General features: G+C 42.2%; 3 protein-coding genes and 1 pseudogene across 8 annotated transcripts; all 4 read right to left on the reverse strand.

The window, feature by feature from the left end:
* Positions 1 to 17,431: 17,431 nt before the first annotated feature.
* LOC120730133 lies at positions 17,432 to 26,520 on the reverse strand (annotated as a pseudogene).
* A 21,183-nt stretch (positions 26,521 to 47,703) lies between these two features.
* Positions 47,704 to 190,012, reverse strand: cnih3 (cornichon family AMPA receptor auxiliary protein 3). 5 transcript variants are annotated; one of them, XM_040028410.1, is made up of 7 exons: positions 188,548 to 190,012; positions 150,499 to 150,567; positions 136,712 to 136,759; positions 71,977 to 72,089; positions 65,239 to 65,382; positions 64,565 to 64,620; positions 47,704 to 49,279 (listed from the first exon to the last, which is right to left on the reverse strand). In XM_040028410.1, the coding sequence occupies exons 1-6, from the start codon at positions 188,623 to 188,625 to the stop codon at positions 64,593 to 64,595; spliced, it is 480 nt and encodes a 159-aa protein (XP_039884344.1). In that variant the 5' UTR covers positions 188,626 to 190,012; the 3' UTR covers positions 47,704 to 49,279; positions 64,565 to 64,592. The 5 variants fall into 5 exon arrangements, with proteins under 5 accessions (XP_039884344.1, XP_039884334.1, XP_039884327.1 ...); XM_040028400.1 differs by having other exon boundaries at positions 47,704 to 51,536; positions 65,239 to 65,385; positions 188,548 to 189,999; XM_040028393.1 differs by having other exon boundaries at positions 65,239 to 65,385; positions 188,548 to 189,996.
* LOC120731364 lies at positions 129,393 to 135,487 on the reverse strand. 2 transcript variants are annotated; one of them, XM_040028383.1, is made up of 2 exons: positions 135,412 to 135,487; positions 129,393 to 132,537 (listed from the first exon to the last, which is right to left on the reverse strand). In XM_040028383.1, the coding sequence occupies exons 1-2, from the start codon at positions 135,440 to 135,442 to the stop codon at positions 130,997 to 130,999; spliced, it is 1,572 nt and encodes a 523-aa protein (XP_039884317.1). In that variant the 5' UTR covers positions 135,443 to 135,487; the 3' UTR covers positions 129,393 to 130,996. The 2 variants fall into 2 exon arrangements, with proteins under 2 accessions (XP_039884317.1, XP_039884313.1); XM_040028379.1 differs by having other exon boundaries at positions 129,393 to 132,014; positions 132,511 to 135,465.
* Positions 190,013 to 196,377: 6,365 nt separating the features above from the next.
* Positions 196,378 to 200,869, reverse strand: LOC120730142. Its single transcript, XM_040026312.1, has 2 exons — positions 200,540 to 200,869; positions 196,378 to 197,554 (listed from the first exon to the last, which is right to left on the reverse strand). The coding sequence occupies exon 2, from the start codon at positions 197,461 to 197,463 to the stop codon at positions 196,378 to 196,380; it is 1,086 nt and encodes a 361-aa protein (XP_039882246.1). The 5' UTR covers positions 197,464 to 197,554; positions 200,540 to 200,869.
* Positions 200,870 to 236,115: the final 35,246 nt, after the last annotated feature.

Genomic DNA, 236,115 nt, shown 5'->3' on the forward strand with positions numbered 1-236,115 from the left:
TTTATGTTTACGAAAGATCACACCCAGTGGCAGGAGATACAATGAAAACAGTAATGGCCCAAGAATAGATCCCTGCGGTACACCCCATGGCAGAGGGGCCACAGAGGACGATGACGAGCCCAACTTAACACAGAAGCTCCTGTTTGAGAGATATGATTTTATCCACAGGAGTGCAAAGCCAGAAATGCCCACACAATGCTGTAATCGAGAGATCAGCAGGTCGTGATCCACCGTGTCAAATGCAGCAGTAATAGTAGTATAAGCACTACGTGTTTACCACAGTCCGTCGCTACCAGAATATCGTTCATAACCTTTATGAGAGCTGTCTCTGTGCTATGAAACGGCCTAAAGCCGGACTGAAAAACTTCAAACATATGAGAGTTGTTTAGATAATCCATCAGCTGAGTGTGAACAACCTTTTCCAAGATCTTACTCAGAAAAGGAAGTTTAGAGATGGGTCTAAAATTTGACATTACTGAAATATCTGAGCCTGGCTTCTTAAGTAAGGGATGAATAACTGCATGCTTAAACTCACTTGGTACTTGACCTGACAAGAGGCTGGTATTGATTATGTTTAAAATATGTGGTCCAACAGTAGGAAACACCTCTTTCAGAAAATGGGGTGGAACGACATCATTCGGAGAACCACACGGTTTAGCACTTAACACAAGCTTCTCTAGTTCAGGTAGAACAATTGGTTGGAAAGCAATAAGCAAATTTAAACAGGGAACATGCACAGCCGGGCCAACAGAAGATAAAGTGGAGGGTCTCAAACTGGCAACCTTATCCACAAAGAAATTAAGAAACCTATTACACATAACCTCAGAAGATTGCAAAAGAACATGATCCTCTGCATTCAGTAGAGAATTAATGGTATTATACAGAACACAAGGATTATGTGAATTAACAGCAATAAGTTGTGAAAAATAGGAGTTTTTGGCGGTCTTTACTGCCCTCTGATAAGCTTTCCAACTTGTCTTAAGAGCTTCCAGAGAAACGCACAGCCTGTCCTTTTTCCATCGTCTTTCACATCTCCTACATTCTCTTCTAATGGCTCGAGTAAAATCGGTTAGCCAAGGGCTGGCCTTGGGTTTACACTGCCTGAGTCTTAGAGGTGCAACAACATCAAGGGCAGATTTACAAACAGAGTCCAGATGAGAGAGTAATCCATCTACGGAGGACGACTCAGAGGGACTGGACACAAGTGGTTCAAATAGTGTTGAAAAATACTCAGCAGTATCTAAGCCGAAGGCACGATAGCATTGCATAGGTGCAGCCCGTTTAACAACAGGACTAAGAGGAACAACGTCAAATAAAATGGGCATATGGTCAGAGAATACAACATCCTCCACATGTAAGTTACAGACAGATAACCCATATGATAACACCAAATCCAATGTGTGACCACGTTCTTGAGTGGTACCTTTAACAGATTGAACAAGATTAAAAGAGTTCACCAGGTCCATGAATTCCTTAGCCAGGGGCTTCCCTGGGCAACAGACGTGTATATTAAAATCACCGAGTAGCAGGACCTGGTCATACCGGGATGCACAGTCAGCGAGAAACTCCGAAAACTCAGATAAAAACTCCTTGTTATATTTAGGAGGCCGATAAACTATTGCACACAGCAATGAAGGCGAGTGGCCCAGTTCACACAGGCAAAGTTCAAAGCTGGTGTGGCGTGTCCATGAGGATAGTTGCTTAAACTCAAAGTGTGATTTAAAAACAACAGCTAAACCCCCGCCACGACCAGAAGCTCTCGGAGCGCTAAAATAAGCACAGCTGGCGGGCAGCAGTTCAGAAAAAACGCTTAACTCACCGGGTGAACTCCAGGTTTCAGTCAAACAGAGGAAATCCAATGCATGGGAAGAAAAGAAATCCTTCAGGATGAAGGTCTTATTCGCCACCGATCTGGCATTTATTAAACCCAACCTGAGGGGAGCTGGTTCGGAGACCTCCACGGCCGTGACAACCAGATCCACCGATCGAAGGTTTGATCGGTCCATTCCCCTCCAACGCAGATGCCGAAGAGGGAATGATTTAACAGGGCTGCTCCCGATAGAGCCGACAACGGGCACCAACCAGGAATCCACAGGATCCAGTGCACGCGATGGTACCAAGAGTCGTGGAAAAGATTGACGAACGGAGTGTAGATCGTGAGGAAGGTAAGAAATCCGGATTCTCAGCTTAACGAGGCGACCTCCATGGGTACCCCGTCTCCTGCGTCGCTTCCGCATATCTGGTGGCAGTGGTAGGGGATGCCAGCGCAATGGTACTGCTTCCAGGTAGGGAGGGAGAAAACCCTGGCTATCTTTACCAAACCAAACTGAAACTTTGATGGATAAGCCGATTTCCAATAAAGTCTGGCGATCATACGACAGTGTTGAACTGACATGTTGCACAACATTAGCTAAAAACAATAAAATCAAATAAATAAAAAAGAGCGGTTGACAGCATGCCAAACACACAGGCGCCATCTTCAATTAGCTGTGGAGCTTCTGAGACTTAAAAGTGATACTGGTGGTCAAGTGCCCTAAATCTTTCTAATGTCCTGCAGGGAGTGACTCCTCTGGTTGCAAAAGGAAGTCTGGTTCTAAGTTTTTTTTGTTTTGTTTTTTTGTTTTGTTTGTTTTTACAGGCCTCAAGACCTATTTTCAGGTCTTTTGTAAATTGTCTCATTTACAAGCAGCATTAGAGTGGGCCTACTTTGTGAGTGACAAGTTGGTATCCTCTGAGCGTGGAGTGTACCTCATATTCTCAGTCAGATCCCTTACTTGACACACCAAGAGAGAAATGCTCAGCTTGAAGCTTCAAAACTATGATAACTATCATAAACTAACAGGTTACATCACTGTAGCTGCATTTATCTTGTATAGACAGTCTTGTTGAATTAACCCTAGCAACAACAAGGCCATGTAAACCATAGCTTATGTTTATTCATTTCAGAGTTATAAGACAAAAATTTAAGAAAAGAAAAGACAAGAAAAAAGTTTGCCTTATTGGATTTATTTAGCCTTTGAAAAAATGTCTAGGTAGACTTGTACAGATGTTTCTGCACACTATCACAGGCTGGTTGAGCCTGTCAGTGCACACTATCCCACCCTACACCTTTCATCCCGTTGGATAGTTTCTGGGGCATCTTTGCACCATCTGTAAAATGGGTCCTGTATACATCTGGTGCTTAGGGCGTGTGCTGCCGTGATCAGACCTCCAACCAGTCATGGCAGATGGCTGGCCCTGCCTGAGCCTGGTTCCACTGAAGGGTTCTTCCTTCCATTGTCACCAAGTGCTTGCTCATTTAGTTATTGGGGTTTTATAATTGCAGAGTCTTTACCTTACAATATAAAGCACTTTGAAGGGATTTTTGTGATTTGGTGCTACATATATACAATTGAATTGAATTGTGCTGTCTTTTAGACCAGCCTTTTCTAGTCACTGGTAGTCCAAGGAGCTTGGAAAGAAAAGCCGTTTTCACACTTTGGGTCATGTGATTAGGTAGAGGATCATTAAGGGGTCCATCATCCATCTCAGGGGGATACTCCCACAGGGCTTAAATTTGGGACTCTCCACCATTTGACCCTGGAACTGAAGAAGCTTCTCGGATGAGAGGTGAAACATCTTCAAGCCACTTAAAGAAGTCCAGACGTTTTTCTTTCCAAGCTCCTTAGACTACAGTGACCTGGATGACTGAGAACCTTCATAGACATATCTAGTCACTGGTAGGATTTCTTTTCTTTAGATGCTGACAGCTTGTCTTGGAGGCCTATCTTCCTGATCCATTGATGGATGCATAGATATTTATATACTGTGTGTGCACATGTACGCTCACCACAATAAATCTACATACGTTACTGGTGTTAAAAACTAATAAAGGAGTCTGTTTGATAACTAATGCAAAGCACAACCTCATGTTTGAAGGTGTTTTTTTTTCCCCCTGTGAAATTCAAGAGAAACAGAATCTGTAACAGTAGCATAGAAATGTAGAATAAGCATGAACAGTTTTAGCACTACTCTATGGAACTATAATATATCTTAGGCACAGCAGGGAGCTGACATGAACAACCTCAAACTTATGCTTATGGCCGCTGAGCAGCTTAACAGCAGGTTAAGAGTCTCAGCTGCAGCTGAGGGAGGACCGCTTCACGCTGCCCGCCCAGATTATTAATAGGCTTCTGAGATATCTTATGGTATTACAGCTTGAGAAAATATCTAATTATTGAAGTGTAATTCCTTCACAGCAACAATGCTTGCTTAATTGAATGTGTCAGTGGTGCCAGAGGATGAAGTAGGTTGTGAAAGACTGCTGAGGGTAAGGTGCCGCAATAGCTTCCAGCAAACCATTGGGTCGAGTGGCAGAAGAGAGGTCGCTGACTGTGACGCATTACCCAAACACAAAGACACAATTCAATACTCGAGGGCTGGGAAATTGATCGGCAACTCTCTCAGAGGAGGCTTTGTTCCCGGCTCCATTGTATTAAATGACAGAGAAAATATGAGAAAATGATAGGAAAGAGAGAAAAAACGGCTAGGCAGGATTGGATAGCAGGGAAGAGAGAGAGATAGGCAGAGGAAAAGGACAAAATTTAGAGAGTGAGAAATGTCTGAGGTGAGATGAATAAAAGAAACTTGGAAACAAAGAGGTTAAGGTACTGCTCAATAGTAGTTTGTGTATGGTAAGTTTGTCTATTAAGATACGATCTGTTCATAAGTAGAACAAATGGCTATCTCATGATATCCTCAACAAGATAACTGAAATTATGGCCCTGAAGTCCTGAGAACGATACCTTAAGTCTTTAATTGTGACTATGGCTCAGACAGCTGACATTAAAGTCACATAGCAAGTGTTTATTGTGACTGAAAACTTGGAGCGGGAAGAATTATTTCTGAGGTTTTATAAGACAAAAAAATGACTGACCTGATCCATAAATTTCAGGGCAAAGACACACCCTCTCTCAGACCTCTACGCTTGATGCAGTAGAGCTAATGTTTTCAAATGAAAAAGGTGATGCCTAATAAAAAAGTCCGAAATGTTGACTTTTTTTCTCCCTGAAGCTCATGATGAAATTCTGCTTCCATTTGGAAACAAGATTTTGACACTGGAAAGAGTAACTGCAAAAATATCATGCAATTCCATGGGGATGATATGGATTCAACTAGACATCATGATGCATCATGATGTCTCAGTTACAGTAGACTAGCCATTCCTAAAGTCAAGAGTAAAGTGGCCAATTTAAAAACAAAACAAAACAAAACAAAAACCCCAAAAAACAGAAAATCCCATGGGGCCCAACCAATATTAAATCTTCACTGTAATCAAAATACACGGGAAAGTGATGTACTTCCTTGAAAATCTTATTTAAAAACCCATAAAAACAAACACAGGCTGTTGTCTATAAATTACTAATTTACCCAGCCATATACAAAGTGTTGCTGTAACAAGAGACACTTTACCTTAAGACAGTGGTTCCCAAACTTTTTTTTTGCTAGGCTTGTTTTTGCTTGTTTTACAAGAAAAATCTTTGCCCCCACGCACAAACACATCCTCCAGCCACACACACCCATATTTTGTTTTCAAACTCCATTGCAGTTTATTTCACGCCTCAAACATTTAGTAAACAATTAAACAAATAAAAGTAAATTGCAATAAATTACAGGTAGCAATAAAATACACTACTAACTCTTTTACGCTATGTCCACATCTACATGGGCATTTTTGAAAATGCAGCTGTTTCTATGCGAAAACTGAGATTTTTTAAAACTCCACTTTTGCGTTTACGTGTGGATGAGGAATACAGAGTTCGTCACGCAACGTCAAAGGTATGTGCCTTTTTTCACATCACACTGTGCGCCACGTTATTGTTTACATGAGATAAATTTCTGCAATGGCAGATAGAGACAAAGTACTGTTAGTGTTAATCTTACTATCTGCAGTTTTTACACGCTTACATATACACACGCAGTTACTGTCCCTCCATTTAGAAAGGCAGAGGCATCATGGTGTAATTATTTTAGGTGTAGTTGTTTTTTCCTGTGTAATAATATTCAACATTGTTATCAATACATTTTTCAAAAAATGCCTCTCTGTGCAAAATGGGTTTAAAAACATAAACAGCTGTGGGATACTGTTTGTCCGTGATTTGAACCGGGGAACAAATGACGGCAGGATAAGCCTGATATTATTTGTATCCCACTGTAACTTTACTGTTTAAAGACCTAACATCTCCAAAATGTCAGGAGCTACTCCTGACATTTTGGAGAAGTGTTTTTGAACTAAAAATCAAGAATGTAGGATCCTGTTTGTCCGTGATTTGGAGAGCCCAGCAGCAGGGAAACCCAATTCTGCAGGGGAGACCTACCTTGGCACTTGTGCAGGTGAAGCCAAAGGGAAGATATACTTCAACATGTTTTCTAGTCTTTGGCTTGGAAGGAAGTTGGTTTGGAAACATATTTGGCGATGCTATGCTTCATCTCCTGCTTTGCGTTTGTGTGGGAGCCCCGTCAAAAACCTGTCCATTATGCTAGCAGTGTCCAAGCTTTCTTTTTTTTTTTCCATACCGCGCCCCCCCCTGCAATGGCTCCGCGCCCCTCCCCTAGGGGGCGGGCCCTACACTTTGGGAACCTCTGCCTTAAGAAGTAGATTAATTGTAATTGTGTGGTGGCCCACCAGAGGGCTCCACTCACACCCAGGTCGGGAGGAGTGGTTCTGCTGGTTGTTGGCGCAATGTGTCCAGTTGGAGTTTGGAGATGAATAAAGTCGCAATGGAAAGTTACAGCTCCTGTGTCGTCTGTACAATACCTCCACAATTGTGTAATTCTGATATGTTTTTCTGTTAATCAGACCTGTAGTAGTGTCAGACATGGTGGTAATGGACTTTTGTTGTAGTTTGTACTTGATATTATTTGTGTTGGCATTTTCACTAAATAATCTGTTGACATTTCTTATCACGTTCAAGTTATGTGGTGCCTCATAAGTTAAAATGTTCGTGTCCAATCAGATCTGTTGGCTTGTGAACATCTTTGGAGCTGTGGAGTAGGTGGGTTTGGGAGCATGAATTCAGAACCCACTGGCAGAAACATGTTGTGCTATTTGCTGAACAAGTCGTTGCCACCTGTCAGTAGTATGATGTTGCTGCAATATTATGATGAACTGAGCTGACGGTAATACCGCACTCTTATTTATCTTATGTGTCAGCTGAGCTTGCATAATGCCATCAAGGTTTAGGTGGCCCATTTAAACTAAAGCTTCAAACTCGGTTGCATAATATATTTTTAAGGCTGTAAAAATAGCCACACCACCACTGATTGATGTCACCTTTAAATGATGGTGGCATGGATCCAAGCTTAAAGCCTATAAAAACAGAAAAATAATAACCCTGGATCTGAATACTTCAGCATGGGGTGTACTAGTCAGATGTCAAACCACCTCAACTGGTTCATTTTGGGTAGTGGCTCTGACTTGAGTCTCTCTCAAATGAATGAATGTATTATACCTATTGCTAAGGGAGGAAATTCATTTCTACAGTTTTCATCGATAATCTCATTCTTCCCAGTAACTATCCAGAGCCCGTGACCATGGGTCACCTAATGAAGCCAACAAAACCACATCATCCACAAAAAGCACAAAGACACTGAATTGTAAACATTGTACCACTTTCCTGTGCCTAGGAATTCTGTCCATCAAAAAACATGAATAAATAAGTTGCCCTTTGCTATACAGGGAGTGCAGAATTATTAGGCAAGTTGTATTTTTGAGGAATAATTTTATTATTGAACAACAACCATGTTCTCAATGAACCCAAAAAACTCATTAATATCAAAGCTGAATGTTTTTGGAAGTAGTTTTTAGTTTGTTTTTAGTTTTAGCTATTTTAGGGGGATATCTGTGTGTGCAGGTGACTATTACTGTGCATAATTATTAGGCAACCTAACAAAAAACAAATATATACCCATTTCAATTATTTATTTTTACCAGTGAAACCAATATAACATCTCCACATTCACAAATATACATTTCTGACATTCAAAAACAAAACAAAAACAAATCAGCGACCAATAGAGCCACCTTTCTTTGCAAGGACACTCAAAAGCCTGCCACCCATGGATTCTGTCAGTGTTTTGATCTGTTCGCCATCAACATTGCGTGCAGCAGCAACCACAGCCTCCCAGACACTGTTCAGAGAGGTGTACTGTTTTCCCTCCTTGTAAATCTCACATTTGATGATGGACCACAGGTTCTCAATGGGGTTCAGATCAGGTGAACAAGGAGGCCATGTCATTAGTTTTTCTTCTTTTATACCCTTTCTTGCCAGCCACGCTGTGGAGTACTTTGATGCGTGTGATGGAGCATTGTCCTGCATGAAAATCATATTTTTCTTGAAGGATGTGTAACCGGTGTGATTCTGCGTTGTGTCTGATAAAAAAAGGTAAAAGAAAGAAAGACCTCTAAGTAAATAATTTGCCCACTCCAGCTCCTCTCCCACAGGGGAATTGTAGAAAAGGCGCTGGCATTTATTTTTACATTAAACATAAAATATGCATTTACACGTAACATATTTGACATAAGATAAAACAAAAACAACAACATGAAATCCGACATACCTGATAAAAAAGGCAAAAGAAAGAAAGACCTCCAAGTAAATAATTTGCCCACTCCAGCTCCTAGACCAAATACAAACAGTGGGGAAGAGGGTTAGCTCAACCCACCACAGCTCCCAAGCCAGCAAGGAGTATAAATTCATGCTAGCATTTATGGCGCCTAAAACACATTTATGATACACACATACTACACACTTATAACATCTTACAAAAACAGGCTTAATAATGACAATAACTGAACTAACATCACAATCATAAACATCAGGGTGGCTAAATATGAATTATGTGTGTTTTAAGATGTTGGAAAGAAATGACACCCACCTCTCCCACAGGGGAATTGTAGAAAAAGGGGAGAGGCAAAAGGGGTACACCGTATTTATAGTATTGCACCAAAGAAGAAGAAGAAAAGAATGAGGAGGGGCTCTAACTGATAATGAACACAACTACAGGCTTGGAGGTCCTAAAAGTCAGGTATAAAAGGAGCAGTTTGGGGGTTTAGAACACATTTTGTGTAATTATAACAATGTGATTTATGACCCTGTTACAGATGCAGACTTCTTCCTGTACCACTGCTTGAAGAAGGTGTCTTCCAGAAACTGGCAGTAGGACTGGGAGTTGAGCTTGACTCCATCCTCAACCCGAAAAGGCCCCACAAGCTCATCTTTGATGATACCAGCCCAAACCAGTACTCCACCTCCACCTTGCTGGCGTCTGAGTCGGACTGGAGCTCTCTGACCTTTACCAATCCAGCCACGGGCCCATCCATCTGGCACATCAAGACTCACTCTCATTTCATCAGTCCATAAAACCTTAGAAAAATCAGTCTTGAGATATTTCTTGGCCCAGTCTTGACGTTTCAGCTTGTGTGTCTTGTTCAGTGGTGGTCGTCTTTCAGCCTTTCTTACCTTGGCCATGTCTCTGAGTATTGCACACCTTGTGCTTTTGGGCACTCCAGTGATGTTGCAGCTCTGAAATATGGCCAAACTGGTGGCAAGTGGCATCTTGGCAGCTGCACGCTTGACTTTTCTCAGTTCATGGGCAGTTATTTTGCGCCTTGGTTTTTCCACACGCTTCTTGCGACCCTGTTGACTATTTTGAATGAAACGCTTGATTGTTCGATGATCACGCTTCAGAAGCTTTGCAATTTTGAGACTGCTGCATCCCTCTGCAAGATATCTCACTATTTTTGACTTTTCTGAGCCTGTCAAGTCCTTCTTTTGACCCATTTTGCCAAAGGAAAGGAAGTTGCCTAATAATTATGCACACCTGATATAGGGTGTTGATGTCATTAGACCACACCCCTTCTCATTACAGAGATGCACATCACCTAATATGCTTAATTGGTAGTAGGCTTTCGAGCCTATAAAGTTTGGGGTAAGACAACATGCATGAAGAGGATGATGTGGACAAAATACTCATTTGCCTAATAATTCTGCACTCCCTGTAAGTTTAGCAGCGTATAGAAACAGGTTATAGGCTGCTGAAACTATAGCAACAGACCTTGTTGCTATATAAGGGGACTTCCCATGATGCAGCGCCTTTTACCCACCATGTGTTCACCATTTGCCACTACTGCACATCCTTAACTCTATAAACTAGTATACACTCTTCCAGTTTGTTGACTTGGTGAAACACACAGAGATGAACTAAATGATATTATGTGGTTTTGCCATGGTCTGGGTGAGCTCCAGTGTTTTCCTATGCCCTCCCTGTGTTCCCTGGTATTCGCCCTGGGTGGAGCTCTCATCATGTCACCTGCTCAGCTCACCTATTCCTGATCCACAAGGTGACAGTTTTCAAGATCATCGTCCCCATCTCTCTTTCGCCAGTTTGACAGCTAACCTTATGCTGGTATCAGGCCGCCTCGTTTCATATTCCTTGTGAAAGACTCCTACTTACCTTATCTTCTCTGTGCTTCTAGTCGCTACATTTCTCCATCACTCTACTACAAGCAGCTCAGGATTTTCTGGACGCTGATCTCCACGACAATGCATCGCTTTGTTGCCGCACCCCTTAGGTTTGCATTGTTCATCATCTCTCCCTCTGCCCACAGTTTAGATCCGCTCTCCTCGTGCCAAGAATCCCTCCTCCTTTTGTTGCCATTATTTCCTGTGTTTCAGTAAAATAAACTCGTTGAAACCTTACCATTACATCCTGTGCTTGAATCTGCTTCGGGTCCAAGTTCTCGCACTAACCTCTGGGTTCCCGTGACAGGTTTAAGAGGTGTTTACGATAAGAAGGGTCCAAGCTTTGTTGTCATCTAGTGTTATCTGAAAAGTGTGTGTATTTGTCTGTGCATGTATATGCAGAAGGCATAAGTCTGAATGTTCTTGTTATTTTAGACTACCCAGAGGCGAGGTACTTCACACTCAGGCTGCCCAACAATGTGACATGTACACTAGTATGCCTGGAGATGTATATACCTGTTTGTACTATACATATCAGTCTAGAACTACACAATTCAATTCAATTTTATTTATATAGCGCCAAATCACAACAAAAGTCGCCTCAAGGCGCTTCATAGATACAGAGAAAAACCCAACAATCATATGACCCCCTATGAGCAAGCACTTTGGCGACAGTGGGAAGGAAAAACTCCCTTTTAACAGGAAGAGACCTCCGGCAGAACCAGGCTCAGGGAGGGGCGGCCATCTGCTGCGACCGGTTGGAAGGAAGGAAGACAGGATAAAGACATGCTGTGGAAGAGAGACAGAGGTTAATAACAGATATGATTCAATGCAGAGAGGTCTATTAATACATAGTGAGTGAGAAAGGTGACTGGAAAGGAAAAACTCAATGCATCATGGGAATCCCCCGGCAGCCTACGTCTATTGCAGCATAACTAAGGGAGGATTCAGGGTCACATGGTCCAGCCCTAACTATATGGAAAGGAAAGTTTTAAGCCTAATCTTAAAAGTAGAGATAGTGTCTGTCTCCTGAATCCAAACTGGAAGCTGGTTCCACAGAAGAGGGGCCTGAAAACTGAAGGCTCTCCCTCCCATTCTACTTTTAAATACTCTAGGAACAACAAGTAGTTCTGCAGAGCAAGAGCGAAGTGCTCTAATAGGGTGATATGGTAATACAAGGTCATTAAGATAAGATGGGGCCTGATTATTTAAGACCTTGTATGTGAGGAGCAGGATTTTGAATTCAATTCTGGATTTAACAGGAAGCCAATGAAGGGAACAGGAGAAATATGCTCTCTCTTTCTAGTCCCTGTCAGTACTCTTGCTGCAGCATTTTGGATTAGCTGAAGGCTTTTCAGGGAGTTTTTAGGACATCCTGATAATAATGAATTGCAGTAGTCCAGCCTGGAAGTAATAAATGCATGAACTAGTTTTTCAGCGTCACTCTGAGACAGGATATTTCTAATTTTAGAGATGTTGCGCAAATGGAAGAACGCAGTCTTACATATTTGTTTAATATGTGCGTTGAAGGACATATCCCGGTCAAAAATGACTCCAAGGTTCCTCACAGCGTTACTGGAGGCCAAGGTAATGCCATCCAGAGTAAGAATATAGTTAGATACCATATTTCTAAGATTTTCAGGGCCGAGTAAAATAACCTCAGTTTTATCTGAATTAAGAAGCAGAAAGTTAGCGGCCATCCAGGTCTTTATGTCTTTAAGACATTCCTGCAGTTTAACTAATTGGTGTGTGTTATCTGGCTTCATGGACATATAGAGCTGGGTGTCATCTGCATAGCAGTGAAAATGTATGCTATGTCTTCTAATGATGCTGCCTAAGGGAAGCATGTATAATGTAAACAGAATTGGTCCTAGCACTGAACCCTGTGGAACTCCATAATTAACCTCAGTGTGTGAAGAGAACTCTCCATTTACATGCACAAATTGGAGTCTATTAGATAGATATGATACAAACCACTGCAGTGCAGTACCTGTAATACCTACAGCATGTTCTAATCGCTCTAAAAGGATATTATGGTCAACAGTATCGAATGCTGCACTAAGGTCTAGCAGGACAAGCACAGAGATGAGTCCACTGTCAGAGGCCATAAGAAGATCATTTGTAACCTTCACTAAAGCTGTTTCTGTGCTGTGATGAGCTCTGAAACCTGACTGAAACTCTTCAAATAAGCCATTCCTCTGCAGATGATCTGTTAGCTGTTTGACAACTACTCTTTTAAGGATTTTTGATATGAAAGGAAGGTTGGAGATTGGCCTATAATTAGCTAAGACTGCTGGGTCTAGAGATGGCTTTTTGAGTAAAGGTTTAACTACAGCCAGCTTGAAGGCCTGTGGTACATAGCCGATTATTAGAGATAGGTTGATCATATTTAAGATCGAAGAATTAATTAATGGCAGGACTTCTTTGAGCAGTTTTGTAGGAATGGGGTCTAAAAGACACGTTGATGGTTTGGAGGAAGTAATTATTGAAGTTAACTCAGAAAGATCAATTGGAGAAAAAGAGTCTAACTTAACATCAATGGTACTAAGAGTAGCTGCAGATAATATTACATCTGTGGGATGATTATTGGTAATTTTTTCTCTAATGATAAAAATTTTATTTGTGAAGAAGTTCATGAAGTCATTACCAGTTAACGTTAAAGGGATGGTTGGCTCAAAAGAGCTCTGACTTTTTGTCAGCCTGGCTACAGTGCTGAAGAGAAACCTGGGGTTGTTCTTATTTTCTTCAATCAGTGATGAATAGTAAGATGTTCTGGCTTTGCGGAGGGCTTTCTTATAAAGCAGCAAACTATTTCTCCAGGCTAAATGATGATCCTCTAAATTTGTGACACGCCATTTCCTCTCCAGATTACGAGTCATCTGCTTTAGGGTACGTGTTTGAGAATTATACCACGGAGTCAGGTACTTCTGATTTGAGGCCTTAGTTTTCACTGGAGCTACAGTATCTAGAGTCGTACGTAGTGAGGAGGTGAAATTATTAACAAGATAATTGACCTCTGTTGGGGTAGCGCTCAGATAGCTGCTCTGCTCTGTGTTGGTACAGGGCATTGAAGATGATAACAGTGGGTGGATTATATTCTTAATGATAGGTTTGTAGCTTGTACCTATCCGCTGGAACGTTAAAGACAATATAGTTACACTGCAAAGCAAGACACAAGCAGGCTGGTTTACTCATGCATGAGGGAAACCTGGCTGGGGTCAAGTGTCGTCCCACCACCTAGCCCCCGTCAGACTCTCAGCCAGGCTCCCCATAGCACTCCTTTTATTGTGGTTACATGAATATGCATAGGGTCATTAACATATGACATCTTACATAGGTATACATGTGAACAAAGAATACTGTGTGTGTGTGTGTGTGTGTGTGTGTGTGTGTGTGTGTGTGTGTGTGTGTGTGTGTGTGTGTGTGTGTGTGAGATCAAAGTGTGACCCTGTGAAGACTCCCCAAACGCTGGTGCCAGGAGCGGGTCCATCTGAACAAAAGACTCTTATACTTAAACAGATATACGTGTGTTTGCTATACCATATATCAGCAAGAGAAGATACGACCTCTCCTAGGAGGTGTGTGATCTATGCCAGAACACTCTGTAGAGGGAGTGAACGCCCTCCCCCTTCATGCTACTCAGAGCTGTTACAGACCTCCTAGGATGAGACATTCTTTCAATCTACAAATGATTATACACTTCTAAGCATATGTGGGTAAATGTTTCTAAGCATAAATGACAATCAACAATACAAATCTAACATTTCCCCCCTTATTGACCTTTATGCTAGAAGAATTCCCAGTTATGAATACCTCATGACTGACAGTTTTAATGCAAACATTTTTATACTCAGCATATGTCAAATTACCCTAAATTACTGTAAAAGTACACAGTTTAACAAATGTATCAGCAGTTATCCCATTCCTCATTAATCTCATCCAATGGCAACCTGCATCCTACAAGCAAACAAAGAAATTGTTAATTTAATAGTGAAAATAAAAAGTAACATTTTCAAAAACATCTCAGCTTGGTGATGCTTCCTCCGGGTGTGCAAATCACATGTCTCTCTGCAGAGTGGTTTGAGTTCTGCAGGGCGTCATTAATGTCTCTTCCAGTTGTTTCCATCATTGTCCATAGGACCAGAGTCCAAATGTATGTAGAATAAACATTCAAACATACCAGTTAGTTTTGTTGTTTGTCAACATGGGTCTCAGCTATTTCCAAAGCTGCAGACCTCATAGGAAACTGCTGTTATCACCACCATAGCTTCTGGTTCCTGTGCTTTTCACAGAATCATGATGTCATCCTTAGATTCCCTCTGCGCTGTCGATGGAGCTTGGCACGCTCCCCTCATCCTTCAGGTTTTCATGTCTCAACGCTGCTGAAGATTTAAGGCAGAGCACGTCGTACACCTTAGTAGTCTTCCTCAGCGTCAATATTGAATCTTTCATTTTATTTAAATCTTGCTGTGGGAAGTCTCCTCTTGATCTCCTGGAAGCTCAGTAGCACAGCTCTCTGTGTCATATCTGCTGTGCTGAAGATGATCTCTGATCCTCCTGAAGCCTCTCTCCTGGCCTCAGCTCCCATCTTGTGGACGATCCTCTCAGGCACTCCTTCTCGTCATGCATAGTCCTGATTTTGGGCCTGCTGGATCTGTCTCAAAAGGCTCAGCTTCTCTGCCTTCCTCCTGGTTCAGCCGATTCAGCCGTCACGCCTCGCACTTGGTTGCCCTAGAGTTGGTCAGAGGCTGGAGGTTGAAGTGCGAGCTTACCCTACGGGGGCTCAATCAGCACTTCCCCCTCACCCCTGAAACAACCAAGTGTGAGATTTCTCTATTGCAGGCAGTTTCATGGTCCTTGCTGTGGCTCCAAGGTCTGATCTCATGATGGGCCCCAACCAGCTTGATCTTTGACCTCAACCACTGCCTGGGCTCAGCTATGCCTGGAATGTTTCTGCTTCTCACTGCTGCACCTATATTTCAGAAAAGCAAACTTCACACGTACAAACAATTATATCAAAAGAGTAATAAGCATTCAGCACGGGCAAGACAAGTGTCATGTGCAGGTTTTCTCAAATCAGGAAACTACAATTATTTCCCTAATTTGCCTCAGACATGGATCATCCCATGTGCTCAGTTAACATTAATGTAATCGGTGACTTCTCTTAAGCAAAGTCACTCCACTCAATTATTATTATTATTATTATTATTATTATTATTATGGGTCCAAAAGTGGCCAGCAAATGAACCCATAATAAACTTGTCCATAAACACCGTAATCTCTCATTTGTTTTACTCATGTCACTTGTCTGCTTCTGCTGAATCTTCCACAGCATTCCCAAAGTAACAAACATTAGCAATACACATTGACTGTGGTCAGACGGAGGTCAGACACAGGTCAACAGGTTCCAGAGGTGCCATAAAACACCATAACATCAACCATCCCCTCTCGTGGAAGGAATGTCATTCACATATAAACCCAGAAATCCTGTAGTAGGAAAAACATCAACCAGTTGTCCTGGTGTAAATCATGTGATCAAACCACATGAAGAACTGTAATGCTGTAGAAAAGAAAATGCAAATGTTAGCGCTGCGCAGGTGTGTACACCTTCTCACAGTAATTTCTGTGAGCAACACAAGCCCATGAATAACACACCTCTGATAGATTCACAAACATAAAAATGGCATTTAAAAGGTTAAACCATCACGCAACCCCAGATGTTGCTGTCATCTGTCTGCTCCTGTAACAGAGACACACACAGAGATACATCCACCCCTTTGTCAGGTGGGGGTTGGCTTCACACAATGGTGTTAAGTCAGTCAGTCTTGTCAGCTTTTACCAGTCAGTCAGCTTTTTTTTTCTTTCTCTTTCATTCATTCATTCATGCATTCATTCTTTCTTTGCTGATAGTGGAGCCAATTGTCGCATTTAGTTTCCACTTTCAGCAAAATGACGTCATTTCAAAAAGAAAAAGAACTTTAGATCGGATTACATCGCTGAATCCTTTTTAGGCCAGGAACTTGTCCCAATAAGTGGCTTTCTCCAGAGCCCATTTTAATGTGGAGAAACCCACCCGCAACGGCCCTCTTGACAGGTCGTAAAGCACTTTCAATTCCCGACGTGCAGATCTGCTTAAAGAAAAGAAATAGACAAACAAAATCAGTGCCTGTTCAAAAGATAAAAATAAAAAATAACAGAGATTATCAAACCAAACTTTCAGTGCACTGTGAAAGTATCAAAATAAAAAGGCCTTGTTAAGTCATGACACAAACTCCTCATCAACTTCACAACAGAAGAATCATCAGCTAGATTCACTCCAAACCAACCATCAGCTGCACAACACACAACATAAGCCTAATGTCTTATTAGCTATGAGTTTAGTCACCAGGTCTGTGCTCTTCACTCATTTAGGCCACAGATCTATTCAGTTTTCCTTTTCCCTTCATCATAAAACATGTGACATGCTGTCATGCACTTCACAAAAGAAGTTTGTTCTGACGTATTCAGAGTTGTGTATCTAAATACAGGATTCACTCACACATCAAAACAGGAAACTCAGTGTTTTAGAGTCTCCACTCAACACACAACAACTCCAACACATCCCATTCACTCGTGCTAGAATTCAATCACCTTTCATTAATCTAAGAACGATCAACTAATTTGAATCAGCTATTAACCCACTAGGATGACAGGACAACAGAAATGCATGTTCAAAATGTTATCACTAAAGACAATTTCCCTCATACAGTAAATCACTTGCTGCATCAATCAAGCAGGAAGCTTCTCCCAATTTACCATTTTAACAACTAAATTTATTGTCTGATCACTGATTTATCAAACCAGGATTTTTTTTTTTTTCAAAAGTTAAATTGCTGTCCTGCAACCTAGAGAGTCAATTTTTTGCATTGTATAAATTCAGTATTTGATAACAAGTGTCTGCTAAATTGACACTATTTTAACACTGATGAAAGATAACCAGCTAATTTTCATTGCATGTGTGTGGAGCTGCATATCCAGCAGAGCATGTAATGTGCTATAAGTTCCACTGATCTTTGCATCACACGAGGTGACTTGGACAAGATGATAAACAGACTCATACACTTAAAATTTTGTCTAATCTTCATTAGCTCTCTTGTGTTTGGAGTGTTAGTATGGTTAATGCATGTTCTGCTTTTGTGTGTGATTTTGTATATGTTTCTATTTTCGTAGTGTTTAAAACTCCGTCTCAATTTTCCACTTAAGCAGTCAGTTTTCTTTTCCCCAGGTTTGCTAACCCAAATTTTGATTTCCCACATTAAAAATAAAATTTGTGTTCTCACCACTCTCATTCTATTGTCCTCTGATGCGGTTGACTTCGTGCTAGTGGCTGTAGTGCTGCTGCTGCTGCCTTCTTGGGCGACTTCTTAGCAGCTCCTCTTGGCTTTGGCCGCGGCGGGCGTCTTGGCTTTGGTCTCAGTAGCCTTGTTCATCTTGAAAGGTCCGGAGGCCCCGGTGCCCTTGGTCTGCACCAGAGTGCACTTCGCCACCAGGCTCTTGAAGGCGGTCTTGACACGGGCCTTGTTCTTGTCCACATCGTAGCCTCCGGCAGCCAGAGCCTGCTTGAGAGCGGATGTGGAGATGCCGCTGCGCTCCTTGGAAACGGCCACGGCTTTCACAATCAGCTCGCCCACGCTGATGCCGACCTTCTTGGGTTTGGACCTCTGCACAGGGCATGTTTATGATGGAGCCTTTCCAACCACAGCGCCGGCAGTTCTCCTTCAGCTTTGTCCTGTGTTCCACTGTCTCTTCTTGCCATTTTACTCCACAGGTGGCAAATGTCAAACTCCAACAGTCTCCTCAGTTCTCCTTAAAAGTTTTCTTCACATGCACAGTGAAGTTGCAGCTTGTTGTAAACACAGTGCCATTCATCCGATCAGTCAGGATGATGGGTTTGCTCTTCTTCTCTGGTGCTGTTTGTCCACATTGCCGCTGCTCACTGAGACTTTTGCTCAGGACTTGCTGCTGTCTCTTTATCTGCCATGTTATTGCTTCGGAGCTGCATTCCTTGTCTTCAGGGAGGAGTGAGGGCTGCTTGTGAGTTTGAGAGACACACGGTGCTGTAAATAAGTCAGCCAGAAACTTGGCCTACATGTTTCCAATGATGTTAAACTATAACTTTCTTCCGACTGCTGCATGTGGAAAATTGATTCAGGTCTGCTTTTCACCTGAAAGTGACAAACTAAGACATGTTCATTATCATCATCACTGCTTAATCAACACACATCTCTCTCTCTCTCTGTGTTTTTGTGAACAATCCTTTCTTAAAGCAGAAAACGACATTGTAGTTGTTTTTCGGCTGATCAACACAAAACCTTTCTGCTATGATTATTTTTCTTCGTCTACAATGTAACTTGTCTCTTTTTCACTCTTTTATTTTATTTCTTTACAACAACTTGTGATCCGCAAAATCACCGCTCTCACTCACAATCAAAGGCAATTACTTTTGCACAGTGCACAAAAACACTGTGATGTCAGACACATTCACACTCACTTTTTCATCTGCATAAATAAATCATATGGCTGGAGATATGTGCCATGGTGATCCATAAGCATGATCACACGTTTATTTAATTATTTTCAACCCAACAAAACAAATAAACGAAAACATGCTGCTGATGCTATGAACTCTCCACACACATGAGTCAAGATGCAGGAAAACTGCAACGCAACATCACTTTCACTTTCATCACACTTTCATATTCAATACAGCTTCTCCATCATGTACTTCAGCATATTAGCTGTTTTCACAGATGTGCTGCGTATCTCAACAATGGCTCATAATAAGACGACAGTCTTTCACACAGGTCAAGTGCCTCTATGCACTTCATTAGTTTAAATATTTACCTATATCACTTCACCTCACATGTCATTGTACTGAATTTAAGCAACCACAAGCTTAATGTAGGTTACTTTTAACAACTATCCACCTCAATTACGTCTATGGTCTGGCACACAGGCTGTTAACATTTTGTGTCAGGAAGGGGTGGGGGGAAAGCCACCCACCAGAGCACAGCTGCTGATGTGGGCTGGCCTTTTCCACACACTCCTGGCTGCTTAGGAAACCCATGATAACAACAACAGCTGCTGACGTCACACACCACGCGGTCTGCTCCGCACACACAACAACAACGAGACGACGACGAAAATGACAATAACACAAAATAGGCCTACTCCGGACTCACACCGGACCGCTCGGGACCCTGACCCAGCTGTGGGACGCTCACCCACTCGCACGACAAAACCCAATGAAGGGACGCTCGGGACACACACCCAGGGCGATTTCAAAACCCAATGAAGGGACGCTCGGGACACACACCCAGGGTGATTTCAAAACCGGACACTCACCGGACGCACGTGCTTTATCGCACACAGTGATAAAGACTTTCAACGCAACCTCACACAGTGGATGCGTGCTTTGCTGCACATAGCGGCAAAGACTTAAACTTACTTGGTGTTGCTTAGCATGTAGTATAGCCTCGAATCCCGCCGATCGCCATCCATCGAGGAGAAAAGACAGACAGCGAATCCACAGGAACTTCCTGGCTGACGTCAGTCTTTCCGCGTGCCCCTTCTCCCCTCGGTGAATGTCGACTCCAGGGATCCGGCTCTCGAAGGACCAATTAATGATAGGTTTGTAGCTTGAACCTATCCGCTGGAACGTTAAAGACAATATAGTTACACTGCAAAGCAAGACACAAGCAGGCTGGTTTACTCATGCATGAGGGAAACCTGGCTGGGGTCAAGTGTCGTCCCACCACCTAGCCCCCGTCAGACTCTCAGCCAGGCTCCCCATAGCACTCCTTTTATTGTGGTTACATGAATATGCATAGGGTCATTAACATATGACATCTTACATAGGTATACATGTGAACAAAGAATACTGTGTGTGTGTGTGTGTGTGTGTGTGTGTGTGTGTGTGTGTGTGTGTGTGTGTGTGTGTGTGTGTGAGATCAAGGTGTGACCCTGTGAAGACTCCCCAAACGCTGGTGCCAGGAGCGGGTCCATCTGAACAAAAGACTCTTATACTTAAACAGATATACGTGTGTTTGCTATACCATATATCAGCAAGAGAAGATACGACCTCTCCTAGGAGGTGTGTGATCTATGCCAGAACACTCTGTAGAGGGAGTGAACGCCCTCCCCCTTCATGCTACTCAGAGCTGTTACAGACCTCCTAGGATGAGACATTCTTTCAATCTACAAATGATTATACACTTCTAAGCATATGTGGGTAAATGTTTCTAAGCATAAATGACAATCAACAATACAAATCTAACACTTAAACTTAGTTACAGCGCTTTCAGAAAGACATCTTTGATAAAGTCTACTCTCCACCACTGTGTAATCAATTATTGTAAATGTAAATGTTATCAGGAAATGATCAGACAGGAGAGGGTTTTCAGGAAACACTGTTAAATGTTCAGTTTCTGTGCCATATGTTAAAACAAGATCTAGAGTGTGATTAAAGTGGTGGGTGGGTTCTTTTACATTTTGAGAGAAACCAATTGAGTCTAATAACAGATTAAATGCCATGTTGAGGCTGTCATTTTTAGCATCTACATGGATGTTAAAATCACCCACAATAATTATTTTATCTGAGCTCAGAACTAAATTAGATATAAAGTCTCAGAAATCAGACAGAAACTCTGTGTAATGCCCAGGTGGACGATAGATGATAATAAGTAAGACTGGTTTCTGAGTTTCACAGCTGGGGTGGACAATGTTAAGCATCAGGATTTCAAATGAATTAAAAGTCTGTCTTGGTCTTTCATTAATTAATACGCTGGTGTGAAAAATTGCTGCCACACCGCCCCCTCGGCCTGTGCTTCGAGATTTCTGGTAGTTATCTCGAAGCATGAACACACATACTGTATATATCAGCGGTCCCCAACCTTTTTTGCACCACGGACCGGTTTGTGCCCGACAATATTTTCACGGACCGGCCTTTAAGGTGTCGCAGATAAATACAACAAAATAAAACTAGTACCGGTACCGAAAAAAAGAAGATTTATTCATAACACACGTGAAAAGACCCAGGAAAACAGAGTTAACGAAAAAAAAAAAGATAACAAAATAACGATAAAAACCGATAAAAACCCTGAAAACCATACATTTCACACCCGAGTCTCACTCTCGCGGCCAGGTACCAAATGACTCACGGACCGGTACCGGTCTGTGGCCTGGGGGTTGGGGACCACTGGTATATATGATCTTTCATTGTCTTCACTGGAACTGAGCCAAACACTCAATAAACACTTTGATCAGATGATGGATGAAGCAGGGTTCTGTTCACAGTTGTAACTATATAGGAAATTCTCTCCTAATAATGGTGAATCAATAACAACACTGTAGCCATACAAAGTGTGGCTTATAAAGCTTGGCACACACCCAGCAAAGCACACTTCTAATAATACATGCGCTTCTCATGGAAAATCATAATAGTGTCCTGTGTGGGTGTGTGTGAATGTGTATGAATTTGTGTTTGAGGAATTTTTAAATAAAGAATCTAATCCAACTGGCAACTTTAATTTAAATAGGATGAAAACCAACTGTTATGACATTAACTGGAGTCAGCATCATCAACCACGTAAATCAAATTAGTGTACCTTTTATTGAACTCTCTTTATTGAACACCCTTTATAGGAACAAACATGTACGTCCTGTAATATTTTTAGTTAGCTCTGATCAGTCAATGTCATCAGACTAAGAATTTTTGGTTTTTCAGGAAACATACGCTAATAGTTCATCCATCCATCCATTCACTTCCGCTTATCCTTTTCAGGGTCGCAGGGGGCGCTGGAGCCTATCCCAGCTGTCATAGGGCGCGAGGCGGGGTACACCCTGGACAGGTCGCCAGTCTGTCGCAGGGCCAACACACAGGTACAGACAACCATTCGCACTCACATTCACACCTAGTGGCAATTTGGATTATCCAATTAACCTATCCCCACAAGATGCATGTCTTTGGACGGTGGGAGGAAGGCGGAACCCGGAGAGAACCCACGCAAACGCGGGGAGAACATGCAAACTCCACACAGAAAGACCCCGGCCTGATATTGGAATTGAACTCAGGACCTTCTTGCTGTACGGCAACAGTGCTAACCACCGTGCCACCGTGCTGCCCACGCTAATAGTTAACCTCTTAAAATCCAGGCGTGGATTGGGTTTGCATTTTTGCCATATGCTTAAAAAAAAGAAAAAAAGAAAAGTTAATGATATTAGAAGATGTAAGTTCTCAAATCACGTCTCTTACATGCACTAGTGTGACACGAAGGACCAACACATACACACTGTTTTATTTTCAGCTTTTCCAAATTTGCTCTCTGCAGCTTTTCAGCTTTGTTCCTGGCGCCACTCTCTGCCCCAATCCCAGATGGCCACTGAAACAGCATGAATGATCACCAAATCAGTCCCAGCTCCTCTGCCAGCCTCCTGGCACTGCCCCCCGGACCCTACTGCACTACCAGTCCTCTGCAGCAAAGCCATAGACCACACCCATGCCACATACCTCCACCGCCCAACTATGTCCGGGAAGTAATCCAGCCTAGCCTACTCCCCTTGCCCCGACCTGGGAGGGGAAATCAGCCACGAGCATTTGCGCTACTGGCCTATGGACCACCTTGAACTTAATGTATTATCATCAATGGCGCTCCAGTGGAGAGGGTGCAGTCCTTCAAGTATCTTGGTGTCCACATCTCCTCAGACCTGACATGGGCTGCCCACATTCAGGTCCAGACCAAAAAGGCTAGGCAGCGCCTGTATCACCTACGACAACTGAGGAAGTTCAGGGTCTCTCCAAAGATCCTCAGGATTTTCTATACAGGTGCTGTGGAGAGCATCCTCACACAGAACATGACATCGTGGTTTGGGAACAGCTGTGTGAAGGACCAAAAAGCTCTCCAGAGAGTGATCCGTACAGCAGAACGCTGCTGCAGGATTGCTCTCCGCCCGCTTCAGGACACCTACACCAGGAGATGCCGGACTAGAGCAGCGCAGATACTGAAGGACCCGTCCCATCCTGGCAACAAACTGTTCCAACTTCTGCAATCTGGCAGAAGGTTCCGCATCATCCGGGCAAGGACAGAGAGACTCAAGAGGAGCTTCTATCCCCAAGCCATCCGGGCCCTAAACACACACACACCCGCCTTCTCACATCATCTATAATTGACTGAGACTGGACTCTCTTCCAGACACTCTAAACCCAGGCACAATGTACATTTCAAATTCCTTTAATTTTAAATATGTTTATATTGTCTATTCTGTAAAATAGTCAGATGTCTATTCTTATTAATGTACAGAATTCACCTGCTTGCTGCTACTACTGCACATTCACCCAATGTGTGTGTGTGTGTGTGTGTGTGTGTGTGTGTGTGTGTGTGTGTGTGTGTGTGTGTGTGTGTGTGTGTGTATATATATATATATATATATATATATATATATATATATATGTTCCCCCCCCCCCCCCATTTTTGCACATGTCGAGGAACGTGTCAGGTTACATTTCACTGTGTGTTATACTTGTATAACTATGCATGTGACAAATAAAGAACCTTGAATCTTGAACCTTGAATGTGACAAAATGGTACAAACTGTACAGAGTGGTGTAGTCCGGAGATTGAGGTGATATACCTGTGTGGCCCCTCCCCTATCCTGACCACTTCATAATTGACATCCCCCACTGACCAAGTGACCACTTCATAATTGACATCCCCCACTCACCAAGTGACCACAAAGTGTCCTTGCTACTTGGTGAGTAACTTTGACCCAGAAGAAAAGAGTTATACAATCACTTTGTCTCCCGGTGTCACGGCGGGTGAGAAGAGCCGTGTGAAAATACTAAATGAGGATCCAATCGCAGGCAGTAGTGGAGAAGTGAAGGTGGTTTATTGAACACGAAATAAATATGGACAAACAGCAAATGGAGCACGAACTAAACTAGACTGGAGACAACTAAACTACTGAATACGAACCGGAACTCAAACATGAAGCAAGGTGGACGACGGTACAAGATGGTGACGGCAGGGAACACATGGAAGAAACATGGTGGATGGACAGACAGACCAGCAACTACAATGACAGAGGACACGACTTAAATACACACAGAGAAACACAGGGGAATTACACACAGCTGGTGGACACAGCTGGGAATAATCAACAAGACGAGACAGAGGTAAAACTGAACACACTCACATGAGACGCAGACCTTCACAATAAAACAGGAACAAGAAACCATCACACCAAGACGCAGACTCGACATAGAGAGACAGACAGAAAATGACACATGGAACTAAACTAAACCTGCAAAAACATGACAACTCAAAATACTGGGTCAAACTGACCCAGAACCGTGACACCCGGCTAAAACTGAATGAGCCTAGCCCATCTATTGTACTGGTGACATTCCGGGACCTGGAGCTAATTCTCTCTTGATAACCTCCCCAATTTGTGTAATGTTTCTCTCAGGTCCAGAACGTACTGAATTTCATTTTTAGCTGGGCTTGGACCTTCTCACAGTTGTCTTCAATTAGGATGGGGCACATCCCACACTGCAAATACAGAGGATCTAACCAGTGATCCCAATTGCTACATCCTGGTGAATGAGCTTATGAATCATGGACTTTAAAGTCTTTAAAGTCCATGATTCTTTAAAGACTTTAAAGTTATTCAGCTGCTCAACCAGCCTGTCAGTCTGAGGGTGGTAGACATTGGTCTGAACAGATTTAGTGCCCAGTAATTTGTACAGTTCTTTTAATGTGCGAGACATGAACGATGTGCTGTGGTCAGTCAGTATTTCCTTTGGGATGCTGACTCAGTAGACGATCTGCAACAGCGCTTGTGCAACACTCTTTGCAGAAATGATGTGCAGCAGTGCTTCGGGAAATCGCATAAAATACCTTGGTGGAAGACAATGTCATATTTTTGTTATTGGGTTCTTGGATAATAGGCAGATAATTTCAGCAATAGAAACACTAGTGCAGCTAATTTGGCTGTCCTGTGTAACTCTGTTACTTGATATTGACCCAATTACTCTCCCTCCCCCTGCACACTGTGCACAAAGTGAAGTGAGTGAGGGAGTTGACTGAAAAATTCAGGGCTCCCAGTCTGGAAGCAGTAACACAGACTGGGTTAGTATATTATATATTTTTTTCAATTTGACATTTCAAAGAGTTTAAAGCATTTTACCATAGTACAGTGTCAAGGGTGACGACCACCCACCACAACAGAGAAACCCATATACTTGGATTAGTGAGCAGTTGAACCATATATATAATCATCTAATCAGATGTTGGCAACTCAGTTATTTAGTCATGTAGCCATGGTCAAAACAACCTGCTGAAGTTTAAACTGTGCATCTGAGTAGGAAAGAAAGGTAATTTAAATGACTTTGATAAACTGCTGATTTTTCCAAAGAACTATCTGTAGGGTTTACGGAGAATTGCCCAAAAAAGAAAAAATAACTAAAAAGCCACAGTTCTGTGAACAAAGATTCCTTGTTGACACAGAGCTCAGAGGAGTCCAGACTGCTTCAAGCTAATAGGAAGACAACACTAACTACAGTAAACTCTTGTTACAGCCAAGGTACGCCGAAGAGCATCTCAGAATGCACACCATAACCCACCTTGAAGTAGATGGGCTACAGCAGCAGAAGATCACACTGAGTGTCACTTCTGTCAGCAAGAAACAGAGCTGTAATTTGCATGAGAACAGAAGAAAAAATTTGCCTGGTCTGATGAAGTCTCAGTTTCTGGTGTGACATTCAGATGGTAAGGTCATTGCTGACCAAGTCCATGCTGCTATGAGCTCCCCACGAGGAGTAAATAAATAAACTCTGAATAAATAAATAAATAAATAAATAAAATAAATAAAAAACACCCCTCAGCCTGTAAGGAAGGAGCCTGTTTATAGGGGTCAGCAGTTCAGTGACTTTTATATTAAGTGTATGCGAGAGCATAAAAATACTAACCTGGAATACCCCCATTCTCCTGAGACATTACTCAGCTACAGTCTGGTCAAAAGAAAAAGGAAGAGCGTGAAAACGAGATTCATGCCCATTCATTTTTGAGTATGAGACACTTTCAAAATCAAATAAACAAATCAGGCACCTGCAATTCCACAGGTTTTCAAGTATAATTTAGTATAGTTCTGAGACATTTATAATGCTTTAAAATAATTATTCTCCACTTTTCTCATTTAAAATAATCCCTGCTGAGTCAGCACATGAACATTTCCGTGTGGAGTTTGCATGTTCTCCCCGTGTTCGCGTGGGTTCTCTCTGGGTACTCTGGCTTCCTCACACAGTCCAAAGACAGCAGTTAGTGGGTTAGGTTAATTGGTAGCACTAAATCTGACAGTACCTTATACCAAAGGCATCAAAGTCCCTAACACCACTGGCTGAAATGCAGCTCCAAATCTCGAAAAATCCTCCACCATGTTTTAGAGATGGCTGTGGACACTCACTAGGGATGGGTATCGTTTAGGTTTTATCTGATACCAGTACCAAACCGGTACTTTTGAAATGGTGCCGGTGCTTAAACGGTGCTTGAACCGTGCTTAAAGAATGGAGAACACAAAATTGGTCCAAAAACCTCTCATGTTTAGCTGTTTTTTTGTAAAAAGATAACAATGTTAGCCTTTTCTGCAGCTATAGGGGATTTATGGTATCACTCTTGGCTGGAAGCATTGCTTAATCAATGGAAAAAACACAAACTTTGTCCAAAAACCTCTCACGTTTAGCTGTTTTCCACTTTTTCTTTGGTCATTTTAGCCTTTTTGGCCAGGGTGAAGGGAGTATCTGCCATCAAACAAGAAGACAGCCGCATGTAACTACGAAGGTGTTTGCTAGTTCACCTTACATGTATTAATTTAATAATGTGGTTAGCTTACACACGAACAACATTAAGCTACTCACGAAGAGAAGAACGGCTGCTGCTGCCATCATCATCTGTCATCATTTCTGCTACACTGGCAGGGCTAGGGGCCAGGACTCTACTCTTCGGGTTTTTGGGGGATGTTGCTAACTCCGGGTCCGATAACAGGCACCACACCGGCAGTAGATGTGCTCTGTGTGAGGTCTTGCAACAAGCTATCAAATACGGTGCATTTCAAATCAAATCAAATCAAATCACTTTTATTGTCACATCACATGTGCAGGTACATTGGTACAGCTGTCACAGTCTGGCGAGGGCAGACTGTATGAATTGAGAAAAGGACCCAAAACGCAGACTCCAAGGAACAGGGAACAGAACTTGAAATGTTAACAAAAGGCGAGCCGTTTAATATGGCTGGTAGAAAAGGTACAAACAAAGGGCAAGGCAAACTGAAGCAAAATTAACACAAACCTAAACTGGGGAATCTAAACAAACAATAAGAAAAACCTAGACAAGAAACTTGGAAGCATGGCATGGCATGGCATCGGAAACATGGCGTGGACAACAGACGACCTGACCATCACACACTGAAAACAGAGGACTTAAATACACAGGAGGTGATTAGGGGAAGTGGAGACACATGAGGAAACAGCTGGCACACATGAACATAATGACGTCACAGTGGGAGAGTAAAACTGAACATGATGAACACAGAACACCAGACCTCTTCACAATAAAACAGGAAACATAATGAGACAGACATGACAACCCGAACTTGACAACGCAAGACACAGACATGAAACGCATGAAGAGCAGGGGAGATTTAACATGGTTGGAAACACGAGGGGAAAATAATAACTAGAAACACTTAGGCATAATAGACTTAACATAGTGGGAACACGAGGGGTAAAATTAACTGGAAACAACTAGGCATGATAACGATAAACTTAGGAAACCTGAAGGCTACATAACTAAACACAAAACGCTGGGTCAACGGACCCAGGATCATGACAGAGCCCCCCCCTCAAGGGCGGATACCAGACGCCCAAAAACCCCGAAAAGGCAAAACAAAAGACAACCCACCAAGGGCGGGCGGCGGGGGCCCAGGACGGAGGGCCCAAAACCAGGCCACAAAAACAAAACGTCCATCAAAATCACAGGAGCGCAGGGAAACAGTTCATGACCCCTCAGGTGGCCGACCCGGAGGGTGACGGTCCAAAAATCCAGAGTTCATGCGATCAGGGGGCCGGCCAGGAGGCCGACGGCACAGAAGTCCAAGGTCGAACAGTTCCGGGGGCCGTCCGTGCGGACGGCAAAGGTGGCGACATGGAAACCGTTCAGGGGGCCGACCGTGCGGACGGCAACGGCGTAGAAACAGTTCAGGCGGCCGACCGTGTGGACGGCAACGGCGTAGAAACAGTTCAGGTGGCCGACCGTGTGGACGGCAACGGCGTAGAAACAGTTCAGGTGGCTGACCTCGACGGCGGTGACGTCCAGCTGGTGGCCGAAGATTCCCAGGTGCAGAGCGAGGCTTGGGCGGCGGCATGACAGCCGTAGGACCAGGCGACGCTGAAGCAGAGGCTGGACCAGGCGTAGCAGAGGCCGGACCAGGCGAAGATGAAGACTCTGACGAGGCCGGACCAGGCGAAGATGAAGACAGCATGAACGAGGCCGGACCAGGCGAAGATGAAGACGCCGAGGCCGGACCAGGCGAAGATGAAGACACCGAGGCCGGACCAGGCGAAGATGAAGACACCGAGGCCGGACCAGGCGAGGCTGCAGACTCTGCAGCAGACGAAGGCTCAGAGGCTGCAGCAGACGAAGGCTCAGAGGCTGCAGCAGACGAAGGCTCAGAGGCTGCAGCAGACGAAGGCTGAGAGGCTGCAGCAGACGAAGGCTCTGAGGCTGCAGCAGACGAAGGCTCTGAGGCTGCAGCAGACGGTGGCTGAACGGGCCCCTCGGACCCTCCAGCGGAGACAGGCGGCTGAACGGGCCCCTTGGACCCCCCAGCTGACGAGGCATGAGGCTGGTGTGGTTCTCCGGAACCACCAGCTGACGAGGAAGGCTGCTGGACGGGCCCCTCGGGCCCTCCAGCTGACGTGGCATGAGGCTGGTGTGGTTCTCCCGAACCACCAGCTGACGAGGAAGGCTGCTGGACGGGCTCCTCGGGCCCTCCAGCTGACGTGGCATGAGGCTGGACGGGCTCCTCGGGCCCTCCAGCTGACGTGGCATGAGGCTGGTGTGGTTCTCCGGAACCACCAGCTGACGAGGAAGGCTGCTGGACGGGCTCCTCGGGCCCTCCAGCTGACGTGGCATGAGGCTGGTGTGGTTCTCCGGAACCACCAGCTGACGTGGCATGAGGCTGGTGCGGTTCACCTGAACCCCCAGCTGACGTGGCATGAGGCTGGACGGGCTCCTCGGGCCCTCCAGCTGACGTGGCATGAGGCTGGTGTGGTTCTCCGGAACCACCAGCTGACGTGGCATGAGGCTGGTGCGGTTCACCTGAACCCCCAGCTGACGTGGCATGAGGCTGGTGCGGTTCTCCTGAACCCCCAGCTGACGTGGCATGAGGCTGGACGGGCTCCTCGGGCCCTCCAGCTGACGAGGCAGGTTGCAGCAACACACAGTCTATAGTGGGTGAAATGAGTTTGTATGAGTTCTCAGACTGAGGTGTAGCAGAACTAGGTGAGGCGTCGTCCTCAGGCTGAGGCGTAGAAGCAGCAAGCAGTAGCGCAGCAGGTGGTGGTCCTGCAGGCGTCAGCACGGGAGCCGCAGGAGGTGGCGCTGCAACCACAGGTGGTGAAGCAGAAGGTGGCCAGACGGGCTCCTCGGGCCCTCCAGCTGACACTGAAATTGGCTGCACCAGCTGTACCTCCGTCTCCGGCTCCAAACCGGCCTGGATAGCAGTCCCACAACAGCTTAGCTGAGCCTGTTGGCTAGCATTTCCTGTACAAACAGTCTCTTCACAGCCGGGCTCATGACCCGGAAAGGCAGTGTCCGTTCCAATAATCTCCGGAGAAGAAACATGAGGAGCCAAGATATAGTCACTCACTTGTGTTCGTGGTGTGGAGCGTCGATGGCGCGCACGCCGCTTTTTCTTGAAAGTGGAAGACGGCGGTGCAATAGGCGGAAGTCCCTGGTAACTCCGAGGTCCCCCGAGAGCCAGTCGAGAACCCCGGAAAGAGGGCTCGTGCTCCGGAATGAGCCATGGCTTCCACCGGAGCTCCTCCTCCAATAGAGCGCAGTATATCGACTGACGCTCGTCGTAGTCCAAATCTATGGCATCCAGTGCTTCCTCGCACTGGACCGTGGCAAGAGTATGGCGAGACTGTGATGAGGGCGTGGAAACTGGTGAGCTGAGAGGTGGTGACGCTGCGGCGAATCTCAGCGAACCGACAAGAACACACTCAGGTTCCGGAGGCAGCAATGAAGACGACTGATCGTGGGGTTGTTGTGACTGGTGGGTGCTGGAAGCCATTTCCTGACTCGACAGTTCCTGGGCCTGCAGCATCTCTTTTACCCTTGTAAAAGCATCCACTATAGCAGGTGAGCCCGGGAGCTGAAGGAGGCGGGGATCCCTCTCCATAATAGCTTCCGCAACGTTGACCATCACAAGCTTACTCTTCAACTCGGGCGCTGTAAGGACGCAGTCGAGGATCGCTTGGATGCGAGCCATCTCCTCCAGACACTCGGTGGGAGCTGAATCTGCTGGGTCCATGACGAGTCAGGTCGTTCTGTCACAGTCTGGCGAGGGCAGACTGTATGAATTGAGAAAAGGACCCAAAACGCAGACTCCAAGGAACAGGGAACAGAACTTGAAATGTTAACAAAAGGCGAGCCGTTTAATATGGCTGGTAGAAAAGGTACAAACAAAGGGCAAGGCAAACTGAAGCAAAATTAACACAAACCTAAACTGGGGAATCTAAACAAACAATAAGAAAAACCTAGACAAGAAACTTGGAAGCATGGCATGGCATGGCATCGGAAACATGGCGTGGACAACAGACGACCTGACCATCACACACTGAAAACAGAGGACTTAAATACACAGGAGGTGATTAGGGGAAGTGGAGACACATGAGGAAACAGCTGGCACACATGAACATAATGACGTCACAGTGGGAGAGTAAAACTGAACATGATGAACACAGAACACCAGACCTCTTCACAATAAAACAGGAAACATAATGAGACAGACATGACAACCCGAACTTGACAACGCAAGACACAGACATGAAACGCATGAAGAGCAGGGGAGATTTAACATGGTTGGAAACACGAGGGGAAAATAATAACTAGAAACACTTAGGCATAATAGACTTAACATAGTGGGAACACGAGGGGTAAAATTAACTGGAAACAACTAGGCATGATAACGATAAACTTAGGAAACCTGAAGGCTACATAACTAAACACAAAACGCTGGGTCAACGGACCCAGGATCATGACAACAGCACATGTGAGTGAAATTCTTGTGTGCGAGCTTCACAAGCAACAGAGTTGTGCAAAATACAATAATGTAAACAAGCAAAATACAAGAATGGCTACATCTGAAACTAATAAATATATGTACAATATATAATAGTATATGCATTTCTGGATATGTATACTAAATATTTTTCTACGTGTGTGTGTGTGTGTGTGTGTGTGTGTGTGTGTGTGTGTGTACACATATTTTACAAATTATACAGAGTTGAGACATGTGCAAAACAGTGGCATTACTGTACAGTATGGAGTGCATAATGTTAAAGTTCCAGTAGTGAAGCTGAGGTGTCTATGACGTGTTCAGCAGTCTGATGGCCTGGTGGAAGAAGCTGTCTCTCAGTCTGCTGGTACGGGACCGGATGCTGCAGAACCTCCTTCCTGATGGAAGCAGTCTGAACAGTTTATGGCTGGGGTGACTGGAGTCCTTGATGATCCTCCCCGCTTTCCTCAGGCACCGCTTCCTGTAGATGTCTTGGAGGGAGGGAAGCTCACCTCCAATTATCCGTTCAGAGCACCGCACTACTCGCTGGAGAGCTTTGCAGTTGTAGGCGGTGCTGTTGCCATACCAGGTGGTGATGCATCCAGTGAGGATGCTCTCAATGGCACAGTGATAGAAGGTCCTGAGGATGCGGGGGCTCATGCCAAATCTTTTCAGTCTCCTGAGAAAGAAGAGGCGCTGCTGCGCCTTCTTCACTGTTTTGTTTGTGTGTACTGACCACGTAAGATCCTCAGCCAGATGTACACCAAGGAACCGGAAGCTGCTCACTCTCTCCACAGCAGCGCCGTTGATGGTGATGGGGGTGTGTACTTCTCTGCACCTCCGGAAGTCCACTATCAACTCCTTTGTCTTTGCGACGTTGAGGGTGAGATGGTTGTCTTGACACCAGTGTGTCAGGGCACTGACCTCCTCCCTGTAAGCCGTCTCATCACCATTGGTGATAAGATCCACCACTGTAGTGTCGTCCGCAAACTTCACAAAGATGTTGGAGTTGTTAGTGGCTGTGCAGTCGTAGGTGTAGAGTGAGTATAGGAGAGGGCTCAGTACACACCCCTGTGGAGCACCAGTGTTCAGTGTGATGGGGGATGAGGTGATGCTGCCCAGTCTGACCACTTGGCGTCTGTCAGACAGGAAGCTAAGGATCCAGCTGCAGAGGGAGCTACTCAGTCCTAGATCCTGCAGTTTCCTGTCCAGCTTCGAGGGAACGATGGTATTGAATGCTGAGCTGTAATCTACAAACAGCATTCTCACATACGTGTCTCTCTTCTCCAGGTGTGACAGGGCAGTGTGTAGTGTCAGGGCTATGGCATCATCAGTGGACCTGTTGTGGCTGTATGCGAACTGTAGAGGGTCCAGTGAATCGGGTAGTGCAGAGCAGATGAAGTCCCTGACCAGCTTCTCGAAGCATTTGCTTATGATGGGGGTCAGGGCTACAGGTCGCCAGTCGTTCAATGAGGAGATGGTGGAGGATTTGGGTACAGGGACGATGGTGGCCATTTTGAAGCAGGCTGGGACTACAGACAGAGAGAGGGAAAGGTTGAAGATGTGCGTGAACACTCCAGCCAACTGAGCCGCGCATGACTTGAGGACGCGGCCGGGAATCCCGTCCGGACCAGTAGCTTTGCGTGCGTTCACCTTCCTGAAGCACTTCCGCACATCCTCCTCAGACACAGTGTGCGCACTGACGTCATCCGCGGTGCGCACACTGTCCGGTCTCATGGTGTTCGCTGTGTCGAATCTAGCGTAGAATACGTTTAGATCCTCACACAGAGAGGCCGTGGTCTGCGGTGTGCTGGTTTTCCCTCTAAAGTCTGTGATCGTGTTTAGTCCCTGCCACATACTCCGAGGGTTGTCAAACTGTTGCTCCACCCTGTCCCTGTACTCACGTTTGGCTGCTTTGATCGTCTTCCGGAGTTGGTAATGTGCGTGTTTGTAGTCCGATGTGTTCGCGGAGGCAAAGGCGGTGCTCCGTGCCGCCAGTGCCGCGCGAACATCTCCGTTAATCCAGGGTTTTTGATTTGGGAAGGATTTAACTGTTCTGGATGGGACGACATCTTCCACGCATTTCCTGATAAATCCGCAGACTGAGTCTGTGTACTCGTCAATGTCCCTAGCAGCCACGTGAAACATTTCCCAGTCCGCGTGATCAAAACAGTCCCGCAGCGCAGACTCCGATTGGTCCGTCCAACAGTGCACCGCCCTCCGGGTTGGAGCTTCCTGTTTCAGCTTCTGCCTGTAGGCGGGCAGGAGCAGGATGGAGCGGTGATCTGATTGGCCGAATGGGGCGCGGGGGAGGGCTTTGTACGCATCCCGGAAAGAGGTGTAGCAGTGGTCGAGTAGCCGATTTCCACGAGTGTTAAAGTGGATGTGTTGGTGGAGTTTGGGTGAGACTTTCTTCAGGTTTCCCTTATTAAAGTCCCCGGTCGTGATAAACGCCGCCTCTGGGTGTGCGGTTTCCTCGCTGCTGATCGCGCTGTACAGTTCCCTGAGTGCTCGGTCAGTGTCGGCTTGTGGGGGAATGTAAACAGCCGTAATAATCACTGCTGTAAATTCCCTCGGTAGCCAGAATGGCAGGCACTTAATCATCAGGTACTCCAGGTCCGGTGAGCAGAAGGATTTGACCGGGTGCACGTTCGCATAATCACACCAGCTGTTGTTGATCATGAAACACACACCACCGCCTCTGCTTTTCCCAGTAAGATCCTGTGACCTGTCCGCGCGATGCACGGAGAACCCCGGTAGTTGTATTGCGGAGTCCGGTACCTTGTCCGATAGCCAGGTTTCTGTGAGGCAGATCACGCAGCAGTCCCGCATCTCTCGCTGGAATGAGATCCGTGCCCGAAGCTCGCACAGCTTGTTCTCCAGAGACTGCACATTAGCCAGTAATAAACTGGGTAACGGTGGTCTGTTAGTGCGCCGTCTCAGTCGAACCAGAACGCCAGATCTTCTCCCTCTGCGTCGGCGTTTGCGGCCTCCAGGGCCAGAGAACAAAGGCGTCTCAGGTGAGATGAATGGGGGGTCTGCAAACGGAGCGTCCGTGTTGCAAAACTTGAACTCCGGAAAGTTATAAGAAAGACCGTCTTTTATGTCCAGTAAGGTTTGTCGGTCGTACACAAGGAGACATGTGCTACTCGCGAAAAAATGAAGGAAAAGTAAAATTAAACACAGAAAAAAGCTGTTGCTTGGGGGAGCTCGCGACGAGGCTGCCATACTCGGCGCCATCTTGAATCTTGATTTCTCGGCTTTTAACAAAATGCTATACGTCGCTAGGTGTTTCATCAGATTCGAGGAGTTACCTCCTTTGCACAGTATCACCTTAAAGCACTTATTGCAGGCTGCTGAGTTTGCATCTTTTGCTTTGAAGTACAGCCAGAATTTGACCGCTTCGCCTTGGGCATTTTTAATCTGTAGCTCTGCTCTAAAAGAATGTACGTACCTGGGCCCGCCTACTATCCTCGGAAAGGTAAAATGATTGGCTAGAATCCAAAGTGTATGACATCTCAGGAAAAAAAGCACCAAAATAAAGCACCGAAATGTGCGCTGCTTTTCGGTGTGGTTACTACCGTTTATGTCAGAATCTGTGCCATCATGGCACCGGATACCGGTACCCATCCCTAACACTCACTGGCACACCTCTCAAATTAAAGTTTGGATTCACCACTCCATAAGACCTGGGGCCCGTTCTTCGTACGTCGCTTACTACATCCAAGATCAAATGACACATCCAAGACCAAATCATCGCGCTAACCGTGAGCTCGCTAATCCGGTTCTCCGAACACACCTGCTGTTGACGATTAGTACAGCTGGATGAAGTAATGTGAGATCACTGGGTGTCGTAAAAGGGGCTACGCATCGATAGTAGAAACATTGATCGGCAACCCTCTGATTGGTCGGCGAAAATGTCGAAGGAGCGCGCTCGGTATTTTTCGGCAGCAGAGCAAGAACTCTTGATTGAGGGATTTCAGGAGTTTCAGAGTTTAATTAAAACGCAAGGGAACACTGCAAAGGCTGCAAAAGCAAGGAGAGAGGGCTGGCAGAAGGTTGCTGACAAATTAAACTCGTAAGTAATTTAATAATAATAATAATAATAGATTGGATTTATATAGCGCTTTTCAAGGCACCCAAAGCACTTTACAATGCCACTATTCATTCACTCTCACATTCACACACTGGTGGAGGCAGCTACGGTTGTAGCCACAGCTGCCCTGGGGCAGACTGACAGAAGCCAGGCTGCCATATTGCGCCATCGGCCCCTCTGGCCAACACCAGTAGGCGGTAGGGTAGATTTATCATATCACACTATATTATCCAATATTATATTACATTATATTATATTATATTATAATATGTTATATTATATCCCCTTTCACATTAGAGCCACAACAGGACCCACTAGACCATGGGAACAAGTAAAAGTGAAATATAAGAATATTCTACAGAATGGTAATATTTATCACTTATATTGCTTTTCGTCTCTAGGAAAGAGACCCTGGAATACTCTGCTTGTTTGTTCATAACAGCAACCAAGAAAAGGGTAGAGCAAAAAAAGACAGGTGGTGGTCCTGCACCCCCTCGTCAACAAGTTGGTTAAGTAAATAATACCCTCACGGGAAAATCGATATCTCTCAATGAGCACACTGTCGCGCTGAGCTAAAGGATCCTGTCTATCCCGCAATATACGCTGAATTCTGAAAACTCTCCTTATCAATCTTGCACCTTCCGCAATGGGTGGCTCGCGTAAACGGACAGGACATGGCTGCGACAGACTTCCCAAATCCACCTTCGCTTTTATAGCCGTGGTCTCTCATCTTGATTACACGAAGTGATTTACAATTACTACGCTGAAATATGTATTACATCTGTAATAATCACATACATGTAATAGAATGTTAATAGTACATTTCCCTTTTTTAGGAAATGACCTGTATGTATCTGTGTGAAATCAATAAAAGGATCAAGTACTGCATTATCTTTAGTTACATTGATGTTATTTATTTATGGTGAAACAGTGGTGGAATATCGCTGTTGCTTTCGTATAAATGAAGCGGACATACCTGCGTGGCCGCAATCTAATCCTGTTTACATAAAGTAAACCTGCTCCCGAGCAGGTTTACGCTTACGGCTCTGTTGCTATGACAGCAAGTCCCGGATGAGCTTCGGGGAACCGAACGATCCAAGATCACGCGAAATCGTCAACAATCTAATCCAGCTAGCTTACTTAGCGAGGTACGAAGAACGGGCCCCTGTTGCCAATGATTTTACTCAGGTTCTTGTGTAATTTGACATAGTTTAGCCTTTTCTCCTTGCTTCAGTTGACAGACACCTTTCAAATGAGACCATTCTGGTGAGGCTTCATTACATGGATAAACTGAAAGGACAGATGCAGCTCTCAGGTCCCGTGTCTTGATTTGCTGGATTTCCCCTCTTTTTATTAAGGACAAAACTCCTCAGATTTTCTTAAAGACAAACTCCAAACCATGCTGAGATATGAGACGTTTTCAGCTAATAGCACTTTGAGAATTACCTTATTGGTGCAAAAATGCTATTTCATGCCTAACAAACTGTGGTATCATCTTTGTGCTGTATTATTGTGACTAGGAATAAAGTGTGAAATAAACAATTTAAAATTGTCTGTTATGCCCAGACATCTTTGAGGTGTCCTTTTATGCCTGAATGATTTGATGAAAAAAAAGAGTAAAAAAAAGGAGTAAAAAAATAGCTAATATCCAAATAAAACTTTGAAAGACCTCCTGAAAGCCGGATGAAAAATGACAAGATTTGTATTGTAAATCATTTTTTGACTGATTGGTGGAAATACTTTTAAAAAAAAATTAAGATGTTTAATTTCTGAAAAAATAAAATAAACAAACACTTGAAATATTTCACTTTATATGTAATGAATATAGAATATATGAAAACATATGAAAATATATTAACTATTCATATTTTTTGAGATATACCATATGTGAAGTATTTGTATCTTGGCAGCATAGGCACTCCTATGTTTATTTTTCCAAAGTGAATCGCTTTGTCACTTTGTGTTTTCAAAAGTACATGTAAATACAAGTAAGCACAAGTAAATGTATTACTACAGGCAGATGGAGAACAATGACCTGGACATCCAAAGTGCTTCCTGTGTTAGAGGCCGCAGACAACCAGCTTCCTAACCAAAGTGGAGAGTAACTATTTCTCAGCAGTGATTGTGTGAGCTCTGCCAGGCTTGTGGTTAAGGCAACAATGTTGAAGGTCATCTCAGCTTCAAGGAGAGGAACATATCTGGTAATTAGCACTCCCACAGGGAGCCCAGCATCTGTGTCTAACTAAACTACATTCACTACCAGCACAGGCATTACACAAACTTGTGATGCTATAAAAAAAAAAGCAAAAACATTTTTTTGTTTTTGTTTTTAGAAATGTAAGAAATATACACTCAACAGTTCATTAGGAACACCTTGCTAGTACTGGATTAGACCCTCTTTCTTTCTTTAAAGGTGTTCTATTGGGTTGAGATCCAATGTTTGTGGAGGTCCCTGTCACCTTATCAATCTTATACTTGGTATACTTGGTTTTGCCACAGTAGATCAATTTCCTCCATCTCACTTTATCCCTAGCATCCTCCTTTGTCGCACCTACCCTGCATGCTCCCAAAACGAGAGTTAATTAAATATCTTGTATAAATACAAGCTTAGACAAGACAACAGGAAGTGAAAACAGGAAGAAACCTCTGGCAAAACCAGGCTCAGGGAGGGGAGGCTATCTGCTGTGATCTGTTGTCGTTTTTATTTATATTGATATTTTTATTAATATGTACTGCCCCCCCATATTTTTTTTTTTTTTTTTTTTTTTTTTTTTACAAATGAAGCAATGAAGAAATTACATATGACACAAAGCTGTTTTCGTTTATATAGAACTATTAAGAGTTACACAGCCGGACACTAGGGGTGGGTGGATTGATTCAAATATCCATAGTATTGATACTAATGGTGCTATTGATATCAGTTTAGTATTAGCATGACAGGATCAATACTTTACTTTTCTGTCCTCTAAGTTTAGTATGTCACTCTTGTTCATCAGGAAGTAAACATGTCTGTGGAAACACCTTCTCTCATGCCAGCACACTTTTCTCTGCCCCTCTCTGCTGTGTTTAGTTGTTCTGTGGTCACTTCACTTGGCAGCACTGAGGAGAGACATGCTGCTGTGAGTGAGGAAGCCTAGTATCGGATAGAAGTACGTTATAGCTGTAAATGAAACACTGCATACAATGATGCATGTTGCAAGGAACACATGAAAGACCAAGAAAAAGAGAGCTTTGTCCCCGAATGAGCAGTGAAAGAAATGAAGAGAAGAAGAAGGAAAACCCTCGGACAGATCCAGACCTCCAGCACAGAGACAGATCCAGCTTTCACATTCCTTTCATAGTGGCAAAGAATAATGAGGTAGCTGAGTGTCGGAGTGGGTTCTACTGATAAAGAATGGTAAATAGAACAGATTCCCAGTCCCTAAAAATGGTGATGTTCTGTAGAAAACTGGTTACAGGGCTGTGCTCAAGTGACTTTGCATGTCCTCATACTGAACTGACCCCTGATTGTTCTAGAGCGAGCTGTGTGATGTTTTTCTTTTGTGTGTGTGTGTGTGTTTGCATGTGTGTGTATAAACTGCGGCAGACAGGCCCTGACAGATTGGTGACAGTCTGTCTACCCAGGATGCACCTGGGTGCTGTCCACATCACTGCCATATATTTCATGTTAATTAAACTGGGCACACACTGCTGACCTTTTGGCCCCTCATTGTGTGTACTTCTGTGTGCATCTTTGCAGACTGGGACTGATGTATTTGGATTACCCCCCTCTCCTGCATGTCCTCCTCTCACCTCCCTCTGTTTTTGCTCTCTTCCCCAAATCCTTGCCAGCATTCAGCTCTCCTCTTAAAGCTGTGAAATGACACTGAGCTCTTGTCCTGCGGCTCTGGCACACTGTGCTCAGCCATCTGGAACCTGAGGTTTGTCTGTAAAACTCTGTTTCTTCAACTTTTCACAGCAAGGGAGACAATTTTAATCTTCCTCTGCATGGGACAGAAGCTCACTGATGCATATTGCTGTTTTCTCTATGAGAGGGCTTGGCAGAAATAACCTGTGTGAGTTCATGGTTTCTAAACTGTGAAGATTGGATGGTGAGTCAGCTTTGGTAGAATGGACTGACAGAGGACGCAAAGGAGCTGTACTTTTTCTAGGTCACTGGTTTTTGAGTGTGACTCCTGAGCCTTGACAGTGCAGGTTTTCTTTGTCATAGATTTCCAACACATCTTCGTCCCAAGGCATGAAGCACTGCCAAAGCAACAGCCACATAAATAATGGGCCCAGAGAACTGGCCTTTATGCAAATCTAAAGTCTGTTAATGAGATGGCCGTGGTTTATAACCCATTTAGACAGTATAACCAACAATTTACCTAAGGGTAGGTGCATTCAAATGTCATGCAAAGCAGTCCTGATCATGTGTCTGATAAGAGTTATCATGTTATATGAAAAACCCATTACCTTAAGATGTCTTTAGCTGATGAACATAAATATTAGTTGTTTTTAATTTAAATATCTTAATTAGGGTCCCTGGGCCACCAATGCTACTCAATCTTATCTTGAAATATGAATATATGCAATGGTTTTTATACAGCACTTTCTTACTTAAATCACTGTATATAACTCGTAATCACCCATTCATAGCAGCACTTTTTTCTGTATAACATTTACACTCTGATGAACACATGAGGAGCAACTCTGGGTTCAGTATCTTGTCCAAGGATACTTTGGCTGGAGTAGACAGGGATCGAATCGCAAACCTTCCCACAAGCAGATGAAATGCTGTACCTCCTGAGTTACAGCCACCCAAATTGAGGGACTTACAAATAAAACTCTACCAATAAGGACGCCGGCTTGCTTAATGAGCTATGCTTCAGATGCTGGGGATCCAGCATATACCATTGAGAGCTGAGCTACTGGAACAAAACACACATGGAAAAGGACAAAACAGAAGCACTGGAACTATGTCCATGAGTGGAGTGACTCCACTGGAGTCTATGTATTTAAGTTTTGTGCAGATGGGACTTCAAGTGACCTGCAGAATTAACCCCCGAAACCATTATTGAGCTGGCTGTCAAGTGTCGAGCCCACCCTCCAGAAGAATTTTGAATGAATAGATGCCATTTGTACTAAGAAAGGATTCTGACTGGTCCTCGGCTAGATCAATATCTGTTGACCATATTATGCTTACTCTCACTCTAGTGCCACTTGTTCAGATAACAGATGAAAAAGAAGAGAAGGACTGTTCATACTTGTAAAATGCAGTTCAGCCTTTTCTGTTTCCTAAGAAATGTCTCCAACCCAACGGTGCTAACCAGCATTGTGACTTTTTGTATAAAAGCATTTGAGTCAGCTTTTGTTGTTCTTTGAATGCTGTTCTCTGACTCAGCCACTTTGCCCCTGAATTACCTTTTAACAGTTATATCATCTGAACACACCCCTGGGAGGTGGACTCTTGTTTTCCATCTAGTCACACAATTTTCCTCTGTTGTTGTTTTTCTTTTCTTTTCTTTCTCTGCACATCCTTCACCTTTGTTGCTCACTACCTCCTCCTGTGATAGCTTTATCCTCAGACTCAGAGGAAAGGTAAGTGGAGGTGGCTGTTGTACTGTCCTGCAGAGCTGGATGGGCAGTTTGTCATTGCCATGTGTGCTTCACAATGTGCAATCCTGTCAAAATGCATTACCCACAAAACCCCTGCTGATACATAGGTTATTCCACGTGCAGTTGACTGTGTGTACACTGAAGAAAAATTATATATTTTTATTTCTAACAGGTCAAATCTCCAGACTCTTTCTACATGTTTAAATATGATGCAGATTTATTTTAAACACAGATTAAAATAAATCTGCATGTCTTTTGGATTCTCTGAATGCTGACATTTCTGATTACATGTGGCAGACTTTCTCCTGCTTACTGTCTGTATTTCACATATAAAATTAGCCACCACTCACTTCCTTCCTAATCAGCTTTTCTGTATTTTCTGTAGGTATCGTTTAAAAAGTAAAGAGTTGCTTTTGTTTTTGAGGCTTTTGACCTGTTTTATGCAGGCTCACAGTCACATGGGCACACACCTAGGCCTCAGTCACAGAGACCCACAGACTGGTTGGTAAACTGGTGGCATTCTCTGGCTGCCAGTGAAAAAAGGGTTATTCCCTGACCTGTTGGTGACCGAATGCAGTCACTATGTGAAATTGGTTGAAAAGAAGGTGGTGCACCAACTCCCTCCTGTTGCTAACAGATTGCCACAGTAGTGTGCCCATGGCTTGCATGGAAGATGATGAGTTGTCAGCAAACACTTGCCAATTATTTGCTGAGCAGAAATGACAGTTGAAAAAGTGTGACACAAACCAGAAATCTGTGGCGGGTGCTGGATCTCCTTCAGCATGTCCAAATGTTGATCTTTCAACTTGAGTTTCATTTTCAAAAGTGTGCAAAGTCACAGGGAGATACATTTTGTAAATAGAATAGGTGGTGAGTTTTGGGTTGGACAAAGAATTATTTTAAATATGCTCTGAGCCGACATGAGATGGTACACTGGAATACACAGCAGTTCTGATCGTTTCCTGTAGTAGAACTCCACAATGACATTCTCACCTGGAGAACAAATTCTAAAATCTTTAATGAATTCAGTTCAATTCAGTTTTATTCATATAATGTCAAATCACAGCAACAGTTGCCGCAAGGTGCTTTATATTGTAAGGTAAAAAACCCTACAATAATACAGAATAGATCCCAACAATGATATGACCCCCTATGAGCAGGCACTTTGGCAACAGTGGGAAGGAAAAACTCCCTTTTAACAGGAAGAAACCTTGAGGAGAAAAAAAAGAAAGAAAAGAAAATATGACCTCTATATCAGCAGATACACATGTAATTCTAGGCAAGTCAACAGTTTGCCTTCAATGACAACAACCTTTTCTTAGACTTAATGTAAATTATTACTATTATCAAATTATCAAATGTTATTATTTGGTGATTTGTATATATTGTACTATTCCTAATATCTTAACATATTGTATTGCTAACAGTCTAGTCTGTTTTTGTTTTTTGTTTCTGTTTTTCTTAATATTACTGTACTGGAGCAACTGTAACCCACATATTTTTCCTAAGGATTAATAAAGTATTCTGATTCTGATTCTGAAAAAATATTCACCTTAGCAGCTAAACTAAACTAAATCAGTTTTGGTTCAAAGAAAGCCACTACTGCTGGAGCCTTTAGACACAAGCACACTGCTGGTGTGCACATTGCACACTGCTTAGAAATGTTTTAGAGGTGAGTCAAGTCTGAAATGTCTAAAGCAACACAATGTGCTAAAGGTATGCTACAATCCCAGGACACCGTAATCCTCAAAATGGTTACAGCAATCCTTGAAGAGTCATTAGGTAACACCATCAAAAAATCATTCATGAAGAAGGATTAGGTTGCCAACCCACAGAACATTATTTGGCTGTGATTATAAAAGACAACAGTGAATATTATTTAGTCTTGGGTAGTTTCCAGAATTGAAAGGCTATAATAGAACACCTGCTGGTAGACGTCACAAGGCTCATTTTTCTTCTTCTTACTTTTGGCAGAAACACGTATAGTGCTGTAACAGGGTTCACAATGGACTAACGTCCCCATGCAATACCCTAATTAATCCAGTCCTTTTTCTGTCTGAGCATCTAGAATAACAATTCTTTATTAATATTCTCAATGAATGAGTTGGATTTACTCTTTAAGAGAGAGAACAGATTAACACTGTTTATAATTCATGGTTTGTTATTTTTGGTTTCCTCTGAAGGGTGTCTGGCTACACACATATAGTTACCCTTCCACAATGAAAGGGACAACGTGAGGCGGTACACCTGCAGCAGAACCAAGACACAATAGATCTATCTAAACTATATCTATTTAGTTATAAACGCCTAGAGAGTGGTTGGTGACATGCTGGCAGGCAGCAGCTGCTAAGGAAAAATGTGAATTGTCTGACCAATTAGTGAAACAGCAGAACTTCTACTGAGGGATCACAGCTGTACTGAAATGATCCTGAGAAGATGACCTTGAATCTGAGATTTAGTATAAGTCAACTAAGGCTTTGGATTTTTACAACTTGGTCTCAGATTTTGATAGTACCCTGTTTATTGAGGTTGTTGCTATTCCCAGGGCATCAAATAATACATTCCTGGCCAAGCCATTTATGGGATATGCATTGGTTTCACAAATCATGTCACAAATGATACCAATATTGGACCTTTTTTTCCCTTGGCAACAACAACAGAGTACCTTTGTCTTGAGTATTGTTGCACTGCACCTTTTTCTTATTTAAATGCAGGAAATTAAATATTAAATAAGTTATCACTCCGTACAACAAGGTTCTTGTCTTTTCCTCTTTAAAATGTGGTCAGGGAAAAACGAGTGAATTAATGAAAAAATAGAAAACACTGAACTGTTCTCAAGTGACCAATGTGTGAGCATGAGTAGTGGATATAAATGTGTAAAGTGTTGAAGTGCTTGGGACACCAGAATTTTACTGTTAAATGACTTATACATTAAGGTGATACATTTATTCACCAGAGAGAATTAAGGAGTGTTTATGCATCTTAATTAAATATTTTCTTTCCTTGTTTGTTTAACAATAAAGTGCTGTTATATGTTAAGGTGCTCACAGTGTCTCTTTGATGAAGGGGGTGGTTTACCGCAGCAAGATGCCAGAAACAGTTTGTTTTATAGTTACATGCCAGAGATTTTACTGGGAAGGAGGATATTGCTGACTTCAACATTTTTTTTTAAATATTATTATAATTTTCAGTAGAAAAAGAAAATATATCAAGTATCTCCTGTGAACCCAGCCTGGGACACACTCACATAAGCCAGTGTACCCCTTCTGCTATTCCCTGAATAAATGGGTAGGATTGCGTAAAGAAGGGCATGAAACATCAAATCTTTACCAAATCTTTAACAAATCAACATTTTCATACAAAATCAGTTGGGGCTTGTTAACAAAGATTGCCTCAGATGCTGTTAGACAACTGGGTGCCAGTGTAAACTTTGGTACTGTGGGCCAAAAACAAATGAAGGGGTGCAAGTAGATGAGAGTAGGGACTTTAAATATAGGAACTATGACTGCTAAAGGGAGAAAGCTGTCTAATATTATAGAGAGAGGGAAGGTAGATATATTGTGTACAAGACACCAGGTGAAAGGGAAGCAAGGTCAGGAGCACTGGAGGTCGATTTAAGCTGTTCTACCGTGGTGTATATAGAAAGGAAAAAATGAAGTAGTGATAATCTGGAAAGAGAAGTATGTGAATAGTGTTGTGAAGGTGAAGAGACTGTAAGACGGGATCAGTTGTTTGAAGCTGGAAATCAAAGGGGTTATACTGAAAGTTGTTGGTGTGCATGCCCCACAGGTTGGATGCCAAAGCAAGAATAATTCTAGAGTAAGCTTAATGAAGTGATGCGTCCCCAGGCACGAGAGAATGGTGATTGAAGCATACTTTTAATGGATACGTAGGTGATAAGGAGGTGTTGGGTGAGTTTGGTGTTAAGGAGAGAAATGCAGAACGACAGAGTAGTGGATTTTGCAAAAAGGATGTGGCAAGGAAAAAACTTGGAGAACATGGTGAAACTTGGAGAAGGAAAAATGCTGCACAGAGTTCAGGAGAAACCCCAGACAGTCTCTGGGTGTTAAGGAAGAGTTATCAGATGAGTGCGAAACTACATCACAAATGGCGAGGGAAACTACTGGGAAGGCGTTTGTTGTATTCTCTGGGAAGAGGTTCGAGGAGAAAGAGACTTAGTGGTGAAATGAGGAAGTGCAGGACAGTATTCAAATGAAGACGTTAGCAAAGAAAACATGGGATAGTCGGGGAGATAAAGAAAAGAGACAAGCCTGGTGGGAGGTGTACAGGAAAGTGATGTGTAGCAAAGAATAAGGCTTATATATGTATGTGTGGGCTGATTAGCTAGGCATAGATGTTAAGCTGGAAAGGATGTGCAGCAGGTTAGGGTGACTAAAGATAAAAAGGGAAATTTGTGTTGAGAAGATGGGAGGAATAGTATTCATCAAGAGCTGAATAAAGCAAATGAGACAGAGGAGACAAATCAGGAAGTGCAGAGGATTAGGAAGAATGATAAGGAGAGAGGACGGTGGAGGTTTTGACAAAATTGTTCCTCAACCCTGGAGAATGAACAGGATGAATAACAAGCATCAAGTGCCAATTTTTAACAACATCCACTAGCTGGGACACATCCTCATTTAAATTTGACAGCATTTCTAGTAGATGATGACAGATGGTATCTATGGAGGTGTGGTTCCACTCCTGAAATTCAGGTAAAGGGTGAAGTGCAGAGCTGTAGCAAGAGGGAAAAGTCATGATACCATGACCATGGCAAGGTTGCTGAATCTAGGTTGAGCAGAGAGGTGATGATTGTTGAGCATTTGTGTGGCTTCATGTTGATAATCTGAACAGATGTGATGTTTTCTTCAAGAGTATTGATGGAGAAGTATAGAAAATATCAGAAGGACTGTGTGTTTGTGCATCCAACTAAGCATAAGCCAAGAGAGGAACAGTTGTACCGCATGAGCAGTTCAGGCGTGGCAGATATGTATGTGAGGGTGGTGCATGACATGTATGAGGGCAAAGAGATTGCGGTGAGGTGTGTAGCAGGAGTAACAGTCAAAATGGAGACGGGATTACATCAAGGATCAGGTCTAAGCCTTTCTTATTTGCAGTGATGATGCAAATAAGGCAGATAAGTTCAGACAGGTGTCTCTGTGTAACATGATGCAAATGATACTGATCTGTAGAGAGAGTGGACAAGCAGGTGGACGAGAGCCTGGAGAGGTGGAGGTATGCCCTGGAAAGAAGAGGAATGAAAGTCAGTGGGAGCAAGACAGAATACATGCGTGTGAATGAGAGGGAGACAGGTGTAACAGCAAAGATGCAACGAGTAGAGTCAGTAAAGGTGGATGAGTTGAAGTACCTAGGGTTGACCACCGGACAGGTTAGAAGAGAGGTTAAGACGCTGCCTACAGTCTCTGTAGGCAGTGTGAGTGGATGGAGACAAGTGTCAGGGGTGATTGGTGATAGAAGCATAGCAGCAAGAGTGAAAAATAAGGTTTATAAGATGCTAGTGAGACCTGCTATAATGTATGGGTTGGAGATGGCACTGATGAAATTATGAAATGTTACGATTTTCATTTGAAGTGAAAAGAATGGACAAGATTAGAACTAAGTGGATGGAGAGGCAGGGCTCAGACGGATTGGACATGTGCAAAGGTGAGATAGTAGATAAAGGATGTTAAATGTGGAGGAAGATTCATAGATTTGTGAAAGATGACATGTGGAGGATTGGTTTGACAGAGGAGGTTGCTAGCGACAGGGAGCAAATCATCTGCTGCTTACACACTCGCAGTGGAAGCAGCCAAAATAGGCATCAGATGGTTAAATCCCTCAATGGTTACCAGTGACCTATCTAGGGTTATAACCGAGTTTTGGTATAGTCAGAAGGTAAAATGGCATATTTTCATAAACCAGAACAAATCAAGTGAATTTCTCTACATTATTGTTTTTCTGATAGAAGGTTTTCATTTGGGTGATCAAACTGGGGTGGGATTCCTGTCCCGATGCAACGAGGCTAAATCAATATGCCAAATGTAACATGATGCAGAGAGGATGCCACAGAAATTATGTTTGAAATAATATTTGAAAACACTGAAACATTGAAAACACTTTAAGTACAATGACTGAGTCTTTAGATTTTAAAATACTTTATTTCATAAACAATATCTAAATTCAACTTGGTTGGTCACATACATACAGGTTACGTTAGAAAACGCTTGACTTAGAAGAAGAGAAAACAACAAGAACGGGGCATTGCTATCTGCTCTTTGTTGCTGCCACTTTACAAAGTGAAGCTCATCAAGCAAAGATGGTGGGGAAGGTTTAACGAGTTTCTTAATAGTTAGAAAACTGTGCTACACATGGATGATGCAGGTTCAACCACCTGCCCTGCTGAATTAATTCTGGTGATTCATGACAGCCTCTTCACAACCTCTTGCCAACATCATTTGCTACAGTTGATTTCATTCGAACCAGGGAGAAAAACCCAATTAATACCAGGCACCTTTCCCATCTTCTGCTTTGTTTGCTCCTGGCATTAGTTACATTGGAAATTGATGTTTAAAATAAAGCATGGAAATGAGCAGTCACAAAATAAATAAATCCAAATGGAAAAAATACAATATTTTGGTCCAAGGTGTAAAGAGAGCTAGAAAAGATTCACATTGTTTCCCTATCTTGAAATAGGGCTGAAAGGTTCTTTACATGTTGGAAGACCGTCACCTGTGTGGATAGACCATAATAAATGTTCTCTAATATAGCCAAATATTGAGCACATTGTGCAAGATTGAAGACACTAATTGTGCAAAGAATGTGTGCTCCTATCAAAGCTTCGCCAGGTTTCACTTGTTAGCTTGAGTTTTCGAAAAGTTTACACAATAGAACAACACTAGGACGACACTAAGAAGGCATTGCTGTAAAGAGAATACGTTTGCTGAAGATCAATTTGAAATGCCTTTGTTTAAAGAATACACCAAAATGCACACATCACAAAAGCCATTCACGTATGTTTGAAAGAAAATCCCACAGGCTACGTACAGACCGCGTGTGTTCCTGCTCAACTCCCCCAAAACCCCACCCGCAAGAACTCATTTCTCTTTTCTGTACAGTGTGATCCGTTCATCTATCCCTCGTCCTGAGCTCACCGGTGAAGCTACAGTTGGTGAGGCATCGAAGAGGAGTGACTGAGGGTTCGGTGAGTTGTGCTGGGCCTGACAGTGCTTCACCGTGCTGTGCCTGAGACAAACTGTGCAATACTGTGCTCTTCGTCCTCTGGGCTACCATCGCCGTTACCGTACAGCAAGTACAGTAGCACTCCAGAGGAGGCTGTGGCTGTTTGTGTGTCTGTGTATGTTTGTATTTGTGTGTGTGGTACAAACGTTGGCCAGGCAGTGATTAACTTGGGTCTCGCTATGAGGAGTCAAACTGTAAACAGTAGATTTAGTTTTCAATTTTTATATACAGTTGAGGATAAAGCATGTCCTTTCTTCTTTTGGGTATGAAGCAGAAAACAAGCTTCAACCCCGTGTATGTTCGATGTTTGGCTTCACAGCAACAAGGAAAAAAAAGGTTTTTGTTATTCTACTTTGAAATGTATTGTCTTTTAGTGTTCTTTAGTCCTGTCGTATCAAATGCCTCGAAAGGTGTTCCTGTTTCTCCCCAGTTGTTGATAATCAGTTGTTATGAGGTAACCAAGGAGTAGATCATACTGAAACACAAGAGGAAGAAGAAGAGGAAGAAAAAGGACAGGAAGAAATAGGAAGTGAGTCATCATGTTTGTGATTAAACAGGCAGGCAAACAGGAAACTTTCATAAATATTGAAATGATCTCATTTCTTGTTTTGGAATTATTCAGTATTCTAGCATTCCAGTGTGTGAGGGTTTATTAAGCGAGACCACTAATTCTTAATTCTTTTTTCTTACAGCTTACTCTGCTGCTTTCGGATACAATTTGAATTATTTTGGTTGTTTGTCTGAGTTAAGGAGAAAGAGTGTGTTTACTTGTGACCAAAGGTACCTTTTCTAGTCTTCTTTTCAGTTACCTGAACTTTTTTCACCAAAATCTCAAACATCTAAAGAAGACCAACTCAACTGACCATAAATGTTTTATCAATCTCTTAATTTCGTCTTCTGACTTTTGAACCTTTAAGGGCAAAATAACAGTTCTTTTTCAATTTAATGTATACTAAAAAGGACATAAAAAAAATGCAAGTCAATGACAGACTCTTTACTACTGTCTGACTAGCTAATGCCATTAGATGATTTTTGTTGTTTCAGTGTTTCTTCCTGAGTTTATGGGCTTAGTCAATCATAGTTGGATAAGGAACGAAACCACTGTCTATTGCTACTGTCTAAACGAGTAGATAGTAGCCTGTGTTTAGTCATGCCTACCCCTCTTGGCACATTTGTTTTTTGTAAACCAAGATACTGATGGTGAAAATGTTAATCATGAAGCCTCAAAATATGACTTCAGAAACTGGATGATGTCACAGTAGCTACGTCCACCTTCTATACTTTCTATGGTTATCAGTCTTTTTATCCACTTTAAGTATGACGTCCTTATTATTTCAACTAAAAAAACTATATAAGGATGACTGTTCTCTCCAGAAAGACTTATGTCCAGGTATTCATACGATGGGGATTTAACAGGTTTAATGGAGTTAGAAAATACCAGCATGGAAAACAGGGTAGACATCTAAAGATCAAGAACAACATTCTGGCTGAAATCTTGAACTTTGGATTAAAACAAAGATGGAAAACTAAATACCAACAATGTTTAGGGGGTTTGTGATTTTGGGCTAGCTGGTATTACATGGGTAGCTATAAAGCTCTGAGTAGGCTAATATAAACAAATACAATTGTGCTTTAGATAACTGGTTATGAAAAAGTCTTGATCTTAAAGGTCCCAGTGAAATTTGACTTTGCCTGAGAGTGGTTGTCTTTTTGAAGTGTTAAATATTTGCTGTCCAGAGACAACGAACCTGAATGCTCTTGTGTACAATGAGTCTCTAAAACTTAGCTCAAAGCTGTGCTATACTTGAATAGTGCTAATAAAAAGCTACACATGGCTAGAATGACAACTGAATACTTTTTGGAGGACCCATTTTCAAAGAGAAATTGACAAATTTAGGAGTTTCTTAAAAAGGCGAAAGCTTTTTGCAGTGTAGGTCCAGGAAATAGGGTTGATATGTCATGACGCAATTAGTAGTGCTAACTGGCCAAAATATATTAGCATTCATCCAAATCCCAGTGAGACCTCCAGTTTGTGTTTCATTAAAATTTGTACATCAGTTTGAGACCAACACAACACATTTAGTGATAATTAGTGATGTTTAACCTTAATAATGAAATAATAGCAAAAATACATATGTATATTCATGCTATGTAAGAATATCATATTCTGTGGTTTGGGCGGTGTTTTTGTCTTTCAACTACCATCACATAACCTTTAAGAAAAATGGAATTAAAGTATATCTCACAGACAGAAATACAAGAACACATATTTATTTATTTCAAACTGAAAAAAGTAGCTTGTCTTTAAAAGGAGGGGATACATGTTTGACAAAACGCTTCTTGAATGCAGTAATAACATAATGCTTTGCAGTAAATATCACAAATTCACATTTTTAGGTATTTACCATGACCTAAAAATGTAAAAACAACTATCCTTCCTGGCATGTTTTTTATTATTTCCCAAAAGCCAGCAAAAGAGTTGCCACTGGATGCAAAATAAAAAAAAAACAAAAAACAAAAACAAAACAGAAGCCAATGAGCATCATGTAATGCAATGAGGATGGGACAAAGAAGCTGTCAAACACACATTTGCAAGAAAGTGGCAAAGTGATTGCACCAAAGTTTTTCTGTAAGTCAGCTAACAACACTGATGAGCTTGTGACCAAATGTAGAGCAGATACAGCACTATGGCCTCATTTGACCACAAAGAAGAAACGGTCTGTTGTGTTTACCTAGAGAAAAGAGAGAGAATAAAGAAGAGCTGAATGACATAACAGCAGCACAAATCACAGATCGGGGGTTTGACACTTGTCTCATTGAGCTGTGACTTGACAAGAACAGATCAGCACTTTGTTGACAGTAACAAACAACTTGAAACATTTGTGTTCATCTCAGAAGTCTTTGCCAGCTCTCGACACCTCTGTTAATCTCTGGTGGTGAAAAGCAGGCAAGTGTGCTAAGTTGACTCATGAATACCCGTGGACAGAGAGAGAAAAAAGTGATTCAGAGAAAATGAGAGACAGGAACAGATATCAAACGTGAAAGGCCTCATTTCTCCTCTTTAATAGTTACCAACTTCCTCCTGTTAAAACCTCTGAGAACTGGCTTCATTATTAATATTTAGACTTTTAGTTCTTTCAATTACAGGTCTTTCCCTTTCACACCCAAAGTAGATGTAAACTGAACATAATATAAATGATAAAATATGACCTTTTATATTTGTAGCTGCTCACATATGTGTTTTTGGATGATAGATTTACAGTTACATCCTAAATATTTTTTATACATTTAAATCAATCTGGAAACTCCAGAGCTGAGAAATGAAGCCAATGCTGGAGTATCAGAAACTGTGTTCCTCTAACAGGTGGGAATCCCCATTTGACTACCATGTTAAAATGCCCAGTTTTACAGCATTATATGTTTACAGCCTTGAATACAAAAACTGTTTTGCCCTTTGGAACTATTGTAGACTGGGCAAAAATTTACCCTATATCATTCACTTGGATTTATTTAGGATCAGAATTAAGGGTAGCTGTAGTTTGTGGTGCATTATCACATTATCTTGTGCATTATCACTCGTATTTTCTTTCTCCCATTTTTATTTCTTGCCTCAAAGTTAAAATAAGTTTAATTCCTGGGGGGCAAATCTTCCGTGCTAAAAGTGATTTCACATGAATTTTCACGCATATTCCATGGACGGTCATTACATACCCCCAGTTCCCTGTCCGTGGGCATCCTTCCAGTTTTTGTTCCAGTCATTGTGCTATACACCATCTGGATATAAGTAGCTTACCAAGCTTGCTAACTGATCACTAAGCATTCTAATCTAATCTAAACATGGTAACTTTGGATCAAAAAACAACATCAATGTTCAGAAACCAATTGGCTGCTACATCTAACTTTTACATATAGCCTATGGTTTGTGCCTAGAGCAGTGTTTCCCAACCACTGTGCCGAGAAATGATCAGGTGTGCCGTGGAAGATTATCTGGTTCCGCTTGATTAGAACTCTAAGCGATCAACGTGAGTAACGGGCAGAACAATTACATTCTCTTCTACTAGGGGGCAGTACTACTACCTGCTCTAATTAAATTATTTGCTAACTGCCAGTAAAACAGAAGAAGATGGAAAGAAAATACATAATAGTCATGCTTGTGAGTGACACAACGCAGCACTTAATAGCAATAGATGAATATTTGAATAAAAAAAAAGTAGTCAATCGGACCTGGGTCCTGGAGAAAATTCCGACCCAGATGAAGGCCCTAGTAGGAGTAGTGGTCAGAAGAAAGCAAAAAAGGTATACTGGGGACAAACCGAGCCACTTCTGCTACACCTGGTGGTTTTGTTTGGTGGTGTGCCGTGTGATTTTTCTAAAGTGAAATATGGGCCATGATTCCAAAAGTTTGGAAAACACTGAGCTAGAGAATAGGAAGAATAATAAGAGTCTAACACTTGCTGTTGGCATATGCTACCATGCATATGCCAGGAGAGGTGGACTTGTATTATAAATGCCCAATTAATTGGACATTTATAATATAAACTGAATTAGCGGTGAACATGTGCCCTTTGAAAGACGCCTTATTAGACAGGAACAATGTGTGTTAACAAGTTAATGTCCAATTAGTCTGAGTCTAATTAGAGTGTAGAGCAGGTTTGCATATCCTAAGGACAGTTTTATAATAATATTGAAACAGAGATCTCACGCCAAGCTCATTACAAATAGCTGCAATACTTTATTCATATGCACAACATGACTGAACTACTTAACAGGTGACCCCAGAGGTCATTTTTGTAGCAACCTATTATGACCCACAGTTACATTTTACCATTAACTGTTTTAACAACAAAACACATCTTTTTTCTTGCTGTGAAAATTTAGTGTGACAGGGAAGTCAGTAGATTTAGTTATGTGCCAAGTCAATAAAATGAGGAGGTTAGGATCGATGGATGGCGTCAAGAAAACATCAACAATATGAAAGACCACTTTTTGTTTCACAATTCAAACCAATAATCATTGTTTCTTTGACCTATGACCTTTAACCCTATTGTTCCAACTAGGGTTGTCAGAAAAAAATCCATACTGAGATATTAATCAATACTAAAATGAATATTGAATTATAATATTCATTTGCACCAATATCAAAATAAATAAGTCCAGCTGATTCACACAGCACCACTGCAGGAAAATCAGGGGCACTGGTGTCCTCCTCATTAACAGCTGATGTAGTTGAATTTCATAACACTGAGCAATATTTTATGAGAGATTTCAGAGGTAATTAAAAGTTATCAAAAATGTTACACTGACCAGTGCACACATTAACGTTACCTGATTAAGTGTTAGCAATTACCTGACTGGCACGTTTGCCATCTGTTATCATGGAGCGGAGGCAGTGACTGGTTCAATCTTTCACATGGAAGGTGCCATTTTTAAAATATCTTCTTTATTTTAGCATAACTAATACCACAAAAGTTCATTTTTAACTTTTTCATAATGCTTTTCTACTACAAAAATTGCTATGATTTAAATGTGTTATGTTTTGTGTTGTTTCATTTCTTTATTAGTTATGACTTATTAGATATTCTGAAGGTAAGATACATTACAGATAAAAATGTCACAGATAATTGATCTAATTTATAATTTTGAAAATTCGTGGAAAATTAACAACTTATCTTTTTCAAAAAATGGCTTCTTTGCCATTACTTCTCTTGTTGCAGGATGAGGTCAAAAGTTTAGCTGCGATATGAAAAAAAGTACCAATATTAAGTTTGAAATTCTGGTATTGTGACAACTCTACTACTCTAAGTTTCCTTCTCAACCCTCTCAACATTTCTGCGCACAAAGCCCAAACAAGCCATTATTATAGCATTGTTACATCATAAAGGTTACTTATTTATTTATTTTCCAACAGTAATATATAACTGTTGGTGTATGTGCTGTCCTGAGTACACTCTTGTGGGTTCAGTTATAAGGTAAGATCGAGCTAAAAAACACGTTTAGGTTACATAGCATGTCATGCCTCTCTCTAGCATAACTGCAGGTCAAAAAGTCGACTGAGAATGGTATCAGTTAGTTTTCAGCAGTCGGTTCTAATGATATTTGCTACCGAATAGCAAAGGCATCACAGCAGCAAACATCAAATCAGTTCTGGTCCACTGGCAGGTACAATTCATTGAACATTGTGACATAAATGTGAATTAACATGTTTTGCTTCTGCTTCATTGATATGTAGTTTGTTTCCCCGACCTCAAATATCACCCCAGTAGCTAACACAGTAAAAAAAAAAAATACAATATGTAGTTTCTGCTCATCTGCAGTCCTGCAGATAATGGAGTGTTACATCATCTGTGGTAAATTTTCAGTATATTCTCTGTATTAAGGGTTAATATAGTAATATAGTAACAGATGTGGGTCCTACAAAACTCCTACAAACCTGCCATTAATTAATCCTTCAATCTTAAATATGATCAACCTATCTCTAATAATCGGCTATGTACCACAGGCTTTCAAGCTGGCTGTAGTTAAACCTTTACTCAAAAAGCCATCTCTAGACCCAGCAGTCTTAGCTAATTATAGGCCAATCTCCAACCTTCCTTTCATATCAAAAATCCTTGAAAGAGTAGTTGTCAAACAGCTAACAGATCATCTGCAGAGGAATGGCTTATTTGAAGAGTTTCAGTCAGGTTTCAGAGTTCATCACAGCACAGAAACTGTCACAGTCCGGCGAGGGCAGACTGTATGTGTTGACAAAAGGACCCAAAACGCAGACTCCAAAAACTGAGCTCGTGCACACCGCACACCTCTGCCTAGCATCCTGCTCGCCAACGTCCAGTCACTGGAGAACAAGCTTGACGACCTCAGGGCCAGGGTAAAGTTCCAGAGAGACATTCGGGACTGCAATCTCCTCTGCTTCACCGAGACATGGCTGAACCCAGCGGTGCCGGACCACGCCATCCAGCCGGCCGAGTTCTTCTTGGTTCACCGCATGGACAGGACACGGGACTCGGGGAAGTCAAGGGGAGGCGGCGTGTGTTTAATGGTGAACAACAACTGGTGCAACAGTGCGAACGTTGTTCCTCTCACACGCTCCTGCACACCAAATCTGGAACTACTGTCCATCATGTGTCGTCCTTTTTATCTACCTCGGGAATTTACATCGGTCATTGTAAGTGCCGTTTATATTCCACCACAAGCGGACACGGTCACCGCCTTATGCGAGCTGCATGAGGCACTCACACAGCACCAGACACAACACCGGGACGCTGCGCTTATTGTGACGGGGGACTTTAATAGCGCCAACCTCAAACGCGCAGCGCCGAACTTTTATCAACACATCACCTGCCCCACCAGAGGTGAAAGGACACTGGACCACTGCTACACTACGGTCAAGGACGGCTACAAGGCACAATCCCGCCCTCCTTTTGGCAAATCTGATCACGCCGCCATCTTCCTCATCCCAAAATACAAACAAAGGCTGAAACAGGAAGTTCCGGTTCAGAGGAAGGTCGCGCGCTGGACGGATCAATCGGTGGCCGCGTTACAGGACGCACTCGATGACGCAGACTGGGGCATGTTCAGAAACAGCTCCGATGATGATGTCAACGTGTTTACGGAAGCGGTTGTGGGATTCATCGGGAAACTAGCGGATGATACCGTGGAGACAAAGACTATCACAACGTTTCCCAACCAGAAGCCGTGGGTGGATAAAACCATCCGCGACGCTCTGAGATCCCGCACCGCTGCCTACAACACGGGACTCAAGACGGGGGACATGGACCCGTACAAAGCCGCGTCATATAACGTGCGGAGGGCGGTGAAAGAGGCGAAGCAGCGCTACGGGAGGAAACTAGAGTCACAACTCCAACAGAGTGACTCTAGGAGCCTGTGGCGGGGACTAAGGACAATAACGGACTATAAAGCACCAACAACCGGTATGACGAACGCGGCCGTGACTCTGGCAGACGAGCTGAACACTTTCTATGCTCGCTTCGAGGCTGCAGCTAAGGACTCCAACGATGCTAGTGTTAGCGGCGCTAACGGCTGCAGACAGGAAGATACTGCCAGCACCGGAAACGTGCTTGTCATCTCCGAGCATGAAGTAAGGAGAGCCTTCAAGAGGGTGAACACCAGGAAAGCAGCAGGACCAGACGGCATCCCAGGTCGTATCCTAAGAGACTGCGCATACCAGCTAGCTCCTGTGTTCACTGAGATATTCAACATCTCTTTATCTCAGTCGGTGATCCCCACATGCTTCAAAGAGTCCATCATTGTTCCTGTCCCGAAGAAACCCCACCCTGCTTCTCTCAATGACTATCGCCCTGTAGCCCTCACCTCAGTAGTGATGAAGTGCTTTGAACGCCTGGTCAGAGACTTCATCATTTCTTCACTACCAGACACACTGGACCCACTACAGTTCGCTTACCGTCCAAATCGTTCCACAGACGATGCCATCTCTCATCTCCTCCACACATCACTCACTCACTTGGACACTAGAAGGGGGAATTGTGTTAAAATGCTCTTCATAGACTACAGCTCTGCATTTAACACCATAATTCCCTCCACACTCCACCAAGCTGGAGCATCTGGGACTCAGCTCATCTATGTGTCTGTGGATCTCCAACTTCCTAACTGGCAGACCACAGGCAGTAAGGATGGGCGGACATGTCTCAGCCTCCACCACTCTCAGCACTGGAGCCCCCCAGGGGTGTGTTCTGAGCCCCCTGCTGTACTCTTTGTACACATATGACTGTGTGGCCACTACCAGCTCCACCACCATCATCAAGTTTGCTGACGACACCGTCGTGGTGGGCCTGATCTCTGATAACAACGAGACGGCCTACCTGAAGGAGATTAGGAATCTGGAGAACTGGTGCCAGAGGAACAACCTCCTTCTAAACGTCAGTAAGACAAAGGAGCTGATAGTGGACTTCAGCACTAAGCAGGAGAGGAACTACCAGACCCCTGTCATCAACGAGTGCCCAGTGGAGAAAGTGGACAGCTTCAAATACCTCGGAGTTCACATCACGCAGGACCTGTCATGGTCCTGTCACATCAACACCGTGGTGAAAAAGGCCCGTCAGCGTCTCTACCACCTCAGACGCTTGAGAGACTTCCAACTGCCCTCCAAGGTGCTCAGGAACTTTTACTCCTGCACCATAGAGAGCATCCTGACGGGAAACATCTTAACCTGGTTCGGGAACAGCACCATGCAGGACAGACGAACTCTACAGAGGGTTGTGCGATCAGCTGAGCGCACCATCCGCTCCGAGCTCCCTGACCTGCACTCAATCTACAGCAGGCGGTGCTGGACCAAGGCCAGGAAGATCGTGAAGGACCTCAGCCATCCCAACAACAGACTGTTCTCTCTGTTGAGGTCAGGAAAGCGATTCCGCTCCCTGAAGACCAACACAGAGAGACTGAGGAGGAGCTTCTTCCCGCAGGCGATACGGTCTCTCAATCACACCACCACACAGTACTGACCCACACATACAGTTCTTACACACACTGGACATTCTGGACATTGTTTTCACTTCATTACTTAAATCACGCTGCTGTTATTGTGTATATGCTGCTGTTATTGTGTATATATTTATTTATATTTCTTCATACATTCTTATATAGTTCTATATTGTGTATTTTGTTGTACAGTTATTTTATTTTCAACTTTAATTTATATATTTTATCTTATTCTCCCAGTTAAATTTACCCTTCATTCTAATTTGTGTTGTACAGTTATTTCATTTTTAACCTTAATTTATATTTTATTCCTTCCTAGTTAAATTTACCCTTTTTAATTTTTCATATTTATTTCCTATCTTATTCATAGCCTTTTCCTTTTTTGTTTTCTTTAGGTCACGAGCAGTTGTCCAAGCATTTCACTACATATCGTACTGTGTATGACTGTGTACGTGACAAATAAAATTTGAATTTGATTTGAATGTGGCGTGGATTTAACAAAAAACAAGCCGTTTATTGAGGCTAGCAAAAAGGGTACAAACAAAAGGGCATTGGTGAAACTAAACAATAACCTAAACTGGGTGAACTAAAACTAAACATGAAAAAACCTTAAACATGGTGAACTGACATAGATTCCTGAAGTAGTGACACGGATGAGCAGACGACCTGACAAAGAATGACTGAAAGCACATGGACTAAATACACACAGGAGGATAATGAGGGAAGTGGGAACACATGGAGAAACAGCTGACACACATGAACATAACGACGTCACAAGGAGAGAGTAACACTAAAAACATTGCACATAGGAACACAGGACCCCCTCAAAATAAAACAGGAAATATAATGAGATGCAGACCTGACAACATAAGACACACAGACATAAAACACTCGAAGGGCAAGGGAGACTTCACAGGGGTTGAAAACACAAGGGGGAACTAATAAGCAAATGCACATAGGAAACTTAATAAGCTTAAACCTACACTATAAACATCAAAAGAACTAAAACTCAAAACACTGGGTCATAAGACCCAGGATCGTGACAGAAACAGCTTTAGTGAAGGTTACAAATGATCTTCTTATGGCCTCTGACAGTGGACTCATCTCTGTGCTTGTCCTGCTAGACCTCAGTGCAGCGTTCGATACTGTTGACCATAATATTCTTTTAGCGCGATTAGAGCACGCTGTAGATATTTCAGGTACTGCGCTGCAGTGGTTTGTGTCATATCTATCTAATAGACTCCAATTTGTGCATGTAAATGGAGAGTTCTCTTCACACACTAAGGTCAATTATGGTGTTCCACAGGGTTCAGTGCTAGGACCAATTCTGTTTACATTATACATGCTTCCCTTAGGCAGTATCATTAGAAGACATAGCATACATTTACACTGCTATGCAGATGACACCCAGCTCTATATGTCCATGAAGCCAGATAACACACACCAATGAGTTAAACTGCAGGAATGTCTTAAAGACATAAAGACCTGGATGGCCGCTAACTTTCTGCTTCTTAATTCAGATAAAACTGAGGTTATTTTACTCGGCCCTGAAAATCTTAGAAATATGGTATCTAACCAGATTCTTACTCTGGATGGCATTACCTTGGCCTCCAGTTATACTGTGAGGAACCTTGGAGTCATTTTTGACCAAGACATGTCCTTCAATGCACATATTAAACAAATATGTAAGACTGCTTTCTTCCATTTGTGCAACATCTCTAAAATTAGAAATATTCTGTCTCAGAGTGATGCTGAAAAACTAGTTCATGCATTTGTTACTTCCAGGCTGGACTACTGTAATTCATTATTATCAGAATGTCCTAAAAACTCCCTGAAAAGCCTTCAGCTAATCCAAAATGCTGCAGCAAGAGTACTGACAGGGACTAGAAAGAGAGAGCATATTTCTCCTGTTTCGGCTTCCCTTCATTGGCTCCCTGTTACATCCAGAATTGAATTAAAAATCCTGCTCCTCACATAAAAGGTCTTAAATAATCAGGCCCCATCTTATCTTAAGAAGCTTGTATTACCATATCACCCTATTAGAGCACTTCGCTCTCGCACTGCAGACCTATTTGTTGTTCCTAGAGTATTTAAAAGTAGAATGGAAGGGAGAGCCTTCAGTTTTCAGGCCCCTCTTCTGTGGAACCAGCTTCCAGTTTGGATTCAGGAGACAGACACTCTCTCTACTTTTAAGATTAGGCTTAAAACTTTCATTTTTGCTAAAGCATATAGTTAGGGCTGGACCAGGTGACCCTGAATCCTCCCTTAGTTATGCTGCAATAGACGTAGGCTGCCGGGGGATTCCCATGATGCATTGAGTTTTTCCTTTCCAGTCAAGTTTCTCACTCTCTATGTGTTAATAGACCTCTCTGCATTGAATCATATCTGTTATTAATCTCTGTCTCTCTTCCACAGCATGTCTTTCATCCTGTTTTCCTTCTCTCACCCCAACCGGTTGCAGCAGATGGCCGCCCCTCCCTGAGCCTTGTTCTGCAGGAGGTTTCTTCCTGTTAAAAGGGAGTTTTTCCTTCCCACTGTCGCCAAAGTGCTTGCTCATAGGGGGTCATATGATTGTTGGGTTTTTCTCTGTATCTACTGTACAATATAAAGCGCCTTGAGGCGACTGCTGTTGTGATTTGGCGCTATATAAATAAATTGAAGTGAATTGAATTGGGTTATTTCATGTTCTATTAACTTAATATCTCTGAGCCAATGTTAAACTTGTATATGTTCTGAGTGTACGGCTGACACAAAAGCAAAACTTTCATGCCACAGGAAGATCAGAAGAACAGCATTCGTGATTTTTCTTTTTAAACAAAAGGTCAGATTTGTAGAATATGCAGGCAACAGCATGCCAAGGCCCAGTGTTTCAGTGCACAGGGGTAAACCCAAGCTGAGGAAAGATACAAAACCTGTATTGATCTTGCAGGAAGGGAAAGTGTTTGTTAGTGTAGTGCACCACATTCCACACAGCATCCCTGTGACAGAAATTACACGAGGAGAGAGGGAAGAAAGAAGGTCAGAAGTTTGAGGGTTGAGGTCAAAGGTCACAGTCCAAAGGAAGGGGACTCCATTTGTCAGGCATGACTTCATTACCATCCGGTGTCAGGAGATTGAGGAAGGTGAGAAAGCACGTAACTCACCTGGGTCTAAGACAGAAAACAAGCTAGGCAGGAGTGAGGAAACTAGCAGGTGCGTTATCTTTCAATTTGTGAAGTAAGCCAGCTTCGTTATAACACATTTTACTGTTTGGTAATCTTGTGTTGTCTGATAATGTATCTCTGTAAAGTAAATATGAAGGCACAGATGTAGACATCTGAGAAGTATCTGTTCACTCAGTGCCCTTCAATGCATCTAGCCTCCCACTGTGTCCAGATGGACAAAATCATGTGTTACAGAGTAACTACAGCGGATCATCTGCACAGGCTAAGCTCCACCAAGCAACCAGAAAGGATTTTTGAATTATCCATTTCCCAGGTGTGAAGGTGAGTGCTCAGGTGGAGCTGTGTGTTCATTTGTGCCTGCACAGCATGCACAATTTCATTATATGCATACAATACACTGGGATTTCCGTGTGTGTGTGTGTGTGTGTGTTAGCATGATTGATTGCAAAGGTGTGAAGGTCACAGATGCAGATGAGTGCGGTTTGGTTTGGGGAGCAGTGGAGAAAGGAGGGTCGCGGAAACAGGTACAAGCTGCACAGATCTGGTTTCAGGCTGCTTCACTTTCAATTCAACCTCATGAATTCTTTTTGCAGACCATCACAATAGTTATATAAAATTAGAGTTTACTCTTTGAATTTGTTATTTTTAATCATTAAAACAAAGCTGAAGTGTGATTTCTGTTGAAAGGGCCATCCTTTCAAGTATGTAGCAAGAGCTCTAAATGGAAAAAAAATTTATTTGATAAAATTCAAACCTTACATAACAAGAAAAAAATTGCAAGATCAATATAATATTATTGATGTTCTCATTATTGATGTCAGTTCAAGTTAATCCCCCGCTTAGTTTAAGACATGTTTCAACATGAATTTTGCACTTTTTAGTTCATATTTGTGAAAATTTCTCAAGATTATGTATAGGCCTTGCAAATCCCAGCAAGACAATGGTAAACACAATACTGGGTCTATTACAACAGAAGAGTCGGTTGCTGAACTAGCCTGCCTACAATCTAGGTTGTCAACCAGTTGAAAACATTTGGTGTATCATGATGTGAAAAATACAACAAAGAAGACACAGGGCTGTTGAGCAGCTAGAATATGATATTGGACCAGAATGAGACAAGATTCTTCACCCAAAAGTCCAGCAGTCTTCTCAGTTGCCAGATATTTATGGCATTTGTTTAAAAGAAGAGTATGTCCTTTTTTTCTGGTAATTTTGAGATTCATAAGTCATAATTAGGAGATAAAACCTTGCTTTAGTGGATGCTTATGTGTGTTGAAATCCTATTTTAAGTGGAAAAAATAAATTTTGTAACATTGTATAAGTCCTGCTTATAGAGTGTTACATGCCAGTGTTAAGGCTGTTGACCAGTTAACACCAGCCCTTCTTTTTTGTAACTACAAAAGGGCTGAAAAAAGTCTCCGTTTTAGAATTGCTACTCATCTAATTGGCAATGAATTTATGTTACACGCACTCACCTTGTAGGCATGAAGATGTGGAAACTTTATTAGCCTCAAGAATCCGTTGTTGCAGTTGTACTGGGGACTTAAACAAATTAATGTAATAGTTTCGTGAGGTTTTATTCTTTTGGCTGATGCATAATTTGTGCAATTTGATTTCTAATAAGCCAGTGCCATTCAAAATATAGTAACAGATTTCTCCCTCATACATTCCCTCTTAGGCTAGCCATTGGGAAAGGGGTAGCATTTTACCCAAATGCAACCGGATTGAAACTACTCAAATCTGGCTTGCTTTGCTTTCAGCAGAACTTCCTGATGCTGTAACAAACAAACTGTTTAATCCTTGGACCCTTGATCAAGAGTGTAGAAACAGGGAGGATCATAAAGGTCAGCAAGTCGCTACAGAAATCACACAAAAAATCTTGGGCGGAAAAGAGGCAAGGACAAATTCTCTTCAATATGTCTTTGGCTTTAGATTTGAAAGTGAATGCACCATCACCTTGTATTGTAGAATACCTGCTGCTGCTGCAGATCAGTCCAATATGAGCTAGAACAGGACAGGATGAAGTGAGATGAAAAAGCAAGATGATTAAACTTTAAGATGAACGCTGTCTTTATAACAATAGGCACCTAATTCAGTTATTTTAAAAATGATGATACATTTTTGATAGCCAACCAATTTTGCTATAAATGTTTGTCCCTATACTGTAATATTATTTAATAAAGACACCCTCTGTTGGTTGAACCTTCCACACAAGTTACTCCATCTACTGACTGATGTAGGCTCTGGTATGAAAATGAATGGGATACATGTGAGCGTAACACATTAGCTCTTTTTCTTTTTCATGCCAGGAGGGAATGCATTACAATCCAACTGCCTTTGTGATCTTGGATATATTTTAAAACTGAAAAAATTTTGAGATTAGTTTTTTCTTATTGGATATAACTAGGTTCATGCCATGTGTCCTGCATTAGGGCAGGAAGGGCAAGAAGTGATATTTAATATTTCCTCCCAAATTAGGCCTGCATTGGCAAAATGCTGCACACGTCCTTAAAAATCCAATTAATCACATGCCTGTGGTATACATTTACCCAGGGGTCATGTATTGAAACTTTAAATAGACTGTGTTTAAATAGCTCAATGTGTTTGGAAATTTAAGGACAATAAGTACCGCCTCATATCTCTAAAATATGTTGAGTAATTGCAGCCATTCTCAAAAACAAACATCAGGATTTTGTGCGAGAGTCTAAGTTCAACACTCTCATGATGTTGCTTTTCTACCTGTGTGGTATTGCTGCGATAAACATTGCTGTTAGCAAAGTAGTTATACCCCAAGCAGATACGTAAATGGCATTTTTCTACAAGATGAGGACCTTGCTGCAATGTTAAGTTGCGGCATTATCACACACATACAAGAGCAGCTCCATGTTAAAGTTGCAATCCTTCTTTAGTTGTCATCGAAAACCGTCTTCTGAGTTCTATAACTAGAACTGGAAAAAATGATGTAGTCTGGTCAAAATCATCAAATCCATATAACCACAACAGCCATTCACAGTCCAACATATCAAGATTGAGAAAAGGGCAAATACTGGGGTGGTCATATGGTCAAGATTTCTTCTCAACAATGCTGTTCTGCCTCAATATACTATCATAGAATGAAATATCAAAAAATATAAGGATTGTACCTTTAAGTGTTTCCACTGATAAGACCTATTAGAGGGATATTTCCAGGTTCCACACACTGCAGCACCCACATGACACATGGAACAAGAATCCGTGGTTAATAATAACAGCATCGTTAGACATGAACAAGAAAATTGATTTTAGCAGTAACATCAGGACATGGCAGACAAATTATACAACAATAGACATGTGAATATATCATCAATATTATCAATTATCTTGTTGCACACAAACAACATTTGAACCAGTATGTAGTAGTTTTACCCATCAGCTACACACAGCATTATTGTGGTGCTTGTCAGTGAAGTAAAGAATCAAATTCTCTTAACATCACATGCATTAGCAGTATTACTAGCCTGACATAGCAAACTGGACTTCACAAAGTCATATGAGTACAGGGAGTTGCATGTGATTGCTGGAGAAATGGTTACTTTATTCAGTGATTTGCACTCACATTGCTTCATCAGTTGGGAAATCAAACCAATGTTACATGACCTGCTGATGTTTAGTCCGGGCGGAAGTCAAACACCTCATCAACTGATCCTTTTCTCCCCAAGCTTTTTTAAAAAGTAGCTTCAGTTCAGTTTTACTGCTTATTTATGTGTTGTAATTAGATTAATGCAAACTATTTACATGTAATCCAATTATCTCCCCATACCACCTGCCCTGTGCTCACCAGTAGAGATAGTAGAAGAAGGAAAGGACGAAGAAGGACAGCTTGCACCAGGCCTCCTTCAGGCAGAACTTGAGTGTGTCGCCATTCATCACCGACGCTGGGTCGTACAGCAGCTCCTTAGTGTCCGTTGGGGAATGGAAGTACCTACCACAGAGGGCAAAGACCACACCACGGGTAGTTGACCCATTCCAGACCACGTGAGAAGGGGTGGGACATGTGGGAGAGATGATGGGTGGAAGTGGAGGAGAAGACAGCATGGAAAAAGATGGCATGATGAGTTTTGAGGTACACCATCATGCAGAAGACGTGGGTGAAATCGCAGTTGAATATGTTAATGGAAACAAATCTTTTGATAAACCTTTCCCCTTCATAGTGATTGCTCATGGTTTAACAACTAATTCTAGCTATGAAAAACCTGTCAAGCGTTTGGACTTTATCTGCCCTATTAGCAGCAAATGATACATTCTAGCTTGCTCACAACCTTTAAAAATCAAGGCATTTATCAAAAGGTACCTAAAAGATTAGAAACTAGTCGAGCATGATGGGTCAGAGTTATTTACTGGTTGCATTTTTTCTCTTTTTAATGCTGGAGTTAAATAATAAGATCCTTAAAGTAAAACACATTTATAAATGAGTTTATACAGCTAGCATCCAAAGTTTTTTGAAGAAAACATTAAGAGAATTTTAACAAATGTGCAAATTATCTACTGAGGAAGTCAAAACCACTACTGCTTCAAAATTCATGTATTCTGCCATTTGGTAATTTTTACACGGCCTCAGAGTGAGCATTTCCAGTGTGATTCATATAAAAATAAAAGATGATTTTTTTTTTATAGATATGGCAGAGCTGATACATGATAGTCCAGCACCTAATAATTCAATAAAGAATGCTAACTAGTGTTAATGCTAATAAGCTAGCTAGAAAACAATGATCTGCTATGACGTGATAGTTAACAACATTGACGAAAGCTTAAATGGATGTTCCTAATCACTCTACGCTGGGAAGAAATCTGACCTTGATTTACTGTTATTAATAGTGTTACATTTTTACATATTATTGTAGGAAAGCAGTGCTAGCTGTGAAAGGGAGGCAAGGTTTAGCAGCTACTTGACTCTGGAAATATCCCAGGAAATTTGACTTATCTTGCAGGAATTCCCATTTTCAACAAAGTGAGCAAAATATGACATCATATTTGAATAGATATTCAAATATATTTTCACCCAGGTCTGTTATGCACTTCTAAAAGTATCAGGGCTGGTGTTTTTCAACTCAGTTAGCTCATTAAGCTAACAATAAATTCAGATTAAATATATAAACTTTATTATGAATTTTCCACTAATTTTTCCTTTCTTCAACTGAGACCTACTGACTGATTCACAAAATAAAGAGAAAATTCAACCCAACATCTACACATCCCAATGCTGTGCTTTTAACATAACCAATACTTGTGAACACTAACAGTTCTCTTCCTTAAAGCTGTGTACAAAGAAGATGTGCAGTGTAATCAGAACACAAAACTTAGTGTGATAGGGGAATTGTAAGATGTTTCCTGGAGCTTTCCAGTGAGACCTACTTCAGGATGGCTGTTCAAATTATGACATGGAAAAAATATTCTATACAGGAAGCGAGACATGAGGAAGGAATTGCTGCCTGTTGCTTTAAGGGAGAGCTATTACTGATGCACATTGTCGATGGGGTAATTTGCCCTTAAACGACACCAGAACTGATATAAATGCACAGCAATCTGTAACATGGAATGCTGTGTAACAATGCACCAGACCAGTTGCAATAAGAGAGTTGGCTTCAGGTTATTTTTCTGTCTCCTGCTGTGTTTTGCAGGATTTAATGGGAAATGAAGTCCAACCAGGAAGCTGCCATCATTATGTGGCTCAAGAGTTGGGAGTTCACCTTGTAATCGGAAGGTTGCCAGTTCGAGCCCTGGCTTGGACAGTCTCGGTCGTTGTGTCCTTGGGCAAGACACTTCAGCCATTGCCTACTGGTGGTGGTCAGAGGGCCCGGTGGCGCCAGTGTCCGGCAGCCTCGTCTCTGTCAGTGCGCCCCAGGGTGGCTGTGGCTACAATGTAGCTTGCCATCACCTGTGTGTGAATGGGTGGATGACTGGATGTGTAAAGTGCTTTGGGGTCCTTAGAGACTAGAAAAGCGCTATACAAATACAGGCCATTTACCATTTAACTGGTATTTCTGCTTCGAACCAAAGCTAACAGATGGCTTATGTTCATACTTTATGGTAATCCATGTATATTTGCCATTTACAACTGGGAGATGGTTGTACATTTAGGTGTCAAAAATGAATTACATTGTAAATTCACATATTTACATATGTTTGCTGATATGTCATGCATATATGAAATATTCAACAATGCATTTGAAAATGAGCACCACACAAGGGTTCAGTAATGAGTCACTGTACATGTCCCAACTATACATTACTGAGGATGAGGTGAACATGTCTGGGTAATCATTAAGAGTCTACTAAATATCTAATTTACATACTAAAAATATCATTAATAATTGAATAATAAATGGAAGTCCCTAGAGTAAAGGTGACAGATGAGACATGAAAACATTTGAGACACACTTCTTCCTTTATGCTAGACATAGAGATGTTTGGTGTTAATAATTTTGTTCACACATAACAAACAGCACTCTCTCGCTTGCTCTCTAACTCACACACACAGACACACTCTTTGGGAAGGATTCAGCTGGCAAGCAAAGAATTTTAACAACACTACAGTGGCCAGGCTGTCTTGGAATTCCCTCTACAACTCCCTACATTGATATTATTGCATGCTAAACTAGTTTTTAAATAATCAAGAAAATATCCCTCACGAATGGACAAGTTGTCAGTTACATCACTGCAGGCTGTATGTAATTACGGTTGCTCTACCGAGGCCTTAATGTTCCTTGTAGCATATGTAGATCTACTTTTGTACTGTGACTTTAACATCCAAAGGATAATTTGAAAAGTAGACAGGCAGTCCTAGAGATTATTTCAACTAAGTTACAAGAATTCTGACATTTGAAGATTATTTGTTACAAAATTAAACCTTCTCCAGTTATTTCTTTTCTCTCTACAGACTCAGTCTAAGATCCTAGCTAAATACTTTACGCTTTCTGGGGGTTAAATTGCAAATGTTGAAAATTTGTAATTCTCCCACCACGTGACTAGAATAAGATCCAAGATTTTAGAATTTAGATAGACTAATTAGGTTTTTTGAGAATCTCAAAAGAAACTTGAAACTACCTGACATGAAAGTTAACCATGACATGGTTAACTGTTCCAAGCCATCTTTAAGTATTGGTAAAAAGCTTACTATCAGCTGTTTTTATGAGAAATCTCATTACAGTAGTTAGTAATACATTCACTCCCCCATCCACAGCCTACTGTCCTCTCGCCATCCCTCACTCTCCTCTGAATCACCCTGTCAATAATAGATCTTTCACCCATCACTCACTCACTTTCTCTGTTCTACTTCCTGCCAATCCCTACTTTCTCCCCATCTTCCTTTCCCTGTCTACTCATCTTTCAGCTCACACATCAGTAGCTGGTGGGCATCTGCAAACTCTGCAGTTAATGAGATAGCAAAATGTTTTCTCTTCTTTCCTCTCCTCTTCTTCTGTAACTTCAACCAGCTGAGCACACGAGCTTGAACCAATGATGCTGCCAGCAGTCCATTTCTATCCCACTAACCAGCGGGAGGACCAGCAACAAAAATGACAACAGATAAGAGGGAGCAGCAAAGGAAACATGAAAATCACTGAGTGGTGACTCATCTTTTAGACTCTGCATTTAAGAGTCTTGAAAAGCAAAGAAAAATGTACTTGCAACAAATATGGATTTGCTTATACAAAACCGATGTTCTCAAAAATCTGGTCAATTATGCTTAGGCAATATCATGGTATCACGGTATAACATGATTTTTCATTTCTGACTATTAAACTCTGTTCAGGTGATGAAGTGAGGGTTCTGAAGTGTGCTGCAAAAAGCAGTATTTAATCATGGACTAAAATAGAAAGAAAATAGAAAATCTGAACGTAGCAAGCATTATGTTATCCACTAATTTGTGAAGTCCCATACTAGCCATCTCTAAAAATTTGTGACGGTCACTAGCCAATCAGCATACTTTGGTTTACCCTCCTTTCTGACACTCACAATTACCCTTAAAAATCTTGCTGTTTTATCAATGACTTAAACTAGCAACTGAGTCGATAAAATCATCAGGAGAGTGTTTAATGTGGTCCAAGAAAAAGGGAGCACAAGGCCGTTTTTTGGCCACAAATCTCAGGCCAGAAATTGCCCCAGTGCAAGTTGGAGGTCATTGCTCAACGAAACCAACATAACCATCTCATCGATAAAGCACAGATATGACCACTGTGATTACTGAACCAGACTTCTTTCACTCATTTTCTGTGTTTAGAAGTTCCATACACAGAAATTATGAATAGAATTAGTGACAGAGAGCAGTCCAATTTCCAGCAGTCCAACTTATTGCTGGCAATTGAGCTATAGCTCTGGCCATGGTTGAACAGGGATCGGCTAGCCTGTAGCCATACTGCTGTGACTCCCTCAGGACACCATGGGGGACACAGTTTTATGCATTCTCCACAAAACACATATAAACTGGTTAGGCAAACTCCCAAGCACCCTGAAATATCCTACACAGGATGAAGAACTGGTGCAGTGTTTAATGACCAGCATGCATTGTTCTTCCAGAATTGCTGGTTCAACTAACAGATGGACTCTCCTCACCTGTACCCTAGCATAGACTTTCCCAGTCAAGCTGAGAAGTATGATACACTTAAAGTTGAAACATGCTCTCCAATCCCCCTTCTTGAAGAGGGGAACCACCACCTCAGTCTGCCAATCCAGAGGCACCATCCACACAGTGTTGCAGAGGGGTGTCCGCCCTGACAGTTCACAACATCCAGAACCTTGAGAAACTCAGGGTTAATCTCATTCACCTCAGGAGTTCATCCACCAAGGAGTTGATTAACTGCATCAGTGACTTCACCTCCAGTGAAGGGTGAATCAGCTTCTTCGTCTCCACACTCTGCTTCCACTACGAAGTAGTGCCAGTGGGATTGAAGAGATGCTCAAAGTATTTCTTCAATCATTTGACTATGTTCTTGAGGTTGAGGTTAGCAGAGTCCCATTCCTACTGTATACAATGTGGATAGGGAGCTCCTTCCCCTTCCCTGAGCTAGTGCCTAACTGGAGTTTTTGCCTTGAGCTGCACTCTGGAATCACATAAGTTGCCATGCTCAACAGGACCACTTCTCCAGCTTGACAGCTCTCTTCACCTCCAGTGTCCACCATCTGGAGATTACAGCCAAAACATGGAGCATAACATACAGCCTCAAGTCACCTCTGCAATAGAGGTGCTGAAGATGGTCCATTCAGACTCAACGTACCAAGCCTCTGTCAGAATGTTTTCAAAGTTCTATCAGAGGTGGGAGTTGAAGATCCTGCAGACCGGGGCCAGCACATCCTCACTATTCACATCTGGATGTGTCAGTCCTGTCCAGTATTCTCCCCTGCAGCTGACACCTCTGCTCCTCTCTTCACTCACGTGTCTAGAACATATGCGTGAAGATCTGATAATACAATTACAAACTCGATCATTAACCTTAAGCTTAGGTTCTCCTGGTGCCACGTGCACTTATGAATACTCTTATTTTTGAATGTGGCGTTCATTATAGACAAACTGTGATTACCACAAAAGTCAAACAACAGAACACGATTTGGTTTCAGATCATTGTTAACTGTTTGACTGTTGTTTAAGATTTTTGGGGTATGGAGTTGTGGTTCAAGGTAGTTTTAACTGTGTGGTCAAGGCCACATCTACTTGCTATCATTCCTTACCATAATAATAAGAGGTAAGTTTACTTTTAATTTTTCTTGGATAAATGTATTCGTAATGTGAATTTGCATGGCATTTATTCGGCTCTGGTAGGATGAACTGGCACTCTGTACTGAGCTGTTAATAAGCAGTCAGGTTTTGAAAACCCTGTATATGTATTTTTTTAATATCCCTGGTGACCATTAAAGCAAAGTTATAGATCTTATGACATTCGTTAGATAGGAGATTTAAAACTGCCCAAACGCTTCACAAAGACATCTACAGAGAAGTACTTTGAGTACATCCAGACAGAAAAAAGGGTTCTAGAATTAAAGTAGTAAACTATAAGACTTCTTCTTAAGCAATGGTTCAAAATTGTGCATTAACATAAAAGAGGTTTATAGCATTAAGTAGCATTTTTATTCATGTTGTATTGCCACTATTGCGCAATACAGTTATCATTTATTTAGATCTCTTTAACGGCTCGGTATAAGTAGTTTACAGAGAAATTTTGCTCAAATGATAGAAAAAGTACATCTGTTGGTTATTGTTTCCATCTCAGGATTTATACATATATTGTGCAGTAGTAAGTATTTATAACAGCGGGATAAGGGATTCACTTCAAATAGTGCTGAAATAAAACATTAATGTCTGGCTACATATATTGTATATGTTAGGTGAAAAATTCATTGCTTGAGTCTCTTGCTAACAGATTTTCTTATAAATAAAATAAAATATCTGAATCATAAGCCTCATCTTTTAATGCAAATGTCTTTGGGTCAAAACAACCTTAGCCAATAAGATGCCATCTGAAAAATCAGGGCAAAGTGTACACATTCACACAGATACACACGGGACGATGGATTGGATAGTTACCTCCACGTGTTGTAGAAGAGCAGGGGAATGTTGAGGCCCACAGTCAGCCACTCCTGAGCACACAGGAACATGATGCAGAACAACACATGGATGGAGTACTCTGGCAGCACCAGCTACAGGACAGAGAGAAATAGGAGAAAAATCGATTGCTAAAGTTAAAGACCTTTTCAGCAGGCTTATGTCTCCTTGTTGCATTATTTGGGACCATTGTTATCAGATATTGGGTGAGTGGCATTTGCTTTAAGACAAGGACTGAGTGATAGTCCAGAACTATATTTAATTAAACACAATGGCAGTTGGTGAGCAGATGCCACATTATCATTTTAATTCCCAACAGTGCAGGAAAACACTTCATTGTTAGCATTTAAACCCTAACCCAACATATATTTACCCATTAAAAATCTGCTTATATGCAATTCCACCAATTCATAATACGGAGAGCTTTACATCATAATGGTTATTTCATATTGCTGGCAGAGTTTCGTTGTTATTGTTATTGTCATAATTGTTAAATATTAAAATACATATAAATGTCCTTTTAAATATTAACATGTCAAAGTATCTTTATTTATCCTTTGCTTTTTGTGGTTCAGTTACTTAAGTTACTTTAGGTCAAACTAAACAGATATATATTTGCCTGCCAAAGGAGTTGGCGTGCAATCAGCATGGCTAAAATTGCTTGTCATGCAAATCCCTGTGAACACCTGAATACCCAGTATTTTTGTCCACTGAAATCAGTGGCAGCTTTTTACCACTTTACGAAATATAATTCACAAAGAAAGCCACTTCACTTTTCATGTATATTTAACAGCATACAGGGCGATGAATTCAAAACCGCCTGGCCTTGAACATTGCTCAGTATGCTGCCATAAAGAGGCAGTGTTCAGGATGCATTATTCAGACGGCTACACGTTTCCTAATAAAGGAGAAACACATTTCCATTGAATAGCTCTTTAAGTGCAGGAGACCAGAAATATGCTGCTAAGACAAAACCTAAATATATCGATTCGAGTTCACACATTGGGAAGGGATGCTCCACACAATGCACAACGCACATGCCAATGCAGCATTCATGTTGTACATTGACAACAACACAGACACACACACACACTCCGCTCCCACCTGGGATAACAACATATTAAAATACAAAGAGTGACACTGAGCTGAACAGCAGCCTTCTTGTTCAAATCCTTAATTCATGTTGGTTGACAGCACAGATGACAGTATAAACACAATCCATCAGCGCAGAAGACACGCAGGAAAACTAAGCACTTAAAACTTTTTTCCTGTTCTCTCAATGTTTAAAAGGATTTTAATGTACCTAAAGGCCTTGTTTAATGGCGTGACACTGGTCGCAAAATTGTAAAACAAGAGTAAACTCAGACGAACAAATGTATAAAATATATTATGTGTAATTCTGAATACTCTCAAAGGTATTTAAATGGTTTTTTTGTGCGTACAAATGTGTAAATATCTGGGCAAACAAGAATTTGACCACAAGAGGAAAACTACTACTAATATCAGGAGGGCGTTCTACATGCTGGAAGATTTGTTTGGGATCAAACTTAAGAAAGAGCTCTCTTTCTGGAGAAGGTTGGCTACTAAGTATAAAACTCAGATTTTTCTACTGGGGGAATCCCACTAGAAACCAGTAGCCATGATAGTGTGAACAAGTCTTTTCTTTGGTCTGTTTGTTTTTAATTTCTTTTTCTTACTAGAACACCCTGTTGGCTGCTAAAGTGGCGACATCATACCTTCTTAAAAAACTGCACAAAAATTGTTTCAGGTGACAACACACATTTAGTTGACCTTCTAACGTCTACAGCTGAAAAAAAAAAAAAAACAGCAACCAGGCACTGCAGCATCTGTTTACATTCTTACAAATGGGCATTCAGACAAACAAAAGAGTTAAATCAAATGGTCTGATCACAAACTACTTAGTCAAGGTCAGCTGAGGAGTCAGCTATATTTGTATGAACAGCTGTTTAGGAATTTGTCATCCTAATAAACTACTATTTTTTTATTGTGTGCTGTCACATCCAACTTGGTGACCACATAGTATAGTGGTTTACCCATTTGCATTACAAATAAAAGGTAGTTGGTTCAATTCCAACCAGAGACAGAAATCCCCTCTGGGCCAATGTCAGAAAGGGAAGCAATGACAACTCTGTGGAGCTTCCTGCTGTGATGGTAGCTTCTGCTTTTTCACAATCATAAGTGCATAGAGCTTACTACTGAGATTGCCATTACTGCAACCACATACATGAATCTGTTACAGCTTTATAATTTATTTCATGGCTCAGAATGGAAATGCAGAAAAATAACGAGAAATGCAAATAGCGATAATTATTAAACCCATTATAAAGTGTTGGCAACTCTGCTGTGATTAATTTGTATTCAGTGAATGTGTTCACAATACAGAAAGAGTTTGTTTGTATGCCTCAGTGAGGATTATGAACTACACACTGACCCATATCACAGAGGGAGTTTTTCCTTCCCTCTGTCGCCGAAGTGCTTGCTCACTCTCTGTATATATATTATTGTAGGGTCTACCATACAATATAAAGTGCCTGGAGGCGACTGATGTTGTGATTCAGTGCTGTTTAAATAAAACTGAATTGAATTGAAAAAAAAAAATCAAGACTATTGCCACCATTTTTGTGTTCGCTATGCACTCAAGGGTTGAGTTTTGTTTAGAATTAGGGTTCAGATATAGAGTTGTGATGGTTAACATTAGGGTACGCTTGAGAACACATTATTCATCAGCCATCGGATGTCTTCACATACACATATAAAAAAAATGTGTGTGTTGGAGCATATGCAATCAAATTACATGCTAATGGGTATCAAACTATATCTTTCTGAAGCTCTGTGTGTCTGTGTATGTGTTGACTGAAAACCCATCTGGGACTGCCTGGCAGGGACTAGAGATCTGTTTCTCTAGCTGTGGAGCCCAGGGGCCACCCTTACAACCATCTGATCCATCGTTTGTCAGTCTTCACATGGGGCTCTAGATTTTACCCCCATGTGAACACTTTGTAGAGCTTCCTCCACACCGAGCAGAGAGCACTCATGACATTTGTGCTATGACACTGAATGGATACATAAATGCACGAACATGTTTATTGCTGTGACTAAAATATAACAGGCACAAGTTAAAGATGCAATATGTGACATTACCATTGGTAGGAAACAACACCCCTGTAACACATGTCCAACCAAGCATCCGTCTCCAGGGCTGAAACATGAAGCCATTGTGGAGCTGCCAAGGATTGCACTTCTTCTGATTGCCACTTGAAGTTGTCACCAATAGTGAGTCAGTCACCATGGATTCCCATTTCGAAATGTTTACAGCAGGGGTCCCCAATCCCAGTCCGCAAGGGCCGGTGTCCCTGCAGGTTTTAGATGTGTGCTTGATCCATCACAGCTGATGTAAATGGCTAAATGACCTCTTGAAGTTCTCCAGAGGCCTGGTAATGAACTAATCATGTGATTCAGGTGTGTTGACCCAGGGTGAGATCTAAAACCTGCAGGGACACTGGCCCTTGTGGACTGGGATTGGGGACCCCTGGTTTACAGCATAAAAAAAGCACGTTTGTAGTCTTGTTTAGCCTGGATATTGGAAGTGTTGCCTTTCATGTCAACTATATGTTGTATGTTGATTGATTTTTTTCTTGTATTACTGGAGTTCAGGGTGTAGACACTTTGTTTCACAGGTGTCCTTAAACAGGAAACTGTAGCTGCTAGCTGTTTGCTAGGCCTCACCTTCCACTAACTGGAGCTGCGAACCTGTCCAATACATTTGTGCTGCAGTGTGCGAGAATGCTATCGTAGTATTTTAGCAGTTCCTATTAAGCAACAATTTAGCAAATGTTTGTTGACAGCGCACTGCAACTGTACAGTTTATGAATGATTGCACTAGCAAGCTTGCTAGTCAAGCTCCCTAGAGTTCACTGATAAATCCACCCACTGTTACTAATAAGGCTGCTTCTAGCGCCAAAAAAACCCAACAGAAAATGTCAAGGTTCAAAATGCTTAGCCATCATGATGCCACCCACTGGTTTCGAAGTTTGTTTTCTATATATACATATACATACATAGAATATCTATGTATATGCAAAGCTACTGCATTGGATTGAATTAGTATGTCAAGAATTCATCATAATTTGCTGCAGCATTTACATCATATTTAGAAAGTTTAAAAACAGCTTTATAGAGTTGCATCAGAAATTACACTCCTTGGAGTTACCACTCAGCTAAACCTCCCCCAGAATGTATAATTATAAACTGTGTGATTTTCATTTCTCAAAGTTATCCTTAGCTCCAGTATCCCTCACATACTTGTAAAAACATAGGATGAGGATGATCTAAATTAACTCAGATTGATCACATTTTTTCTAGTATCAAAGCGACAGTTATCTATTTATCTATGTAGCTATACATAAAGAGGATTTAGCATGCTTTCTCTGTAGGTGTCAATCTTATTTTCTAACAGTCAGTACTGAATGACTGTTAAATTAGGGTTGCTGAACCACAAGAAAACTGGTTAAATTGCCACGAAAAAAGAATGTGTTATATCAGGGGTAGGCAACCTTTCTGATGATGAGTGCCATCTAAAATTTCCTCAGAAGTCAATGTGCCATATGATTGCATTAGCAATACATTTAATAACGCTCTATATTAACAGTTACACACTATATAGAACAACTTTATAGAATTATATTTGTTCGCAGATGTTGGCAGCTATCAGTGAATAGTTATCAGTTATTCTGAAACAAAAAAATACACTTTTTTATCCATAGCAAGAACTTCATAACAGCAAATTAACTGTACAACAGAAAATGCAAATGCTATTTATGGTCTCCTCACAACAATGATAAGAAAAATAAACTGGGCTAATATGGCATGTTTGATAATACAGGTATACACGTGTTAATGTGATCTCTGGTCTCCCACTCAGAGACACAGGTCTCCGAGTGTCCAGCATTCAGACGGCTACCTGAGTACACTCATGTGAGAGAAAATCTGCTCACACAGATATGTACAGCCAAGTACTGTCAATAAGGCCTCTGCAATGTTCTGAAGACAGTTAAACTTGTCAGGTAGTGATGTCCAGCAGGTGAAAATGCAAGCTCCATGAACACGCACAGCTATGGATTCCAGCTGCGTTCGTAGTTCTGCAAACTTTGACCTCCACAGAGTCGAGCTTTTCAGTTCAATCAGCTGCATTTTGATGTCCTCTTTGTCCAGCCAGTTAATGTGAGACAAACCCAGCTGCTCATTAAAGCTTTCTGGTTTGATCAGTCTCGAGTCTACGGATGTATCAGTGTATTTCCGTGGTGCTGATGCTGCGCTGAGCGGACAGCTCCTGAAGCATTTGAAGGCCGGAATGTAGAAATTTCAACGTCGCTTGAAAAAACTGCCAGCTAGCAACATCCCTCTCATCGGTAGGCTATGTTATTTTTAGCCAATTACAAGTTGAATCTGGTAGTTGGGGTTGTTAGCTAAGATATCGTCATCAAGAAGCGGCACGACTAATGTGTCTATGCGAGCTAATTTGCGATGTGCAATGCTGGCCCGGTCATTTATTTTTTAATGCACCTTCTCAGATTATTTCACTGCGTGTCGTGCGTGCTATCAGTTAACCCAGTCGGCAACCCTGGGCACGCGTGCCAGCTGTGGCACACGTGCCCAGGGTTGCCGACCCTTGTGTTATATTGATTGTGTAAAAGAATCAAGGGATTAAAAAAGAATGATAGAAAAATGTCATAGGAATAATCACAGTTAGCGGGGCTTTTTTGTAAAGCTTTAGGCTACGTCCACACGTACACGGGTATTTTTGAAAATGGAGATTTTCCGTTTTCGTTTTAAAAAATAATCCCGTCCACACGTAAATGCTGAAATGAAGGAAAACGCTGCTAGGAACATGCCAAAGCAACAGGTGGCGATATATTTCTAACCTGTAGAAATGTTGGCCAATCAGAAGTCTAGAAGCCTCGGTGGGAAATAGTAAACAATGATGGGATATAGAAGCAGAACCTAGTCATATGTGTGGAGGGACAGTAACTGTGTGTGTATATGTAAGCATTTAAACACTGCAGAGAGTACAATTAACAGTAACAGTATTGTAGAAATTCATTTCACCGAAACAATAACGTGGCGCACAGTGTGACGTCAAAAAAGGCGCACACCTTTGACGCTGCGGTTTCTGCGTTTTCTCCGTTTTTCTCGTCCACACGTAAATGCAAAAACTGAGTTTTTAAAAATCTCCGTTTTCAGTGACCAAAAACGCAGTTTACGTGTGGACGAAAGGTGCAAATGCATAGAAAAATCGGCATTTTCAAAAATACCCGGGTACGTGTGGACGTAGCCTTAAAGTGGACGTGAAACACTACATGTATAAAGGCAAAGTTACATCATGGAGCCCTGCTCTCAAAAACTAACAGTGATGTAACTCTGTCTCTGGAGCTGGATTTAGGATATAAGGGCTTAAAGTTTTTAAAACAAGTGCCATCTTATATCAGTGGGTTAGTTGGTTGATTGTGGCCAATAGACTTACATTAGTTTATGTTAGCTAATTAGTAACAGACCTAAAAATGAGGACCTAAAACTCAGGGAAAAGTTAACACGCTGGCTAATGTTAAATTGAAAAAAGGGAAACAATTGGATTTTATTTATTAACTTTCCAGCACATGAACAACTTTTCGTAAAGACACCACTTGAGTGAACACCACTACTTAGTCGTGGTGATAAACTATGTTGTAGGTTGTGATACGAGTATTATAGCAAAGGTGGTAGTGGTAGTTCTTGCCATCGCTCCAGCTGTTTATTTCTGCATTATTTTCTGTATTGTACTTGTCCTCTTAGAAGTAAGTATTACTGCAAATCAATACTAATCAATGATCTTTATCCTGTGATGAATCATTACTATTCTGATTGGGAGTGGTCTCTTAAAATGCCACCCATTCCCAGGGTACAACTGTCAGTAAATGCTTTGATGAGAATGAATCCAAACACCTATGGAGGATTTTGGGAAGATGAGTTCACTGTTCACATCAAATTACCAAATATCTTTGGGAAGAATGGCGAGCCGCTCTTGTCTGGTTTAAGAAACTTGGAGAAACCATGACAAGGTGGAGAGAAGCTGAAACTCTGCTCTGATACAATGTGGTGGCCCAGGGCCTTAATAAGACCTCATGATGTCATTATATTAGAGTGGACATTTGTAAGAAACACATTCATCTTGTGTCTCCATCCATTGTATTTCCGTCCACTGTCACTTTGTCCGGAAAACAGCCTATTTTCTTACAGGCGCCTTTTCCCTCTCATTACCCCTACGCTGAGGCAAATAGCTCCCAGACGCCTTACTGCATTTTGCCATCCAATGTGGTAAATGCAAACTCCTGCCCACGCTTCTTTCAGAACCCAAGTGGAGCCTGTCAGGGCTGTCTCAAACTCGCCCTCAACCTCTCCTTGTCCAATTAGTGAGGCCACCTGCCATGGAGTGTGCTCGCTCACAACAGCTTTTAGAAACTGTGTCTTTTCAGGCAGTCCCACTGAGGGATGCAGGGTAAGAATGCCAGGTCACAGAGCAACACTCACAGCTAATAAGGGAAATAAATCAGAGGATAAAAGACATGAGAACGAGAGGGAAACGATGAAGCTGAGCAAGTATCACCACTCTTCATATCACCTCAGTCATGCTGACGCCTAGTTTGTCACCCGCCTGACTATACTGAGCAGACTGTCTGAAAGCACACAGAACAGTGCACTTCAATGCGGGGATTTACTCACTGACTGGACTTTGATGCGGTGACTGAGTTCAACCATCTGATCTAGGTAGGTGGGTTGAAAACAGCTTCTGACTCTGATGTTACTTTCACCATATCACATTCTTATATTGTTTGTGCTCTGTTTCACTCTTTGATATTTGACTTTATATAAAAGATGGATGTAGCCACCGTAGCAACACCCATCTGTTAGCAAAAAGACTGAAGCAGAAAGATTTAGCTGTTGCCATGTTAGGTTTTTAAAGTCAGTCATCATGAGCATGGAATAGCATGCAATAATGGCACAATAAAGTACACTCTACTTTATCATCCAGAAGGGCATGCTTTAAAGCCAATCCAATACAGGTTTATTTTTTACACAATCAAATTACAATAACAGTTGCCTCAAGATGCTTTCCACTGTGAGGTAAAGAGCTCATTGAATCTAGAGATTAGAAGCAGAAACTCATTAGTAAAATGTTTAATGGGGACAGAGATTAGGGGAGCCAAAAGGGTTATCAGATTTAGTGGAACAGTGAACAGACTCTCAGGCAGTCTACACGATCTTGCAACTGTATATACGCAAGTCCTGACAGAGCCAGATGATTGGGCATAATAAAACCAAGGGATCACTGAAGACAGCATGCAGCTATGGAAACTGAACCAGGGGAAACTGGTGTATGGCTAAAACCATTTCTTAATTAACCAAAACTCTTTTAATTAGTGATATTTATTATTAAATATTTTTGATATTTCATTTTAATGCAGAACACAAAGGTAACCATTTGCTTCCCCCAGCTACCTTTCATGCTGCTTTTTGTCATTCATGACATATTTGGGATTTTTAGTAGGACACATTAAATTTTTGAATAAACACAGCTCAATTTGTACTACAACAGCTCATATACTTTCCAAAACAAGGGCACAGTAATCAGTTTCTCTACAAACCTACATAACTATGTATACATTTTTGAATGGTGAAATAGTACAAATTCTACTTAACAGTAGCTTATTCATTTGTGCCCACTTGGGGCACTTGTACAGTGGGGTGGCTGTAGCTCTGGAGGTAGTGCATAATATATAACTAATGATAAAGGTTGATGGCTCAATCCCTGACTGCCCCAGTTTGCATGCAGGCAGGATAATAACCCCAAGTTACTCTCTCACGCTTCCATCAGTGTGTGATTGTTAGATGTAAAGCACTCACACAGAAAAAGCATTAAAAAAGCGCTTGTGTGAATGAGACATGTTGAATAAAGTGTTTTGAGTGCTCAGGTAGAGTAGAAAAGTGCTATGTAAGAACAGGGCCATTTCTGACTCCTCATTGAAGAAATTTACACTTTTATTTTTTTCCTCACAAAAAAAATCCATAGAGATGTTCTCCAGTCCAGATGCATTCATTCCTGGATTCATATGATGAAACCAGTACGAAAAAGCTTGCATGAACAGTGCCGAATCATCTCTGCAAGCTCTCGTTCTCCCTCTCTACTGTTGCACAATATGTAATAAAACCACAATTGTGGCACAAAACTGCTTCCATAACACTGAACTATGATAAAGAGACCCATGTTCAGCTGGGTTGGATTATCCAGATGCCATTTTCGGAATATGACCATATAGTATAGTATAGTTGGCGGCCCATCCAAGAAGCAAATAGAAAAAAATAAGCATATATTATTCTGAAAACACACAGACACACGCTCCTTCATTTTCCAGTCAATGTAAGGTTGGCCTACGTGAGAGCAAAGTTTTAATGTGAAGGGTCCTTTTCATATTTTCATTAAGGCACACACACACACACACACACACACACATATATATATATATATATATATATATATATATATATAGCGTCTGGCAGCACAAATGAACCAGCTGCTAGTTAACGAGAGACACCCGGAATGGCTAACCGAAGGTCGAACGGTCGAACGGTCCTGATCCCCAAGGACCCCAAGAAGGGACCGGTCCCATCCAACTACCGACCAATAACCTGCCTCAGTACTACATGGAAGCTCCTGTCAGGCATCATATCGGCTAAGATGAACAGGCACATGGGTCAATACATGAGTGGGGCACAGAAAGGGATTGGCAAGAATACCAGAGGCGCAAAACACCAGCTACTGTTAGGGAAACTACACGGATGGATTTAGTGGCAGAAACAAACACGGGCACAAGATAGTTGTGATGCAAGTTTATCTACAATGATGGGGAATATTTACAAGGGAGGGGGCTATATACAGTGACAGATAAAAATGTGCAAGGAGAGCAAAGCCGAAGAGATGAGACAGAGCCAAGGTATGCAGGTGGGCAGATGACGCACTGGAGCTACCTGAAAACGAGGGACAAACAGAGTTTACGGAGTAACGTCGACAGCCGAGAGTTAAACTAAAGTGGACGGAGAGAGTTGGAGAGCTTACTTGAAACACAAAACTACAGCTGTAGCAGTGATCACAGACTGGTGTAACGTAGCTCTCCGGTCAGGGATCCACAGTAGCCAACACAAAGAAACTAGACAGGCGAGCAGGCAGCGGAACGGGCTAAAACAAAGGAGAAGCAGGCAGAAGATGGATCCTAAAAACATGCAGCTCAATAGCGTGGAATCAGCAGATTCAGCTTGCACAAACACGTTACCACTTGTGACAGCGACAATACTCCGACACCAGACGTCCGTGACTCAGCTCCATAAAAGCGCTCACTGATGACGTCCGATGCGCCGCAGGTGTGCCGGAATGCCATCAAGCCCCGCCTCGCCTACCTATGCCAAAAAGGAAAACAAAAACCAAACAACAACAATACACCTACCCACCACCTCCTAACAGTATCCCCCCCTCAAGGGACGCCTCCCAGCGGTCCTCCAGGCTTGTCAGGATGCCTCCTGTAAAAATCCGCAATAAGACTCGGGTCCACAATAAAGGCCCCAGAGACCCAGGAGCGCTCCTCTGGGCCATACCCCTCCCAGTTCACCAGAAACTGGAAACCACCGCCAAAACGGCGCATATCCAGCAGCTGCCAGACCGAATAGACAGGGCCGCCATCCACAACCCGGGCGGGCGGAGGAGGTTCCAAGGGTGGGCACAGTGGGCTGCGAGAGACAGGCTTGAGTTGAGAAACATGAAACGTGGGATGAACCTTAATGGAGGCCGGCAGTTGCAGCCTCACAGAAACAGGATTGATGATGCGTTGGATGGTGAAAGGACCCAGGAAGCGAGGAGCAAGCTTCCTGGACACGAACTTCAGAGGAACATTTGCAGAGGACAGCCAAACCTGTTGGCCCACGGTGTATTGAGGCGCGGGCGTTCTCCTCCGATCAGCAGCACGGCGAGTCTGAGTTGCGGTCCGGAGCAGCGCTGCCTTAGTTTGGCGCCAGATCCTCCGACTGCGACGTAAATGGTCCTGCACCGCCGGAACCGCAATCTCCGCCTCCTGAGAAGGAAACAGTGGCGGCTGATATCCAAGACATATCTCAAACGGAGAAAAACCAGTAGCTGCCGAGGTGAGGGAGTTATAAGAATATTCAACCCAGGCAAGATGACCACTCCAGGAAGCCGGGTCAGAGGAGGCCACACAGTGCAAGGCGGACTCCAGCTGCTGATTAGCCCTTTCATCCTGTCCATTAGACTGCGGGTGATAACCTGAGGAAAGGCTCACCCCCAACCCCAAAGCAGTATAAAAAACCTTCCACACCCGAGAAACAAACTGAGGCCCCCTGTCAGACACAATGTCCAAAGGAATCCCATGTAACCGAAAAACGTGATCAACGAGCAAGCGAGCAGTTTCGAGAGCAGAAGGGAGCTTAGATAGAGGGACAAAATGCGCCGCCTTGGAGAACCTGTCAACAATGGTGAGAATAACAGAGTGATTAGCGGAACGCGGTAACCCGGTAACAAAGTCAACTGCAATATGCGACCAAGGCCGACCTGGGACAGGCAGGGGGTGTAGCAGCCCGGGAGGGGCCAGGTGACGGCTCTTATTGTGCGCACAGGTGTCGCAGGCTAACACATATTCGCGCGCGTCACTCTCTAAAGCGGGCCACCAAAAAGAGCGCCTCAACAGGGAAACCGTACGACGCACGCCAGGGTGACAGGCGAAGCGAGAAGCGTGTACCCAGTGCAAAACGCGCGCACACACGGCCGACAGAACAAACAGCTTGCCAGGCGGGCCCGAACCGGGGTCCGGGTCCTGCCGCTGTGCACGGCGCACCAGGCTCTCGATCTCCCACGTCACGGCCCCCACCACGCAGGATGAGGGGATGATAGTAGCCACCCCCGCAGACTCAGACGCGGGAGAAAATTGACGGGACAAGGCGGCAGGCTTAGTATTGCGAGAACCAGGTCGAAAAGAGATAGTAAAATGGAACCGGCTAAAAAATAGCTGCCACCTGGCCTGCCTGGAGTTGAGCCGCTTCGCACTCCGAATGTAAGAGAGATTTTTATGGTCCGTCCAAATCACAAACGGCTGTTCCGCCCCCTCTAACCAGTGACGCCACTCTTCCAAAGCCAGCTTAACCGCCAGCAGCTCACGATTACCCACTTCATAGTTCCGCTCAGCTGGAGAAAACCGCCGCGAAAAAAACGCACACGGATGGAGACGGCCATCGTCGGGCGAGCGCTGCGACAACACGGCTCCCGCACCCGCATCAGAAGCATCCACCTCCACAACAAACTGTCTGGTACCATCTGGGTGGGCGAGAACGGGCGCGGAGCAAAACAACTCCTTCAACCGAGCAAACGCCTGCTCGGCCTCAGGCGACCAACTGAAAACTCGAGCCGAGGACGTCAGCCGGGTAAGCGGAAGAGTGATCTGACTGAAGTTCTTAATAAATCTGCGATAAAAAATTAGCAAACCCCAGAAACCTCTGCAGGTGTTTGCGCGAGGAAGGAGTCGGCCAATCAGCGATCGCTCTGATTTTACCAGGATCGGGCCCAACCCGCCCCTTAGCAAGAACATAGCCCAAGAACGACACAGAACTAGCATGAAACTCACACTTTTCCGCTTTCACAAAAAGTTTGTTTTCCAGAAGCCGCTGCAAAACGCTGCGCACCTGCTGAACATGGTCCTCAAAAGACCGCGAAAAAACAAGAATGTCATCCAAGTAAACGAACACGCACCGATTCAAAAAGTCCCGAAGCACATCATTAATCAATGCTTGAAACACCGCCGGCGCATTCGTCAAACCGAAAGGCATTACCAGATATTCATAATGTCCACGGTGAGTGTTAAAGGCAGTCTTCCACTCATCTCCCTGGCGTATGCGCACCAGATGGTACGCATTGCGAAGGTTCAGCGTCGTAAAAATGAAAGCGTCCTGTAAAGGTTCAAAAGCAGAAGAGATCAGGGGAAGAGGGTATTTGTTCTTCACAGTTATGTCATTAAGACCCCGAAAATCAATGCAGGGTCGGAGAGATCAATCTTTCTTATCCACAAAGAAAAAACCCGCCGCCAACGGCGAAGACGACGGACGAATCAAGCCCGCCTCCAGTGACTCTGTGATATACCTCTCCATGGCCGCCTTCTCCGGACCAGAGAGGTTATACAGCCGGCTGGTGGGCAAAGGAGCTCCAGGCAACAGTTCAATGACACAATCATAAGGACGATGGGGGGGAAGCGAGAGCGCACAGCGTTTACTGAAAACCGCCCCCAGATCATGATACTGTTCAGGTACAGACGAAAGATCCAACTCCTCAGGCGCCAGCTTAGACGAGCAGACAGGCGAGGGCGGAAGAGCAGACTGTAAACAGTGAGACAAGCAGTGGCTACTCCAACTCTCAATGCGACGGGTGGACCAATTAATATGAGGATTATGACGCTCGAACCACGGGTAACCTAAAACAATGGGAGACTCCGGGGAGGAAAAAACAAAAAAACGAAGAAGCTCGCGATGATTACCAGAAAGAACCAATGAAACTGGTTCAGTCTTGTGAGTGACTGAGGGTAGTAACTGTCCGGTGAGAGCCACAACGGAGACTGGTACCTGCAGAGGCCGCGTCTTAATACCGAGACGCCGCGTGAGACCGCTGTCAATAAGGTTCTGCTCAGCGCCAGAATCCAAAAGTGCATTAGTGGAGAAAGTACCAGATGCGGTGTTCACGATAGCAGGAAGCTGCATGCGGGGAACTCGGGAAAGAGAGGAAGCGCTACCCACCAGTACCCCCACAGTTACTGGTGGGCACCGCCTTTTGACCGCAACGGGCAGGTGGACACAAAATGGCCCGACTGGCCACAATACAAACACAACCGCCCCTCAAACCTCCTCCGACGCTCCTCCGGAGTAAGCCGCGTACGACCCAACTGCATAGGCTCCTCAGCAGCGGCCGCCGGAGGAGACCATGCGTGGGCCAGACCGGGAGGAGGGGGACGGGAGACTGCGCGCACAGCGGTGTGCACTCCACACCCAGCACGGGACCGGCCTCCCCTCTCTCTCTCACGCTCGCGAAGGCGATTATCGATACGAATGGCCAGATTAACTAGAGCCTCGAAACTCTCCGGTTCGTCACGAGTGGCGAGCTCATCTTTCATGCGATCGTTTAAACCCGATGACAAAAGCCCCGCGTAACGCATCATCACCCCACCCCGTCTCCGCGGCCTTAACCCAGAAATCAATAGAAAACTCCGCCACCAACTTGCTCCCTTGCCGGAGCCCGTGCAGCTGCCACGTGGCCTCATCAGAGCGCAGGGGGTGATGAAAAACAGCCTTAAAATCCCGAACGAACTGCACATACGTGAAAGTCTCCAGGGGATGTAAAGCGAGATAAGACTCGGCCCAGTCCAAAGCACGATCACGAAGGGCACCGATAACATGGGAAATCTTTGAAGCATCATCGGAAAACGCTTGGGGAAACCGCTGAAAAAGCAGGGAAACCTGAATCAAAAAACCTCCGCAGCGGCCCAACTCTCCCGTGAAAGGCACCAGAGCCGGGGGAGCGGGGTCACGAACAGAGCCCGAACTCTGCGAAGCGGACAGTACGGGTGGGGGGGAAGAAACAGTGGGAACGGTTGGAGGAACTAACCGAGCTAAAGTCTCTTGAATGGCTGTCAGGGTCTCATTAACACGGCCCTCCCATTGCTCGGATGCCTGAAACTGCCGAGACAAGCTTGACAAAGACTCCTCGTGTTTCTGGAGTAATTCGCCGGAAGCGGGACCTGCGCGTTCTGCCGAATCCATCAGAGTGGTCGGAGTATTCTGTTAGGAAAACTACTCCGATGGATTTAGTGGCAGAAACACACACGGGCACAAGATAGTTGTGATGCAAGTTTATCTACAATGATGGGGAATATTTACAAGGGAGGGGGCTATATACAGTGACAGATAAAAATGTGCAAGGAGAGCAAAGCCGAAGAGATGAGACAGAGCCAAGGTATGCAGGTGGGCAGATGACGCACCGGAGCTACCTGAAAACGAGGGACAAACAGAGTTTACGGAGTAACGTCGACAGCCGAGAGTAAAACTAAAGTGGACGGAGAGAGTTGGAGAGCTTACTTGAAACACAAAACTACAGCTGTAGCAGTGATCACAGACTGGTGTAACGTAGCTCTCCGGTAGGGATCCACAGTAGCCAACACTAGGAAACTAGACAGGCGAGCAGGCAGCGGAACAGGCTAAAACAAAGGAGAAACAGGCAGAAGATGGATCCTAAAAACATGCAGCTCAATAGCGTGGAATCAGCAGATTCAGCTTGCACAAACACGTTACCACTTGTGACAGCGACAATACTCCGACACCAGACGTCCGTGACTCAGCTCCATAAAAGCGCTCACTGATGACGTCTGATGCGCCGCAGGTGTGCCGGAATGCCATCAAGCCCTCCCACGCCTACCTATGCCAAAAAGGAAAACAAAAACCAAACAACAACAATACACCTACCCACCACCTCCTAACAGCTACTGGTAGACAGAACAGTCAGCCGAGACTGCAAGACCAGACTGACCAACCTGTGCACTGCCTGGATTGATTACAAGAAGGCCTATGAGTCAGTGCCCCACAGCTGGATACTGGAATGCTTAGAATTGTACAAGATCAACAGGACCCTAAGAGCCTTCATCAGGAACTCAATGGGGATGTGGCGTACAACACTAGAGGCCAACTCCAAGCCCATAGCACAAGTCCCCATCAAGTGCGGGATCTACCAAGGAGATGCTCTGTCCCCACTGCTGTTCTGCATAGGCCTGAACCCCCTCAGTGAGATCATTAACAAGACTGGCTACGGATACCGACTACAGAATGGAGCAGTTGTCAGCCACCTCCTGTACATGGATGACATCAAGCTGTATGCCAAGAGTGAACGAGACATCGATTCACTGATCCACACTACCAGGCTATACAGCAATGACATTGGAATGTCGTTCGGACTGGAGAAGTGTAGTCGAATGGTAACAAAGAGAGGGAAGGTAGTCAGAACTGAGGGGATTGAACTACCAGAAGGCAACATTGCAGACATAGAGGACAGTTACAAGTACCTGGGGATCCCGCAGGCAAATGGGAACCATGAAGAGGCCGCTAGAAAGGCTGCAACCACCAAGTACCTGCAGAGGGTCAGGCAAGTCCTGAGGAGTCAGCTGAATGGTAAGAACAAGATCCGGGCCATCAACACCTACGCCCTGCCCGTGATCAGGTACCCTGCTGGGGTAATAGGCTGGCCAAAGGAGGAGATAGAAGCCACTGACATAAAGACAAGAAAGCTCCTTACCATGCATGGAGGGTTTCACCCCAAGTCCAGCACCCTGAGGCTGTACGCTAAGCGGAAGGAAGGGGGCCGGGGACTGGTGAGTGTCAGCACCACAGTCCAGGATGAAACAACGAACATCCAAGAATACATTGGGAAGATGGCCCCAACTGACCAAGTGCTCAGTGAATACCTCAGGCAGCAGAAACCCAAGAAAGAGGAGGGAGACGAGGAACCATCATGGAAGGACAGGCCCCTGCACGGTATGTACCACCGGCAGATAGAGGAGGTGGCTGATATCCAGAAATCCTACCAGTGGCTGGACAAAGCTGGACTGAAAGACAGCACAGAGGCACTAATCATGGCAGCACAAGAACAAGCTCTGAGTACAAGATCCATAGATGCTGGGGTCTATCACACCAGGCAAGACCCCAGGTGCAGGCTGTGTAAAGATGCCCCAGAGACAATCCAGCACATAACAGCAGGGTGCAAGATGCTAGCAGGCAAGGCATACATGGAACGCCATAATCAAGTGGCCGGCATAGTGTACAGGAACATCTGTGCCGAGTATAACCTGGAAGTCCCAAGGTCAAAATGGGAGATGCCCCCAAGGGTGGTGGAGAATGACCGAGCTAAGATCCTGTGGGACTTCCAGATACAGACGGACAAAATGGTGGTGGCTAACCAACCGGACATAGTGGTGGTAGACAAACAGAAGAAGACGGCCGTAGTGATCGATGTAGCGGTTCCGAATGACAGCAATATCAGGAAGAAGGAACACGAGAAGCTGGAGAAATACCAAGGGCTCAGAGAAGAGCTCGAGAGGATGTGGAGGGTAAAGGTAACGGTGGTCCCCGTGGTAATCGGAGCACTAGGTGCGGTGACTCCCAAGCTAGGCGAGTGGCTCCAGCAGATCCCGGGAATAACATCGGAGATCTCTGTCCAGAAGAGCGCAGTCCTGGGAACAGCTAAGATACTGCGCAGGACCCTCAAGCTCCCAGGCCTCTGGTAGAGGACCCGAGCTTGAAGGATAAACCGCCCGCAGGGGCGTGCTGGGTGTTTTTTATATATATATATATATTAGGGGTGCAACGATACACAAAATTCACGGTTCGGTTCGGTTCGATACTTTGGTGTCACGGTTCGATATTTTTTCGATACAAAAAAATGTTCATGTCTTTTTAATTTGTCATTTATTAAAATTATAAATATATATTTTAACTCAAAAGTACAGTTTTTAAATTTAACCCTAACCCTTGTGCGTGTTTTTTATTTTGACAGCGAATACGCACCTGTGGACCACTTATGTGCAGCCCTGGTTATTTAGCTCATCATATTGCAGCCACAGAAATTCTTTTGTCCATGAAACCATAAAGCTGCACTTTCTTTTTGCCTTATAGTCTGATTTGTCATAACTTCTCCGTTTTGTGGTAAGCTTTTCTTTGGCTGTCACTTCTTCACCCTGACCTGTCTTATTTGGCTCAGCAGAACTAAAATATATCCTGCTGCTTTTACACACGGACTCACATAAGCTCAGCGATTCTCTGCGCGATCAACCTCTTACATGTTTAAGCTGCGGGAGATTTCACTTGTCATGTTTGCATAGTAAGCTAACAATTAATAAGACGATGTCAGAGGAATTGGTGCACAAATTATCATCACTCACAGATCAGTACTGTCGCTCTCTATACACAGTTCGCGCGATTGCAAAGTGAAAGCAAAAAAACAAGCGCAAATTCAAACACGATTTCAATATGTCACATATTGACAGTGGCTCACCCAATGACATAATTACCCAGCTACATTTCTGAAAGAATGCAAAAGCATTGACATATATTTTTCCTTCCTACAATAGCCCGACAGGCAGGGCAGAGATAGCCCCGGGACGTTGGGCTAGCGATATTGCGAGCCCTGTATCTGATTGAGGAATCACTCATCTTTGGAAAAGAGAGTTTATTACAGAGAAATGTCTCTTTCCAAAATAAAAGCTATACTATCCGCTTCTTCTGGGCTATATTCTCAGCAGCATATTAAACATATCAGGTCCCCATAAGGAGAATCATGTGCTAACAGCTGTCTAAATGACTCGGCTAAAGTTTGTAGCATGCGTGCTTGTTGTTTTTGTCTTTGCACTAGGATGATGTCGGCGTAAATGTGCAGTCATATTCGTTGTGTTCCCACTAGTGCTTTCAGGTTAATCTCGTTGAAATAACCTTAACGCCACAACACGGCAAATCTCCGTTAACGAGCTACCACCGATCGCCCCGTGCATGGGGCTAGACGGCCAACACGTTAACGAGCTAACTGCGCTAACACACTAGCTCCCACCCATGTAATTGAGCATTGCATGGCACATCCAACATACTGTTTTACTTTAGTCCATGACTCGCTTACCTTCAGGGTCATACCTCACATGAAAACCAAAATAATTCCAAACGCCAGATCTGAATGAGGGTGGGGGAGGTCCACTTCTGTCTCGCTAGCTTGCCCTGCGCTCTTCCTTCTGACCATGCTGTCTGTGTTGAGTGCTCAGTGAATCTGCGTTCGACTACTCCGCCTAGGCTGCACTCTCGAGCCTAGGCGGAGTAGTCAAATGCAGATTCACTGAGCGCTCAACACAGACAGCATCGTCAGAAGGAAAGTTGATAAAATAAATTACAAATTTTGTATTGTTCTTTTTTTTTATCCCCTTTGGTTTTCTTTCTTTCTCTCCCTCTCTTTCTTTCATTCTTTCCCCCTGTCCTATCCCACAGTCATGTCTGTCCCGTTTGCAACTGAAAATAAAATAAATTCATAATTATAATAAAGGTCAATCAAATGGACCAATATGATGATCCACTTGGTAAAATAAATCCTCTTGGCATCTTTCTTGGCCTCAAGACAACAATTCTGATGGCTATAGATCCAAACGGGACACATAAAAAAAAAAAAAAAAAAAAAAAAAAATTAAATTTTTTTTTTTTTTAATTGTATTGTTCGATACATATGCGTACCGAACCGAAAGCACTGTATCGAACGGTTCAATATCGATACGAATATCGTTGCACCCCTAATATATATATATATATATATATATACACATAGGGCTGGGCCATATCATACCGTTCACGGTAATACCGGTATAATGTTGGGCAAAGATAAGAAAATGAAATATTGTGATAGAATATGGGTAAAACGCACATGCGCACATGGCGGCAATGGAGAATGAGAAGGGTGAAAGCGGATCGTTGAATGAAACGGATGAACCAGAATTGGTTTGTAAAAATGCGGCAACTTCAGTGGTGTGGAGCTGGTTTAGCTTTCGTCCATCAGATACACAACAAAGCACTATTTTTGGTAGAGCATGCTAGCGGGCCGTCGTTATTACCATGTTTTTTGGAAAATACGGCACACTTAAAATCAATCCTTTGATTTTTCTGAAAATCGACAGTGTCCCATATAATCCCGTGTGCCTTATCTAGGAATTCTGGTTGTGTTTCCCGTGTGCCTTATGTAGGAATTCTGGTTGTGTTTACTGACCTCGAAACGATTTTATGTGGTACACGGTGCTTGAAAATCTGTCAAATGTTTTAGTACGACTTTGCTAAGCTATGAACCCCCACCGCTTGATAGATTGTCGGAGCATTACGGCTATGGTAGGCAGGAGCCTCGCGGAGTGATACATACTGTGCTTCAACATAATATTACCGTATTAATAATAATAATAATAATAATAATAATAATAATGGATTGGATTTATATAGCACTTTTCAAGGCACCCAAAGCGCTTTACAATGCCACTATTCATTCACTCTCGCATTCACACACTGGTGGAGGCAAGCTACAGTTGTAGCCACAGCTGCCCTGGGGCAGACTGACAGAAGCGAGGCGACCTTCCGGTTAGAGATGCGCTTCCCAACCCTCTGTTCCACGGTCGCCCCCTATTGTATTGTATGTGTATAACCTCTTTTTAAGTTTTGTGGATATTATACATGGTTATGCTGAGGACAGTGTTGTGAAGGTTACTTTTAAAATGTATTCCATTACAGAATACAGAATACATGCCCCAAAATGTATTCTGTAACGTATTCCGTTACGTTACTCAATGACAGTAACGTATTCTGAATACTTTGGATTACTTAATATATTATCATGCTTTTTACAACAACGTGAATGTACTATTGCTGGGTGATTTATTACTATTACTGAAGGTCCGCGACTCCGAACTGTAGTAAAGGGACCTCTGACTAATACGGCGGGGTCCCTGTCGGCTCGTAGCCGAAAAATAGCTTTACTTGTTGTGTGGGTCAACTTTTCTTGCAAGAGACAGAGAGAGGCGTTGAAAGACTGCTCCAACGGAACTTATTGTTTTCGGAGGAAAACACGAACACGGTGTACAGTCGAGTCTTAATAGCTTACTTACAACTGGGCTCGTCAGGCACTCTTCTTGGCTGAAGTGGTTATTATTATATTTACATGCTTCCAGCTCCCGTTTTTCCTCGATGGCAACTCGTACCTTTCCACTCCCCTTTTTCTCCCTCCTCGCGCTCACAGACCCATAACGTGTATGGCAGTCCATTCTCCCTGCAACACGGACTACACTGCCCATGATGCTACATTCTTTAGAGCTATGCTTGTAGCATTCTGCCTGTTAGCTTAGCACAACAACAACAACAACGAAAAGGGGCTCTCTCACCCAGGAAACACACAGTCGCAGAGAGAGAGAGAGAGAGCGTCGCCCTGTAACTATGGCAACCGTAACGCTGCCGCCTGGAACAACAGAACGTAGCTGTCAAACAAAACCCAAACAGTCCTGACCCGCGACAAAATGAAACAGGAAAGTACCGCAGTGTAATCCATTTATTTCAACAAAGTAACTGTATTCTGAATACCACCTTTTTAAACGGTAACTGTAACGGAATACAGTTACTCATATTTTGTATTTTAAATACGTAACGGCGGTACATGTATTCCGTTACTCCCCAACACTGGCTGAGGATATGTTGGCCAATTTCCACTGGAAATGCCTTTTGGTTAAACTATCAGCAAGGAATTTGCATTTGCACTGTTACATTTTTATATAACTTTAATGCATAAAAAAACAGCTGCTTGTTTAAGTGAAAATACATTGACGGGGTTTTTTTTGCACTAATAAAGTTGTGGAGTTGTAAAGTATTTTGTCTAGTGTCAATATATCGTCAGTTATATCGTTATCACAAATTTTCAAATGTATATCATGATAAATATTTTTGGTCATATCGGCCTGCTCTCTCTCTATATATATATGTAATATATGTTTGCACTGATTGCCGATCACGCTTCAACTGAGTCGCCCTCGGACAGAAGGAATGGTACTCCACAGTGATGTAGTTCAAATAACTTTAATAAGGAGGTGGCAGATGGCATCAACAGGATGAACAGCGTTGGTAGGGATGCGATTGAATTACAATATTCAAATGTAGGTAAAAGGGGTGTGAGTGTGTGTATGTGTGTGTGGTCATCTGTAAACAGAAAGAACAAATAGGTGTATTAACCACTATCGATAACCGTATACTACTTATACCATACTGTGGGTTTCCAGCTTAATGTTATACAATCTGCCATAACCATATGGCCACTAGATGGCACCCTAAGACCATAACTGAATTTCCGGCCCATATATACATAGGCAAACAGGACGTCTACAACTTACAACTATTCAGATAATAACCATAGTAAAAAGTTACATCCACCTACAACTACAATGCTTGACAGTAAGTCATATATGAAATGAAATCTGGGCTGAAACCAAGGCTGCCTGTAATAGGCCAAAAAACCGCATCTTAGCAATAGCAGCGGGACTAGCTTCTTACTTAACAAATAACACAGATAAAGTTAAACAAGCATCACTCTCATCTTACAATACTCACATGGTAAGCACGCACACAGTATTAACTCACACAGGAATGCAAGTAAATACGTTACTCTGCCAACACACCTCTCAACTGTGCAGAACCGCACTGAACACCAACTGGAAGTACAATACAGAGGTGCAGAAGTTAAGCTCTCCTTGCAACATGGCAAATTGAACCTCCCCTACCCTAATTCAGATCTGGCATTTGGAACTATTTTGGTTTTCATGTGACGTATGACCCTGAAGGTAAGCGCTTCATGGACTAAAGTAAAACAGTATGTTGGATGTGCCATGCAATGCTCAATTACATTGGTGGGAACTAGTGCGTTAGCGCAGTTAGCTCGTTAACGTGTTGGCCGTACAGCCCCATGCACGGGGCGATCCGCGGTAGCTCGTTAACGGAGATTTGCTGTGTTGTGGCGTTAACGTCATTTCAACGAGATTAACCTGAAAGCACTAGTGGGAACAGAACGAATATGACTGCACATTTACGCCGACATCATCCTAGTGCAAAGACAAGTGGAAGCAGACAAAAACAACAAGCATGCATGCTACAAACTTTACCCGAGTCATTTAGACAGCCGTTAGCACATGATTCTCCTTATGGGGACCTGATATGTTTAATATGCTGCTGAGAATATAGCCCAGAAGAAGCGTATAGTATAGCTTTTATTTTGGAAAGAGACATTTCTCTGTAATAAACTCTCTTTTCCAAAGATGAGTGATTCCTCAATCAGATACAGGGCTCGCAATATCGCTAGCCCGACGTCCTGGGGCTAGCGATTTTTCCAGTCAGGCTACCAAAATCTATCTCTACCCTGTCCGTAGGGCTATTGTAGGAAGGAAAAATATATGTCAATGCTTTTGCATTCTTTCGGAAATGTAGCTGGGTAATTATGTCATTGGCATTGGTGAGCCACTGTCAATATGTGACATATTGAAATCGCGTTTGAATTTGCGCTTGTTTTTTTGCTTTCACTTTGCAATCGCGCGAACTGTGTATAGAGAGCGACAGTACTGATTGGTGAGTGATGATAATTTGTGCACCAATTCCTCTGACATCGTCTTATTAATCGTTAGCTTACTACGCAAACATGACAAGTGAAATCTCCCGCAGCAAGCTTAAACATGTGAGAGGTTGATCGCGCAGAGAATCGCTGAGCGTTATGTGAGTGCGTGTGTAAAAGCAGCAGGATATATATTTCAGTTCTGCTGAGCCAAATAAGACAGGTCAGGGTGAAGAAGTGACAGCCAAAGAAAAGCTTACCACAAAACGGAAAAGTTATGACAAATCAGACTATAAGGCAAAAAGAAAGTGCAGCTTTATGGTTTCATGGACAAAATAATTTCTGTGGCTGCAATATGATGAGCTAAATAACCAGGGCTGCACATAAGTGGTCCGCAGGTGCGCATTCGCTGTCAAAATAAAAAACACGGGGTTAGGGTTAAATTTAAAAACTGTACTTTTGAGTTAAAATATATATTTATAATTTTAATAAATGACAAATTAAAAAGGCATGAACATTTTTTTTTGTATCGAAAAAATATCGAACCGTGACACCAAAGTATCGAACCGAACCGAACCGTGAATTTTGTGTATCGTTGCACCCCTAATATATATGGGTTGCTGTATGATATGTCTGATTCTTAAAGACAGAAAGCCTGGTTTTCCAACAAAGTTGTCTAAATAACTTGTAACTTGATGATCCAGGCATGATTCCTTGCTGCCCTGTCTGCATGGAGCAAGCTGACAGTAGATGAAAACCACAGATGTACAGGAGCTGTCTTGCCAACTGAGAAACATATGGCCCTATCCTTCTTCAATCTGCTACATTCAGCAGCATTATGTGCACCACACTCTTCTTTACCTTACTTAGGTCCACTCACTCTGGATGATGATGCTTTGGGTGTTTATTTTAGCTGCAGATGCTTTCCCTCCCCAGCTTAACATAAAAAAGACTTAGTTGTCAATTACTGTTTCAAACCCCATCAGAGAAAGGAACTGTAATTAAGTTTGGCAAATAAATGTGTATATTTTTACTAACTTTAAATGATTCATATCCCTGTGAGATGCCATGTAGCAGAGACCTGCATGGATCATTTTAGCTTCTCAAACAGATTTCAGATTATTAAAGCCATATTCAGAACGCTCCTGTTAGGTGGGGATGTACTATCACTAACCTTTATCTGGTCTAGTTAGCAGTTGTATTTGGTAAATTAAACTTAAGATGTGAAATGCCTGCTAAAAGCCAGCAGGTTATTTAAATGAAAGCTTTTACATGTCATATTTCGAGCTTCTTACTTTAGCATCCCCTAGTGTATGTGGAAAAATAAGTGGCTATTGTGTCAGTTAGGCCAAAAAAGCAATGCCAGGCTATTTAATGATGAAATTAGATAAAACTGTAGCAGCAGAATGAAAGAAGGAAATTAACTTAGAGACCCGAGTCAATGGTTTCAGACAGAAAACAGTACAACAGTAATAACAGATATAAACACAAGAGGACAATTTGGCTGATATTAAACAGCTGGTAGGGATTTAATTAAATGCATATAAAGGTGAACCAGAAAAGTGTAAATACAGAAAACAAAAAAACAAAAACAAAACAAATAATACACAAAGAGAAATCAAACTTCTGAAATTAACAAAATGAGTAGGAATTGAAAACATGATAAAGACAGATGTAACTGCAACACTATCTGGTCTTTAATTCTGATATCATTAACCATTTCTGGGTCCAAACTCCACTTCAGGTCCCAAAGTCAAACGAACACTGCGGCATCACTGAGAGTTACAAACTGTCTAAGTTTAACGTCCAGGCATCCATGAAAACAGGATTTATGAAGTTTAACGGAGTTAGAAGTTAACAGGGAGTTAGCTTGCTAGTTTCCATCTAAACATAATATACCATGTTCTGACTGAGGGATTTCTGAAAAATTTTAAACATACAGCTCTGGTATCACTTCAGACATAAATGAAGACAGAAAACTAAACAGCAGTGACGTTTGTAGGGTTACTGAAGTTGGACTAGCTGGTATATAATGATGTGCTACGTGGTGGCTAGCTACACAGCTATGGTTAGCATAAAATAAATACAGTGAAGCTGGAGGATGCACGCTAACTTTTTTCCACTTGATAAAAGTTAACGTGAGGTTAAGGACAAATGCAATTGCATGGCAGGATGCTGTAAACAGACCAAACTTCAGTCAGGAGAACAACTGAGATAATACATCCACAATATGAGGTTAGTCATTAATATACTGCTGCTGGGCTGTAGTTACATCGTAAGGTTTTAAAAACTGAGCTTTAAAATGAATAGCGGTAATAAAAACCGAGGGAGGCCGACAGTGATCACTGACTGTTTTTAGGGCTTGTTCAGATTAAATACAAGATATAAAGCATTAAAACATGTTAATAACACAACAGCCTTAATAAACGCAGAGTTGTTTGGAGTTCATATGTCATCACTTAAAGACGGGATATACACACTGAGTGGGCACAGAATCAAATTTTATTTAGAAATGATCCCATCATCCATGAATATAAGCATAATCACAATGCAAGGAAAACATTACAATACAGCATACATTTCTTTTAATCTAAAACACATGCTCTTGGATGAATTACTAAATCTAAATTATTGATACTATTTATACTGATATCATTAATATAAGGACAAGACTATGACAGACCAACCCAAGAACTGCTTTCATGGAGTGCTGGACTGCTGAGAGTCCACTTCCCCTTGAGCTGAAACATCAAAGTGTGCTCTTATTCAGCTTAAATAAACTGAGCCCACTACAGTATTCTGCTGATGCCCTTTAACCCCAAGGGCAGGAATGATAGGCATGAAATTGGAAGTCATTCTGCAACTGAGTTGATGAAATTCTCCTTCTGCATGAGTTGGCAAGGAACAGCTGCCCCAGGCCTCTGTATATTCTAAAAACCCTCATATACTCGGGTGGAGTTTTGAGACTCGCGACATATGCGATATTGCCTTCGGCTGGAACAAAAATTAAAATGGTCATTGAGACAAAACTGCACATAGAGAAAAAAAAACATCTGTTTATTCCAATTACTGCTTGTCATTTTGAGATTTCCCTATGAAAAAAAGGATTGGATTTTCTTGGAAATAGCATAGCATAGCATAGCATCTTTATTTATAACGCACTTTACATCCAACAATGTTGACCAAAGTGCTACAAATATAAAACAGAGAGGAAACAGTTTAAATTACATATAAAATATCTTAAAATTAAAAATAATATAATTAATAAGAAACATATTAAGAGACATCAACAAGTCCTGCTGTGCTAAAAGCCAAGGTAAATAAATATGTTTTAAGACGTGATTTAAAAACAGATAAGGAAGGTGCCTGTCTAACATGTAACGGCAACTCATTCCACAATTTTGGTGCTGCCACAGCAAACGCCCGATCCCCTCTGAGCTTACGATTAGTCCTGGGCACGCTCAGGAGGAGCTGTTCTGCCGACCTGAGGGACCGTGAAGGTATGTATGGATGAAGAAGCTCAGAGAGGTACACAGGGGCAGCATTGGACAAACATTTAAAAACAAATAAAAGCAGCTTAAAATGGATCCTAAAATGCACGGGCAGCCAATGAAGTGAATATAAAACTGGGGTGATATGCTTGTATCTACGAGTGCCAGTTAAAAGGCATGCAGCAGCATTCTGGACTAACTGCAGTCGAAAAACAGAAGATCGACTCACCCCAAAATAAAGAGAATTACAGTAACCCAGCCGAACGGTTACAAAAGCGTGGATTACTGTTTCAAATTGCTGTCTCGTAAGAAAGTGCTTAATTTTGGCCAGTTGCCTCAGATGAAAGAAACTAGACCTTACAACCAACCCGATCTGGCTTTCAAGCTTAAGCTCAGGATCCATTTTAAAACCCAGATTAACAATCTCTGGTTTACAGAATGATTTCAGGGATTGCAAATCAACACACGGAACAGCAGTGGAGGCAGGTCTGAACACCATTACTTCAGTTTTAGAATCATTAAAACAAAGAAAGTTTAGCGCCAACCACGACTTGACGTCCTCCAGACATGTTTGTAAACGATTTACAGACGACCCATCTTTCTTTTTAAGAGGAACATAAATCTGGCAGTCATCTGCATAACAGTGAAACGAGAGTCTGTGTTTTCTAAAAATTGAGCCCAATGGAAGTAAATAAAGTGAAAACAGGATAGGGCCCAGAATGGAACCCTGTGGTACTCTGTGAGACAGCGGAGCTCGGGAGGACTCACAGTTTCCTAAGCGAACTGAAAAGGTTCGGTTTGTTAAGTAAGACCTGAACCATTTCAGAGCCACACCTGTTATACCGACACACTGCTCCAAACGTGAGATTAAAATTTCATGGTCTACAGTGTCAAATGCAGCAGTTAAATAGAGTAAAATAAGAATGACACTTTCACCAGAATCACATGATAAAAATATATCATTAAAAATTCTTAAAAGTGCTGATTCAGTGGTATGCATTGCTTTAAAACCAGATTGAAAAATCTCCTGAATATTTTGTGCATTCAAGTATGAGATCAATTGGTCATATACAATTTTTTTCTAAGACTTTAGATAAAAAGGGCAGCTTAGATATTGGTCTAAAGTTCTCAACAGCATTTGTATCTAGCCCAGGTTTCTTAAGAAGTGGTTGCACAACTGTATCTTTGAAATTCTTTGGAACCATACCTGAAGTAAGGCTGCTATTTAAAATGGTTAAAATGGTTGGACCTATGGTAGAAAAAACTTCTTTCAGAAAAAGGGGAGGGATAGGATCATAAGGTGAGCCTAGAGGCTTTAAATGATCCACCACCTCCTGTAGCTGAGCAAGATTAACCGACTCAAACTGTTGAAAGACAGCTGAGCAAATTGGAAGATCAGAGGGGTCAGATGTAGGCAAAATAATCTGCGCCCTAGCCGAGGCTACCTTGTTTATAAAGAAGTGCAGAAACCTTTCACACATTTCAAGTGAAGGCTCAAAACTAAGAGCAGAGGGAGGGCTTAAAATAGTCTCAATTGACTTAAACAATATATGTGGTTTCTGATAATTCACCATAATAATGTTTGCAAAGTGTTTCCGCTTTGCTTCTTTTATTGTAAGCTGATATAAGGCCCAGCACTCTCTTAAACTTTGTAAAGAGACCTGTAAGTTATCTTTTTTCCATCTCCGCTCAGCCCTACGACATTCACGCCTCGCAGCACGGGTTTCATCGTTCAACCAGGGTTCAAGCTTTGTCTTAGGATGCTTAATTTTTAGAGGGGCAACAATATCCAAGACAGTCTGACAAGTGGTATGAAACCAAAAACTGAGTTCCTCTACGTATTGGAGTGTCTCAGGAATGGAGAACTGATTATAGTAGGTGGAGAACCGTGCTGCCGTGGAAGAATTTAACAAACGAGATGTCTTTGCAGGGACAAGCCCCCTGAATTCATTTCTAGATAAAGAGATGTCAAACAGAACCGGCATATGATCAGAGAAAACAGGATCGGAGACTTTCAGATTAAAAACAGGCAATGAGTGGGCTAAAACCAGATCGAGAGTGTGGCCACACTGTTGCGTGGGTGCAGACACACATCGAACTAAATTAAAAGAATCAGTAAGATTCAAAAAGTCTTTAACCATGGGCTTATCTGGACAGCACACATGAATATTAAAATCCCCAACAATAAGAAAGGAGTCATATTTTATCGTGACTTCAGTTAGAAATGCAGCAAATTCCTTTATGAAGTCTTTACTGTATTTTGGGGCCCTGTATATTATTGTGCACAGTACGGGGGGAGAACAGGCTATTTCAAACAGTAACAGTTCAAAACTGGAAAAATAAAATTCCAATGAAACCTGCTTGCACTTGTAGCGATCTCTGAAGATAGTAGCTACTCCTCCACCTCGACCAGATCTGCGTGGGACATTAAAATAGCAGCAGTCTGAAGGCGCTGGAATCACCAGCAGTTATCCACGTCTCAGTTAAGCAGAGAAAGTCCAAGTAGTGTGACAAAAAATATTCCTTAAGGATAAAAGTCTTATTCGATACCGATCTGGCGTTTACCAGGGCAAATTTGGCTACCAAATATCTTGGAAACTACAATAAATCCAAGCCTCTCTGTTTTCTTTTCAGACAACAGTAGTGATTTTCTTAGTATGTAACTTAAAGCATATTCAATATCTGGCATGTTGTAATAAAAAATGGCTGAGTGTTCAAGTTGTAAAGATTTTTTTTTGTCTTTCATAAGTCACACACAGACATATATGGTGTTGATACAACGATCGAAAGGTTTTTTTAAAAGAATTTCCTCATATTTTATGTTTTTACTCATCACTGCAAAATGTATTTAGTGAATTTCAATTATACTGATACTGCAGAAAATGATTGCGTGAACATTTATTCAGCAGTAGATGAGACTGGATATTCACACTTTTATTTTTTGCTACCAAACATATGTCATTTTGACAAATGTCAAAATGTGGGCTCGGAATAAAACTAACTACACAGTTCCACTTTATCAATGTTAGTTATGCTGTAGTGACAGGAAGTAAAAGCAAGGACATGTGGACAACAATGATGAATGAGCTGGAAAAGGGTGTGAAATGTTTTATGTGAATGTCCTACTATGTTTCACTAACAAGCATATAAATTGCTTTTGTATTTGCTCAAACAATTAATTATGTAAACATTTGTAAACATGTGACAGGCCACATGTTTACAAAAACAACAAGCCTACATGGAACTCAGTCAAATCCAGCCAGCATCAGTTCTCAGTCTAGAGCTTAGCCAGCCACATCCAATATTAGATTCTAGCTCAGGGCCCAGCTGTTTAGTATCAGCCCCTAGCTTGGAGTTTAGCCACCAACAGCTAGCAACACATTCTTGTATAGATGTAAGCCAGCCACAATCAACACCATGTTCCAGCCCAGAGCCCATCCAGAAACAGCCGACAGAATATTCCAACACTGAGTCTAGCCAACCACTACCAGCAAGGGAAAGGAAGATGGAAGGTAGGAAAGATCAGATTCTGTGGCCCAGATCCAGTGAGAAAAGAGAGTAGGAAACCATTGACTCGGAACTGGCTCTTATACTACAGACTGGGGCCATTTATATGGCTACACAGTAATAATATGGGAATGGTTGGTGATATTAAAGTCCTGTTTGTGGCACATGTGAGGGGGCAGACTCCTCAAGACGGGTGGTGACCATGGTGGCCATTTAGAAGTCGGCCATCTTGGATACAACCTTTGTTTTTTCAATAGGAAGAGGGCCATGTGACACATCAAACTTATTGGTAATGTCACAAGAAAAACAATGGTGCGCTTGGTTTCAACGTAACTATTCTTTCATGAGTTATTTACAAGTTTCTGACCACTTATAAAATGTGTTCAATGTGCTGCCCATTGTGTTGGATTGTCAATGCAACCGTCTTCTCCCACTCTTCACACACTGATAGCAACACCGCAGGAGAAATGCCAGCACAGGCATCCAGTATCTGTAGTTTCAGGTGCTGCACATCTCGTATCTTCACACCATAGACAATTGCCTTCAGATGACCCCAAAGATAAAAGTCTAAGGGGGTCAGATTGGGAGACCTTGGGGGCCATTCAACTGGCCCACGACGACAAATCCACTTTCCAGGAAACTGTTCATCTAGGAATGCTCGGACCTGGCACCCATAATATGGTGGTGCACCATCTTGCTGGAAAAACTCAGGGAACGTGCCAGCTTCAGTGCATAAAGAGGGAAACACATCATCATGTAGCAATTTCAAATATCCAGTGGCCTTGAGGTTTCCATTGATGAAGAATAGACCCACTATCGTTGTACCCCATATACCACACCAAACATCACTTTTGTTGTTCCAACAGTCTTGGAGGGATCCATCCAATGTGGGTTAGTGTCAGACCAATAGCGGTGGTTTTGTTTGTTAACTTCGCCATTCACATAAAAGTTTGTCTCATCACTGAACAAAATCTTCTGCATGAACTGAGGGTCCTGTTCCAATTTTTGTTTTGCCCATTCTGCAAATTCTGTGCGCCAATCTGGGTCATCCTCGTTGAGATGCTGCAGTAGCTTGAGTTTGTAAGGGTGCCATTTGTGAGTAGCTAATATCCGCCGAAGGGATGTTCAAATAATGCCACTCTCCAGTGACATGCGGCGAGTGCTACGCTGTGGGCTCTTGCTGAATAAACTAGGACAGCCACTGATGTTTCTTCATTAGTGAGTTTTCTTGCGTCCACATTTTGGCAAATCCAACACTGAACCAGTTTCCCGAAACTTAGCAAGCAGTTTGCTAACTGTAGCATGGGAGATGGGTGGTCTTGTACGGTGTTTTGCATTGAAATCGGCTGCAATGACCCGGTTACTGCGTTCACCAGATATCAACACAATTTCGATCGGCTCCTCACATGTTAACCTCTTCGACATGTCAATGGCTGTGAACAAAGAGAAACTTGTAAATAACTCATGAAAGAATAAAGTTACGTTGAAACCAAGCACACCATTTTTTTTCTTGTGACATTACCAATAAGTGTGATGTGTCACATGGCCCTCTTCCTTTTGAAAAAACGAAGGTTGTATCCAAGATTGCCGACTTCTAAATGGCCACCATGGTCACCAACCATCTTGAGGAGTTTGCCCCCTCACATATACTAATGTGCCACAAACAGGACTTTAATATCACCAACCATTCCCATTTTATTACGGTGTATCCATATAAATGGCCCACCCTGTAGATCAACAAAAGGGTCCAGTTCAAAGGAAGTTAGAGAACCTGGGAACCATCATCTACAGCTATGGGGCCGAGTGGTTTGGGGTAAAGAGCAAGACTCAGAGACAGCAGAAGGCCCTTTAAGCTACTTAAAGTCCAGGAGACAGCAGAAAATTGACAGATTAGTGAAAGAGAGAAGACAACTGAGGAAACAGTGGAGGAGGGCCTATGAGACAGAAAGGGAGGGACTTACTGCCCTGCCCTATAGAATAAAGCAACAACTTACTAAGCTACGAAAAGAAGAACACCTCAAATGACAACTTAAGAAAAAAGAACGGACAAGGACCCTGTTCTTCAGCAACCCATAGAACTTTATTATGGGCCCTTTTGTCGAAGAAAAGAGCGGGTGCCTCAAAATGCCCATAAAAGACCTGGAAGGTCATCTGAGGAAAACTTACTCTGAGGATCAGAGGCATGAGCCAGTTACTATTCCGAGTGATATGCCGCCTATCCAGGCACCTGAACACCAAATGGGCACAAGACCACCTACATGGAGTGAAGTGGAGAAGGTAGTGAAGCAGGCAAGAGGAGCATCGGCCCCAGGACTTAATGGCTCTATAAAAACACCCCACGAATCTTCAAATATCTGTGGATGCTGATGAAAGTACTGTGGCAGAAAGGAGTGATTCCAAAGGCTTGGCGAAGAGCAGGAGGTATTCTGGTATATTCCCTAAGGAGAAGAACTCCTTATCCATCAGCCAGTTTCGCCAGATCAGCCTGCTGAATGTAGAGGAAGATCTTCAGTGTCTTGGCCCAAAGACTATCTACTTCTTCTCAGGAAGTCTTGAGCATGCCAGCGTCATCTGGCACCAGATTCAAACTGCCAAGAAAGAACAAAGACCTTCATGTTGCCTTTTTAGACCTTGGCAATGCCTTTGGGTCAGTTACGCACGAGATCTTGTGATGGCCTTCAACTATTTCAGCGTACCAAACCACATCACAGGTCTGGTCAAGACCTACTTTGGGATTTACAGGTTTGTTTTACAGCTGAGAACACCACCACAGCCTGGCAGCAACTGGGAATTGGAGTTATGGTAGGCTACACGATTTCCCCTCTGGCATTTATCATGGCAATGGAGTTGGTCATGCAGGCATCTCGGTGGGTAGTGGGAGGTGAGAGACTCAAGAGTGGCTTTCGTCTTCCTCCCATTAGAGCCTACATGGATGACGTGACCATCATTACAACAACAAAACCATGTACTGGGGATTGCTACAGAAGCTCCAGGAAAACATCGAATGGGCAAGAATGGAGTTTAAGCCAAGTAAATCTCGCAGCATCTCCATCATTAAAGGAAAATCGATAGCTGAGCAATTCTATATCAGTGGAGAACCAATTCCAACAGTCTTAGAGAAGCCCATAAAGAGCTTCAGACGGTGTTATAATGCAGACCTCAATGATACATGGCAAGTAGAACAACTATGAACAACTTGGCTAATGACCTCAAGTGGATTAACAACACAGCACTCCCAGGGAAACTGAAGCTCTGGTGCTTCCAGTTTGGGTTATTGCCCAGACCATTGACAATGTACGAGGTTTCACTCAATCATGCCAATCGACTAGAGAAGCTAGTGAGCTCCTACGGTAAGAAGCGCCTCAGACTTCCCAAATGTCCATGCCCGCTGTGTACAGTCCCAGCCACACTCAAGCACATCTTGGTTGGTTGTAGGACTAGCCTCAGGGCAGATACACATGGAGACACAACCAGGTCCTCAGGTGTCTAGCCGAGAAAGTTGAGTGCAAAAGAACCAAGAGGAGCGTCAGTTTTCATCAGCATTTGTCCGGGAGGGAGACAAGCCGAGGGCAAGCCCCCTCAACCCTGGACCTGGGCCCGCTGAAGGTTGCCAGAGATTGGCAGATGCAAGTGGACTTGGATCAGAGGCTAATTTTTCCCACAGAGATCGTAACAACTACTCTGCGACCTTGTCCTTTGGTCTAACGTCCAAAAACTTGTGTACGTCATTGAGTACCATAGGAGGAAGCAATTGCGGAAGAATTTGAGCGTAAGAAGCTGCGGTATGCCAACTTGTCTGCTGAGGCAGAGGACAGAGGCTGGAAGATCAAGGTGCGCCCGGTGGAAGTGGGCTTTGTTGCCAGTACAATAGCAAAACTGCTTAGAGAGATTGGGATCAGAGGAAAGGCACAACGGCAGGTTATAAGAGAATTAGCTAACACTGCTGAGAGGACCAGTTACTGACTATAGCTAAAAAGGGCTGACATCACTTGGGCAGATAAGGCAGTCAGCTAACCACGAAACACACACTCAAGATTGATCAACCCGTGGTGGACCTGCCTCAACAGGGGGCGTCAAAAGGGTAAAACATAACATTAGAAATTTCGCTGCTTGAGTGACACAGCTGTCTCAGGGCCTCCTGGGGACTGTGCAGTTAACCTCATGGTAGTGAAACCAAAAGGAGCAATGAAAGAAAAGAAAAGAAAAATGTTCTGCTCTTCTCCCCTCTGCTCTTTTTTCCTTTTCTGGCAGGCAGTGGGGAGGTAGAGTGTACAGCCCGATCCGGCGGAGAGGTGTGGGAAGCCAGATCGGGCGCCCCCCTTCCGGCTTTCCTCTCTGTTCTCTATCTTGTCCCTTTTGTCTTACTTCTCTTTATCACCTTTTCTATCCCTTTGAACAAGTGAGGCACCATACATTTTAAAGAGGTAAGTATAATTTCTTAGTTGCAGTGAAGAGATAGAAGAAAATAAACTGTAGAAAACGAAACAGAAGAAAGAAGAGGAGAAATAACAATTTAACATAAACCAGTGAGACACTCCAGGGCCTGTTCAACCCTGGCAGGGCCTTCTTGGATAAGGGTGTCTAGTGAAAATGGCCGAAACACGTGATGAATTCAAGGTCCACTACTGATGATATATCCCAAACTGGTAAAGTTTCTGGGCTGCCTTTCCTCATAACAGCCATCCCTCAAGACTTTCTTCATTTAAAACAATGCATTATCAGGTATTGTAACAGCTAGTCCTTTTACTGAATCATGTACTCAAAGAAATATTTATGCCTAAAAATGCATGGTGAAAATATGAGGGTGTTTCAGAATTTACTTGTAGGAAAAATGTAGGGATATGCTTAAAAAAAATAAAGGTTATTATTCTTTGTGTGGCCCTCAAACTATAAATAAGTTTAATGTCGTTTCTTTACATTAAAACCCTGGTTTAGTTCTTAAAGCTAGTACTAGCTAGCATTTCACTGCACAGTATTAGTGGAATGACACTAAAGATTTACCTTAAAATTAAAATGGCATCGCTTCTTAAACTCGCACTAAACATTTATATTGGAGGTAAACTGTGGTGGCATCATCCATATGAACAGAATTCCTGGTAACATTTCAGTGAGAATTTTCTGTTGATTGAAATATTCTGGAATTTGTGTGGAAGCAATGGGCTTCCTCACAGTGTCAGTGCTTCTAGTCATTACTCTCTCCCCTTTTCCCCCCACCTAGTCTCTTTGCTCCATGATTCAAAGACTCTCTGACAAGTTAATGAGTCCTCCTCTCCCACTCTTTTCTCTGCACACCCTCGACTTTGGCAGACCTGATTATACCCTGTCATATTTTGGAAAAAGTTATGCTGGTTGTTGTTGAGGATACTACTTAATGCAGGAAAGGGGATGTTAGGGCATTTAAAAGTGAAACGCCTGTTTTTAAGGCATATTTCTAACCGTGCAGTCACAGCAAAAGTTCTACTATTATCCCAACTGTGCAGTGATATTGTTACTTCTATCCATCCATATTTTGTCTCTTAACTGGGTCCAGTTGACCGGGGGAGAGATCCCCAAACCTCCCTTTCCCAGCCATCCTCCTTCCAGTTGGACATGACTAAAACATTTATATCTGACAATCCCAGTGCCCAAACCATCCCAACTGTCTCAGTTCAATATGAAGGACTCTGTACTGGCTTGACTCTGAACCCTTTTTGAATGATGAGCTCCTCAACTTATCTCTGTGGGAAAGCCCTTTAGAGGAAGCTCATTTCCGCTCCATCTACCTATAACCTCATTCTTTAGATCACCACCACAGCTTGTGACCATAGTTAAGGGTGGGAATGTAGATTGACCAGTAGACCGGCAGCTTTGCTATCATTCGTAGCGCCCCTCACCATAACTGAATGTTAGCACTTATAATACTGCAGACGCTGCACTAATCTGTTTGTCTGTCACTGTATTTTCAGAGTGTCAGAGTCTCTGACCATCCAACCAATGTGAAGGTTTAAGCATGGCACTATCACAGTGGAATTGGTGAACATAGTCACCACTCTTTGAGCCCACTGCTGTTGCTATTTGTGTAAAACATGATAATGATTATAGGAGCCAGCTGAAGAAGACGACCAATAAAGATTCGACTGGGATCTTCAAATTACAGTAATTAACCAGAGCCCAGAGAAACATTGTTTCAAATGGCCCACATATTCTAGCAGCACCCTTACTTGTGACTTTAAATGACTATGAATATGTTGCTGTTTAAATCAGCCTTGGGATTGTAGCATGGTGAAACAGTAATGTAGCTAAACCTCTGTCACTGAATGCCTTGGCCCTGATCTGAAGCACTGTGTCATTAAGGGAGCAAATTAACTACAAATCGCACATAATGATAATGTTGCTCTCTTGGACCCTAGTTAGGATTTTTTTTTCCTCTATCAAAAGTCAGTGGCGGCAACAGAGCTGGACATGAAAGGCATTCAGTGTCTTGCTTGAGGACATATAAGCGTAGAGAAACTCACTCCCCGCATGATCACACAGAATAACACATCTGCTATAGCAGATGTTGGCAAAGGAGTCTGAATGTATGAATGTAACAGTTACAAGGCAAAAGCTCATATGTGCAGACAAAACGAGTTGGTATGTGACTGTTGCTGTAATATTACTGTATGACTGACTAAACATATACAGGGCAGCTTTTCTGTAAACATGCTGTTAGACAGTGAGTGGCTACCTGTACCATCTTCACTGAATACAGTATAAACAATACAACTGTTTTCTAGGCAGCAGCAGCAGCGTCCAGGATGCTGTCAGTGTTAGGTTATTTCCCACCATGGTTCGCTGTTCAAAAGCAGAAGGTCATTTTCACACATATTCAAACAGTGACAGCTCTTCCTACTAAACTACATGTTGGGTTATGTGCACACAGCTGAGTAACCCAGAGAATTACACTCGGCATCATGGATGAAACTTTTGACAACCAGCTTTTGCTGTTAGAATAAAAAGCTGTCACACTGGCACCGCAGCACAGGGTCTAGTAAAGGTTTAACATAAAGTGGTGTAATTAGCTAAATGTAATTAAGAGTCACTGAAGGTGTTCTGCTTTTTTGGGGGGATTTTTCCCTTTCATTTACAGTTTTGGATCTAATATTTTTATTCTTTTTTCAACTTCTTTTTCAGAAGTGCACAAAATGCCATAAAATGACATTATATAATTTAGCTATTTTTCCAAACTCTGAAACACAACGTATCATCAAATGACCGCCGTGTATTCTATTTATTACAACAAAGTAACTGTATTCTGATTACCACCTATTTAAACTGTAACTGTAACAGAATACAGTTACTCATATTTTGTATTTTAAATACGCCGGTACATGTATTCCCCAACACTGTTCATCACAGCGTGTTGGCACAAGCAAAACTATTACACATATACATGAAATGGTCTTTTTTGTTTTGTTTTCTAGAGAAAGTTTAAGTGAAATCAGCCACCCTAAAATTAAACCAGTCGTAATAGGGATGCCCAGTTGGAGTGTCAATGAAATTAGCAGTTACATGAGCAGTTGCTTTTTTTGATATACAAAATGTGCATATTTTGTAATCATACTGAATGATTATTGGTAAATTCAGAATTCTGCCTATCTGTCTAGAATCCAAGAAACAGATAGGTGCAGTGCACCTATCGCTGCTTTGTGTTCAGTCTCTTGACAAACTTGAGAGTTTTATCTGAGTATGCAGGACAGGCCCTTAGTGGCCACACAACAGACATCACACAGATTACAGCACCTGTGTACATAGATGCTGACTTTCATGCCATGTATATATTTATATATACTCACAAAATTGTGTAGGAGTACAAAAGCAAAGGAGGGCAAGTGTGAGATGTGGAGATGGATGTCACCTGCATGAGGGACAGTGACTGAGTCAAAGACAGATAGTAAGTGAAGAAGAGAGGCATTGTAAACTTCAAAAGCAACATTAGAAGCACACATTGGTTCTAGCTTCATTACTCCTTATCCAGTTTCTCTGCATCACCATTTCCTAACTCGAACGCAGAGCAAGTTTTACCTAGACATCAGTAACATGTAGAAGAGAAGGAAGGCAAGTAGAGATGAGATTATTGATCTCTGAGAATCCCATTTTATATTACTTTGACATATTAGGACCAGTCTTCAAGGTGTGGGAAAGTCAACGTGAAAGAGGACCCAATGTAAATTGTACTCTATAGGAAGTGCAAAAAATATCATTTCATTAGGAATAGTTATGGTGTAAAAAAGAAGATTTGGATGGGAGGTTAGTTAGTTTTTAGATCATTCATTTATCACGACAGTCAAAGTAACTGTTACAAACTTTAATCAGTGGCCAGATTTGCTAATGTGATGAGCAAACTAGGTTTTGGCATAAAAAGAGTACTGTCTGTATCTACAAAGACAGCGTGATGACAGGATGGCATGCAAGAGGTGGGAACGCCTAGATTTTTGCAATTTACCTTGTTGCATATGTACTTTGAGTTCCTTTCCTGTGTAAAATATAGGGATGAGAATATTTCAATCAAGCATGCAAATAGATTTGCTAACATAGTTGTACGAACTGACATAAAATTTACTGATAATTGTGCTGAATGCCAAAACAAGTTTGTAGTATTTCAGTTGGTTTCTGAAATATTAGTCTAGAAATATTATTTCTCAACTAAGATAAAGAAAACAACAGCAAGCCAAAGGGCATCCACATGTCTGTATGAAATGACAAGCTCTACAACATTACAACCGAGCTTTCTGCTAGCCTTTTGTACAGTAGGTAGAGAGTCCTTTCACAATGAAAGTGTTTTTGCAGCCAACAATAAAGTCTTGCTTTTTGTTTAACCCACCTCATCTTCGTGTATCTGCAATTGGGTCCTGTCACTCCTATTTCCACACAATTTGCATCGCTAACCGTGACAAAGGATCTCATTGGGTTATAATTTTAAAAATGTTCCCACAATTTTTTTTTTCTTTTTTTTTGTGTCCCGTTTGGATCTTTAGCCATCAGAATTGTTGTCTTAAGGCCAAGAAAGATGCCAAGCGGATTTATTTTACCAAGTGGATCATCATGGCCTTGCCATATTGGTCCATTTGATTGACCTTTATTATAATTTAGAGATGGACCGATCCGAAATTACGTATCGGTATCGGTCCGATACTGACCTAAATTACTGGATCGGATATCGGAGAAAAATAAAAAATGTAATCCGATCCATTAAATATCACGAAAGCACCTCACAAAACTTGCAACACGCCGTAACTCACCTCAGAATGTTAGCAAGTCGGAGCAGTATGCATCACGTGATAGAGCGGCTGTGGCATGCGGGACCTGTCGGTGGTCTGGATAGCATTTGGAGCTTCGCTAGCAACCCGGCATTTCATCTCCGACAAAGTTATCCCCGAGAGAAGTAAAGCAAGTGTGTAAGTCCATCTCTGAATGTTTGTAAAGCATTCCTGCGTTAAGCTTAACAAGCGACTGCCTCTTCTTGCTGCTACTTCAATCATGAAACTGCTTAATGATCAGCTGATCGGCTTTTCTGTCGCGAGTCCGTCTCTCTGGTTTGTTTTTGGCCCACTTTGCACCAGAAAGAGGAAACCAGCGGCTGAACAACAGCAGCACGTTTAAGCTTGATAAGCTGTTGTTAGAATTTATTTAATATTACTTTCTACTCGAGGATCTTTTTCTACGTAGCTGACACTGGTAACTGTGCAGGGGCGGATCTAGCAAAGTTTAGCCAGGGGGGCCGATAGGGCATTAACAGGGAAAAGGGGGCACAAAGACATACTTTTCTTTCTTATTCTCATTTAAAATGTCTAGCTTTTAATAAATAATTATCCAAATCTTACACCCAAAGTTTTAATTTGATGTAAAATGAATAGAAGTCAATTACTGTATATAGTAACTATTAAGTCTAATATATATACCCTAGTAAGCTATAGTACTTTTTCCTTTGGGAAGGTACCATCTGTGCAGTCTGCAATTTTGTTGAAGAAAGATGTTGAATCTATTTAATATTTCTTGAAAAATAATTGATTTCTGTGCATTTTTTTTTCACACTGCATCAAATTAAGGTTGATTACGTTGATTAAGCATCATGAGGTGGAGCGTGAGGGGTGGTTCCCTATTTTTTATTTATTTATTTTTGTTGTTGCTGGGAGTTGGAACCCTATTAGTTAGGTTGCTTAATATTTACGCTAAGTACTCTTTAAAATACCAGAATAGGGAGGATGGTGTAGGTTTAAGTTTATTAGATTGATCAGTATTGCTGAACTATGAAATTTTTTTTTTTTTTGCATACAGGTATAACAGAATAGCTTTAGTGTAGTTGTTGTTTTAAACTTGAGCATGAACTTATACAAAATGCAGCAAGATATTTAAAAAAAACAGTTTTGTTGATTAAAAAACACTATATCGGATTCATATCGGTATCGGCAGATATCCAAATTTATGATATCGGAATCGGTATCGGACATAAAAAAGTGGTATCGTGCCATCTCTATTATAATTATGAATTTATTTTATTTTCAGTTGCTACAAACGGGACAGACATGACTGGGGGATAGGACAGGGAGAAAGAATGAAAGAAAGAGAGGGAGAGAAAGAAAACCAAAGGGGAGAAGAGACTGTGAGAAGGGGGGGAAGAAAGAAAAAAAAAACAAAACACCTGGGTCACCTGTATGGAGAAAAAAAACAGAAGAGAAAGCAAACAACAAAAAGCAACATAATAAAAAAAAACGGCACCATCACAATAAACTAGCTAGCAGTAGATATCAGTAGATACTAAATAATAAACGATATTGTGCAGCACGCAAGATAGACAGCGCACAATGTGCTTTGAGGCAGCAGCCAAGAAAGCTGTAGTCCGCGTCTGTGAATACCCGTGTGTACACCTGTGTGCATACCTGTGTGGATCAGCATGCTTGCATTCCAAAGGTTTCTCCATGTAACGATCTGCTAGGGAGTGTGGGGAGCCACAGCCCCGTCCTCCAGGGCATGAAGCAGGTATGGAGGAGATCAAAACTCCAGACATCCAGAGGCCCCCAGAACACAAGAGACCAAGGAAGACCAACAGAGGGGCAGCCGCGCCACTGTCCCAGTAAGAGCTGAGGAGTCCCAGATGAGGGCTCACTCAGCAGCCGCGGAGCAGAAGCCAGGGGGAGTTGCAGTGACGCGCCCGTGAGCTCCGCCGGCAGCCAGCTGTGCCTGAGTGACCGAGCCCCAGGCCGAGAGGCCGGGGGCACCCCACCTCCGAAGTGGCCCGAGCGAGCCCCAGGCTCCAGGCCCCGATAAGCGGCCGCCAAGGAGTGAGCCGGTGTGTACCCGGACGCCCACCCCCAGACACAAAGAACCACCAACGCACCGACACCTGAGGGAGTCCGCCACTGGCAGGGGAAGTGGTGGTGGGTGGAGATAGGCCTCCAAACCTTGGAGGGCCTGAGATGTCCCCAGAGAGGTGGCGTCTGATACCCAACCTGACATATAGACACAGACATACAGGCACACACAGACACAAACATCCATTCCCACCCTCATGCTCTCATATGCACTTACTCCACACTCAACCAACATGGAGACAGACATAAAGAGACGCTGTACACACGGTCACACTCCCCAAGCGTACTCTACGAACCGGGTCTAGGTACCCTTGCCCCTGGAGGGGGGAACTGCACCCAGACCCAGGTGGTGTTACCCTTTTCCCTGCGGTGGGGAGAGGCAGACCGCCCCGACTCCGCAGCAGCAGGGAGGCCCCACACTCCAGACCGCAGTCGGACGGCCAACTCCTCCTCCTAGCCCCCCCGCTCCAGCAGGCCGCAGAGAACGGGGGTGAGAGAAGACTCCAAACCTCCCTCCACCCGCGACAGACTGGCGACCTGTCCAGGGTGTACCCCGCCTTTCGCCCTATGACAGCTGGGATAGGCTCCAGCGCCCCCCGCGACCCTGAAAAGGATAAGCGGAAGCGAATGGATGGATGGATGGATTGTGCAGCACGCAAGATAGACAGCGCACAATGTGCTTTGAGGCAGCAGCCAAGAAAGCTGTAGTCCGCGTCTGTGAGTACCCGTGTGTACACCTGTGTGCATACCTGTGTGGATCAGCATGCTTGCATTCCAAAGGTTTCTCCATGTAACGATCTGCTAGGGAGTGTGGAGAGCCACAGCCCCGTCCTCCAGGGTATGAAGCAGGTATGGAGGAGATCAAAACTCCGGGTCAGATAACAGGCAACCCACGCACAGTAGATGCGCTCGGTGTGAGGTCTCGCAGCAAGCTATCATACGGCGCATTTCTGGGCTTTTAAAAAAAACGCTATGCGTCGCCAGGTGTTTCATCGGATTTGAGGTGTTACCTCCTTTGACAGTATCACAGTATCAGCTTAAAGCACTTGTTGCAGGCTGCTGAGTTTGCATATTTTGCTGTGAAGTACAGCCAGACTTTTGACCGCTTCGCCTTGGGCATTTTTAATCTGTAGCTCTGCTCTAAAAGAACGCACGTACCTGGACCCGCCTACTATCCTCGGAAACGTAAAATTATTGGCTAGAAGTGTATCACAGCTCAGGAAAAAAATGCACCGAAATAAAGCACCGAAATGTGCGCTGCTTTTCGGTCTGGTTACTACCGTTTATGTCAGAACGACACCGGTACCCATCCCTAGTGGAGACAGACATAAAGAGACGCTGTACACACGATCACACTCCCCAAGCGTACTCTACGAACCGGGTCTAGGTACCCTTGCCCCTGGAGGGGGGAACTGCACCCAGACCCAGGTGGTGTTACCCTTTTCCCTGCGGTGGGGAGAGGCAGACCGCCCCGACTCCGCAGCAGCAGGGAGGCCCCACACTCCAGACCGCAGTCGGACGGCCAACTCCTCCTAGCAATTTTTAAGTTGCTAGTTCAGTTTGAATATGGCTAGAACCATATTCAAACTTAAATGACACTAGTACCCTTTATTAGCACACAATCTGGGATTGGTCACACATTAACACAATGCCGTTTACAACCAAACACCATCCATTATTTTGAACTTTTTTGACAAATTAAATAACCAGTGTTCTGATTTTCTATACCTGCCATATATTGCACGATATATGTATCAGTAATGTGTAACTGGCTTCATGGACACATGCCGTCTTATCAGCTTGACTGGGAAAACAGTAATTTAACTTTAAAGGAAGAAAAGGCAATCCTGCATTCCATATAACTTGCAAATGTGCAGAACTACTAATGTATCTTGTTTCATTCGGCAGATGGAAACTTACTGCCCCACCATATGCCTGCAAAACAGTTAACCAAGCAACCCCCATGATTATTTAATAAATATTCCCAATGCATTGAGTGCTGTTCTGCCTTGGGCTTGAATCCACAGTGAGTTAACTTTCAGCAGGGTGACAGGCAGAGTTGATATTCTTGTTGAGAGTAAGTCTGCAGTGTTCCAGTTTGGAAATCCTGCTTTCCATGCCATTTACAGAAACCTTGTGCTGTGGTTTGGGAAAGGTTCTTTGTAAGAGAACTGCATTCTTATGTACGTATGGAAGGATGAATGGAAAAGGTCTACAAGCTGCATTCGGATGGACAGATGATTGAATGGAGGTTGTACCTCATGAAAGAATTTTGCTACCATGTTTGACTCAGTGGAGGAATCAAACTAAGATGGAATTAAAGATTTCTGAAGAAATGTTCTGGGTTTTTTTTCCCCAAATGTCAATATTTATCACTTTGGGGGAAAAAATAAACAAATAAATCAGATCCATTTTTTAATTGCAATACATTTTTGGTGCCTGTGATATTCTGGATTAGGCTCTTGAAAAGATCAGGACAGAAGGACGCGGATAGGTGCTTTATTGAACAGCAGGACATCACACACTAACTTGTTGTTTTCTTAGCGGTGCACAAACTACCCTTTTTGTTGTTATGTATTGGTCAACCAAGAACTAGCCCTGTAACAGGCACTTCTGTATTTTACCACTGGGGGGCAACAATTCACTCTATTACATTCCTCCCCTTTTAGATTTGTAATTGAAATAAGCAACCCTTTAAAGAATGTATTTCACTGCCCCCACCAAAAGAAATATTCTGTGGCCCTTATGAACAATGAACAAATGTAGCCATTACTTTCATTATTAAACTGTTCACTTCTAAATAACTGGCAGTAAAATAACTTAAACATAACTCTACATTTTCAAAGATTCAGTCTCTTTGGGGGAACTCTGCGAGTCTGGGTATCTGCGTTCCACAGATGGGCTTTGGGTGGTTTCTGGGGTGGATACTGGTGGTTCATCGGTTGTCTGTTTAGGTGGTTCAGGAGGTAAGGAGTGTGATGTTAAAATCCCAGGTGGACTTGGTGGTATCTCTGGAACAACACTGCCCATAATCACTTCTGGCCGTCCCTCTGAAACCGGTGAAAATATAACTGGGGGTTTCTCCACAGTCTGTCTCCATGGTAACAGGTGATCCACATGTATTGTGCGTATTCTCTGTCCCTCTTGTATCAGGTAAGTAACACTTCCCATTTTCTTCAGAACGGTTCCCTGAGTCCATTTTGTTTCCCTCCCCCTGAAGTTTCGGATACGCACAGCGTCTCCCTCCGAAAAAACACGAACAGGTTGGGTTTTGTAATCATGGTGTCGCTTCTGCTCAGACTGTTTCTGTTCAATGTGTCTGCTTAGTTCAGGTTTCAGCAGGCTGAAGCGAGTCCGGATCTGACATTTCAGGAACAACTCTGCTGGTGTACGACCCGTCACAGTGTGCGGTGTACTGCGATACATGATAAGGAAGTTTGCCAAACGATGACTGAGTGGCAATGTGGTCTTACCATCTGCTTCCAGCACATTTTTCATCAGGGATCGTTTCAGGATTTGTACTGACCTCTCTGCTGCCCCGTTTGATGCAGGATGATAGGCAGGAACAGCTGTGTGTCTGATCCCATTTAACTCCAGAAACTGATTGAATTCCTTTGACACAAGTTGAGGTCCATTGTCTGAAACAAGCTCTTCTGGAAGTCCATATGAAGCAAATAACCCTCTCAAAACCTCAATGGTGTTGTGTGAGGTAATGGATGGCATAGGGAACACTTCCAACCATTTTGAATGACTGTCAATGACAACTAAAAAGTACTGCTTGCCTTTTTCAGCGAAATCAATGTGAATCCATTGCCAAACTCTCTCAGGCCACTTCCACGGATGGAGTGGTGCAACGGGTGGTGACTTCTGTACAGCCTGACAGACTGAGCAGCTTTGAACCAGTTCTTGTATATCACCATCACAGCCTGGCCACCACAGGTAACTGCGAGCGAGTGCTTTCATTCGACAGATACCTGGATGTTCATGATGCAGGTCTTCCAGCACTTTCTGTTGGTAAACCGGTGGAATGATGACCCGTTGTCCCCAAAGAACACATCCTTGTTCTGCTGACAGCTTGTGTCTGCGTGTAAAGTAAGGCTTAAGTGATTCGTCTTGCATATAACTCGGCCACCCATTCATGGTGTAGCTCCAGACCTTGCTGAGGATTGGATTGAGAGAGCAACCATGAAGGGGTTGCTCTCTCAATGTCTTTAGCTACTATTGGTAGCTCTTCCACATGGGAGAAATAGAAGATACTTCCCTCCTCTGCAATGTTGTCTGGCGTATTCCGAGGTAGACGTGACAATGCATCTGCATTAGCATGTTCAGCTGATCTTCCATATTCAATGTCATAGTTGTATGCCATTAGAATAAGAGTCCAGCGTTGCATTCTTAGTGCAGCGAGTGTTGGGACAGCTGACTTTGGCCCTAGTATAGCCAGCAGTGGCTTATGATCTGTTATGAGGGTGAATTTCCTTCCATACAGATATTTATGGAATTTCTTTACTCCAAAAATTATGGCAAGGGCCTCTTTTTCTATCTGGGCATACTTTCGCTCAGCTTCAGTTAATGTTCTTGATGCGAAAGCCACAGGCCTTTCCTCTCCATTTTCCATGACATGAGAAATGACTGCGCCCAATCCATAAGGTGACGCATCGCAGGCTAACTTCAATGGCAGATTTGTGCTGTAGTGTACCAACACTTTGTTCTGCAACAGTAGACTTTTTGCATCCCTGAATGCTTTTGCACATTCCATGGTCCAAATCCATTTAGCATCTTTTCTCAACAGGTTATGCAAAGGCTGAAGAATGGTGGATTTCCAAAAATCGACTGTAGTAATTTAGAAGACCAAGAAAAGACTTCAGTTCAGTGACGTTTGTTGGTTCTGGTGCATTTGCTATGGCTGCTACCTTTTCCTCTAAAGGATGCAGACCATCCCTGTCAATACGATGTCCCAGGTACTCCACACTGCTCTGAAGAAAGTGGCACTTGGAAAGCTTCACTCTGACACCGCTTCTCCAGACGTGTGAGTACTTCCTCCAACCTCTTCAAATGATCCCTTTCAGATGAAGCAGTGATGAGGATGTCATCCAAAAAGCAGGTCACATGCTCCATCCCCTGAAGGATTTGATCCATCACAGACTGGAAAAGAGCCGGAGCACTGGAAACACCATAGCTGAGGCGATTGTACTTATAGAGACCTTTGTGTGTGTTGATGACCAGATACTTCTCTGATTCTTCATCTAACTGTAGCTGCTGATAGGCATGAGAAAGGTCAAGTTTACTCAAGGATGTTCCTCCAGCTAAAGTAGCAAACAAATCTTCAGTATTTGGAAGTGGATATCTTTCCTTTTCAACACACTGGTTGACACTGACTTTGTAGTCACCACATATCCTAATTGTTTTGTCTGCTTTTGGCACAGTAACAATAGGGGATGCCCACTCACTTTTCTCAACCTTTGAAATAACCTTCACCTTTCCAATCTGTCCAGCTCCTTTTCCACAGCTTCTTTTAGTGCATAAGGAACTGGGCAAGCTTTACAGAAAATTGGTGCAGTGTTTGGTTTAGTGTGGATTCTAGCTTTAAATCCCTTTATGCAGCCTTGGTCATCCGAAAACACTCCTTGATGGCGCTGAATCACTTCTAGTACTCCTGGCTTTGCTTCTTTCTGCACCAGTACCTTGTGTACTGTGAAAATCTGTTTCCAGTTCAGCTGTAGTTTCTTTAACCAGTTTCGTCCAATCAGAGCTGGTCTGTCTCCCTGAACAACGATCAGTGGTAGGGTGATGTTTTGAGTCCCATACTGTACTGGTAACATAATATATCCACGCACAGCAATGTGTTGGCCTGAGTAGGACTTGAGCTTTAGCCCACTGGCTGGTTTTATAGGGAAATGAGTGAGATGCATCTGATAATACTTGTCTGATACTACCGACACTGCTGATCCTGTATCCAGCAGCATGGTGGTGTTCTTGCTCCCAAGCGGAGCATCCACTGTGTATCCCTTCTCACTGGAGGTGATGGAGTACATTGAATAAACTCCAAAAAATTCAGCTTCATCATTCCTACTTGAGCATTCATCCTCAGTTTCCAAATACTGAGTTTGCTGACTGAATTTTTTATTCCTGCAAGCACGTGCAATGTGTCCTATTTTTGCACAAACATGACACTTTTCACTCTTAAATTTGCACTCACGTGCTGAATGCTTTCCACCACAACGATAACATGGTTGCTTCATTCCTGTGTCTTTTTTAGGTCCCTTCCAGTTCTTTGGCTTGTTATTGCCCTCTTGCCTGTTCTGTCCTTTCCATCCTTTGTTGAAAAAGTTTGGAGCATTTGTCAAGGCATTTACGTGGTGAGGGTCCTGGCGTCCTGAGAACTCCATCGTATTTTTCGAAGCGAGTTCCATGGATACGGCAATCTCACATGCATGTGGAAATGTAAGATCTTTTTCCGATAGTAGCTTGCGCTTCACAGCATCAGAACGCAGTCCACTAACAAAACGATCCCTCAGGGCCTCATCCAAATATTGTCCAAAATCACATGTGGCTGACAACTGCCTCAGGGCGACAACATAGTCAGAAACTGCCTCCCCTTCTTTCTGGTTACGTTTCTGAAAACGAAAACGCTCAGCTATCACCACTCGAGTCGGCTTATAATGTGCACTTAACGCTCCAGTCAGCGCTGCATATCCCATGGTACTCGGTACCCTCGAAGACACAAGATTCTTTAGCAGCCTGTATGTATCTGCTCCGATCACAGAGAGAAACGTGCACACTTTCTTCTCATCGGAGACATCATTTTCCAACATCCATTGCTCCAACCGCTCCAAATATGACTCAAAATCTTCCTTCGATTCATTATACTCTTCAACACGACCCACATGCATCGCCATGTTAGCTCACCAAAAGCTGTTCCGCTGCAGCCGTGAAGAAAGCGTCTTGGTTTGTCTTTTTCTTTACATGTGAACACAACCTTTCTACAGCCTCTGTCACGCTGTGGAAATCTTTAGAATCCTCATCGCCAGTTGTGATATTCTGGATTAGGCTCTTGAAAAGATCAGGACAGAAGGACGTGGATAGGTGCTTTATTGAACAGCAGGACATCACACACTAACTTGTTGTTTTCTTAGCGGTGCACAAACTACCCTTTTTGTTGTTATATATTGGTCAACCAAGAACTAGCCCTGTAACAGGCACTTCTGTATTTTACCACTGGGGGGCAACAATTCACTCTATTACAGTGCTGGCAGGTTCTGTAAATATCTAACAACCCTCATAAATTTGCTTGTGAGGTTAATCTATTCTGATCAGTAATAAACAGAAAGAAAACCACAGTTCACAGGCAACTTGTTGTGGTTCTTGGAATACATTCATATGAACTTTTAGCTACTGTCGTACAATCCAGTATCCTACTAATGCATATGATCCAAATAACAACAGGACTTGATACAGTGAAATAGTTCTAAAATAAAGGCTGAAAAGCAAAATGGAAGAAATGCAAAGGAAACAAAAGCAAAACAAAACAAACATTATCCTAAATGACAATTCTGAAAATGCACTGGCATAAGAATTGTTATACCAGTGCATTCTCAGAAATGCCCAAGTTTGCCAAATTTTACAGAACAAGATCATGGATACAACCAGCAGAAATTAGCTTCCTCCGAAGGGTGGCTGGCTGGATTCTCCCTTAGAGATAAGGTGAGAAGTTCAGCTATTTGGGAGGGGCTCAGAGTAGAGCTGCTGCTCCTACACATTGAAAGGAGCCAGTTGAGGTGGTTCAGGCATCTGACAAGGATGCTTCCTGGACGCCTCCTGGGTGAGGTGTTCGGGGCATGTTCCACCGGGAGGAGGCCCCGGGGCAGACCCTGGACCTGCTGGAGAAATTATATCTCTTGGCTGGCCTGGGAACGCTTTGGAGGTGGCTGGGGAGAGGGTGGTCTGGGCTTCTCTGCTTAGACTGCTGCCCCTGCGACTGCTGCCCCAAATAAGACCGGAGGCCTCTTTCCAGCATAAAGGCAAGTGCTATTATGCTAAATTGTTTTCTTCCTCTTATCTCTTACTTCCTTCCCATTCAGGTCTCCACCCTTCTCTCCACCTTCCCAATCTTCCTTCCCGATAAAAGTGTATGGGATGCAGGAAGCTCTGCGTTTTGCATATAAGCTCATTATTGTGACTGACAAGGAACTTACACTGTTCCTGCAGTGCTGCCCTGTACTTACAGTGTTTTTCTTCTGCAGAAGACTGGATGGCATTGTTGTTGCTTGGACTTGTTTAGCGTATGGCAGTTGCATAATTTTTCTTTCTTTATTAATTTACCCATGTGTCTCTGTTGGTCATCACATGCTGAGGCAGTTTAAAACTAAGCTAAACTTTAAATATACAGGGAGTGCAGAATTATTAGGCAAATGAGTATTTTGTCCACATCATCCTCTTCATGCATGTTGTCTTACTCCAAGCTGTATAGGCTCGAAAGCCTACTACCAATTAAGCATATTAGGTGATGTGCATCTCTGTAATGAGAAGGGGTGTGGTCTAATGACATCAACACCCTATATCAGGTGTGCATAATTATTAGGCAACGTCCTTTCCTTTGGCAAAATGGGTCAAAAGAAGGACTTGACGGGCTCAGAAAAGTCAAAAATAGTGAGATATCTTGCAGAGGGATGCAGCAGTCTCAAAATTGCAAAGCTTCTGAAGCGTGATCATCGAACAATCAAGCGTTTCATTCAAAATAGTCAACAGGGTTGCAAGAAGCGTGTGGAAAAACCAAGGCGCAAAATAACTGCCCATGAACTGAGAAAAGTCAAGCGTGCAGCTGCCAAGATGCCACTTGCCACCAGTTTGGCCATATTTCACAGCTGCAACATCACTGGAGTGCCCAAAAGCACAAGGTGTGCAATACTCAGAGACATGGCCAAGGTAAGAAAGGCTGAAAGACGACCACCACTGAACAAGACACACAAGCTGAAATGTCAAGACTGGGCCAAGAAATATCTCAAGACTGGTTTTTCTAAGGTTTTATGGACTGATGAAATGAGAGTGAGTCTTGATGGGCCAGATGGATGGGCCCGTGGCTGGATTGGTAAAGGGCAGAGAGCTCCAGTCCGACTCAGACGCCAGCAAGGTGGAGGTGGAGTACTGGTTTGGGCTGGTATCATCAAAGATGAGCTTGTGGGGCCTTTTCGGGTTGAGGATGGAGTCAAGCTCAACTCCCAGTCCTACTGCCAGTTTCTGGAAGACACCTTCTTCAAGCAGTGGTACAGGAAGAAGTCTGCATCCTTCAAGAAAAACATGATTTTCATGCAGGACAATGCTCCATCACACGCGTCCAAGTACTCCACAGCGTGGCTGGCAAGAAAGGGTATAAAAGAAGAAAAAGTAATGACATGGCCTCCTTGTTCACCTGATCTGAACCCCATTGAGAACCTGTGGTCCATCATCAAATGTGAGATTTACAAGGAGGGAAAACAGTACACCTCTCTGAACAGTGTCTGGGAGGCTGTGGTTGCTGCTGCACGCAATGTTGATGGTGAACAGATCAAAACACTGACAGAATCCATGGATGGCAGGCTTTTGAGTGTCCTTGCAAAGAAAGGTGGCTATATTGGTCGCTGATTTGTTTTTGTTTTGTTTTTGAATGTCAGAAATGTATATTTGTGAATGTGGAGATGTTATATTGGTTTCACTGGTAAAAATAAATAATTGAAATGGGTATATATTTGTTTTTTGTTAAGTTGCCTAATAATTATGCACAGTAATAGTCACCTGCACACACAGATATCCCCCTAAAATAGCTAAAACTAAAAACAAACTAAAAACTACTTCCAAAAACATTCAGCTTTGATATTAATGAGTTTTTTGGGTTCATTGAGAACATGGTTGTTGTTCAATAATAAAATTATTCCTCAAAAATACAACTTGCCTAATAATTCTGCACTCCCTGTATGTGAAGCTGTACACATTTTTCAGACTGGTCTTTTTTGGACCCCAGTTAGTTGTGTGGGAAAATCCTAGTAGATCAGCAGTTTCTGAAAAACCCAGACCCGCCTGTCCCAGACCTTGAGTATTGGTAGTTGGAGGCCAAAGCAGATTTTAGCACAGACAGGACTGGGGACTATTTGGGAGATTTGTCCACATTTTGTGCTGCTGATATCACAGTAATGATGACATTAATCTATTTAGAATGAAGACATTGTGAAGTGGAGTTTTGAATGCCCTTTAAAATAGTTTTTGTATTTTCCAGTAAAGGAAATCATTGGAGACCAATGATACAATTTGAAGGGACAGAAAGACTGACTGTATCTGCTTTTAACCTTATCAGCCAAGAAATGAACTACTTAATGCTCTTATTGCAGTTTAGATTAAAGTAACAAGTATGTTATGTGTTATGTGTTACTATGTGTGTACAGATGCGGCTATACTGACTTCATGTATCCGTGTCTGTTTTCTAGACTGTGGGTTAACTTTCATCAAGTCCAAACCATTTAAATCATCACAGTCTCAGTTTTGAATTATTCTATGTGAAGCAGCTTGGTGAGTCATGTTAATACAGACAGGATGTCAGTAGACTGCAATAGGCAAATAAGTGCCATCATTCCTTTGTTAGACCACTGACTGATTGACTCTTATGGAAAGTTGCCTCTGGTATTTAACCTACACTATGCTAATAAGCACAAATGGCTTGTGGCAACTTAGCCAAAGGAACTACTCTACAAATACCTTCAACCCAATGTTCTTGCAGACAGCTCACCATTTTAGTGATAGAGATAAATATTGGTGGTTTTAGAGAGTGTTTTTGCATAGACTGGATGTCATTATGAGTGAGCTCTGGCACAGTCACTTCTTCAAGAATAATATGCAGTGGTTTTTGTGTGCTATGCATTCACATGTAAAAGAAAACATATATACTTGTACTTAAAAAAAACAAACAAACAACACATGCTGTTGTCTACACCAGCCATTACCCTATCATGACGCCTATTTATTCAATTCTCTGAATTTGAAGTCTGAAGCTTTTTAGTAAGTTTGCTCCTGACTGGGTAGTTATTTTCTTCCAGTTGTCCGATAACAGCTTTTTAGGCATTCCGTAGAACATGTAGATGAACTCAGCTTAAGTACAGGAAAAGTCTTTGTTATTAATGACACCTTTATAATCCGACACCAGATGCCCCAACACTAGGCTTTTAGACAACGACAATATGTAATATATATGTGCTATTCCTGTTTAATGATGTATTGCTAACCTAAATCAGCATCATTTGACTTTAAACAACCCCAAATCCATAAAAGTTGGGTCCTGTGTAAAAATATACACTATATTGCCAAAAGCATTCGCTTGTCTGCCATTATTCTGAAATTGTTCCACAATTTGTAAATGTTTCTTCCTAGTATCAATTACTGTAATATTTGGTAATATTTTCCTCAGTTTAAACATAAGATTCTTTTTCTATTTTCTATTTGGAATAAAATATGCATTTGTAAGATCTGCAAATCATTGCATTGTTTTCATTATGTGTGTGTAAAATAAATGATAAAAATACGCATAAAATATTTGTCAAAAAAGTGTTGCCACAATAATAAGAAAAACAGTTTTGCCTCTTTTGGTGATCTGTCCAATTAAGTTCACTAATTAAATACGGTGGAGTTAATCCATTTCTCTGTGTGCACACAGTTCGCAGTGACTCAGAGCGCTGGTATAACCTTTCTCTTCACTCTGTGAGTGCAAAATAAAGCCCCCTTTTCTCTCTTTCAATCATTCACTGTATTTATACATAAACCAGCTACCTCTACCTGTTTGTCTAGCTCTACCATACAGCTAGCATCATAGTCATAATATCATAACATTAAAGTAGTTCACTAGCTGGGCCCACGTCCTCATTTTAGGTTTGACAGTGTTTTAGTAGGTAAAGGTGAATGCTTGGACATGAATTGAGCTGTGGTTTGGGGAAGGCCTCGAAGGGGATTGGCCATGGCTCCCGGGCCTGGCAGATCTCCATGTACTAAATTGGAGTGAAGAAGTTAAAGAATTGAGAACAAGGAGGAAGGGAGGGTGGGGCACATAAACAAGAATGAACAGCTTGCAGAACTGGGGGAACTTATATAGATGACAACCAGAAGGAGTGTGTTTGGAGGCGCGGTCGCGCTCCCGAAATTCCGATACATAATCTCCAAGTAAAGGCCAATCCAACTCATCCCTTTCACAGCTATTTAGTTTAACGGCTCCTCTGGTAGGAATTTTTCACTGTCAGTATATATCAGCACATGGCAAACATTAGCATTAACTGTCTTTACAGTCTAGAACAGCTTATTTTCATCATTTATTCCTTTGCTTTAAGAGCTGTCTCCGGGGTGAACGCTATTATAGAGTTTAGTCATTTGGTCCTGCTTTCGTTGCTTCCGAGCAAACGTTCTATCAGAGAGGTTTTGCTGATGGCAGTAAGTCATTTTCCAACACTTTCCTTTCTTAACTTCCCCATTGACTAGGATATCTCTGTCATTCCCCATCTGCTTTTCCATCGTCATCGTGTCTTGTGCTCCAACAAAATTGGTATTACATAGAATCTGTTCCATCATGTGACAACTAATTATAACATTTTGAGCCAATCTCAAAAACTGAATGCAGGGCTTTTTTTGGGATACATCACATTCATTATTTCTTCTGATTGTGTTGATAGCATTAGCTATTCCTGGATATTTGTAAACTATCTTAATTTATGATGAGTACCTACTAGAGGGATTGAAAAAATTGCCTTTGCCGATTCAGCAATACCTCACTCATTCTCTCATTATTACACTTGTGAATCTGTGGACTAGGAGAGATGGAGAGGCTAGAGTGAGAGGGATAAAAAAGAGAAAGGTAGAATAATGTTAAAATAGAGGAGAGAGAGAAGAAAGGCCCAAGACAGACCCAAAAATAAAGGAAGAGCACTAATGAGTACGCTCAGGTTTGCTCAGTTGCTGTGACAACGCAGTGGCTTCAAGCCGCAAGAAAGCACATCTAATGAACACCACACACACACACACACACACACACACACACACACACACACACACACACACACACACACAGTACATCCCCTCAAGCTATTGTCATCTGCATGGGTTTCCAGTCATCCAAAACCCATCAAACACAACACACTCCATTGAGAACAAAAATGGCACGTGTCCATGTGCCTGCTTGTGAATGTGTGCAGTGAAAACTGCCAAGTGCATATGCCAACATAAAGAAATACAGCCAAAGCTTTTAGCCAAATCAGTCAGGACCAACATGCTGTGAGCGTGCCAGTCGGTGTGAACTGAACAGTTTTCGAAGGGGAAAGAAGAGCTCTCAAAAAGGATTTAAAAAGCACCACAATGCAGCAGATCCTCATGCATCAGGACCTTAGGCAATCATGCTGACAGGCACAGTATGCAAGACAGTGAAATATAGTTTCTAAAAGCGTGTAACTCATAATGTGTGATTCTGTCTGAATGTATGAAATAAGAAGCTGTCGCCTGAGGCACTTGGCAGGAATTTCCTCTCCTGCTGCTTCTCTTTGCTTTATTTCGCTAGCCAGTGCATAATCGTCAGTCACCTCATATGCTGAATAATGGTTAGACAAAATGGTGATTAATGTATTGACAGATTAAATACATTTGTTACTCTATGGATTTTACCACTTTTTTGAGGTGGATATCTCTGTTTGTATTAGGCCTCTGTGGCCTTTAAAAGGCTTTATACTATGATTCATGACTTTTTTATCATGCACCAAGGTCACTAATGGCAGTGTAGGCATTGGATTTAGTTAAAAACAACCCCTTTTATAGAGTTTCCACCTTAAGACTGAAGATTCAACAGTCTTTATTGTTACTATGCTATCATAACAAAATCCTAGCAATATTCTCTCACATGGTGCGTAAGATTTATATACAAAAAGGGACAATGTGTGATCTTACAGTAGCGGTTTTTAAACCATAGAATAAGCCTGCCCTATACAGCATACCACTGGTTTATTGTCCTTCTGGAAATTAATTGACAATACGGAATTTGACAATCGTAATTTATAAAATATGCAGTTATTTAACAGGATGAATAAATAACAGTGACTAAGGAAAAGTGTACTAAGGTCATTCTATACAACTACACTTGTTTTTGCAACTGCAACATATAAACCCCCTGCTATCCCTTTTAGATCCACAAGCTACATCCATTTTTTTTAAACAGCCTATGGTGTCCAGCAACCTTCACTGTTACCTGCACAGTATGTCTCAGCTCCAAGCACAGCATGTCTGGATGTCTGTGTAAGTATGTCAGTGTGTTTATCCATCTCAGCATATGATCTGTAGGGGAAAATGTCCTCCCCGGGGACTAGTGCAGGAGCTGGGTGCTGGGGTTAACAACAATGATGATCAAGATCAGCTGTTCAGCCAGTGAACCTCCAGCATGACACAAACATATGCACAAACACACGCTTGCATGCACAAGTTCAAACAGTATGTGGTTTGCGTTTCAGAGAGGTGGAGGGAGAAACAGATGCCAAACTGAAGCTGGGAGGAGTTCTCTCAACCTCATACTGAGCCCTCAAGGCACACAAAACCTGAAACAGACAGCACAGCTCTGCAAAACACAATGCAGAACCTTTCAATGTGTGTCTACCATTTGATTTCAGTACATTGCGAGGAAAGATAATAAACAAAGCATCCTTGTTCAAATTGAAAAATTCATTTAAAACCTGTAAAACAGTGATGCACAACCCTGGAAACCAAAAAATATATTATATACATGCTCTGACAGGCACTGGCGACTATGGGACAACAGATAGGCAGGTGTGTGGCTTCCCAAATCTATTCCAATCTGCTGAATTTATCACATGTGGACATCCATGAAGTTGTAGAAAAATCTGACAGATGATTGGTGGAAACAGGATGTACCCGAGCGTAGTTTAGAGCACAGGTGTTAAACTCCAGGCCTCAAGGGCCGGTGTCCTGCAGGTTTTAGATGTGTCCTTGATCCAACACAGCTGATACAAATTGCTAAATGACCTCTTCAGCATGTCTTGAAGTTCTCCAGAGGCCTCATAATGAACTAATTATTTGATTCAGGTGTTGCGATCCAGGGTGTTGCGACTTTCATCCGTAAATAAAGCCGCGGCCGGCTGAGTTGGTTGTGTCCCTGTGACGCGCCTCCAATAATCCATAATGAGTCGAACTTGTACTTTGCGCATTTATTTTAAGAACAAAACAAAAACGAACATTTGCGCTTTCAATCACTTTACAACTAGCGCATGGATTAACTGGTGTGCCAAAAAATGACGGTCAACAGAAAAGTTTGCCCACAAACCACTCACCCAACACACCTGCTGCGAACACCGACATCAGGTAAATAGACTGTGACCACACCCACATACCATCACCTGAGACGCAGGTAAAACTATACACCTGTGCCACCAAAACAAAAAGGAAAAACATAAACATTGACTTTGGCTCTTACAATACCGGCCCCTAATTATTATCTTTTAAATAATAATTACAAAATAATCAAGTCTTACATCATTTTCTTGTTCATAAAACATTTCAATCGCCCTTTAGTGCAACATGCATCAGTACTACTACTTGTGGTTCACCATGTGTGAGGTTAGTAACCCATAACTAAAAGGAGTAGGTCACTTAAAGTTATCCAGTTAGTCCAATATGTTAAATATTCTCTGTTTCCTGCAAAAGACAGACTTTATTTATAGGTCTGTTTAGGAATCCAGTCTTTGTCTTGATCCGAAGATGACGAACAAATCCCCTTTTGTCCTGGATTGTCTCTTCTATTTTTCCAGTTATCCAGGAATTCCGTGGTGCGGAATCATCAACAATGATCACAATGTCTCCTGGCATGAAGTTTCGTTTTGGGTTGCACCATTTCTGTCTTTGTTGCAGTTGTGGAAGATATTCTTTAATCCACCTTTTCCAGAATAAATCTGACATATATTGTACTTGTTTCCATCTGCGACGAGCATATATGTCATCTTTTTGAAAACATCCTGGTGGTAGAGATGGTGCAGTCTTAAGAAGCAACAGGTGGTTTGGAGTAAGTGCTTCAAGGTCATTTGGATCTGTAGAAGCCTTTGTAATAGGACGGCCATTCAAAATAGCTTCAGCTTCACATAAAACAGTCCTGAAGCTCTCTTCATCAAGACTTTGTACATTTAAGGTGGAATTAAGAATCTTTCTCACAGATCTTATAAGTCTTTCCCATACACCTCCATGATGTGAGCCAGCTGGGGGATGGAAAGTCCATTGAATGCCCTTTTGAAGAAGGGTATTGTGTATACGACATTGATTCCAATCTGCTATCATTTCCTTCAGCTCACGATGGGATCCCACAAAGTTGGTGCCGTTGTCAGATCGCAGTTCTTTTACTTGACCACGTCTGGCAATAAAGCGACGAAGGGCATTGATAAAAGAGTCTGTGTCCAGTGATGATGCCATTTCAATATGAATGGCTCTTGACGCTAAACATGTGAATATCACACCATAGCATTTTACAGTAGTCCTTCCACGTTTCACTAGAAACGGTCCGAAATAGTCCACTCCGACATACGTGAATGGTGGTTCATCAGGAGTTACTCTGTGTAGGGGCAGGTCTGCTATTTGCTGTTGTCCTGGTGGGGCATTTACGCGCCGACACACAATGCATTTAGCCACAATTTTTCTTATAGGTACTGTGACACCTAAAATCCAGTATTTTTGACGCAGTTTAGATAACATGTGGTTACAACCTCCATGACCCACCGCTTCATGGACATGTTGAAGGATTAGGTTAGAAATGTGGAAGTCTTTGGCCAGAATAACAGGATGTTTTCTCTCTTCTAGCATTGCAGTTCTACTGAGTCGTCCACCAACTCTCAACACACCTTCTTCCAGGATGGGAGTAAGTTTATAAATGTGACTGGTTCTCTTAACATTCGATCCTTTTGTTAAACAGGAGATTTCATCAGCAAACCGCTTCCTTTGACAAAAGGAGATTATAGCCATTTCAGCGCTAATCAGCTCCTCAACTTTGAGACTGCTGGTGTCCAGACGGTGTTTCTTCATTTGAAGTTCAAGATTTTGTTCAGGATCATGTTTAATCTGTAGTTTTCTTTTACTGTAATGTAGAAGCAGTTTTTTAACTCTCAGAATCCATGCTACTGCACGCTTCAGCCGAGTCCAGGATGAAAAATACTGAATGAAGTGAGAAACCGGATCCATTTCTTGTGACGTCTGAACAGCATTCACTGTTGTTTTAATTTCTGCATCGCTTGATGAGATTTGTTTCACTTCATCAGGATTCTGAGGCCACTCCTCTTGTGGTAGTAGAAGAAATGGAGGTCCAGAAAGCCAAGTTTGTTTATTTTTCAAAAAGGATTGTACTGTTAAACCTCGAGAAGCCAAATCTGCTGGATTGTTATCCGTGTCCACATATCTCCATTGTTGAGGATTTGAAACTTTGACAATCTCAGAAACTCTGTTGGCGACAAAAGTGCAAGGAACCTTGTTGTTTTATTGTTGATATATTTTAGTACAGAGGTGCTGTCAGTCCAAAATACTGAGTCCTTCAGTTCCATCTGCAGCTCCTTTTTCCACATTACATCCATTCTGCTTGCTAAGGTGGCAGCAGTTAACTCCATTCGAGGGATTGTAACTGGTTTTAAAGGAGCAACACGTGCCTTTCCCATAATGAATGCACAGTGTGCCTGGCCTCGTTGGTTCTTTAGTAACAAATAAGTCAATGTTCCATAGCTGTCCTCAGATGCATCTGCGAAATGATGCAACTGAGCTGTTTTTACAGTTCCAAAACTGTTGGTTTTAAAACAACGATCAACCTTGAACTCCTCCAGCTTGTAGAGCTCTTGCATCCAAATAGTCCATTCCTGTATAACTGCATCAGGTAATGCATCATCCCATCCAATCTTTTTTCGAGACAGATTTTGCAGAATCTTTTTAGCAGTTAAGATTACTGGTGCCAACATTCCTAAGGGGTCATAAACAGAGCTGACTACAGAAAGGATGCCACGTCTTGTCAAAGGTCGATCTCTCAGAGTGATTCTGAACTTGAAAACGTCAGACTCCACACACCATTGAACGCCCAAAACTCTTTCCACCGGAAGTTCATCACTGATCAAGTCTAGATCCTTTATTTTGTTTGCTCTGTTACTTTCAGGTATTACAGCCAACACATTACGACTGTTACTTATCCATTTGTTCAGTGGAAAGCCTCCCTTCAAGCATATGGCACAGAGTTCATGATAGAGAGCGGTCGCATCCTCTTCTGTGGCTGCTGAGACGAGACAATCGTCGACGTAAAAGTTGTTCAACATTGCATCCACGGCTTGAAGGCTAAACTGTTGTTTATGATCTTCAGCACATTTCCTTAGTGCAAAATTTGCACAACTGGGAGATGAAGTTGCTCCAAACACATGTACTGTCATCCTATATTCAACCATGGCTTGAGTGTAATCTCCGTTGGGCCACCAAAGGAATCTTAACATATCTCGATCCTCCTCTGGTATTTTAACCTGGTGAAACATGGCCTTAATGTCTGCAGCAATGACAACAGGTTCTTTACGAAATCTTGTCAGAACTCCAATTAACGTGCTGGTCAAGTCTGGACCTTGTAAGAGCTTGCTATTTAGCGACACTCCTTGATACTTGGCTCCACAGTCAAACACCACTCTAAGGGTTTTCTTTTGCGGATGCAGAACACCATGGTGCGGCAAATACCATTTCCTGCCATCCGTCCGTTCTAAGTTGTCTTCTGGTACCTTTTCTGCATAACCTTCAGAGATCATATCTGACATAAAGCTGTTATAGTCCTGCAGAAAAGTAGAGTTCTTCATAAGTCTTTTCTTCAGATTCTGAAGGCGTTGTTCAGCAACACTTTTATTATCTGGCATGCAGACCTTTAAGTCTTTCAATGGGAGTCCAATATAATAATGACCATTATGTAGCTTAGCAGTATTGGAAACTTTATCCAAAAACTGTTGGTCTTCCTTAGAAGGTTCTTTCTCATCTCTGGCACACTCTGGAAAATCAGTTTTAAACTGCTGATTCCACAGCTCATCAAGTTTCACCACTGAAACTCTATTGACACTTATCTGTGGCTGATTGTGAACTTCAGTTTGAGTCTCACCCAAAGGTCCGTTCACTGTCCAGCCAAGGACAGTTTTAACAGCATACGGTCCATCTCCAACACTTCTAATGACATCCAGTGGTTCCAGAGCCTTTGGCACATTCGAGCCAATTAGCAAATCAATTTCAGAGTCAATTTCTGGCAGATTTACAGACTTCAAATATGGCCACCGGAGTATATCGTTCTGGTGGGGAATGTTTCCTTTATGGACAGGCATAGTGAACTGAGTATAAAGAATGGGAAGATCACAAAACTCGTTTCCGTCTAGTCCAGCGACTTCTAAATCTGCAATAATATCCGTTTCAACAACTTTATTTTGTCCCATAGTTCTCAGCAGAATGTTGGATCTTCTTCCATGAATTTTCAGCTTATTCATCAGCTTTACTGTACAAAATGATGCAGTGCTGCCTGGGTCAAGAAATGCATAGGTGTACAATGTTACATTTCCTTTCTTGGCCTTAACTTTCACAGGCACGATGGAAAGTTTAAATTCATCTTTACCGGCCCCAGTAAGAGCACTGGTCTGAATAGAGACTATGGCACGATTTTGTGTTTGTTCCTTTGATTCTTGTTCTTTGCTCATTGTCTTTTGATAGATGTGTAACATTTGAGGATGCTTTAAACCACACGTCTTGCACCTGAGGCGCTTTTTGCAGTCTCTACTAATGTGACCTTTACAAAGACATCCGAAACAGACTCCATTCTCTTTTAGAAAAGTGATTTTGTCTTTTTGCGTTTTTCTTTCCAGCTCTTGACAATTTTCTAACGTATGTTCACCTTTGCAAAACAAGCAACTCCTCATTTGTGCTGTTCTTTCCTTTTCCTTAACTTTGTTATTTTCTTTTTCAGATGCCATCACAGAGGTAGCAAAAGAACTTTCTTTGAATCTTGTGTGAGTTTGAGACTTAAGTTTTCTTGTGTCTCTGTTTGTCGTGCAGATATCCTTGATGTCCCCAAACACTGGGTCAGATGCGATCTTCACTTGTTTTTCTAAAAACTCCACAAGATCCTTAAATGTAGCTTGTCGATTACACTTCTCATGGAAATCACAGACTGCAGTTCTCCACTTATCTCTCTGCCTGTAGGGAAGTTTCTTTGTTATAGCTAACATGTTGGCAGGCATGTCAAGCTCCTGCATATAACTGAGATCTTCCATAGCATTGCAACAGCCTCTTAGGAATATTGTGTAAGCTTGAAGAGCTTTTGTGTCCTCTGCTTTTATTGAAGACCAAGCAAGTGCTTTGCTCATGTAAGCCGTGGCAAGTTTATGTTCATTCCCAAAATGCTGCCGTAACAAAGACTTTGCCTTTCTGAATCCTGCTTCTGAAGTCATGTGTAGGCAACTCCTTACAAGTTCTCTTGGTTGACCCTTTGTGTGTTGTTCCAAATAATAAAGACAATCTCCAGGGTTTTTATTTCTACTTTCAATGTTGTGTTCAAACGATTTAATAAAAGTCTGGTACTGAAGTGGATCTCCATCAAAAACTGGGATCTCCTTTTTAGGTAATGAAGAAAGACTATGTTGTTGGATTAATAAAGCAGTGAGTTCATTTTGCTTATTCATGACAGATAAGATGTTACAGTCTTCTTCATGACTAGAAATTTGAGAAGGTACATGTTTATTTTCACGTGAATTTCTAATGTCTGACTGATTTGTCAAGGGATCTTCAGAAAGAGTGTGAGGTTGTATTGGAACTCTGCCTGTGGTTAAGAGAGATTGTGAGTCTGCAACATTATGCTCCCTAAAGATATGCACATGTTGCCTTTCATGTACAGGAGTATCCGGACTAGTATTCAACACTTGAGTTACCTTCTGTCCCTTTTCAAAATATGACTCCCTACCATCTGATATGTTTGATAGTTTACTTTTAATACTGGATCCTTTTGAGCCTTTCAGTACTTTCATTTTTGCAACCGTGGCAGCTATATTTGTTTCCAGCTCCAGTTGCTCCCGCTGTCTCCTTAACTGTGCTTCATGTTCCTCCAAGGCATGTTTATCCTTAAGCAGTTTTTGCCTTACCATCAGAGCAGCTGCTTCAGCTTCAGCCATTATTCGTGCTGATGTTGTACTTGATGCTCTGGAGTTTGAGCTTGAAGAACTGATTTTACTCTTTTTGCTTCCTACGTTTGAAACACTGTCACCTGGCTGTATTTCATCTTGTATGTCAGAAATTGTTTTAACCTGCTTTGGAGATGTTAAGATGTTATTTTTATCATTTGTGGAAGAAACCGTCTCCTTTGATAAAACAGTCTCAGCAGAAACGGGCATATCCAAAGTAACAGCAGTAGGCACTTTCTCAACTTTGTCTTTTTCCATATATGGTCTTCCAGCTTCAAGAAGCCACCGTTTCACATCTTCAACAAAATCATCATTACATTTTGTTATGCGTCCAAACCAGTCAATATGAGCGTCTTGTTCATCTTTAGGAATCAATAAAATGAATGCATCATGAACTGCTTTGGCATTTTTATACAAATCATTCAGTTTTTCCAAGTTAAGCAGCACAGCTTTTGCATTGTCATCCTTGTTCATCAAGTCTTTAATATCACGAGTTAACCCTTTAATCTTGTTAACATGACCTTTTCGCTCTTTCTGCAAAGTTTCCATTTTAAAAGCAAGCGCTTTAGCCGTCAGTTTTGCAGATCTTTTTTCTTCCAGTTCATGTTCGGCTTCTTTTATTTCACTCATCGTCACTTTTTCACATGCATCAAAACAACATTATATTCCACAGCTTCAAAGATAGATCACAGCCAATACTTTTCTTCCGTGTAAACCATTGCGCAGCAGCGTCACAGGCTGTCAAAACCAGAGCAGAGTCCTCCAGCTTGCCAAATCAAGCACACGCACGCACACAACGCAGATCAAACCAATGTCCCCAATGGACAAGCGATGACACTTACAAACTGTGTTCAAAACATCCAATAATACACAGAGTGAAGCCGCGTGTCCTACCAGCTTCTGAAGTGTCTGTTGCGCTGCGTTCCACCATGCCAGTGTGACGGTGCCGTTTCCAATGACTCATTTGAGAACTGCATCCACTCATCTGAAAGCTCCGTGTCTCCAAAACTTATATCCAAAAATCCTCTTCATTGTTTCGATGCGTGCAATAAAAGACAAGGATTTTCTGTTGACTAAATGTTGCGACTTTCATCCGTAAATAAAGCCGCGGCCGGCTGAGTTGGTTGTGTCCCTGTGACGCGCCTCCAATAATCCATAATGAGTCGAACTTGTACTTTGCGCATTTATTTTAAGAACAAAACAAAAACGAACATTTGCGCTTTCAATCACTTTACAACTAGCGCATGGATTAACTGGTGTGCCAAAAAATGACGGTCAACAGAAAAGTTTGCCCACAAACCACTCACCCAACACACCTGCTGCGAACACCGACATCAGGTAAATAGACTGTGACCACACCCACATACCATCACCTGAGACGCAGGTAAAACTATACACCTGTGCCACCAAAACAAAAAGGAAAAACATAAACATTGACTTTGGCTCTTACACAGGGTGATATCTAAAACCTGCATGACACTGGCCCTCGAGGCCTGGAGTTCGACACCCCTGGTTTAGAGTGTCATGGCAAAGGCTTTGAATACTTATGTACACAATTTATATTTGCTTTCTATTTTCAATAAATATGTAAGAATTTCAAGTAAAGGTTTTTCAATGTGTCATCAGGGGGTATTGTGTATAGAATTTTTTGGGAAAATGAACTGATTCCATTTTGGAATAAAGCTGTTACATGAAAAAAATGTGGAACAAGTCAAGCGCTGTGAACGCTTTCTGGATACATTGTATCAGATGTCACCTGAAAACGGAATTTTCACTACAAGATGCATTTCTTCTTTCCCTCTTATTCTGTGCACTTCCCTACCAGTCTCCAATCTGCTTTGTTTCTGACCATGTATAGGACTTGCACAAGATGAATGAAAATTGTTGTTCACTGCTTACCTTCCTCAGCAGGTTGCAGATCCTCTCGATGTTTCGCAGTCTCTCCCTCTGTAAGAGGAGCAAACGGAAAAGTTATGATGAAAGACGAAACTACAGAAATACTGCACATTTGTCCTTGCACTGTTAAGTTGCACTTCTTTTGAGAGCCAGTGCTGAAGGTGAAAAATCAATGGTTATCCCAATTTTGCTACTGCACAGAATTTGAGATAATGTGGGGAAGCACGGTGGCGTGGTGATTAGCACTGTTCCCTCAGAGCAAGAAGGTCCATTAGGGACTTTCTGTGTTGAGTTTGCATGTTCTTGTTTGTCTGTCTGGGTTTTCTCCAGGTACTGCAGCTTCCCCCTAAAGTCTTTGGACTGCAGTTAGGGGTTAGGCTAACTGGTTATTCTAAATGGCCCATCTGTGTTAGCCCTGTGACAGACTGACAGTCTTTCCAGGGTGTACCCTGCCTCTTGCCTTATCACAGCTGTGATAGGCTCCAGCCCAGCCCACGACCCTGAATTGGATAAGCGGAAGAGGATGGACGGATGACTGAATTAAGATGTGCTCATTTTCCTTCTACAGAAAAATCTGTTGGAGAAAATTATTGGTCAATGAATTTAGCACTTATGTTGAAGAGAGAGCTGAAGACAAAGTTTTCAATTCACTTATTTCTAATTGCTTCCTCCATCTAGCCTTACCCTAAGAGTACATAACTCACTCATTCAGGATCAGAGGAGAGTCACTGATCCCCCAAATCGAAAGCAGAATGTCTTCTGGAAGCTCTCATGTGTTTCAGTCATGTAAAACTGGGAGAAGATCCCAGGGCAGTCCTGGATATAGTGGACAAATTATGTCTTTTATTTGACCTGGGTATCCACCCTGGAAGAACTGGGCGAAGTCTGTGCATTTTGGCTTCAGTTGATGCTCCTGTGATACGTGGTAGTGGTGGGTAACATATACATTCTGAAAACATTTGAATTTGTACCCAGCTGAACAACAGGAAACATCTAGTCTGGAGATCAGGTTCTCCTGCACTATGGTCATTTTTTCTCCACACTGGTAGAGAAAGTTATTCATTCATACATAGCTGATTTGTGGAGCTTTCTCCCAGCAGTAATGGTGGCTGCTACTTGTTTATATAAGTTTTAATATTTGAGTGTTCTCAGCTTGTATATTAAGCTGTAAGATGCTTAAATCAGCACTCACCACAATGCTGACTCTAAAAGCAGCTATTTCACCACTGCTTTTAACATCATGATCAAATATTAATCAATTCCTATGGATGACGCAACCTGCATTTGACTGGCGGTGCTGCAAGTCCACAGGGGAGCAATGCAAAATACCGACTGCTTATAAATCATGTATTGACCCGAGTGTCAGCCCGCTTGTGCTTGTGGACAGTCATTTTGAGTTTATCTCTGCGCCTCATAAACCGTCTGCAAATGTCAACAACAGAGGCTCTGTGGGAATGATGAAGTATATGAAAAAATATTTATCCACGTGGAGAACATCAAAGGTAGCATGTCAAAAGCTGAACCGATATTTAGTTACCACATAAGAAAAACGGTAATAAAATGCATGAAAATGAGCTGAAATAACTGGAGTGAAAACACACTCGGGTGCCTATGAATACAGAGTTTATGAACATTGCTCTGCAGCACTGCTTATTGTCATCCTTCCTCACATACTGAAAGCCACGGGCAGTCTCTGCATCTGTTTACAGCATAGTTTGACCTAAATTTAAGCCCTTTGCGGTTTTTAACCTACCTGCACATTTTTTATACCACATTTTTTAATGCTTACTGCAGGCGGAGAGCACATGAATTAGATTTTTCTGCAAAAATGTGTCAGCGAGAATCCTTCCCTGTGTGTGTGTGTGTGTGTGTGTCTGTGTCAGAGACAGAAGAAGGCTCTCATTGGAAAGACATAGGCTTAGAGAGACAAGATGCTCTGTGTGTGTGTGTGTGTGTGTGTGTGTGTGTGTGTGTGTGTGTGTGTGTGTGTGTGTGTGTGTGTGTGTGTGTGTGTGCGCGTGCGCAGAGGCAGTGAGAAGTGGCTTCTGTCCGTTCTGGCGGTGAGTTATTTCAAACACACAGCAACACCATGAAATATGATTTGTATTCAGCCCGAGGCTTAACTTTGATTCTTATATTCACTGTAATTTGTTTGAAGTGTTGAAGTTTAATTTTGTGAATGTAATTTTAGTTCAGAACTTGAGCTTCTCATTAGTAACAACAACATTATTAATAGAATTCTTATTGTTATTATGAATTGCTTATTATTAGAATATAGTCAATGAACAGAAAGTGAAATCACTGTAGCTAGATTTGTTGGTAATTTACCAGGTTCAGTGCTATTTTATGTATTAATCCAGTTTCCCATTTCATTAAGCAAGTCACTCTGACATGAGCTCCATATACTTAAAATATGCCAGTGATATCTCATATGCATCAACATCATATCAACATGTAAAAAAATTCTGTGTTATGAGATATTTGACGTAACTATTGCTGTCCAGTGCCAGGACTTAGCTACCTTCTTGATACTAAAACTTTGGCAATGCCCTAGTCTGTAACTGGTTTCATACTAGGGTTGTTCGATATAAGGATATATATCGGATGACAATATAAAAACGTCTATCGTTTCATTTTACGCTATCGTTTGTTTCGTGGTGTCGCAAAATAAACTGTTTACGGCAATATTTTTTCATCGTTTTGATGGTCACTGTAGTGGCTATATTAATTTCTTAAAGTTCTCTCTTTCTCTTATATTTTATATAACCACACTACGGATGGACAAGCGCCTTTTTTATGCGTTGTCGTTAGCAACAATGATGGTAAAACCATCGCGTGTCCGGTTGTTTATTTTCCACATAAACCTTTCACAATAAAGCTCAAGATCCTGTTGAAAAATAAACCTTAGACTCAAACGTTAGAACGCAGCACGTTTGTAATAAATACTCACATACTCATTTCCTACAACTGATGAGGATGTAAAATGAATATTTGATTATTATTTTTAAGAAGTACAGACTGCAACAGAGGTTCCTTCTGGAAAATGACTAATTTATGTCTGCGCTGTAAATAATGAAACCAGATGTTCCTGGGTTGGAGGCTGCAAACAGCTCTGAGGTAACACCACTGCAAGAACAGCGAGAGATGAGAGTGTAGGACATAAATAAAACATGGTGGGAAAATGAAGGTGGCCATTGTATCTCTTTATAGCATTTAGGTGTTAAGAACCTCATTCCCAAGATTAATGGGACTTTACCTCTATAGATAGATGCTGTTTATACTCATAATTATTTGACTACTCTTTGAAAAACTCTCCACAATCTGCTCATCAACTTAATTCAATTCAATTTCAATCAATTTTATTTACAGCGCCAAATCACAAGAACAGTTGCCTCAAGGCACTCTATAAGGTAGACCCTACAATAATACATACAGAGAAAAACCCATCAATCATACGACACTCTATGAGCAAGCACTTTGGCAACAGTGGGAAGGAGAAACTCCCTTTTAAAAGGAAGAAACCTCTGGCAGAACCAGGCTCAGGGAGGGGTGGTCATCTGCTGCGACTGGTTGGGGTGAGAATTTAACATCCATCTGATTCTGGAAATTAAAAGATCAACAATTCTGGAGTGGCTGCAGCTGAGGAGATCCACTGATTGGAAGGTTGGTGGTTTGATCCCCACATATCCTTGGACAAGATACTAACCCCAAGTTGCTCTCCGATACATCCATCAGATTATGAATATGTGTGAATGTTAGATAGAAAGTACTTAGAAAAAGCATGGATGAATGAAACAAGTTGTATAAAGCACTTCAAGTGCTGAAGTGCTTTATAAGAATCAGTCCATTTAACGTGTCTAGGTCTTTGTCATTATCTTGCTGAAATACGCAAGCCTTTCCCCAAAAAGATCTGCATGGGAGCATATTGCTCTAAAAACTGTATATGCCTTTCAGCATTGATGTGCCCTCCAGATGTGCAAGCTGGCAGTTCTATTGGCACTAATGCATCCCCATAACATCAGTGATGGAGGCTTTTGAACTGAACACTGCTAACAAACTGATTGCTCTCCCTCATAGTCTGGAGGAAAATCCTTGTATTTGAAAAATAATTTTACATTTTGATTCTTGTGAACCACAGAAATGTTTGCACTTTGCCTCAAACCCGTTTAAATGAGCTTTGGCACAGAGAAGATGGTGATGTTTCTGGATCATGTTCACCAATAGGTTTTTCTTTGCTTGATGGAACTTTAACCCATACTTGTCGATGGCATGGTAAATGACTTTGGAAGTGATCCTGAGTCCATGCAGTGATATCCATGACAGAATCATTCCTATTAATAATGCAGTGCTGGGTGAGGACATGAAGTAGGGATGCACCGATACCACTTTTTTGGAAACGAGTACGAGTACTTGCATTTCAGTACTCGCCGATACCGATACCGATTACTTAATAAAAACATGATTTAAATTTGCAGGTAACAGCTTTAGTCCTATAATTTAACAAAAAACAAACAAACAAACAAGGGACTAGTTTGGAATTAAGAACATTTATTTAAAATGAAAAGCATGTTCTATGCAACATATTACAGAATAAATAATTATAAAAAAACAAAATTTAATTTTAAATTTGTTCGTCTGTTTCTCTGTTTAGAAGTCTCACTAGCACAGTCACAGCTGGGATGACATCAGAGGCTAGTGCGTCGTAGCTGCTCACTTTTTTAGTTAGTTCCTCAAAGGGGGCGAGGATGGCAACAGTCGTCTCCATAAGAGCCCATTGGTGAGCGGTGAGATAGTCAGGGGCTGTATCCCAATTCAGGGTCTGCAGCCTTAAAGGCCGCATTTCAAGGCCGATTACGTCACCGCGACACGACGAAGGCTGTCCCAATTCGAAGGCTGCTCGAAATGCGACCCTCAAATGCGTCCTTCATTTCCCTGAATTTTAAGGACGTGGCGGTGTAGACTTCGTGACCCAACATATCCCAGAATGCATAGCGCGGCGGTGGGTGTGGATAATTTTGCCGAAAAAAACGGCGGACAGGGTCGCCCAAAGAGTAAACTTTAAGTAAGTACTGAATATTATGTCACTTATTTATGTGCAAATGTTTAATAACGAAGAACATTAAAACATTACTGTTGGCCACATGTCGGCAAAGTTATGTGACATTAATGACGTTTGTACAAACTTGGTTTTAAAGCCTTTACTTTAAAATATACGCCGTTCAATAGCTGACCTTAATCTTACAGAGAATGATCAAAGCTCATGTAGAAACAAACAAACAAATGAACAAAAGATTTTCTCCTTCATTTCTGTCAAACAATGCTGTATGTAACGTTTCCAGCTGTTAGTATCATGGTTGCTAGGCAACCTGGGCAGCGCAACGGAGGCTAGACCGTCCCATTTCACAAGCCTCGCACTTCCGGCCTTAGCGGTCTTTAAGTACGCGGCCCTTGAGGATCGTTGAGGCTGCGTACTTTAAGGCTGCAGACCCTGAATTGGGATACAGCCAGGGAGTTCGTGCACTCGCTTTTGCTCAATGAGGGACTGGAGCATGTAATACGTGCTGTTCCAGCGCGTCTGTACGTCCTGCTGCAGTCTCTTTATTGGCTGGTTGAGCTGTCCCTGAATGTCCTCGAGGCAGGAGTAGGCTAAGGCGGAATGTTTAAAATGCCCAACTATTTTCCGTCCCACTGCTATAGCATCAGCTATGCTCCTCTGTGCTAAAAAGCGTGGGTAAATAAGCGTGGGTAAACTCTTTGTACTCGTTGTTGTGTTGGGATTTTAGGTGCTTGATTAAATTGCTTGTGTTAAATGCGCTACCTTTAGAGCCTCCTCTGGACAATTTCGCTGAGCACAATTTGCAGTCCGCCTTTGTTTTCGCGTCTTCGTTCACTTTGAAATAGTTCCACACAGCTGATATGTCTCGCCTCGCTTTCTCCCCGCTCTGAGCTGCAGCCGGGGCGGGCACTCGGGGCCTGGGGGCGGGCACTCGGCGCCTGTGATTAACCCCTTACATGCCACTCAAACATAGACAAGTCTCAGACCGTGGTATCGGTCCTCGGTATCGGGGGACTTTTAACGAGTACGAGTACTTTAGAAAATGTGGTATCGAGGCCGATACCCGATACCGGTATCGGTATCAGTGCATCCCTAACATGAAGATTAAGGTCATCCAATAGTGATTTTCAGCCATGTCCCTTTCAGGCTCTTAACATCCATGAGATCAACAGTAACAAGGTGAGGGTTAGGGCTGAGTTTGTTTTAACCTTACATGACTCCAATTCACAGGGCCATGTCAATGCCAAGATATTCAGAGTGTTCATATTTTTACATTCAGGAATATTATTCTGAAATTCATCCACAATTTGTAGTGTTAGTTTACTGCAGATTGATGAAACTTGTAATGAAACTTCCCATCTATACTTCTGAGAAATGCTGAGATGCTAAGAAATGAATAAAGTTGTGTCTAAGAATCTAGATTACTCACTGATGCTTATCAAATAAACACCAGGACTTTAGACCCTCCTGGACAACGAGGGTCTGAGGGATCTTCCAGGAATGATGACACTATATTCCGGAGGACTGGTTGGTGATAATTTGATACCTGCTGATCTCTAATCTTGAACGTAACCTGCTCTCAAATACATCTGCACTACAACTTACCTTTCCATAATACTGAAAATGCCGTAAGTTGCCTGGATGAGACAAAATCCCAGTTGATTGCAAAGTCCACTGGTGGACGTTAACAGGTTAATGGTGGTTAGGAAATGGCTTCTAGATACAGTATCACCACAGTCTATGGTAGTAGTGTGTTATCTTCCAGATACAGGCAAAAGCATGGAGGAATCTACTTTTTAAAGGATTTAAAGGAAACTTTAAATATAAATTACATTTTATATAGAGATATAGAGATTATAGAAAATTAATTTAGAAATTTAAAATATAAGATAAAGATGTTTTAGCTGAGGGAACTTTAACTCTGAGGATATGCTGAAAAGTTCTTGGTAAGAATTTATATTAACAGACAATTTGAACTCTCCCTCTGTCCTCTGATGTGACCTCAATCACTAGACTTAGAGACAGTTGCACATAGTCCTATCTTTCTGACATAAACAAGCCACAGCAGCCATGACGGACTCTGTCTGATAGCCAATTATCTCCACTGCTAATGTCCGGAACTGAGCATCTCATCAGGGACCAGTCCAATTCACTTCTGCACCGTCTCCCCTTGCCTTCATCTCCTGCCGGGTGTGAAAGACAAATATATTCTGCTATTATATGTTCAGTAATGTGTGTTTGTGGGTGTATGTGTGCACCCCCCACCCCCCCACAACTGTCTACTCATTTGCAAGCAATTAGGCTGATGCCTCTTTGAAATGTTACTTTGGTTGACAAACAAGCGAGCAGCATGGAAGTATAAACAGGAAATGAAAAAGAAGGGGAGAGTGGGTTGGAGAGGGATAGATGGAGTGGGGAAATTAAAGTTACCTTCATTTTAAGAGGCAGAGCAGTTTAAGGTCACCAGTGACCTGTTTAGCGTAAGGGTCCTAGTTACATCACAGCTACCCGTTTATATGTATTATTCACCTATTTTTCATACTTAAAGGGAACATCTTCTAGTTTCTAACCATGACTTAACCACACCCTAAAATGGTTTTCTTGTAGCCTGAAGGATGTTAAAAGGACCTGCCTAGCGTACACTTAATAAACTGATGAAGTTTGTTCATAATGTTTAAATTCTGCAAAATGATGTCACTAGGTGTCTAAAGGTGACAGGCAATGGAGAGAAAGTGTTGGATGGGTTGCGGTAGCATTTAAAGAAGTTTGAAGAGGCTATAGAAGCTGCCATCAGTTTTGCCTGCATGCTTGGTGTGATGCTGACGCTGAGCAAAAAATGAATATTGGAAACACTCAAAAGCCACAAAATCCCAGTTTCTCTTTTTGTCATCTTTCTTCTCACTTATCACTCTGATGTCAACTCAGACAATTTTATCAGTGCCGCTGGCTACAGGTTCATCCCTTTATAATAGTGGATGGGAATATGGTGGCACAAGGAGCCTCACTATAGTCAGTCATATAGGCATCAGAGGCCACAGGGAGGAAATTCCACTTAAGGCAACAATGTAATGAATAGTAAAATGTGTTTTCCTCACAGGACATCTGTGTTTGTGTGCATCAGTGTGCGCACCACTGAAATGTGTGAACTCCTAACAGTAATTGCAAAGCAAGCTGTTTTTTAGGATTGTGTAGAACAGAATATGTTCTTGTGTGATAATGTGTACTCCAGTGAACATTAAATCTTTACAATGTAGTGTTCTGCTCTGACATTCATGTGGATGTTGCTTTGACTCTGAATACCCATCGAAGCATTGCCTGCAAGAGGTTTTTTATCATGCCAAAAAACTTGCAACTTGCGCATTCATGTTTGTTGTTGGGACTGTACAATAAAGCAACATCTGAAAATACCCATATTAATTGACACCGCTGTAGGCCCACATTAACTTGATCCTTACTTGAAAATGCTTTCTCACATGGAGTTCTTGCACAATGCAGTAAAAGATTTAAAAGATCTCTATTTGACCTATTTGATGTCTATTTAAAATAGTTTGTTACTCTCTCTAAAAAAAAAAAAAAAGCCCTCCACAAAGCTAGGACATCTTACTATTTGTCACTGGTCAAGGAAAACAGGAACAACCCTGGAGTCAAAGATCTGTTGAGCCAATTATTTCTTTGATCTGAACTAGTATTCCAAAAATGTTAATTCTGTTCATCTGGACATAACGTTTTCAGTGGAGAAACTTTTCATCGCTCATACAAGTGACTTCTTCAGTCTCAGCTGTCTGCAGGTCAGCTAATTCAATAAAATCCTAATTCTGGTCTTCCATTTTCACAAGCTATCCTGATTGAAAAACAGCCATAAAATGATAAAAACACACATACAAATTCTGGAAAAACAACTTTAGAAACCCACCAGAACATCTGCCTCCAGTAAAAAACAGTCCATATGTTTTATGGGTAAAAACCATTCCTCCATGTGATGTGACATTTTTCATAAATTTATTCCTCCAAGTTTCCCAGATTGCTACTCCATATTTGAGTGTGTGTGTGTGTGTGTGTGTGTGTGTGGCAGTTAGAGGGGAAACAACAAGAGAGCAACTTTTACATAAAGTTTACTGTGCAGCAGGGATGGATAGACAGTGATGCCGAGAGATAGCACCTGACCATGTGTCTGCATGAAGAATGTGCCCAGTGTGAGGTTCCTCCCTCAGGGAGCAGGCTGACAGCAACTGCTAATTAGACTTGCTGGTTTCAAGCAAGAAAGATGGAGACAGACAGAGCGGAAGGAGGAAAAGAAAACTGAGAGATATTATGCAAAAGTTAGGGAGAGACAGATCACATGGACAGTTTCAGTAAGAGGCCGTGTGTGTGTTAGAGAGATGGAGGGAAAAGTGTGGCTGTTCAGAATGAAACAATCAAACTGCCAGAAAGGTAAATGAGAGAATGTTTTCTTATTGTATACCAAAAACCAAGATGTGTGCAAAATATGTGGGAAATTTGGTATTCTTAGTCCTTTTAATGAAAAAACAAAAAACAAAAAAACACTGTGTAAGTTATTCAGTAAAATTTGTATTGTGTCTTATTGTAATTTCAACCTTTCAGTTAAGGCTTACATGGCCTAGTTAAATTTATTAGTGTCCACACTCACACTATATCCTTGTGGGGACATCTCATTGATATAATGCTTTCCCTAACTCTAACCTAACCATAACCTAACTGATACTTTGACACTCAAACAACATTTTGAGTCTCAAAAATGCCTTCAAACTTGTGGGGACTGGGATTTTAGTCACCCATAACGGCTGTTGGTCCCCACAAGTATCGTAAACCTCCAATTTTTGGTCCCCAGAAAGAAATTAATACACACACTACACACACAGAAAGAAAGAAAAAGAAAGCACCAGATGTCATACAGTGGCTCTTTAACACACTTTATCCTGAAAAGAGTTGAATACCCACTTTGCAACCCACTTCCACTCATCCCCTCCTTTTATGCAGTTCCTGACTTAATCAATTAAATGTAATTTTGAGAGAGTTGCTTTATTTTCTTACAATCTGTTCTGAGGTTTTCCCATTCCCCCAAAATTTCTAAGATTTTCAAGGCCCCTGGGAACCCAGCAGAAAACTAAAACATCAAGTTGAACTCACCGTAAAAACTTTTACGAGTAGCCAGAACTTTAACAATGCCTTTAATGAATGTGTATTTTGGAAAGAAATCATGCAATTCAAGGCCACATTTTCATGTTAATATTGACTGCAGTGATGCGTTTCATGTAAGAAGGAGGAGGAGAATGGGGGAGGGATGGGTTAAGGAAATGTGGGAGAGTGAGAGAAGAAAGAAAAATGGAAGTAAAAATTAGATGGAACCTTTTGTACCCATTCCCTCGCTGGTTTCTTTGATACGTTCAGCATTGCATAATGATATGCAAATATGACAAAATATGAAAGTGGTACTGAGCGGGGAAATCTGGTCTAATGCACTGTTTTCAGAGTTTTGAAAATGCCTTTCAATCTGAAGAGTCCTTTTCATTTGCCTCTTACGAAATCCTCATTCAGCCATTTCTCCCCTTTTCTGTCTACCAGCTTCCATCTCAAACTCTTTCACCCAGTTTGCAATTTTTTTCGGAAGTCTTCCTCTTTCTGCAACTTTTTCCCCCTGCTTCTGACACCCATCCCCAAGCATGTACGTATAGAAGTCAATAGTCCTAAGAAGCTATACAGTCCAGAGCTTTTAAGTCAATGTCACCTTCAGGCTCACTGCTGGTGCTGTAGCAGTGTGCATAATTAAGAGCCAACTGTAAAAGCTCAGAATACTCTGGGGAGAGGGGTTTAGAGCCCTGGAACTGATCCTGAAACAATTTCACCGAGAGTAGGTTTCCCACGCTAACCAACCCCGAAGAACATCTTTCTCTGCAACATCTCCTGATCGCTTTTGGGAGTGGTAACACGGAATAATTTTATGTTTGGGAGGAAGAAGAAAGAGAAGGGAATGAATTAGATTAAAAAAAGAAATTTATACAAACCAACCAATCGTAAAGCTGCTGCTGGGCGCTGAGTTCCTAAAACTCTTACCCATATAACTAAATCCAAAAGGGCTATCTTTTGAATATATGTTGCCCTACATGAGATTTTATTCCTGCCTATAATTTTCTGCATATATGTGGATGTAAAAAATGATCCCCTTTAATCACAGCATCGCAGTAACAAAATTCAAACGCGGCACATTTGTAGGAGAATGAAAGCCATAAAGGTTAACATAGATGTTTTGTCTGCACACGTCAGTCTGAAGTCAGGAAGTGTATGACCTTTGTGGTCTTTAATCTTGGGATTGGACCAACTTCAAGCTCTTTTTGTGTGTGTTAGTCCAAAAGTCCAAAACAGTTAATGTTTACAGTCAAATCAATTAGTTTCAAACATTGTCAGGGATTGGCTTGCAGCTTCGTATCTTTGTGTCTCCTCGGTTCTCATGAGGGAAGAACCAGTCTGAAATGTGGAGAGCAAATCACACTCAAAAAGCAAGATTTCTATCAGTAACAGTAAAAGTCTCATCTATTCAGTTCAGTTTTAAATTAAAGCTATCAGTAGTTTGGAGATATTTTGCGATTGCTGTAACAGTAAGTTCTGGCATGTAGTTTTCCATATTTAATTTGCTAAAATGCCACATGGTGCCCAAGTGAGCTGATGCAATTAAAAGACTAAGCTGACCTTCTCTAGCATCTTCTTTTACACTACAATATCTTTGGTAACACTTCTTGGGATCATGTGTTTAAACACCACTCTGCATTTAGTCACTAGTAATTCTTGTCTTTTCCTGTCTTCCTCCCCTAACCGCCAGCCCATTGTGATGGCTGTCCCTCCCTGAGTCTGGTCATGCCGGAGGTTTCTTCCTGTCAAAAGGGAGTTTTTTTCTTCCCACTGTCACCAAGTGGGTTTTACCTCTCTTATTGGTGGGTCTTTACCTTAAAATACAAACTACCTTGAGGCAAATACTGGGACTATTGATACTGGTGCTATATAAATAAAATTGATTTGAATATTTTCTGCTCTTGTTTAACATATTAAGTTGTTGTCATCTCGTCTGTTCTTTACCCGTTTAACTTCTGCTCAAAAACTAAGGTGGATCTGCAGTAATAATAAAACTGAGGGCAGGAAAAAAGAGATTCGCACAAATAAGAGCCATGCACATTAAAGACTTTCACAGTCAGCTGAAATGAAGAAAGTGCAAATTTTTCACGTATTATTTTATTGTGGTTCTGTTCTCTATTGTTTTTATTTTAAATGTAAATTGTGTACATTTATATATTTTGTGTATTAACTTTTTTTTATTATTATGAGCCTCTATTCATAATTTTACACAAGACTCTACTGTAGTCTTTTGTAAAAGCATTAATGTGACAACAATAATTTATTATTGTAAGACTTTTTCTGAGTTAAAAGATTGCCTTTGTTATTTTTATGGAAACGTTAGCAGAGTGTACTAATGCGCCATAATGCCAGCACGTTAAACTGCTATCAGATCACCGAAAAAGCCTCTTTGAAATAAATAGTATCAAAAAAATCATTTTTAGAATCTCAACCAACAGATCTGAACTTTACTTGTAAAGAGTAGAAAATGGTTGTCAATGTTTTGCATCTTTGGAAGGTTGAAGTTAAGCTGCTTGTGGAAAACTCTGATAAATGATGCTGCCCTGCTGAAAGGGCTTCCAGATCAGAACTGCCGATGACACAATTTAATGATGTCTCTGCATGCTTTAAAAAAAAAAAAAAAATCACATACTTAGCTGAAATGTACATCATATTGCTAAATGATTCAGCAGGAACTTTAATCTATTAAGCTGTGATAGTATCTCCCACAACTTACAAAAGTCCTGCAGTAAAGAAAAAAAATATTTTTGCACAAAAACCAAAAACTTACACTTAAATAAATTTCTGCCTCAAATGCTGACTTGACTGATTTTGTTACATAAAAAACTCCACAATTTTGTTACATAAGTACAAAGTCATTACATTTAGTGGAATATGGTCAAGTGAAATTTACTTGCATTTATTTTCCTTCATGATTAAAAATAAACCCTTGATTATATATATTTCAGTTGCTTTTTACTCTGAATTATTGCTTCATGTTAGTGGAAGGTGAAGAATCATTTGAAATCAGTTGAAAGCTTAGGTAATGATGTCACAAGCTATATAGTTTGATTAGCATCCCTCTTATAATTGTGAGTCAGCAAATATTGCCGTAGACATGTGTCTAGCAATGAACTTGTATTAAACATCTAGGGTTGAGGATTTAGAGTTGACAGTTTAGAAATGGCTTGCAATGTTAAAATCATCATTGGCAGGCCACATTTACCTATGTTTGTGGCTTGTCACTTCGATTTTATTTATAACCATATTCAAGGTTGTTTTTAGTAAAAGATGAGTCATTCATACTTAACACTTTGGCCTGAAGTCTTATAATAGGAGTCTGCTTTTCAGCCAGGAAGTGAGAAGAGGACGGCATACAAAACTAGAATGTTGCCAACTGCTTGATTTGAAATTAATGGAAAGAGAAACAGAGAAGAAACAGTCAAAATATACTGGGAAAGACTGAGAACCACTTCTTGCAATGTTTTTGCATTATGCGGGACTTTCCATTTTTTCTCATAACGCAACACACAGACAGTAAGATAATCATGAAAAGAAATCCGTAAAAGAAGGGTGTATGAATAAAAATGAACAGGGAAAGCAGACCTACCGCATGGAGTGGGTTGCCCTGATCGATTGGCACCTTGAAATCTGCCTGAAGCTCATCAAAAGCTGTTATCTGACACAAAGAGAGGGAAAGAAATGATCACTGTATAACCAGTAAGATAGAGGGACTGTAAAGAGCAACATTTCTCACTTTGAAAGAACATCATTATTTCACAGAAACAGCCTGCAGTGTAGATTTATGTACCGAGCTGAGCTGCAGAGTGCCAATGTTATTAGATTGTCTTTGCTTTATGCTAAATAAGTAAAATTAATCATAACCATAATCATAATCCATAATCATAACCATATAAATCGTAAGTACTTTCCAAATACAATGGAAAAAAAAATGTAAAGAAAAGTGTATGAGTTCAAAGATTTACATCTCTTTAGTCTGCTTCACCATAAAGCACTATTGCTTTCCAGATAGATAGAGCGAAGTAGAGAGATTCATATCTTCAGCAACCAAGGATTATAAAAGTACATTTCCACCAAAAATACTTTGAACTTTCAGTCCTGAACCTTGTTTCTCACACACACAGACAGAGGACCTGAAAATGTCTTCAGCTCACTGGATGACTGCATTTCCACGTGGTCTAAAACCTCACAGATTAGGCAAATTAGTCCACTTATGTTTAAAATCCATCTGAAATATGTAAGGACAACACGTCTGCAGTTTGATGTTTCATTTGCTGAACAAACTAGTCAACCTGCTGCAATGCCAGAAAAGCCTTTGACATGGAGATTATATTCTGTACTGTAAAACCTCATCTCTCTCCAAGTTGCTTTTACTAAGAGCCATTATTGATCCATCCATCCATCCATCCATGAGTAGTAGCTCAGTGTCTTTCCCTCTGACAAACAGTTTGATTACATTCTCACACTGTGGAAGAGATTATTCGCTAAGTGTCCAAGATCAACAATTTTGATCCACTTCAAAGAAAGTTGTACTAATGTCAGCTAACAGCACCTAACAGAGGCTAACATCAACTAACAGATACTAACTGGACCTAACAAATGGTAACTGCCGCTACCAGGAAAAACATAGAAGTGAGCTACACTAACTTATCAACCCGTATCAGACCCTTTCACCAAAATTTACAGCCTCCTCCAGAGTTAATAGACATGGACACATATTGACAGTTGAGGTAAACAGCAGACTGAAAGTCTAAACTCACAACAGAGTTATTTGTCCTACAGCAGCCACCGTAGCAATGATTATGCAATTGAACTGGGAGGGTAAGAAAACAGAGCTCAGGTGACTGCAATCTGCAATCTACTGACATCAAGTGGTGAGATTTTACACAATGTAATGAAATATAAAACATTTTGTATGGGTTTGGAGTATTACATCATCTGCCATTTGAAAACGACACTTCAACTTCATCATCATTCACACAATCTGCCATAATTAATCAGATTTACCCACAAGTGACATCAAGCCATTCACCCACCACTGCACTGTAGGTCTTAGTTTAGTTCTTAGTGATAACAATGCTATTGATGAATAGCAGTAAAAAACGATGCAACAGTTCAATTGGTGTTTTGTGTTGCAGTGGAAGCAATTGCACTACAAAGACAGATGCCACTGCTTGACTAGCTGGGCCTCATGAGGCAATGAGAGAGCTAAAGTGACAGTGCTGGAAAAGATTAGTGTATTTCTCAGTGTATCCATGAGATACTCTGTGTCTCCAGTGCGTGTATATCATGGGAGAGCTGTGAGTTGTGAGAACACCAACAGCACACATATCAGTTTGTGCGTGCCATGTTTAGATATTTTTGTGAGGACCAAAAATTGGAATGCTACTACTGGGGACCAACAGTCCCTTATGGGGACAAAATGCTCGTCCTCAAGAGTTTGAAAGAATTTTGGAGACTCAAAATGTGGTTTTAGTGTAAGTTAGTTTATGGTTAGGTTTAGGCTAGGGTTAGATATTCAAGTTTGATGAGTTAGTGGTTAAGGAAAGCATTATGTTAAGTACAGGGTGGGCCATTTATATGGATACACCGTAATAAAATGGGAATGGTTGGTGATATTAAAGTCCTGTTTGTGGCACATTAGTACATGTGACGGGGCACACTCCTCAAGATGGTTGGTGACCATGGTGGCCATTTAGAAGTCGGCCATCTTGGATACAACTTTTGTTTTTTCACTAAGAAGAGGGCCATGTGACACATCAAACTTATTGGTAATGTCACAAGAAAAAAAATGGTGTGCTTGGTTTCAACGTAACTTTATTCTTTCATGAGTTATTTACAAGTTTCTCTTTGTTCACAGCCATTGACACGTCGAAGAGTTTAACATGTGAGGAGCCGATCGAAATTGTGTTGATATCTGGTGAACGCAGTAACCGGGTCATTGCAGCAGATTTCAATGCAAGACACCCTACGAGACCACCCATCTCCCCTGCTACAGTTAGCAAACTGCTTGCTAAATTTCGGGAAACTGGTTCAGTGTTGGATTTGCCAAAATGTGGACGCAAGAAAACTGTCACTAATGAAGAAACATCAGTGGCTGTCCTAGCTTGATTCAGCAAGAGCCCACAGCGTAGCACTCGCCGCATGTCACTGGAGAAAACAAAAATTGGAACAGGACCCTCAGTTCACGCAGAAGATTTTGTTCAGTGATGAGGCAAACTTTTATGTGAATGGCAAAGTTAACAAACAAAACCACCGCTATTGGTCTGACACTAACCCACATTGGATGGATCCCTCCAAGACTATTGGAACAACAAAAGTGATGTTTGGTGTGGTATATGGGGTACAACGATAGTGGGTCCATTCTTCATCAATGGAAACCTCAAGGCCACTGGATATTTGAAATTGCTACATGATGATGTGTTTCCCTCTTTATGCACTGAAGCTGGCACGTTCCCTGAGTTTTTCCAGCAAGATGGTGCACCACCATATTATGGGTGCCAGGTCCGAGCATTCCTAGATGAACAGTTTCCTGGAAAGTGGATTTGTCGTCGTGGGCCAGTTGAATGGCCCCCAAGGTCTCCCAATCTGACCCCCTTAGACTTTTATCTTTGGGGTCATCTGAAGGCAATTGTCTATGGTGTGAAGATACGAGATGTGCAGCACCTGAAACTACAGATACTGGATGCCTGTGCTGGCATTTCTCCTGTGGTGTTGCTATCAGTGTGTGAAGAGTGGGAGAAGACGGTTGCATTGACAATCCAACACAATGGGCAGCACATTGAACACATTTTACAAGTGGTCAGAAACTTGTAAATAACTCATGAAAGAATAAAGTTACGTTGAAACCAAGCACACCATTGTTTTTCTTGTGACATTACCAATAAGTTTGATGTGTCACATGGCCCTCTTCCTATTGAAAAAACAAAAGTTGTATCCAAGATGGCCGACTTCTAAATGGCCACCATGGTCACCACCCATCCAGTGGAATGTGCCCCGTCACATATACTAATGTGCCACAAACAGGACTTTAATATCACCAACCATTCCCATTTTATTACGGTGTATCCATATAAATGGCCCACCCTGTAGATATGGTCACTAAGATATGAAAACAAGTGTGTGTGTGTGTGTGTGTGTGCAGAGTCAGTAAAATTGGATTTCTGTGTGTGTAGTATAAAAATACTATCAATGCATTATATGTTATATGAGCAAGAGACCAATGAAGCAGTTTCATATGTGTTTGCACATGTGAATGTGTGTACGGGGAATTAACAGTGATGACAGAGGTTCACACCAATCTCAGTTATTTCCCTGGGCTCTTCCACACACTGAAAGGCAGTGCTTTACATGTTATTTCCCAGTGGATCCTAACAGTGTTTGTGGCTCATTGCCTTGGTCTGTTACAGCACGTTAGCTTCCCCCAGGCTGTTCCTCATGGATGACACACACACACACACATCAATCCAAGCACAGTATGTACTCTTCCACAGAGACTACACATCATGCAGCAGAAAATTATCACCTATGCATTTTTATGAGCACGATATGAGAAGAAACACTCGATGTTCTGAGTGCATGTCATCCTTAGATGATAATTCACAGAATAAAAACCCAGTAGATGCACCAGAAATCAGAGGGTTGTATGCAAAATATAATTTAACGCCTCTTATTCAAGAAGGGGTTGAATTGAAAGCAATATAGCAAACAGACTGTTATATAGTGCTTTTCTATTCTTACCAAGTGCTCAAAACACTTGTACACAACAAGCCATAGCCACCCATTCACATTCATATTAATAAAGTGCTTATCATTGCCTCCATTATCAGATGTGCCTTGCACCCTCCTTCTTTTTGAATCCTCTGGAGATGTGTCAACCAGTGTCCTATCATATGTCCAAATTGCCTGGAATCGATGGTTCAATGGTTTTCAAACACTGGCACAGGCCAGATTAAAAAAAAACAAACAAAAAAAAAACATTTCAATGGAGAGCAAATGAGGTTCTGGTGCAGCAAATCATTTCACAACAAATTTCAGAGATGTTGATCACTATGTTGAATAATCACTTGGTTTTATGTATTTAGTTTAAAAAATAAACTATATGAAACCAAACGTTTCAAGGCGACCTCAACCACACTACAAAGAGAACTTACTTTGGTAGCTTGTATCTATGATCTAAATCTTTCAGTTTTAACCTGCAGGTACAGTCAAATATAACTTAGACCGAGCTGTAAATCTGGAGTTTCACCTCTTGTACTCCTTCAGCGAATCTTACGTTTACCATGTTAGAAGGTTTTGTGTGCCGGTTTAAGAGGAGAAAATAGCTCCTGGCTGGGTCATTCAAGGTAAACAGTTTGGGCATTTGAGAAGAAGCAATTTATGAAAACTTCAACATCTGAAGAAAGGATAGCACTGTTGTTTGCTGAAGCAAACCTTGATAGAACAACTTGCCCTGAGGCAAAGAAGCCTGAGGCATGGGTTTGGAGCAAGACAGCAGAAGAACCCTTGTGAAGTGGCTTTCAAAGAAAGCTTAAATTGCTTGGACTTTGTTTACCGAGTACCTTCTCCTGAAGCAACTCAGGGGCAAAAAGGGCTTTGAGTGAGGCAAAAGATCAGAGCAAGAGCCCAAACCAAAGCTCTGTTTGCTTGGATTACAGATACCAAAACCAGTACGGATGCTTTGGTTTCTTCTCCCAACAAACTTATTTTAGCAGTAAAGCCAAATTTTGTTAGTCATATAGCAAAACTGTCAATAATATATTCCTAAGGGGCGATCGTGGCTGAAGAGTTGGGTGTTCGCCTTGTAATTGGAAGGTTGCCGGTTCGAGCCCCGGCTTGGACAGTCTTGGTCGTTGTGTCCTTGGGCAAGACACTTCACCTGCCGCCTACTGGTGAGGGGCCGATGGCACAATATGGCAGCCTCGCTTCTGTCAGTCTGCCCCAGGGCAGCTTTAGCTACAACTGTAGCTTACCTTCACCAGTGTGTGAGAGTGAATGAGTAGTGGTATTGTAAAGCGCTTTGAGGGGTCCCGAAAAGCGCTATATAAATGCAATCCATTATTACATTGGACAAAAGAGTCAGAGCATCAAATTCCACATTTCAAGACTGAGCTTATTTTTACAATTGACTGTTCTGAACCTTTAAGGGAAAACACACCAGAAAACAGAATTCCACCCCCTTTATCTCAGACTGCTCAGTCATGATCAGACAAAAACATCTGCCCCTGAGCTGCAGACCACACAACCAAATCTCAAATTTGTCACATGCTCGAAGGGTGATTCCTTTGCAGTGACTGCATGCTGTGTTTTTGCAAATCCAGTTTTATTTTGATGTGGATGTTCACTGTAACAGAGTGCTTTGAAGTTAGGGTTGGCTGGCAAAAACAGCCAAACTGGCACCCTCCGCTCTTCTTTTGCCATGCCAAACTCTCCAGTGTCTTTCATTGCGACTAAGAGACTGACACCATGCTGTGTGTGTCTTTCCTGGGAAAGATAGAGCAAAAAAAATATGTTTATTTAGCCTAATTTGTTTGCCAAATTAAATTTGCAATTTCAGCTATGCCCGACCAAAAACATGCTTTAATTCTACCATGTAGCCGTTCATTTTAGAAACAACAAAAATCAGTAATAACAGAAATATGAAACGGTGGTTGCTAACAGGTAACAAACAAGCAATGGTTAAAGTGTGCTGCAACAATCCAAAAAGGCCTTCTGGCACCAGTTAATGTGAATTTAAATCAGATAGGCAGTTCAGTATAGGGCTGTGCAATATGACCAAAATCTCATATCCCGATATAAGACATCTATCATCCCGATAACGATATAAATCACAAAGTTTTAACGTTTTCTGTAAATTCTGTGAATCTCGGGCAGCTCGACTTGCGTGAAGTGTTTCCAGCTGGGTGTTGTGTACCTGGAGTTGAGTGTTTTAACGGATGCATTAAAGGATGCATTTTTAGACATAAGTTGTAATGGCCGCCGTTTCCTTTGTGAGTATTTATAACACATTTATAAGCCTGTTCTAACGTTTGAGTCTAAGGTTTATTTTTTTAGCACCTGACGGCTCTTTATTGCTTCTCATCCGTAAATACTCTGCAGACTCTTTCGTGTGATTCAGTTTATTTTGAAAAGTCTCAACAGGATCTTGAGCTTTATTGTGAAAGGTTTACGTGGAGAATAAACAACCGGACACACGTTGGTTTTAACGTCATTGTTGCTAACAACAACGCATAAAAACAGGCACTTGTCCGTCCGTAGTGTGGTTATATTAAATATAAGAGAATGAGAGAACTTTAAGAAATTAATATAGCCACTACAGTGACCATCAAAACGATGAAAAAATATTGCCATGAACAGTTTATTTAGCGACACCACGAAACAAACGATAGCGTAAAATGAAACGATAGACGTTTTTATATCGTCATCCGATATACATCGTTATATCGAACAGCCCTAGTTCAGTAACAAATATTGTCAAGCTAGCTCATTTTTGGTATGCTGCAGCCACATAGTTCTGTTAGTCGACTAGAATTATCACTAGTGATACGAACTAATAAGAATTTATCAATTCCATTATCGATATAATGCATTGATTTGATTCATTATCAATTCTCTTATCGATTCTCATTGGCTCCACTTTGAAGACACCACTGTTGCTAAGTAGCATATCAAAGATATGACATTCGTGCTAATTATTTGCATGCTGTGGTCAAATGTTTGTGCATGTCGGGGGTATTTCCTCTCTTTGTATGGATCAGTGTTGGGGTCGTCACTCAAAACAAATAGTGATTACACATATTATACGGAACACTTTTCTTAGAAGTAGTACAACAGTGGAAGTGCAAGTGGAACTGATAAGCGGGATCGATACGCAAGCAGACTTTGCTGGAATTTAAAACTCAATAATAATACCCAGAGAAATACTCAATACTGAATCCAATGCTACATGGAAAATTTTAACCCTATCCTGCAAAATAAGTAATGGTGAAGAAATCATATCTCAAAAGAATTAACTGTTTACTTGTTAATTTAACTTGTTTTCAACTAAATTTCCCTAAATATGACTTAGCTTTAAAAAAAAGAAAAGAAAAAAAGATTAATGTCAAGTCTGGAGGTTTTAATTTGTTTTACAAATTATTTAGATAGTTTCATTACAGATTGTGCAGGGTACAACAGATTTCAGAACCTAACAAAAAACAAAAGGGTACAACAAACAACACAATACCTCACACAACTAAACGATTAATGGAAAAGTAAAGAATAAACTTTGGGTTAAGTTGGTATAAGTTATACTAAAATAAAGAAGTTCTAAAAGAACACTGTAAAATTGAAACCGTTACTGCCTGCATTTTAAAACTGACCTTGTTGATGGCTACAACAAAATAAGAACCGCATTTTATTAAATAGTTGTACAAAGACGCTCTGACACGGCTCCATCCATGACTCGTTCAGCTCTGCAATAATTATTCACAGCTTACCCAACTATACTTTTCATCTCCTAGCTGCTAAGTTATTGATACCAGATGACTAATATGGCTTTCAGGTAATTGCTTGTAGTGCATGCTGGATAGGTCAACATTTATAATAACTGTTTCAGTAGCTTTACTGACCTCTGAAATTTCTCCTAAACTGTTATGAATGCTAAGTACTTTAGCTGTTAGAGAGAGGAAGATCAGTGGGCCTTGCTTTCTTCATTGCATTGCTGTGTAAAGTTATCAGCAAGAGGAGGCAAACAGGGCACTGTTGCTATCAATACCATAGCAAATGATTATCTTAATTTAGTATTGTTGATTTTTACTATTAATTAATATCTGAGTATCAATTTTGCTGACAACCCATACAGTGCACATCCTGTTTTTTCTTCTTCTCACTGCTGAACTTTCAATAAAGTTATCATGCATCCAAAGTTCAGTCATGCAGTCATTTATTTTCAATTAACAATTGTTATGAAAGTTTAGTTTAGTAACTGTCCAAAAAAAGTTACCGGAAGGATATCAATATGGCTGCTAACTAACAGGTCGTGCTTCTAGAAGACTTTGGTAGGAGCCATCACTTTGAATTTAAAGTTATGATGTATTTTAATAGCAGTAGCAGTAGTTTAGTAGCAGGCTTGCTACATCATGTAACACTGTGCATTTTAGAAAATAGTTGCTAAATCTGCAAAGAGAAATAAACCTCAGAACCAGCACAGGTCAGGTGACCACACCCTGTCCACAGAGAAAATAAATTAAAAATGTCTTAATAGAACCTATTAAGTGACTTATTAAGCTCATTAAGTTAGCTATTTTGTGCGACTGCCCTGCTGCACCAAAACGTAGGGCTTTCCCCACCTGCAGAATACCACTTTAGGTACTTTGAACTCTCAGTGTGTTACAGTTTCTACCACTCGAGCCAGTGGGCCGGTATCTGAACTGAACACCTTGGCATGGCAAGACAGCTGGAAAAGTCAGTTTTGTTGATGCCCTGTGGCCTCATATTTGCACTCGACCACACCTTACTTTGAAGAGATCAAATGAAATTGAGTTTTTCCTTTTTAAACATTTCTACCAGCGTGTTGTTATTTATGCACAGTTCACTTGTCAGGACTTTCTACAAGGTGCCAAAAGCAAATGAACTGCACGTGTGATAGTTATGAAACATATATTGTATCCATTTGTTTACATTAAACCACCTGTGTGGCCACACTATTTGAATAGTTCAAGGAATCTGACGTAATTGCAGGCTCATTGAAATTATAATAATAATATCTTTTTGCCACTCGCAGGGTTCATGTTACCATGGCAACACTGATTCCAGCAACACTTGCTTTCTTGGCCTTACAGGCTGTTATTGAGCCGCTACTGCAAAGGTTTTTTATTGTGTCACACCCATAAAGCAGAGGCCACCAAAGAAGCATATATCTGAGAGGCAGGTTTACTAATCAAATTGTACCATGCCATTCAATACAGGGCTGCAAATCCTTTTGAAAATTACATGTCAGTACACAACATTAAAAAACTTGTGTCTAAAAATTGACCTATTATGCTTTTCTATGCGTTCTGTATTGTTGTATTGTTCTGTATTGATGAATCTGTATAGGGTTACAAAAGTCATAGTGATAAGGTTTAGGTTGCACATTGGCCAACAACACCTTAGTACCTCAATTTCCTTTTCTGTGCTCCATGAAACAAGAAAATTTCTGAGTGTGAGGCCAGCACACTCACGCTAGCATAATTTCTGGTTGTCGTTTTCCTCAAAATCAATGCTGCTACTACCGTAATACAATAAAGACTAAAAAAACTACTAAAACCTAAAACAAAAAAACAAAACAGAAGCAAAAAACTTAAAAACTCATTATCAATACAACTAATGTTTGTAGGCTACGTACATCATACCACCACTTCAGACTTTCCAAACTGATGTCCAAACTTAACTCCTTTTGCCCTTTTATGCTCATATTATATATGAGCTAGGTCTGCGTTTATGCAAGCAATCCCTGTGAGATGACTTTCAGGCTTTTCCATTTTATTTTTTTAATATCATTTTACAACCCCTTACACACACATGGGCAAAATTGTTGGCTAAATTCCTTTCTATGAGCTCTGATCTAAATCTGACTATGACATGAAACATGAAGTCTGGAGAAAGCACCTTTTAAACCTGAAACAGCTAGAGCAGTTTACTCATAAGGAGTAGGCCAAGAAATCTGACGACATGTGCAGAAGTCACACTGACAGACAGCAAAAGAAATATTAAGTTAAGGGTACTATAATTTTAATTCTATTGAACCACAATTCAAAAGCAATGTCTGATTTTCATTAGCTAACTTTTAGCAGTTATTTCAGTGACCATTGTGGATTTTTCTTTCTTTAACGTAAGAGTACCAATACAGGTATGAGGTAAGCTCAGCAGTATGGGTAGTGTTGGCCTCAGCTGTCCAATATGTACCTGTTAATTCTTTTTTTAATTCAGTGGAAATATAACATGAAAATTATGAGTACCAGTTACAACTTGTCAGCAGTTAGGCTCCATTTGGTAGTCCCCTCCAAAAACATACTTGCTGTGCAACCCTGTGATCTGAAGAATAAGTGAGCTGAGTTTTAAAAATAAACCCATTAAGAAATTAAATACATGTTACACACTACAGTATACACAGCAGTGATTTTTTTTTCCTTTTTCATGAAAGACAAATCAGTACAAGTCAACAAGCCCTCAGAGACTTTACCTTGTCAACTGTGATCACTTTGCCCAGAGAAATATTCACAAACTAAACATACCCACAAAGAGATGATGATTCCTTTGATGTTTAAAGCAGTCCCTCCAGAGGATCGTTTAAGGAAACAGTCAAAAAACTGTGGAAACCTGATCATCTCTAATCAAGACTACATATAAGACATTCATAATGTCATGGGACGTGTACTGTGGGTTGTGTGAAATTGCCACCAGGCTCCTGTAACATCATCACTGACACAGCAAATGAGTAACAAAGAAAAAAAATGAAAGAAGAAAGTCTACTGTTAAAATTGCACACTTTTAAAACCTCACACTACCGACTACCTAAAATTTTTTAAATAGAGAAGTGCCAATAAAACCAAAAAGAAAGGACATGAAATGAAAAAGGAGGCAGGGCGAGGATCACCCCTGAAATCCTCCAAAGCAGGCACTGTGTAGTGGAACAACAGACACAGTGGAGTCAGGATGATGGATGAGGAGCCAGCAGGGGTTAATGAACAGACAGATCGATTCTGAGCAGCCCAGCTATATACTGAACACAACCTCTATTAGCCTTAGGTTCCTGATGCCTGAAAACCATGCTGACTGTTTGCTTCATTAAGATTACAATCAATGGTATCATCCTATGCAGTTTTTCAGTGTGATGTTGTGCCAAGGCGCATTAAACATGAAAAAATCCTCATTTGTCCAATTTACTGGAGCCTGTACTAAACTCTAAGTGAAATGTACACAACCTGTAATCATTTGGATGATGAGCTCAGCAGTTGATAAAGGTCATAGTGAATGCCAATAGCTTCCAAATCGAGGCAAATTTGAAGATGTTTTCACGATGTTCAAAATCTAATTTGTAATAAAACAGTAACCTGTAATGTAATCTGCATCTGAATCAGTTCATAAAAAGACCATGAACAGTTTGAAGGGTGGTTGTAGCGTAAGAGAGCAGGGCACCGCCTAATCGGAAGGTTGGTGGTTCAATCCCCGTCTGCTCCAGTCTGCATGCCAAATATCCTTGGACAAGATACTAACCCCATGTTGCTCCCTGATACATCCACTGGAGTGTGAATGTTAAATAGAAAGCACTTACATTGGAAAAGGATAGAAAAAAAAGTGCTTATATGAAAGGTCGTGCATGGGTGGAATGAGGCAAGTTGTATAAAGTGCTCAGAGTAGAAAAGTGCTAATTCAAGAACCAGTCTTTTTACAATATATTTATGCAAGCTCTATAAGTCATAATTATCGGTGTGTTACGGCCCTAGCAGGGCCGCCTCCTGAAGTTGTCTGTGTGGGCGTGTTCGACCATCTCTCCTGCCTTAGCTGCCACCTTTTTTCTTTTGTGCAGCTGACTCTCGTCAGTAATTAAAAGTATTTAAGCCCAGGGACAGGTGAGCTCTGTACAAGAGTGCCATTAGTGTGGTTGCTGTTAGTGAGCTGAGTGTTTGTAGCTAGTGAACTGTGTTTTTGTGGTTTTCAGCTAGTGAGCTGTGTGTCCGTGTTTGCAGCTAGAGAGCTGCACTCTTTTTGGCTTACTTTGTACTTTATTGACTAATGTTTGAGTTTTGTTTGTTTCTTTAAACGGTAATAGTGGCTTGTCCGTCTCTTTAGTTAGTATTAATAGAAACTCTGCAATTTAACCCTTTTGTCTCCGTGACTCCTTTTTCTGACCCGGACACTTTTTGTTACTTCCCCCTCACCGCCTAGACCCCTCAGGGGAACGTAACAGGTGATATTAACTAACTTTTTAATTGTTGTGTTTCAGGTTCTCTGTAATTTAATTTGTATTAGTAATGTCCACTGTGGTAAGTTATTGCCAGCTTTTAGGATTATCCGAAATTACTGTTGACTTTTTTGTCAGGTTTGGCACTGCAGTCACAGCTTTAAGCCATCCATCTATGCAAAACTCGTTCTGCTAACATCTCTTCCACTCAATGCAATACAATCATATTAGGTGCAAAATAAGACATGCCATTTTTTTGACTAATTGTAGGGCAATTTGTAGTCAAACAAATATTCTCTTCCCAAACCTTTGTGCACAATAAAATGCACATCTTGTAGTCCATCTTCTAAATACTGTAGTGGCCTCTGCCATGACATTGTTAAGGAGTAAATGTGGCTAGATTCTCTGCCCTTCTCTTTTGCTTAATCTTCCTTCATAACTAGTTCGAACAATGTAAACGTTATAAAGTGAAGCGGAGGAAAGTAGGGCATAATTTTTTGGACTACTCAGCCATACCCTCAGTCTACTTCACTCTGGCATGGAGCCTTTTTGTTTCCCCTGTCTTAAAATTAATTATTGGCATCCTAGGTAAGACTGCTGTCCACAGAGCTGTCCATTCAAAAATCCATTGTGGAACTACTGTTTAAATCGTGAGTACTTTATGAACACTTGCTGGTTCAGCAATTCAAACTTGCCAGGCTCTTTGGTGCTCAATGAATCAAAAAATAAAAAATCACTCTAATTAACAATTTGTTCAAGATATTTTTCCTCAAAGTTAGAAGCCTTCCAAGTCATAAAAATGTTTTAAAGAAACACGATGCCTACACTGCATTCCTAATCACACAGAAAAAAGCTGCTTGACATCTAGCAAATGGCTAATTCCAGTAGCTTTTTCATTTCAGCTTCCTCCATGTTATTTGAGTAGCTAACATGCACAGATTACTACCCTATAGCACAGGGGTGGGCAATTCCAGGCCTCGAGGGCCGGTGTCCTGCAGGTTTTAGATCTCACCTTGGGTCAACACACCTGAATCACATGATTAGTTTGTTACCGGGCCTCTGGAGAACTTCAGGACATGTTGAGGAGCTAATTTAGCCATTTAAATCAGCTGTGTTGGTTCAAGGACACGTCTAAAACCTGCAGGGACACCGGCCCTCAAGGCCTGGAGTTGCCCACCCCTGCTAAAGCAGGTAAGTCAAATTTGCATGATCTAATGCAAATGTGACAAATTGTTCATTGTTCGGAGTTTGCAAGTTTACGTCTTTGTTAATACTACAATTCACCATTTCACACCTTCGTAAGCCATTACACAGAGTCAAATATGATGACAAACAAAAAAACTATCCAAGTATTTGCTGTGGGAACCGCTTGTCAAGAACGGAACAGCCAAAAGAACGTGCTCTGATTAAGACAACTTATCTATTGGAAGTTAATGTGAATGTCAAGTGTCAGCCGTATAACAAAACGCTTTACTTACTGTGGCTGAATTTGTCTGTTTTGTCTCAAGTTAAGGAGATTAAGAGGGAAATAATGATCTATTTCTGCATTTTGTCTCCAGTGCTGTCACACTTGTCTTCTAGAAGAGCTTGATAGCCCTCTCCCCCACCCCCTCACTATAGGAAACTCAACCTTTTCAACAAAGAACTTTCATTTTATTAACCTTGTTTCCTTTTGATCTGCATCGCTACCTGCTCACCACTTTGCATCTGCCATTTTCCTTTCTTTTCATGTCTTATATTAATTTTGCCCCAGTCACCTGACCAGCAGCTGAATTGGGCTTTTGTGTTTGACTGGCCTCATCTTCTTTGTCAGTCCTTCATTGTCTATTTCATTATATATTCTATATCCTTCATTAGACTTTGCCTCATCCCCCTTCCATTAATCTTCCTGTGGTGTTATATGGCCCTTTCCTCAAAAGATTTTACCAATGCATCCTCCAGCAAACGTGTGACGTACATGTCAGGGGTATTACAGATCAGTAGAACAAGCTTGGGCTTCATGGAGAACCAAAGTTGGCCAGATATCATTTCCACTTTTTTCCCTCTACATTAAAACATCTGTGTCTACAGATAAACCTTCCGTCACTTGAAAATCTAATTTCCCACAATTTAATCCAGAGAAAGTAAAACAAACCCTTTCTTCTCTCTTCTCGGTGCATTTCATTTCTACTCTGTCCAACACCATTAGCTACTCTCTCCTTCCTTCAGCTTCCCCCAAAAGCTAATTGTTTTGCTCCATCAGTTGAACACCATAGGGACAGTCACAGATGAGGGTGTATTGTGGCTCTTCAGTGTGAACAATTATTCACGCAACACCTGTTAAACCTGTGAATGCCCTGTACTTGTCAAAATCTCAGTGTAATCCAGTGCAGCGGTAAAAGCGCACTGTTAGCTGATCTGCTCCCCTCCAAATCCATCCTAAAGTGTGCATGAAACTCTGATGTGCAGTGTCACCTTTTTCTTCAACAAGTATTCTCTTTGTGTGAGGCAGTTTTAAAAAATGGATAGCTATCAGAAGGTAAAGTGTGAAAAGTATAATGGGTTATAGAAATAAACACATTCCTCCATCACTGCCAGGGGTGCGTTGACCTGCAGGAGAACACCCTTAAATATTCAACTGTGCAGCGTTAAGTCTATGACAGTCAGCTTCATCATGGTTTGCTTTGGAATCACCCAGTGGGGCAAAAAAGTATTTGGTAGCCACCGATTGTGCAAGTTGTCCCACTGAAAAAGATGAGAGAGGTCTGTAATTTTTAGTCTAGGTTCACTTCAACTGTGAGAGACAGAATGTAAAAAAGAAATCCAAGATTTTAAAGAATTTATTTGTAGAATGGTGCAGAAAATAAGTATTTAGCGCCTACAAACAAGCAAGAATTCTGGCCCTCACAGAACTGTTACTTCTTCTTTAAGAAGCTCTTCTATCCTCCACTCGTTACCTGTATTAATGACATCTGTATGAACTCGTCATCTGTATAAAATACACCTGTCCACACCTTCAGACAGTCAGACTCCAACCCCCACCATGGCCAAGACCAGAGAGCAGTCTAAGGACACCATGGGCAAGATTGTACACAAGACTGAGATGATCCAATCTCCAATAGGCAAGCAGCTTGGTTAGAAGAGATTGACTGTCAGGGCAATTATGAGAAAATGGAATAAATACAAAACCACAGAAAATCTCCCTTGACCTGGGGCTCCATGCAAGATGTCACCTCGTGGGGTACAAATGATCTTGAGAACGGTGAGGAAACAGCCCAGAACTACACGAGCGGAAGGCCAGTGACCTAAAGAGAGCTGAGACCACAGTAACAATTTTACTATTAGTAACACACTACATCGTCATGGATTTAAATCCTGCAGCACTCGAAACGTCCCCTTGCTTAAGCCAGTACATGTCCAGGCCCATCTAAAGTTTGCCAGAGACCAACTGGATGATTCAGAGGAGGATTGGTCATGTGGTCAGATGAGACCAAAATAGTCAAAAAAGTCTTTGGTATAAACGTCACTCACTGTGTTTGGAGGGGGAAGAATGCTGAGTTGCAGCCCAAGAACATCATACTCACTGTGAAGCATGGAAGTGGAAACATCATGTTTTGGGGCTGCTTTTCTGCAAAAGGGGACAGGACGACTGATCCGTATTAAGGAAAGGATGAGTGGGGCCATGTATCGTGAGATTTTGGGCAAAAACCTCCTTCCATCAGTGAGAGCATTGAAGATGAAATGTTGCTGGATCTTCCAGCATGACAATGACCCCAAACACACCACCTGGCCAACGAAAGAGTGGCTACGTAAAAAGCATTTCAAGAGTGGCCTAGAACCTTGAAATGCTTTCAGAACTCAGTCCAACAGAGAATCTGTGGAGGGAGTTGAAAGTCCGACAGCCCCAAAACATCACAGCTCTTGAGCAGATCTGCATGGAAGAATGGGCCAAAATACCAGCTACAATGTGTGCAAACCTGGCAAAGACCTACAGGAAACATCTGACCTCTGTCATTGCCAACCAAGGTTACATTACAAAGCATTGAGGTGAACTTTTGTTACTGACCAAATACTTATTTTCTGCACCAATATACAAATAAATTACAATGTGATATCCTGGACTTCTTTACATATTAACACTTTACATTCTGTGTCTCACAGTGGAAGTGAACCTATGCTGAAAATTACAGACCTCTCTCATTTCTTTCAGTGGGACAAGATTTATAATTTACTCAAATTTATAACAGAAAAAAAAGGTAGTAGCCTATGTTCAGAAAAAAAACATTTGGATGGTTAAGACCAGTAAAGATTTTACTGCTTGTTTTTAAAGTTCTTATATTAGCTGTCTTCTATGTTTACATTCAGCTCCCAGGGTTGTGTACTATGAAGTGAGATTAATGGCTTGGCGAGCTATGTCGAGCTCGCTTTTAAATTAGCCAAACACATACAGTAAGATTCAAGATTTTTATTTGCCATTTACGCACAGGACCAACAGTTTATGCACATTGGAATTCTTGTACAGAGCTTTCCAGGTCAAGTTACTCTTTTTACAAGATAAAGACAAAGCAACTTAGAAAAGAAAAAATAGAAATAAAGCAAGGAATGGAGCAATCATAGTATATACTATATACAGTGTTGGGGAGTAACGGAATACATGTACCGCCGTTACGTATTTAAAATACAAAATATGAGTAACTGTATTCCGTTACAGTTACCGTTTAAAAAGGTGGTATTCAGAATACAGTTACTTCGTTGAAATAAATGGATTACACTGCGGTACTTTCCTGTTTCATATTGTCGCGGGTCAGGACTGTTTGGGTTTTGTTTGACAGCTACGTTCTTTTGTTCCAGGCGGCAGCGTTACGGTTGCCATGGTTACAGGGCGACGCTCTCTCTCTCTCTCTGCGATTGTGTGTTTCCTGGGTGAGAGAGCGCCTTTTCGTTGTTGTTGTTGTTGTGCTAAGCTAACAGGCAGAATGCTACAAGCATAGCTCTAAAGAATGTAGCATCATGGGCAGTGTAGTCCGTGTTGCAGGGAGAATGGACTGCCATACACGTTATGTGTCTGTGAGCGAGGGAGGGAGAAAAAGGGGAGTGGAAAGGTACGAGTTGCCATTGAGGAAAAACGGGAGCTGGAAGCATGTAAATATAATAATAGCCACTGCAGCCAAGAAGAGTGCCTGACGAGCCCAGTTGTGAGTAAGCTATTAAGACTCGACTGTACACCGTGTTCGTGTTTTCCTCCGAAAACAATAAGTTCCGTTGGAGCAGCCTTTCAACGCCTCTCTCTATCTCTCGCAAGAAAAGTTGACCCACACAACAAAGTAAAGCTATTTTTCGGCTACGAGCCGACAGGGACCCCGCCGTATTAGTCAGAGGTCCCTTTACTACAGTTCGAAGTCGCAGACCTTCAGTAACAGTAATAAATCACACAGCAATAGTACATTCACGTTGTTGTAAAAAGCATGATAATATATTAAGTAATCCAAAGTATTCAGAATACGTTACTGTCATTGAGTAACGTAACGGAATACGTTACAGAATACATTTTGGGGCATGTAATCTGTATTCTGTAATGGAATACATTTTAAAAGTAACCTTCCCAACACTGACTATATACTATTTACTATATACAAAAACACTGTACAGTAACCTAGCTGGAGCAGGTTATGTTCCATGTCTTGATTTAAAATAATCTGGAAACCCGTTGTTTTCATTGATTTTTTTTTTTTTTTACAGCATGTTTTAATTCTCTGCTGGGGGAATATGTTTTGCATGTGCAAATTATTAAGCTGTACCTTAGTAAAAATGCTAAATGAAACAAACTGTTTGTTGGATTACCCTAAATTACCAGGAATATTGTGCAGCATGAATCTTTCTTTTTGCAACTGTGTTTTTTTGTGTTCTTTATCAATTTAGAATCATCATAATCATTCTCTGACAACGCCCTGTACCAACACAGAGCAGAGCAGCTATCTGAACTCTACCCCAACAGAGGTCGATTACTTGTTAATGATTTCACCTCCTCACTACGTACGACTCTGGATACTGTAGCTCCAGTGAAAACTAAGGTCTCTAATCAGAAGTACCTGACTCCGTGGTATAATTCTCAAACACGTACCCTAAAGCAGATGACTCGTAATCTGGAGAGGAAATGGCGTGTCACAAATTTAGAGGATCATCATTTAGCCTGGAGAAATAGTTTGCTGCTTTATAAGAAAGCCCTCCGCAAAGCCAGAACATCTTACTATTCATCACTGATTGAAGAAAATAAGAACAACCCCAGGTTTCTCTTCAGCACTGTAGCCAGGCTGACAAAAAGTCAGAGCTCTTTTGAGCCAACCATCCCTTTAACGTTAACTAGTAATGACTTCATGAACTTCTTCACAAATAAAATTTTTATCATTAGAGAAAAAATTACCAATAATCCTCCCACAGATGTAATATTATCTACAGCTACTCTTAGTACCATTGATGTTAAGTTAGACTCTTTTTCTCCAATTGATCTTTCTGAGTTAACTTCAATAATTACTTCCTCCAAACCATCAACGTGTCTTTTAGACCCCATTCCTACAAAACTGCTCAAAGAAGTCCTGCCATTAATTAATTCGTCGATCTTAAATATGATCAACCTATCTTTAATAATCGGTTATGTACCACAGGCCTTCAAGCTGGCTGTAGTTAAACCTTTACTCAAAAAGCCATCTCTAGACCCAGCAGTCTTAGCTAATTAGAGGCCAATCTCCAACCTTCCTTTCATATCAAAAATCCTTGAAAGAGTAGTTGTCAAACAGCTAACTGATCATCTGCAGAGGAATGGTTTATTTGAAGAGTTTCAGTCAGGTTTCAGAGTTCATCACAGCACAGAAACAGCTTTAGTGAAGGTTACAAATGATCTTCTTATGGCCTCTGACAGTGGACTCATCTCTGTGCTTGTCCTGCTAGACCTTAGTGCAGCATTCGATACTGTTGACCATAATATCCTATTAGAGAGATTAGAACATGCTGTAGGTATTACAGGTACTGCACTGCAGTGGTTTGTATCATATCTATCTAATAGACTCCAATTTGTGCATGTAAATGGAGAGTCCTCTTCACACACTGAGGTTAATTATGGAGTTCCACAGGGTTCAGTGCTAGGACCAATTCTGTTTACATTATACATGCTTCCCTTAGGCAGCATCATTAGAAGACATAGCATACATTTTCACTGCCATGCAGATGACACCCAGCTCTATCTGTCCATGAAGCCAGATAACACACACCAATGAGTTAAACTGCAGGAATGTCTTAAAGACATAAAGACCTGGATGGCCGCTAACTTTCTGCTTCTTAATTCAGATAAATCTGAGGTTATTGTACTCGGCCCTGAAAAGCTTAGAAATATGGTATCTAACTATATTCTTACTCTGGATGGCATTACCTTGGCCTCCAGTAACGCTGTGAGGAACCTTGCAGTCATTTTTGACCAGGATATGTCCTTCAACGCACATATTAAACAAATATGTAAGACTGCGTTCTTCCATTTGCGCAACATCTCTAAAATTACAAATATCCTGTCTCAGAGTGACACTGAAAAACTAGTTCATGCATTTATTACTTCCAGGCTGGACTACTGCAATTCATTATTATCAGGATGTCCAAAAAACTCAGTAAAAAGCCTTCAGCTAATCCAAAATGCTTGTCCTGTGCTTGTCCTGCTAGACCTTAGTGCAGCATTCGAATACTTAGTGCAGCATTCGAGGAGCATATTTCTCCTGTTTTGGCTTCCCTTCACTGGCTTCCTGCTAAATCCAGAATTGAATTCTAAATCCGGCTCCTCACATACAAAGTCTTAAATAATAAGGCCCCATCTTATCTTAACGACCTTGTAGTACCATATCACCCTATTAGAGCACTTCGCTCTCGCTCTGCAGGCCTACTTGTTGTTCCTAGAGTATTTAAAAGTAGAATGGGAGGGAGAGCCTTCAGTTTTCAGGCCCCTCTTCTGTGGAACCAGCTTCCAGTTTGGATTCGGGAGACAGACACTATCTCTACCTTTAAGATTAGGCTTAAAACTTTCCTTTTTGCTAAAGCATATAGTTAGGGCTCGACCAGGTGACCCTGAATCCTCCCTTAGTTATGCTGTAATCCGGTTGTTCAGTGATGACCAGTGTTGGTCAAGTTACTTGAAAAAAGTAATCAGTAACTAATTACTGATTACTTCCCCAAAAAAGTAATCCAGTTACTTTACTGATTACTTTTTTCAAAAGTAATTAATTACTTAGTTACTTAGTTACTTTTTAAAAACACGATTTACAACCTGGATAGGTGATAAAGCGATAGATCTTTCAGCCCAATGTTCTCATGTTGTTGCTAAGGATTGTCTTATTGCACTGGAGTCACACTGGGTTAAATATTTACACTTGGGTTTTAAGGGGTATTTATTATTTTCTTCATTATTTTAATTATGGGTTGTATGGAAGCCCCAAACGCAATTCTGACAATGACAATAAATAAATACTTATACTTAATCAAATGGAAAAGTCTCTTTTTAAAGCTTCTTTTATTAGTTTTAATCTTTTAACTTTATGCATCAAGCAAAAATTTAATTATATGCAACATTCTCTGACTGGAAGAAATTAGTTTAATATTTAAACCTATTTTCTGCACATTCCAGCACATAAAATAAAATATTGTTTTGTGTTTACACTCAGTCTCTCAAATAGATGCAAGTAAAACACAGCAGAAAATAAATAAAGTCAAAGACTAGCGCTCCTGTTGCTCTATTGTCACCTGTAAAGCAGGAGTGGGGTAGGCAGAGGTTTACCCTGGTGCAGGTGAGCCGCAGCGGTCAGTGGAAGAATCCACGAGTTTCTCTGTGAGTTTCCCATTACGTCATAGCGCACTCGGTGCTTGCTTGGTAGTTTAGGGTTTTTTTCGCTGTAAAAAGAAGTTTTCTTCCCACGCACAGCGGACACTAATGTTTTTGTCACTTTTTATGGAATCAAACTCAAAGTAAGGTCAGTACTTCCACGCTTTAAACGCTGCACGCTCATACTCTCTCCTGCACTCGATATATGATCCATTGTTGATCTGCACACAGCTGTTGTCACGAACGTCGCACTCGCTTACGTCACTGTCATGAGACATACTCGCAAAAAAAAAATCACGGTTTTAGTAACGCAGTAACGCAGCGTTCCTACGGGAAAGTAACGGTAATCTAATTACCGTTTTTGCAATAGTAATCCCTTACTTTACTCGTTACTTGAAAAAAGTAATCGGACTACAGTAATGCGTTACAAGTAACTCGTTACTGCCCATCTCTGGTGATGATGCGACGAATCCTACTTCCGGGCCTAAAGTAGTCTGCGTTTAATATGGCTTTTGTGTTGTTAACATGTTTAATGTTACAGTGGGGCAAAAAAGTATTTAGTCAGCCACCGATTGTGCAAGTTCCCCCACTTAAAATGATGACAGAGGTCAGTAATTTGCACCAGAGGTACACTTCAACTGTGAGAGACAGAATGTGAAAAAAAAATCCATGAATCCACATGGTAGGATTTGTAAAGAATTTATTCGTAAATTAGGGTGGAAAATAAGTATTTGGTCAATAACAAAAATACAACTCAATACTTTGTAACATAACCTTTGTTGGCAATAACAGAGGTCAAACGTTTACTATAGGTCTTTACCAGGTTTGCACACACAGTAGCTGGTATTTTGGCCCATTCCTCCATGCAGATCTTCTCGAGAGCAGTGATGTTTTGGGGCTGTCGCCGAGCAACACGGACTTTCAACTCCCGCCACAGATTTTCTATGGGTTTGAGGTCTGGAGACTGGCTAGGCCACTCCAGGACTTTCAAATGCTTCTTACGGAGCCACTTCTTTGTTGCCCGGGCGGTGTGTTTTGGATCATTGTCATGTTGGAAGACCCAGCCTCGTTTCATCTTCAAAGTTCTCACTGATGGAAGGAGGTTTTGGCTCAAAATCTCACGATACATGGCCCCATTCATTCTGTCCTTAACACGGATCAGTCGTCCTGTCCCCTTGGCAGAAAAACAGCCCCATAGCATGATGTTTCCACCCCCATGCTTCACAGTAGGTATGGTGTTCTTGGGATGCAACTCAGTATTCTTCTTCCTCCAAACACGACGAGTTGAGTTTATACCAAAAAGTTCTACTTTGGTTTCATCTGACCACATGACATTCTCCCAATCCTCTGCTGTATCATCCATGTGCTCTCTGGCAAACTTCAGACGGGCCTGGACATGCACTGGCTTCAGCAGCGGAACACGTCTGGCACTGCGGGATTTGATTCCCTGCCGTTGTAGTGTGTTACTGATGGTGACCTTTGTTACTTTGGTCCCAGCTCTCTGCAGGTCATTCACCAGGTACCCCCGTGTGGTTCTGGGATCTTTGCTCACCGTTCTCATGATCATTTTGACCCCACGGGATGAGATCTTGCGTGGAGCCCCAGATCGAGGGAGATTATCAGTGGTCTTGTATGTCTTCCATTTTCTGATGATTGCTCCCACAGTTGATTTTTTCACACCAAGCTGCTTGCCTATTGTAGATTCACTCTTCCCAGTCTGGTGCAGGTCTACAATACTTTTCCTGGTGTCCTTCGAAAGCTCTTTGGTCTTGGCCATGGCGGAGTTTGGAGTCTGACTGTTTGAGACTGTGGACAGGTGTCTTTTATACAGATGATGAGTTCAAACAGGTGCCATTCATACAGGTAACGAGTGGGGGACAGAAAAGTGTCTTACAGAAGACGTTACAGGTCTGTGAGAGCCAGAGATTTTCCTTGTTTGAGGTGACCAAATACTTATTTTCCACCCTAATTTACGAATAAATTCTTTACAAATCCTACCATGTGGATTCATGGATTTTTTTTTCACATTCTGTCTCTCACAGTTGAAGTGTACCTCTGGTGCAAATTACTGACCTCTGTCATCATTTTAAGTGGGGGAACTTGCACAATCGGTGGCTGACTAAATACTTTTTTGCCCCACTGTATGTATTTTCTTCTATTTGATCTCAAAAAGCTCCTAAAACAGTCAGTGATCACTGTTGACCTCCCTCGGCTTTTATTACCGCTAATCATTTATTTAAGCTCAGTTTTTAAAACCTTAGGATGTAACTACAGCCCAGCCCATGCAGCAGTATATGAATGACTAACCTCGTATTGTGGATGGATTATCTCAGTTGTTCTCCTGGCTGAAGTTTGGTCCTTTTACAGCATCCTGCCATGCGATTACATTTCCTGACCACCGAGAACACTCACGTTAACTTTTATCGAGTGGAAAAAAAGTTAGCTTGTTTATATTATGCTAACATAGCTGTGTCGCTAGCGGTCACGTAGCACATCATTATGTACCAGCTAGCAGGCACGTGCAGAGGGGGGTGCGGAAGGGAAATAAGAAAGTGCCCTTTTGTTGAGGCAATTGTTATTTTTTAATTTGTAATTTTTTTTTTATATGTGTGCGTGCGTGCAGAGTCCTGTCTGTGCCCCTCAACAATAATATTTAACTATTAATCACAGTTTTGCTAAATAAAAGGATCTGGCTTGCATCAGTCACATGATCACATTTAACCAATGATCGCCCTTGACGGCAGAACGCGCTGGTTACGAGCCGGGAACGAGCTCACAAAGAGCACGCGCATTTTTTTGCGGTCCGGAGCTGTAGGAGAAACACAAGTTAACTCAGAGACACAGACTGATGCGACAAAACCAGTAAGTAGGTGTACAGCGCACACTGTAGTGTGTAGCACCCAGGAGGATTAGCTTATTATATACACGTTGGTAAGCTGTCTTGTTGCAACTGACGAACTGAAACAAACGAGCGTGCTGTGTGTGCAACAGCGTGACAAACATTACCTGTCCTTTTATTAACTGCACAAGTAGTGCTGGTCATAGCTGCTGGCTACCTGTGTAAGGCTGTCATGGGTCTGTAGCTCTGTCACCGTTTTAGGGAACATATTTAGTTTTAAAGTATGTAGAAACATATTTAGTTTTAAAGTAAGTTTCCGGGCTTTTCCTGCCTTTCTGGAGGGATTATATTTCACTAAAAAACGATCTAATATGCATGTCCACATAATAATGATTATAATTATAATGTTTAAAAAAACCACTGTATTTTAAAGATCATACTTTAAGAAACAGATTATATTAGATTTATATTTTAAATAAGACAAAATGCTGATTTTACAGCAGTAAAATTATTGTATCTCTACAGTTAAAGTAAAAATGTAATAAACTTTCTCCCTGCACAAAGTGGATAGTGAAACAAATGGAATCATCATAAATACATTATTTCAAATTTATTACTTTTTTCCCCTCATTGCTTTATTATTGTAGCTCAAGTAATAAATAATAAGGGAAGGATTCTGGATCAGCACCATGATGGAGACTTGTGCCCACAGCATATACAGTATTCTGAAAAAGGTCTAAAATGTCACTGTGTGTGCATGTGTGTGTTTTATGTATATGGATTTTTAAATTATTACTCATGATATAACATTGTCCAGACATGGCTGGTAAGGACATGAGGAGGAAACAGTAGGAGCTGTGTGAGGCTACTAAAGGCAGTGGATCCCTCAGCAGCTGGCTTACAAAGAGCACAGGTAACATTAACACATGTACCAGTTGTTGGAGAGGTATCCCAGTATAAACAAAAATAATAAGCACAACTGGAATGTTTTGCTTCTATAACATTTTTCTGTCATCATTTTATTATAGATTAAGTGTAAGAGTTGTTGAGTGTGGATAATTAAATAATAGTTTATTGCAATAGCAAGTTGTGCCTTGTTCTCAGATGGACAGCAAGTGGAGAGTGATATATGAAATGATGGGATGGAAGGAAAAAGAGAAGCAAAGAGTGATTCACAGGCAGAGCCTAAATTATTTCTCACAGTTTTTGTTGCCTTATGGTTCCAAGCGCTGTCACCAATCTTTGCATTTTGTCATTATCTCATGACACTTGTTTAATCAGCTACCATCTCTCCTATGGACTTTTTAATGTCTACAGTCTCAGATCAGCACAGCCCTGCCCTCCAGCGATATCAGCAGCAGGAGCAGCAGCAACACCTCAACATCAACATTGTACCCATCAGGTAAAACATAGGCTACGTTTGCTTTGCCTTGTTGCCCATATTAGATTCTTGATGAATGTGTGTTGTTGTTATTCAGCCTGGTTCAATGTGCCCCTTTTTTGCTTTAAGCACCTGCCCCTTTAAACGTCTCTGCACCGCCCTGCCAGCTAGCCCAACTTCAGTAACCCTACAAACGTCACTGCTGTTTAGTTTTCTGTCTTCATTTATGCTGGAAGTGATAACAGAGCTGTACGTTTTAATTTGTTTCCAAAACCCCGCAGTCAGGACATGCTATATTGTATTTAGATAGAAGCTAGCGAGCTAACTCCCTGCTAACTCTAACTCCGTTAAATGTCATAAATTCCGTTTTCATGGATGCCTGGATGTTAAACTCAATTGTTACACCTGGTAGAGCAGAATGCTGATCATTTTATTAAAGATGAAAGACTTTAGACAGTTTTTCAACTCTCAGTAATGCCATAGTGATCGTTTGATATATGGACCTGCAGCGGAGTTTAGGCCCAGACATGGCTAGTGACGTCAGACTGAACAACCGGATAGACGTAGGCTACCGGGCATTCCCATGATGCATTGAGTTTTTCCTTTCCAGTCACCTTTCTCATTCACTATGCATTAATAGACCTCTCTGCATTGAATCATATCTGTTATTAACCTCTGTCTCTCTTCCACAGCATGTCTTTTATCCTGTCTTCCTTCTCTCACCCCAACCGGTCGCAGCAGATGGCCGCCCCTCCCTGAGCCTGGTTCTGCCGGAGGTTTCTTCCTGTTAAAAGGGAGTTTTTCCTTCCCACTGTCGCCAAAGTGCTTGCTCATAGGGGGTCATATGATTGTTGGGTTTTTCTCTGTATCTATGAAGCGCCTTGAGGCGACTTTTGTTGTGATTTGGCGCTATATAAATGAATTGAATTGAATTGAATTGAACGCCTCTGACTAGAGTAAGCTTTATTCAAGAAGAAGAATTATATGACTTGTGAAACCCCTCTATGTTTATGTGCGTACACAGAGTCTGGCGCAGAAAGCCTGGCTTATCAGAGAAAGTTGATAACCACCATAGTGATATCTGTTCTCTCCATCTGGGTTTCAGGTTTTGTTGAGCCAGATAACACAAAGAAAGGCTGGCTGCTCTGAACTTCGTCGTACTGTAGTGCTCAGGTCTCTCAGATCCACTTGCAAAAATCTCTTACATTTTCAAACAAAATTGTGTCAGAGCCTTTGCAGTCGCTGCTCCGTGGGTGCAGAATTAGCTACGACTTGACATAATAAGCATGTGCTGCTATTGGACCACCAGAGACCTCTGCTTTTAGTCTAGGCTCAATGCTTGCCTTTACTCTCTGGCCTTTCCAGCCCACCAATCTCTCTTTATCGTTATATCTGTAGCTCTGTTTATCCTCTGCTGTCCTCTGGTTTTGTCCTTATGTCTTAATTCTGTATTCTCTACTTACACTTATTACTTTTTAAATGTATTTACATAACTGTGTGTAAATATGTAAACATTCTACAGCACTTTGACAATGAAAGCTGTGTTTAACTGTGCTTTATAAATCAATGTTACATACTTACTTAACCAGAACGGGGTTAGCTTTAGCTGGCACTAGACTGAAAACAGCTTAAAACATGGAGGCCATTTTTGTGCTTATATTTAATTTTAAATCTAATAGGGCCTCTATATTTTATCAACGAAGTGTATAATAAAAAAAAACCCAATTATTTTATAGATGTTTTACAGAGTTGCAACATATATTTTTGTTGTGCCTCTTACATTAAGGGAAAGCTAGTCAACAAATTTACAGGCCATGCCAGGTCGTGGAAAACTGATTATGTGTATCTACTCTCCCCTTCTACTTGACATCCTGAAGTATGTTTTTATTACTGATGATCATGCCCACTAACATTTTAATTTTTCCACTAATTATGCTACCATACAACTACAGTTAAATTGTTATAAAGGGTACTTCTGTCAAAAAAGTGAATGAAATTACTACAAACAGTAAACTATGAGCCTCTGGTGGGTCCCTGGTGCTTCGACAGCTACACACACAAATAAACTAAACTGCTGTAATTTAGTAGAAACCCTAAGTGAGAGGGGAAATGATGTTAGTTTGACATTCCGACCTTTGCAATACTGCCGGGTAACCTCTCCATCATATCTGCACCACAGGGCTTTCCCATCTATCAAAGGTGCACCAAGGGAGCGTCTGGCCTGTTCCAGGCTTTAATGACTCATTAGGGGCTGCTGTTACATGGGAGGAGAGTCACTCAAGCAGAGTGGAGCTTGCAGTTCACCTTGTATTTTAATTAAAATGGCTTCATAATCACTTCAGTGAGTGCTCCCATAGGTAACTGTGGAGTTACATTTTATGTGAGAAACAGTTTGATTATGGTTGGATGTGAACAGTTCTAAATGTCATTATGCCCCACAGCAACAAGAATAATGGAATCTACTTATTATCAGTAGAAAAATATATTATTCCAAATAGACAAATGCATTTTTTTGAGTGTGTGTTTCTGACTGTTAGCAAATGTGCCATAGCCTTCAAACAGGGGTAAAAAATTGTGGGAATGATTGTATTTAATTAATAATTATATTTAACTAAAATTACATAATTAAACCCGTGTGAGCGTCAACACATGCAAGGTAGCTCAAAGTTTAAGAAAAGAAACATCCAAACTGAAGATCCAGCTTGAAATACATTGAAAAACTGTGACTGATCAGGTAACATGCTTTTACACTTACAACATCAAGCAAAATGAAACTAAACTGAACAAAAGCAAATCAAAGCTCCCACATGTGGGATAAAACTCATCACCTCTTGGTTAACAGCTTAACTTTAGCACTTCTTTAAGGAGGCCATAGGACATGTATGGTAACATTTAACATTTCTTTATCTCAGTCCAACAATGAGAAAGACATGTGACATAGAGGAGGTGAAAAAAAAGAGTAAATACTCCGTTAAAGATGAGAAAACAACTGCCAAAGACACAAAAGTACTACTGGCTGGAGAATAGGTGCAAAATAGCAAAAGAAAGTAGATAACTGCAATGGGACAGAAACAACTATAAATATACTACAAATGTCAATAAAAGAACTACAACTGAACACAAAGATATCAGAAACAACTACGGGGACTAGAAATTTCAACATAGGGACAAGAAAGGTTGAAAGACCAAAAACAGCTAATCAGAGACTATAAATGTCCACAAAGAGCCAAAGCAACTACAAAGAGACAACAAATATCCTCAAAAAGATCCCACACAACAATACAAAGGACACTTAAAAAATGACTGAAAAGATAACTAAACAGCGCGTTCTCATCCCAATACGTAACACACTGACAAATGTGACAAATCGTCGGTATGTTACGCGTTCGGAGGCGTGAGAGCCAGACGGAATGAATCTATACATGTAAGTGTGTTTTACATTTTGATCATAAATTACTTTGGAAAACACTATGTGATAGAGTTAAGGTTAGAGTTAGGGCTGGAATGGACGGCTGGAGCCTTTACTCTAAGCGTGTGTTACCGTTGCGAGTGGCATTCTGTTGGATTCAATTGAGAACCCGGCGCATTTCATAAGGCCACGGATGGGTACCTTTCGTGTTTGTATGAGACACCTCGGGCCGTGACAAATCGTTGGCATGTTCAGTGTTGGGCTGTAACGGAATACATGTACCGGCGTTACGTATTTAAAACACAAAATATGAGTAACTGTATTCCGTTACAGTTACTGTTTAAAAATGTGGTATTCAGAATACAGTTACTTTATTGAAATAAATGGATCGCATGGCAGTCTTTTCCTATTTCATATGTTAAGCTATGCCCTCTCTACTTTTGGTAATTCCACGCCAGTGGAAACCCAAACAAAACACACATTAAGAGGCTCTAATGCCTGTGTCTCAATCTCGCAGCTCATGTCACCTCTATAATAATAATAATAATAATAATGTGTTAGTCCCTGCAGGGAAATTACTCCTCTGCATTTAACCCATTCACCCAGTGAAGCAGTGGGCAGCCACCAATGCAGCGCCCGGGGAGCAGTGTGTAGGGATGGTACCTTGCTCAGGGGTACCTCAGGGTAGCTGTTCAGTGGAGTCGAACCCCTGACCTTTCGATCATGGGGCAACCACTCTACCTACTGAGCTATCCCTGCCCCCCTACACTTATGTGAAGAAATATTTTTAAAAATTATTATTCAAAAAATTATTTAATATGAAGGCAATAGGCAGAGTGTTACAGTCGTAGCCCTAAAGAATGTAGCCTCATGGGCAGTGTAGTCCGTGCTGCAGGGAGAATGAACTGCTATACCCATTATGTGTCTGTGAGCGTGAGGGAGGGAAAAAAGGAGACTCGAAAAGTACGAGTTGTCACCGACCAGAAACGGGAGATGGAAGCATGTAAACATAATAATAACCACTGCAGCCTAAAAGAGTGCCTGAGGAGCCCAGTTGTAAGTAAGCTATTAAGAGTCGACTGTACACTTTTTTCATGTTTTCCTCCGAAACAATAAGTTCCATTGGAGCCTCTTTGTCTCTCACTAGCAAAGTTGACCCAGGCAACACAGTAAAGCTAGTTCTCGGCTGCGAACCCGACACGATTTGCATTACAGTTACACCCCCCACCCCCCCATGGGAGGGATAAGTAATCAGTTCCGTTTGTTTGTTTGTCAGTTTGTTACCAGTCTAGCGTCCAAAGTTTTCGAGATATCATTTTCAAATTGTTTTCACCGAATGTAAAAATCAGAAAAACTTTATACTACCAACATTTTTTTTATGGATTGACTTCAAGCTGCATAACTGTATACTAGCCCTTGGGGGACATGAGTACCTAGGTTGGCTAAGCGATCGACCGTTGACATCCATTGTTAGCGCCCAAAGTCAAAGTTTTTAAAAGACATTCAAGAAACAATATTGAGAAATACATTAAAGAGCATGGAGAGAGCTGTATCACATTTTTTTTATTTAGTCAATGTCACAATGTCACCATCACAGGCTGACTTCATCATATCGTAATAAAAAGATTAAAAAAAAAAAAAAACATACTCTGGGGGGGGGGAGAGTTGCACGCTCTAAGTGCTCTTGTATTTCAGTGCAGTTATTGGGTGATTTCATAGAGTTACCTCCAATCAATCAAGCACTTATACAGTCTGATTAATGGAACAGTGATCTAACAAACCTGTCAACAATATGTGTCTTTGTCTCACACCGGTTTTAATAGAATTTTGCACAGGCAGGACCTGTTCCTTCTTCATTACCTCTTTAATTTAGCGAACGGTGAGTCCACAGATGGCCATGGAGACGAAGGTGATTAATAATAATAGATATTCCAAAGATAGCCATCATGTCTTTTTTTGTCTTTTTTTTTTACTTACACAGATGTTACAGAGTAACTTAGTATGAATATAAATGAGAGTGAATGGAAGAGCACTTATCAGCACCTGTGAATGACTAGAGGAGTAGATATAACTAATTAACTCTGACTTTACTGGCCAATTAATGACAGAAGTCCATCCGTGTGCAGCTATTTGTCACTGACTTCTGTCTACTTCTACACAGCAAATTCAAAAGTGTTAAATGTTTTGGTGTTAGTAGTCTTCTTGCAAAAGTAGAGTTAATTTTACTCTAAGTAGAGTCACATTCTTTTAATGTAACTCTGAGGTGTAAAATGATAGTAGTTAAAATAGAGTGTTAAAAATGAGTGTTTCTATGTCAAATCTGGAGGTGTTACAATGGAAACATTAACTCTTGACCTCTTAACTCTGAACTCCTACAGGGGCGATGACACCAATAGAATAAATTTACAGACTCCGCCCCCAGCACCATAGGCTCCAATCAAAGCTGAAGTGAAGCCATTTCTGAACATTTTGTTCTACATATTTGAGTTGTTTGCCATGCTTGGTAAGTCATTTTTTCAAAGATTGTTTCAATTATTATTATTAGCTTTTACTTCTGTGGCTCTTTGGAGTTGAGACAAAGCTGTGTGAAAGGCATTAGCCATGTTGCTCGGTGATAGCATAATATTCTGTTTTAGCTAGCTGAAAGGTATTGTTTGCAGGCAAATACCACAGCCTTGAAAAAAAGCTTGCATGTGAATTTTCAGTCAAATTTTTGGTCAAATACACCTAAAACAATGTCTAGAATGTGAAATGTTGGTATAATGGTGCTACTTGAAGCCTGAAAATGATCTCCCATAAAAACAAAAAACGAGCAAACAGCAGTAGCAGATGTCCTGACTCGGTTCTACGTTAGCATTTAGATCCCTCCAGAGTTTTGTACACACGGTTTAGGTAAAAATGAAAAAGGTTGAGGTTTTACATTTAGTTCAGTATTGCCTGTTGCCTGTGTCCTTGTCTTTTGGGAAAATACTTTACACAAGTAATGGCTCAAAGAGGATTCCTTTTTTTTTTTTTTTAGTGTGCTGCAATTGATTACTGGATTATTTGTGCCATTAATTAGTGTCAACTAATTTTTATTCAATCTCCACATAGGATATGCTTGTGAAGATGGAATATGGGGGAGAGCAGAAGTGCGTTGAAGTTCCACAAAGTGATGAATAAAGGACATGCATATTGTATTGAAGAAAAAAGTGATGAGAATGCTGTTATTTGCATTTACCAGCTCACTTATGTCAGACCTTTTGATAAACAAAATTCTAATGAAAGTGAGAACATGTACATTGTCATCTTTCAGAAAATGTTTTGAAATTGTGGTGCACAGTTCAGAATAAATGTTTTTCAAAAATCATTGCGTCTTTTTAGTAAATGTTTATTTCCAAAAGAAATTTCTTGAAGTTCAGAACAGTAAAATTCCGGCTTTTTAGAATTAATTAGAAGATAACTCTTACATAGTTAAACTAAAATACTCTTTGAGAGTTAATATATAAACTCTTAACACCTAGTTAGCATTAGTAAGTGTTAAATTATCAACTCCAGACAGATTTGGTGTTTAACAATAAATCAGAGTTAACGTACCAACTCTCCAAAAAGAGTTAAATTAACACTCTCTGGTGTGGACCCATATAGACACTTTAATAGTGTTGAAATCAAATCTGACAGAGTTAATTTGGACATGCTGGATTTGCTGTGTATCACTTGTGTTATCTGTTGACAGAGTCTGTAGTGTTTCACTTCTTATTTTATTTCCCTTTTCATTGTACTTTATGTATGGGCTGCTTCACAGCCTCTGTCTTTATCTGTTCATTTACACTAGCTTGTTTTATTTATAGCCTGATTTGACCCTGGGTAGTTTGACTCAGCATGCTTGCTCTTTTTAACAATGCACTGCTGCTCGGGGCTTTAAAAACTAACCTTTTGGCCAAGCAGCAACTGTGGCACCAGGGTTCAGTATTTTTTTTTCTTTTGTCTTTGAAACCAGATGAGAACTTGAAAAACAAAGACAGACTGAGAGATGGCCACCTGCTAAAATGATTGATAGAAGTGAAGGAAGAGTTTGAGCCAAATTTCCCTAGCATTTTGGCAGGTGGCTGGTGTTAACATGCAGCTTTGGCTCAGCAACTCCCCACACTGCACAGCCTTTTCCTAATTATGTTTCCTCACAGTATGGAGCCCCAGCTTATTATCCTGCAAGTCTGTATGGCAATGTGAATGGGGAATTATTGGAGGAGGCATCTCCACACTGTTTCTGCCTCCTTAAGCAGAATGCACAATAAGGCAGGCTTCGACTGGATTATTATTGCTGAACGCAAATGTTGAATTGTGATCTTTCTTTTCACTGGTGCAGAATTTACATCGCAGAACACACTGAAGGATGTGTTGTGGATCGTGTCCCTCTGTAGACCTTTTTAACGTTTCTAAGTACTAATGATGTGTTTTTGTGGCGTGGCAGAAAGTGACAGCTCTGCAGTTGCATATGCATATAGCTTTAGAGAGCTTTATAATAAGGGTTTCTGCAGGCAAAAACATGGATGTGCCATGGGCTCCCCAGTGTCACGTATAGTAGCCAACCTTGAAGGAACGTGAAGAAAGTGGAAAGTAAAGCTCTTGGCTCTTTTAAAGATGACACTTGGGTCAATATCAAAACCCAAGAAGTAGAAGCCTTCACTGCTCACATACACTCAGTGGATAGAAACATAAAGTTCACCAGCGAATATTTGGACTGTGCTGTGCATGTTGAGGAGAATGGAAACTTCAACACTGGAGTTTACAGGAAGCCTGCACACACTCGGGCCAGTACCTCCTTTTTGACTCCCACCACTCTCTGGAACACAAACTTGAAGTAATCAGGACCCTACAACACTGGGCAGAAAATGTTCCCTCTAAGCCAGAAGGGAAAAAGAGGGAACACACACATGTAAAGAAAGCTCTAAGAACATGTGATCATCCTAATTGGGCCTTCATGAAATCAGCAAAGATGCACAGAAAAGAAGGTCAGACACCAACTACAGACAAACAGAACAATATTGTCATCCCTTATGTAGCAGGTTTGTCAGAGAAATCAGGAGTCTTCTCCAAGCACAAGATCCCAGTGTACTTCAGACCCAGCCACACACTCAGACAAAAACTGGTTCATCCCAAAGACAAAACTACCAAACACAAACTTAACAACATAGTGTATGCTGTACAGTGCAGGTAGGAATGCTCAGACCTCTACATTGGACAGACCAAACAGCAACTTCATAAATGCATGGCACAACATAGAAGAGCCCCCTGGACAGGACAAGACTCAGCTGACCATCTGCATCTAAAGGACAAAGGTCACTCTTTTGAGGATGCCAATGTTCACATTTTGGGCAGAGATGGTTTGAAAGAGGAGTGAAAGAAGCCATCTATGTCCACTGTGAACGACCATCTTTGAACAAAGGCGGTGGCTTTCGACTCCAACTGTCTACCATCTATAATCCAGTTTTGAGATCCCTTCCCAGATGCCTTAACGCCCACTCACATCTTGCATCAGGTGATCTCAATAAGTCACATGATAGTTTGAGGCCCACTACCGAAGTCAACGACCCTCCCAAGGGACGTCTTGATGCATGCTCAATCATCCAGGTAAGTAAATCTCCAAAAGTTGATCTGGACGTAGTGTTTTGTGCGAGAAACGTTTCGTCACTCATCCAAGTGACTTCTTCAGTCTCAGCTGACTGCAGTTTTCCCCAATCTTATAAACAGTACATTTGCATAATGACTGAAACCAGCCCAGTGAAGGAACAATGGACTGGGAGGTCAGTTCCTTAATCTTAATTATGCAAATTCTCAAAAATGTACTGTTTATAAGATTGGGGAAACCTGTAGTCACCTGAGACTGAAGAAGTCACTTGGATGAGTGACGAAACATTTCTCCCACAAAACGCTACGTCCGGATGAACAGGATCAACTTTTGGAGGCCTCCCAAGGGACAACTCCCACTAGGTTTAAATACCCGGGACTCTCCACCATTTGGTCTTAGAACTGAAGAAGCTTCTCGGATGAGAGGAGAAACATCTTCAAGAAACTTAAAGAAGTCCAGTTGCTTTTCTTTCCAAGCTTCTTAGATTACCATGACCTGGATGACTGAGAACCCTCACAGACATTTAATCCCTGAAATGTCTCAATGTAAAATGAAATGCAATATCAATATCACATGTCAGTTTTTCTACAAGACAAAGAAATGCCAAAGTAAATGAAGACATCTATGGTCTACTATATCAGACATCTATATCATTCACCTTTTTCAGAAATTTCTGTATTGGATGGTAAAAAAGAAGGAACTTTTCTGTCATATATTTTTTATCAATAGAGTTAATTACTATGGTTTTCAATCATTCAGAAAAGTTACAAAATTTGTCAAAATACAGTTCACATTTTCCAAAGCCATCAAGTGAACCGGACTGGTGTCTTTATTGGGCCAATTCTTGCCGCTGGGGCCATATGTTTGACACTCCCGATCTATACACAAGAAAAACTAGAAATATCTTAGTTCTTTGAAGTCACATATAAAGCAGTTTGTGTGCTGCACATCACCCTGGAGCTGACAGGTGTGTAGGTAACCCTCCAATGTAAAGACGAGGAAACATCACATTTTGGAGACGTCCGTGGTTTCTAGACTTCAGGGAGACTTTGACAGCAAGTTTTTTTTCATCTGAGTATCAAAGTCTTTACATTTAATCTTTATGTTTATATTAGCCTCTCATCAGTTTTGAGCCTGTGAAATTTGGGTTCTGCTCATTAAAAAAGATGGCTGCATCTCTGAAACCGTTCATGCATTACGTTGTAAAACCCGCTTAATCAAAACTGACAGCCTGCATTTCAAACACATATTGATAGTTGATTTACAGTCCACTGTTGCTGTGGACAGAGGCAAAACTACAAAACTTGTGTCTTTGACCCAAGCATTGTGGAGGGCACTGAATGTCACTCAGCAATAACCTATTGGTAGAAAAAACTGACATTGGTAGTGTCACGGACCCGGCTCTGGAGGACTCGGGGGTCCGTGACCAGTTTTGACTGTTGTTATTGTTGTTAGTATTATTATTATTATTTGGTGATGTGTGTTTTCTCCACAATGCTGTGTTAGTCTGTGTCCCACTCGTATGTATAGGCAGGGTGTGGGTGTATACATGTGTATGTCTGCGGGTGTGGCTGGAGGATGGAACACAGCCACCTGCAGGCCTGATGGGTGTGGCCCTGCGAAGGACTGGCCACACCTGAAGTTCCTGCCACACCTGTTGATAATCAGGGCTCGTCGGGGGAGCTACTTAGGAGAGTGTTGGAGCTCCCACCGGCGCGGGATCATTGAGTTATCGTACCAAGTTAGTGTGTCAGCATATGTCTGTGTTGTTCGTATATGCCCGCCGAGGGTTAGTGTTGACGGCTGCCTTTATGGTTTTCCTACAGGAGGAAGAGTGGTCCAGAAAGGCAGCACGCACGGGGTGTGCGGAAACACAACAGCGGGGAGCACGAGCACGAGCACAGACGTCGGAGGGAAGCACGCACACCGGGTTCAAGGGAGCAACGGGGAGTTATTGTGTTTACAGTTTTTCACTGTGAATAAAGAGCACTGTTTGCATCGCAGAGTCTGCGTTTTGGGTCCTCCTTTCCCCACATCCCCACGGTCTGCCAGCCAGACCGTGACAGGTAGATGCTTTAGTTGTTTACTTCAAAGCTGAAAGAAAATGAACTTATTTACTTCACCGGAAGAAACTGAATTTCACTAACTGACACACTATGGGGTCTGGTTGCTACATCGGTGTTAGTCTTTTCTGTCTTTAGTGATATCATGTGTTCCTAAGGCATAGTTAAATTATAATTTCAGCTGAATGTCATAATGTCATAATACCCCATTATGAAAAAGTAATAACGTTTCCTTGAAATTCTTGTTAAAGCCCCCCAAATATAACATGTATGTAAATTTTTTTTATTTTTTTTATTTAACCTTTATTTAACCAGGAATGTCCCGTTGAGATCAAAGACCTCTTTTTCAAGGGAGTCCTGGCCAAGAGGCAGCACATTTCAAGACAAATACATACGAACAAACAAAGTTAAAATTACACAAAACAATTACACATTATTGAGTTAACCAGTTTTGAAATACGTTTGTAACATGACAAAATGTGGAACAATTGAAGTGCTGTAAAAACTGCCAAATTGCAGTCCAACCATAAGCCAACATCTACAGTAAGTGGTTCGCTGGTGACCTGGTGGATATTCAGGCAAAGCCTGGGTACCTCGCCCAGTATGAAATGCACTATGTAGGAAGGATACGAGAGTACATTTCTGTCCATTATGATCCTTTAAAAACTTTGTTTAAATACCTAAAATGTCACACAATTCTGTTTTTGCTTTAAACAATATCTCTGATGAAAGCATTCTATAAAAGCGATAGAACCCTTTTTTTTTCTTTTACATGTATATCATGACATCCTACATCACATACATTTGCTTTGTTTCACTTGGCTCCTGTTTCTGCCACCATGACATCTACTTCAAACAGGGGAGTACACTTCATTTGTGAGGAATCATAAAGGTGTTTTCAGCATGATCACTTAGTTGTAATTGTGCTACTACGAGTGTCTGTACCCTTACTGTCTAGGACTCTTTATTTCTGCTGACACATGAGTCATTGTCTGACAGACAGACACACCAACTATTAGCTGGAATTGCCAGAGGATCAGTCACCCCAAGTGCATCAGGTCTATGTAAAAGACAGACCCGGGGCAAAAGGCTGGAAGACCTGACCCAAATCTGTCTTTATACAAGGCCCTACATGTTGCTCAGGGAGCAACTAATAAGATTATTCAAATATCACAATGCAGTCAGCCATATTGGCACTGGTGTGTAGCTGAGCCGATGCTTGATTAAAAGGATATGAAGAGAGCAGGAAGATGAGAAGAGAGAGAGATAACGCTCTACAAGATTCCCTAATTGATCTGGAAGGGAAGTGTGCTTAATTGATCTGGAGGATGCTGCACAGGGATGCAGGCGCTTTCTGTGTGTGTGTGTGGGGGGGGGGGGGTCGCTGGGGATGTGTAAAGTCTGGAAATTTTTAAATTCACATTGTAAACTAAAGCTAAAGCCAACTAGCACTGTTACGTACACCTGCGAATTCAGTATACACTCACACACCTTGCCATCAACAACGAGTAAGAAGAGCCCCCCCCCCCAAAAAAAAAAAAAAAAAATACATACAGTGATACCCAGTGTAAGGTACTTACATGCCATATTGCGAAGAAAATCAGGGACACACAGAGGACCAGAGACAGCATGTAGCAGAAGGCAGCAAACGTGAACATAATTGAAAAGGGAAACGTGGATAATTTCCCGAGGAAGCACGATCCTGCAGCCAAACATCTAAAACAAAAGAGAGGCAAGGGGGAAGAAGAAAGAGGGGCAAGGGGTGTATGAAAAGAAAGTTCTCACAGTGCCATAGAAAGCCGAGGCGGTGCTGGCACCATGACTTCGCCCCTCACAATGTTTGCAACAATTTGTTGCAGAAAGCCCCTCTCCGGATGATCAGCTGTGCGTCCACCCAGCAGCACCAGCAGCAGCGAGGCGACTCCGAAGTCAGAGCTGCTCGCAAATCAGTGCATGATCAGTGGTCGCAGTCCCGGCGAGCATAGAAATCACAGAAAGGCGCCGAGACGAGGAGGTGTCCACGCAGAGCCACTCGGGGAAGGTGAATAAGTAGGTAATCCATTCAGCGGCGGCAGGAGGAGCCCTGCTGCTGCGGCCTCTGCGCTGAGCTGCTGTTAGAGAGGAGCCCTGCCACAGTGCACAGCACACAGGCGGCAATAAACGCTGCTCTCACCCTCACAGACCTATCAGCAGAAGCGAGCGGAGCGCGCGGGGAAGAGCTGTGAACAGGTGGATTTAAAAGAGCAGCACCCGGTGTGCGTGCGCGCGCGTGCTTGCAGATTCCTCTCCGCACACTCACAAACACACATACAAACACATACACACCGTTTTTTGTTTGCTAAGTACTTGTGACCGCTGTGAATTGTTAGCTCTTGTTTGGCTGTGTGATTGTGAGAGTATTTTTGTCCTTCGACCAAGTCTGTAACCAGCTAAGTGCTGCAACCAGATATACATACCAGCAAACAAAAGGACAGGAGCAAAACATCTTCATGTCGTGGACGGTCTTCAGAGAAAAAGAAAATGTGCACATTATTAAAGCAAGTACTGACTCATGCACACATGTACATAAATACATGCAAACACATGTAATAGTGAAAATATAAATGTCTAAAATGATCAATTAATTTGAAATCACAAGTCATTTCTATCGTAAAGAAACTAATGAGGCCACAGCCTGCAGAACTGATAAACTGTGAGACTAACCCCACCGTCTGGCTCCTTTATAGAATGCAAGCTTTAAATCCTAATGGGGGAAAAAAACCCTCAACCAGGTATTTTGCTGTGTCTGCTGCTCTGCAAAAATATTAATAATAATATTGAGAAAACAGACTGACTGTTAACCATTGTTGAATCCAGCTGTTTGGGTTATCCATTATTTTTTTCTTCATTCATTAAAGCCACAGACAAATAGCCAAAAGTCCAGAGAGCAAGCGAACAACAGGTGTGTGTTCGCTGAGTTGTTTTTAGCAAAATCACATTGTAATGTTTGATAAGGTCCAATGCTGAGAGTTAGTTTTCATTTTTGTAAGTTTCGGTGTTGATTTTAATCTTTTTGAAAAATGATATCATGGTTTAATTTGTCACAGGTGTGTGTTCACATGCTGAAGAATGTGAGTGTTCACAGCTCCTTTATGCAAGTGTTAAACTCAGTCTGGCACAGAATGGCTGTGACTGGGTGATGACTTGCATGTTATCATGGTTTGTGTCTGTACCAGTTGTACTCTGTGCTGAGTACTCACACTGACAAATTCAGTCCAATTCAATGTATATAGCATCAAATCACAACAAGGCACTTGCTTCAAGGCACTTCATATTGTAAGGTAGAGACCCTACAATAATACAGAGAAAACCCCAGCAATCATTTTACCCTCCATGAGCAAGGACATGGTGGCAGTGGGAAGGAAAAACTCATTTTTAACAGGAACCAGGCTCAGGGAGGGACAGTCACCTGCCACGACTGGTTAGGGGTGAGGGGAGGGAGAGGACAAAAGATGAAGAGAGACAGAGATGAATAATAACTAATTTGTTAAATGCAGGGTTGCGTTTGAACACATAGTGAATAAAAAGAGGTAGGTGAAGAAGAAACACTTGGTGCATCATGGGAACGCCCTAGTAGCATAAGTAAGCATAAAAAGTAGTATAGATTAATTTGACTGAAGAGGTGTTTTTGGTGTTTTTTGAACCTTTTTCAATGTTATTGAATATTTACTGAGCATTTTTCATGCTGTTTTCTCAGCAGCATGAAAAATGCTCAATAAACTAAAAAGAAGGCAGAACTCTAAATTGCTGTCTTATTCCTTTTCATCAGCATGTAGTCAGTCGCTCAGCTTTCCTGTGACGCTACAAAAAATGACTGCAGTGCAGCTATGATCCTCTTCACCCTAATCACACACACAGACACAAGCATTCACACTCACTTCTGCTAAGCTTTTAGGACTCATCTTTGTCGCTGTGATACTGTGGTGTCACAATGTTATTCTTCCTCCAACAAATGCGGCAATATGATAGCACCGATGGCCACTTTGTGAGAATGTGTCAAAGTGTCAGGCAGAGACAGACAGGAGGCCGTGTGGATGAGAGGCAGACAGGTAAAGACAGGCGGCAGCGCACCGAGAGAAGTCTGCACATCAGCCAGTGATACAGTGGACTGAGCCATCGGCCAATCAGCCACAACATTAAAATCAATCTCATTATAATGCAATGTACTGCTGTGAAACCTTGGGTCTTTGTGGCATCTTTGTTTGAAAGGTTCCAATCAAGCATTAAAAAAAATAAACTGAAAAATGAAGCCAAATGGGGAGTCCCAAAATCTCCAGTTCCTCTAATGGCCACTCTAGCAAAGCTCTTGCTTCTGTGTTTGTGGCTTTGATGCCTTTTGGAGCACTTGGCCACACCAGAACCTTCATTTTGGTGGTTTTGCGCCATTCACAGGTGGATTTGCTAGTGTGTTTTGGACCGTTGTCTTCTTACATAAGTGTAAGCATAAGTGTGCTTGAGCTTGAGCCTGTCAACCACTAGGCATCAGTGAGCTGGATTTTTTGGCAGACAGATTCATGATTCCATCAATGACATAAGGCCATCCAATTCCTGAAGCAGCAAAACAGCCCCATCATACTATCACCACTATTTTTGACTTTTGACATGATGTTCTTTTTATGAAATGTGGGACGAGCTTTTAATTTAAAAAAAAATCATCAGTGCAAATTCTTTGCGTTGATGCTTTGTTTAACGCATGCTCTGTGGCTCTCTGACTTTACCATTTAAATGCAAGCACTTCACCCATATGTGTGACTAAAAGTAGACCTGCAATAGAAATGTGTTTAGAAGCACACATGTTAATACAATGTACTACAATATTAAGACAATGCAGCCTCCATTTTTAACAAAAACACTGATAACACAACATCAGCAGTGAGAATGATGCTGTCATGGTTTAGCGTGGAGGCGGTGCCTGCATGCCCTGCAAAGAGTGAAGAGGCGGAGCTGTTGCTGAAAAGGTGAGCTCAGGTGGAGTGAAAAATGTTTTTTTCTGGCATCAAACCACATGATCAACAAATTCATGATGAAAAGTGAACTTTTTAGCTGCTGCATCCATCGTTTGTTTTATACAGCAAAAGTAAAGCTGCAGAAGCAAGGCCACATAAATAATAAGCAGATGAGGTGTTAACTTAGGCTACGTTCATACTGCAGGTCTTAATGCTCAATTCCGATTTTTGATCAAATCTGATTTTTTTGTCTGCTTGTTCACACTACAAATAAAATGCGACAGCAAACGCGCTCTAGTGTGAACGCTCAAAGCGGCCCGCATGCGCAAAAGAAGACGTCACACATAACGCGCTCTGTTTAGATCCAGAGCAAACAATATTGTTTGACTGATGGCCCTTAATATAAAGACTTCGGACTTTACGTGTCCCAATTTTTGCTTTAAGTTATTTTGTTTGTTGAGTATTGCAGCATCGACAGCGATCAACTCGAAGGAAAATGACGACGGAGGCAAAAATGTCCTTAACATTTTGGGAACTTTATTCCACGTCAACACGCGGCAAAACTTTCCTCATGGGTGCCATTTTCGTTGTGGTATACTTTTTTTTTCTTAGGGGCGTGATGTGCGCCCCTAAGTATCAGACGTAGTATCCGTGCGCTTACAATGAAACAGTGCCTCCTTGTGGTGACAACTAAAGTCTGGTGACAACTACTGTCTCTGTTTAACCACAGTAACCATAATGCAGTTAAACACTGTACAACATGAGTACACACAATGAATATCTTAACACCCCCTCTTGTACTCAGGTTGCTGGAATCTAAAGAAAAGTTGTACAATAAACGATAAACAGTTGTACAATCTCTACCACAATCCTTTTTCCTTTTTCTCTCTTTTTTCTTCTTTTTAAGCACCAAACATAATGTCAGCAAACTTAGCAAGTTTTAGCTTAGAAACAGGTTTGGTCATAACATCTGCAACCATTTCTTCAGTGGTGCAATATAACAGACACATTTTCTCTTCATTTACAATGGACCTTACAAAATGATATTTAATATCCACATGTTTGCACCTTGGCAAACATGTGCAGTAATGCAGACGCTGCACCGGTCCGTCGTGGTGAAGAGGGAGCTGAGTGTAATAGCGAAGCTCTCAATTTACCGGTCGATCTACGTCTCTACCCTCACCTATGGCCATGAGCTGTGGGTAGTGACCGAAAGAACGAGATCGCGGATACAAGCGGCAGAAATGAGCTTCCTCCGAAGGGTGGCTGGCCTCTCCCTTAGAGATAGGGTGAGAGGTTCGGCCATCCGGGAGGGGCTCAGAGTAGAGCCGCTGCTGCTCCACATCGAAAGGAGCCAGCTGAGGTGGTTCGGGCATCTGACAAGGATGCCCCCTGGGCGCCTCCTGGGTGAGGTGTTCCAGGCATGTCCCACTGGGAGGAGGCCCGGGGCAGACCCAGGACACGCTGGAGAGATTATATCTCTCGGCTGGCCTGGGAACGCCTTAGTGTTCCCCCGGATAAGCTGGAGGAGGTGGCTGGGGAGAGGGAGGTCTGGGCCTCTTTGCTTAGGCTGCTGCCCCCGCGACCCGGCCTCGGATAAAGCGGATGAAGATGGATGGATGGATGGATGGATGTTTGCACCTCTGTCGACTCACAGGGTTTTTAGCCAGGGCAATTGTTCCCTGGTTGTCCTCGTACACTATTGTTTGAGTGTATCTGTAGTCATCTATACCTTTCAAAAGCTGTTCTAAATATATACACTCTTGCATTGTGGAAGCCAGAGCCATATACTCTGCTTCACAGGTAGAGAGCGCCACAGTGGGCTGTTTCTTGGTCTTTCATGAAACTAAAGAACTGTTGTTACATAGACGTACACAGTAACCAGTAGTGCTGCGTCTGTCGGCAGTGTCACCTGCCCAGTCAGCATCACTGTAGGCCACTAGACCCAAATTTTCATCTGTGTTTCTTCTAAAACACAACTTCTTATCTTTGGACCCTTTGAGATATCTCAACACATGTTTCACAGTTCCCCACTGTTCTTCCGTAGGCTCATGGAAATGTTGCGATAACTTGCTTACCACAAAACTCAGGTCAGGACGGGTACCTGATGCGAGGTATATAAGACTACCTACAGCCTCTCTATACATCCTCACATCTCTTATCTTAGTAGCACCTTCTGTGTAACACAACTTCTGATCACAGGGAGTTTCTCTGGGTTTACAGTTCTGCATGTTAAACCTCATCAGTATCTTGTTGATATAGGTTTCTTGTGACATTGTTACACATCCATCAGACTGAGTGAAATCAATACCCAGAAAATGCTTAAGTCTGCCCAAGTCTTTCATCTTAAATTTGACTGAAAGCGTTTCTTTCGCATCCTTCATTACCTTTTCATTGCCAGCAGCAATTATCAGGTCGTCCACCCAGATGATCATAATCACCATGCCATGTTTTGTCTCTTTGGTATAAACACAGTGGTCTGCTGGGTTTTGCCTGAAACTGTTCGCTGTTAGGTATTCATGCAAGATCCTATTCCAGTTACGACCAGATTGCTTTAACCCATACAAGGATTTTTGTAATCTACAGACTAGCCCTTCTCCCTCTTCATAACCTTCTGGCTGATCAATGTAGATTTCATAATCAATGGGAGCATGTAAATACGCTGTCTTCACATGGAGTAACAGGTTCTCCTGCGCTGCTTTCTGTAACAAAACTCTTATGCTGGTTAAGTTGGCTGTTGGTGAGAATGTCTCTCCATAATCTATCCCCAACTGTTGGCTGTAACCCTTGGCTACGAACCTTGCCTTGTATCTGTCGTTTCCCTCAATGTCACTCTTAACGGAATAAACCCACTTCCCCCCCACTGTTTTCTTTCCCTTTGGCAAAGTGGTTAGGGTGAAAGTGTCATTTTCCCGTAACGAGTGAATTTCTTCATCCATGGCTTTGATCCAATTCTTTGAGTTAGCTGATTCTATGGCTTCCTTAAATGTGTTTGAGACACCACACACTGCCCTGTAGCAGTAGTCTGTGGTAGTGTGGATCTCATCGCTGCCACTGTTGGCAGCTACAAAGTCATTTAAATGTCCCGGTTTTCTTCTCTCCCTAATAGGATACCTTTTGTTGACAAATCCATCACTTGTCACACTTGACCCTTTTCGTTCATGCTCATCAGGTATACCACTTTGTGGAATTTTGTCCGTCACAATAGGTTCTGGAACCTCCTCATTGTCCTTGTCACCTTTCTCTGAAGGTCTGTTAGCCATAGGCTGTCTTACTCTGCTACAGTCATCATTTAGTTCTCCCTCATCTGTCTGTGTTTGTCTTTCTATGTTTACTTTGCTCACAAACTTAACAAGTCTATGTTTCTGAACTTTCTCAGTTTCGGGGTGGTAAACTAAGTAGGCGGGACTGTTCTTATCATAACCTACAAAGAAACCTTGGTCACATTTTGAATCAAGTTTCCCCTTGTCCTGTTTGTATGCATAGCACACAGACCCAAATTTCTGCATCTTTAACAAGTCTGGCTTTTTACCTGTCACCATTTGGTAGGGTGTTTTCCCTGTTCGCTTATTTAAGCATCTGTTCCGTGTTACAGCAGCAGTTTGAATGGCATAGTTCCATAGGCATTTCGGTAGCTGACTCTCAATTAGCATGCACTTGCCCATCTCGAAAAGAGTACGCCACCCCCTCTCGGCTGTACCGTTCTGATGGGGTGAGTACGGGGCTGATGTCTCATGCTTAATGCCATTTTTCCTTAACAGGGTTTGGAAATTTCTGCATGTGAACTCTGTCCCATTGTCTGATCTAATGCATTTTACATTGCCATATGGTGCAACATCCGCTAGAAATTTCTCTGTTGCCTGCACTGCATCAGTTTTCGTCTTCAGGAAATATACAAACACTGAGTTTGAATAATCATCAGTGAATGACTACACATATTTGTACCCATCAATAGATTCAGTGGCTATCGGACCGGCTAAATCTGTGTGTACCATTTGTAAAGGAGCCTTTGCTCTTGTATCAGGATCTCTGTTTCGGGTTTGTGCAAACTTTCCCTGGATACACACTTCACATTCCTTTTCAGGTCTATCGGTTCTCCCCTTAATCTGCATACCGTTAACCACACCTTGCAATCTTACTACATCTTCATAGTTGCAATGACCTAATATCTCATGCCATGCTTGTATGTCATGACAGGTGTTACACTTATCATTACCCTCAACTTCAGTCTGCAAATAGTACAACTTGCCATACACATGAATGTTAAAGTTAGTACCGTCTTTGTGGGTCAACATGTCCTGCCCTTGTTTAAAGGTGACTGTTGCTCCTAATGCAGTGGCTGACTTTACAGAGAATATGTTCTGGGGGTATGATGGAATAAACAGCGCATCTTTCAGCGTTGCTTTGTGTCGCTGGCCTGTATTGTCAATCAGGAACACCTCTGCGTCCCCCCTCTGTTGGGCAATGCCTCTGCACTGCCAGTTCCACGCTGTGTGACTCCGGTCTGAACACGTCGTCGAAGCTCTTGAACTTGGCGATGTTGTTAATGATGTGTGAGGTAGCCCCAGTGTTTACCAACAGGCCTTTCTCCTCAATGCTGTATGCTGACTGCTGGACTTTGATGTCTACGCCCTTAATCCCGAAGGCATTATCCGGCGTCTCTGCTTTGGATCCGTTGCCGCTCTCATCTGCGACCTTCCGTACACCATCTTGTTTGTCTTTATGTCTACATGTGGTATCACTGTGTGTGCTGCTTTTGCAATGACTGCACCACGTCCTCCGTCTGCACACTTTTGCTCGGTGGCCTTTTAGTCCACACTTGAAACACACAATGTCCACATCGCTCTTGTATCTGCATTGTGCACTGGATCTCGTGTGCTCACGCCCAGTTCTTACTCCTGTTTTCATTACGTTGTCGCTACACTCCGATGCGCTTGACTTTTCAGTGTCTTCAAAACTCCGTAGCTTTGTTTTGAACTCAGCAAATGTCATATCGTCTTTATCGTGGGTAACGTGTATTGCAAATGGTTTAAAACTTTCAGGTAGTCCTTTTAAAACCATAGCAATCAATAATCCATCACCTAAAGTCTCACCCGCATTGCGCAGTGCTGTAATAGCGGCCTCTGCTCTGATGACATAGTCTGTGACAGTCTCTTCCCTCTTTTTCTGAAGCGATGTCAGCGTGATGTACAGGTTGATGATTCGGGGCTTCCCCTTTCCAGCGTAGTAGTCCCTCAGTATTTCTAATGCTCTTCTCCCATCATCAGGGGCATCTCTCATAATCAGTGAGAGGCTTTTATCGTCCAAAAATTGGATTAACTCGGCGTAAGCGTCAGCGTTCTTCTTACCGTCTGCTGCTACTTCAGCCTCACTGTTCGGTTCCTTCAGAACAGTGTCTTTTAATCCCAACAAGTGCAAATATCCTAGCACCTTAGTTTCCCAAAGTTCATATCTGGTCTCATCTCCATCAAACATGAGTTGAGGCAGCCTGCTTGCTCGTCCTTGATCCATGTTGCTATTTTAGCCGTTAGCCCGCTATCTGTTGTGGCTCCGGATCTTCATGAGAAAAAACTCTTCTTCGAGTCGGCCCTGGGCCCATAACCTGAATCAGAAAGGGTTTATTGCCAGATGTTGAGGAGGTTTACAACATTAGGAAATTGCTGCGGTGCTTCAGTGCAACATACTGTCATAAAAATATAAAAATAAGAATAAGAATTAAAAGTGCTAAGTGGATAGATATATACATGATATATACATGAGTGCAGGTGGTGATCAGTGCCAAACATGGAATGATGCAGTGAACACAGCGTAGGGTCACGTGTTAGTGGTGGGAACAGTCATATGGTTATTGTTCATGTGTCCGACAGCAGAGGGGAAGAAACTGTTCTTATGGTGAGAGGTTCTGGTGCGAATGGACCGGAGCCTCCTGCCTGAGGGGAGCAGGTCAAACAGACTGTGTCCAGGGTGAGAAGGGTCAGCTGAGATCCGAGCTGCACGCCGCAGTGTCCTGGAGGTGTACAGGTCCTGCAGAGATGGGAGTCTGCAGCCAATCACCTTCTCAGCAGAGCGCACAACACGCTGCAGTCTCTGTTTGTCCCTGATAGTGGCTCCAGCGTACCACACAGTGATGGAGGAGGTGAGGATGGACTCGATGATTGCAGTGTAGAACTGCATCATCGTCCGTGTTGGCAGGTTGAATTTCTTCAGCTGCCTCAGGAAGTACATCCTTTGCTGGGCTTTTTTAATGACGGAAGTGATGGTGGGCTCCCACTTCAGGTCCTGGGTGATGGTGGTACCCAGGAAGCGGAACGAGTCCACAGAGGTGATGGGGGTGTCAGTCAGGATGATGGGGGGGAGTGGAGCTGTGTGCTTCCTGAAGTCCACAATAATCTCCACTGTCTTCTGGGCATTCAGCACCAGGTTGTTGTGGCTGGACCAGGACACCAGACGTTCAACCTCCCTCCTGTAGGCAGACTCATCCCCGTCCGAGATGAGTCCGATAACGGTGGTGTCATCTGCAAACTTGATTAGCTTGACAGACTGGTGGGTGGAGGTGCAGCAGTTGGTGTACAGGGAGAAGAGCAGAGGAGAAAGAACACAGCCCTGAGGGGAGCCGGTGCTGATGGTCCGGGAGTCCGAGACATTCTTTCCCAGCCTCACATGCTGCTTCCTGTCCGTCAGGAAGTCAGTGATCCACCGGCAGATGGGATCAGGCACATTCATCTGGGAAAGCTTGCCTTGGAGATGGTCTGGGAGGATGGTGTTGAAGGCAGAGCTGAAGTCCACAAACAGGATCCTGGCGTAGGTTCCTGGGGAGTCCAGATGCTGCAGGATGAAGTGTAGGGCCATGTTGATGGCGTCATCTACAGACCTGTTGGCTCTGTATGCAAACTGCAGGGGGTCCAGGAGGGGGGCCGTGAGGGTCTTGAGATGGGAGAGAACTAGGCGCTCAAATGACTTCATGACCACAGATGTCAGAGCCACGGGTCTGTAGTCATTTAGTCCAGTGATCCTAGGTTTCTTGGGGACAGGGATTATGGTGGAGGACTTGAAGCAGGCAGGCACATGACATGCCTGCAGTGAGGAGTTGAAAATGCCAGAAAACACTGGGGCCAGCTCGTTTGCACAGTGTCTGAGGGTGGCAGGAGACACACCGTCTGGGCCGGGAGCTTTTCGAGCATTCAGATTCTTAAACTGCTTCCTCACATCTGCTTCATGAATATGAAGAGTTGTGGTGGGAGGAGGTGGTGTGAAATCCTCTTTTGTGTGGGGTGAGGAGGGGGGTGTTGCAGGTGAAGTGATTGAAGGTGGTGATGGCTCTATGGAGGGGGGAGAGGTGGGGGAATGAGTGTCCAAAGTGTCTCTATTGTTGGGGCCGTTGGAGGTGTGAAGGCTGCCTGATGGCTCGTCAAAACGGCAGTAGAAGTCGTTGAGGGTGTTGGCCAAGAGCAAGTCGTCAGTGGAGTGGGGGGTTTTAGGCTTGTAGTTGGTGATATTCCTAAAACCTTTCCACACAGAGGCCGAGTCATTCTCTGAGATCTGCTGCTGCATCTTCTCAGAGTGCTGATGTTTAGCAATGTCCACTTCTTTAGTGAACCTGTACTTGGCCTCTCTGTAGCAGTCCCTGTCTCCGCTTCTGAACGCCTTACTCTTTTCCAGCCACAGCTTTTTGAGTTTAGGAGTAAACCAGGGTTTGTCATTGTTATAACTCACCCTGGTGCGTGATGGCACAATGCTGTCCTCACAGAAGTGGATATAGGAGGTGACAGTGTCCGTAAACTCGTCCAAGCTGTTAGAAGCAGCCTTCATTGTGTCCCAGTCTGTAGACTCCAAACACGTGCGAAGCTCCTCCACAGCCTCGTTGCTCCACAGTTTTTTAGTCCTCACGACAGGTTTGGAGAGCTTCAGCCTCTGTCTGTACGCGGGGATTAGGTGGATCATGACGTGATCAGAAAGTCCGAGTGAAGCGCGGGGCACCGCACGATAGGCCCCGCTGATCGTGCTGTAACAGTGGTCTAATGTCCTCTCCTCTCTGGTCGGGCATTTAATATACTGCTTGTATTTGGGAAGCTCATGGCTCAGATTGGCTTTGTTAAAGTCCCCAAGAGCAATGATGAGAGAGTCCGGGAATGTCCGCTCCATGTGCAGTATCTGCTCCGCGAGTGCGCACTGAGCTGCCTGCGCATCTGCGTCTGGCGGGATGTAAACAGCGGCCAGGATGAATGAAGCAAACTCCCGCGGAGAATAAAACGGTTTGCAGTGAATGAAAAGGTATTCCAGAGAGGAAGAGCAGTGCTGAGCAATCACTGTTACATCTGTGCACCAGCCACTATTAATGTAGAAGCAGACACCTCCACCTTTGGTCTTACCAGAGAGAGAGGCCTGCCGGTCAGCGCACAGCAGATGAAAGCCCTCCAGCTTGAGCGCGCTGTCCGGGATGTCCTCACAGAGCCACGTCTCCGTAAAACATAACACACAGGAGGAGGCAAAGTCTCTGTTCATGCTTCTCATCAGGGCCAGTTCGTCTGTCTTATTCCTGAGTGATCGTACATTAGAAAGGAAGATCCCAGGAAGAGCGGTTCGCAACCTGTTGAGTATTGCAGCATCGACAGCGATCAACTCGAAGGAAAATGACGACGGAGGCAAAAATGTCCTTAATATTTTGGGAACTTTATTCCACATCAACATGCGGCAAAACTTTCCTCATGGGTGCCATTTTCGTTGTGGTATACTTTTTTTTTCTTAGGGACGTGATGACGCGGCATCCGTGCGCTTACAATGAAACAGTGCCTCCTTGTGGTGACAACTAAAATACTGTCTTTGTTAAACCACAGTAACCATAATGCAGTTAAACACTGTACAACATGAGTACACACAATGAATATCTTAACATTGTTATTTACATAATAATGTAGATAACCTGATAATTATCCTTATTGCTGTTTTAGAGAGGAGCGGCGCTTCAAAGAATAGTTGCAGATTTCTGTCAAAATCTGCAGATTATACAGTACAAATAAAATGTTCACGTTGTCTTCCCAATAGTTTCACTAACATCTACACTAGATGGCCAGGAAGCGTTCGCGATGTCTTCTCGGGCGCTTCTCCGGCTCTGATAATTGGCGTCTGTCTTGTGTCAGCGACGTAAAAGACGGATTTAATGCGACATGGCCATTCAAACAGCAGTCGCTTTCTAAAACATCGGATATGTATCGGATTCAGTACCACACATGAAAGGCTACGTTCACACTGCAGGCAAAGCGCATCAAATCCGATTTTTTGACCCTATGCGACCCATATCCGATCATGGTATGACAGTGTGAACGGCACAAATCCGATATTTTCAAATCCGATCTGGGTCACTTTCGTATGTGGTACTGAATCCGATACATATCCGATGTTTTAGAAAGCAACTGCTGTGTGAATGGTCATGTCGCATTAAATCCGTCTTTTACGTCACTGACACAAGACAGACGCCAATTATCAGCTCCAGAGAAGACATCGCGAACGCTTCCTGGCCATCCAGTGTAGATGTCAATGAAACTGTTGGGAAGACAACGTTGGAGAAACGTGAACATTTTATTTGTACTGTATAATCTGCAGATTCTGACAGAAATCTGCAACTATCCTTTGAAGCACTGCTCCTCTAAAACAGCAATAAGGATAATTATTAGATTATCTACATTATTATGTAAATAACAAAATAACTTAAAGCAAAAATTGGGAAACGTAAAGTCTGAAGTCTTTATATTAAGGGCCATCAGTCAAACAATATTGTTTGCTCTGGGTCTAAACAGAGAGCGTTGTGTGTGACATCTTCTTTTGCACATGCGGGCCGCTTAGAGCGTTTGCTGTCGCATTTTATTTGTAGTGTGAACAAGCAGACAAAAAAATCGGATTTGATCAAAAAATCAGAATTGAGCATTAACACGTGCAGTGTGAACGTAGCCAAAGTGACTCAGATTGGATTTGAAAATATCGGATTTGTGCCGTTCACACTGTCATACCATGATCGGATATGGGTCGCATATAGGGTAAAAAAAAAAATCGGATTTGATGCGCTTTCGTCTGCAGTGTGAACGTAGCCTTAGTCTGACACAGTGCTAAAATTAGGCAGCTTGCTGAAGGTGACAGCTTTTAATTGCAGTGATACCTGCAAGCACAATAACCAGGGCTGAGTCTAAAGGGGGGCATGGGGTGTAGTAGATCACTTTTGTAACCCTATTTTTAGATTTAAAGTAAAATAATATGAAAATACATTAAATCATATTAATTATTGAAAATCTTAAAATAAAAGCTTTTTTGCAGGCCAATAAAAATACACATAGGCCAGTAAAACCCACATGCTCTTTAAGGCTTACAACGACATGCTGTCACTCATTCACTAGCACGCTTAAACACACATTCAAATACAGATACAGATACACATTCACATGAACACACACCAAACCTACCTCACTGAGCAGATAAAACACTCTCAGAACTCGTTTAATGTAAGAAAGCATCCCAAAATAAAACTAGAGTAAAGAGTATTTTATTTTATACCTTAGTTTAGGTTGCATATTTCTATCCATCCATTCTCTTCTGCTTATCCTTATCAGGGTCACCGGAGGGCTGGAGCCCATCCCAGCTAACACAGGGTACACACCCTGTTTGTATTCAAGAAAGTGTTTAATACATTAAATGTTAATATGGTACGAAAATACAATAAAACGGTTTCGTTTTTTGGACAGATGTATGTGGTTAATTAGCATTGCAAGTGGATAAGATGCTTTATGCTGAATTAGATTTTTCCTGGCTACCATCACAGACTTCTCACATTTTCAGTTTGAGTAATTTGTATATGAAACACACTCTTCATTGTTATTTATTTGTTTGCTGTTCTTTTGTTGACTGATTATTTGTAGCTGAGCCAAATTTTGACAGTTTTCTTTTCTAGTATTTCACTATCTTCAATGCCACTGTGGGCTGTAGTGGGAGATACATTGCACTCAAGAGAAGCTTTATCAGCCTTACAAATTCGGAACCATATTGCATTTTTCTGCTTGCATTGAGATGAATGAGATGTTTTACCAGCAGATGGAGCCATTTCTGTTCCTACTGGAGGCAAAGGCAGATTTTACATATCTCAGTATTTCAAAATCTCCACTTTTCTTTGATAACTGATAGTATTTAGTCTTTATTTTTTTTAAGACAAGGACACATACCATCATTACTCTGAACCCTTCTGTGAAGACACAGTGAGACAAAGAAAACTCATGTATTATATATTCTCAAATGAAGAAGTATTTCTGAATGCAGCTATTTTGTACAGAAAAGCTAAGCCACAGGAATACACCATCTCTTTTTTTTTTTGTTTCCTCTGCAGTCTGTTCACTATTTAAAGGAAAAACGAGACTGCTGGACAAAGAAGACGATATTGAGGAAGGAGTGAAACAACTGGATGAGTGCAAAACCTTTCATTGATGGTGCCCTGGTCAGAGAATAAAACCTTTACCATTGCATTGAAAAAAAAATGAATAAATCTAATGAGTAAATGCTTTCAATAAAAGGAAACAGTTTATAACAGCTGACATGACTGACTGATTGATTCAATTTATTTATACAGCACCAAATCACAACAACAGTCACCTCAAGGTGCTTTTTATTGTAAGGTAGACCCTACAATAATACATACAGAGGAAAAACCCAACAATCCTACAAGCCCCCATGAGCAAGCACTTTGGCAGCAGTGGGAAGGAAAAACTCCCTTTTTACAGGAAGAAACCTCCGGCAAAAGCAGGCTCAGGGAGGGGCGGCCATCTGCCACGACTGGTAGGGGTAAGAAGAGGAAGACAGGATAAAAGACATGCTGTGGAAGAGAGCCAGAGATTAATAACAAGTATGATTCAGTCAGAGAGGTCTATTAACACATAGTGAGTGAGAAAGGTGACTGAAGAAGAAATACTCAATGTATCATGGCCATTATTACAGTATAACTAAGGAAGGATACAGGGTCACCTGATCCAGCCCTAACTATATGCTTTAACAAAAAGAAATTTTTTAAGCCAATATAAGAGAAATATGCTCTCTCTTTCTAGTCCCTGTCAAAATGCTGCAGCATTTTGGATTAACTGAAGGCTTTTCAGGGAGTTTTTAGGACATCCTGATAATAATGAATTACAGTAGTCCAGCCGAGAAGTAATAAATGCATGAACTAGTTTTTCAGCATCACTCTGAGACAGGATATTTCTAATTTTAGAGATATTGCGCAAGTGTAAGAAAGGAGTCCTACATTGTTTAATATGTGCACTGAAGGACATATCCTGGACAAAAATGACTCCAAGGTTCCTCACAGTGTTACTGGAGGCCAAAGTAATGCCATTCAGAGTAAGAATGTAGCTGGTCTAGCACCTGATCTAGCACTTAACACTCACTGACTGCTTTGTTAGATGCACTTTACTGTCAGGTTTGGCACAAGCAGGACCTAAATGCATGACTTTCTGTATGAACACAATGCATTTACAGCTAAAATTACAACAAAGGTGCCAGTAATCCACAGTGCACATGTTTCTCTGTGTGTCAGTTCCCAATTCCTGTGCAGTGATTTTCCTCTGTGGTGAATGTTCCGCCTCCTTCAGTGTCTATGTACATTAGTGCCCAGCTCCCTCCACACGTTTCCGCAATCCTCCTGGAAACAAGAGACGCTACAGTAAGTACATTCCCAAGACAACCACCCGACAAACACTTTCACCTCACGAGCAGGAGACCTGACTGTGTTCATCATACAAGGACATGTAAATGGAGAGTCCTCTTCACACACTAAGGTCAGTTATGGTGTTCCACAGGGTTTGGTGCTAGGACCAATTCTGTTTACATTATACATGTTTCCCCAAGGCAGTATCATTAGAAGACATAGCATACATTTTCACTGCTATGCAGATGACACCCAGCTCTATCTATCCATGAAGCCAGATAACACACACAAATTAGTTAAACTGCAGGAATGTCTTAAAGACATAAAGACCTGGATGGCCGCTAACTTTCTGCTTCTTAATTCAGATAAAACTGAGGTTATTGTACTCGGCCCTGAAAAGCTTAGAAATATGGTATCTAACCAGATTCTTACTCTGGATGGCATTACCTTGGCCTCCAGTAACGCTGTGAGGAACCTTGGAGTCATTTTTGACCAGGATATTGTTATGTTTACATACACTGCTAAGATGGTGAAGGGTTGCTTTACAAGGGGGACTGAATATGAACTCAGTTACCAATAGGGGGCTCTGTGACTAATAGTGATAGAAGGATAGAAGAAGAGAAGTGTATTGTGATATGTTTTGGATGGCTAACTACTGCTGAATACACGTTCCATTATAAACCAAGTCGTCTCCGTTCTTCTGTCGAAACACCACAAATTGGTGACGAGGATGAGTGCATCAGTTCCGAGTCCACCATCTTTTCTTCCACATGTGGGTGAGCCGCGGATTCCATTTACTACATGACGGAAAATATTCGACAATTACATGCTAGTAATCAATGCCACGGGAGACGCATGGCCGGATGCTAGGAAACGCGCTGTTTTGCTACACTGCTTGGGCCCGGAGGGACAGCGGTTATTCTACACGTTACCGGAGCAAGGTGATACATATGCTGACACCATGAGCGCACTGGAGAAGCACTTTGTGCCGAAAGTGATTGTCGTGGCGTGCCATCATACATTCAGACAGCGTATTCAACGAGCGGATGAGACTGTTTCTCAGTATGTGGTGGCTCTGAGAGCGTTAGCTTCATCTTGTAACTTTGGACAAATGGAAAGTGAAATGATAAGAGATCAGTTAATCTCCAATGCTCATCTCAGCGCTGTGAAAGACAAACTGTTACTGGAGGACGATCCCACACCGGATAAGGCTCTAACTATTGCAGGCCAGGTGGAAGCAGCAGTCAAAAACGCTACTCTACTCTCCACACCCGGCTCGTTTCCGACCACGCCTGTTCAGACAGTCGACGCAGCAAATTCCCACTCTCACCAGAGGAGAGGACCTCGCCCTGCTAAAGGCTGCACTCCAGACCAACGCAAACGGGGAGGTTCAAAGCAGCAGCAGCGGAAGTGCTTCGGGTGTGGTTCTCACAAGCACTTAGCTAATGATAAAAACTGCCCGGCTGCTTCTTCAAAATGCAACAACTGCGGGAAAAAGGGACATTTTGCCAAGGTATGTAAGTCGTCAGTCAGTGAAGTGAGAGAAGTAGTGGTTCCAGAATTGGCAGTACTGTGCGTGCAAGATGCTAAAATGATGGCAGCTATTCAAGATAAGCTTACCTGCACTGTCGACATTGAAACTGTACAAGGTGGTTCTAAGACGGTAGAGCTGATAGTAGACAATGGAGCTTCTGTGTCTATTCTGTCAGAAACTATCTACAGACAGTATTTTGCAGACTGTTCACTGGTGTGACCTAAAGTCAAACTAGTTACTTATGCTAAAGATGAGTTAGCTGTGATGGGTTGTCTGCCTGCATCAGTTGCACTGCATGCACAGAATGAAAAAGTTCCTGCTTCCTTCTACATTGTCAAAGCTGGTTCCCCGCTATTAGGCCTCGACCTCATTAGAGCACTGAACGTCTGCATCGTCGGAGGCAAAGTGGACCGCATTCAGGATGAAACTGCAGATGAGCCGGATTCTACTAACCGGAAGTCTGCTGTATACAATGTTGATCCTATTCCACCAGCTCAACTTGGATGTGTTAAAGGGTTCATCCATAAAGTACAGGTATGAATGAATGAATGAATGTCTTTTATTCGAGCAACCAAATAATAAACAGGTAAACAACAATGTGCAGCCTGTGCGTCAAAAGCTGAGACGCCTTCCATTCAGTGTACGTACAGAGGTATCAGCAGAACTCTCTTGCTTACTCAAAGCTGGCATAATTGAAAGGATCGATGCAGTTGAGTGGGTGAGTCCTCTGGTCGTGGCCCGGAAGCGCAAAAGGGAGTTGAGACTGTGTGTTGACCTTCGTGAACCCAATAAGAGCATCATTACTGACTGCCATCCTCTTCCTCACATGGAGGATCTGTTTTCTGAGTTGGCGGGTGCCACTCACTACAGCCAGATTGACCTGAGCTCAGCATACCACCAATTACCTTTGCATCCGGAGAGCCGCAAGCCGACTGCATTCATCACTCATGAGGGACTGTTCCAGTTCACACGTGTTCCATTTGGCCTAGCATCAGCACCTTCGGCTTTCCAGAAAATGATGCAAACAGTCCTGAAAGATCTGCCTGGTGTTCGCAACTACTTGGATGACATCATCGTCTACGGAACATCAAAGGAGGGGCATGATACACGCCTGCAAGCTGTTCTCCAACGTCTCAGAGACGTCGGCCTGCAGATTAATACTGGCAAAAGTTCCTTCTGCCAGTCACACATTACATTCCTGGGCCATGTAATCTCAAAGGAAGGCCTACGTCCAAGCCAACATCACCTTACTGCTATTGCTGAGGCTCCTACTCCAAAGGATATGGCTGCATTGCGCTCGTTCCTGGGTTTGTCATCCTGGTTCAGTAAATTTATTCCAGATTATGCTACACTGGTGGAGCCACTGCGACAGTTGCTGAAAACAGACATGAAAGTTGAACTCCAGTGGAACGAGGCAGCACATGAGAGCTTCAGTAACCTGAAAAAACTCCTTCTGGAAAGTCCCGCACTTGCCGTCTATGACCCTGACTTACCTGCTTTTATCACCACAGACGCATCAGACTACGGGCTAGGCGCTGTGTTGACACAGTTACATCCAGATCAAGTGGAGCGGGTTGTGGCGTTCGCCTCCCGAACACTGTCTCCTGCTGAAAAAAAGTACTCCACCACAGAAAAGGAGGCGTTAGCCTGTGTCTGGGCGGTGGAAAGATGGCGTACATATGTATGGGGCCGCGGATTCACGCTTCGTACTGACCACCAAGCTCTTACTACCCTTCTCAGCACCAAAGGTATGAACAGAGCGGGCATGAGAATCGCACGATGGTCTGCAAGGTTGATGTGTTTTCAGTACGATGTGCAGTACCGTCCTGGTGTTCAGAATGTCATCGCAGACTGCCTCTCACGGGTTCCCCTGACGTACTCCAGCACTGACATTGATGCTGAAAAAGACCTTCTCTTGGAGATAGCTGAAGTTTCTCCTCTCTTGACAGCGACACCGTTGACGGATTTTAAAGCTGAATGTGAGGACTGCCCTGACCTTTCTCTGCTGCGACAGGTTATCCGCTCAGGCTGGCCTAAGGTGAAAAGGTCTATCCCACCTGAGATGCAGCCGTATTTCCTGGTGCGACATGAACTTGCTGTGGAATCATCGTTGGTTTTCCGGGGGACACGTCTGGTGGTCCCAAGGTCCCTGCGAGAAAAGGTGATATGCCTCGCACACGAAGGTCACCAGGGCATAGTTCACACAAAGCAGCGGCTCAGAGAGCTTTACTGGTGGCCATGCATGGATACTCAAGTCCATGCGATTCTGTCATCGTGCTCTGTCTGTCAATCGTGTGACAAAACAGCCAAAACTGCTCCTGCTCCCCTACAGCCGGTTCAGTTTCCAGATGGTCCCTTTCAGCATGTGGCCGTTGACATTGTTGGACCTTTTGACCGTGGGTCGCAGGACTGCAGGTTTGCTATCACACTGGTCGATTACTTCAGCAAATGGCCAGAAGTAGCCTTTACTTCATCAGCTACTACAGACACTGTTATTAGGTTCTTGTCTTTAGTTTTTGCACAGGAGGGAAACCCTTGTGAGCTTACGACAGATAATGGACCCCAATTCACTTCATCTGCCTTTGCTGATTTCCTGAAGGAAAGGGGCATCAAGCACTTCAGAACAAGTGTGTATCACCCTCAAGCGAACGGGTGTGTTGAAAGATTCAACAGAGTAGGACTGTGTTCAGGCTGCACAGGTGTCCCAGAAGCCGTGGAAGCCCGCCGTAACAGAGATGCTACAGAATTACCGTGCTACAGCTCATGCAACAACTGGAGCATCTCCGTTTCAGCTTCTCAGAGGGAGACCAATGAGAACAAAGCTAAATGTCCTGCCATTTCCCAAAGACACAGGACAGTATGACCAATGCAGGGCCAGAGTCTTTCACCAGCAACGTAGGAGTAAACGCTACACTGATGCTAAGAGGGGGGCAAAACCTCCCCAGCTTGTGGTCGGTGACAGGGTGCGGATACGTAAGCCTTTCCGAGTGGGGAAGGGAGAGAGACAGTTCACTGATCCACTGCCAGTGCAGCAACAGACTGGACTGAGCACCTTCATCTTGAGTGATGGAAAGCGATGGAATGCAGCCCGTCTCTCACTCTGCCGAGCAGAGAATGCTGAGCCGTTGCAGGCTGGTGAAGAGGTTGAAAACAACACAAGAGAAACTCCTAAAAGACCTTCTGTTCCTAACAGACCGAGACAGTTACTAGCTTGGACCAAGGATTATGTAATGAAATGAGTTTAAAAAAAAAAGTGGGAAAATAACACGCTTGAGCTGTTGGATGCTAATGTTAAGTTCCATACTGCTAGTTCTGAGGTCCAAGTATAATAGATGATTGATTTACTGTGATTTATTTGTGAAGTTTTGTGACTTAAGGTTGTTACGTTACTACAGTAACCTTAACTGTACAAGTATTCATTATAAAGGACGATTTAGGCACCATAACAAGATGGGTATAGACCACAGGTATAGTTCAAACACCCAGTAATGTTATAAGTGAAATAGGTTCAGCAAGCAGTATTGAAAATGCTGTCTGGTTGCAAAGTTTACTACTGATAATGTTATGTGGAAATATTAATGTTACCATGCTAAGTAAGTAATACTGAGGTAGTAGAATTCTGTGAGAATGAGGAGAGATGTTATGTTTACATACACTGCTAAGATGGTGAAGGGTTGCTTTACAAGGGGGACTGAATATGAACATATACTCAGTTACCAGTAGGGGGCTCTGTGACTAATAGTGATAGAAGGATAGAAGAAGAGAAGTGTATTGTGATATGTTTTGGATGGCTAACTACTGCTGAATACACGTTCCATTATAAACCAAGTCGTCTCCGTTCTTCTGTCGAAACACCACAGATATGTCCTTCAACTCACATATTAAACAAATATGTAAGATTGCTTTCTTCCATTTGCGCAACATCTCTAAAGTTAGAAATATCCTGTCTCAGAGTGACGCTGAAAAACTAGTTCATGCATTTATTCCTTCCAGGCTGGACTACTGCAATTCATTATTATCAGGATGTCCAAAAAAAGCCTGAAAAGCCTTTAGTTAATCCAAAATGCTGCAGCAAGAGTATTGACAGGGACTAGAAAGAGAGAGCATATTTCTCCTGTTTTGGCTTCCCTTCACTGGCTTCCTGTTAAATCCAGAATTGAATTCAAAATCCTGCTCCTCACATACAAGGTCTTAAATAATCAGGCCCCATCTTATCTTAACGACCTTGTAGTACCATATCACCCTATTAGAGCACTTTGCTCTCGCACTGCAGGCCTACTTGTTGTTCCTAGGGCAGGGGTCGGCAACCTGCGGCTGCGGAGCCGCATGCGGCTCTTTAGTCCTTATAGTGCGGCTCCGCGTGGTTTGGGAAAATAAATTAGAAGTATTTAGCTGAAGTGTATTTTATTTATGTTAGTTCTTTTTTAAAAAACAAACAAACTTGTAGTTCTAAATTGGAAGATTGTGATGTTGAAATATAAAAATAAAATTATATTTTATTATTTTTTCATCGCTCAAAATAAGCGTCACGCTCGTGGAAGCCGGTATACCTGCCGAAACGCCGTGCATTTATCGAGACTTTCAACCCCAGGTAGGCCAATTATGGATCCTCGGAGCCACATTATGTCCGCAGCTATTCTCCAACGTGAACTATGTTAAAAACAAACACCGCTCACGCCTCACAGATGACAGCTTACAGTCCTGCATAAAGATGAAAGTGACTTCGTACAGCCCCGATTTGCAGACGATGTGCGCACATCGAGGTTCAGGAGCAGAAGTCCCATTGTAAACATATCACGGCAGACCCTACGATGTTGGCATGAACATGCTTTTCAGCATCTCTTTATTGACCACTTTTCACACACGGTTGCTGTACGCATACAGCCGGCTGTAGCTTTTCAGCTCACAGCCAGACATATACCAACAACAGCGTAGATGGCACAGACGTTAAGGCGGGGAGGCGTGATTGCGGGTGCCGCTCAGGTGCGTCTGCCTCACCTGCAGCGGCACTGCAGACGACGCCCCGCCACACACATTAACCTGGTAAAATACATATTTAGGCAGAATTTTGCAAATATCTGTTTTTCATTTTTTAGCAGCATAGTGCTTTTTTTCCCAATTATTTTTAAAAGTCAGGTCAAGGCTCCAAAAGCCCAAAGGCAATATAAGGGTGGCGGCTCACAACAGTTTCTGTTTGCTACATGGATCATTTTAGTTCAGGTTGGTGTCTGTCCTTTTGTTATATTTCTTTAAGAGTTCAAAATGTGTTAATTACATAAATAAAATGTAATTTTCTCTGTAGCACTTCATAGATTTTATAAGCAACACACCTTAGTTGTTCACACAAAGCATAAAGGTAAAAAACAATATATACAGTGTTATCTTCATTTTAGATGTCAAAAAGGATTTGCAGCTCCCAGTGTTTTCTTTTGCATGGAAACCAGGTCCAAATGGCTCTTTGGGTCTTAAAGGTTGCTGACCCCTGTCCTGGGGTATTTAAAAGTAGAATGGGAGGGAGAGCCTTCAGTTTTCTGTGGAACCAGCTTCCAGTTTGGATTCGGGAGACAGACACTATCTCTACTTTCAAGATTAGGCTTAAAACTTTCCTTTTTGCTAAAGCATATAGTTAGGGCTGGACCAGATGACCCTGAATCCTCCCTTAGTTATGCTGCAATAGACGTAGGCTGCCGGGGATTCCCATGATGCATTGAGTTTTTCCTTTCCAGTCACCTTTCTCACTCACTATGGGTTAATAGACATCTCTGCATTGAATCATATCTGTTATTAATCTCTGTCTCTCTTCCACAGCATGTCTTTCATCCTGTTTTCCTTCTCTCACCCCAACCTGTCGCAGCAGATGGCCGCCCCTCCCTGAGGCTGGTTCAGCTGGAGGTTTCTTCCTGTTAAAAGGGAGTTTTTCCATCCCACTGTCGGCAAAGTGCTTGCTCATAGGGGGTCATATGATTGTTGGGTTTTTCTCTGTATCTACTGTACAATATAAAGTGCGTTGAGGCGACTTTTTTTGTGATTTGGCGCTATATAAATAAAATTGAATTGAATTGAATATTCTGGAGAAATATTTTGGACCTGATAGCATCACGCAGTCATTGCAGATTGGGAGCTGCACATCCATGATGCAAATTCTGCCAAATTCAAAAGGGGCTCCATTGGATTGAGCTCAGGTGACTGTCACCTGAGCTGTGAAGGTTATTTGAGTACAGTATTGTTATATTCATGAAACCAGTTTGAGATGATCTGAACTTTGTGAGATGGCATGTAAGTAGGCTGAGGTGTTTAAATGCTACACTACCACCAGTAGCCTGAAGTAATGATAAGGCAGAATGGATCCACGCTTTTGTATTGTTTACACCAAATCTGACTCCTTAGTTCAGAGGAGTGTCACCCAGTGTGGTCTTCTGTTGCTGTACAGATGGTAAATGATCTTATTCTTATATAGCGCTTTTCTACTCTCCCAGAATACTCAAAGCACTGTATACAACATGCCTCATTCACCCATCTACGTCTAAACACAAGTGCAAACTAACACTTCATACACATTCACACTCCGATGAACGCGTGGGTTAGTATGTTGCTCAAGGATATTTGACATGCAGACCGGGGAAGCCAAGGATCGAACCACCAACCTTCCAATTAGTAGGTGATCTGTAGGTGATCAGGTGACCACCTGAGCCACAGATGTTCTTCTTGATGTAATCAGATTAGAAAATGGTCAAAACATCTTCCCAAAGGGCACATCCATGTTTCTTTCTCTTTTTACTCTCATAAGTGTTGTGATTCCCCAGCTACTCCAGTCTTTTTAATGGAAGTATCTTTGAACAACATAATAAACCATGAGTTTTGCTCAATGACTCCACAATAGTATGAGTGTCTGTGTAAATGTTAGACAACACACAGATACAGAAAAAAGTGCTAAATGTATGTGTGGTTGGGTGAATAGGGCTTCAAAGGATAGAGCCTTTCTGAGTACTAGTCCATTTATCATATAAAAATAATCTGTAAACACAGAAATTTGAATTTTGATATTTAACAATTCAGAGTTCAATTCATATTAATAATAACGTATACTTTATTAATCCCGTAGGAAATGAGCCCTCTGCATTTAACCCATTCACTCAGTGAAGCAGTGGGCAGCCACCAATCCAGCGCTAGGGGAGCAGTGTGCAGAGACTGTAGCTTGCCCAGGGGTACCTCAACAATTTGGCTTTTTTTTTAATATGTTCACACATTCAAGGAGTTTTTCCATATTTATTATATATAACAAATAATGTTTTTAGAACAACAGCAATAATATAAAAAATAGAAGCCACTGAGTCATTATGAAGCGTATACCGTCCCATTTCACAAGCCTCTCACTTCCGCACTTCTCGTACTTATAGTACGCACCGTACGTAGTACGTGTAGTGCGCGTACTTCAAGCGTGCAGACCCTGAATTGGGACACAGCCTCCGTCTCACATGTAGCTCTTCTACTTCCAGGATACTGAACGTCATACTGCTGCAGGTGGGCAGGAGGTCGACTATCACGACTGGATCGTCTCAAACCTTCAGTCAATGGCTGCTTTGAATCCATGACGCTAACACTGCTCCGGCTCGGAGGACCATGTTATGAAGGAAGGAAGGCTCAGGGTTTAAGTAATCAGCATCATGGGCTCATCCGATTAGAATAAGAATAAGCAGTTGTAACCAACTTTAAGGTATAAAGGTGAATTACAGCACAATAATTACTTGGGCTCGTAATAAGACCCTGGCCAGAATCAGAAGACACCAAATTCGTATGGAGCCAAAGTATTGAGCAGCAATAATGACCTGGACACAATGTTAACTTTTGAGGAGCCACTCTTGTATTGTTACAAGGTACAACAGATATGTGTCCAATTTGTACAGATAAAGTATAAAATAAAATAAATAGTGTGCATACTCAAACAAAATAAAAGTACTCGTTGGGGCCCTTTAAGAATTTAGAGTTAAGCTGGCGATAGCCAACTTCAAAGGTCCTTGTGAGTGTAACTGGAATGTATGAGTGTGTGGTGTGTATCTTCTTTGGGGTAGATCGTCCTCAAAGTGGTTGGCTCGCCATCTATCACAACCAGAATATCGTCCTGGTCCTTGGACTTTTCCGTCCTCTCCAAAAAACCTGACCGTTGCTCTGTTTCACAAAAGCCCAACACACACTGGCGTTTGAATTGCAGCAGCTCTCCGGATGAAAGGTGAGTGGTTAGCCGACGTTGCCTCTCTCCTTCATCCAGCCACTCGACTCCGGACTTCCAGCAGGTAAGTAGGCTGGCTTTCCTTCCTCTCAATTCTGAGTTTTTCCTCTCTTTTGTCCGTGGATTTCTCGGTTTGAGTAGCAGATGCCTCCACTCCTCTTGCTGAGATGAGTAAAAAAACCCAGGAGCACCATGCACCTTCACCTCACTTCCTGGCTGACAGGGTCAATGCGGCCTGGGTAGGCTCTGATTGGTCGCTGAGCTAGGTGCCCTCACGTGGGGTGAACTGAGAGGTGCATTCAATGGTCATAGGAAATACGACGCTTGTTGATGTGGACAGTTAAAATAAAGAGAGTAAATATGATTTTTTCATCTGGGCTACACAGTCATCTAATCATTCACAGGGTTCTCCTTTTATTCTCAAATCAATAAAGCAAAGAAGGAAGGAAGGAAAGACACACATGGACTGCCAATGCTGAAAGAAAACAGAGATTTAAGTTACTCATTACCTTAAACAATACATAAAATAAAAACCCCAAACAGAACCTCACCTCTGCTGCAGCCCCGTGTGGGAGTGAAGAAAGAGTGAGCCAAAAGTGAATGCAGTCCTTATATAATGTGTGACAGGTGAGTGCAATTAAGGACAAGCACCACACCCAATCAAAGGTGAGAGAACTAAACAAGGTGTTTCTGGTGAAGTGAGTGGGTGTGCTGGGATGTGCTAAAAGGTGGGTCTTTACAACAGTATCAGTATTTTTTGTGTGTGTTTCGGGTGTTTAAGTGTGTTTGCTTTGTTTTGACTCTTACAGGTCAAGTTGAGGCAGCAGTTGGCGATACATTGTGCGTTTCTATTTGTTTTCCCCATTTTTAGATTTTTATTTAAAAACCTTTTAAAAAAATCAAACAAAACTAATAATAAATAAAAAAAACATATCACTTTCACATAGTTTGTGTTAAGGCCAGGAGGCTAGGACGTGTGACTCAACGTGCCCAGTCTTTGTAATCAAATTGTAATCTAATCAAAATATTGACGTTCTTTTTTTTTCCTTTTTTCTTTTTTTTTTTTCTTTTCTTTTTTCCCCTCTTTATTTATAAAGTTTTGCACATGTAATTTAACATATAAGGCCCAATACAGCAAGTATCAACCGATATAAAGACATATATCAAAACAGGTTGGGCCATTGAGATTCGGATGATAACAATAAAACAAAACAAAAAAAACAAAAACAACAACCCACGCACAGAAAAAGAAAAAAAAAAAAATCAACTCCCTCCCAAAACCATAACAGAAGGGAACCTTGTGGTACAAATGTTTAGTCTATTGTAAGTGTTTTCAACGAGTTAAAGTAAGTGATAAAAGGCTGCCACATCTGTGAGAACTTATTAACATTCCCTCTGAGTCTAAATTTTATTTTCTCCATTTTTAAAAAGAACATAACATCTTCCAGCCAACGTGATCGGGCTGGAGGGTGAGGAGCTTTCCAAGACAGCAAAATTCGACGCCGTGCCAGCAGTGAAGTAAAAGCGATAATATCCAGTTGTTTACGACTAAGGTTCAGGGTGGCGTCCTCAGAAACACCAAAAATGGCAACTAGTGGACATGGTTTGAGAGTGACACTCAAAACATGAGAGAGCACTTCAGAGTAAAAAGTCCAGTATAATTGAAGTGACGGGCAGGCAAAAAACATATGAGTTAAATCACAGGGGGAGGTGTTGCATCTGTTGCACAGGTCCGGAATGCTGGGGTATATTTTAGATAATCTAGATGTTGAGAAGTGTAATCTGTATACCGTCTTAAACTGAATAAGGGAAAGTCTTGCACATGAGGCTGAAGAATGAATTCTGTCAATTACTTTGTCCCAGTAACCTTCAACAAACTGAAGACCCAGTTCCTGTTCCCAACTCGAGGCAATTTTCTTGGTTGAGGATAAAAGCAAACAAACGGTGTTGGCGTTGTGCTAGGACTCATCAGGCCGCAAAGTGTGACCTGAGGAAAGCATGTGCCACCTGCATGGGAAGACATCTACAGATCCTATGTGATGTAAATAAGAGATCTAAAACTGAAACTAATCCTGTAGTGAGGACACTGTACTTTGATAGACCTAGTGATTGTCCTAGTGTCCTTTTAAAGGTTGTGAAAGTGCTCCTGCGAAATGGCAAAAGAACTCTTGAAACATATGCAGTACTTGACGATGGCTCCCAGCATACCATTCTTCTAACATCAGCTGCGCAGCATCCCATCCTAACTGGGGAAGCAGAGAGATTATCACTTAGAACTGTCCGTCAAGAAGTTGAAACTATTCAAGGTTCTTCCGTAAGTTTCAAAATCTCACCCATCGCACACCCAGAGAAAACCTACACAATTAATAATGCCTTCACTGCAAGTCACCTAGCACTTTCAGACCACACCTACCCTGTATCATCTCTCCACCAGAGATACAAGCATCTTCAAGGTATCCCATTACCCATTATTAATAAAGCAGCGCCACTCCTGCTCACATATACTCAGATCATACTCTCCTCATCACGCCTACTGCTCCATTGAGACAGGGACCATATGGGTCTCCTGCAGGAGTTAAAACCCAATTAGGATGGACACTTCAAGGTCCGATCACAGATTTTCAGCCCCAGAGCAGTACAGAGCATGTGCAGTGTTTGTTCACATCTCTCAGTTCAACTGCAGATGTACTGCGTTATCATGTTGAGAAGCTATGGCAACTAGACACTTTACCTGAATACAGTGAGAAATCTGTGATCCGATCAAAGCAAGATCAATTGGGACTGGAACTCCTTGAACAGGCCACAAAAAGGGTTGAGATCAATGGTGTTAATCGCTACGCCACTCCTCTTCTTCGGATGGCAGACTTTCCTCCTTTGAATGTCCCTCCAACAGAAGTCATGTCTAGACTCCGCAACACTGAGGCTCGGTTAGCTAAAGATCCTGACAAAGCCATGTCTTGCAAGGATCAGATTTTGAAATTGGAGCAAGCAGGCTATGTAGTTAAACTTAGCCCAGAGGAGATGCGCAATAGCAAAGAAGCCTGGTATATTCCTCATCATATGACAAGTCACAACAATAAAGATCGCATAGTCTTTGACTGCTCTTTCACATTTCAAGGTCAGTGTCTCAATAAGTACGTATTGCCAGGACCAATCCTTGGGCCAACACTTCTCGGTGTTTTGTTGCGTTTTAGGCAACATTCAGTGGCAATAAGTGGCGACATCAAAGGCATGTTTCACCAAGTCCGTTTTCTGCCTCCTGATAAACCACTCCTCTGATTCCTGTGGCGTGACATGAACAAAGCAGCTCCCCCTTCAGTGTATGAGTGGCAAGTACTCCCCTTCGGTACGACCTGCAGCCCTTGTTGTGCAATCTATGCACTGCAGAAACATGTGAAGGAATATCAATCTGACAAAGATGTGCAGTCTTCAGTAATGCAGTGTTTCTATGTTGATAACTGCTTGCAGAGTTTTCCATCAGCAGAGTTAGCTCGAACACTCCTAGACAAATTAAGAAACCATCTATCAGAAGGAGGCTTCGACGTTCGCCAGTGGGCCAGCAATAATCCTGTTGTGATTAGCCATCTACCATCTGAGGTAAGAACAGCAAGTAATGAACTTTGCCTGACTGAAGACAAGCCATCTGGCCCACATGAACGCACATTAGGATTATTGTGGAATTGTGAGACTGATTTGTTTGCCTATAAATACAGAACTCTAGCCTCACACCCCACCACAATGCGTCGTATCTATGCAGTACTTGCTCGTCTGTATGACCCATTAGGCTACTTACTCCCATTCACAACACGCGCCAAAAACTTGGTGCAAGAGCTATGGAGAAAAGAGAGAGATTGGGACGACCCTTCCACGTGTTGCTCCTAAACGGAATTTAACAATACCCAGACTGGAGCTATGCGCAGCCCTACTAGGCGCACGCCTCTGTGAGCTCATACAAACAGAACTCACCTTACCAGTCAGGACTACCATCCTTTTGACTGACTCGACAACTGTACTTCACTGGCTTCAGTCAGATTCCTGCCGTTTCAAGGTATTCGTAGGAGCCAGAGTCTCAGATATTCAAAACCTCACAAACAGTCAAGACTGGGGATACATCAATTCAGCCACAAATCCTGCTGATGATGTTACGAGAGGTAAATCCCTGAAAGAGTTCCTTAGTCCAAACAGGTGGACCAAGGGTCCCTCGTTTCTGCATGAACCTCCAAATAACTGGCCCACAGTTGCAGATCTCCATCCGGATGATGATCAGACTGAGTTAAAGAAATCCTACTTTTTTGGTATTGTCAGTATCCCCTCCCATACATACACACCCAGCTTCAGAACCTATCAAGCTCTATTGGATTTCATGGCTCGTTCACTCTCCAACCAAAAGGGTAACATTCCTTCTGCAGCTGATTATCTAACAGCAGAACAAGAAATCCTTCGTCGGGAACAGCTGGACAGTTTCGGTGAAGATTTAGCCCGTTTACAGTCAGACAAACCCCTCTCATCTGACAGCCGTCTATTGTGTTTGTCACCAGTGTTGTGCAGGAATTCTGGACTTATCCATGTAGGAGGCCGACTACGGCAAAGCCCAGACTTGGAATTGAATGTCATTCACCCAATAGCACTTGATCCTGCTCATCCAGTGACCAAACTGATCATACAAAATTATGATGACAAACTGCATCATGCTGGTTCAGAAAGACTTTTTGCTGAACTACGTCAGAAATTTTGGATTCTCAGAGGAAGGGAAGCAGTACGCAGGCATCAGTATAGCTGCGCTGCATGTCAGAAATGGAGAGCACAGCCCATCATTCCAAGGATGTCAGACTTGCCTGCTGCTCGTCTTAGGTTATTCAAACCACCTTTCTACTCCACAGGAATAGACTGCTTTGGACCATACATGGTCAAGACCGGCCGCAGATCAAAGAAAAGGTGGGGAATAATATTCAAATGTCTCACGACTCTGTGTATACATCTTGACCTCCTAAACAGCATGGATACCGACTCCTTCCTCATGGCCCTCCAATGATTCATTTCTCGACGAGGAACATCCCTGGAAATTATATGTGATCAAGGAACTAACTTCAAAGGAGGAGATAAGGAACTACGGGCAGCTTTTAACAACCTTGCTCCAACTCTACAGCCGGTCCCGATGACTAAAAGAATCCATTTCAAATTCAATCCCCCACAAGCACCCCATTTTGGTGGAGCCTGGGAGAGGGAAATACGTTCTGTGAAGAATGCTCTGGAGAGAACCATTAGTGCACAAATGGTCACTGAAGAGGTCTTAAGAACAGTCCTAATTGAGATTGAAGGCATTAACTCAAAGCCTCTAGCCTATGTATCCTCAGACATTGCGGATATTGATCCCATAACCCCAAACCTTCTCATTATGGGCCGACATGATTCGTCACTTCCCTTAGTATCCTATTCTAATTCTGACCTCCTAGGTCGACGACGATGGCGACATGCACAAATATTGGCAGATCACTTCTGGCGGCACTTCATAAAAGACTACCTACCATCCCTCCAAAGACACAAATGGCAGAAGGAGAACCCAGATCTCACATTGAACTCATTGATCATGGATTCACACCTTCCACGTGCCCTTTGGCCCATAGGAAGAGTGACACGCCTCCTGAAAAGCCCAGATGACCGCATCAGAACCGTGGAAGTCTTAGCAGAGGATAAAACCTATATCCGCCCTGTCTCCTGTCTGATCTCCCTGCCCCCGCTTCCTGACGAAGACTGATCCTGATCATATCAACATATTTCTCACTAGAAATATGGGGGCGGCTGTTGTAAAGACCCACCTTTTAGCACATCCCAGCACACCCACTCACTTCACCAGATGCACCTTGTTTAGTTCTCTCACCTTTGATTGGGTGTGGTGCTTTTCCTTAATTGCACTCACCTGTCACACATTATATAAGGACTGCATTCACTTTTGGCTCACCCTTTCTTCACTCCCACACGGGGCTGCAGCAGAGGTGAGGTTCTGTTTGGGGTTTTTTTTATTTTATGTATTGTTTAAGGTAATGAGTAACTTAAATCTCTGTTTTCTTTCAGCATTGGCAGTCCATGTGTGTCTTTCCTTCCTTCCTTCTTTGCTTTATTGATTTGAGAAAAGGAGAACCCTGTGAATGATTAGATGACTGCTTATTCTTATTCTAATTGGATGAGCCCATGATGCTGATTACTTAAACCCTGAGCCTTCCTTCCTTCATAACAGATACAAAAATCAACAATCTTCCTACAGGGAGTGCAGAATTATTAGGCAAATGCGTATTTTGTCCACATGATCCTCTTCATGCATGTTGTCTTACTCCAAGCTGTATAGGCTCGAAAGCCTACTACCAATTAAGCATATTAGGTGATGTGCATCTCTGTAATGAGAAGGGGAGTGGTCTAATGACATCAACACCCTATATCAGGTGTGCATAATTATTAGGCAACGTCCTTTCCTTTGGCAAAATGGGTCAAAAGAAGGACTTGACAGGCTCAGAAAAGTCAAAAATAGTGAGATATCTTGCAGAGGGATGCAGCAGTCTCAAAATTGCAAAGCTTCTGAAGCGTGATCATCGAACAATCAAGCGTTTCATTCAAAATAGTCAACAGGGTCGCAAGAAGCGTGTGGAAAAACCAAGGTGCAAAATAACTGCCCATGAACTGAGAAAAGTCAAGCGTGCAGCTGCCAAGATGCCACTTGCCACCAGTTTGGCCATATTTCAGAGCTGCAACATCACTGGAGTGCCCAAAAGCACAAGGTGTGCAATACTCAGAGACATGGCCAAGGTAAGAAAGGCTGAAAGACGACCACCACTGAACAAGACACACAAGCTGAAACGTCAAGACTGGGCCAAGAAATATCTCAAGACTGGTTTTTCTAAGGTTTTATGGACTGATGAAATGAGAGTGAGTCTTGATGGGCCAGATGGATGGGCCCGTGGCTGGATTGGTAAAGGGCAGAGAGCTCCAGTCCGACTCAGACGCCAGCAAGGTGGAGGTGGAGTACTGGTTTGGGCTGGTATCATCAAAGATGAGCTTGTGGGGCCTTTTCGGGTTGAGGATGGAGTCAAGCTCAACTCCCAGTCCTACTGCCAGTTTCTGGAAGACACCTTCTTCAAGCAGTGGTACAGGAAGAAGTCTGCATCCTTCAAGAAAAACATGATTTTCATGCAGGACAATGCTCCATCACACGCGTCCAAGTACTCCACAGCGTGGCTGGCAAGAAAGGGTATAAAAGAAGAAAAAGTAATGACATGGCCTCCTTGTTCACCTGATCTGAACCCCATTGAGAACCTGTGGTCCATCATCAAATGTGAGATTTACAAGGAGGGAAAACAGTACACCTCTCTGAACAGTGTCTAGGAGGCTGTGGTTGCTGCTGCACGCAATGTTGATGGTGAACAGATCAAATCACTGACAGAATCCATGGATGGCAGGCTTTTGAGTGTCCTTGCAAAGAAAGGTGGCTATATTGGTCGCTGATTTGTTTTTGTTTTGTTTTTGAATGTCAGAAATGTATATTTGTGAATGTGGAGATGTTATATTGGTTTCACTGGTAAAAATAAATAATTGAAATGGGTATATATTTGTTTTTTGTTAAGTTGCCTAATAATTATGCACAGTAATAGTCACCTGCACACACAGATATCCCCCTAAAATAGCTAAAACTAAAAACAAACTAAAAACTACTTCCAAAAACATTCAGCTTTGATATTAATGAGTTTTTTTTTGGGTTCATTGAGAACATGGTTGTTGTTCAATAATAAAATTATTCCTCAAAAATACAACTTTCCTAATAATTCTGCACTCCCTGTATAGTGTGTGTGGATGGCTATTAACATCTTTGTGGTGAAAAATAAGTGGAATTTACTATAGTTGTGGAGACCAGCAGCCCTTGTTGGGACCAAAATCCTGGTCCCCACGAGTTTGAAGGCATTTTTGAGTCTCAAAATGTGGTTTTAGTGTCGGGGTTGCAATCTGGTTATGGTTAGGATTTAGGTAAGGGTCAGGGTTAGGCACACAGAGAACCAGGACAACCATGCCGTCCGCAGCTTCTATGAGTACTAAAGACGTGAGGCCACACATCTCAGTGACATGTGCGTGTCCATGCCAGCAGGACAAGAAGGGAGCCCTCATATGGGTGGCCCTTTGTGTGAGTAAGGTGTTGTATGAGGGAGAGGGGAGGGCAGGGACAGGTAAGACCGGAAGGTAGAGGACTACCCCCAGAAGGAGAGATCCGGCAAACGACTGGCTCAGGAGCATCCCCATTCCTCACACCCTGCCATGGGGCACTCATGATACTCATGACAGATTCCCCCCTCAAGGGTTGCCTCTTGGCGACAGATCACACTGTGACCTGTGAGGAGATTAGCCAAGGGTCAGGAATGAAGGATCTCCAACGGGAGATTGAGAGACCAGTGTCGGACTGTTAGAACAGCTTTGAAATTCATATGAGTTGTTCGCACTAAAGTAAAAACCACCATCACTTCATGTGGATACCCCTTCGGCGCCAGCTGCGGTCTCAAGGCTGGAGCTGAACAACAACACCTTGATACGAACTGTGTTTAGACTGTTCTTCCCATTCTATGCAAGGCCACCTGGGTTGGCTGGAAGACTGTTTACTTAGCATATATACACACACATGCAGATGTACACTCATCCCCCCTCCCCCTCCAAACGCCTTCGATGCTTATTCCTCTCCGATGCTGACGGTGGATCAAGGAGACCAGCGCTTATGCTGCAGGCCCGGATGCACTGTCTACACTGGCTGTCTCTCACCCTTTACCCATTCCTGTTGCTTGTCATGTGTTTCTTTGGTGTATTAAGAGTTTTTTCATGTGCTATGTGCAGAGGTGTTTTTTTTCTGTTCTTAAACTGATCTCCCTGTTGGAGCTCAGTCTGGGGGGTGGGGGGGGTGGAGTTATTTTTTTCTCCTTATCTTTGCTCATGTTGTGATTTTTCCATGTTATACCCCTCTGACCTGTCTTTCCCATGTGATGTTTGTGTAATGTATGTATGGTCGGAAGGGTAAGACGGCGCTGGCACGGCTGGCAGCCTTAACCCAATTTCCCTCGGGATGAATAAAGTATGATCAATCAATCAACTATATGAGACTGCTGTTTGTTGATTACAGTACAGCGTTTAACACAATAGTGTTAAAACTTCTGCAATCCGGCAGAAGGTTCCGCACCATCCAGGCAAGGACAGAGAGACTCAAGAGGGGCTTCTATCCCCAAGCCATCCGCATGGGTGCTGGAACACGCTGGTGGGGAACGCCGGTGGGGGTGGCGGCAGTGTCGGCCGGGACCAAATCCGAGTTTCCAGATTCTCAATCACCTGCATCCTGCGCTCGATCTGGTCTCTGTGCTGCCTCTGTGTGACCAGCTCAGCCACCATTTGGGCCAGCTCCTTCCCTGGCTGGTCCCGTCATGGTTCCGCCATTGTGCCTCTGGGGTTTCGGCACCAATGTGGCAGTAAGGATGGAACAGACCACAATTCAATGCTTTTTAACATTTTTATTCCAGGTTGCTTGTTCGAACACTCCTGGCTGCAGCTTTCCAGCTTGCAGCCACATGTACACAACAACGACAACAACAACATTCAGGACCTTGTTTGCTCTCATAGGCAGGGAAGGCGTCACGAGCTGATGCAGCTCAGGAGTGTCAGCCTTCCCCGCAGCTGCACCACGAACCATGCCCGCCACACCCATCTACCATGATATTTGCTGTTTTTCAAAACTGGTATGCAGAATGGTTTGCTCTGTATCGCTGATTTCTCAAAGGTAATCTTTTGAGGTTCTTGTCTGGGCATCACTTTGTTCTTAATAAATGTCAGAACATCAAATGTCTTTCATTGTCATTTTCTATGAAAATCTCAACAGGTGGACAAAGAATACACAAGACTCGCTTGAGTTTTGGACGAAATGCATTCTGGGATATTTGCCTGGGTTTGGCTACAGTAGCTAGCGAGCTGATTGGAGACCAAAACAGCCAATCAGAATTTTTGCATCCAAGTCTGTGATTGGTTGGTTTTGTGGCACAAATATAACGCTGTACAGAAAGAGTTGAATGCGCAGGGGCAGAGATGTTGAGAGCATGAGCAACACATTGTGAGCAGGTCTGCAGAGATCTGAGCAAGAACAAATGCAAAAACTGAGCGAGAGGCGCTGTTATTGTGTGTGTATATGGATAATATCAAACACTGAAATACATTTTTTGCACGCAGCAGTGAATTTTGTTCACTCAAATTTAGCTTTTCTTCGCTCAAAATAAATTTCTCCTCAAAATGCAACACTTGTACTTGCAAATCTTTTTACGTGCGCTCAATTTTTTTTTTACGTGTGCTCAGAAAAGTGGCACAAAAATAACAACATACATTTGAAGAAGCTCACCAACTGTTTTAATACTTGGAATTCAGGTGACCCTGAATCCTCCCTTAGTTATGCTGCAATAGGCATAGTCTGCTGGGGGATTCCCATGATGCATTGAGTTTTTCCTTTTCAGTCACCTTTCTCACTCACTATGTGTTAATAGACCTCTCTGCATTGAATCGTACTTGTTATTAATCTCTGTCTCTCTTCCACAGCATGTCTTCTATCTACCTGTTAGAGATTTTCTACATTATTCATTATAACCAAAATCTCTATAATACAATATAATCAAGTAAGCCTTATATTCTAACCAAGTATGCCTTATATTGTATGTGTGTTCATATAGTTTCACACGGTAAAGCTTATTGTTAAAGAGAACATAATGCATTCCTTACTTAAGTGTTTAAGATGTTTTGACAAGTCATGATATACTTTGTATTTCTCACCTCAGTATGTGATGTCAGATAAGCATGATATACTTCTATGTTGTTATTTTCAGTATATGTGTGCAAAGTTAGATAAGCTGAGGTAATGCCTGACCTCTCCTCTGACAGTTAAAAAGAGGAAGTACTATGTAACCCATTTTTGCCTTATAAATAAAGCCAGAAGCCTGTGCTCGTGGTGTTTGTCTTCTCAGGGCATTCACCCGTGTACACGTTCATTTGAAACTCTGAGTCGGTCTGCCAGTGTCTCATTATTTCTCCATTACTGTGCTTTTACAAATGTCAACCCCTGACACTACCAAAGTGCTTGCTCATAGGGGGTCATTTAATTGTTGGGTTTTACTTTGTATGTATTATTGTAGGGTCTATCTTACAATATAAAGCAGCTTGAGGCAACTGTTGTTGTGATTTGGCACATTCAACAAAATTGAATTGAATTCATTGAATTGAATTTGTGTTATTGCTCCAGGGGTCTACAAATTAGGTTTCTGTCACAAAGCAGAAAATGGGACATATTTTTTATATTTTTAGTCACCCATTAGCAACAGCAGGAAGACACACATTAAATGCTTGCAAATATCAAACAAATCCAAGGATTTGTATATAATTAGAGAGGGACACCAAGTAGAGAGCCCAGGCTATCTCAATAAGCCAAAATTCAAACACCTTGTTGCTCATCCTTTCATAGCACACCAGTGGAAATGCGAGGAAATCCAGCTGGATATTATACGTACTAATATTGATTTCAGTGGCTTTCCAAGATCTGACACCAATTTTTGATAATATGTGATTATTCGGAGAGGGTCAATATTAAGCTGTTTAGCTTGAAAAAGGAACTTTATCTTTTTCATCATGAGTGTAATTATTATCCTGAAAAAAAGCCTATGTGCCACCTTTTTGGACTCAAAGAAATAGACTGCATAAATATGATTTGCATATGACCTTTTAAGTGTAAAAATCACCCACGAGAGGGTTAGACAAGGAAAAAAAATCAAAGAGTAGGATCTAGGTTTTTAAAACAGGTAGTGGATGGAGGAGAAAGCTTAAACATCAGCTGAAGAAACTTTACACGGAAGAATGCATTGTAGCAGGAAGTCCACACTTACAGTATATGAGCAAGAATTTTACCCCTACATATGGCTATTGTTCCAATGCAAGAACTATTATCACAAATAATAGCATTTGTGGCCTACTGGTGGATATAAAAAGTGGTATTCACTATGAGGAAATTGATATGCAAATTATAGTGTTGTGTAGCAAATCAGCTTACTGTCATGTTTCGGCTGTGTACAGGCAGGAGAAGGACCCAAACGCAAAACTCACGACAACAAAATTAAACTCAAAAAGCTGCTTTATTGCAGAATGGCATGGAAAACTAAACTAAACTGGGACATTGATAAACTGACACACAAGGAAACACAGCCATGAGGGAGACTACGACACTGATAAAGAGAAACACAGGGTTTAAATACACAGAGGGATAACGAGGGAATGAGACACAGAAGGAGAGCACAGCTGGGAGTAATCAGGCTGGACGAGACAAGGGAAGCAAAACTAGAATCACTCACATGAGACATGGACCTTCAAAGTAAAACAGGAAACACACTGACTGAACTCTAGACATGCAAACTTAACAGCAACTGAGAAGACAGAACATAGGGACCTGAAACATGGGACAGAAAGGCACAGTAGACACAACGTGGACATAACAATGCCACAGGGAAAGAGTAAAACAAAACACAGAACCTCTTAGAAAATAAAATAGGAAACATAATGAAACGCAGACATGACTACATGACTTGACAACATAACAGACATGAAACACATGAAGGGCAAGGGAGACTTAACAGGGGTTGAAAGACACAAGGGGAATCTAATAACAAAGAACTAGAAAAACTCATGAGCTTAATCATATAAACATCCAAATAAACTAAACTCAAAACACTGGGTCATAAGACCCAGGATTGTGACACTTACTGTGGTCTTTCTGGAAAAGTGATTTTGCAGGAGCCCAATAACAATGAAATTGCAAATGTGGTCACCTGAAACTCCAATACACAAAGTGCAGTCCACACTCAGGGCTAAGCTCACAGAGGAGAATACGTTTTCGAATAGTGCTTCCATGACCTTCTTGTTGTTATTGTTATTGTTAGGTACCTAATCAAATGGACTAACAGAGCACTTGAATTAAAAACAAGTAACTAAATTAATACATGATACTGTACTTATCCAAGAAATATAATTATCTATTAACCCTTTAAGACCTACCATAGAACCAAGTCCGCAAGAGCTTATATTATATTTTTACATGCTGTAGTGCCATTTTTGGGAGCATTTCAAGTTGACATCAATACAACCATTATAGCCCAGATTTTAATAATATGTATGCATTAAGTGCATAGTAATTACATCAATTGCAAAAAGTGCACTAAACTACCAAAAAATTGAAAATCGTTTTTTTTTTTTTTTTAACACATTTGTTGTTAGAGAAATTTAAGAGGCTTATCCCTCAAAACTGTAAATACAAAAAAGTTGCACAAAATAGTTTCCCACCATGGGAAATTTATTTTGAGTGTCTTCATAGTTTTATTTTTGAAATACACCAATTTTTATATACTGCAGGAAAAACGAAAGTAAATATTATAATGCAAATTTGCAAAAAAACAGCATATGCATCAAAATAAACTATTTCCAGCAGTGCAATTTGAGTCCTAAGCATCCCAGAAATGACACAGAAAGTCATAAAGTCAAACATAACTTTTAAAAACACAAGTATAGGCTCATAAGGCCCTAATGGTAAGAAACTACATTTCCGCAAAATGACGTCACTTCCCGTTTCGGGCAGGTCATGGCGGACATGCGATAGTTCGCGCTGATGGACGTAGGAAGTTTTACGAACAGCTGATCGGATTGGCAAAGCATGTTTCTGGAATATTATGTTTTTGTTGCTGCAAGTGCTTTTTATGCAATTTTTGCGAAGCCATATGTGGAAGGAAACTGTGACCTAGGGCAAGCTGATGGCATAAGATGTAAGTACAACTACTCTGGTTTCATATGCAAAAAAAATTATTGCACTAGCTTACGTGGTTGCAGTGCTACCCGGATTTAAAAATAGTTACGCAAAACGGAGCGTGCCCGCTCCGATCGGCTTTAAAGGGTTAAGTGTTGTAGCAGATTACTGTAAAATTTACCAATTTTACAGTAATCTGCAAAATTACTGTAAAGAGTACCCAGCCTTCTTGGAGTCCCTGAGTGGGGCACTGGAGGATGCTCCTCCTGGGGACTCTGTTGTCCTACTGGGAGACTTCAATGCTCACGTGGGCAACGACAGTGAGACCTGAAGGGCGTGATTGTGGAGGAACGCCCTCCCGGATCTGAACCCGAGCGGTGTTTTGTTATTGGACTTCTGTGCAAACCACAGTTTGGCCAAAACGAACACCATGGTCGAACATAAGAGTGTCCATAAGTGCACGTGGCACCAGGACATTCTAGGCCACAGGTCGATGATTGATTTTGTAATCGTATCACCAGACCTGAGGCCATATGTTTTGGACACTCGGGTAAAGAGAGGGGCTGAGCTGTCAACTGAACACCACCTGGTGTTGAGTTGGATCAGGTGGTGAGGGAGGATACTGGACAGACCTGGCGCACCCAAACGTACAGTGAGGGTGTGCTGGGAACATCTAGCAGAGGCCCCGGTCCGCGAGATCTTCAACGCACATCTCCGGCAGAGCTTCAACAGCATTCCGAGGGAGACTGAGGACATTGAGTCCAAATGGACCATGTTCAGCACCTCCATTGCCGAAGCCACTGCACAGAGCTGCGGCCAGTAGTTGGTGCCCGTCGTGGTGGTAACCCTCGAACCAAATGGTGGACACCTGAGGTGAGGGGAGCCACCAAGCTGAAGAAGGAGTCCTACCAGGCTTGGTTAGCCTGTGGGACTCCCGAGGCAGCTGATAGGTACCGACAGGCCAAGCGGAATGCGGCTCGGGCGGTGCCGGAAGCAAAAACTCGGGTGTGGGAGGAGTTCGGAGAGGCCATGGAAAAAGACTTTCGGACCGCTTCGAAGAGATTCTGGCAAACCGTCAGGCGACTCAGGAGGGGAAAGCAGTGTTCTACCTGCACTGTGTATAGTGCGGGTGGAGTGTTGCTGACTTCGACTGAGAAAATCGTCAGGCGGTGGAAGGAATACTTCGAGGACCTCCTCAATCCTACTGTCACATCTTCCGTGGCGGAAGCAGAGTCTGGGGATGAAGGGGATGATCTGCCAATCTCTGGGGGCGAGGTCACAGAGGCAGTTAAACAACACCTTGGTGGCAGAGCCCCTGGGGTGGATGAGGTCCGCCCCGTGTTCCTGAAGGCTCCGGACGTTGTAGGGCTGTCTTGGTTGACACTCTGCAATGTTGCGTGGAGATCAGGGGCAGTACCCCTGGACTGGCAGACCGGGGTGGTGGTCCCCATCTTTAAGAAAGGGGACCGGAGGGTGTGTTCCAACTACAGGGAAATCACACTCCTCAGCCTCCCTGGGAAAGTCTATGCCAGGGTGCTGGAGAGGAGAGTTTGTCCATTAGTCGAACCTCAGATACAGGAGGAACAATGCGTTTTTTGTCCTGGTCGTGGAACACTGGACCAGCTCTTTATCCTCTCAAGGATACTCGAGGGCGCATGGGAGTTTGCCCAACCAGTCTATATGTGTTTTGTGGACTTGGAGAAGGCATTCAACCGTGTCCCTCAGAGGGTCCTGTGGGGGGTGCTCCGGGAGTATGGGGTGTCTGGCCCATTGCTACGGGCCATTCAGTCCTTATACGACCGTTGCAAGAGTTTGGTCTGCATAGCCGGCAGTAAGTCGGACTCATTCCTGGTGGGTGATGGGCTGCCCTTTGTCACCGATTCTGTTCATAATTTTTATGGACAGAATTGCTAGGCGTAGCCAAGTGGCAGAATGCTTTCACTTCGGTGGTCTCAGGATCTCATCTCTGCTTTTCGCAGATGATGTGGTCCTGTTGGCTTCATCCGGTGATGGCCTCCAGCTTGCCTTGGAACGGTTTGCAGCCGAGTGTGAAGCGGTGGGAATGAGAATCAGCACCTCCAAATTTGAGGCCATAGTCCTCAACCAGAAAAGGGTGGAGTGCCCACTCCGGGTCAGGGACAAGACCCTGCCCTAAGTGGAGGAGTTTGGGGGTCTTGTTCACGAGTGATGGGAGAAGGGAGCGGGAGATCGACAGATGGATTGGTGCAGCAGCTGCAGTGATGCGGATGCTGTACCGGTCTGTTGTGGTGAAGAGAGAGCTGAGTGTAAAAGCGAAGCTCTGAATTTACTGGTCAATCTACGTCCCTACCCTCACCTATGGTCAGGAGCTGTGGGTAGTGACCGAAAGAACGAGATCGCGAATACAAGCGGTGGAAATGGGTTTCCTCCGAAGGGTAGCTGGCCTCTCCCTTAGAGATAGGGTGAGAAGCTCGGCCTTTCTGGAGGGGCTCAGTGTAGAGCCAGTTGAGGTGGTTTGAGCATCTGACAAGCATGCCCCCTGGGCGCCTCCTGGGCGAGGTTTTCCGGGCATGTTCCACCGGTAGGAGGCCTGCTGGAGAGATTATATCTCTCGGCTGGCCTGGGAATGCCTTGGTGTTCCCCCGGATAAGCTGGAGGAGGTGGCTGGGGAGAGGAGGTCTGGGCTTCTCTGCTTGGGCTGCTGCCCCCGCGAACCGTGCCCGGATAAGCGGGGAAGAAGAAAATGGATGGATAGATGGATGGATAGTGAGTGATTAGTCATAAAAGGTGATTATATACCAGCCAAAAATTTGGACACACCTTCTCATTAAGTATACAGGATCCTGAGGTCACAATGTGAGACGTCCCCTAGGGTGGTCGAGAATGACTGAGCTAAGATCCTGTGAGACTTCCAGATACAGATGGACAAAATGGTGATGGCTAACGAACAAGTAGAGGAATCGACAGGCAGAGGAAGGCGGCCGTAGTGACAGATGTAGCTATACTGAGTGACAGTAACATCAGGAAGAAGGAACACGAGCGGGAGAAGAAGAACTCGAGAAGATGTGGAGGGGCACTCTGTGCAGTGACCCCCAAGCTAAAGGCATATATAGACAAGTGGCTTCAGCAGATCCCAGGAACAACATCCAACATCTCTGGCCAGAACAGCAAAGATACTGCGCAGGACCCTCAAGCTCCTAGGCCTCTGGTAGAGAACCTGAGCTTGAAGGATAAATGGAGGAGAGGTCAGAGATCAAATGTGACATGATATTTAAATCTTTATACAGCTATATGTTGACAGTACACACATGTTGACAGTACACACACACTCGAATCATACTTTTAACTTATAAGGCTTTTTGTCAATTTTAAACCAATAAATCATTAATTTCTCTTTAAGGACCTTAAACTAAATTTTAATGCATTGTTAACATGATTCCACAGGGCTGGGTCATCACATCATAGAGTTAACATGCTAATGATAAGTTTCAGAGTAGGGTTATCCTGACACCCACCTCTTTATGCAAAGTCTGGACCCATGGGTAAAGCTAAATTGAAATTTTGATCAATATAATGGTCAAATTAACATAAGAGACTTGGTGGGAGAAAAAGTTAAAATATATCATCATTTCTAAAAAAAGAAAAAAAGACATTTTCCTGTGATTTCTTTCAGTGGGGCTCCCTCTTGATACCGGTTCTGTTTAAATCAGGAAGAATCCAGAAGCAGCTATTTATACAGTTTTATCCTAAAGACAAATTTGAGCCTAGCTGTCCAACGAAGCAAATGTTCATTATTGCTTTCAACCTTTTTCCCCAGGTTAATTTTCATCCTCACCACCAGATGGCAGTCTTTAATTTCTTTGCTTTCACAGTTGACGGATTTATCATAACATTTTTTTATCTTATCAAGCTTCCTATCAGCTGTGTCCTGTGGGAACTGTCCAGCATACAAGATATAGAGACAACCTGCCAGTTGATACTAAAGATGCAGATACAGAGTAGTGGATAATATAATGTACTCCTGCTAGAGGCATGTATTGCAGAAAAGCCTATGAAGGATTCCACACTGCTCTGTGTTAAAGATGAATCACTGATCAATAGAATGCCATTTGAACCTGGAGTTGTTCATCCTCTTTGGCTCTTTGTCTGCAAGCAGAAACTGTGGGGCTGTGACATCTGACACCCAAGATGGACTTTTGTGTTTTTTTTCCTTTCAGTTTATTCGTTACTTTGCCTTTTTGGGAAAGAAATAAGCTTAGAAGCTAAAAAAAAAAGAAAGAGGGATATTTAGAGAGGGAAAGCACGTTGTGCAAGACAACGTACCTTCAGTGTAATTTATATAAACACAGTAATATTTTATTTTAACTGGCCCACTGTTTTCATGTGAAAACCAATTATTGCCCAGTTAGGTGGTTGTGATTAATTAAAATTTAATTTAGTACTAATTACACAGAAAACTGACACAATCATGAGTCAAAAACATCCATCAGCTACATCTCCACTGAACCAGTAGAGTCAATTCTGCATGGAATCCCCTGCAGCCTCCTTTATGGTTGAATTCTCAGTCTCTCTGTATGCACAGCCACAGAGTTATGCAAACAGACATCAATTCAGGATGAAAGTGCACTTACTTGGGCAGTACAGCTGCAGACTAAAGTCCATTGGATGAATGACTGTAGAGACAGGCAAAGGAGACACACTCACAGACATGTATAGATTCAAGATGTCTTGAGTCTGGAGTGTTGGCACTGACATTACCAAGTATTTGTGTGGATCTGCTTCTCCCCTGTGCAAACAATGTGTTAAGATGGTCCGTGTTTTTTGCCAGACTTTAATGAGCACTCAAATAAATGCAGACCTAACAATTATTGTAACACAAAGCATCAGCATGCACTTAACTATCTAAGATGGTTAAGTGCAACAACAAAAATGGCAACACTAGGTTTTGTGTTGGAGCCATCGCTGGTAATGATTCAGACCTTAGAGGGTTAAAAAGTTCATAAATATTTCTTATGGGACAATAAAAAGAAATTTGCCAGAGTGAGTCGAACCTGCAGATGTATATCCACATGTCCCCTAACGCTACAACATCCTGTTTTTGTACCGGGTAATTCCTGTGGTTTTACTAGTGGCATCTCTGTATCGCTTCTGTATCACCTGCAGCATTGCTGTTTGTATACAACGTGACAGACTATAGAGAACCCGATTAGGGACCTGGCAAAGAGAAAGCATCACCTGAGCGATCAACCAAGCCTTGCTGCAAAGTCACAGCAATGCTCCCTCCAGCAGAGAGAAATATGCAGAGACGGGCGTTGCAATTTTTTGCACTTGACCGAATATCTGTCAGTGTGGCTTTATTTGTTCAGAGTGTGTTTCTCAATGAGTGTTGACTGCAATGTTTCTGAGCCTTCGGGAGTGTAGCAGCAAAGAAAAGATGTACCAGAGTGTCTTTCTCAGTGTGGCAGTTAGCATCAGGGCAAATCTGTGCAGGGCAGAGCCTTGCTGCATCAGCATTTTGCTCAAAGAAGACACAGAGAGAAAACTCTACTGAGGTTATGTGTCTCCAGAGTAGCCATTTACAGTTACAATTACTCTCTTGTCCCCTCGATATTCTGCTCTAATTGTGCCACATCTGCTTCCAAACCTTTCACATCCCCCATGCTTACCTGTATTATTCATTATCTCAGAGTTTCCTGTCATGACATCAGAAACCTCTTACTGCCACCAAAAAAGAGAAGAAAGGCACTGAATGTAAGGTCCACTTTAGAGCAGCTTGTAATCTCTCCGAGAGTTCACCTTGATGTAAATATGCACCTAATCAATAAACGGCATTAAAGCAGTAACAATAGGCTTGGCATCCTGCCCCCTTAAAGGCACACTGGGGAATTTGGTTAATTTATTTAAGTGGTCTTTGCTGCCGGTCCTTTTTTTTAGCGAAATACTTTTTAAAAAAGCTTATATTATCTTTTCCTTTCCAAGTATCTTTTGCTGTTTGTCCCCCCAGCCCACCTCACCACCCCCCACCACTGCTATCCCACAGCACACAGCCTGTTTCTGACTAATTTGTTCAGGCCAGTATCTTTTCTGTAGGCGAGGGCCACTGGTGCATGTTTGACTTTGACTCACCTTTCTAATTCAACTCAGTTTCTTTGTGAAGTGCTGTCAGGGGTGTTTATTCTGCTTCTGAGACTGCAACACCGAGCTAAAGGGCAAAAAGACACCAGCCACTCAGGACCTATCTTGCTAATAAAGACAGATTAGTCAAGCAACAGTGTTCACACATAAAACACGAAAACACACAGTGTCATGGTCCCTGTGCCTCCCCGGCCAGCACAGTGTGGCCACAAGTGTTTGTTGTTTTGCTCTCTCAGCTCTCCTTGCCTTGCTCTCTCTCTCTTGCCTGTCTGCCTGGGCCAGGGGTCAGCAACCTTTAAGACCCAAAGAGCCATTTGGACCTGGTTTCCATGCAAAAGAAAACACTGGGAGCCGCAAATCCGCAGGTTGCCAATCCCTGGCCTGGGCGGAGCTCAGATTGGGCTCCTGCCCTTGGCCTACGCACCTGCAGCTGATCACCGGTGATTTGCAGTTGATCGCTGGCTGTTCTTAAGGCAGGGGCTCTGAGCTACTCGTCGCTGGAATATTGAGTAACTCTCGTTAGTACTGCCTGGCTCTATAACGATTCTGTTGTTCCCGTGCTTGCCTCGGATTAATCCTTGTCTCTGTAAATAGGTTTATCTGGATCTACCCTCTTTGTGACCCCTGGACCCCGTGAGTGAGAGTGGATCTGCTTGTGTGGAGATTGTTTGGACGAGGAGCGGAGCGAGTACGAAGGCGTGTGTTTCCCCAACTTGTTGAACCCCGGGACCCTGATGTTTCCCCCCCTTCACGTGTATATAGCGCACCAGTGTGATTGATAAAGAACTGTTTGAACCCTGCTTTCTCAGTCTGTGCCTGAGTCCGTTCCACCGCTGTGACACACAGGAAGATACCAACCTCCCCATTTAAGCAGCATGTTTTTTTATTATTATTAATCACCTATTACTATCTATTTTTTAATCTAATTATCTATAACATTTACTCATTGACCGATGTTGCAGTTAAGTGTGTCATCAAAGACTGAAAAATCTGACTACAATTATAATGCTATGGCTAACTAATTTTAAAAAAAAAAAGTATTTTTACATTATTAGCAAAATGAGTTCTCCATTTTGTATCATATTAAAAAAGAAAAAACATAAAAATACTGGACTTCTCTAACAATTAAGCATAAGAATAAACCACTAAAACACTAAAGTATGACATTTTTTTCTGACCTTGACTTTACAAATAATGCAGACAACAAAAAAGACGCAGGCTACTCATAGACAAAAGCTTTTTTAATGAAAATCTTTTTTGTCAAGTAAAAAAAGTTCATCATATGCATACTATTTATAGAGTCAACAGCAGGCAGTAGAAAAGGAGTTTACATTTAAAATATTCAGAGCATTCAAAAGCATATGTCTTCTAATAAATTGAAACTGAGACATTCCCGTACATTGTCCTCTTACTAACGGTTGTAGTTTTAGCTGGTCTGATCAGTGTTGTTCAGCTCCTCAGCTATAAGAGACACGTGTACAGTATGCAAGCCTGGGCTCAAAGTCTAAAATCCTTCTGTTCATGTCCAGAGCATTTTAAAATCGGCTGTCAGTGCCAGAGCTGGGCTGCAAATGTGGTGTGTGCGCTCCATCAGTTAGTGTGAAAGACTTTTGGAAAAGGATTCAGGATAATATTTTGGCCCGGGTAATATCATTTTGACATACCACAAAAAAGTTTTAAAAGTTTGTCTGTCTATTTTTAGTCACAGCTGACATGGCTAACTAGAGTTTTGTCGACAGCGGAACACCTAGATGTCTGCATTTATGGAAGACTACTTGTTC

Source organism: Simochromis diagramma, unplaced genomic scaffold (assembly GCF_900408965.1).
Source record: "Simochromis diagramma unplaced genomic scaffold, fSimDia1.1 OVJJ01000746.1, whole genome shotgun sequence".
NCBI classification, from domain to species: Eukaryota; Metazoa; Chordata; class Actinopteri; order Cichliformes; family Cichlidae; genus Simochromis; species Simochromis diagramma.

What these genes read in the sequence shown, in the direction of transcription:
- LOC120731364 (XM_040028379.1), bottom strand. Translation starts at nt 135,442, where the DNA reads ATGAGTGAAATAAAAGAAGCCGAACATGAACTGGAAGAAAAAAGATCT. An exon ending in CTTAAAGGTCTGCATGCCAG is followed by an intron (nt 132,015 to 132,510) that starts ATAATAAAAGTG and finishes TTCATCTCCCAG; the next exon opens with TTGTGCAAATTTTGCACTAA.
- cnih3 (XM_040028400.1), bottom strand. Translation starts at nt 188,625, where the DNA reads ATGTTCACGTTTGCTGCCTTCTGCTACATGCTGTCTCTGGTCCTCTGT. An exon ending in TTTTCTTCGCAATATGGCAT is followed by an intron (nt 150,568 to 188,547) that starts GTAAGTACCTTA and finishes TCTTTGTGTCAG; the next exon opens with ATAACAGCTTTTGATGAGCT. An exon ending in TCTGCAACCTGCTGAGGAAG is followed by an intron (nt 72,090 to 136,711) that starts GTAAGCAGTGAA and finishes TCTGTCCTGTAG; the next exon opens with CTGGTGCTGCCAGAGTACTC.
- LOC120730142 (XM_040026312.1), bottom strand. Translation starts at nt 197,463, where the DNA reads ATGGATCAAGGACGAGCAAGCAGGCTGCCTCAACTCATGTTTGATGGA.